The following is a 221,262-nucleotide window of genomic DNA, read 5'->3' on the forward strand; positions in this document are numbered from 1 at the left end:
AGTTTTTCAAACCAAACTCTAGGCCTATTTGAGCTATAATGCTTTGTTCAATCTGCATACAAAGGAGCCATCACCTTATACATATCTTTGTGGCTATTGCATATAAATAGCCTCGTGAAGATCTCCATTTAAGAAGGCATTAGCAATATTAAGCTGTTTTAGGTGCCAACCATGAGATAAGGCTATGAAGAGAACAAATCTAATTGTTGTTGGCTTCACAACAGGACTGAAAGTTTATTAAAGTCGAAGTCATCCCTTTGGTGAAAGCCTTTTGCTAAAAGACGGGCCTTGTGCCTATTTAACATGCCATCTGCATTTGTCTTTACCTTAAAAACCTATTTACAACCAATGAGATTGTAGCCAAGTGGTAAGGTGGTTAAACTTCAAGTATTGTTCCTTAAAAAAGCAGTATATTCCAAGTCCATTGCTGTTTTCCAATAAGGAATGGCAAGAGCAGATTGAACACTCGTAGGTTCTGTGAGAAAATACTCTATATCTGAATCTAAAGAGGAAGTGACAGAATATATTTTTTATTTCTAATGCTATCTTTGCCATGAGTTGTCATAGGATGTGTATTGATTGGGCAAGGTGGAGTGGTAGAAGTATAGTCATTAGTTTGAGAAGGTGTTGAGCTGTAGTTGAAGGAACAATAGGTATATAAGGCAAAGAACATAAGATATCTTCTACAAAATTTACTTAGATTCTTCCAAAAAGTGTGGATTGGCAGAAAAAAGAAAAAGATCCTCATTAAAAGAAACATGCCTTGAGATGTATATCCTGCCACTATTAGACAAACACAAATATCCTTTATAAAAGGAATGATAACCAAGAAACACACATTCCTGAGACCTAAAATTCAATTTATTTTTATTATAAGGTCTCAGACATGGATAGCAAGCACACTCAAAAACCTTTAAGGATTTATAATCAAGGATTTTCTTAAAAAGAATTTCCAAGAGACTAGAAAGTCTAAAAGTTGGTGTAGGTAGCTAATTTATATCATGAACAGCAGATTGAAAAGCTTCACCCCAGAATTTTAGAGGCATAGAAGCATTGGCAAGCATACATAGTTCCATCTCAGTTATATGTCTATGTTTTCGCTCTGCTGCCCCATTTTGTTCATGAGTGTAGGGGCATCTAAGTCTATGTAATATAACATCATCTCTCAAATATTTAGAAGAAGCAGTAAATTCTTTTCCTCTGTCTGTTTGAAGACACTTGATTTTAAGACCAAATTAGTTTTCAATCATAGTCTTGAAATGAGTAAAGCAAGATAATGCCTGACACTTGTGTTCTAACAAATAAATCCAAGTGTATTTTGAGTAAGCATCTAAAAAGTGTATATAGTACCTGTGACCTTTAGAAGAAAAAATAGGTGTTGGGCTCCAGATATCAAAGTAAACAAGTTGGAGAAGAGCATCATAAGAAGTATCAGATGAAGGAAAAGGCAATTTATGTGACTTACCATAACTGCAGGTCTTGTAAACTGAAAAAGTAGAATGTGTATGAACAGAAATATTACAATTATTTAGAACATGTTATATAATTTTGAAGTTAGCATGGCCTAACCTAGAATGCCATAACTTATACAAACTAGATCTATGACAACAAAAAGAATTATTATTGTTATTTGTATATGTAGGAATAGAACTACATGTCAAAGTATTATTTCCTCTAGATTTACAAGATAAAACAAAATTATTTGCAAAATCATCAATAGAAGAAAAGGTCTGCATGTGAATGTCATCAAAGGCATAAAGATCATCTCTTAACTTGCCTTTCAAAAGAACATTCCTAGTGTCCTGAGATTTCACACAACAAGAGTTAGCACCAAATTCAAAGACAACATTATTTTCTTTTGCAAACTGTGATATACTTAAAAGATTTTTGGTAATATTAAGAACATGCAACAGATTATGAAGAAAAAAAGGTGAAAAAGATTTGGAAAAAAAAAAAAAGATTTACCAATACTTTTTATAAAAGAAGTATCACCATTTGTCAAACTTTCCAGACTGATGCCTTCCAAATTTGCCTTGAATTTGTGCAAGATTAACTTGCATATTTTGCATCGAAAAGTTGTCTTGTTCTTCTTTCTTTTGACGTTCAAGACGATTATCAAGAGTGGCAAGAAAAGTTTCTATTTCAGTGACCCTATATGGATTGGTTCTTTAAATTATAGAAGTTACAAGAGAGTTATACTCAGAGGGTAAACCATCAAGAATAATGGAGATATGTTCTGACGTATCAATTGGCGATCCAACAAAGGTGAAGGTATCTACAATTTTCTTAATCGATAACAAATATGAATTAAGAGAGTCAAATTTTTTAATACTTTTCAACCGAGCTTTCAATTGTGATACCTTCACTCGAGTTTGTGACTTGAAATAAACTTGGAGAGTGCACCATATCTGAAAAGAATGACCACAACTAACCATCCTAGCATGCAAAACTAGGGGACATTGATGCAAGAAGTCATGTAAAGATCATTTGATCTTGTTGATTCCAAGTCTCATATTCATCTGTAACTATATTTGCGACTTTATCTTCATCAATTTTGTATTTTTTTTTGGCATGCCTCCGCGTGAAGGTTGATGAAGAAATTTTTGCAATTTGAACAATCGGATGGTTCCCAAGGTTTGCATCTTCCATGTGAGGAAATTTTCCTCATCCAATTTAATGAAAATAGGAAATATCGTATGATTGAAGTTAGGATTTTGAGTAGTCACCATTGATGTCAAGATCATTGGCTCTAGATACCAGAATCAGAGAACAGTGGTGAGCAAGTGAGAAAAGATGAGATAGAAATAAGGAAAGAAGAGAAAGATATATTATAATTGAATATTATTCATATTAAGGTTAAAAAGGTACCATGTATAAGAAGTCTATATATAGAGAACAATATAACTAATAGTAAAAAAATAATCTTAAGTTCCCTTTACATAATAAAACAGTCAAATAACCTTAGTAAATAAAGAAAAAGAAACGAATGAATACTATTGAATGTATTTTATTTGCATTATTTATTATAATGATTTATTTTCATTCATTTGAAATGCTCTTCACATGGCACTCAGTTGTTCAATGTTGACTTATCTATTTTTCAGTCTTCTATAAACGTGCCTCACGTAGTTACTTGCTCACTATACTTTATTTGCCTTATTATTTCTTTTTTATAATTTCTATGGTAGATTTTATGTCCATATTACGTGAATTAATCAACACTTTTAATACTATTATATATATATATATATATATATATATATATATATATATATATAAAGTGGGATTAGTAGTCATTTTAAGTACTTGTTTTGTTTATGTGTTCATCAATTTTAACTCATTTTATATAATTTTATTTTGGAAGAGTTATGATTAAGTTTTATCATTTTCCAGTTTAAATTATTACATTAGGTATATTATAATTTTTACTAAATAAATATTTAGAACTAGTTAATTTTTTGTATTGCGTACGTGAATCCTACATTTTAATAGAATTTACAATCAACGGTTCGAAAAATTTTTAAAATAGTTTTTTAATAGGTAACTATAGATATATAATAAAATATTAATAAATAATATTTTTATTACAAGTATAATATTTAATATTATCAATATATATGTAATAATATATACTTTTTAATATAAAGTTACATAAATTTCTATCGTGTTATAAATTAACCTTTCAATAACCATTTGAATATTTAGTTAAAGTGGTCTTACAGTGGCTAATTAACACTTGATAACATTATTGATATATTCATTGCCCTCTTTGCCTAGTGATTCGCATCAGTAAAATAATGAATCTGAACAAGAATTTGTATAACACAGCATGTTCCGAATGCAATTTTGTCAAACGGAGCATTCAATTAATTGACTTATTTACATCATCTCATAACTCTCAAGAGTTTGTGGAAATTAAAAGGCAATTTTCTCTAAAAACGGAACATCCAAAATATTTTCTCTAACCGTGATAACTTGGTAATCTTCTACTATCATTTTCACTTTCTCCAAAAATGGCTCTTCTCCAACGATTCTACACTATAAATTATATAATATATATGTTGTGATATTAAAAAATAAATGAAATGTGAACCAAATAGCAAAAGAAAGAACTTAGTAGAAGATAAAACGAAAAAAAGTGTGGGAGTCAAAAATAAAGCACTGCCGGCCAAAAATAAAATGATGCCCCGCCAAAAATAGAATACTGCCGCGCACAGCCTAAAATTTGAATTTCAAATTTTAGCGGCCACCACTAAATAATCGTGATAAATTTTTAAATTTAGCGGCGGTTCAAAACCGTCACAAATTTAAAAATTTAGTGACGGTTTAATACCGCCACAAATTTAGCTTTGCGTCGCCAATTTTAACGTCAGTTTCATAACCGCCAGAAAAATATTTAGAAGTAGTTAAAATCGCCGCTAATCATAAAATTTAACCGCCACAAATAAGCGATTTTTTTGTAGTGCCTCGTCGATCCAATGATCAAAAGATTGTTTATTTCTAACATCAAACTTCGGACAATTTTAAATTCTGTGTTCTCCTAAGAAAAGAAATTACCTTGCTCATGTTTTTGCAACTTCAGCTGTTTATTTTGTTGACTCTAAAGAGTTTTGCTTGCCCAAAAGGGCAACGTTTCAGTTTCTTTATATTATTTCTGTTATTAAAAAAAAAAAAACCCGAATTTGATGAACAGTGTATGTGCACGCAATTACGCCTAATTTTTGGGCGTGTTCCTCTTGAACAAGTTATAATCAGCTAACAATCTAACTGCAAATCCATTATTGATATCCTCCACGTAATTTCTGAGTACCTGTGAATCAACAAACATTTGAAAACAATTAATCAGTCAATAATCAAAATTATACAAAAAAAATTAAACAATCGTGAGAGAAATTAAAAAAAAAAGTGATATATTACATGTATACAAGAGAAGTAGTGTTATAAAGAAAAAAATAAATTTAAAAATATAGTTATAGAAACAATATAACTCATAATTAAATGGAACAGCATAAGGAATGTGTGATTCTGACCGATTGCACAATGTTTTGCAACACATAATCAGGAACCCAGGCGAGTAATGGAGGAAAAGAAAGGCTTAAACTAATGTCTAAGTGATTCTTCATCAAATTATCCTTTCCCTCCCTTTCAAGATATAAGGCTCCTCTAGCATTGATGTTGAAATCTGGTGGTATGTAATCAGCATGAAGATCTGGAAACTCACACCTTGTCTATAAAAGAGAAGTAATGATCATGTGCTAGATTAATTATTTTTTGGCTTCAACTTGATCAAACTGAAAAATATATACCTTCCTCAATTAAAATTTATGGATTTTTAATATATACTTACAATTTGAACCTCGAGAAATTTGGTGATATGGCCAGGAATCTCAGGTGGGTAATCATCCACTTCAGATATGCTTTTAGCTGTGATGTGTATTACTGGTTCACACTTCAAGAACAAAGCTTCTATGGGAGTCATCTTAACTTTCCACTCTTCCTATTCCATAATTGGCAAAAGTGTTTTGTGATCAATGATTACTACCAAGCCATATACTTAATATGAAATGTGTATGATACGTCTACGAAAAATTTATTAAAAACGTAAAATACGTACGACTTAGATGTATTAACATGAGTTGATAAACTATATTTTACATGAATACAAAGAAATTAACCATTTCTCAATGATAAATATTTTATATTAGTGGATGATGATCGCAATTAAAAATTATTATTAACTATTTGTTTAATTAATTAGATCTATACTATATATGAAACTAGAAGGGGTATAGAACTACAACCATGTGTATTAAAAAATTATTATTTATCTGAACCTGAAAGATAAGAAATGACATATACATACATATATATATATATATATATATATATATATATATATATATATATATATATATTCGTTTTCAAAACTGAAGAAATTAAGCATCATGAATATGCAAATTGATGTACCTCGTTGAGTTGCTGGCTTGTTGATTGTTCTGGAAATATAGCCTGGATTACTCTTCCCTTGTCCTCCATATATTGGTCAAAGGAAGCCTGATTAAAACCAATTAAGCACGCACAACACAATTAGCAAAAAGAGGAAGCAAGAAAAAAAAAAGTGGGATATAATTTCATATATATCGTGTATAATAAATACCCAAGGCAACTCATGAAGGGGAACACCAGTGCTGCTTCTATAATTAAAGGAGGAAGTTTTATTATTATTGATCCTTAGATAATTCCTTGAGCCAGATATTGCTGCCATTGAACGACCTTCATAATGATGATGATGATGAAGCTTGTGCTTCTTCAATACGTTTCCATGTAAGAAACTAGTGAGGGGCAACCAGGGTTGGCATGGAAGGAGAGTACTTGCCATGATGGTCCCCTTGATCATATAATATTGATATTTAATTAGCTATTATATTACACGTTCACTTATATAACCTATGTTAGGTGTTACACACGTTGCTTGCTTGGAAAACTGAGGAGTCACGATCAGTTTGTTATTATTTACTACTAATAGTATTTGTATAACAATTTTTTACGTACAACTATGCTAATTATTTAGGAGAGAGATAAAAAGAAAGGGATAAAATTAATGAAGTAAAAAATAAAAAAATAAAAATATAAAATAAAAATATAAAAAATTTGTTTTAGAAAGTTGGCTCATTTAATCCAAGATAAAGTCTCTTTTGGCTCTCAAGGACTTAGGGTCTCTTATCTTTTCTTTGCTGATGATATAGTTTCAGTGGCGAAATTAAGCTAATAGAGAAAGTATTGATGTTATTAGAAATACCCTTAATGATTTCTATTTAGCTGTTGGCCTTTCAATTAATAAAGAAAAGTCTGTTATTTTCTTTTTAAAAAATTGTGACCCTGCAATGATTTAAGAAATAAGTATGTGTTTAGGTACAAATCAAGTTTTTTGTTTTGAGAAATACTTAGGAGTCTTCATTAGCCATCTTAGGCCTTCTAGACAATACTACTCCTTTTTAGTTGAAAAAGTTAGGAAAAAACTTTTGTTATGGAAAATGAAGTCCCTATCAATGACAGGAAGGGTTTTGTTAGTCCAATCCTGTATTATGAGTATACTTAACTATTTTATGCAATCTTTGATTATTCCTAAATCTATCTATAAGGAAATTGATAATATTTGCAAAAGGTTCATTTGGAGGTCTATAAGCAGCAGTAAATATCATTTAATTAGTTAGAATAAAATTTGTAGACCTAAAGATAAAGAGAGATTGGGTTTTAGGAGTATTAATCTTGTGAATTAGACTTATTTTATGAAAATCTAGTGGAGACTCATAACTTCTCCTAATGATGTGTAGGCTCAAGTCTTATGCAGAAAATATAAATTTCCATTAACAAGAGACCTTGTCCTAATGCTAATCATAACCAGTCTCACTTGTGGTCAAATATGATTTTTGTTTGGAATTTGTTCTATAAAGGGTTGGGTTGGATTCTTGGGATGGTATGACCATTAGATTCTATGAGGATGGCTAGGTTCTTAACTTCCAGAGTCTTGTTAATTATGTTGTTTAGCCTATTCCTGATAATGATGTTAATATGCCTGTTGCTATGTTCTGCCCTCAAGATAATTGAGACTAGCCTAGGATTAGTTCAATGCTTCCTGCCTCCCTGTGTGAATCCATCTCTAATAATTTTTCTATTGGTGAGAATACGGGTGATCATGACCTTCTCTTCTGGAAATAGTCTAGCAATGACATTTTTTCTATTAAATCAGCCTATAATTTGATTGCTTCCTTGGTAAGTAATGGGAAGAATCAAAATCATAATAAAATTTTCAAACTTGTTTGGAATTGGGGGGCTCCACCTAAAATCTCATTTTTCCTTTAGAAAATTGCCCACGGTAGGTTGCTAACAAATGTGGAAAGGTGCAACAAGGTATGACTACCTCTCCTGATTGTCCTAGATGCATTGAAGAGGCTAAATCCATCATGCATGTCCTTAGGAACTTTTGGTTTGCTAAAACAATATGGAACCAACTAGTTCTTCCTAAAAATTGGTCTTCTTTTTTTAGTAAAAATTTACATAAATGGCTGGAATATAATCTGTCTCCACAAAACTTTAAAATTTACCCTAACTGGAATGTTTTATTTGGTATGGTTATTTGAAATTTATGAATAAATAGGAATAATGCTATATTTCATAATTCTCCCCTTGTTACTGAATCCTTATTGTATAAAAGTCTCTATGATTTTGATTTTTACCTTTCCTATGCCAGCTTATATCTAGAAGTTGACTCAACTGTTTTGGATAATCAAAGACTTATAAAATGACAACCCCCTCCCAGGTCTCACTTTAAGCTTAACGTGGATAGAGCTACTACTCAAAATTATGGGTCAATTAGCTGTAGGACAACCAAGGAAGATTCATAGCTGATTTTTATGGTGTCTTGGACCTTAGTAGTCCCTTAACAGCTGAATTTTGAGGAGTATATTGGGGGTCTTAAGCTTGTTATTCTGAAAAAAAAAATTAGTTAGTTTGGATTGAATGTGATTCTAAGGAGGCAATTTCCTTATTTGTGAATTTCCCTAATTGTAACCAACCTTTGTTTTCTATTATTAGAGAGATTAGGAACTTGTTAAAAGGTATTAGTTTTATCAGGTTTAGTCAAGTTTTCAGATAAGCCAATCATTATGTTGATTACCTTGCCAAATTTAGGGCAGACTACAGGATTCCTTTTTCTCATTTTAAACAGACTCTTGCTAATTTACTTTTATTTTTAACTTTGAATGCTCTAGGTTCCTAGTATATTAGAGGTATGAGATAGGTTTCTATTTTTTTTTGAGCTTTTATGTCCCGTTTAAATAGCAAAAAAATAAATAAATAAAATTAGTGATGTAAAGAGATGAAATAAAAAAATATATTCTATTTATATATAATTAAATAGAGGTCACGATGATGGGACCATATGGAGGTTGTGAATTAAGGAATACCATGTATCATGTTCATCATATGCTCTCTCTATCTATCTATCTATATATAAAGAGGAAGGGTTTTTTTCACACTATTGTAAGTTTAAAAACTTACACCCGATTTAATCATTTCATTTAACTTACATTTAACGATATGTGAAGTAATAAATTATAACTCGTTAGATGTATGTTAAATGAAAAACTCAGATTGAGTGTAAGAATTTTTAGATTTATACTAGTGTAAGAAGATCATATCTCATATATATAGATATATATATAAATGACACTTTTCTTTTATCTTGTTTGATATAGTAGAAAATAAAAAATGTTTAAATAAAAAATCTTAAATATTTTTAATTTATTTTATATTTTTATTGAGTGCTCTCAAGTTAAAAGGGGTGCATTAAGTTTTTAAAAAAATTTGTAAATATTTCACAATTAATTTTCATAAAATAATGACATTGTGTTTGCAAAAAAAAAAAAATCTACACAAAAATATATAAATAGATAACTACGAGAAGGAGATTTGGATTTTTAGAATTAAGCAAATGCACTAGGAACAAATAAATTATAGAAATTAAAATAACTTGGAGACTAAGAAGTACAAACTTGTTTTATTCTTATTCACCTACTAATTATTTGTGATGTATGTTTAATCTTCAAACACTAGTTACTTAAGATTTTTTATTATAACAATTATTACAACTTAGGCTGAGAGTTTGGATAGGAAAGGAAAGAAATAGTTTGAAAGGGGAAGGAAGTTAAATCTTTTTCTTGTTTGGATATTCAACATTGGAAGGGAATGGTAATGGAGGATTTAATTATATAAATGATATTATTATATTTTATATCTTTTATTTATATAGTTTTTATTTTTTAAAAAAATAAAAAATTAATTTTTTCTTTCTCTAAAAATTTATAGTTTTAAAATTAATATTTTTATTTTTTATAATTTTCTTAAAAAATATTTTTACTTGAAAAAATAATATTTTAAAAAAATATTAAAATTCTAATCATGAAAGAATAGAAAAGAGTCGGACAAAAAAAAAAAAAAACTCTTAGAAAACTCTTAAATTGAGAGAACTCAACAATCTAGTGTTAAGAAAGATTTGAAATTTTTTAAAAAAAATCTCAAATCTTTCCCCTTTTACTTGAGTTATTTGCAAATAAGGATTAACCCCTCATAATCCTTTTCTTCCCTTTCCCTCCTAAAAATAACTCTCAAACATAACCTTAGAAAATGCTACATCTAAATTTTTAAAATTTTTCTCTTTTGGGATTTTCATTCTTATAACTAGAGTATTTTTCACTTTCTTACAATTCAATAGATTTTTTTTTATTTTTAAAAAAGCTCTCTCACAATGATAAATGATATAAATTGAAATTGTATTAAACAAAAGATGTTTATGATGATGACCTTAAGATAAATAAGGATTAGAGTTTTATATGATATGATATTATATAAACGTTTTTATCAATTTTGCATGCATAAACAAACCTTAAAAAATGCTTTAAATAAATTAAAAAGCATTTCAAATCGGATATAAATAAAAAAAGGTAAAATTTTTGGCATTAAAAATGTAAATAAATTAACATAAATTTATGATATGATCAATTAAATAAATTTTTAAACAATTAAAACTTTTTTAATCATTTGCTCATAAAAAAAAAAAAGTTGCCTAATTGATTAGGAACTATACTTTGTTTTACATATGTATATAATACAAAAACAAACTAATTGATTAGGTATGAGCTCTAATCAATTAGGCAAACTCTCTTCAATTGATTACATCATTTCTCTTACTTAATTACGACTTATTTAACTCATCACTTAGTAAAATTCAATTAATAATAGGGACTGATTTTTAATAGATTCAAAAAGTTAAGAAATATATCCTATAAAAAATGTTTAAGAACTAAATCTAAAATATACAACTTAGGAAGGAATCAAATATTTAATTAAGCCTAATATTATTAAATTAAATTAATTTATTTAATTTTTATTGACTTTTCAATTGAATTTAATATACGCCCACAAATTTAGCGTGGCTTTCTTTTTTAATTTTAAATTCTTGCTTCGATAGTAATCTTTAGTTTTATATATTGTTTTCATCGTGAAACGTTGTTTGTTATTATTTTACATAGAAAAATTTAGGAATTTACTTACTGTAAATTATGCTTTATTAGTAATTTTTTGTATACTGCACAAATTTTATTAGAATAAAATAAAGTATATAGACATTAATAAATTTAATAATTTCTTCTCAAAATATTAAATAAATTTTATAAATAAAAAACTTATAAAATGGGCCAACCCACAAAATAAACTAAGCTACTTAATTCAATAATGAGTTGAAGTTTTAAAATTTTAGGCCTTATGGGCTTTATTTTATGTGAGTTAGGAAAGCCTTGTAAGTTTATCTAACTAATACTCATGTGGCCAAAATTGAATGAGACAAAAATGGTTATGCATTTTCTTTAGAAGAAGTGATGAATTGTATTTAAGGGTTGAGTATCTCTCGTAATCCCTTTAACAATATATGCTTATAAAATATAATTAGTGCATTGTAACATTTTATCAGCTTCCTAATAATTAGGTCCACAAGAATTGCTCATCATTATATTTCTTATGAATGCTATTGATGCCCTCACTATTATACCATTTATTATTAATTAAAATTATATGTAAAAGCTAATTAAATAAGAGACATGACTCACATAATTTCATTATTTTGAATCAATTTTCAGATAATAATAAAGGATAAATGCTAACAAATTGATATGCTTTGATAAAGGGGGGGGAATCAGATTTTGAGGAGCTTGAGAATGTCTCTCTAACGTGCTTAAACTATCTGTCTAAGCTTTTGAGAATGTAACTATATGAAAATAGTTTTAGAGCATTAATTAAAAAAATAAAAATAAAAAATCTTATCTGAAAATTTTGTTAATGTATATTTTTAAATTTTTAAGCATTTAACATAAATTTTAATAAAAAAAATTTCAATCACTGAATTTTTTTTTCAAGATTTATAATAAAAATTGTATCAGTAAGTATATTATTCACATTTGTCTTAAAATATGAGATATGACAGGAAAATAAATAAGCTCCTTTTCAGTGTCTTGTGACCCAAATCTTTATAAGAGTTATGAATGGTCCATTGTCAATAACTGGGTTATGTTCATGCAATACATATATAGTATTATTGTCAACAACTTTACTTTTTCTTAATTCCAAAAATAATTTTAATCTCAACAATGGGACAGGTAAAATTAAATCATATCACTCATAAAGAAACTGCAAATATTTGCTTTTCTCTTTTGCCACACAATTTTCACATTATGTATCTAAAAATAAACGCTGTCAGTAGAATTTATATTTTAGATCGATTATTAAATAATCTTTAATGGCAAAGGACCTGTGCAGTACTGTAAAGGCCAGCCCCTCCTTTTCAAAAACAAAAGGAATTTTATTATTTAAACTCTTAAATTAAAATTGATATTTAATGTAATTATTATTATTATTATATTTTATATATACATATATTTTAAAATTTATAAAATCAAATTAAACCATATTTTACCGTGAGTTTTTCCCATATACCCTACATTCCAGCAGTGGAAATGTAATGAGACTGATACATATCAAATAAATAAAAATGATTGTACAGTAACCATTATAATAGAAAGTAGTGGTGAACCTTAATTTCTTTTCTACATATAGGCAGTGCTGCAAATTATTATATTTCAAGAGCTGCTTTTTATTGTAAAGACATTCTTTAAATCACAGTTTTAAAGCAATGGAATAAATATCTCTAAGGGACTTTTAGCCATTTATAAATCATACATTATTAACATACGTACCATTGTCAAACCTATCTCAAGATTATTCGTAGATTAATTTTCTGGTAATGGTTGAAACAAAAAGGGGTTAAGTTAACCTTTAAATTCAACTAACATCTAATATTTATCATTCTTTTTATCTAAAGTACAAATAATTTTTTATACAAAATTTGAATCTAATAACTTATTTAAAAAGACATGAATTAACTTCTGATTTAATATTTATGACATAACTTTAAGGTTGATACTTTCATTTGCTCCCTTCAATTAAATAATTTGGACATTGTATTAGAGCTGATAAATTTGATCTATCCAATTAGACTAACTTGAATCAAACTTTTTTTATTTTAATTAAGTTTGATGGAGGTTAAAATCGCAATAATTCATGAAATAAGTTTGAGCTTTGTCAAGTTTAAACACTATTAATTGCAAGTTTAAATTAAATTAATTTTTTTAATTTGATCCACTAAAATTCTAGATTAAATGGCTTATTTTGCCGGCTCTTCCTTGTTTACTATATTAGATTGAATGCCTTCTGTTAACGTGGAAGGGTGAAAGCGTTCTATAATTTTTTATTTTTCTTTCTCTTTCGTCTATTTTCTACATAATTTTAATTTTTTTCCCTGTCTTGTTAACGTCACTGAATTGGCATGCTCTAAACTACCAGACAGATCTATTGCTCTAGAAAGTGCTTGTACTATTCAAACTTTTGAAAGATAGGTTTAAAATATTTGAAGTCACTTACGAAGAAGCAGTTCAAAAAACTACAAAATTGTTAAGTGTATAAAAGGTTATTTGACCCAATCGTAAAATGAAAAAAGATAAAAATAAACTACACAGTCACTGTTTAAATTATATTTAAACAAATGTTGTTCCAATATCCTCATCAGAGAGATCCCTTGATTTCTAAGAGCTAAATAAATAATTATAACAAAACAAAACAGCTTAATTATAATTTAAAATTGTATAAAAGTTTTGGTTGGACTTTTGCTGATTTCGCCAATATGTCAATAACATCCTATTTGAAAATATTGATTATACCATTCTCTTCAAATCATTTTGGTAAAGGAAAGATTATAATAATATATGAAGTCATTAATTTGCATTTGTCTGATATAAACTTGGGTATTTTTCTCTTCCCGCTGTTCCCAATTATCATTAATATTTAGATTCAAAACTATCTTTATTTTCTTATGAAAACATATGATTTGTCTCCTCAAATTTGTAATAATCGATTAGAAAAGTATTTTTATTTGACTAGTAAAACGTAGAAAAAATATCTCTCTCTTCTAAACAAGTGAAAATGTTAAGGGAAAACATTAGTTTCTATGCTAAACACATGAAAAAATAAGTGAAATTTATAAAGGTTAATCTCACTTTTTTAATAGAATTAATTCCTTAATCTTTTCAAATGTTATAATTAAGTTCATTCATCACTTTCTTTCAAATTTTTTTAATTTTGATCCAGGAATGATCGATTAAGATGCTTAACGACGCTTACAAATTGAAAGATAATATTGAAACAATGCAAGTAATACAAACCAAATATAATCATACATGTGTGCTCAAATTTGCATAGAATTAAGTTTTAGAACACAACAAAATGTAAATCAATTGTTAAGTATTAACAAAACATAATTTTTCCTTACAAATTAACCTTTAGAGAGCCACAAAATGTAAAACAAACTATTGTTCTATTCTTTTTTTCAAGATTAATTCAAAGATAAAAAACAAATAAAAATTACAACGAAGACAACAACAAATATGTGATATTGCAAAGTAGTACGTACTTCGATGATAAGAACATGATTATAAACTATTTCAGAACTTTGTTCTCGAGAGAAATCTGGTGAAACATTAAAGAGGTCAAGGCAAGAAGATGGAGGCAAGAAAAGTAAGAAAAAAAAAGATGATGAGTATGCAAAAAAAGAAAAATACTTAAAAAAAACTTACAATATAGAGAAAAAAACTCACCTACTATGAGTAAAAAGTCTGTAATTAAAAGGATAGAAGAGCCCCTACAAAGGGGTAGGGTCCGTATAGGGGAGCCCCCTTGTACTGTGGCTAGGTTTTCACCTCATCTCTCGGTCCCTTTTCTCTCTATATATGGCGGCTAAGTTTCTTCTTGAATTTAAAACTCCAAAAAATCTTTAATTTGGTATATTCTACCCAAATGAGGAGTTGCCCGTTAATGATCTTGGGATGTTTGTCCTCACTTCGACCTTCCTAATTAGTTTGATTGACAAAAAGATTGATTTTATTAAAAGAATATCAAACATCTAAAAAATGTTAAAGTTTTATTAAAAACTAAATATTTGTTATATATAAAAATAAAAGTGTAATAATTTTATAAATAAATCTTTATCATTTTAGATGTTTGAATTCTTTTAAAAAATTATTCATAAAATTATTTTAAACTTTTTCTTTAAAATCTACTAATTAAAATATCAAATTTTCACAATTACAAATATCCCTAAATTTTCTCTTCCTTAAACCATAGGATAACATTTTTTTAAAAAAATCTTTCAAATTTTATTAATTTTTTACCTCTACACTGTTAAAATAACTTCAGATTCTAAATCTTCAAGGCAACCGTGGGATGTGCCTGCCTAGTTTTCAGACATGGCAATATTCTTTAATGTTTAGGAATCTCTTCAAGGACTGTTTCATGCGAGCAAGAATGAAAATTTTTACTCATAAATAATTTATCTTAATAGTTACATATATATATTATATATATTGTAACTCAAAAAATTCCCACAAATATTTGCAAGGACTAAGTGAAAAGAACATGAAAAAGTTAACCTCAAAACGCAATGGAGAAGAAAATTGGAGTTAGAGCTTGGAGAGGCATGAAGTACTCCCGTCCCCTCCTATTCCTAGCTATGCTAGTTACTGCCTTGACTGTGGTACCACGTGTAACACAATATTACGTTGGTGTTGTGGACACACTCTAGCAATATTCCACGTTGATTCATTGAACATCTTCTCTATTATATAATAAGAGCTGAGTAGAGTGGGAATAGAACTGAACCCATTGTAAAGAAACTAATTGCAAGTTTGAATTGTATCTCATGGAATCATCCTTACGTGTGAGAAAAGGTGCATGGAGTGATGTTGAAGATGAACTTCTCAGGTCCTGTGTACAAAAACATGGAGAAGGAAAATGGAACTTGGTGCCTAAAAGAGCCGGTAATTAATCTATATATTGCTTTCATGACACTAATGGCTCGTTATCAAGAATGATTGATTAATATTTAATTTTTGTTTATTTATTTTCATTGCCTTTCGGAAGAGACAAATAATGACTATTGTTAGCATTATATATCATATATTTAATTTAATATAATATAATTACATGTATGAGTTTTGCAGGCTTGAACCGATGCCGCAAAAGCTGTAGATTGCGTTGGTTGAATTATCTAAAACCAACCATCAAGAGGGGAGAGTTCACCGAGGACGAAGTTGATATGATGACAAGATTGCATAGACTTTTGGGAAACAGGTTTTGTATATTCATAATTAATCACATTATCTGTATAAGTTTTTTTATAAAGATGTTTTCTCTTTGTAATATTTGTATAAAGAACATATATATAATGAACCATTTTGATAAATAATTATAAAGATTAATGTATTATTGTTCTAATTAAGTAACTATGATCCTGATCACACATTTTGATTAAGAAAGTTTGTGTGTAAATAGATGGTCCTTGATTGCTGGAAGACTTCCTGGAAGAACTCCAAACGATGTGAAAAACTACTGGAACACTTACATTAGGAAGAAGGTATCTGCTGATCAAAAGATGAAGGGTGAGGAAACAGTGAAACCTCACATAGTGATAAAGCCTTGGCCTCGAACATTCTCAAGAACTTGTTCACCTTGGTTAAGAGGAAGAGTCCTTCAAAGTGGGGTCTCTGCTAAACCATGTGAGGCTGCTTCAGAGTGTAGTAAATGGAGGACTATGATGGATGACGAAGGAATAAGCAACATAGAAAACGATAAATGCTGTTTGGATGACCAAGATCGAAATATTGGAAAGCTCTTCACAGACATTAATTGTGGTGATGAGGAGCTTACTTCGTTCACCCCGCAAGGGGATGATTTTCCTATCGAAGATCAAAGTTGGAGTGATTTTCTCCTTCAAATTAATTTTTGGGATTCCTGATTTAATGCTTAATTCGTAAAATAATATTGCAAGTGTGTTCATTTTTAAGAGAGGAATTAAATTTTCAATTTTATATACCTCTTTTTTTAGGATTCATTTTAATCATACTAAAAGTAAGTTATTATTATTACTTATATTACTTTTATATTTTTTATTTTTTATTTTTTAAAGTTAGCATGTTGATACTTATATTTTTTTAAAATCATAACCATACAAATTTGTATATATATTTTTTAGATATTACTGCTGCACATGCACGAGGAATGTTAATAATTACACTTTTTATTATTAATTAAAATTTATTAAAAAGTATATAAGTTTGAAAAGTATATATTAATTTAAGAGTGAAAAAAGCAAAATTTACGTAATTTTTATAATTTTTAATAAATTTTAACCAATAATAAAATGGATATTAAAAAAAAGTCTACAGTTAACGTTACTTAAATTTATATGAAATATTGCATATTAGAGTGCTCTTTTAGCTCTTCCGTTGGCTATCCAACTATTACAGTTTATACAAAAATGTTTGAAATGACATTTTCTTACATACTCTTTCCCTTTGTAGTTGTTTACCTTTCAAAACTTGCTCACTTTTTGCCCTCCATTGTAATTTATTCTGTCTTTTATTTTCTTAACGTTAATATTGAATTAAACTAATTTGAAAGATATCGACTATATTTTTAAGTTAAATATATGAATGATGAAAAGTAAGAAAATATTAACTTCAATAAATTTAAGCACTTAAAAATAGTACATTTTTATTAAAAAAATATATCACACTTTTATAGTTTTAATGTTATAATATATATATATATATATATATATATATATATATATATATATATATATATATTAAAAAATTAATAAACTCAATTCTAAAAACTAAAATAAAAAAAAAATAAAAAATAATATATTTAAGTGTCATCTTATCTAAAATTCACCATTTTGAATGTAATGATTCTTTTCCTATTTAATAATCTGAAGTTACTCTAATTTTAAAGATTTAATGAGATACATGAGAAGGAATTTTAACGTTGAGAAATAACTGGCAACATATTTTTTTTTTATTTTTTAGTTATTAGTTAAAATTTATTAAAAATTACACAATTTTATTTTTTCTTACTCTTAACTTAATATTTTTTTCTTATATTTTATTATTTTTTTATAAATTTTAACTAATAACTAAAAATGTATTAAAAAATACATTATTAACATTGCTCTTTAAAGTTTAATAATTTCAAAAGCAAAAAGTTCACAAATATAAATAAATAAAAATAAATAAGATTGGACCATTATATTGAATAAATTTGTAGTTATTGCTTAAAGGTATGTTTGAGAGAGAGTTTTTAGAGAGAAGGAGAGAGAAGGACTTATTTTTATATTTTAAATAAATATATTTAAAATTAATAATTCTTAAAAATAAAAAATATAAATTAATATAATAACAAAAACTCAATATATTAATAATATATTTGTCATCATAAATAATATATAATTCTTTTAATATAAAATTAAAAAATAAGTCGTACCCTTCCTTTATTTTCAAATATTCTCTTTCAAACATACCCTAAATGATATTAATTTTTAATATATAGAAAATTAATTGTAGATATAATAAATTATTATAACTTTCTGAATAGGATAATACAAATACATGTCCAACAACAATAGTTATATAATTTTTTATACTTCTTAATTCGTTTTTCATAGAATCTTGAGGAAACACTAGGACTGAACATCAATTATAAATTAACATATCGAAACATAAATTAACTTCGTAATTAAAATTCTTGAAAATTGATTATACAAATATATATTTTATTAATTAATATTTCTACATGTAATCTTGGTACACATTGAGACTTGTTCAAACAAAAGTTTAATCCTAATTTCTACGAATAAAAATAAGTATATATATTTTTATTTTAAAAGGAAATTAAAAAAAAAAAACCCAATCAAACATACTCATTAATTATTTCTGGAAAAATGACAATCATGCATGATTTTTGAATTGAGTCTCAAATTTAAAAATAAAATAAGTGGACAAACTTGAATAGAGTCATTATGTATACTTTTTAAACAAATTATATCTTTAAATTAAATTTAAAGATATAATTTATCTTAAGTATATTTTTTTCGTAAATATATATTAAATTTTAATTTTAACTTCTATAAATTTTTTTTTCTATTCTACATTTAAAAAATTTAATTTAAATCCTTCTTATTTATGTGACTTTTAAAAAATTAACACGTAACATAAAAATTGATATGTAACAATGTCTAAATTAACTACATTATTATTAAACAGTAATTAAAATCAAAATTAACAAATTTTAAAAACGTAAGATATAAAAATAAAATTAATTTTATAAAAATCAAATTTTAATATATTTTGATATGACAAAAATATATTTATTTATAAATTATTTTTTCAATTATTGAACAAAACTCACCTTCATATTTATCCTATTTTATATTATTTATTTAAAACCAAGTATTCTTCAAATATTACGATTAAGTTATATCCTATTCATAACATAAAACATTCTTCTCTTCTATTATACTTTAATTTCAAAACTTTTTCATTTCAATCAAATATTTTAAAATAAATACTAGTGAGTTCCTTAAAAACACTAATTAAAAAATATTAAAATATTATTAATATACCTCTTTCATAATTTTCAATAAAAGTGTTTATTTTGAATTTCTAAATCACTAATCGCTGTCCTCAGAATTTACAAAACCCAACCCATATTTTAATTGAACAACTAAGCCGGCATCATGAAACCACAGTGACACAAACACAATAACCAAACCTACTGACTAGTGTGTAGGTTACCCCACTGATGTCGTGTTACATGTTTGTATGTGTCACTAACTCACTATTATATCACCATTCATCATTACCAGCCGTCACACTCCCTTTCCACATTCAAATAAAAAACATTCTTAGATTCCTTCGCACTTCAAAACACCCTTTATTTCCCAAGCTGCCACTCTCTCTCCAGATATGCAAATCCAAATCCAAAATTTGATTTTTCAACAGTGATCATAATCTGCAACCACAAAAGCTATGAAATTTGGCAAGGAATTCAAGACCCATCTTGAAGAAACCATCCCTGAGTGGAGGGACAAGTTCCTCTGTTACAAACCATTGAAGAAGCTTCTCAAACACCACTTAGCCTCCGCCAACAACGCCACCACCACCACCACACCCATCAATCTTCCTCTTCACCTCCTTCAACCACCCTCTTCCCCACACCTCCTCCAAGCTTGGTTCGTTCGGATTCTCAATGAAGAACTTGAAAAGTTCAATGATTTCTATGTTGATAAAGAGGAAGAGTTTGTTATCCGCTTCCAGGTTCTTTCTTTGCTTCGTTATGTTATGTTGGCGTTGCTGAGCCTTTTTCTGTATTCTTATTAATTTATGTTGAAATTGGTAATTAGAAAATTGTGTTTTCCTAATTGGGTATTTGAGAAAGCCCTTGGCTTTATCAAACCCTAGTTTTTATTTGTTTTATGTATAGGATGCGTTGTTACTTGTACATACTACAGAATTTATGTTATTATTTAGTTTCCAATTGTTTTAAACTTAAGTAAAATTAAATTTGAACCGTTTAGTGTAATTGAAATACTGTCTAAATTAATCTCTGTTGTAGATTTTACATTGGAACGTGTGCATAGTGTAGAAATTTGATTCCGAAAATGTTATTTCTACAACAAAAATGATGTATTTTTTTTAATATAAATTAGATAGAGATAGATAGAAAAGAGAGAGAAGTAGGTGATTAGATGAGTGATGTGATGGAGAGTTTGAAAAAAATATTATTTACGTAGAATTTTGTTGTAGAAATTTGTTACAGAAATAATACAACTCTTTGATTCCTGATGTAAAACAAACAGGCCTAAACCTGCTATTATTAATTTCGATCAAAATGGAAAGTATATGCCTTCATGGATGGCTTAGAATTGAGTTTCATCCTCTGTTTTCTCTCCAATGAGTCACATACAGCTCCTATTAGACCCTTAACAATTAGAATGATTTTCCTCAACCAGTTTGATTCACAAGTTTTGATCAATATGATGAAAAGAATATATGACACAAGGAACACTGCTAGAAATTAAGGTGTAATAAATAAATATATCATTTTTCTAAATATGTAGTATATTTAAATTTACTCAACTCAATCAGTTATAACGTTATTGATACAAAATTCATTTATGTTCTTCCTGCAAGCTGGATAAAACCACTCTCTTATGGTGCCAAAATTATCCTAGTGTTAATTTAAGGCATGTAAAAACTGCAATGGCTTAGCTTACCAAACACATAATTTGATTGATGATGTTCAAGAGTTGTTCTATCTAATCTGATGTATGTTTTTCTCACCTTAGGGGATTAATTATTGACATTTCATTTATGAATTGTATACTGAATTCAATTGTTACAGAGCTTGGTTATAAGATCATTATAAAAGATATTGGTTAATGCCTGGAGAATATCAATCGTAATACTGTTTATTGACAACATGCAGCTCTGTTTCTTTACTGATTTTTATGTGCAACTTTGAATAGGAGCTGAAAGAGAGGATTGAGTGTCTTAAAGAAAAAAGCAGCCAGAGTGAAATGTACACTTCTGACTGTGAATTCAGTGAAGAAATGATGGACATCAGAAAGGACTTGGTCACTATTCATGGAGAGATGGTCCTTCTCAAAAACTACAGTTCCTTAAACTTTGCAGGTAAATCCTCTAATTATTCTGGTATATATCCTTTTTGATCTAAGTATGGCTGGTATGGAATTCACCATTTTAATGTGGAAGTGGATTTTCAGCAAGGTTTCTTGATATTGCAATACAGATTACATGATTCATATATTTGAATTTATATTATATGTCTCATGGGATTTCAGTTAGCTAAATGTTAATTCTGAAGACATTAACATATTTCCACTTCAACAGGACTAATTAAAATTTTGAAGAAGTATGATAAAAGAACTGGTGGGTTGTTGCGTCTGCCTTTTACACAATTTGTTCTTCGTCAACCGTTTTTCACCATTGAGCCTCTCACAAGGCTAGTTCATGAATGTGAGGAAAATCTTGAACTTCTCTTTCCACTGCAAGCAGAAGTAATTCAATCGAATCCTCTTCCGGAAAATCAGTCTAGGCCACCGGTGGATAACGCAACAAACGTCGTACCTGAGGCTTCCTCAACTCTTGGGGAGGAAACCGTGTATATATATCGTAGCACTCTCGCCGCTATGAGAGCCATAAAGGGTCTTCAAAAAGCAAGCTCAACGTGCAATCCTTTTTCATTTTCTTCCCTCTTCAGCAACCAAGATGGTGATGGTACTGGTGCTATAACAGCTGAAAACTCTGCAGCAAATTCTCCAGCTACCTTGCAGAATGAAGAAGGTGTTGGTAAAAACCAAGATGACTCTGTGTAGGACATCTTTTCTTTTATGGTTGCTTTATTTATCTTCTTTTGGGTTCCTAATTCAGCCTTGTTTATGAAATCGTATCTTTTTGTTCGTATATACAATAAATTACATGTTAACTAATGAGATGTACTTTATTTAGCATTTAACTTGGAAAATAACACCTGAACATTACCTTTTTTTCCCTTCACTTTTATATCAATGTTTACTATGTAGCATAGCTTGCACAGTGACTGGCATAACACAAAAATAACCCGGTCAAAGATGGGAGTGTGCAAACTAGGCCTTGACAGTGCCTCTGGATTATGTTATAGAACTATATGAGATCTGATTTTCAGTGAGGAATCAAACAATTGTATAGTCTTCATGGTTTTGCTTTATAGGTGTATGTGTCCAAATATTTAAAGACAAATATTAATCAGTGTCCTTAAAGCATTAGTCAACAAGACTCATTTAAATTGCACCCGACTTTTCCTAGATATTTGCAGTCTCTTTATTGAAACGAGAAGCTTTTCTTTGGCTTACTATACAGGAATTCCTATTTCCTGTGTTCAAATTTCTATTCCTTTACAATGCTGTTTGGAAGAGTTTACGGAAAATTTATAAAAATAGCTTATAACATTCAAATTCTTTTCAAATTATTTCAATAAATTTTATGGTAAAAGTATGGTATAAGCCTTAATGTAAAAAAAAGCTTATTGAATACACGCTTAATTATGCCAAGTTTTCCAATGCATCATACCTTTGTCTCTGCATGTCCATGGTTCTCTCCTCATTGTTCTGGCATATATTAATTCTGCCCTTCTCTGTTAATATCCTTCATAGTTAGATGGAAGTGGTCATTAGAACATGTTCACGGACAACCATTTAGCCTTGTTAATCACTTGGCCACAAGTTTAGAATGCACTGAAGTGCAAAACGTGCTTTGCCTAGTCTATTTTGTTCAATTATTGACATATACTACCTTCAGTTCTTTTAATAAAAATAAAACTACTGATATTTTTTTAATTATAAGAAATAAAACTTATTTTTAAAAGTATTAATTGCTGTATTCTTTTATCTTTGTTTATTGTGATATTTGTATTAATAAGACATTCATCCACTGTTCAAATAACAATAGGTATTCATTTATTAATTTGACTATTTAATACCATGTATATTTTTTAAATACAGTATAAATTTATAATATATCATTATTTTTATCGATTATAATAAAATAGTTAAAAAATAAAAGGCATCTGAGGTAATATAAACTAGCAAATTGGACAGTATATTGCCAATATTTCTAGCAGCAAGCAAATTTAATTTGTTTATGATTGAATTCTCTAAACTAAGCATAATTTGGCTGGATAAAAGTTCCTGGCCATGGCAAGAAAAATTCATATTTCGGTCTAATTTGGATGTATTTTTTAATAAATATTTATAGTAAAGAAATAAAAAGATAAAATAAATTATAAAAAAAAAAAGAAGATTCAGTTTAACTTCTTTTTTATATCAATATTTGTGAAATAGTTTACTCAAACTTGATCATTATATACTTATTTTTAAATAATTTCATTACGAATAGAACATATTACGAAAGAAATAAAAAGTTTTAACTTTTTCTCTTGATAAGAATATATCTACAACTCATAAAATGTTTAAACATTTTTTAACAAAAATATTTATATAAAGACTAAAATATAATTTTTTTTAAGTACAAATACTATTTCATAAATGTGTGATAATTATAAGGATTAAATATATAGTTTGATCTTAAAAATTTTATTATAAGTTATCTTAGTGTTTCAAGGAGAAAAAATGTTTGATATTTTTATTATGAATAAAATCTCTAAAATTCTAATTAGTAAAGCTTGAACTGAAAAATATTTAACATAGTTTAATTGGTTGTGTTTGTGAATATTTTAAGTAAAAAAAATAAAGACTTCACAATTTTGAATAAAAGAAAAATCAATAGAATGACAAACAATAAGAAATATAAAAGAAATTAAACTTCAGTAAAATTCTATTAACAAATAAAATTACCCTTTAATAATTTGTAGGGTTAACATAACAGTGTAACATTCTATTATATTCACAGTGGAATCAACTTATTTAGACCTTTTAAATTTGAGAACACCAGATTATTTCTAACACAGACAAAAAAAAATGACCCTTCAATTAAAAACACAACTAAACCTAAAATTATCTATAAATCTTGTATTAAATTACATTAATAAAAAAATTTCCTATATATCTACAATTATATGGGCTTTGACCCTTGAATCTTTCTAAATATAGAGCAAAACCTTAGTTGCATGACTGATGCAATATTTAGTGCTTCTCCATTATTTAAAATTTAAAGACTAAGCTTTACCTTTCTAAATCTCCATTATTTCCTTTATACAATATTTTAGTGCTTCTCGCCTCACAATCTTTTTCTCATCAAGTGGAGCTCTAATTCCCATTTTCCAAACATCCACCATAAGTTTTGCATTTGTGGTTTGATCTGACCAATATGGTATTGCAACCTTTGGAACTCCTAAGCACAAAGTTTCCAATGTGGAGTTCCAACCACAATGTGTTACAACGCATCCTATAGCTCTTCATGAGCTAAAACTTGTAGCTGGGAGCCTCATGTCACTATCGACCCCTTTTCTGATTTCTTTTCAAAATCTTTGTGTAGATTAATCACTTCAGAGGTTCTAACCACCCATAAGAAGTAACATGAACACTCTCTCATACCGTAAGCTAGTTCCTACATTTGTTCTTCACCAAAGGAAGCTAAACTCCCAACCGATACATGAACAACAGACCCTTTTGGCTTATCATCTAACCATTTTATGCATTCTTCACTCTTGAATTGTGCAACCCCAGAATCTTGATCATCTTCATATCTCTTATCTAAGAACATAGATGGTATGTTTGGTCCAATGTTCCTAAACTGTGGCCAAATCTTCTTGATCCAATCTGCTATCCAAAGTCAATTTCTAACCCCCAATCATTACATGCTAAAATGAACCAAGATTTATGCATATAAACTTTGATGCATGTAACAACTTTATACATTATGAATCAACCATATATTGTTACATTATTAGAAGAGGTTTGATTTTTTATCTCTAAAGTATTTATTTTAATAATGTCACAACACATAATTGTGTGTTTATATAAAAACTTCCCACTGAAAATGCATTCAAATTAATTGCAGATAAGTAGAATGTGTATATGTATACTAATCTGTGTGTTCTTACCTTTTTTTCCAGCTCGTAGAATGTATTGCATAGAATCCAGTCAGCTTGGTCTATATTAGAGAACTGATCCACACAAAAAATTAAGCAAAAATGGATTTTCTACATACGTCAAGAAAAAGGAAGGCATGTCCTCTAGTTGATGTTTAGGCAATTCAGGAAGGGAAAACTCATGCTGGGTTAGGGGAACTTGTAGCTTTCCCAAGTGAACATTTATCGTATATACTATTGAGAATCATATTTTGAGTGAGAAAAACAGCACCAAATATTCTAAATCTCGTGGCAACATCTAGTCCCTAGGAAACATGAATCATAAATAACACAGTCAACATGGTTCCCTAATGAATCATGTTTCTCAAGAAGCTCAGCAAAAGTGATCTAAATAGGCCTTGGAACTTCCGCTCTTCAGGCCCATATTCATCATACCCATCAGAAATTGTTTCAAGTGCAAGGGAAGGAGGCATTTTTTGCAAGTTCTTCTTATAGAAACGAGTGGTAACCTAGGTTATTCTCACCCCTTGACGTTGCTATAGCTTGGAGAACTGAAGCATGAGATTGATGTGACCATGAAGTGGATATGCTAACACCAAACAGTGCACTCTCTTAGTTATGCTTTTCTTCTCCATTTCTTTCATGAAACTTTCCTTCCTATTGGTATGGTGACGAAGAGAGGGGTTGACATACAGAACATGATGAGGCCAGTACAATAAAGAATTTGTGGACGCAAACTCGTGTGCCAAAACTTTAATGCTGCCTCACCTTTATAAACCATGGCAGAAATAAAGGGCTCCACGTTACATTCTATATTATTATTCTTATTTATTATTTATTTATTTTTATACACACATCATTTGATACTAAGTATCAACTTAAATACTTATATCTCTGAATAACTTTTAATACAAAATTAAATAATTTAACTGTTAAATCATTTTATATTATATTATATTATTATATATATCAAATTTTATATAATTTAAATATTTATAAGCATATTATTTAAAATTTAATATTTATTTATACATGACAAACATAATACTTATTAAAATAAAGTAAAATAAAGAAATATTTATAAATTTTATTTTTATATAAAATTTTATAAATTTAAACTCTTTAATGAATCTTCAAATTAGCTATTAAATTGATCAATTCATATTTTATGAAAAATTATTATGTGATATAAATGTTCAAATTTAACAACTAATATCAATATATTGACTATATGTGTTCAAGTGAAAAAAGAATGTTTTTAAATTGTATTACGATGTTAGAGTCTGTTTGGTTATAGATTATAAGAGAAATTTCATGTTTTTTGTAATAAAAAGAACTTTTTGTAACCCTGGTTTTTTGAAGTAAAAGAAAATTGCTGTAGTGTAATTTGGTTCTCAACACAAAATCAAGCATACTAGTGTTTAATTATATTTACCTTTTTCTTTATTCATAAGAGAAAAGGAAAAAAGGAAAATCAAATTTCTCAAAAACACAATGCCCATATCATCAGCTAGCAGTCCTTAATATATTTTCGTTCAAATTTCATCAGTCTCATGCTTTAATTTTTTTCGTCTCCATCTATACTTTCAGCTTACTTTGTGGTAAAGTTAGATATTTTTGTTTTAACTTCAAAGATAAAAATTATACTTTCCCAATTTTGCTTCACATGTAAATTGTTGTTCTCGCCTCAATGTTCAATGAAACAAAATAAAAATTTATATATAATAAATTACAACCAACCATTCATATTCTTAAAAATATAAAAGTAAGAATGATTTGTCTGATTAAGAACAATTTATAATTGAGAGCATGAACTCAAAAATTCTAAAATATTTTTGTGAGAACTTCCACCTTCACTAACAGCCTTTACCGCCAAAGTCTTCCATCTAATGGCATTGCTCTTCATCTCTTTGCCTTCTTCACTGTCCATTATTTTCCCTATACAATGCTTTAGTGCTTCTCGTCTAATAATCTTTTTCTCATCAATCGGAGCTCTAATTCCCATTTTCCAAACATCTACCATAAGTTTTGCATTTGTGCTTTGATCTGACCAATAGGGTATTGCAATTGTTGGGACTCCTAAGCACAAAGTTTCCAATGTGGAGTTCCAACCACAATGTGTTATAAAGCATCCTATAGCTTCATGAGCCAAAACTTCTAGCTGAGAGCACCATGTCACTACCAAACCCTTCTCTGACTTCCTTTCAAAATCTTTAGGAAGCTTAATCTCTTCGGAGGTTCTGACCACCCATAAGAAGTAACTTGAACATTCTCTCAAACCACAAGCTAGTTCCTCCATTTGCTCCTCACCAAAGGTAGCTATACTCCCAAAGGATACATAAACAACAGACCCTTTTGGCTTATCGTCTAACCATTCTACGCATTCTTCACTCTTGAATTCTGCAACCCCATAATCTTGATCATCTTCATATCGCTTATCTAAGAACATCGATGGTATGTTTGGTCCTATGGTCCTAAATTTTGGCCAAATCTTCGTGATCCAATCTACAATCTAAAAGCAATTTCTAGTTACAAAACATTACTTGCTAAATAATGGAAATAAAAAATATAAATGAACTACTATATATTATTTATTGATCACATAACAATTTCACATATAAAATGCACTTAATTAAACGCATCCATGTATAACAAATAATGTGCATTTTAATCAGAATCTATTTAATTACCTCTTTATCTAGCTCGTAGAATGTATTGCATAGGAGCCAATCAGCTTTGTCAATATTTGAGAACTGATCCACAAGATAATCAAGCATAGATGGATCTTCTGCCCATGAAAAGAAGAAAGAGGGCATGTCCTCAAGTTGAAGTATGGGCAACATAGGAAGGGAAATCTCATGTTCTGTGAGGGGAACTGGTAGCTTTCCCAAGTGAACATGATAGTATATACTATTGACAGTCATATTTTGAGTGAGATAAACAGCACCAATTATTCCATATCTCTTGGCAATATCTAGTGCCCAAGGGAAAAATGAATCATAAACAACACAATCAACATTGTCATTTGATTTACCAAGTTTCTCAATAAGCTCACCAAAAGTTTTTGGCCCAACTTGCCCAAAACGATCTATGTATGCCTTTGGGCTCTCAGCCGATGTGGGCCCATCTTTGTCAAACCCATCAGAAATGGTTTCAAGTGCAATGGAATGAGGCACTTTTTGCAAGTTCTTGCAATAGAAACGAGTGGTAACTAGTGTTATTTTCACCCCTTGATGTTCCAATAGCTTGGAGAATTGAAGAATGGGATTGATGTGACCTTGAGCTGGAAATGCTAACACCAAACAATGTGCTCTGCTAGTTATGCTTTTCTTCTCCATTTGTGTGAAGACAGCGGTGAGAGTGTGATGAGTGGAGAGGAAAAGGGGTTGATTTATAAGGACAAAATCAAAGCCAATAATATAAAATTTCTCTGTTGCATTTAATGTCAACCAAACATGGCATTGGCCCACCAATTAAAAGTGTGACAATAATAAACAATTTTAATTGGTCAGTAAGATTATGTCTTGATAGATAAGATGCATTAAAAGGTGATGCTCAATAATTGGGATAATGTTTCGTTAATAACAAGATCAAACAACAAAATGTTTTTTTTATTATTATTTTAGAGTTTACTTTTTAGATTTGTGTATATTAATTAATAAATAAAATAAAAGTGATAAAGATAATTGTATATAATAATATTTTTTCATTAATCTCCTAGAAATTATTTTAACTATTTTATAACTAATTCATGAATTTATTTATTATTAATATTTGTTTCTTTAATTTAATGAGAGATCTTGCCTTTTTGTTATCCTTTGTAAGTGAAGTTTCCTTTTCCTTATTTAGATCACTTATAATTAGTTCTGTGGTCCATCAAAACATATTAAGAAGACGTGAAGTACTCTTCAAATGAAGCATTGTCATGTATCCTCAGTACATTTTTTAGCCATTTTAGTTTAGACCAAAAGTAGAATTCTAAGTTAGTTTTATAATTTGGAAGTTCTGGTAACTTTGTGCCTAAGAAATTTTCATATTTCGTAAAAGGAAAAGGCTTACTTGAGCGCAAACAGACAAATTCTATAAATTAAGCCATACCAAAAAAATAAAAAAAATAAACTATGTATAAATTAAGATTATATTTGTTTTCTATTTTTAAATTTTTTAAAATAAAAACTATGATTATTAACAGAAGTTTTTATTTTTATTTTTCTTAAAAATAATTTTTTTAAATTATTTTAAAATATAATTTTTAAAAATTATTTTAAAATATAATTTTTAAAAATTATTTTAAAATATAATTTTTAAAAATTAAAAATAAAAACAGAAACAAATAAGCTCCAAGTTATCTTTCTATTGTTCAAATTTTTTTTATCCTACATGTATTTTATAGTTTTATGTTTCGTTTAATTTTGATTTTTATAAAGTTTGTTCTTTTAAAAAAATCATACTTTTTTTATTTACTCTCTCATTTTAAATTTATCTAGATAAGTCTCTGAAAATAATTTTTCTATTATTTAAAATTAACTTACTTTCATTCATTTCATCCTTACTTTAGCCGTAAAATGAACGGTAAATAAAGAGATAATTTTTTATTTTAATGTTAGATAATTTTTAAGATAATAAAAAATGAAAATATTTAGAAAAATAAATATAAAAAAATTATATTAAAAGATTTATCGTTTCATCAAATAATAATATTATTATAAAAAAATTTATATCATTTATTTCTATTCTGTTTTTTATTCATTCAGACAAATGAAAAAAAATAATTTTTTATTTTTATTTTTAATTATCTTATTTTTACACAATTTCCTGTTCTATGCCTTTTTATTAATTCCATCCCATCATTTGAATTATAGATATAAATGACAAGAGAGGGAAAAAAATTACATTAGAAATATCAAGAAATTTAATAAACAAGATAGATATGATGTGGTAAAATAAATAAAAAATACTATACAAATATAAGAATATCATTCTTATCCACACAGAATATGTAATGACCCACAAGACACACAGAGACAACAATGTCACAACAATTAATGGTTAGTGGTTAGCAGTGACACTAGGATTCATTGTTATAGATGACCGCCCCTCCTACCCCCTAACTTTTTTATTTAATATTTTATATTTTATTTTAGTTCTTTTATATAAATTGTTATTAATTATTTTAATTTTAAATACACATTTACAATTTTTTTCATTAAAAAATATTTTGAACATACATAAAATTTATTGCACTATAATGGTTATTAAATAACATATTGAATACACTATAATTTGGAATGAATAATTATATAGTACATAAAAGTTATCAAATAAAATATTAATTAACTTTTACTATTATTTTAAAACAACATGAATTTTTATCAGTTATTATAATTTTAAATATATTTACATTTTTTATCAAATTAAACTGACAATCTATCTATCTATACATAAAATTCATGACCCTATAGAATTAATATAATATTAAATAATTTATTGATTACACAATAAATAGAAAATGGATTATTGTATGATAAATCTAAATTGATAAATAAATAATTATTATATTTAAATTTTTAAGAACAAGTAAAATATTTCAAAAATAAACAAATTGTAAATTATCATCGATTATTATAATTTTAAATATGTATTTTCGACGAAGGAACTAGTATTGTTATACAATTACACGAGTCAAATGGCAGTGTCCATCCCAATGATCACAGGAAAATTATTCTCTGTCTTGTGCAATTCAGCCTTCTTATATTATATTATATTATATTATATCAAAATTTTATAATTTATAAAAAATTATTGTATATATAATACCATCACGTGAGTAGCTGGACCACCACAGAAAAACTTTTCCTCTGAATTATTGACATCAACAAGAACAAGCCTCAGCTATTGGGTACCCAAAATAGTGTTTCAATTTTTATGATTGATTTTGAATTTTTAACGTATTTTGATTCTGGGTATTTTTTATATTTCTGTGGTTCAAATTAGAACAAAGTGCTTATTATGAAACTTAAAAAAATATTATATATTCTCTTTAAATTGACAATTGTAGTTTATTTAATATTTTGAAAATTAAAAATATTATATTTTTATTTAATATTTAAGAAGGAGAATGAAAAATGGGCTCTTATCAGTAATTTTCCTCTGTATTAAACACAAAATTTCATTGTTGATGCAATTCGATAGGCCACACCAACACCACCACAGCATTGTTATGAAGCATTATAATTGCCATTCTCTTTCACTCATTTTATCACACTCATGTCGACTCATACGATTTATGGATATGTATATTGGAAAATAATGACATTGATATTTTAAACGATAAATATATATATATATATATATATATATATATATATATATATATATATATATATATATATACCCAAAGAAGGCAATACGAAAGATAATAATAAAAAAATATTATAGAGGAATTGACAATCTTTATTTTATATTATTTTCTGATAAAGGACATTCTTAATTATAATAATCCACCCAGGTTCATGAAAGTAAATTGAAATTGAAATTGAGAGCATCAAGTATGTGAAGGGAACAAGTTACTCAAAAATTCTATAATATTTTTGTAAGAACTTCCACCTTCACTAACAGCTTTTGCAGCCAAAGTCTTCCATTGAATTGCATTGCTCTTCATCTCTTTGCCTCTTTCACTCTCCATTATTTCCCTTATACAACGCTTTAGTGCTTCACCTCGTACAATTTTGTTTTCATCCATTGGAGCTCTGATTCCCATTTTCCAAACATCTACCATAAGCTTTGCATTTGTGTTTTGATCTGACCAAAATGGTATTCCAATTGTTGGGACTCCTAAGCACAAAGTTTCTAATGTTGAATTCCAACCACAATGTGTTACAAAGCATCCTATTGCTTCATGGGCTAAAACTTTTAGCTGAGAGCACCATGTCACCACCAAACCCTTCTCTGATTTCTTTTCAAAATCTTTGGGAAGCTTAATCTCTTCAGAGGCTCTAACTACCCATAAGAAGTGATTTGAACACTCTCTCAAAGCATAAGCTAGTTCCTTCATTTGCTCTTCTCCAAAGTAAGCTATACTCCCAAAGGATACATAAACAACAGACCCTTTTGGCTTATCGTCTAACCATTCTATGCATTCTTCACTCTTGAATTCTGCAACCCCATAATCTTGATCATCTTCATATCGCTTATCCAAGAACTTCAATGGTATGTTTGGTCCTATGGTCCTAAATTTTGGCCAAATCTTCGTGATCCAATCTACAATCTAAAACCAATTTCTAGTTACAAAACATTACTTGCTAAATTGGAATTTTTTAAGAGTATAAATTATAAATTATGTGTGAAAAACAAATCATGAATATGCACTATGCATGAGGACTTAAATTAAAAGCTTAAAAGATAATTTTTTTTAAAAAAAATATTCACACAATGAGTTTATTATCACTTTAAAATATATTTTCCATAAAATATTTTTTACTAGTTTATTAAACTAATAATAAAAAACTTAATAAAAAGTGATTATAAATATTTTAGAATGATAATAGACACTCCCTAGTTATATTATTAAAAAAGAAGTTGGGTTCTTTACATCAAAAGTCAATCTTTTACTAATGGCACAATACTTAATTGATATAAAAACGTCATACTAAAAGGGTATGTAAATTAAATGCTCAAATGTTGATTATTTTAATATGTAATCAACTTCTTCTTCTTCTTACCTCTATATCCAGCTCATAGAATGTATTGCATAGGATCCAATCAGCTTTGTGGATATTGGAGAACTGATCCACTACGAAATTAAGCAAAGTTGGATCTTCTACATAGGTAAAGAAGAAAGAAGGCATGTCCTCATGATGAAGTTTGGGCAACATAGGAAGGGAAATCTCATGTTGTGTGAGAGGTGCTTTAAGCTCTCCCAAGTGAAGATGATAGTATATATTATTGACAGCCATATTTTGAGTGAGATAAGCAGTTGCAACTATCCCAAATTTCTTGGCAACATCTACTGCCCAAGGAAAGAATGAATCATAAATAACACAATCAACATGGTTCCCTAATGCACCAAGTTTCTCAAGAAGATCCCCAAAACTCTTTGGCCCAACTTGCCAAAATTTATCTAAATAGACCTTAGAGCTTCCAGCTTCGTTAGGCCCATTTTCATCATACCCATCAGAAATCGTTTCAAGTGCAATTGAAGGAGGCACTTTTTGCAAGTTCTTGAGGTAGAAAAGAGTGGTAACCAAGGTTATTCTCACCCCTTGATGTTGCAATAGCTTGGAGAATTGAAGCATGGGATTGATGTGACCTTGACCTGGATATGCCAACACCAAAAAGTGCCCTCTATTTTTCTCCTCCATTTTTTTTCTTGATGAAGCTCTACTGGTAAATGGTGTGTATGGTAGAGAAGAAAGGGTTAATTTATTTAAAGATTATAGCCAATAGTGGACAATATGTGGACGTGTACTTCTAAGGCCTAGGGACGAAGAGTTTGAATTGGAATTGTGTACAAACATTGGATTCTTTATAAACTCTCTTTTTCTCTATTTTTGTTTCTAAATAATTACTCTATACGTATCAATTAAAAAACTATATAATTTTTTAAAGAAATTCGCATGATTCAAGTGTTTTTTTTTTTTCAATTATTTATGATGGATCATATTTGTTGTCACATATATTCCCTATTTGATTGAGAAAAACTTTTAATAGTTAGAGTATGTCATTAATAGCTAAAATAAAAATATAACATGACTTCAAAGTTCTTTTAATATCAATCATTCAAATACAACTGAATCATATAAATATATATATATATAAAGGAATGATTCATCTTTTATATAAAAATCTTAATGTCAGTCTATGCTATGTTCAATCAGCTTTGTTGCGTCAGCTTTTGAATTATTTGGGTAAAATGATCTCAGATCTCGTAGATGCTTCCCTTCAAAATATTTAGTTATTATAAATTCAATTCGCTTAAATGATAAAAAAAAAAATTGCATTTTTCCTTTGTTGTTTTTATTTTTTTAGAATCAGACTCTCATAAAAAATAATATTTTTGCTATTTTTTTTCTCCTTGACCTTCTAAATATCAGAAGATAATTATCTAATTTCTTATTTTAGGATCAAATAAAAAATTATAATGTTTATGATAATTAAAAGTGCACCATACTTTGAGTGTATTAGGTAAGACATTTCAACCTTACGCAGCTGAAAAGTGACTTGGTTTACTAAAAAAACTAAAGACAAATAAAAAATTATAAATTTTGGAAAACCAAAAACTCCATACTTATTCAAAATGGTTGAGAGTTCTTAACTTTTTATTTTCAAATATTACTTTTAAAATATAACACGTTTAATTAAAATAAAGTTAAATTAAATTTTTACTTAATTTTAAAAAAATCTATATCTTTTAAAAAGTAGATTGATTTTCTTATTTTTGATTATACAAAAACATATCTATTTTTCCTTGAAAAAATATGACAATTATTATTTTTGTTATGAGGATTACTTACTATTATCGTTACTTAATAAACATTATTGTCACTACTATTATTTTTATTACAATTATTATATTAATTATTATTGTTATAATAATAATAATAATAATTAATGTTGTTATATTTGTGATTAATATTGTCCGTGCTACCACCACATGTATTATGATAATGATGATTATGATTATTATTAATTAATAAATTGATTAAATATATAGATATATGTATATAATATTTAAGATTTAATGTCAAAATTTTATAAAAATTATAAAATTAATTAAAAATTTATATTTTAAATATTTTAAAACTTAAAATTGACAACCATATTTTTGTAATTTTAAAATAAAAAATATAAAAAAGCCACACAAAAAATGATAAATGATATATCTTTTATATATAGATATATATGAAATTAGAAATGACTGATTGAACATTTGGACTACCATGTCCTTCCACTCTGTGTGGACTACACTCACAAATGTTGAATGGGTCCTTTCTAAGTTTTATTTGATTGCCTTGTTCGTTCAAGATCTACAATATTACACGCCTCTTTTATATGACAACAAATTTAAATACTAAATTATTAAATTTTAAAAAATATATGAAAACATATATTTATGATGCTTTTTAGTGCAGATATTATCAAAATTCATCAATAATATTTTGTAGTATTTTATAAATTTTTATTATTTCAAACAAAAATTAATGACATTCTTTTATTTATTTTTTTAAATGTCAATAGCAAACTTTTATATTATTTTTTTTCTAGTTCTGAGCCTTTGTATTTAGTGATTTTTGAGTTTTTGTATTTTCTTAAATTTTTAAAATATCATATTTTAGTAAAATATGATATTTTAAAAATTAAATATAAAAATTGAATATCAATCAACATGTAACGCTAAATAAAATAAATATCAATCAATTGTCATTAAAATGAAATAAAGTTAATTATTATTTTTAAGTTTAAAATTGAATACATTATTCATATTTCATATTTTAATTTATACTTTTTTATTATCAATAAAATGATATTATATCAAATAGTTTCAAAATTTATATTCTTATTTGACATTTGTTTGTAATATATATATATTATTTAGTCTTAAAAATACAGGAGAGATCAAATCAACTTTTGAGAGAGGAAGCACGAAATAGCCATCAAATTGCTTATATAAGTTATAAATGAGAAGTTTTATTAAAGTATTGAAATAATAATAATAATAATAATTATTATTATTATTATTATTATTATTATTATTGTTGTTATTATTATTATTATTGTTATTATTATTATTATTATTTTAAGTAACATTTATATTTTGTTTGGTCTATGAAAGTAACTATAATGAAAGAAGAGAAAAAGAATACACTAAAAGTATAAAAAAAAAAGAGTAAATTTCTTTGGAGATGTAATGAGTTATATACTTTGATTTTATTTTTAATAAAACATTAATGCTTAAAAAAAAGTGGTAAGAAATTTTTTTAAAATGTGTCACTCCATTTCTTCAATTTCATTTTTTACACTGCCATTAAACAAACAAAATATTAGGAAAATAAGTTTGCTCATTAAACACCAATATTTTAGTCAAATAAATTTATAAATTAGTTAAATAAATTATGAATTAATTAAATGACATGTTAAATATACTCTAACGTGATATATATTTTATTTATCCAATGGCACAATAGTTATTAAGAAGTTAAGATTCAAAGTACGAATCATATTTATATTATGGGATTAATAATATAATATTTAAAATTATTCAAAAGAAATAATGTAATTTTGTGTCAATAATACGAATCATATTATTTAATAATTCGTTATTTTCCGTTTATTATATTTTTTTAGAAAATAAATCTACTAGTAAAAAAAAGAAACTGTCTAATGAAAAGGAAATAAATAAATACCTTATCTGTGAAATGTGAGTAGATGAATTATATTATACTTCAAAGAATTCTCAATGCTAAAACTTTTACCTTTTCAATCAATGGAAAATTCAATTAAAATATTTTTAATTAATTATTATAAAAATTAAAAAAATTTGTTGATATAACAATTTATGATTAAATAATAGTGTATCTATTATATATTTTAATTGATTAGTGTGAATTTCATTATAATATATTGACACTACAAATTTGTTTAAGTATAAATTTTTATATCAACAAAAATCAATATTTTTGTGGCAATTAATTTAAAAGTCATTAATATTATGCATTTTCATTAATTAATAATATAACACCTTTTAAGTACATCAAAATTAAAATTTTTAATATTTAATGATAGAAGGTTAATTTTTAAATAAATATTCTTAGAGGTTTTAATTATAAGTTGATCTCAAGAATTTGTTTATACTCTAAAAGTATTAACTTTGAGTGTAATATGTATATATATATATATATATATATATATATATATATATATATATATATATTAAATTTTATCAATTCATTGGTTTAAATAAGAGAATAAGTTTATGTCAATCATGTATATTAATTTTTAAATATATCGAATGTTTATATATATAATTTTATAATAGATATTTTTATATTAAATATATATTAGATGTTAAATAAATTTTTGTAATTATACTTTTTAAAATTTGAAAATAATTATATTTTTTATAAAAATATTAAAATTATATTTTTAAAATAATCATTTTTGTAAAATATTAAAAAATATAAATAAAAATAAAATAAGTGAATAGAATAAACTGTTTAAATAATAAACATCAGAAATAAATGAGGATATAATTTAATTTTATGCTATCATCGAAAGGCGTAGTAGTTTTTTTACCGTAAGAAAACGAAAATCCCAGTCGTTCCCATTGGATCTCTCCGTTCTGCGTTCACTGTGCCTCTTCTCCATTGCCGCTTTGGTTCCTCTTCTCCGTTCTCATTCAAACCCTGTCCCTCAGATCCCAATTTGCCCCAATTTGAGAACACGCCATTAACAAAATGTCCAATTCGGTTCTTCTCATTGCACTTTTCTCCCTCGCATTGATGTGTGGCCTCGCCAATTCTATGAGATTCGAGTTACCGTTGACTCACACCAAGTGCATATCAGACGACATCAAGACCAATGCCATGACTGTGGGAAAGTACAGTGTCGTTAATCCCAACGAAGGTTACCCACTTCCTGATTCCCACAAGATCATTGTCAAGGTAACTTTGTGATTCGATCGCCAAACCCTTGTTTTGATTTGTGCCTAATTTGTTTTTTATTATTATTTCTTTTTCTATGAATTAATTATCTTCAGAAAGTGAAAATGCACTTCGTGATGTCTAAGGTTAGAAGTGGATGGAAACCAACATGGAAAAAAAATTGAATTTTTATCCAAAAAAAGGAAAAAAAAAAATATTGAATCTCAAATGGGAGGACAGTTGTACACTGTTTCTTAGTCGTTAATGATTTGTTTTGAGTTCTAAGCTTTCTGAATTTCGAACGCTGTATAATTGTTGGGATAATGGAATCCTGTGGTTTGTCTCTGTAAGATTAACTTTGTGAAATGTTTTGCAAGGTGACTTCTCCTCATGGAAACAGTTATCACTATGGGGATCATGTGGATTCTGGTAATTTCGCATTTACCGCAGCTGAGGCTGGTGATTACTCAGCTTGTTTTTGGATACCAGATGGCAAGGGTGCCCCTTCAACTGTGACCATAGACTTTGAATGGAAAACTGGGGTTGCCGCTAAAGACTGGTCTAAGGTTGCCAAGAAAGGGCAGATTGAAGTAAGTAGTATTGTTTGTTATGTTCCTTGACTTGGCATTTGAATGTATATGGTCGGTAACAAGAAAGGGAAGACAGTACAACTGCAGAATTATTAACTAACAATGCTATGATGCTGTCGTCCCATTCTATCTGGAATACAGTGACATAGAGTATCCTTGTCTTGGTTTTATTGGCTACTTGTTGAAGATGTTGAGAATATGAATATAGGGAGATAATATCATGATTTTCTTGGTTTCCCTTATTGCTCTTGAACTCATTTACAGTTTAAATATTTTATTCAGCCGTTTTTCTGTTATGAAATGCACAAGATGTTTGTTTAAAACGACTCAGTAAATAGAGCTTTCTGAAAATTTAGTTCAGATTGTATTTGTAGAGAAAATTAAGAACTGCTGTAAACTGTCTGAGAAAGGATGTACCAGTAACCCAGATTTGGTTTTACACTGCTGTATTCCCACTTTTACCTTAGCTGACCCATTCTTTATGTTTGTCCGAGTATCTTTCTTGCATAAGATGTCCAATCTCACTAGTACAAAACATTTGTTATATCGTTGTTCTTTCATGTCTGTCATCTTTTTAATTCCCTGTTTAATACCTAAAAGATTTTATGTGAATATACACAAACTAGTGAGTCAATTCTAAGTACTATCCTAATTTCTTTCATCGTTGTATGTTATAGGGAATTTTTTTAATGTGTTGTTTCTTTCCCCATTATCTAGGTAATGGAATTTGAGTTGAAGAAGCTGTATGACACTGTCTCATCCATCCATGATGAGATGTTTTATCTTCGTGAAAGGTATAAATGTTATGACTTCTGCCAACAAGTCTTATTATGTTGTTATGTAATTCATGTAGTGCACAATGGTTTGATGGACATGATGTTTTGTTGAGTTCATTTAAAATTCTTTTATATGGAAGATAAATGGAATATGTTGTTGGCTCAGAAGATAGATATTGGGATCTTTTGCTGGAAGGGATATCTCTTGGTACGGCTGTGTGTGTATATTCCTCCTAAGTTTTCCATATGCATGCAGAAATAAATGTTTGACTACTGTGATGCCTTGCATCAGCTTTTGCTATTCTCTTTGTGTTTGACATCCAAGAGTCTATTACTCAATGTTGTCTCTCTCCTTGAGATAGAGGTAGGGATGAAATCCCTGGCTCTGCATAGCAAACCCTCAGACCTAATTAATTAAAAAAAATGATAGAGAATTTATGAGTTTAATACTTCCTCCTCTTACCATGTCCTCTTTTCTAATCATTTAACGAGTTGGAATGGATGAAAATTTTGCTCTCTTTTATTCCAAACATACGTGTTTCCCCTGTAAATGAATTTCTTTACATAAACGTTATTCTGTGTGGTTTATGAGAGTGATATGCCAAGGATGAGGCAGATAGTTATACTTGTTGATGACAGGCTTTATTTTATTTTTTAAGTTTGTAAGGTTTGGCTTTGGCTCCACATGGTGATGCATTCAACATAAATTTTTTGTATCCATTTTAATGGAGTTTTTCCCTGAATTTTGATGACCTTTTATCCATGTGGCTGATGTAGGGAGGAAGAGATGCAAGAACTTAACAAAGCAACCAACTCAAAGATGTTTACCTTCAGTTTCCTTTCCATTGTGGTTTGCTTGTCTGTGGCTGGTTTGCAACTATGGCATTTGAAGACATTCTTTGAGAGGAAGAAGCTCCTCTAAATTCTTCCACTAAAATTATTTTCATTTTTGTTTCTGTATTTTTTTATTTTCTGTTTGCCTGGCTGATCCTTGTGTATCCAAATGTATGATTAGTTCATATTTCTCTTAATTTATGATAATTACAAATTGTTGCTGAATACGTTACATTGAATTGCTAGATCTTAGAAACAATATCCCAAGGCACTTTGATTTGTTATCTGAACGTTTGAGTTATTCTTTTCAGTTCAGAATGAGCACTGAATGTTATTACTTTATGATTTAACATTGAATTAGTGATAAAGGGAATTTGAAAAAAAAAATTGTTTTATCTTGTATCTAGCACCTAAAATCAAATTTTCTGACTGAATTTCGATTAGCTTCTAGTTTATAGAAAATTTTCAATTGTAAACCCAAACTAATAAAAATTTATGAGCCCTGTTATGTATAATTGCTTCTAGAAAAGTTAAATGAAAATATTCTCAAAATTTTAAGTATAAAATAATTTAATTTTAAACAAAAATTATTTTTTAACTTGTACAAGAAATGTGTTTCGTTATACTTTTTTTTTTAATAAATACTTTTTGAAAAGTGACAATGATCTTTTGCTATATATATATATATATATATATATATATATATATATATATATATATATATATAAAATAAAATATTAATTAAAAAATGTGATTAAAAATAATGAATGGTGAAAGATGAAACTGCACATCTGGCCGTCATTTTATAGTGCACTTAATGTAAAGTATATTTAGATTCACATTTAAATAATGATATATTTTTATTATTTTGGTGTGACTAATTATAATATTTGCTTTTGAATTTATATTTACAGGTTTTTTCAATGTGTTATCATTTACACACGAAAAACTTCAAGTTTACTTTTCATGAAAGATTTCAAAGAGTTTATTCTCCTCTTAAATTTTATTTTGTTTTTGAACAAATAAAATTTCTTGGAGAAAATCAACGGCAACTAATCATTTATCAAAGGAAAAAAGACATAATTTTTCTTAAATAATTCATGCTCATGATATTAGTGCCATTGCTAAGATCTACCAAAATACTTGAAGAAAAGAAACGTTGTTAATTTTTAATCTTTGATGTATTGCCAAATAAAATCTATAGATATTGCTAATTAATTTCAGTCACTTTTCACGTAATAATCTTATGCAGATTAAGAGAATGTTGAGACGGAAGCAATATGCAGGTCGTAGAGTTTATGTAAATGTTCATAATAAAATCTGTTTACTAACAAAATAATACACTTTTTTTTTTTAATTCTGAAACTATTTTAATTATGTTGTACCTCTTATCTATGCTTTGAAACTTAAAAAATAATTACTTTTTTTTTCAACAAAAAACGAAGAAATACCAAAGGCAGGCTTCCCATGTATCCCTTTCTAATTGATTGGCCCATTATTATGATGAGGTTGTGTGCAAGTTTACTGTTTTTATGTAGCGGAGCTTATCAATGATTCAAACTCTTGATTTAAAGAACATGTTACTGGAGCAACCTTATCTATGAATTGATTTAGTGCTTTTGGTTGATATAACTAAGCCTTATTATTTTCCTAGGTATTAGTTTTCTTTTACTGTTTGCATGTCATCTGTTAAGCCACTATGCTTTTCTGGTAGTGTGCGATCAAAATATCCAGTTTCTTAACATATAGCTATTGTTTTTAGACTAAATTCCCATCATTGTACCCATGACATTGTTATCATTTTGCCATTCTGCGTATCTCCTAAAGAGTAAATTTGACCTTTACACTTCTTATTTTGCATGACTTGTTTTCATTTCCTTTAGATTTTGTTAAATTGATTTGAAACAATTAACGTCGAAAAAATATTGAAGAAATAATTAGTGCTAGAAAATTTAATTTATATTTAGAAACGACATTTTAAAAGTACATCAAGTAAAATCACCTTGAGTAAATATAAGTATACCTTTTTAAAAATTGATAATTCCTAAACTTGAAATCATATTGTGTTCAAAAGAAAACAAAATATTTAACTACTAAAACCATTTTTCCTATCACAATTAATTTTAACAATTCACAATCCATCATCTTACGAAGCATAAAAAGTTAGAAGTTAGGTTTATGAATGACAACCCCGAACTTAAATGCTTAGATGACAACACTCGTCTTTATAACACCTTTTTGGAACGAACATTGGTGTTCTAATATGGTTTTCATTTAGGAACTTATGCATATTATATGAAGATTTAAATCTTCCTTTGAAACTTCACAGCGGTAATTAGGAAGCATATGACAGTATACAGCTAAACGCATTCAAACTTAAAAATGTGTTTAAACTTAACGTTTACATAAACATAAATTCACGTAGTTTAACACTACTAGTTATAGTATTTATGTTGAGTCTATGCATGCAAAATTTTTAAACACATTTAATAAGAGAAATAATTTAACACACCAACTCATACATGACGAACATTATTATAACTCCAAAGCCAAAACGATCACATATATAGTTTAGACCAACAGTTCTTAAAGCTCAAGACATGAGAGTAATGCGTCAACCCTTTATTTAGTAGATAACTATGGGATGACTTTAATTCACACAGCAACCACTGCCATTTTGATTACTCATCATCATAACTCTTGCGATAGTGATGCTTGTGGTGATGCTTCTTCCTTCCCTCATCATCTTCAGAGCCTTCATCTCCCTGTCATGGCAGGAAAACACCATAAAATGAATACAAGTTTCAATAGCAAGAACTTTACATAGCATGCAAATCTACTTTTGGCAACTACGGGTTAACATTTCACATTCTGCTTACAAAGCATATTAAATGCACATTATTGGAATGTTGGGATATGGGCAGCACTGTATGTCGATTGCAACACTTGGGAAAGAATCCTATCACACACATGATAGGCCATGTTGAAATTGCGTCTATAGCTATTTATAAATATTAGATAGGTCCCACTTATTGTTTACCAGAACAGAGACGTACCAATTTTATAGAAAAATGCTAGCAATGCACCATTTCAAATACAATATTTATCATTGGTTTAAATTTATTAGAAATCATAAAAATCATGCAGGTCTTGCTTCTGATTTAATTTTTTTCACTTGTCCGTACTTCTAAAAAATTTCAACTAATAAGTGAGTGTATTAGAAAAAGTGTATCATTGGCACTGTTCAATTTTATATGGCCTTGTCATGCTAAATTTTAATATGAGAAGATCTATTCCCCTTACAGTTACAAGGATAAGAGAATTTCAGAAATCCAGATAATATTTGCGGAGTTTCCAGCATAATCTATTCATTCGGGAGTTTAACATGAGATACTAGATCTTCAACAATAAATTTAATGAATTTACTCATTTACGCCAAAAGGCATTTTTATCGGGTCCATCTAATTCTAAAGTATGGATGCAGTGCACACAAGTCACAACAAGAAGACTTACACATGCATAAACCTTCCACCATTAAATGTAATGAGTAATGACTAATGACTAATGACTCATGGTAACAAAAACACTAAGATTAAGTTTAGATGGAGAATTTTAAAATTTAAAAAAATATGAAATCAATAATGAAGTATGCTTAAAATGAGGATCAAATATGAGAGGATTTATAAATGATAAATAAAAAATTTAAGCACTTAAAAATCTTTTGAAATTCTCTCTATTTAGTATAGAAATTATTTAGTTAAAATTCTTCAGTATTTTAAAAATACTTTACCTTACTATCTAAATTCATGCAATGTAGTAATTTTGAATTACTCTATCTAAACACAACCTAAAGATCCAAATGGTAAAATGCATATATTGCTTTTGAAAACTATTAAATGTTTTCAAGGTACATAGGATTTTAGGTTGTGTTTGGATAGGGTATTTCAAAATTACTACAATTCATGTCTTTGGATAGTAAGAAAAGTAGTTTTAAAATACTACAAAAATATAACTAGATAATTTTTATGTCAAATAGAAGGAATTTCAAATGACTTGATTTTAGAAAAAAATTTAAAGATCTCTCTATTTTGCTTAACTTTTTGTATTTATCATTCATAACTCTTCTCATACTTAACTCTCACTCTAAGCATCTTTTATTATTACTTTCATATTTTCTAGAATTTTAAAATTCTCCATCCAAACAAACCCAAGGGTATCAAGAAACCATAGTTCATAATAACACAGGGAACCACCAAGTCAAACTATTTTAAAGAGGGACATTTTGTAACAGAAATGTATTTCACCAAACAGAGGAAAGCCCACTCAAGAAACTACATAGAGAACTAGAGGTGTTAGTCAAATGATCACAATATAGGTGCAGTAATATCTATGGTCTACAAAGACCATGCACCACCTAAGAGTTAATACAGTAAACAGAAGTACAAAACATTAAATTCAATCCTCCTCTTTGTCATATCATCAAGTGAGGTTGAAAGCATGTCCAAGAAAAGTGAAGAAAAAAACCTGTTATGTAGGATTTAAGCACAAAAGTTATCTAATTGCTTCCATCAGAATTTTTTTTTAAATTTGATAATAAAGACTAAAACCCAAGACATAGAGAATCACCTAAAGTGATCAAGTAAGAAGTGTTACGAGTGAAATGTTCAGTAAGTCAGTACAAGATTCAGAGTCTAGGTTATGTTTGGATTGGAGATTGGTGGTAATTGGTAAGTGATGGAATAGTAATGAGTTCCAAAACTATACATTTGTTCCTATAGTCCAATTTAAAGAACTCTCTTATTCTCCTTAGCTTGTGTCACTGCCTTTTTTCCACTCATGGTTGCCGCATGCCCGCATCCTTCCGTTTTGCCTGATCCTTAATGCCAAATATAATCACATCTCCATTTATCTTACCCATTAGCAAATGTGGATTATGCATTGTTAGTTACCTAATTGTACCAAACACTTAAACTTGGCAGAGGTTATGTTGTATGAGTAATCCATATTTTCTGTCAGGAAGAGGTTTGTCAGGGCTTCTTCTCCAATGCCCACTACCTCCACTCATTTTCTGCTTTCTGTATTTTCATGATCATTTTTTTTCGGTTGGATAAATTTACTTTTGATAGTCTTGATTTTGTTCATTCCATGTGGGATTTAGTTAATGGTAGACAAGATTTATTAAAGGTTGGATACTTGATTGGCTGCATAACAAGTAGCAACACATTTAACACTTTAAATAATATTAAAAATTTAACAAAGACATATGACTATTTTTGTATCCAACGATGGAATTCTACAAAATAAGTAGTTTTATTTTTTGGCTAAAAACAACTTAAAAGTTTAATCTACTTAAATGAGAGCAATACAGGAACCAAAAAACATCATACATTCCATCCCACTAGAACTTCCAAACAAAGAAATGGAAACCTTCCTCTATTCCATTCCATTCCACTAGAACTTCCAACTGGATATGGGAACTTTATTCCATATTATCCCATTTCATTGCATTCCATCTCACATCTCATTCCATTCCACCCACTTTAAAACACTTTCCTACATGATATGAATTGAAAATAGTTACATATGTAGAAAATTTGCATCATCTCCAGTTAATGTCGGATGGTGACAACAAAAGTTGTTCTTGTCAAAATTCTTAAAATTGATTAATAGGAGACAAACCAAAAGACAAACAACATATTGTACCCCATTTCCAATTTCATTCACGAAACTAGAATATGTAAACTGGAATTAAAAATAGAAGATTAACTAAAATTTGTTGAGGTTGTGATGATGCTGAGAATGTCAGACTATTTTTATGAAAATGACTATAACATGAAACTGATATTTGACAAAGTTTTCAGGTCAGCCTTGGCATCCCTGATTCTTCAATCCACACTTCACTAGAAAATAAGTTCAAATAGCTTCATGATCTTTTAAAACTTGGTAACAAGGATCTAACTCTAAGTATATAGAAGTGCATCAAAGTAACCTACTCAATCATATGAAGTACAAGAAACAGCGCAGCTAAAACCTACCAAAGGTATTTGAACTGTAAACAATGAAGCAAACAAAGCTTAGGCATGGCTAAATCCATGAAACTAATAATGTACTTGTCAATTATCCTATACTAAAAATCATAAGACATAAGGAAACCATTTTAAGATTACACTGCAGTACTATACCTATTAGTTCAAGCAATTACGGTATTACACTATACTAATAAATCAAAAACTGAACTATACACACAGTTTAAATCAGAGTGAGGAACATTATTTGCAATGACTTCAAGAAATTGAGGAAATATTACTCACATATTGCTTACGTCCATAGCCCTCATCATCATCACCACGCCTTTCAGAGCGTCCATAACCATACTCAACCCCTTCTTCCTGGCTCCTTCCATAGCTTGGTTTCTCCTCATACTCACTCCTTCCTCCATAGCCATATCCACTACCCTGTTCCTCCCCATAGCCGCTAGTCTTCCTGCCACCATACCCGGATCCATATTCAGATTCTTGCTTCCTTCCACCACCATAACCAGATCCATATTCAGATTCCTGTTTCCTACCACCATAGCCGGATCCATATTCAGACTCCTGCTTCCTTCCACCATACCCGGATCCATATTCTGACCCGTATTCAGATTCCTGCTTACTACCACCATACCCGGACCCATATTCAGATTCCTGCTTTCTACCACCGTACCCGGATCCATATTCGGATTCCTGCTTCCGGCCACCATACCCGGATCCATATTCCGATTCCTGCTTTCTACCACCGTACCCGGATCCATATTCGGATTCCTCCTTCCTGCCACCATACCCGGACCCATATTCTGATTCCTGCTTTCTGTCACCATACCCGGATCCATATTCGGATTCCTCCTTCCTGCCACCATACCCGGACCCATATTCTGATTCCTGCTTTCTGCCACCATACCCGGACCCATATTCTGACCCGTATTCAGATTCCTGCTTTCTCCCACCATACCCAGATCCATATTCAGATTCCTGCTTCTGACCACCATACCCGGACCCGTATTCTGATTCCTGCTTCCTACCATACCCGGACCCGTATTCAGATTCTTGCTTTCTACCACCATACCCGGACCCATATTCGGATTCCTGCTTCTGACTCCCATACCCGGACCCGTATTCGGATTCCTGCTTCCTACCTCCATACCCGGACCCATATTCCGATTCCTGCGTCCTACCATACCCGGACCCGTATCCAGACTCCTGCGATTGACCACCATACCCAGAGCCAAAATCTGAACCGGGTCGATTATACCCGGATCCACCAGCAGGGTTGAATCCAGCAGGTGCAGGCCTAGGCTTAGGGCGAGAATAACTGCCATACTCAGTGGCGAGAGCTTCATCAGCATAGGCAGAGGGTTCGGAGTAAGAAGAGTATTGGGGACGATCGTAATCGAAAGCTTCATCGGAGGAAGAGGATCCAATTGGGTAACATGTTTCATCGGAGGGAGGAATGGGTCGACCGTAGGTGAGAGTGATGTCGTATCCGCCACCGTAGGGTGTCGGATCGTACTCGTCGAAGTCGTCGACGCTGTCGTCGCCACCGCCACCACCACCTCTTGAAAACCACGTCATTGTTGATGCAATCTACGAGCTTCTCTCTCTCTCTCTGGTTTTGGGATCGCTGTAATGGAAACGATTCTGGATCTTCAGTGCGTTTTATGTGTCCGAAAAAGTGGACGATGATGTTTCGGTTAAACGACGTTGTGTGGATCCGTCGTTTGCTCTCGATTTTTAGTTTTGTGGACCCCACGACCCTGATTGTAACAGTTTAAATGATTTTGTTTTAACAGTCCATTTAAGGGATGTGTAATAATGCACAATAAAAAATTTACATTTAATTTTATTAATGTAATTTATTCGATAACATTTTATAATATTTATACTTTTATATGTCAGACATATTATTTTTTTAATTGTAATTATTAAAAGTGATTTTAGTCATTTTAAAAATAATATTTTTATTAAGAATATTTATAATATATTATTATTAAATATTTAAATTTAATCATAAAGATTAAAATTATAAAATCATAATTTAAATAAAAAAATTTCACAGTTTAAGAGACAGAAGAATTGAAAAGAAAGAAAATAATTAATGTGATGTAATTAAATAAATAAGTTAAATAAATATCAATGATGGAAGAATATTGATAAATAAAATTATTTTTTATTACAAAATAAAATTTGTTTCAATAAACACTGAATGTCGTTGAAATAATTTTGATAAAAATATTTATCCTTTTGAAAATGCTTTGTTATTTTGGAATTTAAATTGGTATTGAGTAATGTTGAAGGAGTTGGTCAAAAGTCAAAAGATACGTGGCGTAGTACTAATAAGAGAGAAAAAGCATTTTCAAATGTTGAAGACACATATTTATAAATGAGGGAAAATGTCCATGTTTAAGAGAAATGTTATTAGTATATTTTTAACTTCGTTTTTCTGTAAGAGTTAGTGTAAAATTTATACATTGTCAATTGATTAAAATATATTATGAATATAATAATTAATAATTGTGTAACAGCAAAAATAATAATATATTTAAATTAAATCATTTGTATATTGTTTTGTGGAGTATGCTGAAGGTTCCATTCACATTAATTGTGGATCGCAGTGGAGTGAAAGAAGTGTGGAACTATCAGACACTGTGAATGTGATCCATTCACATCATCATTAATATTTTGATTATACTCAATTGATTGTTTTTCGATTATTGTTTTTCTGTTCATGGATTTGTTTATTTTTATTTTTACACCTTTATTTAAAAAAATTATAAAATTATGTTCCTAAAATATTCTTCATATGATAAAAGAATTACCTTTCTCACATAATATAATGTTGATTATTAGAATAATCACTTTTTCATGTGAACACAATCATCTCTTCATTTACAACTCATCACTGATTCAATAATATTCGAGTTATGGTATTCTGGATAGTATTTGTTGATATGTTTTGATTATTGATTTTTTCAGTTTTTAAAATGGATAGAGAAAATTTTTTAAAAAAAATGAAAAGAGTGATTTTGTAAGTTAATGAAGGGCAAATTTACGATAAATAAATAAAATGTCAAGAGTGGTGTAAAAAGTAAAAAAGGAATAAAAAAATAAGAGTTGAATTATATTTTATTTTTAAATATAGAAAATTGTTTTTTTTTTTTAAGCAAACATACTCTAATTCTTAAAAAAATAAAAAAAATTTAAGTAAAATGTAGGAGTTATTTTTAACCTAACCCCTTTGGGTCGATCTGGCCCAAACACTATCCAGGGTAATTGGGCCAGCCAACTAACCACTTGGGCTCATGATTATTTCTATAAATTTCTCAATTGGCCCAAGAGATGTGTGGTGAGGAGGGTTTATTGTTGCAAGAATAGTGTTAATTTCTTCTGTTGTAATTATTAAATAAAAATAAAAATAAAAATAAAAATATTAATATTTTTAAGATAATACACATATATAGTTTTTTATTTTATATATTAGTAGAAGAATTATTATTGAGAGTATATAAAAAGATATAACAAAACTTTTGTTGCAAAGTTTGCCTTGAGAGAGAGATTGGGAAGCTGTATTTTGCTTCTTATCATAAATTTAGCATGACAGCTTTTTATCATGAATTCAGCAAAGTAACTTATGCATGATTATGAATCAATTTAATACTAAAACGATTCCTTTAGATAACATAATAATATTTAGACAAGAGAAAAATGCAGAATATTAATTTAACTTGTAGATTGAATTAACAAATAATACTAAAAACATTTAAGAAATTACACTTCAAATTTTGTTTATATTCAAATTAAATTCAAACACAAGGCATGGGTTATGTATTATTAATTCTTTCAATCATGTGTATAAATCACACAACTTCATTTTATTTAATAAGAAATTATTTTTTAAATTAATATTATTCATCACACAGTCTTTTTTAAGTTTTTTTTTTTTCAAAAACAAAAATTTAATAAAAAAAACGTTGCCTGGGAATAAATACTAAAAAACATGCAGTTGGGTACGCAACGAATCTTCGAACACAACACAGTGTTAGAGAGAATGAATATATATATAAAAGAAGGAAGGGTTGTTGAAAATGAGAGTGCACAGCTTAGCTGCAATGGCAGTTTCTGTGTTAACAGTGTCACAGGACGGAACCGGACGCTACCGTACGGTACAGGAAGCCATAGATGCTGTGCCACTCGGCAATACTCGCCGGACGGTGATTCGGGTGTCGCCGGGAATCTACCGGCAGCCACTTTACGTGGCGAAGACGAAGAATTTCATCACTCTCACTGCTGTGCGCCCTGAGAACACTGTTCTGACATGGAACAACACTGCCACCAACATCCACCATCATCAAGTTCGTGCATATGCAGCTTCTCTTCTTTTCCTTTCTTTCAAAATTCATATCATTAAACTCTCCTTTTACCATTTTGATCCTCTTAGGTTGTCGCTGAGTAACATCATATAGTCGGTCGTGTTAAAAAAAAAGACTTCAATTTTGTTATCAACTTTACTCAGTAACATTACGGCTAATTAAAATGGATCATTCTTTAATTAAAAATGTTTTTTTTTCCTCTTTTTTTAACATGACTGTATCATGTTATCTATCAACAATATTAGATCATCTAAAATTATTAGCGTTGGCCACTTTGGGTCTAAATTTTGTAAAATCTTCATTTTACTCATTGATCTCGGAAAAATATTCATTTTAGTCATATTATTTTATTTTAGAAATTGTACTAAAAATTAAAATACACCCTATTTTGTAAACTTACAGATTAAAGTAAAAATTTTATAAAGTCTTCGAAAATTAAAGTGATGAATACTAATAAAATATAATTGAAATTTGTTTGGTTGTTTAGTTGGTGACGATGAGTTTTCTACTTTTCTTGCAGGATGGTCGAGTGATAGGGACTGGGACCTTCGGTTGTGGCAGCACCATTATAGAAGGAGGAGACTTTATTGCTGAGAATATTACGTTTGAGAATTCATCCCCTCAGGTAATGCAGATTGTGAAGGTTCAAGTAATGTTTATTCTAAGAAAATATTTTCTATTTTCAATTCTTGTTTTCATTTTAATTATAAAAGTCACCCCTTCATTTTATATCAATCTTTGAAAAAAAAACGAGTGAAATGACGGTAGAACATAAAAATATAATATTGGTTTGGTAAACGAGCATATGTGATATGCATTTAGGTAGGCAAATTTGATTGGGGGGATGATTTTGTGTGATGGGTCTGTGACAAAAATTGATAATCAAAGAGTAAATTATTCAAACACTTTCAAAAATTTTAAAACCATATAAAAGTGTTTTGAATGCTTCCCTTTGTAAGTTGAAGCCTCTCCTTTACGAGATGTTTGCTGATTGCAAAGATAGAGATAAATTCGCATTTGTTGTATGGAAAATACTCTTACTACTTACATATTTATAGAATAAAAAAAAATATTTTAAATAAGAATCACTTAAAAGAGAGTGGTAAATGATACATGCATGTGGCAATAAACACACCCTTGTTGTTTAACTAGTTTAAAACATATAACCATCGAATAATTAGATTATTTGTTTTTGTTGCTTTCTGCATCTACAAACTAATTAATAATAAGCTTTATGCAGATATTGTTTTTGACTGGCACAAAGACCTTATATAGCACCATTTTTTTGTGTTTCCTTTTAATTTCTGTAAGGGTTCAGGGCAAGCAGTGGCACTTAGAGTAACAGCAGATCGATGTGCATTCTATAATTGCAGGTTTCTTGGATGGCAGGTAGCTTCACTCTCTTGATGTATTAATTAGTAGGTTAGAGGCTTCTTAAAATGATGAATACTATATAGTATGCATGTTGATAAATAAACTTGTTTTGTGATTATGGTGCAGGACACACTTTATTTACATTATGGTAAACAATATTTGAAAGATTGTTATATTGAAGGAAGTGTGGATTTTATTTTTGGTAATAGCACTGCACTCTTGGAGCATTGTCATATCCACTGCAAGTCTGGAGGGTTCATAACTGCACAGAGCAGAAAATCTCCACAGGAAACAACTGGTTATGTATTCTTGAGGTGTGTGATCATGGTATTATTAACAGCCTCTTTTCCCACCTATCACTGTATTTTAGTGATTACAAACTCTTAGGGCTGTTTAGTTTCAAAAAATGTTTCTATTTTTTGTTTTCTATTTTTACTTTTAATTACAAAAATATTTTTTTTTTAATTTTTTCTTTTTTAAAAAAATTATACAGGAAATACTAAAAATATTTTTTTTTTCTTCTGTTTTCACAATTTTTGGTATAAATTTTTAAAGCAAAATAAAAAAATATGACATAATTAAAAATGAAAATAGAAAATCAATTTCTAAAGCAAAGTCCCTGTGGGTTGTTATTGCAGATGTGTTATCACAGGTAATGGAGGAACTTCATATACATATCTTGGAAGACCATGGGGACCCTTTGGAAGAGTGGTCTTTGCATTCACTTATATGGATCAATGTATAAAGCCCTGTGGCTGGAATAACTGGGGGAAAATTGAGAATGAAAGAAGTGCTTGTTTCTATGAATACAGGTACTCATTTCCCCCTCCATTTTGTAGTGTTGTTAAAAAAATATATTTAAAAGAGTATATTGTTAATATTTTCATTTATATAAAAATAATATTTGATTATACAAGAATAAGTTTTCCAAGAAAGTCAGGCATAATTAGTAGATAGTTGTCTCCTTAAAGAAGTTTTTTGGCTGTGTATAAAAAAAATAGTTGCAGAAACAAAGCTCACTAAAACTTCAGTGATCTCTATGTCTTGAAAGAAATAGTCTCACTTTTGTAGCATATTTACTGTTTATGTATGAATAATTTGGAAAAATTAACTTATGACTTTTATAATTTATTTTAGTTATCTTAAAAAATTCTATTATTAAATTTATGACAGATATTATTATTTAAAAAAATTGAATATCCAATTATATCAAGTACAGGTGTTTTGGGCCGGGTTGCTGTCCATCGGGGCGAGTAAAATGGGCTAAAGAATTAAGGGATGAAGAAGCTGAGGAGTTTCTGATGCATAGCTTCATTGACCCACAATCAGATAGACCTTGGCTTGCTCAAAAAATGGCTTTGAGGATTCCACTTTCTGCTTAGAAATTGTTAAAGACACTTCATTAATAGTTAATCACGTTGCTTAAGTGCTTGATTTCATGTTTATCCCAATAAGAAATAAAAATGGTCTTCCTAAGAAGTCCTCTAAACATACATGCCATCAATGTTTTTAATCACTTAACAATGTCTTAAATAATTTTTATGCTTTTTTAATGAATAAATATCTTTTTTATTAATTATTTTCTACTTTTGTTTGCTTCACTTGTACTTTACTCCACTCAGGAGCATAAAGCATTATCTAAGAATATTATTAGATTTGTATCCTCCTTAATTTCAATTAACCTTAGTTTATTTATGACTTGTGTTTTTGTAAATTCTTTTTAGGATCAACACTATATTTGTAATTTATTTATTTATTTTATCTAAGTTCTTATACCATATTAAGATTTCGAATATGAATTTAATTTAAGATTGAGAGACAGAGCACAAACTTGAATAATCTACTTGTCTAAAATACTTTGGACCAACTTTAAAGTCACAACTCTTTTCTTTATATACATTTTAATTTGTTAGGAATCTATAAGTTTAATATTTTATTATCTTAACATTACTATTCTCAATTCAAGTTCAATGATTAACGGTAGTTGCACAAACACCATGTATTTTTATTTTTTTTATATTTAGTGTGGGTTTGAAAATTTAATAAAATTATATTTTAATTTAAAAGTTATAATTTATAGTATTAGAATAAATTCACGTTTACTAATTGGATGCCTATCACATCAAAAGTCAATTATGTCTTGCATTGGATTTCAATGTTTTTAGAACATTGTTTGATTGTGTGAAGACAGATACTTTGCTAAATAGTTCATTAATCTCCTTTTTCATATGTTGTTGCCGACACGCCAGTACACTAACATCCAAGTTATGAACCCAAAAATCATGTGTTTCCAAGCCCATATAGTTGCCACGGAATCAGCTATGTGGACCACAAATAAGCAGAAGTTTCAAAGCAATCTTCCATCTTTCATGCTTGCAAGTTTTGTTACCATTCTAGCAAAGTGAAGCGATTCCTCAACCAATCCACAAGTAATTCTAATATTCTCCTGAAAACATTTTTTTAGTGTCAAAGTAACACAATCCCAAAAGTTTATACATAAAATATATTTAAAAAATTGATGAATTTGTCACCTCTATGTTCCAAAACACATTAACTGCAGAAACTATAACTATATTCACTTGATCTTGACATGAAACTATACATGTTATGCATTATAAGGACTTGCTTTTAATTTATTAAAAAAATAGTTGAATTTGGAAACTCCCCGCAAGGATAGGATTAGTGAATTTGGAAACTCATAAAGTCACAGGACAGCAACTATACCATTGTGACAAGGCTTAGATTTCAATTTAGTAAAAAATAATGGTTAATGGTTCATATAACATGAAGTGGATTCTTTTATAGTTTATTCTTATCCTAAATAGAAGTATGATTAATAAGGAGAACAACCTAAATTGAAGCTCCCTCTATTTAATTAAATACCATAAAGACCAGCATAACATTAATGAGGGACGAGCGTGCAATAATAGAATACCTTGCTCTGTTGAGAAGGCATCTAATTAATAAAGCAAGATATTCAGTGTGCCAACTTATTATTATGGCAAACCTTCTCATGGTTCCATGCCAACCCCTATTACTGAAGAAGCATAAGTTTCACAGACTTTGCCATATAAAGCAAATATCCAACTCAATTAGGAATGAGAAAACTTCCTCATTCAGTTTCAGAAGCAATGCTAATGTTCCTCTTCATGAATTGCCAGGGGTATTTCTTTCTCACCCTTTCCACTCTCATCTTCTATGATAGTGTATTAATGTGTATAACATACATTTTTTATTTCTTTGTAGGCTTCTTTTGATCAATATATGGATGACAAGTGCAGGGTACTCAGAGCAGTATTTCCTGAGAAAGGAACAACTAAACAGCTCAATGAGGTATTTGCACTCATAATCTTGAATGTGAATGAAAATATTGGAACCTCTTGAGATCATCTCAAAAGCGCTTTTGGCATTATGTGTTTGTGCAGGAAGAGTGGAGGATTAAAATGCCTCCCATACAATGCTTATTCTTGAATGTCAAGCCAACAGCAGATGTAAGGTTAACATTCAAGTCTAATGGTGAAGATTACCCACCTCACATTCCTCATTATATCACCAAAATTCTTGAGCTTCACTTTGTAAGCACTTCCATTGGAAATAATATACTTTGGTTAGAATGTAAATTGTTTCATGTGTGTCTCACTTAACAGTTTAATTAAGTACTTATTTAATAAGATCTTAGTAAGAAGAACTTATAACTCTGAAGTTTATTGAAATAAGTTTTAAAAAGTTTTAGTTTGTTGCTCTATGAAACTTATTGAAATAAGTTATGAATAATTTATTAAAAAGTCACATGAAAAATTTATTTTAGTAATTTTCTTTTGCAGATGAGGTGGGAGCTACAGGGTCTAAATACCTTTTACACTGATCCTTACCATTTAAACCTAGACGTTAGAGGTACTATATACCCAGAAAGGAGGGGAACCCATAGCTGGCTTAAGAATCAAATGGATATGAAGATAAGCTTTTGTGTTTCTCCAGCAATGGCTCTCATTCCTGAAAATGCCATGCAAGATGCAGTAGAATTGGTTAGATTACCTCTGCTTTCTTCCTTTTCTCCTATTAGCACATGCATGCAACTAATTAAATTTGTTTTAACCAAAGATAGATGACATTTTTTATTAATTAATTGACAGGTTTTCAATACTGTGGGGAATGAAATGAAGAAGGAATTCCACAGCAGATTATTAGAAGATTATAACAAGTTCAAGAGAAACAAATCTATGAAGAATTCAGTCTAGACTTGCAGTTCCATTCTATCTATTTGTTAATACAACTTGACAGCAAAAGCAAATCAATTCTGATTGTTTGTCATTAATTAATCTTTGAAAATGAAAATATGATCATGTTATCCCATCTACAATTGCTTAAACTACCCTCTAATTTTAAAGAAAAAAGAATTTGATTTTTAATTAGCACAAACTTACAAGGTTCTATAGGATAAGGAAGGAAAACATAAAGACATTAAATGAAATGAAATACATTTTAAAGTCATAAATATATATACTATTAATTAATTAAAAAGTGTTTTTAGTCTCAATCTCCAAAGGTGAGTTTATTAACTTTTATTAGAAAAAAAAAACACATTTATTTCATTAAGGTGGTAAAAGTGTAATAACTGTTTTTTTTAATAAAATTTGACTATTATTGATTACTTAAACTCACACTTAAAAATGACATTAGCATTTTTATTAATCTTTTTAATGTTCAAGCAAAATGTTTTGGGTGATGGTTATGAATCTATTTTTCTTGCGTTATACAAAGTTGGTACGTATGTGAAGTAACATATTTGAATAGTTGATTTTGTCTGAATGCAGAGATGTAATTGTTAAGAGTACAATTATCAAAGGATGATGAGTACTGTCACTCTACCTAACGAGAAAGAACGGGTCAATATTTATTGGAGTAGCGTGTGGTTTTTACAATACGTTTTCGTTTTGATTTTCTTTCGAGCTTCAAAATTTGAACGACTTAAGAATCGTGAGAATTGAAAATAAATCAAAACGACAAAGTTTAGTTGGAATAAACTTTTGAATAAGTTAAAATTAATTTTTATTTATTTATTTAGAAATTCTCTCATTTACGTCACGTAAAATTTTAAAATAAAATTTTTATTAAAAAGTTTATATAACGTAAACAACATTGGAGATGCGGGGGATCGAACCCCGTGCCTCTCGCATGCAAAGCGAGCGCTCTACCATTTGAGCTACATCCCCTTTATTATAGAAATTAAATAAAAACAACTGTTCTGAGGTCAGATTAGTGAGAGGCTTAAGAATTCAAACCTTAAGCTACACAATACAAGTTATTATTCATACAGTAAACTGGAGGCACCTTTTACGTCTATTATTTTTGTTAATGATTTATGTTATTGAGTTTATTTAATTTCTCTTGTATTTTTGTATTTTTTCATGTTCAACCAAAAGCTACACTATACCAAATATTCATATTAAAAATTTTAGTAAACTTTTACAGAAGTTTTTATAAAGAGAAAAAATTTCAGCGTAAAAAATAATTTTTTTATTAGTTAAAAATAACTTATACTTATTTATAGCTTATCAAAATATTTTAATTTATGTTTTATATATTTTTCTCTTATAAATATTTTTATAAAAATTTACTTAAATTGTGCCAAATTCTTTAACTAATTCATAGTTCCAAATATGCACATAATCTAGGACAATTAAAAATTGTTTTTGAAGACAAAATCAATAATCACAATAAGTAAGATGTACAATTTGTGAGACACTTTCAAAGATTATGCATATATTTATTTATTATTTTAAAATGAGTAATAATAGCAACACACTTTCTGTAATACACCCTTTATTATTGTTAAAATTTATTAAAAATTACAAAAATAATGTAAATCTCACTCTTAAATTAATACTTTCCGTTATGCTTTTTTATTTTTTGATAAATTTTAACTAGAGTGTGTTTGCTAACATTTCTCATTGGTACAAACCATGGTTTAGAACTTTCCAACTTATTCATTTTCATTAAAATTAGTCTAGCTTTTCACTTTCCCTAACAACACTTTAGTTTAAAAAAATGCACCTCTTTATACCGTAAACCTAGTTAGTGCACAAGACCAATAACAAAAAAAAAAACTTATTAGTGCATGTTTAAATGATTATAAATTTATGTTTACTTCAATGGTTCTGGTTATAGCTTCCGCGTTGAATTCACACTTACAAAAATTTTAACTGTGTTTCCGAACAAGTAATTAATCTCCTAGCCCTGATGAATGAAGCTTCAATTTCCGCGTCCAATCAGTGTCATTCAGGTTAAGTGGCAAATCACCAATAGTCTGAGCAAGAACATGAACCTTGCTTGAAACTATGAAAACGGTAACGATCTCGTACTACGATTTCACGTTTGTATATGTCAGAGGCAATCTTAATAGCATTATGACAGTCTTGGCAAATCCTTAGGTTCTTGAAAATATGTAGGGTAGAACCGTATGCTGTGCTCATTAGGCCAAAACAAAGTGCTAGTTTCTCACTATGAGTGAACAAAACCTGTTCTACCTCCTCCAATTCTTCTATGCAAGCATCCCTATTGGAACAACCAAATAAAACTTGACAATTTGTGTTGGGAACATAGCCAGCCAACCTCAGCTTGCAAACCATATCATCAAGCTTTATGTAAATCTCTGCAGTTCTTGGGTGTGACTTATCCCCTGCAATGAACTGATGAAGTTGGCCATCCACATATATGGTGCTCATTCCTGGCACCTTTCTGATACCCCTATTCTTAAGAACCTGCCTAAGGGAATTTGCCTTGACTTCTTTTCCAGACAATGCATACATGTTTGAAAGTAGGATATGATATTCAGTGTTGCTGGGGTCCATCTGAACCAACTCATGCATAATCTGTTCCCCCAGCTGCAGCTTACCATGTGCATAACAAGACGCCAAAAGGGACCCCAGAATAACCTCATTTGGAGGAAATGGCATCTTTTTCACCAAATTCTCTGCTTCTTCCAAATGTCCAGCTCGACCAAGAAGGTCTACCATGCAAGCATAATGCTCTATTTCTGGCCTTATCCCATAAACAGACTCAAGATCATGAAAGTACTTCCAACCCTTTTCAACTAGACCCGAATGGCTGCAAGCACTTAACAAAGCCATGAAAGTCACAGCATCAGGTTTCGCTTCATCCACCATGCAAGGAAACAACTCGTCCACAACCTTCCCCATCCCATGCATGGCCAACCCACCAAGCATGGCATTCCATGCCACCACATTCCTCCTTGACATGTGCCTAAACACAATCAAAGCAACACTTATCCTCCCACATTTTGCATACATGTCAACCAAACTTGTCCCCACCATAACACCCAAGTCCCGCCCCAATGCCTTGACAGCATAACCATGAACCCACCTACCCACACTCACATCCCCAGACTGAGAACAAGCAGACAAAAAAGAACAAAGAGTAACATAATTCAACCCAAAACCACAACCAAAAACCATCTCTTTCAGAAGCCCAAAAGCCTCCTTCGTAAACCCATTCCCAACATAACCCTTTATCATAACAGTCCAAGCAACCTCATTTCTCTCAGGCATTTCATCAAACACCACCCTCCCACTCTTGACACCTTCAAATCTCACCACACCTTCCAAAACCACAGTCCAAGACACAACACTAGGCACCCCAATTTCTTCAAACACCTTTCTAGCCTCACCCACAAGCCCACACTTAACATAACCATCCATCACCGCATTGGACACCTTGGTACACTTTAAAAATCCAAACTTGACCACACCCACGTGCATTTGAGGGACGAGCTTTGAGTCCCCAAGCCTAGCACACGCGCTGAAGGCGCAAATTAAGGCCACCCCATCAACGGGAAGGGCACGTTGGCGCATTTGGAGGAAGAAATGGAGGGATTGGAGGGGGTTGCAGCAACGGATGAGGGCGGTGTAGTCCACGGAGTCTTTGTGCGAGTGGGGAATTTTGTCGAACAGTGTGCGCGCGTGGGAGGGGAAAGCGCAGGAGGCATAGAGATGGAGGAGGGCGTTAAGGAGAAAGTGGGTGGGGGAAGAGAGGAGACCGGTGACGGTGGCGGCGGCGTGGAGCTGCTGGCCGGGGCGGAGAGCGGAGGCGCGTGCGCATCGTCGGAGAAGGGTGCGGAAGACGATAGCACGTTGTTCTTCCGGGCAGTGTGACCATCTCATACCATCTGATATGATGATTTAGAACGAAGATTTGGCTTTATTTTTTAAGACGAAGTTATTGATGTAAAAAAAGAAAAACGATGGAGAGAAAATTGAAAAACGTGTTTCTAGTGTAAAATTAAGAGGAAATTTCCCCTTCATGCAATTAATATGTGAAACGATATTGTCATCCTCATAAGGAATTTTCATGATAATTACCAACATTTCACGTCATCCTTTTCCTGGCACTTCCATGATTGCCATAGCTGAAGGATTAACTTCTTATAAAATGATCGCTTTCAATGACTAATTCATACTGGTGAACACTTCCAAAACAAGTTCTTACGAAATTTATCATTTCGACTTGTAAAACTGATTTTATCACTTTTATAATAAGTTTAGTAACCAAATTTATAATATTATTTGTTCATATAATAATTTATTAAAAATCATTTCATTAAGAAGTTATATCGACACGTATTCTTAATGAAAATAATAATAATAATTATGCTGTAACCAACGTGCAATTCAAGTCTTCGTATTACATGGATTCGCAGGTTATACATAACTCGGATGTTGGAATCATCACATTGGCAATAACTCAAGGCAAGAGACAAGAGTATTCCGCATCAGAAATTTGTTTCCGAAGGTTCCTCTCGTGAGAGCTTCGTAGCTTCAGAATTGTTACATGCAGCATTGTAGCAACATAATTTACTCCAATGGATTTAGAACCAAATCTCACTTATATTTGAACAGCACAACCACAAAGAATTCTGGTTTTATGATTAAACTCATTCAACAACTGGCCAAAAAGAAATCAATATTTCATAATTTCATACATGCCCAACCCAGTAGAAGATACATACATTGAAAGAAGCTTACAGTATGAAATCATCTTGCAGCTATGAAGAACACATCATGTTTGTCCGAGCACTCACAAATCATAATCAGAAGAGAAGGAGGGAGGGGAGACGGGGCAAGCTTAGCGACCTTCATGACCATTATGAGGAAAGGTCAACCATTGACTACTTAGAAAGTTTGAAGTACAGGATCAAGATGATAGCAACAACCAGGACCAAAACAATGCACCCAATAATCCATTTGTTCTTGTTCATCCTTCTTGACATGTTGGTCAAAATTTTCTTGCTCTTGCCTATGTTATCATCCACTCCATGAAGCTGCATAAGGGAATACAACATCAGTAGATCAAAGGATGTTTACTTTTATGGTCTGGTCACTATTGATACGACTCAGGGAAAAGAACAGTTTATATTTCACTTAAATAGAAATTAAAATAATAGTAATAGTTAGAGTAATAGAATTACAAACATTTCATATATTGAACAAGAAAGAAAAAAAAAATTACCGTGTTATGTGCATGCAATAGAGATTGTCGCTGTGAATGCAAATCTTGAAGAATTGAGACACCAAGCTCTTCTGTTTCCAACATTGTTCTCCTACTGTCCTTAACTCTTTCACTGGTCTTATTCAATCTCTCAGTTGACACCATTAATCTTGTTCTCTGATCAGCAGATGCCTATCGTATTCACATTAGAAGATCGATGTCAGTTTTGGTGGGTGCCAATTCAAGAATTGAGGGTTCAGAAATGAAGACTGAATCAAAGTCATTCTTCATATCTGTAAAGTGGGGATTAGAAATGCCATTTGGCACAATTGGCCAGAAGAAAGGTAATATTCTTGCACAAGTAGCCGACCAAATTTTTATGAAAACAACAACCAAGCTTTATCTCACTAGGTGATGTAAGAGGTCTCACCATCTAGTACACCCAATATTTATAAGTATCAAAGCATCTGTTAACAGAGAAGGTTAATTAGTCACAAAAAATTTATTTATCATTAATGATTAGATTAAACCTTCGATCCTTATCCTAATCTAATAATAAACTACAATATGAATCTTATCAATAATTTTACTCAGCCTAAATTAGTTAAGTATAATTTATGCAAAAAATATAAATCGTTATAATTTTTAAAACTATTATAAAGCTATCTTTGCATGGCATGGGTAACAAACTAGTATAGTTTAATGTTCATCATACACTTGTGTACATTGTATGTGTAGTGAAATTGAACAGGCCGAGGTAAGCCAATACACAAGGCTATTGAGAGAATCAATTGTACCTTAAAGAAAAGGTATTACTATCATAAAACATGATGACAAAAAAATTGGCCACATGCCAATTGAACAACCAATACTCCAAAGAATCAATTAGATAAAAATTGATATGATCATTTCTGGACAAATAATATTACATTGACCTTGAAAAACTCTAATATTTAGGTTTTGTGTCTGCTATACTAGAAATTAAGTTTTGGTTGTAACCCGAATGTTTACAACTTCAAAATAGGTGCAGATCAGAAAATCATAAAATATACTGCCTAAACTTCATTCACTTTGCTCCATCATTAACAGGATGGATGCATCTCATAAATGATTGTGATTATCAATACCAAAGTCATCAACCAAGTCATTCTAATATAAACAAAGTATGGGCAGATTGCTTATTGATCAATAAGGGCCAAAATTCAAATATTATTTTGGTCCACATACTTTGATATTAATTTCAACTCTGTCCCTCCCCTTCAAATAGCTTCAAAGCAGTCTCTTAATTGATCATCGATGTAACAGTTCTAATGTGATCTACAACTCAGCTTTTGTTTGCAATGGCTAAGGAATTAGTAATGAGGGAGGAATGTGACTTGCTTGAAAGGGAGAAGAAATATCAGCAACAATAAGCCATCATTTAACCCATTAATGTTACTGTTACTAGATAAGTATATAGTACAAAGAAAAAGGATGATCGAACTGTTTCCTCATTTACAGTTTCACAACAAAACGAATCATCTTAGTATCAAAAGAGGATGTTAAAATAAATAAATCATACCGTCATAGCATCTGCCATGCCTGATTCCAATAATTCATCCCGTGCAGAAGGGTTTAAGCTACCAGATACAATTTTCTTAACTTCACTTTTAAGATTGTTCAGATCTGATTTATACTCCCGCAACTTAGCAAGAAGCACAGCCTTGATATTTGGCTGCAAACTTCTTGCCTCAAGGTCCATTTTTCGAATCTGCAATTCATTACCTAACCATATCAAAACCGTGAAGTACAGAAGAAATAAAGCCAGCTTTTGAGTGGGGGCAAAAAAGAAGTACCAAAGCTTCTGCTTCATCAATTCCAGCCTTTATTTCAGAAACTTTTTGTTTCTTTTGCTCTGCAGACAAACAGAAAATGACATAAAATTATAATGGAATATGTATTGCTCCAACATAAAATCATAAGATTCAATGCTTCCTCCATTCTGATAAAGGATTTCAAGTTCCAAACGTTAGTCATTCTTATAGTTCTTTATTTGAAGAATTAAAACATTCTCTTCATGAAAATGTTAAAATCCATTAGAATGTCTACTGAGCCAAATATCGTTGTCAGATAAATTAAGTATTAGAATTCACTTTATTCTATGATGAGTGCATTAGAATGCTTCCACCACCCAATCAACTAACAAAAAGAACAAAAACAAGGTGCGGCATCAACACACTGGAAAAAAAAAACAAGTTTGAAGAAGTACAGTACAAAGATAGAGAAGTGATAGCGTGGTGACTGAGCCACTGCTAACCTTTATTATATAATGTTTAAAATCCACAAATTGCAGTTTCTGCTCCTAATCAGAACTTACAGAATCAAGAAGCGAAACCATAGAGACTGTAATTTGACACTTGGCAACACCTAAGGCATTGCTTCTCCCCCATTTATACTTTTTACTTATAGGAATTTGCCAAGAGATTTTTCTAAATGTGCCAATACATAGGAAGATACAATACAGTCATGTTTTGAATCATGACCAAAGATAGATAGAGATGTAAGGCTTTCGAGACTCAAAGAGCATCGAGAGGAGAAATTTTCTAGACAGAATTTCTACCACTAGGAGCTAGCTACACATCAATACTGTTGTTGGGTCCAAAAGGAGCTATACACACCAATAACTAAAAGGATCCTAATTCATGTTAATGCTACAATCCAAATTCAAGCATTACAACAGAATTCTGTAAAAAGGGGTTTTCAAATCATTTAAAAAAATTTTAAACTAAGAACTCGGAAACTTTTAGACTATATTCTACTATAAAAAGAGATACCTATATACAAAATAAACAAGAGAGCTTTACAAATTGACTGAAATTATACATTACACAATCCAATACAAATAATATCAACCACAGAAGAAACTCGCAATTTATTATTATTATTTTTTAAAAAGAGTAAGATCGAGTAAGAATTTTCTAATACCTCCATTAAGAGCACCGTTAGCAGTGCACTTTTTCGATAGATTTGCCGAAAGCTCGCAGTATTGGCGTTCGTATCCCTCGAACACGTTGCTCATCGTCCAGAACCTTCTACTCCCTCTGTTCAATTCACGATCAACGAGAAAGAAAAAGAAAATTGAGAAGAACCTTATAGCTAATTCAGCAAAACGAAATCGGAACCTATGGGTCGAGAATCAGGCACAAAAACCCTAATTCGACCACGGAACGTAAAATGCTGAACGATGATCGGGAAGTGAAAATGGTGAAAGACAGAAAGCGCGAGATCGAAACTGGAACCGATACCTACGGTGGCAAGCGAATCGGAGATTGCGGGGGAGCTTTCAGAAACGGCGCGAAAATTGACCGGAGAAGGGTGGCGAAGATTGGGAAAGAGGGAGGGTCGTTTTGTTTGGGAGATCAAAACGGCAACGAAGGGAAAATTAGTGGACGAGGGATCTTAACATTCTCTTTGGTAATTGGAGGTGTTGTCAGGGGCTTCCATTTTTTTGTTTAGTTAGCACCATTCTTGAGCATCACTAGGAGCGTCTCTTGACTTTTTCTTATTTTTTTTTATTGATTTTTAATTTATTTATCATTGATATTGTTGCTGTTAAAAATGTTATTAGCAAGTATTTAGTATATTTTATAAATATTTATATGTAGATTCATGCGAATGCTGGTTAATAGGGACTAAATGTAATGAAAAAGCTTATATAAGATCAAAATATAAGTTCTTTTAGTATAAAAAGTAATTTCTAAATGAGTATAATTATAAAGATTAAATATGTTTTAATCTTATAAATATAAATAAAATATAAATTGAAAAATAAGAGATGATTGATTTAACTAATAATTTTTTAAGAAGGTTTAGTTTAATTAAATTGCAAATATTTCAATATGAACATAACTATGATCGCTAATAACAGTGTTAAAAACATGATAGAGTTGCAAGTATATAATTATTGTCAAATAATTAAAAAATATCGTATTTGCAAATATTATACTATTCAGTACTGAATAATTGTAATTTTACTATATAAACACAGTTAATTAATTAAATGAGTTCAAGAAAAAACAGAAAAAGGTAAAATAATTAAAAATAGATTATTTAAATTTTAACAATTTTTTAGAGATTAGTTTCAGTACAAATTAAAATTATAAACTTAATTTAAATGTATTTTATATTTATTCTTAGTTTATCTTGAAGTTGAATTACCTTTGGTGATTACTATCTTATTTTATAATACTAACATATTTAATTAGAATAATCCTTATTTTTATGATATTTACATTTAATTAAAAAATTTTAATAAGGATAGTAAAATAAAAATAAAAAATCGTACCTACGAGTAATATTTGTTGGGGGTTAAGTTTATATTTTTAAATGAGTATTCACAAGGTGTAATAAATAAATTTTTAATACTTGTCAGATAACATATGCACTTTGTTGAATAAGACTTATTTTTCTAATTTTAAGCTCTAAAAATATTCTAAACTCTATTTTTTTTCATTCCAATCTATAGATTATTCATGTTTTAGTTTCAAAATTCACTTATCTAAATAAAAAATATATAAAACAAGTAACTTAAACAAAATAAGTAAAATACTTAATAAAATTAAATCTAAATATAAGATTATGCCCAATTTAAATAAAAATATACCTTAAAATCTAATGCATGAATTATACATGGCAATCAACCGATTAAAAAAGTTATTATTGTTTGACATAAAAACTAAAATAAAAAAAAAGAAAAAAAAAGACACATGTTAATATAAGAATAAATTACTCACGAAGATTATTCATTTTTTAAAAATAAAGACTCAATTATATAATATAAAACTGAGTTAATGTGAATTGAAATTTGTGAATTCATTTTAAGTTATCAAAATGGGTCACAGAAAAATAAACCTATCAATAGCTCAATTCATTTGACATTGTTATTATTATCATCTACTATTAGAGAAACACACATAGACATGGGACAAGGCACCAAAGCACGACACAAGAAATGACAAAACATTGAAACATGATGAGTGACTTAAGTAACAAGATGCTATGGTCATTGATTGAAGCTCTAAAATGTCATTGTTGCATTTTTAAGAATATTTTTGCAATTTTTTAAATATAATTTTACGTATATATAATCGTTGATTTATTTAGTTTCATATCTAAATTCACTTGTGCACTACTATAATGCGTATTTAATTAAATTATACAAACTAATAAACATAGTTATTATTTTAAAATATTATAATATGAAAGTTTTACTTTTATTATAAATCGAGCCTTTGTAATTTTTTTTACCAAACTTAAATTTTACTATCAAAATATACTCTTATTGATTTTAATGTAAGTTCTCACCAATTTTATTTATTAATAATAAATAAAAAGATAGTAGTTATCAAAACTTATAAAAAAAATACTTTATAAGAAATATAAAGTGCTGTATACAAAAGGGCAATTAAAATATTCTAAAAATTATTTTATACAAAAACATTTTAAAATTTATTGTTTCTATAATTAATACAAGAATTAAATAAAAAATAATATTTGACTCATCTTAATTTAAAATTTTCCCTTTTCTTAGATTGGTCAAACAACTTTTGTAGGGCCTATTTTTGTTATTATTAAACTTAACTTTACTATCAAAATATACTTTTATTGATTTTAATGTAGGTTCTCACCAATTTTATTTATTAATAATAAAAAATAGTAGTTAGCAAAATTTATAAAAAAATATAAAGTACTGTATACAGAAGGATAATTGGAATATTCTAAAAAGTATCTTATAACAAATATTTAAAAAAATTGCACGTAACTTGATATATTAAAAATCAAAATAGATGAATATGATTTATTTTTAGTACGTGAAAAACAGGCCTTGTACGGATTCACATTTCTTTCCTAATTGCCAAGGGTTTTATTAACTGATACCCTAAAAGTAAAACTTTAAAAATTAATTTTTATCATTAAAATTAATATATATATATATATATATATTAATGGTGAAGGCTACATAGAATTATCAAGGTAGGTAACTCATAAATAAATTAATAAAATAACTTGCTACAATAAATTTTAAATATTTAAATATTTAAAATTTAATCTTTACTAAATATTATAAATAAAAAATTTCAATATCTTAACTATTTAAAATAATTTTTTTAAGGTTAAGAAATAATGTAATTATTTATTGACGTGAAACAATATCATGTTTTCTCAAATTCACTCTCATATTTATTTTTTGAAGACTTTCAAAATTTTATTTTGTATTTTCAATATAAAATTCAACGATAAATTAAGTAACTATAATTTAAATTTATTTGATAAAAGTTTAAAAATTGATATTTAAGGTAAGAGATCTAATAAAATCCCGTAATTTTTTTATTAAAATATTATCGTAAAAACTTTATTTAATTTCTCTTTCTTCTATTTGAATTCTTTCTTATTTTCCTTTTCTTAATAATATGCAAACTCGTTTTTTACGTCTTTATTAAACCTACATAATTATTTTTTCTTTAGATTGTTATGCTTTTATATATAAGAATTTTCTATTTAAAAACATCATATACTTATCTTAATTATCTTAAAAATTATCATTTTTATTTGATCGTAATAAGGATAATGACTAAAGATAAACGAATTACTTCTAGTAAATTTTTGTAAAAATTATCATTATACAAAGAGAATATGTAAAAGATCTAAAAGGATATTAAATAATATATCAATATAAAACTTCATTTTCATAATAAATGGAGACGGTAAGAGTGGATATAAAAGTTTTAATTTTAAAAATCATTACTTCGTAAATAAATAGAGTTTGTGGAGAACTCTAAAAATTTTATATAATATTCAATATTTTATTAATTTTAAAAATTTATTTTTTTATTATATATTCAAACTGCATTTGAATGTACATTTAAATGTATACTTTCTTAAAATAAAGTTAGAAAATTTAAGATACAAAAAGATAAAGAAAAAAAATACAATGTAAAAAGTTTTAAAAACAAAAGATAATAATAAATTTTAAAGTTACAAATAAAAGATTTTGAAAGTCTAAATTTTTTTTTATAAAAAATTAAATGATAAATATATGTAAACTTAATTATTAAGTTATAAATAAAAAATCTAAATTGTTTATAAATTTTAAAATATATTTAATAGTTTAAAAACAGTCCCTCACTTATAAATTATTTATTTTATTAACTCATGTTAATCTCTGCTTTGAATATTTAAATTCTTAAAATTTGTTATATTATATTATTTTATTAACTGAATCACTTATTTTACTAACTTTCAATAGCTTGCTAAAAAAATAATGATTAATATAAATAAAATTTCACATGCAAGCATTAATTACGCAAAACGCTATTGCACAAGAATAAAAAACGAGAAAGGAATAAATAAAGTCCAAAAGCAGAAACTGACCCATTAAGAAAGAAGCGAAACAGCAGCACGTGTACGTTAGTTTTCAATTCAAGAGTGACACCGAAGGCCCATCGTTGTGAGTAAATTCGGTTCCTTATTTTTCCTACTTCCTCTGTTGTCTTTACCACACCACTTCATTAGACATGCTTCTCTCTTTTGCCTCAACCAGGTTCTCTCTCTCTCTCTCTCTCACACACACACACAAACTCTTTAGTTTTCTACAATTCCTTTTTACTTTGGTATACATGTGAGCTTTGCTTGATTATTATGAACATTCTAATTTAGCAATTGGCATATTCAACTCTGAATTCTTAAAGCAATAGAGTTTCTGGGTTGTTGCTGTTTTCACACTTAAGGGTGATGGCTGGATTATGTTTGTTAGTTTGTGTGTGGAATTTAATTGCGTTGGAACTGATGCACGTGATTATATTATGGCTTTAGAAACTACATAAATTTATGTAGCCTGAAAAACATTGACTGGAATCTGAATTACTTGGGAAGGAGAATAGAGGCATTGGATGGAAGGAAAGGAAGGAATGGAATGCATTTTATTAGATTCTAGTTCATTTCGTTCTATTTTAAATGATTCAGAGAATGACTATTAGTGTTATTCCATTCCATCCCTTTCCATCAATCCAAACACAGCCCAAAAATTTTCCATTATAATCCCAACCAAATACCCATAATACTATGTAATGAAGCACAAATAGCACGTTGCTGCAATGCTGCCTTTTCAAAAACTTAAAGGGTAGCTGATAGAAACTGGGTATCTTATTTAGAAGAATAAGGGATGAACCCCAATTACAAGGATAGAACACTGCTGCAGTTCTTTGAGGGACTGCTGCCCTAATTCTCTTACAATTGAGTGATTGACAAGATCTCCCTCCTCAATCCCTTCTACTTATTTATAGACAACATGCCTGATTAACTATGTCAAGCTAACTAACTAACATATTGTAACTAACTACTAATGGGTAACTAACATATTGTAACTACTAATGTGGGTTACCAGTTACCTAAAAGTGGCCTAATGCACGAGGTGGAAGATAGATGTATGCAGCATTATCCCTGCATGTGGAAACTGTTTCATGGATTTGAACCCATGTCCTCCCAAGTCACTAGACTCAGCCTCTCTTGTTCCTATCGGAGTCCTACATCAACTATAAATATGATCAAATAAGAGCTTATAATGGGCAAAACAATCCTCACCTTACTCCAAATGTTTCAATATGATGGGTGCGTTCTTTACAAAACATGGTAATGATTGAGGGGTTTGCATTTACTTCATAGGACCTTCTTGTATGATTGTTGGTTGGTTGCTATCTTGAATAACTAAATTGCCAATAGTTTGTACATCATATATGCTAATTACAAAGGATCATTATTTTGATTCCGTTCCACATTATTATTAATGGTATATTATTTTTGCAGGTTCAACCATTAAGGCATTGAATTTATTTGATTTCAGGCCTACAGTTGTGTAAAAAGTCAATCTGCTGGTTTTGATCCAAATTTCAACAATGATTCTTTCTGCCCTTATAACTTCTGTTGCAATTAATCTTGGCCTCTGTTTATTATTTCTCACCCTATATTCTGTATTGAGAAAGCAGCCTGGTAATATCACTGTTTATGCACCACGCTTAGTTGCTGAAGGAAAAGTTAAAGAGGGTGGTCATTTTAACTTGGAACGGTTGCTACCTACAGCTGGTTGGGTGAGAAAGGCATGGGAGCCTTCCGAAGAAGAATTTTTATCAAATTCAGGCTTAGATGCTTTTGTCTTCATGCGCATATTTATCTTTAGGTGATGTAAAATGTTTGATTGATTCTATGTTTGAAGATGTATCATGTCACAATTTTTATCAATATTATTATTGGTTTTAACTTGTATTCACAATTCAATTATCTTTATTCATCTTCTTTTTCACCTGATTGACACCAAATTTTTGCTATTTGTATAATTGAATTTCTGACTTTTAGTGAATTAACAATTTCAATATGATAGAACATATTCATATGTAACCACCGACTACTTTAAGTGATACCTGACTTTTATCTTATTGCTGAGGCAATCATTGTTCATTACAATTCTATCTGCATTGTTGTAAACTTTGTTTAGGTCTTACTATTTTCTATGACCTTTTTCTATTTATTTGGAGGGATTTTTACTCATTTCAGCTTATCCTTTTCCATTTTTTTGTGGTATTGTACAGTTTAAAAGTATTTGCTTTTGGTGGAGTTATTGGCATGTTCATTCTTCTTCCAATTAATTATATGGGGAGTCAGCTTAGTGATGAATCAGATTTTCAACACAAGTCTTTGGACTCATTCAGTATTTCTAATGTTAACAATGGTTCAAACAGGTGAATGTTATGGATCAAGATGGTCTTAACTGTTAGGTATTATTTATACATGATGCATAACAATACATATATAGAATATTGATATGTATGTTCTATAAATTTCATTTTCTCTGATCATTGAACTTGTTTCATGTGTGAAGGGTTGGTTATATATTTATATGAATAGTTGGGATTTACTTTTTGGCAACTGAAACTGATGAAACCAAGACCTGATGACATTTTGACCTACTTTTATTAAATTAAATCCAATTATGCTTTCATTTTGCATATTGCTTTTGACTTGCATGACACTGGCAGGGTCTCAGTGCCCAGAGAACAGTGAGAAATTGGTTTTGGATTTCTTCTCTCTCTAAAATTACTATAACCATTGTAACTACTATAGACTCACCTCATTCCTAGTGTATTGCCTGTGAACTTCATGGAAGAGATTGTTCATCGTTTAAAACCCAAATTTTAAAGTTTGTACATTTTGAATTTATTACAAGAAATCTTATTGATCTTTGGAGTATAAGTTTGTTTATGCACAACAGAACATTTAAAATAAATTACAATATACTTATCCTTTCTGTACCTTTTTTTTGAAATTTGTTTCTTTCAGAACTTTTATTTAATTTTTTTTTTGTCAGCGCTGAAAAGTACAAAATTTGAAAGAAATTAGGAGTGACCTTTTCACCTCTATAGCTAATAACTGGAAGTGAGAACTTTTGGTTATTTGATGCATCAAAATGAAGCAGCAATTTCGAAGTTCTTATATTGACCAGGCATGCAATAGTGTTGGGTTTTTGTAATCTCGCAGGAATCATTAGACAATATTGTTTTCTATGTTCATTTTAATTTCACAAAGTAAGTTGACCTATCATCTTATAATATTCTGCATATTGGATGTCCACCTAGGGTTGTGGTGATTTCTATTTAGCTCTATAGAATTCTTTGATTTAATGACATTAGATTGCTGGATATTCTCTTGAGTTGACATCTTGTTCACTAATTGTGGTTTAGGGTTTAATAGAAAACATTGAGTTGACATCTTGTTCACTGATTTCTGGATAGTCTCGAGTGGATTCAATAGAAAACACTGTTATCTTAAATTCAAATCTTCTTCAGATCTTTCTGTTGTCTCCCCTGAATGGCAAGGGAAGTTCAACAACATTAAGAAGACTGAATTTTTATTCTCATGCGTTCACATTGTGAAGTCCTGCTTTTAAGCAAGTCATCTCTTGACCAAAATAAGCAAGTTCATTGATAGAGTCCAGAATGAGGAGGCAGGTCCAAAGGGCCAGCTGATTCACCAAATGTCGCATGGGCCAAAAGTGTGGAAGGTCTATACTAGGAAGAATAGACTAGAAGGGGTAAAAGGGGAATGTCGGAGTGAGTTTGCCCAGAGAGAAGGTGGAGGTTAGTGGGCCGTTACATGCTTTCATGTTTTGGGTGTCAAATAGGGATAGTACAGGAGGAGGAGGTATCTTTTCAGAAAATAATCAGAGTCTTGGCTCTCTATTTGAGATTTGCTCTGTGAAGTTGGAATTCTTTTCTGCTGTAATTCCTTTTATTACATTTTCAACATTCATATCAGTTTCTATTTTGTTATTATTCAGCTTCAGCCACTTGTTGTGCATAGTTCATCCCAGTTTTGTATCATTTATCTCAACACTTAAGACTAAATTTTGTGTTTATTTACTGTCGTTAATGCATTGCACAACATGTTCAAATGAAAGGTGAGTTCCATTAGTATTCATGAAATCTGTTGTTTTCTCTTAGTTTTTATCTAAAGTTTTAAATTGGAAATTCTAATACCTTGTTTTCATTTTTATCAAGGTTATGGATCCATTTTTCTGCTGCATATGTTTTCACTGGAGTTGTTTGTTATCTTCTTTATTACGTAAGTTTTATTGTTCAAGTTAGCCCTGTAAATGATGTCATATTTCTCCTCTTCTTTTATAAAGTTAGGGAATGAATTTCAAGTTTAATGTTTATGTTAATTCCATATGCAGGAGTATTGGTACATTTCATCAAAAAGAATTTCTTGTTTCTATTCATCCAAGCCTCAGCCTCACGAGTTTACCTTATTAGTCCGTGGTATTCCTGTTCCACCTGGAAGCACATGTGATGATACAGTTGAGCGTTTTTTCCTAGAGTATCACCCTTCTACATATCTCTCACATTCGGTGGTCCGTCGAAGCCACAAACTACAAAGTCTTGTTGTTAGTATTTTTCTGGAGCTCCTATTGATTCAATCTTTTTCTCTTAGCAGTTGCTTAACTTTCGTTGTAAATTGCTTCATGTAATCACACTTTGTTATCATGGGAAAGAGTATGTCTTCCAAGTATTTGCATGTCAAATGTGAAACACTTTCAAATAATTTTTTTTTTCCTGTTAAATAAGAATTCATTAAGAGAGAAGTACAATGAGGGAGGATCAGAGCCAGTCCTAAAACAGAAAAACAAAAGTTCGTGTTCCCTCTTATTTTCAATTGCTGTTGAGCTCTGCTGGCTTTTATCAGAGTTAGAGAGTATTAAACACCCTGTTACCTAGTCAAAATCTGAAGCTTTTAGGTTCATTGGTGCCTTGACAGCCTTTCCCTAACTAGTGCTCTTCTTTCTTCCATTCTTTTACGCCATTGATTTTTTTTCCTCTGTAAAAAGCCTCTGTTCCTGGAGGGAGGGGGATGGTGGTGCATTTGATTTGACTCAAGATATGTATCTTTGTATGTAGTGAACTTCAGAGATTTATACTTGTAGCTAAAACTAATTTTTGTTCTAATAATACCTATTTTACTATTAAAGTTTATTTTTGAAGACTGATGCAGATACACTATACAAAAAGGTTACCCATCTGAAAAATAAAAATGATGCTCCCAAAAGGCAAACACGAGATGGGTTTTGGGGACTCTTTGGGCGCAAAGTCGATATTGTAGATCACTATGAAAGGAGATTGGGAGATATAGAAGATAATGTGAGAATGGAACAGTCCTCACTGGCAGCAAAGGTAATTATCATGTCTAGGTGTTAATAACCTACCATGATGGAGTGATGATAAAATAATTTTGTTTTCTCCAAGTCTATGGTTGTTTAATATCTAGATTTGCATTAAATCATTATTTTAAACCAAGTTGGCTATTTGGCTCTCACTAAAGATTTAACTTAAATTGTTGTTAAGATTTGGATTTGTTCAGTATGGGCAATCTGGCTATTAATGACAAAATGTGGTGGCAGGCAGCACGATATTTGCTGAACTGCATCTTCATATACCTGCTGTATTTCAAATGAGATAGGGGAAAGACAATATTAATGGGAAGGAAACTTAATCAGTCATTTTGGTTTGCACATAGAGGAAATTGTTTCCAGAATTGTCAACCATTAACTATATACTGAACTGAAGAACATTTTGATTTGTTGGATAAAAGAGCATGATGTACCTATTTATTAGTTGACACCAAACATAAACAACAAATAAATTATCACATTAGTGAGGGTAATCATGAATAATTTTGTTTAGAACAGCACTAGTTTTCTTTTTTAAATAATATGTTGATTACTAGATTTGGATCTTGAAAAGTTGTGTTCACAAATATTCTTTCCTACAATCGATATATTTGTTAATAGTTAAGTAGTTATGAGTCTTATGACAATGATGTCTGATATCTCCACTTGTTCAATTTCTACTTGAAGGAAGTTCGAGCTGCATTTGTCTCATTTAAGACACGATTTGGTGCTGCAATAGCTTTACACATTCAAGAAAGTGTCAATCCCACGGAATGGATTACTGAGAAAGCTCCTGAGCCTCATGATGTTTATTGGCCTTTCTTTACCGTTTCATTCATTAAAAGATGGATTAGCAAGCTGGTGGTTTTTGTTGCATGTACTTCTCTTACAGTTCTCTTTTTTATCCCAGTTGCACTAGTACAAGGTCTTACCCATCTTGATCAATTGGAAACGTGGTTCCCTTTTTTGAAAGGCATACTGAGACTGTACGTGGGAAATCTTACCTGTACTTTATCTTTCTCTGACCACAGACATCAGAGCCATATATTATAATACAATACAGAAAACTTGCATGCAGACTTACCTTCTTTATTTCATTGAAATATCATGTTATATGCCATTTGATTTATAAAGCCTGTCTTTCCAGTTTCTGAAATTTGGATTTGTCCTCTTCTTTATTTAGAATATATTGTACTTACAAACTGAATTCCTTTGAAATTTTAATAGACTCATTTTCATTGGCTGAGTCTGTGACACATTATTTTATCTTAGATTGCATTCTTTAATGTGCTAACATATTTTCACCTTTTATCTCTGGTAGATTATGTAAGTTGTTTGTTTTAGTTGACACTTGACAATGTTTATTTTATTTTGTTCCTTTTTCTTGAACCTGTTTTTGTATTATGGGCTTTAGGCAATCTCTGTTGGTTCTTTTACTTAGATCTCTGTTCCTTGGCTGCTTTTCAAGACACAGAAATTAACAAAATGCATGCTCGCTAACAGTTGGTTTCCTTTGAATAATCATATGCTGGATGATTTACCAAGGATCCCTCTGTCGGGTGATGTTATGCAATGTACTTACCTAGATGCATAATGCCTGCTTTGGTTTCTGAGGGTAGTTCAACTATAGAATAGAAAGCCTCACAGAACCAAATCATTGTGTAGATCAGACAAATGGAGTTGAAATTCAGCTGTTTAAAAATCCTTACTAGCCTATATATGTTCACAAAGTTGCATCATATGGTTTTCTTGGAATACTTGATTTTCTTTTCTTTTTTTAAACAATTGACTCATTGAGATTTTGATTGCAAGATGAGCGTATACTAGTATACCTTACTGTTTTATCAGTAGCATTGACTCTTTCTGTGTTATGGATTTCCGACTGAAGTAGAGTTTTGCAATATTTATTTCAGGTCAGTAGTGAGCCAAGTGATAACTGGATACCTTCCCAGTTTGATTCTTCAGTTGTTTCTGTCCTTTGTTCCACCTATTATGATTATGCTTTCATCCTTGCAAGGATACATTTCATGGAGTCAAATACAAAAAAGTGCATGCACTAAAGTTTTATGGTTTACTGTATGGAACATTTTCTTCGCAAATGTACTATCAGGGTCAGCTCTTTATCGAGTGAATATTTTTCTTGAGCCCAAAGAGATTCCTAGAATACTAGGTGAAGCTGTACCATCACAGGTGAGAATAATTATTAATTGTCATCCCCATGAAACAATGGTATGAATTTCACATAGTTATCCAATATTTTGTAAAGGGAGATTATCATTGTTTTGTTATATTCTGTTTGTATATATACCTGTGCGTAAAAGCTTAGCTGAAAAACTGATGTTTCATATAATGTATCTCTGAATTGAATAGATGCAGGTCCTTTGTAACGTATAATAGATGAAACATTTTTATCATAATTTGCAAGTTTGACAGTTGAGAGCAGGGATTTTGTCTAGGAAATGTAAATCTATACTAAATATCCACCATGTTGTCTCCAACTTACCATTTAAAGGGGTTTTATTAGGGCTTTTCCAAATGGAATAGGAGATCATTAATGCTGAAATTTTAGGGAATAGATGGAAATGAGAAAAGAGAATATATTTTACTGATAAGACTCTGAATAATTAAGATACATAAAACTGACTGTATAACTACTTGTAGTACTAATCTAGGTCAATTGCAAGTGTAGTATAAGACCAACTTAATAACACTTGAGTCTTGCACAATATAGCAATTACATTTAACACTCCGCTTCAAACCATCACTTACTATTGATACGAATAAACACTTAACAAAAGGATACAACATAAAACATAGTGGACTCCAAAAATCATGAGATTTGCTAGTAATACTTGAACCACAAGACTGAAGAATACCATATAGTAGACAAATGCAATGATCACTTGGCACTTAAGAGACAACACAGCGAGCATGTTGGCAAACAGTATGCACAGCATAGAAAAAGGGGTTGCAGTGGAAGAGTCACTGCAATACAGGGACTAGAGTCACTTGACTGTAGGCAGGATGCACATGACGCTGCTAGAATTTGATGGCTAGAGGAAGAAAAAAGTGCATCTCAGCATGTCGGGGGAATACAATGTAGTGAGATGACAACGTGCTCTTTAATGATATGCTATGAGGAAAGTTTCACTTGCTATGATCTTTTGGGGTTGATCTGCTATTCTCTTATTGAGCTGATTTCTCTATTCTAACACGTACTTGTATGGTTTGCTAATATAGCATTGAGTGGGCAATGAGATTCACTTCCATGTGTGGTAAATGAATTTTCCAATTTACTTTGAAAAAGAAATCGAGTTTCATCAACTTTTTTCTATTTGTATTTATTCCAAAGGAATTCATCAAGAAAGAAAGAGAAACATAACAAAAGAATAATATTTCAACTCAAAGGAGAAGCCTTGTCCTTTTGCATGAAAAAATTATTAGCTGAAATCCAAGATGAAGCCTTTTTTTCTTGGATAAAAGAAGTCTATTGAGATTTGAGATGAACAAACTGGGTTACATAGTCTTAAATTTGGGATAAGACCTAACTTAACTTCAAAAACTAGCTGGTAAGATGAGGATCTTTTTTAGTTTTTATAAGCTCTTATTTGGCCATATATGTAGTTGATGTGAGACTTTCAAAATACCCTCATGCTTAAGATTGGATATATAGAGTGTGAAAGTTGTAGGACTAATTTTTTTTAATATTGCATTGGGAAAGCTGTAAGGCTAGGTAGGTAGCACTAGGAAAGCTGTGAGACTAGGCAAGATGCATTGAAAAATTTATGGGGCCAGGTTAATTGCATTGGAAAATAATATGGGGCAAGGTTTTTTTTTTTATTTTTTTATATATATATATATATATCCAGTCAAAGGTCTCCGAATATCAGATCTACCATAGGTTTTGATACCATCTTAAATTTGGGTTTAAAGCTTAACTCCAAAAGTTAGCTCATAAGGTTAGGATTTCTTTTAACCTTTATAAGTTCTTATTTGGCTATATCTGTAATCAACATGGGACTTCCACACAGAGAAAGGATGATCAGGATCCTCCTAAACAAATGCTCAAAACAAAAAAGAACCAAAAAGGAAAAGAGAAATCAATGTAATGTGAAGCTTCCCAGTCACTCAACATATCTGTCAATGAAACATCATCAAAAAGACCATGTACTTTACCAGACCAAATAGATGCTAAATGCCTAATCTCATCCCAAATCAAGTGATGTACCAAAGAAACCTTAAAAATACTAGAGATCTAATACAACCAAATGCATGAAATTGTTGCATAGAACATAGATAATACATTGTGGATGGATGAGGATCTAAAACTAAACATTGAAAATATATTTCTGTATGAAAAGTTTCTTTTGATAAGTTTTATAAAGATTTTGGTAAAATTAAGGAGACCAAAATGTTGTGGCAAAACACTGTTTATGGGTGTATTTTGCTAGAGTGGAATGCTTGCTGCTAGGTGACTAATAGCAAAGAAGTACCATGAGAGAAGGGTGGAAAGAACCCTCATTAGTGAGTGAAAGAAAACATGAAATCATAATCTTCCAAGCATGAGGAGCCCAGCTAGGACTGTGAATGCTTTATCCCAGGCTGTCACATTTCCCCTGCTTATGTGTGGGATGTGATTGTGCTTATAGCTTCTTTCCGTTGTATTTATGATTGTATCAAGAGAGTTTCTTGCATCTTTGAGCCTCTTTTGCTTTCTTTATCTTTCAGTTTGTTGGTTTTGTAGGACATCTTATCTCCATCTAGTTTAGCATTTTGTCTTTTTCTCTCTAATATATAGTTTCTCTACAAGTCCAAAAATGACAACAAAGCCTTCTCCTTCTCCTTTTCCCACTAGGTGAAGTTGGCTACATGGTTCATAGATACAACACCAAATATATAATTTCTTTATTTTCTAAAATATTTTACAAGGAACCACATCTTTTATGATGTTTATAAAATATTATTCCATGAATTTGAGGATATGAACTTCATTTTTTAACATTTTATATCTTTGGTGCAGGGTTCTTTCTTCATAGCATATGTTGTGACTTCTGGGTGGACCACTATAGCATCAGAACTCTTTCGGTTGACTAAACTTATTACCAATTTTATAAGTAGAATTTTTGGTAGAAACTGTGATGATGATTTTGAGCCCCCATCAATTCCTTATCATAGTGAAATTCCCAGGATTCGTCTCTTTGGTCTTCTTGGTGTAACATACTTCATCCTTGATCCACTGATACTGCCATTTCTCTTGATCTACTTCTGTTTGGGATACATCATTTTCCGCAACCAGGTTTTCGAATTGCTTTTTCCCTTTAGAGTACATGCCTTTGTGTTCCTTTTTTTGTTGTGTGATATGCATTTATATGATGTATTGTTAAGCAAGTAGCAGGCGATTACCTGTTTATGACAAGTGCATGCTGAGAATATCACATTCAAAGATGGAAAAAAATAAAACAGAGAATATAATGATTTAATTGTTAATATATTTGTGCCTTCGTGATAAATGCGCACTGTGGTAGTAGCTCATAACAACTGCTGTTTTTTCTATTTTTGGGAGGAAAGTAGGAAATTTTTAAAAGACATATTAAGATCATGAACTTGTGTGTGATTGAGGCTTTCTACCTCTCTCTCTAGGCTGTTGTAAAATATCCTCTTCGGTGTAAAACATTAGATTGTTACTCTCTCTTTTTTGTCATTGCAAAACTAAGATAAGATGATATAGTAGAATGGAGTAATTTGTCTCTAAAATTTATCTTATGCAATCATTATTGGTTTACGGATTCTGTTAAATGATAGTATGCTGGGGGAGAATCATTGTATGGATAATGCTCTGTGTATTTATGTGTGTGTTTTAACCAACCTTCATCTGCTACTTTCCAGCCCTTACCCTCCTCACCCCTGCATAAAGAGAGAAAAATAATTCAGTGATCATATTTCCGTTTGATGCTTATACTTCCATTTCATCCATAAAATAAAATAAAATAATTTTTTTTTTTCTCTTTGATATGACTTTGGAGTTATAAAACCATATAGAGATGAAATTTGGAAGCAGGACTTCATGGTGCTTGGAATTAATAGTTGATATTATTTTTTTATTTTTTATACCTTAATTTCGAATGATTTCTTAAATATTGTTTGGTGACAGCTGTTGAAAGTTTATGCGCCGAAGTATGAGACTGGAGGAGAGTTTTGGCCTACAGTGCACAATTCCACGATTTTTTCCTTGGTACTAATGCATATAATAGCCATTGGGATTTTTGGTTTGAAGAAGCTTCCTTTAGCATCCATATTGACTCTTCCTCTTCCAATTCTCACACTTCTATTCAATGAGTATTGCCAGAAACGATTCTTCCCTATATTCAAGGACTATCCTGCTGAGGTACGTTAATGGTTTTTTTTGTCTAGACCACAAGGTATGTTAATGATAGATAAATAATGCTGATTTATCTGATTTTTATTATGACATTATAACTTGCTTTCCAACTGCTCATAAATTATTGTGATATGCATTATCTGGCTTAGTCCCTGAAGAGGCATTATACGAAGCTAATTTCAGAGGCTTTTGATCTCACTGATAAACATTTTACTTGTCAGTGTCAGCAGTCTTTCTCTTTCTTTTCCTTCTTACCCGACCCTAACCTTATAATTCCAACAGAACATAACATACTTGTAGAATTATGGTATTTTGCCTGAACATACCATACTTGACAATGATCCTAATATTGAATTCGTTTTAAATTTTCTATACGAGATATCTTGGTGGTAAGTGAAGAAAATACTGGTAGTCAAGAGTATGTTGATTCCATTACTATCGGGGAAATGGCTTGGTTTGGTTGTTTGAATTCACCTTATTTGTCATTATAGTTCTAATAATGTGCATTTCTTGTTGGGTTGGCTTCATCTAAACAATGTTAGACCTGATCATTTCTGAGTAGCTTTTGTGGTATACTGTGAAACACATGCTCATAATATATTTTTTTAGACATTTCTTTCTGCTCCAAAGTGGCATTATAGCCCGTTATTCTGTTTTTCAATTGGGTTATTGCCTTCCCCTTTTGTATTCTTACGATTACCTTCCCATATGCAGTGTTTGATTAAGAAGGATAGAGCAGACCAAAATGAGCATAATATGTCTGAATTTTATGATAATTTGGCCAATGCATACCATGATCCGGCTCTGATGCCACTGAAATATTCTGAACGGTCTGATAGCCAAAGCTCTCCACTTCTTCATAGTTCATAACTATAGTCCTGTGGCTTTGGCTGCAACTGTATATAAGGCGATGTACTTCCCAAGTTTCATTTTGACTTCCTTTCAGCTTTATTTGATTGTCCTTGGTGTAGCATGTCTGTTGTTTTCTCGTGAAATTTGTTAGGATTGAGAATTTCTGCTTGGACGAGTGTGGAAACTTGTAATATCAGTGTATAAACAATTGCAAGGCCTTGTTTGTTAAGCACTTGCAGTCAAATGAAAAGAAAGATGACATTGGAATGAAAATCACTGGGAGAGGTCTACATGAATCATGCAATTCTATTAAACTGTTAAAAGCTAAAATTTTAGAAATCTTATTTATTATAAAATATTATTTGATATTTGTTTTAAATTTATTTTTAATCTCTACTGTTTTTTGCAAAAATGTTCTATTTGATGGTAGGATTTGCTCGAAGAAAATTTTATAGTTTAAACTTCATAAACTCAGTAGCATACAATTTGGCAAAATAGTAATTCACCAGAACAACAGTTTATATTTGATTACAACGAACGATATACACTAAGCCATGATAAAATATCTGCTCAATACCCTACTCTACCTCATCGTATACATATCACAAAGAAGATGCAAACAAAATGTACTTAATTTGACATGCTTTAAAAGGATATCACAAAACCATAGTCAAATTTCACACCTCAAAAAGTGTTGAGTGTTACTTGCTTATTATAACTTAGTTTCTGTTTGTAAGGGAAAAAAGTATATTTAAAGTAAAATAAATTATTTTGTTTAATAAATTTAAAGTATAGTGCAAACATTTTCTTTTTGGAGTAGACAATTAAAGTTGTAAAGAATATGGAATTGGTCCACCACTCAACATGACTTGGGTTTGTGTTTTAGGGGTGATTTTGTAAGAAACTTGATTATAAGGTATGAATACAGCATTATTCTAGTTACAATACAACTGATTCGAAATAGATTCCACGTGGCAAAAGAGCATTGCACAATGACGTATTATGGATACAATCATCATGGCTTTCATTTACAAGTCCAGTCAAATTTATATATAAGATTTTTCTTCATGTCATTATAATAGTGAATAAGCATTTGTTAATTAATTATTCATGGCTAAGTAAGGGGAAGCATATTCTATTGTGCTGGCAATGATTCTGCTAATGAGAATATAAAAAAGATGCACTCAGTGGAGAAAATCTTTGTAGCTTTGATTTCTAATAGTAATTGTAAATTGCTGTTGCAAGTATTTTCCTACTCTTCATATGTCATGCAGAAATTTTGATGATTGATGTTTGTCATCAATATTAAGGATAAAAAATTAGCAAAGTTAATTAAGGATTAATCTTAATTGATGTATATAATCTTAATTATATACGTCAGTTAATTGAATGATTGTTTTGAATATTAAAACTTCGGAACGACATTATGAATTAAAAATAAAAAGGAGCCAGTAGCATTACACTATAAAAAGATTATTTATTGGTAATCTTACATTAAATTAGATGTTAGTATAGTTTTTTTTAAAGAAAATTTACATATTAGTATAGACATTGTAAGTTTATAGTTTATATAATTTAAATATTATGTTATTATAGCAATAAATAACTTTGTTTATATAATATATTAATATGATCAAACGCTAGACATGACTTATATATTAAAACCTGATTCCAGAAGAAACTTATTCGAAGTTCTATTAGTATTTATTTTGACAAGGTTTGTATATAATGTTGTATAGTTCTAGAAAAATGGAGACAATTGTTTCGTTAAAAGGCTTCCACGTGGAAGAACGAGGAGGGGATTAGTGAATGACATCTTCATTTGAATAGTCACCATTTCTTCCACATGCATGCTTAGTAAAATTTAGGGTTCATTTTGATAGGTAACTGTAATTTATTTTATAGTCATCTAATCACTTATTATTTCATTACCTTCTAGAAAATCTTGAATCTTTATATAGTTGGTAATTTTGATCAATCTCTTTTAAAAACTTATGGATTATTAATAATATACATAGTTTTAACTTAGAAATATATGTAGTATTAAAATTAATCCTTAAATATATCCAATAATTATATGGGCATTCACCTCATACGTAGGCATTCTTGACTAAGCAACATGAAGCATATTTTAATTCTTCTGGCTTTGTCTTCATTTTTAAGAATTAAAAATAAAAACATGAAAAATAAGAAACTAAGCACATTCTTGAAAAAGTTGTTGACAATAATTTTAATAGTTACTGAAAATTTATTCTTTCAATTATTTTCTTACTTATATAACACTTTTTGGGGATTGAGACTTATGATCAAATATTAAAGATAAAAAATAGGATAATTATCTAAGGGAGGGAAAGACAGAGATGTTTGTTAATATCAATGGGATGATCATAGAAATCTAAATAAAGAACATAAAGGCAAAATTTGTCATTATGTGATGGACTTTGTCTCATTCTTTGGTAGCTGACTCCTCAATTATATGCCAATTGTTTTTTTTATTTTCATGTTTGTTTTTTCCTCTGACATTCTCATTGGTTGTTCTACCAAGACAATTTCAGATTTTAGCTAAGTCAGGGAAAATAATTTGATTAATCAAATTGAGATTGTTTTTTGAAAAAATATGTTTATCTTCCAAGAAATGTTCAAGAAAAAAGAAAGAAAGATAGATAGAAAAAAAATCATGAAGTGTATTTTGATAAGAAAACCCATGAAGTTGGCTTTGGAGATTTTAATATTAAAATTATTATTTATAGTAATTAAAAGCAATTAGTTGGAAGGCTATGCTTCGAGACGATTAAATATGGCAGAGTCATATCTTCAAACCATTCCTTTAGCCTTTTATTTAGCATTAGAAAAAATAAATCTAACATATATAATAAGATTTTAATATGCACTGCTATCATCTAATTATAGACTAACATGTAATTAAAATCATTAAAATTTGTAATTATTATTTCAAAAGTCATATCTAAGTGATTTTTAATTAATTATTAGTATAATTTGTTTTTATCTTGACAGTGAATTAAAATGACTCTAAAAAAGACCCCATTTAAACATTTGTCACATGAAAATATTATTCTAATAATGTCAAATTATAATTTTTAGCAAATCACTATATTGAAATTCTGAAAAAGTATACTAAATATAAATTAATAGACGAGGGTTTCGTGACAAATTCCTTGTTAGACAAATTCTTCTAATTATGTCAAATTATACTTTTTTTCTTCTCCTCTTTAAATATATTACGAGAACACTAAAATATGTTCCCAAAAAGATTCTCCTATTGTATGAATTAAAATATTGTAGGCTGCTTTTGATAATGCCTTAAAAACTTTATTAAGAGTTAATATATGAAATTAGTTAATATCAATGTGATGATAAAATAAACACTAGTAAACAGCGTAAAGGCCAAGTTTGTCTCATCTTCACGTCTATTTTTCATTTTTTTTAAATTTGTTTGCGTGACATTTCAAGTAACGGCACAGTGCGATTCATTTTCTATTTATTAATATTATTATTATAAGTCTATAAGCATTCTTCTTCAACCTTTTTCGTTTGTTTTTATTGAGACAACATTTGATTCCTACAAAGTCAAAGCAAATGCAATGAACCCAAATGGAGGGGAAAAAAGATTAGTTGAGTTTAATGAAAACCTCAAATGTTTTGAAAGGTAAAATGAGCTTAAAATGATTATTAAAGAAATGCATAATTAGATTTGTGTGTGTATATATATATATATATATGCTATGAGCTAATTCACTCTATAATATATCACAAGAAAATGATTTTTAAGTTGGTCCAGAAATGTCACTATCTTTGGTGGCTGCATGACGAAAATCCCATAAAAGCTTTGCAAATTAGAATATTAGATGATCACATAAATTATTGATCAATCAATGCTTTGATGATGACATTACAAAAAGTTTTTGAAGAAAATCACATTCTTTATGTTCTCAAGTTGGTTAGACTTGGCATGATCTTCATGGTGGGGCATCGGAGGAATCGCATTTCTTGACATTCATCAGCAATGACGAACACAAAACATTAGTTAGCTTTTTTGTGTGTTTATGTGATTGATTAACGAGAATGCCATGAACCTTGTTTGGGATGAAAGAGACTTCTCCTACAGTTAATAACTTTAGTAAATATTTGTTTTCTAGTTTGATGAGAATCTAATTAAGAGCCTTAATTACCTTAACCAAAGGCTAAGACCATTGCCTACATCTTCAATGCATTTTTGTTTTTTACTTACTCATTCTAAACATATATAAATGGATCAGTAGAATAAGGCCATAAAGTACCAACAAATCTAATATAGACAATCAAAATTGAGAATGGAAATATAAAAACATTTTTGACACCTTAGAAGGGTAATATCTTAGCCAACAGTGAGAGACTATTCCTTTTGAGATACAGAGATCGATGAAGTAGGTTTTGCCTCTTTCAATAAAATTTTTTCCATATACACATTTAAGAAATGAACCCTTATCAACATGTTAAAGGGATACAATTATCTTTTAATTGTGTAAAACTTTGTTAATAAATATAACAAGTTTTTATTGAAAATCGTGTAATATCGCCAATTTCAATGTATTAATACTATTAAATGATATAATTTTTAATAAAAATTTATATTTATTATTATTTTTTATACAAGGACACAGGTTAAAAAAATTGAATATAAAATATCTTTGTTTTAAGGTAAAATCCTTGTGTGTGCAGTCTAATTCCTGCTGTATATGCTATAGCTCATAGGTTTTGGCTACTCTGGCTGTTTTTCTTGTCTTTCTTGACAACTAAGTGTGAGGCTCTCTGTCTCACATTTCACTTGTTGCCTTGGACAAAGTGACAAGGTAAGAGTAGAATTTGAGCAAAATATGAAAATTAAAATTAGAAAAGATCATAGATCACATAAATTTAGTTTGTAATTAAAAAGATTAAATGAAGTGGCAGTGACCAATTCTGGCTTACAGAATGGCATAGAATATGATGAAAGTTCTAAATAAAATCACACAAGAGAAATGAATCTATATGTGCCCTTTGCTCAAGTGGGCCAAGTCAAACAAACTGCACCAATTACAAGGTCTGAGAAATCGCCAAATGTTTGGATATAGAAGCCGAGATTATAAAGAAACAAATACATGAAACTAATCAGTGTGACCTGGTCCCATTTAAAACTCAACTAGTTCAAAGGGTCACTCACTGCCTCACCATATATAAAAGCACAAACCAGCTAAGGCAAAGCATAGCAACCAAACTTCAGTGCATGCCTTCTAAGACTAACCTTTTAAGCTTAACCTTAAAAAAAAAAAAAAAGCTTCAGTATCCTCAAAGAATCACCCTATAAGCTTAACCAATTCAAGAAACAGAAAGATCTCAAAAGGGGTAAATGGCAAGGAAGAGAAAGGTTGCTGAAGAAGTGGAAGAGAGAAACCTATGTGAGGGAACCATGGCTTGGGATGAAATGATGAAGCAAGCTGCTGCACTTGGAGGAGCCCAAAGAGCTAGGAAAAGATTTGTTGGAGTAAGGCAAAGGCCATCAGGTAGATGGGTAGCTGAGATAAAAGACACCATCCAAAAGATCAGGGTGTGGTTAGGAACTTTTGACACAGCTGAAGAAGCTGCAAGAGCCTATGATGAAGCTGCTTGTTTGCTTAGAGGTGCCAACACTAGGACAAACTTTTGGCCTTGTTCTCAATCTTCCTCAAGTCCTGCTCTTTCTTCAAAGATCACAAATCTACTACTTCAAAGGCTTAAAGAAAGGAACTCTTGTTCCTCTAGCTCCTCCTCTACCCTTGTTAGCAATCACCAACAAATGCAACAAGTAGATGCATGTGGAGCAGGATCAACAAAATTCTCAATTGACCAATTCGCTGATTTCCTCAATGACCCTGAAGATTATAACACAAGCAACAATGACTTCATCAATAACACTGCACAAATTGATTACATTACTAGTAGCTTTGAATCATGTTTAACTGAAAAAGATGACAACAAGGAAACTGAAATGGGTATGGAATGTAAATCCACTAATGTGACACCACAGACTCCAAGTAATGATAGCAATTCAGGAGTGGAAAGAGAGGAAGATAGTGAAGAAGAAGGAACTGATTTTGGTGTCCATGATTTTAGATTTCTTGATACTATTGCTCCACCAAGTTACTATTCTCCTTTTGAGATGGCTGAAGAGATGGAGGAGCCTGTGGAGCCAGAAAACTTTGGTGACGACCCTTCAATGCTTAGAGCTGTCATGAAGCGAATGACATATGAAAGAAAGTTCTCAGCTTCTCTGTATGCCTTCAATGGAATTCCTGAGTGCTTGAAGTTGAAACTTGAATCAGGAAACATGAAGGGCAGAGGGATTGCCGATCAATTAACCAACCTACAAATGGCTTGTAGCAAAAACAAACTTGAGAAGAACAAGGAAGAGAAAGAATACATGGAAACAACGGAAAGGAAAGAGGAAGAACACCACCAACAAACATCACCTGATATGGATTCTTCTTCATCTAGTGTTGATGGGGAACTCTTACTTTGGAATTCCCTAGATCTTCCTCCTATTTGCTTTGTTAACTTATTAGAAAATGGTTCATTCCATTAGCAAACATCATTCATTTTCTGTAACACTATATATGCTGAGAGCACAATTATATTTTAACATAAGATTTTGAAGTAATAATAATGAAGCAATATTAATTTTCTAGTAATTAACATAATTTATATTTTCTTATTTCCTTCATCGTTCCTTGTATCAGTGAGTGATTTAACAGAAACTAATAGATATCAACCTGCATTGGAAGAACTTTTGCTTCCTTCATCCCTGTAATTTTTGCCAAAAGTTTTCGTTTCATTATTTAACATTCTAAATGTTTGCCAATGTAAACAAATATATCAGTTGCTTTCAAATAAACCCACTCATTAGTGTTCACTTACTAGCTTAACTATTATTAATTTGGAATAGTTATTTTTTTACCTTACGAGTGTAAATAAGTTGAACCAAAGTCCACATGAAAATAAGAAATTACTTAAAATTTTGAACTTAGCTTGAGTTAGGCTTTAACGGGTTTATAAGTTGATTATTTTCTTTCTTTATCAATTCTCTTTTCAAGATAATTTTAAGTGTTTCCTTATTTCATCATACACACAAGTCTTATCAACCATTTTACAAATTAAGCTTAAATTATGCATGAACAACTCATTTAGACCTCTACTTTGATACATAACAGCACGATATATAACAGATTAGGCTTGTCATTCTAATGTATCAATAACTAGCGGCTCAGTTCTTGTCCATGTTAATAATAATAATAATGTAAAGATTCAAGAGAAAGGCTTTTGAGACAATTTGCCAAATGTTGGAAAGACATAAAAATTAAGTTTGAGTATACTTCTGAAGAAGTTCTTTTAGAAAAAAAAAGTATAAAATATAAATAAAAATTTTCTTCTAAATTAGAAACAATTTATCTTCTCAAAATTTAGATAAATTAAACAAGAGAGCTTTTAAAAACTTCTAAGAAAAAAGCATAAGTTGTTTATAATTTATGAAAAAAAATTATTTCTTATACTGATTTTTTTTCTCGTTGTAAAGTTAAATGTTATGAGTATGTAAATTCATTATAAAAAATAAATTAGAGAATTAATGCTTGAAGGAAAAATTGAAGCAGTACTTTTTCTTTGGCATTTTAGCTTTATTCTGAAAATACAGATTTAATTACAACAATGACATTTGATGTAGTTATAACGATTGTGACTTAACAATTAATAAGCACAAGAAATAGTGGATTATAGAGACAAACATGAGGCACTATTAGTGTCTGCTTGTCCCTTTTGTTGAGGTTAACGCTCAAGCTTGGCTTTTCTTTTGGGTTGACGTAAAAAAAAAAGAAATTCTATCACGTCGAACGATTCTAGACTACCAATTGGGCGAGCCTATCCTTTTTCTCTGGGGTTTTTATTAGTGATATTTCGCCAAAAATAGTTGATAAATTAGGTTAAATCTAACAAATAAATTAGTCCTACTCGACAAGAGTCTCTAAAAAAAGTGATCTAGATAAAAAATAAAATACCTGACAAACATCTTAAAAGTTGAAAAATTAATTTGACTGGAACTTATAAATTTATTGAATTAAGTGTTTTACAACCATTCAACTAACGAGCAAATACAAGATAACAATTTTTTTTTTTATATTTCTTTAATATTTTTATTTTATATAAAATATTTTAAATAATCTTTGTTTTAAAATTTTCATTTATTTTTAATAAGAAAAATTAGTAGATTTCCTTAACTCTTGTTTTTGTTTTGAAACTGTGTCGGAAAATCAATGCATGTCAGTAAAACCAATGAATCATGACTGATAAAAACTAAAGTAGAACAATGGTACATCACACTCATAATTTTTTATGAAGTCAAACACCCACTCCTATGTTTCAAACAATGCATGAACTAAGTATCAACGGAAAACCATCTAAACATGACACACTGTATGTTTGAAAACACCGTAAATGTGAATTCAACGCAAAAATTAAAACTAGTGGCCTTGAAGGAATATACATTTTAATATGAAACTAAATACGCTACCACTCAAAACAAAACACATTTGGACGAATAACTCACTCTGAATTCCCAAACTAGCCTCAGGTCAATACTATTTTGTATTTAGTTCATTTCTAACATGTCTCAAGTCTCAACTGAAATGGAAATATAACTTGTCATGAAGGGAGAAAAGAGGGAAAGTGATGAGGAAAAGGATAATGGACAGCCCACCTTACACATCACATTGCAATACATAACACATGGATCAAACAGATTGATATCATACTGCCCGGAAAAAGAAAATACATAAACTATGACAGTTAAATAACATCCATACAAAAGCGGGGCAGTAATTTTGTGCCAGGGAAGCGGGGAGAAAATGCTAATCTGCAAACTCATGTTCATTGCAGCCTAAGCAAACAACCCCTCGGCTTCCTGATGACAGACATAAGCAGCCAATTACAACACTAGGTTCAATAACATAATAGCTGTGTTTGTTGGGGGAGGTCCCAGAGATTTCAAGGGATTGAGAAAATTCAATTCACCGTTAACAAGGAAGATCTAGTCAGACACCATGATTAAGGAAGCGATCACCATATTTAGAGGATTGCCTCAATCATAATCACCCATATAAAAAATTGGGGGTACACTAGGAAGTACAAACAGATAGATAAAATCCATACTGAAAGGGCACTTATATGTACAATGTAAAATTATTCACATGCACATAAGACACCTCTGGTCTCCCTTGCGCGCCTACGATCATTGCACTAGAGAACACGAAGCTGTGCAAGGAAAGCAGCACAAAGATCCAAGAAAAGAAACTGCGGGCCCTGGACCCTTTGAAGATCAAGCAGATATTTCTCCTCACGAGTTTTGTAAAGCTGTCAAAGAAATTAACACAAGTTTGAGAATGTTTCGGAAAAGAAAAAAACAGAACTACCCAATTATGAGAAAATAATTAGTCATACAGAGAATCTCATTCTCCAAATGTATGTAATATTAACGTACTGTCAAGTCACTACAATGAAAAGATTATTTGATTGGATGTACAAAGAACCAAAATTTAACATCAATGACTTAAAAATGTCTAATTGTCTAGTACCAATAGAAAAGGGAGAAGGGAGGTAAGGAAATAATCTGAAGACCCTTCAGCTGTGGCTCTTAAAATAATGAAAAAGGTACTACTAAGCCAGTAATTAAATACATCATTTAAATACAAGCACAAAATATAATACAGTTATCAGGATATTTACCTGCACTTCAAACTTGACCACATTGGACTTAGAAACAGCTTCGTTTTCAATAATACTGGAATCATTTCCAAAGTAATGATCAATATGCACAGAATTGTTGACCATTCCATCTTGATGACCAGGAATGCTAGCCACCCATCTGCACTTCATGTTATAGTGTCCAGTCTTCTTCCAACACACATTTAATTCTTGCAGAGCTTTCAGGACCTCAGTCATTATTTCCCGTGGTTGGGCTCGAGACTGTCACAAGTTAACAAACATAAACAACAGAGGCCTCAGTCATAAGTAACTATCAAAATAAGGACATCAAAACTTCAATATTTCTGATTGTAATGATTAATACAGACAACAATTTACAAACCAACAGATTATGTTTGCACACCCAGAGATAAAGTGAAGTACATAACACCTTCAAGCAATAAATTTGATGCCCCACTCACAAGAGAGATGGAACCAGTAAGACAATCAATCAACACCTAACAATTATTTTGTTAAATGGCAAGGAATCATCACAGGTGATGGTAGCATCAATTAAATATGTCAAGCAGAAAAATGTCTTGTTATTGTATCCAGTTCCGGTGAAACACAGCCAACAAGTAAAAAATTGCACCTGAAGCCCAAGGGCCCATTTTCTCTCAACAGGGAACTGTTGCCTCATTCCTACTCCTTGATAATCCATATACCCTCGACTGTGGTGCCCAACAATTGGCGAAGCAACTTCACTGGAATGGATACGGTTGAAACCAGAATCCTAAAAATTCACGTTATAAAATAAAACTAATAAGTGTATCCTGTTTTAAAAAGAGACAAAGAAATGTAGTATCAAGAATAGAAAACCTGCAATTTCATGGTAATAATTTACAAACTCCATAGAGAACTATGTTCAGGCCAGAAAGATAAATTCAATCACAATGTTAATCAAAAGTCATTGCTCTAATACAGCGTGTAACAAGCAATCTTGAGACTGCAGCAAATTCATGAGGCAATAATTTACAAGCAAACTAAAAATGTGCCTTATCAAATATTAGATAAATAAATGATTAAATCACTTCATTAAAGACAGACAAAATAACAAATGAAATCTTAAGCAATTAAAACTTGAGACAGGAAAATAATTAGGGTAAAAACTTAGTCTCCTCTTGTCATTCATAGGTACTTATAATTATAAATCTGTACAAACTAAATCCCTTGATTATAGGGATTGACTAAGTAATTATAGTAGAATCCTAATTATATTATTTACATAATCAATCAGATTTCTATATAAAAGGAAAGAAGGTAACTATATCAATAATGGAAATACAAATATTCTCAGCAAAACTCACCAATGTCTCTTGAAACTCAGCTCCAAGATAGCCAGTAGAAACACGAAACCGGTTGTCCAATAATAAATAGTATGTAACAGTACCCTGAAATACATAGATGGTAATAAGTGATAATATGACAGTTAAATAAGGTGAAAATGAAGGGTTACAAACCTCATTTTGCATCCTGTTGCGAAGAGATTCAACCAATTCATTCCTGTCAAATCCCATATTAACCACTTCCTGAAGAATCTCCTCATCAATCTACAAAACCACGATATTAGTTTCTTTTTTTTTTTTAGAATTAATAATAGCACATCAAGTAACAAACATCATGTCATATGCAATGTGTGGAAAAGCAGACACAAACCTATTGAAAAAAATCTAGTATGCCACAGAAATGCAAAACAAAACCAGAACTGTAAAGATGTATGGCCTGAAAAGAATGCTTAAAAACAAGCACTTTGACATCAAAACAGTACTTTTAGACAACAAAAAGCCAGTAGACTAATTTCATCAACCAAGAATTTACAGAAGGTAAGTGAAATTGAAAAATCTAACGAAATCTTTGGCCATGGGTTATATGGTTCAGCATTCAGCAAATGCCTAATTTTATTCTCACCTCCAATACCACAGAAAGAATGTGACTCTGCAACTAATAACAGCATAGTTCCAAAACATTGGCAAAAGACATACAGCTTTTTCCACAAGTTTTGGTAAGTGGAAATCATATAGAATGTTAAATATTACAAAAAAAATAAAAAATCACTAAAAACAAGTAAAAACCCAACCTTTTTGGCTTGTTGTATTGTATCTGGCGGTGGCACTGCTAAATAACGTGGCAGACGAACTTGGAACCATGGGTGCTGGCGTATCTCAGGTATGGTCATCCTCTTCATGGGATCCACCACCAGCATCCTTGGAATTAAATCTCTAGCACCAAGTGATAGATGACTAGGAAGAGTGTATATCCCACCCTATAAGAGATAATAAGCAGAGAGGTAACTTCAGAAGCAAAAGGAAATCTCTTCACAGATAACATCATTGAATGGATATATGATTGGCAAATCCAAAGTCAACAAAATCACACTTTAACGTGTACGATTGGACTACTTACATTCTGAAATCACCAGAGCAATCTAGATCATGTGCCATAACATAGAAAGATGGGCATCATGAGAACATAGCAGGAATGAATGCAAAAAATAAGATGAGTGGGATGATAAAAAGGTCACAGTCCAGTTAGGTTGAGGAAAGCAGGAAAACTTCAAAATATTTCATAATTTTTTCCTCCCTACAGTTCCTACTGCCTTGTCTTGAGGCATGACAAGATGATGCTCAAGACAACCCTTTCCTGTTTCCTCTCTAATGTCCCTGTGACCAATATTCACAGGCCATAAGCAAGTGCTCAATGGCACTTTCCTTTCTACCTGTTGTGACTTAGATGAATACATGATTCAATGCATTATTATTGATAATGGGAATAGTAATTGGAATAACTAGCCCCTCTCCCTACTAGCCTCGTGTATTGTTTATTAAATTATTTATTTTTGCCATCTTCATCTCATTGTTATTGAATTAAACAGAGTAATATATTTCATCTTTTAGAAGCATTAAGCATTTTGTACTCTTGCAAGTTAATAATGGTTTGTTTAGGATTTTAATGGTATTTTACTGATATGATGAGTAACCTTTCAGGCATAGCTGTTTTACTTAAAACCAACTTTGTCTTTGCAACCAGGAAGGAGCACCATTAACCTTCATTTAAACAAAGACATCTAAAGAAGATAAATATGGACCTACAAAGTATTGGGCCTTTTTGGCTTAATCATAACTCTCCTTAAGCACAAGGACAGTGCCAAGCTAAAAACCAGTTAAGAAAAATAATTTGACATGACATTGATCGGTAGTATGAATATTAGTCCTGTCAAGCCCAGAAAAAAAATTGAAAAATAACAATAATTAAATTGATAAAAAAAAAACCTTTATTTTTTTGAAGAGATTGGGAATGTTTTCATCATCAAAAGGAAGAGTGCCGCAGAGAAGAGCATATAAAATTACACCACAACTCCAGACATCTACTTCAGGTCCAGCATACAATTTCCCAGAGATAACCTGTGAAAAAAAGAGTTTTGAAGTGTTTAATCATGATACATGTCACACGAGGTAAATATAAATTCTCATAAGTATTAAATAATAATAATAATAATAATAACTTAACCCTTTACAATTCAATTATTTACAAACCTCTGGAGCAGCATAGTTAGGGCTTCCACAACTTGTCTTAAGAAAGTGACCATCGCGCATAATGTTGCTCAAGCCAAAATCAGCAATCTTGATATTAAATTTAGAGTCCAAAAGTAAATTTTCAGGTTTCAGATCCCTATGAACCACCATATTCCTGTGACAGTACTCCACACCAGAGATTATCTGCTTCCATAACATAAGTTAGATTAAATAACCTGTGACAAGCATAAGTTCCTGAAGTACACAATATTACAAATTATACCTGCTGAAAAAAATGGCGGGCCTCATCCTCTTGCAATCTACCCTTTTCTACAATGTAATCAAAGAGCTCTCCTGATTTCACATACTCCATGACAACATATATGTCTGTTGGGGTTTCCACAACCTCATAAAGTCGTATAATATGATGATGCATGAACAATCTTAAAATTTTTATTTCTCTTCTCACTGCAATAAATTGAAGAACAAAATATAACTCAATAAGCATATTTAGCCAACCAAAACCTAGTGGTAGCAAACATGCAAAATTTGAAAACCATAGCTGTAGCAATTCAGCTATCAATCAACAAACTCCATATATGCAACAATTTGAAGAAACAAGTATTATAAGCATATATAACCAACCAAGACTTACTGGTAGCAAACACACAGAATTTGTAAACCATACACACAAAAAAGTTATACTGAAAAAATTTGTAAAACTGAAAACAATGACAATCAAGTCCCACAAATAGATAAACAGTAAAAATTATATGTATGCAAACAATACAGACCTTTTTCTTCCATTTCCATGTTTTTTATCTTATGACGGTTCAGGATCTTTATGGCAACTTTATGACCAGTCAATACATGCTCTGCAATTTTGACCTTGCCAAAGGACCCAATGCCAAGTGTTTTTCCCATCTTATAATTTGGTAGATACATGTCCACACTTCCACCGCCACCACGGCCAGTTGATCTGTCCATTTTTACAATCTAGAGGCAAATACAGAAAAAAAAGATGAAAAATCAGATACATAAAAGCATATAAACCTAGACACAAATGAAAAATAGATCGAAGCCTTCATCACATATAAGAAGAAACATAAACAAAAATAATGAGATCATATGCAAAATGGTCAAAAAATGCCAAAGGTATTTGTAACAATTGCACAAATTTAATTGGCATCCCAAGCACAAATTTGCAGTGAGTTCAAAATCACATCCTCACCGGGGTTATGGGGGGTTCAAGGATGTGGGTTATTTGCCAATTGACATCCATACTGACAGGGTTAAAAAAGTGCATCCATGCAATATGAAGTCTTGATAAACAATAATCAAAACTTATGCGCACTATTAATATTGAATACCAACAGATGAGATGAGTGTCCAAGACCTTATATGGTGCATGGAGTCCAAGCAATCAGAATCACATTATCAAACGCCATTAAAGTTGAGAACAAATATTGTCTCACTTAATATTGCAATTAATGAAAAGATTTAACAAAAATTTCAGTCCCTGTAGTTTCCCGGCTTTTTTGTTCCTGTTGTTCTTTTTTAAAATAAATACCCACGGATTTTATTAATTTAGGTTTTGGTCCTTACATTAACATATTAGTTACTATAATTTCCATCCATTTGGGCTTTAGATTAAGGAATTAGATTTTTGGATATTATTAAGTTATTAGTTACAATATTTTCCACCAATTTGAGCTAATAACATTAAGGTATTACTTCTTTTTGGATATCAGTCCAGATAGATTTTACTATTTAAGGTATTGATCCCTGCTTTCTATCAAGGATTAGTCCCTGTTAATGTATTGATCCCTCATGGATCAAAACCCAAATTTATGTAGGGAGTAGGGACTAAATCTTATTTAACATTTTAGTCCCCATTGTTTGTACTCATTAAGGAGCAGGTCTCATTTTTTCATGAAGGGATAGGTACCTATGATTTCTGCATATTACAGTAGTTGACCCTATTTTATCAAAAACCAAAATGAGTAAAATTATTCAAATGTGTGGAATATCCCAAAAACAAAAACAAAATGTAAGAACCAAAATCTAAAAGGATGCGAACTATAAGATTAAAATCATTTAAAATTTTGAACCTAAAGACAATAATCCTGACTAACTGTGTCTTAATGAGAAACACAAGTTTCTTTCCCCGTAAATAGACAGAACCCAACAATATATAAACTAACAATACAATTACCGAGCTGAGACGGAACACTGAAGGTGAAAGAGTTGCAAAACTATTACATCTTCAAATTCCTTTATTTTTTGTCAATATTGTACACGAGCCCACATTCCTATAGATGAATGAATATCAGTGTCATGAAAGCCACTGAAAGGCACGCTACTTAAAGCATTGAGGCAAGGCATCAGCACCGTTTTAAGGTGCCCTGCCCTTGCAATGAAGTGTATGACTCTTAACAGCTTAGACATACGTTTCCAGTACAGGTAAGGCACGTGCCTTTAGCCATGATTACCTCCTTTCCAATATAATGGTCATTTCGAATTTTTGCACATGGATTAAGAAAGTCATTAAATATTTTCAATTTGAAGAAAATTTCAGTTTAGTTGACAATATTACCCTCTCATTTTATTAATGCTCTCTCTCATTCTGAGTATAATACCAATAAACAAGGATAAAGTTGGAAATACAAGTAGTTAACGTTTCACAAAGCTCACACCTAATATACCTCAATGCCTCTCCACAGTTCCACCACATATAACAATCTCTTCCTCAATTGTTCTACACTAACATAAATCGATGTAAAATGTGTCAATCTACCACACCCTAACTTTCCTATTTTCCATACATTCTCAATAATAACAAACAAAAGTTTTTTAAAAAAACTGGCGCTAAATAATAAATTAAATACGCACTTAAAAACAAAATTCTGAAAATCATATAAGAAGTTAAAGTTGAATAAATTAAACAAGAAACAGTAATTGAAAAATAAGAATGATAATAATGCTGTTGTTTAGGTGGTTAACGGGAACAGAACAGAAACGATTGAACGAAATCGAGATCCGAAAAGCAGAGAAAGAAAAGAATGCAGAAAAGGGGAATGAAGAGAGAGAAAGGTCACCGTAGCGAAGGGGTTAGAGCGGTGGATTGAGAAAGACGATGGAAGAGAGAGCAATGAGCATAGTTCGTTGTTGCTATGATTACATTTACGCTAATAAGATGCTGGGTTTCCCTTCTTTCCCTTTGCCACGCAATGCCTCTGCTTTGTCTCTTTCCTTATTTGCCATTTTTTAATATTTTGATTAAAAAATTAATGATTAAGAATGTAATAACTTCAAAGTTAACACGTTTGATTGTGTCTTATTATAATTTCAAATTGATAATATTTTAATTATTGGTTATAACTATTCCTCATACTCAAAAGTTTGCCTTTGAATCTTTGAAAAAAAAAAAGGAACTGTTGTTTGTTTAATTTTTTTTAGAACATAAATATTTTTTTATTTAATTAATTCTCTTTGAATTAAGTAAGAATAATTAGAGACGATAATTTTTTAAAATATTTATTATAATTATATTTATTGTAACTTGAACTCAAAATTCTAAGTGAGAACAATTTTATTAATTAATTAACTTAAACTCAAGACTAAGTTAAAATAAAATAATTCTACTAAATAAGCTTTAAGTGTTTATAATTATAAATACTTAGCATATGTTTGATTTCTCTTTTAAAAAGAGTTTTTTTTATTTTTTTTAAATATAATATAAATTCTTACTTTTTTATTATTATTGTTCTTCTTAAAATTTTAAATTCTAATGCACCGTTTGTGCAAAGAAAAATTTTTTAATCATGAGAATTACGTTAAAAAATGATATTTTAATGAAATAAAATTAAAATATGAAAGATTAAATAAGTTATTAAAATATAAAAATAGAGTGATCTCGTTTTATATAAAAAGAAAAGAAGATAATTATTATTTTAAATTTTTACACATAAATTAATAAAGTCATTAAATATTTTTAATTTGAAAAAAATGTAAGTTTATTGATTATATTATCCTCTCATTGTATTATAAAAGATAATTTCTCTTGTTTTATATAAGAAATAAATACAAATAAATATAAATTTTATTTTCTTCTCAAATTGAGAAGGAAAACAAATCTTCTTAAATTGAGATGAAAAAGAGAGAGCTCTTGAATATAGAGTTTATGACTTTAATCTTCTAAAAAATTGTTTAATTTTTTTTTATATTTTTCAACAAAGTTTTTAAAAGAATAAATATTTATTTTCTTCTCATTTATCTAACCAAATAAAAAGAGAGAAACGAACATTTATTTTTCTTCTTTTTCTCCTCTTATTAAATAATATAAAAACTAATAAAAAAATATAAAAAAACTCTTTGTCTTTTTTTTCTTATTTACTTTTTTATTTTATTATTCACCGGTTTCTTCTCTTAAAACCAAAGAAAGGAAAATAGGAGGTTTTTGTGTTTTTATCTTCTTAATGCCACAGCCAAATTTTCCACACTTTGTTTAGAATTTTCCTATTTTAACAAGTATTTGTTATAATTTAATTTCTTTCTTGCTTGCTTAAAAAAGTTAGAGAACAAAATATACTTCTTATTTTGGGGTATTATATATTATTTTTTAATATATAAAATATATTTATTAGCATTTCTCTTTTATCAACATTTAGACATGAAGTTATAAGGCTGGTTTACTTAGACGTTAGGGGACCTATAATCAATTTCTTAATTTTTGGATTATGAAAGAATCAATTCTTCCACTAAACCAATTAGGTCCTTAATGAATTATGAAGAAGTTTTTTATGCCCTGTGTTTCGTTTTCAAATAAATAAATCACTAAGGATCGTCAATGGTTTTAAAATAAGATCGTTTATTTTGTATTATAAAACATATATTACACTTTATGTCCAAAATAGCAAACATGTAAACAAAATGAGTATGGCATAACCCTTCGTTACTGTTGATATCATCCAAATAGATTTATCAAGAACACAAGATATGTCGGAAACTCAAAATATTTTCTTTTTGTGTATTTTTTTTCCTTTTTTAAATATCCTACAGAGAGAAAAATTGGCATGTACTAGGATAATGAAATTCCATGAGAAAAGAAACCACTCTTCAATTGTACCATCTTCCATTTTGGCATCATACATGTGTGGTCCTATATTTCAGTGTTAATCATGTTTATGATAAAAGGGTATGATAGTTAGCTCTTGTGATCTAAAGAGGGGAAGTGCCACCAAAATGTTAGGAGAGAGATCATGTGAGAAACTAAAATGGTTTAGATGCCACTAATAGAATCCAGCAATGGCCAGCATGTTTTGTTAGGCACCCTTGTAGTGGTGAGGATTACACCACTCCTGCAATCCTTGCATCAATTGTCTGTAAATAACAAATTGATTTGTAAGTACTCATTAGTAGTTCATTTGCAATGATGTTTAAACAACAATAACTTTTAATTTATTCTTGAAAGCTTCTAGCTTATGGATGCTTTTCAATCATAAATGTTTACTTTTAAGACTTTTGGTAAGAATTTTTAGCAAGAGGTGCTCTTGGAGTATTTAAATGTAAGATTTTTAAAAAAATATTAAAGTGTATAAATTAATTTTAACTTATGTAAGCAATTTAATTCATATTACCTCCTTGATTTATTTTATTTTATTTCTTTTATAAGTATTTGTTAAAAATTTCGCAGCACTAATCAAGTAATTCAACATTAGTGTAGAAATAAAAGAAAAATATAAGAGAGGCAAGTAATCTGCGTAGTCATTGGATTATATGTAAATATGTGCACAAAAGATTTGATGTGACCATGGCATATATAATAATTAAGGTCAATGAATCTAATGGTAACGTAGAAATAGGCGAAAGTTTTATTTCACAGAGCTTTTTGTATGTGAAAAACTCCCAAATATAAAATATCATTTACCTCTTCCAAATCTTGATTTACGAACAGCACGCCGCATGCCATTTTCATTCCAATATGCACCTTGTTCTTCTCTTTTGCCCTATAAATTTTTTTGGTAAAGAAAACAAGATGTAACTTTGATACAAATAGAATGTATATACAAGCATTTTAGATACCCTTATGGTTTTGTATGTTGAAGTGATCTAAAGCATTTGTCTACTGTCACTTGAGGATTTCATATTTACCTGAGTAATTATCAGTTCTGCAGGATCAAAGTCCATGGTTACCCTTTGTTTGGTTAAGTCATATGTGCCTCTTGCAAAGTTTGGATCCAGTGCACTAATTTTGCTTTTTGATCCATCTGATAGTGTGGATGATGCATCTTGTTTTCTCCTTTTGGTCCATGTAAAGGCATCATTAGATCCTGGGATGACTTGTATTGGTACACTATAGCCATTACCATCAGCAACAGTCACCAATTGGGAAACCTCTGACATAGCATCCAATGAAGGCTTTGTTTGCTCTTTGTGAATAGCTCCTCCTTTGCCCTTTGTAAGATGTGCTTTAACATCATCTCTACTAACATTTTGAGAAATGTTCTGAATGTCCTTAACAAAGAAGGTAAGATAAGTATGTAAAAATGTTGTGATCTTCAAGTAATGTAGCATTCCAATGAAAAATGATTACCTCTTTTGAAGTATATTTGCCGAAATTGTTTGGCTCTTGCAAAACTTTACTTACTCTTCTTTGTTGCCTTCTTGATGTTGCAGCCTCTCTCATTTTACCTCCAGTCTTTTTCCTGAGAGTAGGAAATGAAGTGCACAATTTTATAGAAAGCCAAAATAAGGTACACTATCCACTTTAAATAACTTGTTTGGTTTAGATACCCAAATCTAGACCTGATTAATGGTTTAACTAAGCATTCAAAACCTGAAGGAAGTTATGAATATAGATAAGAAGGAATAAGCAAAATTTCCACTCTCATTTTTTATGCCATGTTTAGATCAACCTATAAGTTTTAGTCCATAAACACAACCATGTAACAATAAAAAGCAGACTCAGGAATAGAACTCAAAAGGGCAACCAAGTACACAGGGCTAGGTGGCTTCTAGGGAGATAGATGTAACAAGGTAGGAGAAAAATTCAATGTCATAAACAAATACCTCCTTGCCAATTTCTTTATGAATAAGAAGTATCATAATAATTACCTGGCTGAATCTTCCATATTTTTGACATCCATTTCTTTGCTAGGAGGATACTTTGGCAGGGTTGATGGATTACAAGCATATGGCTTGGAGCTGAAATACTATTGAAGGGTATGCCATGACAATAAAATCAGAAAATCAAACTCAAGTATACACAATTGGACAACATAAAGCAAACATCATAACAAATTAACATCTTTAGAGTAACAATTATGAAATATGTTCATATAACACTAATTCTATGCCATAATATAGGATCATAAATAAAATTCTTCTAAAAATGAAGGATATCTACTTATAAACAAAATTCAATGGAATTTACCTCGGACATTAGAGCAGAGGAGGCCGTCCCTCGGTTGTTTGGGTCAATGGACAGTATAGTTTCAAGTAGATTTACAGCAGTAGCAGGAAAATCTATACACTTCTCTCGAAGAGAGCTTTCATAATTAGCTTGAGGCTTAAACATTGTTGCATGAGGAAGTTTACTCTTTTTCCAGAACTCATCAGGTGGAGAACCACACAGCTTAAAAATTTTGTGTAATTGTTCAACCTGTAGACTCAAGAAGAAAATCATACATAATGTTAAACAGCAAAAGAGAATTTGAGAATTAGTGTCAAGAATGAATTGGTGCATGATTTGTGTTGTTGTCTTAGTTCTTAGTCATCTTAACTTCAATATATGCTTTTCTAGTCAATTAACATCACCTTCAAGCTAAGCACAAGAGTTTATTTCATTATTTCTCGGCCAACATTTTCTAACTGATTGCGACATGCATGTATATCCTCATTTTTAAAAAGAACAAAACACAGATTAAGGTGCATTTGGGTAAACAGCTCAAGTATGCGCTTATGCAATAAGTTATTGTTACATGAGAACTTATGCCAAAAAATTTATCAAAAAACTATTAGAATAAACTAAAAAGAGCTTATGATAATCGTGGATATTTTCATAAGCTCAAATGTTGGTTTTGAGGGTTACCTCAGTTCTCCCCTTAAGGACAGGCTTCCCAAGAAAAAGCTCTGCAAATACACACCCTACACTCCACAGATCCACTGATACTCCATAGTTGGTTGATCCCATCAAGAGCTCAGGAGGACGATACCACAGAGTCACAACACGACTTGTCAAAGGATGCTTGTTATTTGTGCTAATTGTATTTGCTAATCCAAAATCTCCTATCTTGAGAATACCTTCATTGTTCAGTAAGATATTTGATACTTTGATGTCACGATGCATAATGCCACGGACATGACAATGCTCAAGTCCACTTAATAGCTGCCTCATGTAACATTTTATCTGTGGAGGGAAAACAATAATCAATCATGTAACGTCAAATGTATAAAACTGGCCTGAACACCCAAAATGTAACAAATAAGAAACTAGAGTAAAGGCTTAAATATGTATTTTGTTCCTATATTCTCACAACTTTTTAGTTTTAGTCCTTCCAAACTTTTTTCTTTTTTTTGGTTTTAAGTTCCTAGTTTTTCTAAATTAATCACTTTTGATTCAAACCATAATGCCACATTAGCAAGAAAGATTCAAACCAAAAGCTAACATAATATAGAAATTTTTAAAAATAGAATAACAAAAACTAAAAGAAGAATATTAACAACACACTTCTAATTATTAGTTAAAATTTATTAAAAACTATAAAAATATGAGAAAAAAAAATTAATTTAGGATTGAGAAAGAGTAGTACTTGCATGATTTTTTTAAAAATTTTAACTAATAATTAGGAGTATGTTAGAGAATTCGTTACTAGCATTCTTCAAACTAAAAGCTCATAAAAACGTTCTTAAGCTTAAAATGAATAAACAGAGGAGCACAGAGTAAGTTTTGTAGCACATCTTCTATTTTGTCCAATATACCCATAGAATTTCATTCTTTAAAGATGCAAGCAGATTATCATAAATGAGATGCTAACAAACCTGTGATTCAGAGAACACAATATCAGGACGTGACACTAGGCCAGCAAGATCATGCTCCATGTATTCAAACACAAGATATATGCTATTTGAGAGGCGAGAAGTGATTATCCCTTCCAATTTCATGATGTTTGGATGATCAAGCCTACGTAAGATTGTTATTTCTCTTGCCATGAACCTGATGCTCTCAGGTTGGAAATTGTCAAAACGCACCTTCTTCAATGCAAATATCTTCCCTGTTTCAACTTCACGTGCTCGGAACACACTGCTGTATGTACCTTGTCCAATCTATAGAAATGTAAACATAGGAAAACATATCATAAATCCAAAATGGTAGACCAGATTATGAAAACATCACAAAGCAAATAGTACAGTTTCGTAACCATGCAATTAATTAATCATTGAAGATAATAACAGTGACATAAACTTCATTTCATTTGAAAACATTCACAGTTGGCTATTTCAAACCTTGGCCACCAATGCTATAAGTGAGGCACCAATTTTCCTAATAGCTCCAGAAAGTTACAATACACAGCTGATGAGTACATATTATTCAAAAGTAATTAATCTATTTAAGGTTAAACCATATATTATCATCATTTATATCAATTTCAAAACGACAAATCATTAAAAAAAGGGAGAAGAGAAACAAAAATGGACTTTTTGAATGGGCAATGCAATACAAATGAACAAAAATGTGTAGTACATTAAGTGTTTTTCTTTATGCCAATTAAAATTGAAGTTTTATTTCTTTGTTTCGTGAACGGAGTTAACAAAATCAAGGGTTGAAATTAAGAGTTAGCACAATTTCAAATGCTCATTAAATGGTAGGAGATTTTTTTTTTTTTTACACTTCTAAAATCGATGTTAATGAAAATAAATAGGCTCTAACTTTGACCCAACATTTATTACATTAATCGTTAAGATGAAATTTTAACATGTCATAAGCACTAAGCAAAAACGTGTGTGATACTTGAATAACGTTTTTAAATATCTAGATTATATTTTTCAACTATCACACTTATTTATTTATTTTCATACGACACAAGAACCTTAAAATGTGGGGCCCATGAAAATCTTGATGAAACATTTCCTCATTCCTAGGTAGCAAAAGTACCTTTTCTAACTTCTGAAAAGAATCAGCTTTGAGTGGGACCCATCCTTGAACGGCTTCAGCAGCAGCAGCAGTGAGCCAAGGAGGCCAACCAGCAGCATTCTGTTCAGCCTCCAGATACCTATGGGGCACCCCAATTCTGAAGCTTAAAGACCCATTACTCTTTTTAGAACCATTCTTCTTCAACTTAATGTTCCTATCATCCCCTGTCCCTGTTCTATGTTCAGAACCCACAAACCCCTTGGAGGAAGCAGTAAGAGAAACGGCAAGGTCACCTTTCACCGGCGACGGAGAACGAGCTCTGGTAACCACATTCTTCGAGTTAATGCAACCCATTTGAGGAAAATGGATGATGGTGATTGTAGGGGAGGTTTTCCCCCTACATCAGCACCCTCCAATGCGGTTGCTGCTCCCAGAACAAGGGGATTCAGAAGAGAGCGAAATGAGCAGAAGCCATAAACAAGGGCATTTGGAATTGCACGAAAAATGCTAGCTTTGTTCTGAAACAGAACAACCCCTCCCCTGTTTTTCTCTCTCCTCCCCTGTTTTTCTCCTTTAAGTCTCTTTCTCTGCGTGCATTTCGATCCAACCCTTTTGCGTTTTTCCCAAATGGGTGTGCGAGATCCTCGGAGAATTGGGGGGTGGAGGATTTTCAAATGCTAAAGAGAAGGAACAGAAATTCGTGGGTCCAAATTGGGTCACGTCTTTTTCTTTTCTTTTTTTGGCGAAAATAAAAGAAATAGCTTGATGTGACATTTTGGATCATGTTTTCCTATGTTAGTTAACTTCATGCTTTGGTTGGACATACAGAGGAACAATGAGAGAGACAGAGAGGGGTGTGATCTATGACTCTCTGCTATGCAATGGTGGCAGTTGTTGTAGCCAACCACCCAACCAACGGTTCCACTTGAAGCAGAGCAAAGTGGAATTCAGGATTGGAATTTGACACTTAGTTTCATTTTTAGTTAAGTTGTTGATGTAATTATTGGCCAATTCTCTTTTGTAACCTACCATGTCAAGCTTCTAATTTGCATAATTGGATATAACTAACATTTTACCATTGAGTAATATTATTCTTTTTTCTAGGATTATATGTATTGTTTTGAGAAAGTAATCTTATTTGAGTTGAATATCATGGGATTAATTATTTATATACACATTATATGTATTTCAAGACTTCATTTTAAAAAGTTAGATATATATTGTCGAATTAATCTTTTGTTAGTTATTGAGTGATGCTATTTGATGTGCTATTGGTTAGCAGAAGAACTCCATGACACAAAAGCTGATGGAAAAAGTTAAAATATATTTTTAATCAATAATAATGTGGTGTTTTTTAATATTTTTTATTACTTATTTTAATTATTTAAAATTATAAAATTTATGGTTTAGGTTTTTATGAAATATAAATATATTAATTTTTAAAATATATACTAAAAAAATCATACTTAAGGACTAAAATAAAGAATATGCATTTAAAATATGAAAAAACATACTATATTTTAAGGAAAGAAAAAAACTTTTCTTTTGCCCCATTTTTTTACATAAGACAATATTCTTACTTTTCAACTATGGTTTTGCATCACTGCTAAGTCATATTATTCTATGCTAAAAGTACTTTAGAATTATTTAATAAGTTTTAGAAAAACTATTAATTTTTATAAAATATTTAAATTTTTATTTATACTAAGTATGATGTATTTTACATTATCATTACATCTTATTCAATCACATTTATAAAAATCATTAAAACTTTCTTTGAGACAAAAAAAATTTAAATGAAAAAAAAAAAACTTTTCATAACATGACTTCAACATTAATATGTGTGTGTGCGCGCGTGTGGTCTAATGGTATTTTATTTTAGGATAAAAAGTAATCTTATTTGAGACAAGACTTTATTTAAAAAAAATTAAATATATATATTATCAAATTTATCTCCATTATTCAGTGATACTAAATAGAAGAATTCTATGACACAAAAACAGAGAGAAAAGGTATAAATATATTTTTAATTAATAATATATGATATTTTTTATTTTTTTATTCTTTATTTTAATTTTTTTAAAATTATAAAACTTATAGTTTAGGTTTTATGAAATAAATATAAATATTATATATATATATATATATATATATATATTAATGTATATTAGTGTTCACCAATTTTTTACTGTTATTAAAAAATTCTTTAATAATTTTTTTATCTCTTTTCATATGACTCATTTTATTGCATACTTTTGTCTTCCTATCTTTATCCATGTTATAAATGATGCTACAAGGTGTTTAAATAGTATCATCATTTTTTTTGCTACAATGCTTTGCTATAGATGAAGTTTCTCCTAAAAAGAAAGATTAAAATCCTAATATTTTTTTTATGTGTGTAATATGTTTTGAAAATTTGTCATGTTTAATAAAACAATCAGGCAACTTCATAGTGTTTCTAGTCAGATTGACAGAAAACGAAACAAAAAAAAAAGAGTTCTTCTTATAAATAACAACAAATAAAATATAAAAATTATTACACCTCAACTTCTAAAAACAAAACCAAATCTAACCTTCCTCGTTTGAATACTAAAGTATATTATCTCACTCATAAAAAAAATCTATAAAAATATATTAATATACATCTCTTAACATTAACTTAAAGAAGAATAAAAGAAATTTATACATATTAATATACATCACATCAAATATTAACTTTTTCTCGTAAATTATAAAATTTATACATATGACATAATATTATTAGTTGAAATCACATGGTACAGGAAACAAATCACTTCTGATTTGCATGGGAATTGGACCTTGAGTTCTATTTTTCTTAAACAAAAATATAGAATTTTGATTTTACACTGCCAGTGAGCTCTCCACTACATCTCCTCTCTCAATCTTTACCTCCTCCATTTTTACCTCACTTTGCAACTCTCCCTCCGACAATGTGTTAATTTTGCAAAAATTTTAGTTTTAGCTTAAGTAAAAATTTTCCAGTTCCTGTATGAATTAGAGGGATTCAGATTCCATGGTTAAAGACTACACAAATTTTTTTCACCCTTACAATAACGAAACACTAAACAAAACTAAAAACAATTTGGTAGCTAGTAAATTATAACTATAACTAAATTCATAGTTTAGTTAAAAAATTAAAATGATCTTCACACCTGTTAACAACTTACACAAACAATTTAAAAATTTACATTGGCAAAAGAAAGTTACATACAGAAAGGCTACAAAACAATACACATGTACTGAATAGAAATTTTGATAACTAATATTGCTTGCCACCACATACCACATACCAAATTTACCATAAAGAAAAGTCTTGTGGTACTAATGTAAAAAGTGAGCAACCATGTATTATGATAACTATGATTTATACTATGATTTGCTCTTCTTTTAAGCGCAAATATGCCAATCTTTGGTCATTATTTCCAAAATCCATATCTTTAAGCAAAGGATTTTTAAGGGCACTACTTTATGTGGCTTTAAAGGCATTGAATTGCTAGCGGCAATATTAATATTGTGGCTGCTGTACGTTTCTAGCAGCAGGCACATCATGATTATGCTTTCCTTCATAGGTAGTTATCACCGCTTTGGGATCCATTGAAGCTCTCTCAACATGCTTTCGCACATTGCATCCTGCACTTGTGCATTTGTAATAACTCCTGTTCATACAAATTGATCATAGGCCAAATTATAACATTAGAGAGCAAAAAACAAAAAAGTAATAAATGGAAAGTTTTATGGGAATATGCACTGCTTTTTATAGCAATTGAAAATTGGCTGAATAAATAAGGATCATTGAATGTTTGAATTTGAAGTTTGATCAACTTCATAGCTACTACTATTGATTTACTTCAATCACACAATGCAATTATTTAAACTTCATATATGCATTTCTTTACATACACGTTTTTCTTTCTATTTTTAAGAAAATATGAAGCCTAGTACAAAAGAATACACACAGTGATCACCTTGGATGAGGATTACCCTTTACCATTTTCTGCCCATACTTGCGCCACCTGTACCCATCATCCAAAATATCAACTTCACTTCTTGTTTGCACAATGATTTTGGGTTCTGTGATAGTCTTGTGAGGCACAGGAGCTTTAGAAACCCCAATATCAGTGTTCCTGAAACACACAACTTCAGCTTATACTATAAAAATAAAATAAAATATTAAAGTCAACTTTTAGGATCCATTTTAAATAACTCAAAGTAATATACTTTAATTAAAAAAAAACATTTAGTACATTGAAAACAAAAAAGTTTAATATATATTTTTTCAAACAAAGTTTACTACTTTTAGACGAACAAAATGAAACAATGAAAATACCTTCTCTTAGGATTTGGTTCACTGTAATCTCCTTCTTCCCTAATGTCTACATCACCCATGTCCTCATTGTCACTAGGAGCCCTTTGATTGAAGTCCTGATTCTGATCACTCTCAAGAACAAAACAATCACCCAACTCTTCACCACCTAACTTGTTTGAATTTCCAACCCAAAAAGCTTGATGTGTGTTTAACTTTGACTCAGACTTGGCATGATGGATGCATGTATTTTCATTTGAGTTAACTTTTACGCGCCTATGTGCATGAGGCTTTGCATGGTTATGTTGCCCTTTATAGATGATTTCAATGATGTGACCATCAGAGGCACGCTCAACCTTTTTCTTCACATAACAATTCACATGTGTGCATTTGTAGTAGCTCCTTGGAAATTCACTACCCTTAACTTGTTTTTGCCCGTACTTTCGCCAATTGTAGCCATCATTTGAAGGTTTATCAGTAGCTAGGGAAGAAAGCATTTGATATTTCTTATTAGCATGAGATATATTCTCTGATGGTGCCACTTTCTGCTTTGAATTGGCATCATTCAGAGTAAAAGATGAATGTTGTGTCAATGGTTCATCATTGGAAGTTGTTACTATTGTGGGCTTATGATAATTGGCTGGCATTTGCATATTTAATTGTGCTATGACAGCTTGCACTGTTACATGTGCTAATAAAGCCTGTTGGTGGGATATTCCGAAGGGACTCTGTACATATATTTGCATGAAGATATAATAAGAACTTCACATTTGTATTGTATATTCGTTGTCATCAAGGCGAAAAGATCATATTGTATGGCATATGTTGTAATGCCATGCATGATCCTGCACTTTCATCCTCTTACAATACTATAAAGTCCAATCATCAATATCAGATTATAAATACTTAATAACTTTATGTCGAAAAGGTATTAAATTAAATGGAATGAATTTTAGGGTTTATTTGCCTTTTTATTTCAATTGATAGGTTTTTAGTGATAATTACAAAAATGTCACTTTATTGTTATCACTTTATTTTTTATTTGCACTTTTTTTTTCTCAGTTTTTTTTTTCTAAAGATCAAACCAGACAAAATTATCTCTATGGAGAATCAAGGTAACGCAACCAAAAATCCATTGCTGCAATGTGCATATTATGTTTTGAAAGATTTGATGTTGATTTTTATTGTTTTCACTCATTTTGAATTTTATTTCCTATAATTTCTTTTTCTTAGAAATATATTCACACAATGTCTATAACTTTATGGATGGACCAATTCTTAGACATATGTTCACACAATGTCTAAAATATGAACCATTTATTACACAATCTTATTGATAAATTAAACTATAAGGACCAATTCTTTGTCAAAAATATGATGTTTGGATCGATGTCAAAATTCTAACCCGAAGTAAAAAGTTTAACAATGTATCTGTGGGAAATCAAATTACACTTGTATAATTTATACCAAGAATTATATTGTGTAATAAATTTTTATTAAAAAAATTTATTTTAAAATCAACAGTTAGATTAAAAGTTTTTATCATATAAATTATATATAGATCAATAAAAAAAATTTCAGAGAAATCACATGAAAGTATATGAATGGATAAAAATAAAATCATGCAACTCTTTCTCTATTACAATGATAAAAATGCTCTGAGTAGCACTATGTACCTGGGGCGAGCTGAGGAAGGAGGAAGGGTGTGGGGAAGAAGCAACCACCAAATCAATGAGTCTTCTCTGGTTGAGTTTGTGGAACCCATCACCATCACCATCAGCAAGAAGCTGAGAGAAGGAGGAGCACTCGTCGGAGAGAAAATTGGTCATGCCATGGGCATTGAACAATAGGATAAGAAATGTTCAATTACTATAAGAGATTCATATGTTGTTGCCTTTGCTTGTCTTGTTTGAATTAGTTTTAAACCTTTGAATGATTGTGTTGCATGCTAAGAAATGTTGCTAATTGCTATGCTAACTCTCTCAATGCCTTGTGTTGTGTTTGTGTTGAGTACAATGATATGATCTTAAAATAGCTTGAGTGTTGTTAACAAAGAGTTATTCGGAGGTAGAGAGAGGTTAATATGCAAGTGCAAGTATCCACGCTTGTTGCATATCTTGAATTCGAGATATTTGTTTAGTGACAAGTGAGTTTGAGGTTGGTGGTTTTCTGGTTGGGGAAATAAATTAACAACATTGACTTTGGCTTCATGCATGTATATTTCAATGGAATTGGGCAGCAATATCTCACTTTCAACCAAGTTGTCAAATTGCACTTATTCAGTATCATACCCACAAGTTATCTTTTTCATTTAATGATTAAAAATAAAAATCACTTGCCAAAATTATACCATGGTTGCAGCTGCTTTTTTCAGACAATTTTTTGAGAGAGATAAGGTTAGTTTTTCAAAAGAAATTTCTTATAAATCCAAAATCTTACGTAAGAAAAATTATTTATACCACTTGAATCAATTATTTGTTAATCAGTTATGGCTGCTATTTTTTCTTAATCTTTAATTCTTTGTCTGAAATGCTGATAGGATTAAGATGATATATTGAAACCAAACATAATGCATATACGTAAATCTTGCTTTTCATAATAAGTTATTAATTGATGGTAATTAATCACGTGAAAAATTTACAACCTCACGAAAAATATTTATGTGATTTATCTGAGTAACATAAATCATTTTCACAGACAAGGAAAGAACATTATTTCTTTTTTTAGGAAAATGAAATAACATCATTGTTTATTGTTACATTTTCCACATGCAATGGCTATGAATAATTATAAGCAATAACGTCATGAGTTCTACCATATTCTTCTTCCTTGCTTTAGTAATGGGATTTCTGTCTTACATATATGTTCAACCAATAAGCAACAGTACTAACCTTTTTTTGGAAATTCAACAAAGACAAAGCTAGTTCATCTACCTAATAAGGACCCCAGAACACTTAATCCTCATTACTAATTTAAATGGGTCAATTTCAACGGCTAATATAATGTAATTATACGATCCATGTGATCACAAATGTAGTTTATTCAGTATTACGTTTCATATAAGATTTTTGTACATATTTTATATAAAAATTCATTTTCATGTAGATCTATTTTAAGGAGAGACTGTCCATTATATTCATTTGTATTCTCATGTCAAATAAAGTTTTTATTTTAGCTTAACTATAATTTTGGTCTTTATATTTTCAATTGTTTAAATTAAATCCTTCACCTATTTTCTAATAATTAATAAAAAAAATATAATAAAAGTATGACATACAATTAATTATATAAATTGGTAAAGTATATAAATTATTTAAATGAACATAATAAATATTTTTTGGTTATTTATTCTATCTATACACTTTTCCGTTGCAAATTTGTATAAATTAATTAGATATTACACCTTTGTTCTATTCTTGTTAGTTGTTTAATTAAATTTTTAGAAAAGAGACTCAATTCAAATATTTAAAAAAATTATAAAGAATGAATATGAACAATTAAAATCAACAGAACAAAATTATACGTAAGATAGAATACAAACAGTCAATTAAACAATTTTCTTTATATACAAATATTAACCAGTTAGTTTAATCTGTTTTCATTGCATGTATTGTCTACATTTATTATTTATCATGTTTTATAGTATTGAAAAATAAATAAATACCCAATGTATATTTCACTGACAACCAATGACTAGGCAAAAGCTTCACAAGGGGAAACATCCTTTGTACCCCCCTATGGAATGTGTCAAAACATACTTGGATCCCAATCCTAGGATCTATGAAAGATTTAAGGAAAGAAAATAATTCCTTATATCGAGCAACAGTTTAACCATGGAAAGGGAAAAAAAATCATAACGAGTAAAAATTATCAGAAAAAAGTAAGTCGGAAAATTGCATTAGAATAAGCTTATAATTGAGATCCATCATTTACGTTACTATCATGAAGGATACCCAAGCACATGACCTTTGTTCTGTTAAGTAAGAAGTCCCACATCGGTGGGAACTTCAAAGGATGACCCCTCCTTTGCTTATAAAAGGGCAAGGGGTCTTACTAATCAATCATCCCAAAATCTTCTCTTTCCCTTTCATTTTGTATTACACCGAGCTTGTACTTGGTAGTAATAGTCTCCTATTTTGAGGAGTAAATTTTAGAGTGAGGAGTAGTGTAATTTTTCTTCTGTGATAATTTTATATTGTCTTTGTTGGCTCTTATTTTTCATCTCTTATTTTAGTTGTGTGTTATTATACTGATACTCTGGTCACAACAGTGGTATCAGAGCAATTGGTTTAGTTTATTCCGCTGCTATTGTCATTAGAATAGTGTTGGTAAAATTCTGAGTATGCTCTGTGATTGCGGTTTAATCCGATCTTTCACATCAAAAAAGAATTGTTACTGGAAAAGTTTGGTAGTGTGAAACTGCTATCTGAAAAAGTTCTGGCTAGGAAAGATTTGGTATTTAAGAGTGTCTATAGTGACCCACCTCTCTTTCCTGGGAATTTTTTTTTGGTGTGTTAGTTCATGGTCTACCTATGTTATTCCAGTAGACAATACTATTCATAGTGAGAAGTGCATAAGTCGGTATAATAAAGAGAGAAAATATGGCAGCAAAATATGAGATAGAGAAATTTAATGGGAGTAATTTCTCCCTGTGGAAATTGAAGATAAGAGCAATTTTGAGAAAAGACAATTGTCTTGATGCAATTGAAGGCAGACCTGCAGATATTTCAGAAGAAAAATGGAGAGAAATGGATAACAATGCTGTTGCCAATTTGTACTTAGCATTGGCTGATTCAGTGTTATCCAGTGTTGCAGAGAAGAAGACTGCAAAGGAGATTTGGGACACACTGATCAAGTTGTACGAGGTCAAGTCACTTCATACCAGAATATTCTTGAAGAGGAAACTCTACACTCTTCGAATGAGTGAGTCCACATCAGTAACGGACCACATCAACAATTTGAATACGCTGTTTGCTCAGCTTACAGTCGCAGATTTCAACATAGTAGAAAATGAACGTGTGGAGCTTCTACTCCAGAGTTTACCAGATTCATATGATCAACTCATCATCAATATAACAAACAACAACATTATTGGTCGTCTATCCTTTGATGATGTTGTTGGAGCAGTTCTTGAAGAAGAATCCAGGAGAAAGAATAAGGAAGATAGACTGAAAAATTCTAAACAGGCAGAAGCATTGACGATGATGAGAGGAAGATCAATGGAACGTGGTTCCAGTGGGAGCCAGAATCATGGTAGATCAAAATCTCAGAGAAGAAAGAACCTCAAATGCTACAACTGTGGCAAGAGAGGGCACGTGAAGAAAGATTGTTGGAACAAGAAGAGTGGAGGAGGGAAGAATATTGAAGCATCAACCTCTCAAGGTTGTGTTGCAAGTACTTCAGATGATGGTGAAATCTTATATAGTGAAGCAGTAAAATCTAGAGGTAGAAGACAACTTCATGAATGTTGGATATTGGATTCAGGTGCAACCTGGCACATGACTCCATGTCGAGACTGGTTTTACAATTATGAACCTATCTCAGGAGGATCCGTGTTCATGGGAAATGATCATGCCCTAGAAATTGTTGGAATTGGTACTGTCAAATTGAAAATGTATAATGGTACCATTCGAACAATTCAAGGGGTACGACATGTGAAGGGTTTGAAAAAGAATCTATTGTCCATTGGGCAATTGGATGACCTCAAGTACAAGATCCACATTGAAGGTGGGATCATGAAGGTAGTTAAAGGCAATTTGGTAGTGATGAAAGCAGAAAAGATCACAACCAATTTATACATGCTTTTGGGAGATACGTTGAAAGAAGCAGATGCATCAGTTGCAATTAGTCAAGAAGAAGAAACAATGATGTGGCATCGTAGACTTGGTCATATGTCAGAACGAGGCCTGAAAATTCTAGCAGAACGTAATCTCTTGCCCGGGCTCAAAATGGTAACCTTACCATTTTGTGAGCACTGTGTGACAAGTAAGCAGCATAAATTGAAGTTTGGCAACGTGACTACAAGAAGCAGACACATACTGGACTTGATTCATTCTGATGTATGGGAATCACTGGAAGTATCTATTGGAGGAGCAAAATATTTTGTATCATTCATTGATGATCACTCAAGGAGATTGTGGGTGTACCCAATCAAGAAGAAGTCAGATGTGTTTCCAGTATTCAAGGAATTTAAAGCACTAGTAGAACTTGAAACTGGGAAAAGAATTAAGTGCTTAAGGACAGACAATGGAGGAGAATATGTAGATGGTAATTTTCTGACATTTTGCAAGCAAGAGGGTATTTCAAGGCAATTCACAGTGCCTTATACACCTCAGCAGAATGGTGTAGCAGAGCGGATGAACAGAACTCTTCTAGAAAGAACAAAAGCTATGCTAAGAACAACAGGAGTGGCTAAATCTTTCTGGGCAGAAGCAGTGAAAACTGCCTGTTATGTAATAAACCGATCACCATCAACAACAATTGGTTTGAAGACACCAATGGAGATATGGAATGGAAAGCCACCTAATTATTCTTCATTTCATGTGTTTGGATGTCCTGTGTACGTGATGTACAATTCTCAAGAAAGAACAAAACTGGATCCAAAATCCAGGAAATGTATATTCTTGGGTTATGCTGACAATGTTAAGGGGTATCGCTTGTGGGATCCCACTGCCTGCAAGGTTGTTGTTAGCAGAGATGTAGTCTTTGCAGAAAATGAACTGCAAAAGGAGCAGAAAGATGACAGTACTACCAAAGACACTACTTCAGTAGTGATAGAAAGGAAAGCTAAAGAAGATGACAACTCTGAAGCAGAACAAGAGCACGGAGAACAAGAATCAAATGATGCCAATGATGGAGAAACTCAACAAACAAGACGTGAGATAAGGAGACCATCTTGGCACTCAGACTATGTGATGGCAAGCCACGATGCATATTGTCTTCTAACAGATGAAGGAGAACCATCAACCTTTCATGAGGCTTTGAGGAGTTCAGATGCTTCATTATGGATGACAGCAATGCAGGAAGAAATTGAGGCCTTACATAAAAACAAGACATGGAAACTTGTTGAACTTCCAAAAGATCGAAAAACCATTGGTTGTAAATGGGTCTATAAAATCAAACGAGATGGTAATGATCAAGTGGAGCGGTATCGTGCAAGATTAGTGGTTAAAGGATATGCTCAGAAAGAAGGCATTGATTTCAACGAGATATTCTCTCCAGTTGTTCGATTAACCACAATCAGAATTGTTCTGGCAATGTGTGCTGCATTTGATTTACATCTTGAGCAACTTGATGTAAAGACTGCTTTTCTACATGGAGAACTTGAAGAGAAAATATATATGCTCCAACCAGAAGGTTTTGAAGAACAAGGAAAGGAAGACTTGGTTTGCAGGTTGACCAAATCTCTGTACGGTTTAAAACAGGCGCCAAGGTGTTGGTACAAGAGATTTGATTCCTTCATTATTAGCCTCAGATACAACAGACTGAGTTCAGACCATTGTACGTATTACAAGAGGTTTGGTGATAATGATTTCATCATTTTGTTGTTGTATGTGGATGACATGCTGGTGGTAGGCCCCAACAAAGATCGAATTCAAGAATTGAAGGCACAATTAGCTAGGGAGTTTGATATGAAGGACTTAGGACCAGCAAACAAGATTTTAGGGATGCAAATACACCGAGACAGAAAAGATAGGAAGATTTGGCTCTCTCAAAAGAATTATCTTCGTAAAGTCTTGCGGCGCTTCAATATGCAAGATTGTAAGCCAATCTCTACCCCACTTCCTGTCAGTTATAAATTATCCTCAAGTATGTGTCCTAGCAATGAAGCGGAGAGGATGGAAATGTCTCAAGTGCCGTATGCATCAGCGGTGGGAAGCCTTATGTATGCCATGATTTGTACTAGACCAGACATTGCACAAGCAGTGGGAGCAGTCAGTAGGTACATGGCAGATCCTGGTAGAGAGCATTGGAATGTTGTAAAGAGGATCCTTAGATACATAAAAGGAACCTCTAATGTTGCATTATGTTTTGAAGGATCAGAATTTATTGTGAAAGGCTATGTTGATTCAGATTTTGCAGGAGATCTGGATAAAAGGAAATCTACTACTGGTTATGTGTTTACACTTGCTGGAGGGGCAGTAAGCTGGTTATCTAAGTTGCAAACTGTTGTAGCTTTGTCTACTACAGAAGCTGAATACATGGCAGCTACTGAGGCATGCAAGGAAGCAATCTGGATTCAAAGGCTATTGGAGGAACTTGGGCACAAACAGCATACTACTACTGTGTATTGTGACAGTCAAAGTGCTTTGCATATTGCAAAGAATCCCGCTTTTCATTCTAGAACAAAGCACATAGGTATACAATACCACTTTGTTCGTGAAGTAGTAGAGGAAGGTAGAGTGGATATGCAAAAGATTCACACCAAAGACAACATAGCAGACATAATGACAAAGCCAGTGAACAATCACAAGTTTACATGGTGTCGATCCTTGTATGGCCTATTAGGAATATAAGCAACATGTAATTGTAATATATATATTAGTAATGTGTGTGAAGATATGATTAACTTAATCATAATCTTCAAGTGGGAGAATTGTTAAGTAAGAAGTCCCACATCGGTGGGAACTTCAAAGGATGACCCCTCCTTTGCTTATAAAAGGGCAAGGGGTCTTACTAATCAATCATCCCAAAATCTTCTCTTTCCCTTTCATTTTGTATTACACCGAGCTTGTACTTGGTAGTAATAGCCTCCTATTTTGAGGAGTAAATTTTAGAGTGAAGAGTAGTGTAATTTTTCTTCTGTGATAATTTTATATTGTCTTTGTTGGCTCTTATTTTTCATCTCTTATTTTAGTTGTGTGTTATTATACTGATACTCTGGTCATAACATGTTCTGCATAATCAGTGGGAACACTAATGATCAAGTAACCCTATGGAGGTATCTAAAACAATGTTGACAAAAGCACCACTTGCTTCCAACCCAAGTCTAGAGGTAGTCTTTGACATCTTTGATAGATCTGCATGCATGTAACATGAAATTTAGAACAGCTTGCCTTATTGTGATTAGTAAAACAGATGCAACTAAATATTAGCTAATTTTATTTCAAGAGAAAATATATCACCATGAAATAGCTTATATTATTACCAAAAGGAAAAAATAAAGAAGAATTACCAAGAGAAACCAAAAAGAAGGAGAAGAATCAAGAAAAGTTGCTATAAAGAAGAAGAAAATTTCCAAGTATTACCTAAACGAAAAAACAATTACCAAAAAAGAAGCACCAAGATTTACCGTGAGGAAAAAAGAACAAGAAATATTACCAAGAAGAAGGAAGAATTATCAAGAAGAATACCAAGAAAAAAAAATTTCAAGAAGTAAAAAAGTATTACCGACAAGAAGAAAAAGAATTGAAGAACCAAGAGTTACCAATAAGAAAAAAAGGCACTATGCCGAAGAAGAAACAAATATATTGAGAAAAAGGAGAACCAAGAATTACCATAAAAATCAAGAATAAACAACAACAAAAATTACCAAGAGCTATCAAGAATCACCAAGAAGAAGAAATAAGGAAGAAGAAGCAATAAACCAAAAAGAAGGAAATTAAGATTACTAAAAGGAAGAATACTAAGAAGAACTATCGATAAGGAAGAAGTCCCAAGAATTATAAGAGGAGTAGAAAAAGAAGTACAGGAAGAAGAAAATAATTACCATAAAGAGTAGTAAGAAAATTAACTTTGATGCCAGTAATTCCGTAAAGTACTTTGAGAATCATCAACAAAAAGTGTAATTGCCATAAAGAGGAAGAACTATTATCAAGAAGGATTTAGAGGACAAAAAAGAATTAATAAATACTAAAAACAAGAAAAGTAATTACCAAATAAAAGTATCAAGAGTTATCAAGAAGAAGAACGCTACTGCATATACGATGAACGAGTTTCAATGCCATACTCAAGAAGAATGTATAAGTTATTCCAAATAGAGCAATGATGAGAAATGAAAATCGAAATGTTAAAGTGAGTTTAGGAAATTAGCTTTAGAAGAACCAATATCATAACATTTGAAAAAGTGTTTGCTAATAACAATGAGTTTATGGAAAATGGACCAAAAAAATTGAAGTATTTTTAGGAAATGTAAATCCAACATTATTAAATGAGATATATTTGTTAAAATATGTTTTTTTATTAAAAAAGTTTAATAAATGAAAAAAAAAAACATTTTGCATTGGTTTATTATTCGATTGAATTCTAGTTGAACATAAAAACAAAAATTTATATTAGAAAAAAAGTTCTCATCATTATAATAACTCAATTATTTTGTCATCTAAAAAACTTAAATGTTTAGTTATTAATTTTTATGAATTCATTACATATTATCTTTTTGTCTATTTTATTCTAATTTTTTTTATATTACTGAGAAAAAGGAGGACTGAGAAGAAGAAAAAGAATGATCAGAAAAAAGTAAAAAGAAGTAAAAATAATTTTCAAGATAAAAAAATTGAAAAAGAAAAAGAACAAGAATACCAGAAGAGAAAAAGTATTAATTAAAAAAAGTTTGTTCCATGATCAATCAATCAAAATAAATAGAAAAAGGATGTACAGAGAGTTTAAAAAGAAAAGGGAGGGGAAAGAAGTTCTAAGAAGGAAAAGTATCAAGAAAAAGAATATATATATATATATATATATATATATATATATAGAAAAGAAGATGAAGAAGAAGAATAACCAAGAATTATTGAAAAAAAATAAAAGAAGAATAACCAAGAGAAAAAAGTATCTAAGAAAAGAAAAATACCATAACGAACTAAAAATTATTAAAAAAAGAAAAAAATTAACATAAAGAACTAATAATTAAGAAAAAGAAAAATCAAGAATTACCAAAAGAAAAATAACCAAGAAGAAAAAAATTATTAAAATGAAATGGAACACCAAGAAAAAAAAAAGAAAAAGAAAAACAATCGAGAAAAAGAATTAACATGAGAAAAAGCAAGTACTGAAGAAGAACAGTAACCAAAAAGAAGAATTATCAAGAAAGAAAAAGAATTGCTAAAAAGAAGAATGTCAACAAAAAGAATCATCAAGAACAAGATGCGACAAGAATTGAAAAAGAATATAAAGAAACAAGGCAAGAATTAAAGAGAATCACTAAAAAAAATTAAAGAGAAGGAATTACCATTAAAAAAAATTAAGAAAACCAAGAACAAGAATTAACAAAACAAAGGAAGAAATATAAAAAATTATCAACAAAAAGAACAATAACCAATCCAAAAAGAAAGAAGGATAGCAAGAAGAAGAAGAATTATCAAGATGATAGAAGTAGCAAGAATCAGAAGAGTCGGGGAAAAAAGCTTTGACTAACATCCAAGCTGAACAAAAGATAGAAAAGAAAAATCTCTTACGACAGAGTTGCCAAAAAGGAGAAAAATTACCAAGAAGAGGGAGAAGCATTACCAAGAAAAAGAACAAGATTTACCAAAAGTTTAAAGGACACCAAGAAGAAGAATGAAAAAGTAGAAAGAATTTCCAACAAGAAAAAGAAGAAAAATTATCAAAAATTAAAAAGAACTAAGAAAGAAAAAATTACAGAGAAATAGAAGATTCAAGAATCAAACAATATTTACCAAAAAGAAAAAATTGAAAAAGAATAATCAAGAATTAACAAGAAGAGGACTTACAAAAAAAGAAGTAAAAATAACCACATAGAATAAGAAGGAAAAAAAAAAGAATTTCTAAAATAGGTTACCAAGGGAAAAAAAAACTATCATAAAAACCAAGAATTATTGAGTAAAAAGAGAAGAACTGAGAAGAAAAAGAATGATCAGAGAAAGGAAAAAGAAGTATTAACAGAAGAATAAATAAATATCGGGTAGAAAGAATTAAAAAAGAAAAAGAATATCAATCAGGAAAGAATTATTATTAAGAAAAAAATACTAAAAACGAATTATCAAAAAGAAGAGAAATACCGAGAAAAAAAAGAAGAAAAAGAGAAATTATCACGAGAAAAAAAAAGTATTACCAAAAAAAGAATATAGAAAATATAGTAAGAAAAAGAAGAATTATCAAGAAAAAAAAAGAATTACTAAAAAGAAGATGAATTATCAAGAAGAAAGAATTAAAAAAAAAGAAATATCAGAGAGAAAAAAGAATTACCAAGAAGAAAAAAGAAGAGGAAGAAAAATAAGAATTACAAAAAAGAAGAAGAGAAAAAATGAGAAGAATTAAAAAAAAAAAAAAAGAATTACTAGAAAAAATAAAGAATTACCAAGAAGAATAAGAACAGCCAGAAAAAGAAAACAAAAGGAAGAATTACAAAAAAAGAAAGAAAGAGATTTACTAGAAAAAATAAAAAATTACTGAGAGAAGAAAATTACCATATAAAAAATTAAGAAAATCAAGAATAAGAATTACCAAAATACAAAGGAATAAGTATCAAGAATTATCATCGAGAAGAAGAATAATAACCAAAAGAAGAAGAATTATCAAAAAAGGAAGAAGTAAGAAGAATTAAATTATCAAGAAGAAAAAAATTACTAAAAAAAGACAAATTATCAAGAAGAAAGAAGTCCTAAGTGCGAATTACCATTTAAAAGAATGTAAGAAAAAATACAAAATAAGAAGAATTACCAAAAAAAAAAAAGGAAAAAGAATTACTATAGAGGGAAAAAAATTACAATAAAAAATTAAGAAAATAAAGAAAAAGAATTACTGAAAAAGGAAGAAGTATAAAAAACTATCAAGAAGAACAACAATAACCAAAAAGAAGACTACCAAGAAAAGGAAGAATTATCAAATTGGAAGAACTAGCAAGAATTAGATGAAGAAAAAGAAGAGTAGGAAAAAGTGGTTGGAGAAAAATTCTTACCTGGTTGGAAAATCAGCTGGCCAGCAATTCAACTTGTGCATGCAGCATTACACTCCTTAGTGCCAATTGAAAGCACATCTCACAAATGCATCAACCTCTGCAGAAGTTAGTAATAGTAACAGATGAATCATATTATAAGAAGAAATTTCAAAACTGAAGAAACTGTGAACTAATCATAATCATAACTCTAATTAAGTGACAAAAATCTCAATAACACTTTTATCTTGACGATGGAAAACTCAGTGGCACCTCTGCAGCACGTGTGGGCTAACGAATTGAGTTATTCATCATCAAACACTAAAAAATATATGCATAAAGATAGTAAAGCTAAGTGAATTAGTGTGGAACAAACATGATAAATTGAAGATGAAAATAAGTGACTAAGCAAATATTTCAGATACTCCTTGACAAATCTGCTTGCATGTAACATTAAATTTAGAAAAGTTAGTTCCATTGTGATTGGTCAAACAAATGCAAGAAAATAATAGGCTTATTTCATTTCTCCATAACATGATCAGTCAAATAAATGCAAGAAAATAGGAGTTTATTTTATTTCAAGAAGAAGGAAAAAAAGAACTACCAAAAAGAGGAAGAAGTATCACTAAGAATAAAAAAAAAAGAATTACTAAAAGAGAGAAGAAAAAGAATTACCAAGAAGAAAGAAGTATAAAGAATTATCAAGAAAAAGAATTACAGAGAAGAAGTACCACGAAGAAAAAGAAGAATTACTAAGAGAGAAAAAAAGAAAACAAACAAAAAAACATTTTTCAAGAGAGACAAGAATTAAGAACCAAGAATTTCCTACAAGAAGAAGAATCAAGAGTTTCTTAGAAAAAGGAGGTGCAAGAATTACTAAGAAGAACTTTATTTTATTAACAGCATCATAGAGAAAACAGAGCATAAGTCAACAGTTATTAACTAACAACTTTTCTGAGTCACAAAGTTATCCTTTTGAACATGAACATACCTCGAGTTACTGAAAAACATACGAAGAAGTTGCTTATGTCTGATTCTTAGTTGAAACCAACAAAGGAACGATCCTTTCTTTTTATTTGAAAAATAGCCGACAGAGTACGTGGCGCTTACTGAGTCTATCATTTGACACGTTACATTTTCTGAACCATTTCTTTGAGAGGTATATTGCTACTAAATATTTTTTATTTTAAGTGAAATTTCAAATGTTTCAAAAATGAGCCCAACCAAATAACATGGCTTTACTCTTTATCAATTAGGCCACGTAATGTTTAACCAAATGGTAAACTAAATTCTAGCAAATTTTCTTTAATAATATCTAGTTTTAGGTGAATTTAATTTTTGAGTCCCATTGAAAAATGAGTCACAGGGCTTTATGAAAAACACATGAAATTCATACTGTTATTATTATATTACTCCTTAATTAACAAATAATAGCAAGTTGAAAAAACAATGTGACAATGACATTTCATTCCCATGTAGTAATTCAGTAGTGTTGCGTGTATCCCTCAGTTAAATTACTTAATAGTGTAATACATAAAATTAGCATTGAAAAACTCCAAAAAAATTAAAATAGCAAAGGCTTCCAGAAGTTACATTTACGTAAAAATTGCCACATGCATATTTAGGCTGACAATTTAAAAAACAAAATGGCTTTTCAAGTTCCCTTTGATCTTGTTTTGATGTATCCAAACTTACACCACAGGAAATGAAAATTGAAAAAAGCGAAGGCATGTAACATGCTCCATTCCAAAGTATCCCCTTGAAGGAAACGCTTAACCAATCATTGCTGAAGATGCACACACTTTCAATCCTGAACAAAGGATCACAACTAGAACAGTATAAAAATCTGGTTGATTTTATGCACAAATCCGTATCTCCTGCATTTATGAGGAAAAAAGGCAGATAAATAAAAGGTCCATCATAAATTGGCCTAATACATATGACATGAAGAGGGGAAAGTAACAATGGTAGAAAAAATAGAAAATAAATAAATCATAATCAAGTTATCCTCACCACTCTTTGGCTAGCTTTAGATGAGTGATTGTCCAAAACCTAGCTCCACTCCACCTTCAAAATGAAAGAAAAGAAAACAATTAGAATCATTTTCTAAGACTATTTTTCATCTTTATATTTTCAAATTTTAGAAAATATAGTTGACTTTGTTTACTATTTTCTGTTTAAAGAAAATGAAACATTAAAAAATATGATTGATGTATCCATTTTCAATAAATTAAAAATAGAACAAGCCTTGCCAAAACTTTTATAAAAAAAAGAACAAAATTTACAAATGTTTTAATTTTATCACATGAAAATAGTGCACATATAAGAAAAACTTGGCCACACACACACACAAACAAGAGAAACAAGATTTGAATTACCTGAGCATATAAACCATACATAAAGAGAACCCCAAGGAATTGTGATATGATGATAGAAACATCCTGAGTGATTAAATTCAATAGGTTGGATTCCATTTCTTTTCTCATCATACAAAAATGTGGGTTTAGAGTGAGGAAGCAAAAATAAAAGAGCTTACCAGAGAGAGGTGGCTAGGAGCAGTAGAGGATTTAGGGGATGAATTATTTGGAAGTGATTGCTGTGAGTCCTGTGACTATAACAACAAAGGCAAAGGAAGATTGAAATCAACACTTGACCAAAAATAATTTAAATCTTTTTAAGTGTGTGACAGTTAAGTCAAAGCAAATAAAATTGATATTTGATAATCAGCTGTTCAAATGAAATTGAAACAAGCAGCTTTTCAGTAATCAGTAAAATTGTAAGTGCAGATCTTCTAAAGCCTATACAAATAAAATCAAAAACACATTTTCTAATATGTGGTTCAAATTAATTTATGTACGTATCTAAATCATATTCAACAGTTCAAAATTAATTCTACCCAACTCTGTAAACCAAACAAGTACTAATCCAACTAATGGCGGTTTGGCAAGTCACAAAATGGCACTAGAACATATTTTCCTAACAAATTTTGCGCTGTGTAAAAATTTTAGTAGGTTGAGTCCTGGGTAGAAAAGCCTTCCAAGTTGAACTTTTACATCATGGAAAGTAATAGGGAAAATTTCTTGTGTAGAAATGTACAATGCAAGTTTTGCACTTGATCAATAGAAAATCACAAAACATCATGGAATTTTAAGTCAATTAAAAGGTTCTGCATTGGGTCAGAGGTGGTCCACCTGAAGTCTCTTCTGGGCCATAGTCACTCCCTTGAAGGATAAAATCTATGGGAGTTGAGGAATCAAAAATGAAATTATGTCTATAAAACTTTGAATGCAATAAAATTTTAGAAAAGGGTTATGAAGAAAAAAAAAAGCAAGAAATCATCACATTCACATATAGTTTCATAATCAGGAAAAACCTTTGGAAGACTAAAGCTTCAGTATGGAACTAATACTTTTAAATCTTTCATGCACAATTCAGGCTGCCGCACAACGTATATTTGATCTCCAACTGCATTTTCTTTATAATTATCTTGATTTCGGTGCCAAGTCCATAATGCATATGTTGAATTCACAACCTGCAATAAAATAGAAAGATAAAAATTTTAAAGGAAAGGGTTTGGACTTGTACCAATGGTAATACAAGAACACTTAAAACTAATTATCAGTACAAATAGACCCATCGTGTTAGTATCTTTCATCATATTATTTCACACCATGAGTCTAATATCTTATTATTGAAAGTCTATATATCCTTTTTTTTTTCAATCATTCACTGATCCTAAACCTATAATTCTTAACATTTAATAAAATTAATATAATGTTCCAAAACAAAGAAAATTCAGCCATATTATCCTAAAATTTGTAAATATGACCCTCATAAGTAGTTTTCGGCTAATCTCAATTAGTTTCATCATTAAACTTATGACATAAAAAGAACTTAATAAATCACTATTTCCAAACACACCCTATATCTCCGTACATTTAAAGGCTTATATCGTACGTAAAGCAATAATATAAGTATGCATAAAAAGTAATGGTACAGCTGAACTAGCATTGTAAAAGAATTAAGATATTTGAGAATTATTAGAGCTCATCTCATTAAATGCTTTATTAGATTCATTTGTTATCCTGGAGAAACAAATTTAATTTTGTATAATGGAAAAAAAATTGATAATTTTGCTTAAGAAATGGAGTACAGATAATAATAATAATATATTAATAGATAATCCATCTTTCAGCATAAAAATGTCTATTTATGACTAAATAAACTTAAAATACTTCAAGAAGAGATTTGATAAAGGAAAAGAAAATAAACAAATTATAACAAGCTAAATAAGCTAAACTAAAGCTTCATAATTTTAGGCAAGTCAAATTCAAATTTTGAATTTAACTTGTTTGAATAAATGAGTTAAGCTTAAGCAGTATCTTTTTTCACAAGCCAAAAATGAGCTTCAAATACTCAGCTTGGATAATTCATTTACATCCAACTGTTTTAATGCTTCTTATTGATGTCATGTACCAAGGAATTCAGCATGCAAATGATTTCCTGGTCAAGTTGCATATCACCTGTGGGTAAACATCCATGCATTATCAAAACAAGCATCACTAAAAACTAACATTAGGTCAATAAACAAACCAATGAAGCTGCCAAGACAAACATCACACTCAAAGGCCTATGAGGAGGATGCCCATTCATAGCGAAATACATTGACAAAGTACAAGAGTAACATATCAGTATTGGCATTCCAATTGAGAGGTTAGGCTAGCTGGAATAAATCACCGAGTGATTGAGCTAACTGAACCTGCAGGCTAGTTACAACAGCAATACAAATCAAAATAAAAATGTTCACAATCTGAAGATTATACCTCAAGTATCCCATGTCCAAAACTGCTTTCTCTAAATGCACTCCACTCAGGTTGTTTGTTCCAACAAAAGTTGCCTTTAGCAGGACCAAAGGGAAAATTTAAATGGCAAACTCCTCCAAATTCTGGTATGTTATCTCCAGGGGAAGGACACTTTCCAGTGTCATCTGCGTGATCAACATCTACTTTTTCAATATTTCCACCATCTCCAACAGTTATGTAAATAGGTCCACAAGGATCCAACGTGTAATTATAAACTCTATTCATCCGCTCATAAGCATGAACCTGCAAGATGGACAACACTCGACAATGTTTATGTAAACCATAAGAAAAAAAACTAAATCTAAAATAAGCTTTATTTCTGAAATGTCATTGCAGATAATTCTATCCAAAAGAATAAATTCAATTAGAAATAGCTTTCACTACAAACTAATAGAGATCTTAAAACAAATAATACAGATCTTAATATTCTTAGCAAGAGGAATAAAGTTATGCTAGAAAATCCTATGCAGTTGGAACTAAATGTGCATGGACAGGATTCAATTGTGAATTGTTACATACATCAACAATCAAAATTTTCAAAATTATTCACTTAAAAGTTAAAATAGTAGCGTATAACTCAGATTCTGAATTCATTCAGAATCCCACACATTGACAATCCTCTTACTGTGTTGTAAGCTATTCCCAAATGGGAACCAAGACTAACAGGACAGTTTTGAGGCAAAAGCATTGCATTCAGATGATTATGGTTATGATATGATTATTTGAAAGATTCAACACCCTAAAGCAGGAATTACCACATATTGCCACTTCATAATACAAGCTCCACCCACCTTATTCTCTCATAACAGACTAAATATACATCACTCTAGGAAAATTCAGTTGCATCAAGTGCTGTGATCACTATTGTACATGAACTGAAAAATAAATAAAACATCTAAATTTAAAAATAGATATCCCCGAGAATACTGGAAAGATGACTTGTAACATTATATATTTTGACAATAACTTCCAAATTAAATTAACAAGGGAATAGAACAGTATCTAGTGATTCATTTTCATCTCCATAAATGCTCGTTTTAGATTTTGGGGACACAAATTAAATATTTTGACCATGATATTTACAAACTAATGTTTTAAAACTGATAACCAAATAAAATAAATTTAACTTACATGACCATTAAAAACTATATCAACTCTGTATTGATAGAGAAGTTCTTCCATTTCCAATCTCATACACTCAAATTCTTGATAGTGTGAAGCATAGCTATTATACCAAGGAGGATGCCATGCAGCTACCAACCAAGGGGTTACGCTACGATCAATACTTTTCAGATCTTGCTTCATCCAAGCAAACTGTGCACCTGGATTAAAGATCCAGTGAAACACATCAAGTTTGACCATCTAAAATTTAATGCAATGAATGGTTTACATAAGATCAAATATATTGTATCAGCTATCACTTGCCAGTACTGTTGTAATCAACATATGCCCCCAACATGATAAAGTGTATGCCACCAGCATCGAAAGAGTAGTAGAATTTACTTTTAGAGCCACTTTCTTCAGCAGGAACTGCAAATCGTGTCAAGTATGATTTGAATGTGATCCCATCAGCTTGAGGTTCAATCTCATGATTCCCCTCAATAACCATCATAGGAATTTCTGAGGTCAAAGGCTCCATAAACCTGATATTTCAAAAACTAATGACCTAATCATACCAACAGAATTTCTCAACTAACATATGGATCAGCTATTTGTAGAAGAGATTCTAATATTTCACCTCCACCTCCCCCAAAACTTGTTCGTCTAAGAAGGGTGTGACAGATACTATAGCATTATTGAGATATAGACTAATCAAACAAACTACTAACAGTGCAGCAATGCACAAGTCCAACATACCACCTGACGAAAGAAAATGCAGTATAATCACAACGAAGAATAAAAATTTAGCTGACTAAGCATTAGAATTTTCAGGTTGTTACGGTATTTTTAATAAATTGGGTTACACAATTCTCATTTTTGAAACTGAGAAGTATAAATGCCCATCCATCCCCAAGTCTAAATATTTAGAGTAAAGTGGAATTTTTAAGTTGTTGTTTTGATCAACATGCAACTTCAGCTAAGACCTGATAACAAAAATTGGCATAGAACTCAAACCTTCAGGAACATTACCTTCCCCACCCATCCCATCGAGGTTGATATGTCTCTCTAATAGGAGCATCTGGAAATGCACATGAAAAACACGGAACTCCCTTTCCACCAGTTGTAAGATACTGATTTGCATATGTTAAATCTCCAATCATTAGAATCAAAGACGGATCATTGTGAATTAGATGATCAATAGTTGTTGTAGAATTGCTTGTGAGGCCCAAATCTCCAATAATTGCTATTCGATGTGGATAATCATTTGGACTGGGTTTTGGAAAAGTCTCAAAAGAAAGCTCTTGGCTCATGGATGGTATAGAACTATCCCCACATTTGTAATAATATCTGGTTCCTGGTTCAAGACCTACAACAAGAAAGAAATATCTCTGAACTTTCTCCAAACTGAGTTCCAAATTTGAGTTATTGTACTTCTTCACTTGATACCATTCTTTTTGTTTTTGATAGTGAATCAGAATTTACATTCAACACATCATCATATAAATCTTACAGTTTGTGAGTGGTCACTGCTTCAAACTCAGCACCAAACACTATCATCATCCATTTGAACAAAAAAGTTTAAACAACAAGTAACTCAAACTACCTTCAAGTTTCACATGGTGAATGATACCAGAAGTGTAATTCCAGAGGTCTTGAAAGGGATACAATTGACTGTAAACAACAGAATCACCTTTTCCAACACTTGTGTACTTTCCACTCTCTTTCCCATACAACACCTCACTTCCAACGGATGCAGGATCAAGTGGGGTCACATTGAGGCCAATCTGTGCATCCCCTTATCCAAAACCCAAAAACACAACCCGGCAACAACTTGATGCTTTAGAATACAACACCATAAACATCAAGAAAAAAACAACACACACACACAAACACAAAACCAATAAATTTTGGAAATTTACCAGTAACCCAAGAAACCCACATGGAAGTTGGTGAGGAAATTGCAATAGCAATCTGTTCAGGGAAATTTGAAGTGACATTCTTTCTTAGCCTTGGATGAGTCATGGGCAAGTCATCACTGCCTCGTCGCAGAGATGGGTCGAACCGGCGAGTCACGGGGTCAAATGGGCCATCCAGAGTGGTGGGGATGTGATTCTCAGTCGTTACCATGTTGATGTTCGTCATCACCAAAATGATGGCCAGTGACATGCAGAAGTTGCAGATTTTCATTCTGACATAAAGTGAATTTGAGTGAATGAATAAACTGTTTTCTGTTTCTGAGGATGTCTTGAAGATGTTGTCCTGTTAAAGGTAACTTGGTATTAACAAGAGCGAACATAACGGTGTAACTGTAAATACTTGAATTTTAAGTTAACAATCATATGTTAGTGTTGTTGCCACGTTAACATCGGCATCTCCGTTCCAACATTGGAATATGCTGCTGCTTAGCCTATGTTTCCACTCTTTTCTTAATCGTTGTCAAAATGTGTCGAAAATTTTCCATCAGATTTCGAAGTGGACGTGGATATTGAACTTCTCCTTAAATAATCTAACACTGATTGTGATTCTATTTTTTATTAAAAGAATTAATACACCCCTACCTTTTACTTACAATCCAAGGTTAAATAAGCATTTTCTCTTAACATTTTTATATTGTGCCTTTTAATATGGCCATTGAGTTCAAGATCTACACTACACACCTCTTTTTGAATAGGGATGGCAATGGGTAGGGTATAGGTAGGGTACTACATTACCCATCCCCATACCCGCGTTTTAAAAAAATATCTGTATCTGGTCCCATACCCGCGTGGGTATGAACATTAATTCCTGTACCCGTACCCTCTGGGTACCCACATACCCGTCTTGTACCCATTACTCGCGCTTGTTTGAGAAAAAAATATTTATAAAGAAAAATATGTTTATATAACTTCACATAAGTAGCATAATAATACAAAAATTTAATATATAGTTGCCGAACAAGGTACAAATATAGATAAAAAACAAATATTCAAAGATCATAAATGTTAAATATATCTTAATATAATAGTTTTCTAAACTAAAACTCTTAGAAACAATAAGCAAAATTAAATACACAAGTTATTTGTCAGTGATAATCCTATCTTGTGTGAGATTTGATTGTTGGTAATATCAGAACGACAACGAAATAGATTTGTACAATGGTTGTCCCTTCGTGTGGGATCACTTAGTAACCTCTTGTGACGGCATTAACAACTAACTCTAATGAATAATATTTCATAATTATTAAATTTTAGTGAGACAGACATTGAGAATGAGAATAGAGTTAGAGTAGAGAAGTTCAATACTAACAACAACAGAAAGTTGATACATAAAATATTTTTTTTAACTTTTAAATTTGAAATTATACGAAAAATAATAGATTTAATTAAAATAATATAATATAATTAATATATATATATATATTAATACTAGTATTTTTTAACTCATATACTATACGAAAGTATTTTATCAAAAATATAAATTTTTGAAAAATTATTTTAGTGAATTAAATATTTATAATGTATATAAATTTAAAAAAAAAGAATTTGAATAAAAGATAAATAGTTACAATAAAATTTTATAATAAAGAAATATACGTATATATTAAAAAATTATACTTTTTTATCTTAAAAAAATTAACAAATAAAAATTAACAATAATTTTTTATATTTATATCTTTTCAAAAACTTCTTTGAATATGAATAAATAGTAAGAATAATATTATTTAGATTCAATAGATTATAGTTGTGCTTGTAATACATATGTTACATAGAAAATATTATTTTAAATTAAAATATAAAAATAAAATTTAAATATTATTAATAAATAATAAATTTACGGTAATAATAGGTGATTGTAAAATTTATAAAATATTTATAATATATTTATTATTTATCATTCACTTTATGATTTAAACATCAATATGATTTTATTAACAAAAATATTTGTGTAAAAAATATTTTATGTGTGTCATATATAAATAATATTTTTAAAAAAGTCAATCTTATATTAACTATGTAATAATTAAATTGTGTTAGCCTAATTAAATGATATAAAATAGTAAATAAATTTTTCTATTAAAAATATAAACCAAAATAATTTTTTTGGTTTACTTTATTATTAAATATATTTTTATATTAATCTTATATAACTTCACATAAGTAATATAATAATACAAAAATTTAATGCATAATTGTAGAATAAAGTTCAAGCATATATATATATATATATATATATATATATATATATATATATATATATATATATGCAGGTATGGGGCGGGGGCGGGTACTTAGATACCCATACCCGCACCCATCCCCATTAAAATTTACAAATTTTTACCCACACCTATACCCGTACCCGTATAGCAAGTAAATACCCTACCCATTGTGGGTAAATTTTGCGGGTGCCCATCGAATACTTTACCTATTGTCATCGTTACTTTTGAATCACGTTAAACCAAAAAATTACCTTTTATTAACCCTCTTATTATCTAAAATAAAATTTACACTACCAAGTAAATCGTTTAATTGTTACTTATTATTGACTTTGTAACGAATATCTAAAACCTTATCTAATATGATTACAGTGATTCGTAATTGAATTTACACTTCCACAAATGAAAAGATGAATACTTAAATAATCTCCCATTATTATTTATTTATTTTACATGAACTTCCTCTGCATGCAACACCGTGAAAACCTCCAAAGGAGGGGTATTTTTTAAGTAACGCCCGTATATATGATATTCTATCTTTTTTATGAGAATGACGATGTCTATCATTGGATTGGATTTTCTTCAACTAGACCGTTTACAGAATAACAATCAAGGAAAGCTACAGGTACAAGCATTTCCCCGAGTCCTAAACTACATTTCCCACCAAAGGCTCAATAAATATATTAACCAATCATGTTCAATCAACGGATGTAAAGATAAATAGTGGGTATTTATTACATGGGGCATCTTCACAATAAGAACTCGAACGATTTCAGGTGGGGGAAAAGGACAAAAGAGGATTCACAATTTAGTTTCTAAAAAATATGTAGATGAGACAGCCAAGCCTTGCACATCATATGTGCGAACAAGTCTTTGCCTCTTGTCAGGTGTCTCCAACCAACAGAATTCTAAATGGAACGATTTTGATTCTGCTACACTTTTTGCTACATCACAAGGACATCCCATGTACATGCCACCAGGCAACAGTATCATCTGATAACCTCCATCAAATGTAACCAAATAGTCTGATATTGTGCCAGTCCAATGCACGTTGGTGGTAACATTTTCCCCATCAGATGTTGAAGTAACATCCTGATATCCAATAGAACCATCAACAACAAAAATTGCTAGTGTTAGGAAAGTGATTACCTTTATCAAACTTTACTCAAATCAAATATACACTAACAGAACCCAAAAGCATTTTATTGTCAACAAAGTGGTGTTAACTGTAAAGCTAGTGTTAGGAAAATAGTGTTAACTGTAAAGCATTTTATTGTCAACAAAATACGATGGTAAGGGGAAAGGACTTTTGTTGAGACAAATAAAAGAGAGCACCTTTATCAAACATTACTCAAATCACATATACAATAACAGAACCCAAAAGAGTGGGCTGAGAAACAGAAGACACTGAACGTCCGATATAGTAGAACAATTAACAAGGCGAGAGCGCAATAAAAACTTAATAAAAGAACTCCAAACTGAAAATGTAGGTAAACAAGGTGCAAATAAAGCATCCGTGATTAGGACTGGATCTAGAAAATAATTAAGGAAGGATCAAATTAATATTTTACACAAACTTTGAAATACTAAAGTATACTAATAAATGACAATATTATAATTCTTTTATAAAAAGTTATAATCCATATATAAAAATTTACAAGAGAAAACATTGGAGGGGCTGACCCCCATCCATCCCTAAGCAACATACCATCAAAATATTGATTTCTTTTCACAAATTAAAAGCATAATTCAATGCTTTGTGAATTCTATTAAGCTACAATTTCACTATGCCTATGTGACGTGTTATTAAGTTGTAAAATACCTGAATAAGTTGGCCAATGTCATCCATCTCATGTAACACAACTGTATCAGCTTTAGCAATTGTAGATCCATATACACCACTTCGTTTTGTAATGGAATGACCTTTCCATTTACCGAGAAAGGGTATAATCCTATCCTTTACGTCCTGCCATGAAATCAAAATGAATGCAAAAGGGAAAAGGTCATGAGAAACTAAAAACATGCTGCTGTCAAAATTTGGTAGAACTTTTAAAGCAAAAGCTCCTTTGTAAATAAATTTGTTCTAGTTTGTGTTTTGGGGTAGGCAATGCTGTACATATACACACAAAGAAAAAAGCTGCACTTATCTCAGTTAAGCTCACCCTAGAACTGTCAAGCAGAGGAGGAGACCCATCATTTCTTTCCTCTAGAAAGAGGATAAGCATATCTACCGTGCCTTTTGGCTCCAAAATGTGAAAGGCTCTTACTCGCATGTCTCTCTGCAAGGAGTACAGGCAATTCTCACATACAACAGAAGGTCGACGAGAGGGAAGCTTAAGATTTCTGCACATATGGAAGTGTAAAGATTCCAAGGTATAAGATATAATGTGTATATATGAGATGCCTTTTTATTATGCTATTGCTCACATGCCAAATCGCTCAACAATACACCCTTTAATTCAAACAGGAAGAGGTTCTCACTATTAATTAATTTATGGTAGCAAACAGGTTGCAATATTTGCCCTTCAGTCTGTTACAGGTTAAAAGGGCAAGAGGAAAATTGAAAACTAAAGAAAACTTTGGGACAAAGATACCAATAAAAAAGATCTTCCCCTAAATGCTTTTACTAAATTTTTGGTTTTTAATAGATGTCATTGATTAATCAATGTGCAGGACAACCTAGTCAAATAAGAACCCGTTGTTGCTGGCATTGGTGTTACTGGACATGCCAGATTAATCAAAATGACAGCCGAACAAGACTTAAACTGGCAGGCCGAAGCACTGCAGTTTGCATCATGTATTATTCAACTCATTACATGAGAAGTTGTTAATGTCATGCATGTAGCCAAAATGCTCTCATAAAAAGTAGTTAGCAAGTTATCCCTATCCCATGGCAATATGAACAGCTATGCAAATCCTATTCCTATCTCAATCAACTGCATTCTTGATTTAATTTAGTAATGCATAATAAATATTTATAGGACAGCAATTGTTACACTTCACCTAATAGAAATCAAACTAACACTAACAGTGCCAATTGATCTCTTCTAGGGAAAATAACATTTACCTTGGTGACTCTTCACCAATGTCATCTTCTCCAAGAACCCCTTGCCTCAATACTGTTTCTAACATGCCGGCTGTTTGGTACCTCAGCGCAAATGCTCTCTCAGATGGGAAAAATCCGATCTGCAAACTAATTGTGACAGATATTGTAAAGAAGCAATGGGATCGCAAAGAAAGAACCAAACAAGCTTATTTTAAATGATGGTTTACACAGTCACACTAAAATGTTCCAGCATTAGAAGAAAATTCTCACTTGTTGATATTTGTCAACGGTAAACATATTGGTTTCTTTGATTTTGTACTCTGCCCATTCTGCATCATTGTCATTACCAGAAATTGTAGTACTTGATGAAGGTTGTTTAATATACAGCCTACAAGAAGCAACAGCTATACAATTTAGAATTCTGAAAAAAAAAAATTTGAAAACCACAGTAAGTATGATAAGATTAACATGTCAGTTAACCTATTAAGCAATCTGAATTTGTTAATAATGAACAAAAATTTATCATATTCAAATGATTCAATATAATGGGGTTACAGTGTAGTAAATTCAAAACCCATTCTCCTTATATATATATATATATATACCCAGAAAAATACCAAAATGCCATTTGTTTAAAGAATTCCTTTATTTTTTTACTATTTTTCTTTATAATTTCTTAAAAAAATAAATTAAAAATAATAAACGAAATTGGTTGTTTTAAAATTCTCCTAGCTGCGTTGCATTTAGATGAGAAAAGGTGTGATTACGTTTGAATGAGACTCATGAGTTGATCTTCGCCATAAGAGGTGGCGGAGAGCTTGGTACTAAGTTGTTGCAGCATGTTTCCACACGAATCGAATTGCTAGAAAACAAAGAGAAAATGAATTAACAAAAAATAATAAAAAAGAAAAAAGGAAAGATTGTCATAAGGGTGGGAATGGGTACATAGAAAGAGCCGTTCCACTTTCCGGAGTTGAGGTGGATGAAACGGTGAAGGTTGTCAATGCTCATAGCAGCATCTTCCACTGATGAAGACGAGGCTCTGCTTCTGAATATAGCAATGGGGTTATGGTTTAATGGGTTAACTGAAAAGAAGCGTTTGGGGTTGGGGTTGGGGTTTGGGAGGGAAGAAACTGAAACTGAACACTGAATTGAAGCCATTGTAGTTTGTTTCTCAGTGCCACCTCAACCCATTTATCTTATCCTCTCTCTCTCTCTCTCTCTCTGTAACTATCATCTCCTCGGCCCAAATTCGGGTCGGGCTTCTACTTTGGCTCCACTTCTTCCTATTTTAAGATTGGAGAAATCCCAGCAATATACTTTTTAATATTTTTTAATTATTAATAAAAATTATTAAAAATTATAAAAATTATTTTTTAATTTTAAATTAATATTTTTTATTTTTTATAATTTTCAATTAATTTAAATTAATAATTAAAAATATATATTAAAAAATGTGTTATTAACTTACATAAATTTCACCTTAGATTATTTTAGTTGTTCTTTATTTTACAATATGTAATATAACACTTTTTTAAAGGCCAATGTTACACTTTACATCAGTTAAATAAGATAAAAAAATATTGAGCATGTTATATATTTAAAAATTTTCTTATCTTAATTTTGTTGTAATATTATTATTAATGATATTTATTTTATTGATTACATTTTGTTTGTAAAGTACTACTATAATCTAATTCTATATTCTAGTTCTTATTTATTAAGTGATTTATCTGAAATTTAGATAGATTAAAAATAAAGTAATCATTTCAAAAAATAACAAGATTTTTTGACAATTAAAGTAAGTAACGGTTAAAAAAAATTCTTAGCAAAAAGATAAATAAAATTATAAAAAAAAGAATTTATTTAGCATTTATTTGATTAAGACCTCTAAGCTTTTGTTTAGAAATTTGAAGAAAGACAAAAAGAAAGGTTAAAAAAAAAAAAGAGGAGAGAAAAAGGAGAATTAACCAAAAATCCTCTAAATAAAAAATTAAAAATATAAACTTTAAGAGAGTTTTAGGTCATTTTATAAAATCTTCTTTACTCATTTAAAAAATTTTAAACAAAGATTATTTCAAACAAGTCTTCTCATTTTTTTTCTCTTTGTTTAGTAACTCTCAAATAAAACTCAAAAAATTTCATAAACTCAATAAAAAAAATTGCTAAGAAAGGAAGTCTATTTAGCATTTATTAATTTAAAACCTCTAAAAAATTCAAAAATCCAATTTTTTCAGATATTCATGTTTTAAGTAAATTTTTTAGTTGTGTCACTTTATAATTGTAAAAAGAAAAATAAATAAACCTACTTTAACATATTTTAACAACTAAAGTAAGTTTCATAATTTTCTCAACTCACAAATAATATGTAGCAGGTAAAACTGTTAAAAAAAACATCACTAAAAGATATCTAATTTATTGTAGAGAGTGAGTAGAAAATAAGATTTTGTTATATAGATTCTTTTGGACAATTTTAAGGTTGTATTTCAATTAAACATTCAAAAAATACATCTACACATTCATATTTTTGTATTATTCCTAATATAATATCTTCTGGAGAAAATTATCATCCCACTTTATTACAAGCGTTATTCTTATTGTATTAAGATAAGACACCAATAATTTTTTATTGATTTGCTTACCAATAATAATTCATAAGCGTATCACTTGGAGGATCTTACATATTTTTTTTTTTTCGTTAAAAGAAATTTTGTGGTCATGAAGAAGCAGCTTTGAGGTTTTTTCCCTTATTTAAACTATTAAAAATTAATATGGTATGCAATATTATACATAATTTGTTTATTTTTCACTTATTTTTTATCTTATTTAAAATCTACATTTCAAAAATTATCCCAACATAAAGAAGAAGCTTTGAGGTGTTTTCAAAATGATATAAAAGACATTTCTCTAAAATATATATGATTGCATGCAATATTAATTTTTAGAGATTAAAATAATAAAGTAAAAGAAACCATTAAGCAATAATACAACTTAATATTTGATTACAATAACATGCAACCGAAGTTGATTCATCACTATGTACCACCAAACAATGCTCATGCATAATCTTCTCTCAAATCTTAGACTTCACTAAAACCAATCAACCACATGTTATGGGCTAGCTTAAGTAACATGTTAACAAAGTAACCAACAAATATATAAACCATTTTAACTTTAATTTTAAACCCAAACAAGGCATTAATAGTTAACACCCTTAGACCATGCTTCTCTTACAAAATGCCCATTGAAACCAAATTCACATAAAGCACATTAGCAACAATGATCCAAATGCAAGTGTACACTGAGGGCAAAATAGAAGCAGACACAATCTTAGATGGTGATGGTGCATTTGCTGGCACAGGTTCTTGGTATTCTTCAACGTTCACAGCAACTTTCATTCCATGAAAACAGTACCCTCCACCAGAGATATAGTAATATGTCTTTGGATCTGTCAATTGCACCACATCACGACCACCTCGTGTCACGTTTTTTATGAAGTCCCTGTCTATGCAATTCTCGTAGCTTGTCTTGTTCACTTCCAGAACGTTGAAGTATCGTTTGTCAAACACGAACACTACATCAAATCAATAAAAGTTTATTAAGTATCAGCATGTAAAAAGAAAATGGAATAAGATAATGTTTGATAAACATGTTAAAATAAGAAGATAACATATAAGTTTTATTTAATGTTTGATATATTTTTAAGCTAGAATAGAACAGAATAAGATTAAAACGGTACGTTTAAATTTCAATAGTGAAAAAGGTGGAATCAAGGAGAATTCTATTTTATTCATGAGTAAATATGAATTTAATTAAAATACCTTCTATGAAGCTTCTATTTGCGTTTTGGATTTTATCTCCGAATTGAGGGTGGTGTTTGTTCAATGTGTGATTCGTGCAGGTCTCTTGTTTTAAAAGTTAAAGCATTCATTCTCACTCTTTTATCTTTTTCTTTTCTGTTGTGATCTTGTGCTTCTATTGACTGTGTGCCTTTAACTTTTTCTTTTTACTATATGACTATACTTTCAACAGTGTTAGCTAGGGGTTAATCTGTTTCATTGAAATGAAAAGTAAATTCCAGCTAACCTTATCTGATTCTTATCTTCTGTTTCCGGATCAAGAATTACATAACCACTTAATTAATTAACAATGTTTCTGAATTTAACAAAAAAATGAAAAGGGTACCCTATATTTTCTTTTTCTTCTCCCTTCAATAAATGAGTAGCATCCTTCCTTGTTCAACACTCCAACCTAACTAAGTAAAGTTCCTGATTGTAATAAAATCTTTGGCAACATTATCAATGGGAATTTTACACAGGAATGTAAAACAAAGTTAATAGTGTCACATGTGTACATAAAAGGAATGAATATACTTTTTGTTGTTATGAGAATGAAAACAATAAAAATGAAACGTCAAAAAAAAATAAATTATATATATATATATATATATATATATATATATATGTGTGTGTGTGTACAACTAATAGTATTAAAATAAACAAAGATTTACTTTCACTTTAACCGTGTTTATACATGAATGTAAGATCGAAAATTGTCCTCAAATTGCACCAAATAAATCCTGCAAATTAAGGAGCTAACAATGTGTTCATAGCTATAACTCATTAACATACAACCATTAGTTGGTGAAGAAAGGAGTTTTGATATCCTTAATAAGCTAACTATCCAATGGTTTTTAAATTACTCTTTTATATTCTCTTGTATCAAACTGCTTTTGAAAAATCCAATATCATCTGGAAGACCACTTATTAGAACATATCTTACATTTTAATCACACAAGATCCAATTGTAATTAAAGTTATGAAAGAGTATATATACTTACTGAGCCAATCACAAACAATGACATGTTCTTGAGCAGACCATTCAGTATAGTTCACATCCTGCCTCCAACCTTTGGAGCCTCCCACCCTATGAAGCTGAATTGGATCTCCTGAGGCCACCAATGACACCATCACCATTACACTTGTCACCACCACCATCATCTGAACAACTCTGAAATTTTCCATCACCTACAAACAAACGCAGATAGATAGATAAATAGATTACTCAGTCGCCAATTGACTACAGCTATAGCTGTCTTTAGGAGCAATGTGTGACTTAAATAGTGGGGGGCATGAAAATGGAAATAGATGAAGCACTAGAAAAGTGGTGCCTCGTAATGGCGCTTTAAAGAGTGTAAAAGGGCTTAGTGTAAGAAACTCGGTGACAGCTATGCGTAAAGGTGTTATGTAGCAGCAACACGCTAATCTTGCGATATTATGACAATAGAATCCCACGCTAATTGGTATGAGTGTTGAATATTTTGTCCCTCCGTCAGTTAATTCAGTTTGTCTTTAATACTGCAAGTAAATAACTGAAAATTCCTACACGTAAATTCATCACTGTTGTTCATTTGTGAGCGTTTCAATGCGAGCAGTCCAAGAAATTTTACAAATGAAGACTACGCATTGCAAATTTTACCACTAAAAATTTTAAATATACTTAGTTTATGATTATGTAAAATAATATTTTTTTTAATTTTATTTATAAAAAAGTTAACTAAAATATCTCTTATACAAATTATAAAAAAATAAAAATTTATTTTTAAATGTATTAATTATTATATTTTTTTTGTATATCTTTATTTATTGTGAGATTTGTATTGATCGATAAGGCACTTACCCATTATCTTATTGATTTAATAAAAAATATTAGAAATATAGATTTTAATATATTATTTTTAATATACTTTTAATTATTAGTCAAAATATATTAAAATTTTTAAAAGTATAAAAGAGGAACATTAAATTATGACTGAAAAAAGTAGGACCTATATGATTTTTGTAGTCTTTGATAAAATTTTACTAATAACTAAAAGTGTATTAATTAGTGTACTATTAACATTTATCTTGTTTAATATATATATATATATATATATATATATATATATGTATATATATATATATATATATATAAAGTTATAATTTGATTATTTAATGTTATGAAGTTTTTGAAATATAATATAAATTTATGATTAAAACTACTTTTTATTGCTCTTCATAAATTAGTTATCTATTTTTTTATAAATAAGACAAGAGAAAGTTTTTTTTAATGTTTTTTATAAAATAAATAAATTAAAATAAATGAATTTTCGTAAGCCAAGGAAAGAACACACTTTTTAGAATTTAAAATGTAATATTATATATAATTAACTTTATCTTTCATTTATTTTTATGGAGTTAAATTTTGATATAATGTTAATGTAAATTTTAACATTGTAATTTCTCTTTTTTAATATAAGAAATTTATCAATACTAATAAATAGTAGTTATATAACATAAATTTACACTATATTTCAAAAATACTTATAATAATAAATGGTCAAATTATTGACTCATACATTAAATGAATGAATATCTTTACCTATATAATAATGGGTGAATAATTTATTAATATAAATATTGTAATAAATAAAAATATGAAAAATTAATAATTGGTAAATTTAAAATAAAAATTTACTTATTTTAATTAGAAAAAATTAATGATAACTATAAAAAGGAATAATTCAATTAGAAGTCAATGTAGAATAGTAGAGATGACTTTTATAAGGATTATTAAAAAATTAAAGTTAATAAATTTTAATGATATAATAATCAATAATTAAATGATGGTTTAAAAATTATCAATTTATTAATATAGTAAAATTAATTTTTTAAGTTTAATTTTAGGGAACTATTATTATAAAAAAAATTAAATTAATGATTATTTAGCAATCGTTTTACAATTTTTGAAGTAACTATTATAAAAATTAACAATTTATAATTAGATAAAAATTTATGATAAGAAGATAATGTCAAAGAAAATTCTTAGTATTGGTGTATTATAATTAATTTTTAATATAAAATTATCACAAAATTTTAAATATTATTATAGCATGAAACCATTTATTTATCCTATATGAGTAAGTTTTAATACAAAATAAAATTTGAGAATTTTAAATATATAAATAAATATATATATATATATATATATATATATATAGAAACTAGTTTTTCTCAATTTCAAAAAACTTGATTACTTTGTAAATTTTGAGCAGCTAAATGTATTAAAAATATAATTAATTCAACAACTTAAAACAAACAACTACCAAAAGTTTCAAAGTAGTAAAGCGAGAAAATAAATTAACTGTCCTTGAAGAGGGAGAGAGAGAAAAAAAAATTTAGAAATATTATTATATATTTATATTTTATATATTCTTATAACTTTTCATGGGACTAAAGAAATATAAGATTTAATTTTTTTATAAATAATGTAAATATATATATATATATATATATATATATTTAACTTATTTATTTGAGTCTCGTTTTATTGCACTTTCTTTTATTTCTATTGTAAAATAACATTTTTATTTTGTTAAAAAATCTCATGTTACTCTTCAATTACTTTAGGATGTGTTTAATGTATGAAAACATTTTTAGTTTCCAAAATCATTTTTTTCAGGGAACTAAATTTTTTAAAATGTTAAAATTGCATTTGATATATGTTAAAAAAAAATTTAAAATGCTATAAAATAATTTATGAGAATATTCTAATATTGTATTTAGTTTGAATATATTTTTAAAATATTAACACTTCTTTAAAAAAATATTTTTTACTATATATGATAATTAATGATTTATTTACATTAGTAATTAATACGCACTTGTATTTTATTATTTTAGTTAAACAAGATAAATTTTTAATAGTTTGATTATTTGATTTGTATATTTAAGATTTAGTATAAGTCTTTCAAACTTATACGTAGTGTGTATAAAAAATATCTAATATATGTGTTCTATACGGGATGGCCGAAGTGGAAGCTCCTCTGGTATGGACAATTGTTTAAGGTGATTGAAAGTATTTGATGCTCTCGTAGGTGCTCCAATGGCGGGTGTTTGTTCAAGAAACATTGTGACGCTCAAGTTAACAAGAAAATTCCTTTTTATATAGGTTTGAATAAGTTGTTGTTTAATATATTTGTTATTGGTTGTTGAATGTAAGTGTGCATTAGTGTCATTACAAGGCTATGCATAAAGTTGTTATGTGTTAAAGGTACCAAGATGTATTTGTAACAATTCATTTGTCTTGACTTTGATATAGAAAGAGTAGTTTGTGTTAGAATATATTATTTATTTTTCGCACAAATTGACAATCACCCAAAATTTCCAAATTAAGTTGATAATCACAAGTGACTTTTATGAGAAGTGCTCCTTTGTCATATGCATGCGACTATCGCAGATCCTTTCCAATCTTCTCACAAAGGGATAATAGTGGGTATGTACTTTGCTTATAGAGAATGAAAGAGTGTGCATCAAGATTTTGAAAGAAGAATAATCTATGGGCGGCTTCTAATATCCTCCCTCTTTTGTAAAAAGTAAAGAAAAGAAATCTTTTGCAAAAGTTATAATGTATTATGGACCGTTGATTTTAATCGAATGGTTAAGAATGAATTACAAGATACCGATTATTCAAGTTAGATTTCTGAAAGGATACATTGGTAATTTTATACTTTTATTCTTTCTTCTTGTTTTGTACGTCTTCTTCTTCTTGCTCATGTTGTTATTTTAATTTTTCGCATCGCAACATAATTATGGAACTGGGGTGGAACTAGGTCGCATTATGTACCATTTGATTTTCTGGTAAACGTGAAACTGTATCAGAATTATCTCTTCAGGCTTACATTTAACAGTGATATGTTTTATTATAGTTACACTTTTATCCTTCATCTGTGAAAGACATATATAATATTTGATGGTGTTTGTGGTGAAACGCAGACACATTCTCTGCTATATCAACCTTTAAGAGACAGATTGTAGATGGAATGATGGAAGTTATAAAATAATCCAATTTGAAATTGTAGGCAATATTACAGAAAGTTAAACATGAACATCAGTTTGTGCAATAACCCACATATAGAAAAATCGATATTTATTAGTGTGATATAAAGAATCTGTTTACCATTTTTGTTGTGAAAATGAAAGGGTAGAATATATACGTGAAAGAAATAGGAGTGAGATTTGCATCTGTTGTTATAAAACTAATATCATTAGGTGACGATCGTAATCAATTTGCATCAGTTTTGTGGTAACTACGTTTTAGATTATATTGATGGACTGTATTTGCATCAGTTATATGAGAGAACCCATGTAGATATACGTGAAGGACTCCTTTTGCATCGGTGTTCTGGCAAGTCTGATGTCATCAGGCAACCATTTGTGTTGGCTGATGTGGCCACTTTTTACATCTGTTATATGACAGAACCCATATAGAAGGAATATTGCATCGATCATCCAATTCAACCGATGTAGAAGTCACAACACTTGTGTTGGCTTGATGTGTCACTTTTTACATCTGTTATATGACAAAACCCATATAGATAAGGAATATTGCATCGGTCATCCAATTCAACCGATGTAGAAGTGACAACCCATTTTCAAATTTGAAATAATGGCATAACAGATGTCATTATCCAACCACCTTCTACTTTACCCATATTTCAATGGCTTCCTTATAGATTTTTCCGTCTACTCCCGCTGTGTTTAAATCATTCTCAGGTACGCAATAACTTGCTCTGGACAATGGGAAAGTTGTCTCATAGTTGCCTGTTCTGATTCCCGATTATAAGTAAGACCGATTTCGCTACTTCATATAGGCTACTCAAAGCGCTATTCACACGTCTTGGTGAAGAAGCTCTGATTGGTGCGGTTTTTGCTTCTTTCCATTCTCATTTGTTTCAGAAAGAACTCTGAGTGAACAAGGCACTATCTTTTCTCAAACTTGATTCGCAATAGCTATCAGTTCAAGCAGGCCACGTATTTTTATTCTAATGTCCATTGTCTCTTTTCTTCCTGCTATCTAACTGTTCTATTTATATGTCTGTTGTCATGTCTCTTATTGACAATTACTTCCTTACTGTGTCGTGTTAACCATATCTACATCGGCTGTATAGGGCGTATCATGTTAATCAAATTTTATGTACACAACTTGTCACATTTACGTTATTAACCCTCTTCATTCTGCTCACTATTCATTCATATCCACATTTGTTTACCTTTTCAATATTTAATCTTAGCCATCTAATTTTAAAATGCAACAATTAACGGCTCACTTTCAATTATTAATCACTTATGCAAAAGTTATGCTTTCCAAAAAAATACACTTTTTACAAAAGAAGGGAGGATATTAGAATCCACCTAATCTGTGAAGCACCTACTATGCAAGAGGAAGAAGAGTCGGGGTGTCAGACACGGATACGATACCGACACTCCTGGACACTTTCGAACACGTCTTTGACACTTTTTTACAAGTGTCTAAAAATTAAAATACTTTTTTTGACTGCGACATCGTGCAGATACGGCACAGACATAGTTGCGGATGGAAGACATGGTTTCAGAGTAGCTCGCTTCAAAAAAAATTCAAAATAAAAAAAAAGTTAAAAGTTAAAAATGTTAAAAAATCTTTAAAACTCTCTCCTTTCTTCTTATTCCTTCTTCTACATGTTTGCTTTCTATTTTTTGTGTTGGGTTTCTTTGCACATTCTTCTTATCCTCGACTTGCCGTTTAAGTTTTTTCATCACTCCTCATCATTTTTTCTCCAAACAATATTAATTTTTGTCGTTTTTACTAATAAAGTTTTTTTTTTATTCATCTTTGTTTATTTTTTTTTTATTTCTATGCAGTATTTCTGTTTCTATTTTCTTTTCTTTTTCTATTTCTGTTCCCAAGTTTATATTCATGTTCCGCTGCTTCATTTTTCTGATTTTTATTGTATTTCAATATAAATTTTTCATGATAATTATATTTAATTTTTTTATATATTTATATATAAGCGATGTCACAATGTTTTATATTTTAGACATTAGCCGTGTTCCAGTATCCATGTCACGTCGTATTGTGTCTGATGTCCAGAGTCAGTGCTTCATAGAGAATAATTGATGCATGTGTTAGAAAACTCCATGGGTGAGGAGCTTGATTTGATCACAATGATTCAAATGTGCTCTTATGTTCTCTCCATTCAATGACTTATGGATTATTTATTTTCAACCCAAAAAACACACATTTTTAGAATAAATAATTTTTTATTCTAACAAAGTAATCTATTTATTTGCTTAAGTGAATTTTAATTAAATTTTTTGTTTAATTTTCATATTTTTTTAGTATTCGCTTATGCAAATACAAAACTTAACAATTTAACTCTTATCACATCACTTAATTTTTTTGTAAGTTTCATATTCTCTTAAAATTCACTTAAATAAATACAAAACTTCACAATTCAACTCCTATTATTAGAGATGAATCATATCATTTTCTTAGATAATTTAATTTAAAAATATATGTATAAAAATGTTAATTCTTTTTTTTTTTAAGTATACATACAAAATTTAACATTTCTAATTTAAGATTCATAAAAAAAATTAATTTTTTAACCAAAATTTTTCTAAATTACTTAATTTTTTCTCAAATTTTCATTTAAATACTTTAAATCTTTTATATTTAAAAAATTTAATTATGCTCTCTATATATTTTTTTAGTCTTGGTACTACCGATAGATCACAACATACTCCACATATTATTCATGATATCTAATTTGTAATTAAATTTTTTAAATGAAAAATAATTATTAATTCATTAAACAACTATATTTTAATATAAAAAATATTTTAAAATATAAATAAATATTATTTATAAAATTAAATATTTACTAATATATAATTTATTTAAAATTTAACATACAATTAGCATAAAAATGAATATATATATATATATATATATATATTTGCTTTTGTCCAATGAAGTCTATGCAACGGAAAGAGGAGGGAAACGGAACAAGAAAATCAGCAAATGATTTGAGTTTCCCTCTAACAGGAGGCAAAGAAAGAGGCAAAATCTCTCTCTCTCTCTCTCTCATCAAACGAATCAGAAACATCAATTCCTCTGAGCGATGAAGTTCAAGGCATTGGTAACGGACAACGGAGTGAACCTATTGGAGAAGAGGTTCATCCCAGCGCTCGAGAAAACGGGAAAAGTGTGTCACCTTTATCTCACAAAGGACCACGCAATCTTCCTTCACAATCTTCTCAACGGCGATGGCATTCAATCCATCGCGCAGTTCCGCAAGCAAGTGCTCTTCAGCGACTACCGCATCTCAAGCCAAAACGACGACCGTATCGCCTTCGCCATCGACCTCTCCCTCCTCCTCCGCGCACTCCGTAGCGCCGTCGCCGTCTCCTCCGAATACGCCGCTGCCGCTTCGTCTCCCAACAAACTACAGATTAAGCTCGTCAAAAAGCTTCCACCTAATTGCACGCAGCCAATGCCATTTCTGACCTTCGAAACGCGTGGATATAAATCCGCTGTTATTCAAGATATCCCTATCTCTAAGCCGTTGTCGCGAGCTCAGGTTCTCGAGCTTCAAAGTGCTCTTGATATGGCTCAAGATCTTCCTCAAACACTCGTTCAGGTACTTCCCTGATTATACTGTTTGACTTTAGAGGAAGAGAAAAGAGGAGAGGGAATTGAATTTAGGTAAAAGGAGAAAAAAGAGAGAAAAGGAAGGAGAAATAAGGAATTTACTATTATATATTTAGGATGATGAATAATATATTAAATTAGTTTTCTGAAATTCTAAGCATTAGTGAGTTTAGTTTTGAAAATTGTAAAAATATTAATTTAGTTACTAAAATTATTAAATATAAGTCGTTTTAGTAGTTATTATTATAATTTTTAGGATTAAAATCATTGTCGTTTTGTAACTTTTGAAACTAGCTAGAAAGACTGTCATTTAAAAATTTCAGTGACTAGAATGATGCGTTTGTAATTTTAAATGCTAAATTTGCTTATACTCATAATTTTAGGGACTAATGTATCACTCTAAATTGGCCAAATAAAACTAATGAATTAATGTTAATTTTATCCAATTAGTTTAAAAGTTTGTCTACATCTAACTTTCTTAATTTTAAAGGAAACTAAAATTAAATGAGAAAATTTAGTCCTGTCTAATATGAAAAATTTATAAAAATCTATCCTTACTATTTCCCTGTAACTGTTCCAATTTAGTTAGAAATTAACTGGGGGAGTTATTTTACCTATTCAGTTATTTTTGGGTTTGATTAAGATTGTTAGAGTAATAGAATTCAATTATGTTGATTCAGCAATTACTTACTAGTTTGTTCATGTTATTACAGTCAGTTACTTTCGGATATGTTCTGTTGTATAAAGAGCATAACTGAGAGTATGGAAACTTGACCTTTTTCACTCTATAATGTTCGCTTCCAATGCAGGTGCCTGATTTGAACCAATTGCTAAATTTTGTCGATCGGATGAAGCAGGTGGGCGATGTGGTGAATGTGTTCATAAATAAGTATGGGGATTTGAGTGTGCAGGTTTCAACCACACTGATCAGCCTGGGTGCTGAATTTAGGAACCTGTTGGTGATTGGAGATCGAGCAAATGCTCCTGCTGAAGATCAAAATCTCAGTGCTCAGACGCGATCCTCAAGGTCCATTTCGAGAGGGGATGCGCAATCTGTGCAGGTTAGTGTGAAGCATTTTGCCAAGAGCCTCCAGTGTCACTTGGCCAAACCAGATTGTGCTTTCTATGGGATTCCTCCGCAGGGCAGTTGCCTGACTGTGATATTTCAGTTCTTCATTCCGGGGTCTCGCCAGACTGATAAATCAATCAGCTTGCATTGCAGGCTTCCTGTTCTTGACCCTGGTTCTGGTTAAACCCCAACAGTCTTCTAGTCATGTGGTAAGTTCTTTTTTTTATAAGCTTAGAAATTCAGTTGAGAAAATGTCATCTTGATTGATGTTTATAACTACTGCTGGGATAAGATTTTTACTAGAATATCATGATAGTTTCTTGTATGTATGGTAAGGACGTTGTCATTGCATCTAATATGTATGATAATGATATAGTTGAGTAATGTGACAGATATAAGGCTACAAAGTTGTCTTAGTTACCCTGATGTGCAAGACAGATGAAGGTAAAGAAGCAATTAGGTTATTGAAGTGTTGTTTTTTTCAAGTCAGAATGATAATGCGAAATTGAAACAAACTGCTATCTAGAGTAATTTAGATTTTGGAGCAATTAGTAAGGTTAGATCTTTGCATATACAGGTCAATCTGTAGTAAAGGTAAAAGAGAAACACTAGTGACACTAACATTCTTTTTATTTGGTGTACTTCATGTGGGGTTCATTAATTGATGCGAGTCCTAATGGTTTTCATTCCTTATTTATTTTGCCCCAATTCTATAGTAGTGTGTAGAAAGATTTGTAAAGTGTTGTTGAAATTTCTTTGAAAAAAAACTGAATCTTCTGGAAAGATAGATAAGTATTTTTTGAATCTCATCTGTAATAATTTGCTTGGAGTTAACTTCCAAGTACATCAGAAGTTCAAAACCCACTTTTATGAGTTGACAGTTCTGCTGCAATACAACTGGGCTTCATTTAGCCACATCGTGAAGTACTTTTAAATCTTTAGGAATCACTTTAGGCCTTCATTTATCTTATTTATTTTATTATGTATTATGAGTTCATTCTCTTTGACTACCAGCTAAACCAGTTGAACCGTGAAAATAACATTTAACACGAGCCATCGTTCTCTCTAGTTATTCTGTTGAATCAATATTTAAAATAATAACAATTGGCACTGCCTAACATGAATGAAACATGGCACATGATCCATTTTTGGGGTTAACAAATAACAACTACATCCCCAAGAAAGCAACAATTGACTGTGACTAAACTAATAAATATATAGACAAGAATAATCAAACACTAGGCACTTTCTGTCGTGAATCATCTTCCATAACCCATTTATTTTGAGGTCAACGACTGTCACCAAGAATGCAACAATTGCCTTCGTGAAAGGTGATCTTTTTGAGATTGATTCAGGATGTCGTCTGAAATGTAATTCCCAGTTACCATATGAATGAATGCATCACATGCAGCGCCAATGTCGGAGACCAAAAAATTTAGTCTCGAGGAGAGTTGCTGCTCCATCTTTTATTGGAGTAGCTACAGGTGGAGATGATGGGTTTTCAACACGACAATTATAGCTTCAGGCCACCATAGCAGTAACCGTTGCTGCTGACAAATAGAGAGAGAAGAAGCGTATCTTAACTAGAAGTTGAGATGAGCTTTTAAACATGCCAGAAAGGGAGGTGAAAAGAGAGCGAGTGGGCTTACTGAACCATGTTGCCTCATTAACTTTGTACAATTTCTTTTACAAATAAGAGATGAAAAGGGAGGAAAGAAGCGTAAGATAACATGGGTCATATAATTGAAAGAAATTGAGATATACTATGGTAAGAATTTGTTGTGAGAATAATATATCTAGGAATGCTTGCCATTTAGCCCATGAAGTTAAAATAGGTGCTCCAACCCCGGTTGCCTCATTCCGTCCAGAGTAGCAGAGGCCTCTCGCAAATTACAAATATATATTGTTCCAATTATATTCATCACAAGGCTTCTCATTTTATTAAAGTGAAAAAAAAAAAAAAAGCGTTTTTGAATTATTTTAAAGAATTTCTAAAGACATTAGTCAAACCATCAGAGTGGCGCAGCGGAAGCGTGGTGGGCCCATAACCCACAGGTCACTGGATCGAAACCAGTCTCTGATAAATTTGTAGTTTTTTCCCAGTTGATTTCCATATTGTTCTATGGGCCACATGAAATGAATAATTAAAACAGGCCCAAATTATATGATGCCCAAACCCTAACACGTCAACTTCCGGTGCAAATTTCCTTCTCGACAAAAACCAACAGTGATCAATTCAATTATAAATCGGTAATAGACATAGATTATGATACAATTTGTGACATTAATACTAGCTGCAACGTTATGTTTAATAAACCGAAACATATTTCATTACAAAATATAATTCAGATGCTTAATTAATTCATAAATTCCTATACTTTTAGAATATAATATAAGTTCCTGTGTGTTTTTATACACGAACGCCCATTACGGTATCTCTTCCAGCGATGATTTAGAGTCCTAAATAGAATTTTTTAGAAATTGAAACAAAGTCAAATACAAGCTATTAAAATATTAAAAACAAAACACAAAAAAAGGGCCCTCGGGATTAAGAAACAGAAAAATTAATGGAAAGTAAAATGCAACCATGGTACATGCACATGGACAAGGTCCTGCTAGTCCAAAAGCATATTACCACATTCCCGTAATTGCCGCATTTGAATTCTCCAATAAATTAAATTAAATTAAATTAAACTAGTTTGTGACATATTTCTGATCATTAACACAGAAATACAACACATTTTGAAAATCAAACACAAACACTACCTAACATGAAAATCACCCTTTGACCCATTTGAGATCATTTGAGATCAACAACTAATGTCACCATGCAAACAACAATTGCCTTTGAAAAAACTAAAAAATGAACACTTAACCATTTGGTATTGTTCAATGGTGGTGTGGAGTATCATCACCAGAAATGAATGAATGCATCCCATGCTGCTCCAATGGCAAAAACAACAGGCATGAGAAGAATGTGACCTCTAGAGGAAAGGGTTGGTGCTCCAGCTTTTATAGGAGAAGCTTTTGGTGGTGGTGGTATCTTTTCAACATGAACAGCTATCTTCATGCCACCAAAGCAGAACCCTTTGCCACTGATGAAATAGTAATCGCGTGTTACATTCAGGGGAACCACATCTCTTCCAGCTCCAGTAGTCCAATTGTGGAGTGGATGATCAGAGTTACAACTTTCATAATCTGTCTTGTTCACTTCAAGCACATTCATTTGGTTCCTATCGTACACAAAATCTGCAAACTAACCTAGTTAGCATGAAAATAATAACTATGCAACTCCAAATTAGCACACGGTTACACAGGTTTGTGTGCTACTATTAGATATAATAATCAAAATTAGTGTGATAAAAGTAATAAGTGATGACAAATCAATATTACACTAAACAACTTGTAAGAAAGACAAAATAATGAAAATCTGCATTCAGTATGTTTGCATTTCATTAGCAAATTAAGCCATAAATTGAGGGGAAAAGCATTCTTTTGATTTTACTTTACCTTACTTTTGCTAAGATGTTGGTGGGAATATTCAGTTTAACTTTTTAATTAACTTTAGGTGAATTAGTGAGCTCATAAACTTGAGCAGCTAGCTTTAATTTACGGATAGCAGAATGCATCCTAGAATAGATAAAATTGTTCAAGAGTTAAACAAGATCTGAAATTCTCTATACTTGTTTCACATTTCAAAAACTTGATTGATATTCCTGATTTTGTTTACATATTGATAGTCTTATTTTTTCTGGGGTGACAATTCACCATAACTTAGGGAAAGAAGGTGCAAGAACAAAAGACAATGACAAACACAAATTAACTTACAGTTTCACATAAGCATGCAACAAAGTAAAGATAACCAAAACTCACATGCTCTGGATCTGATAATGCAGCACAAGACAACAAAACCATAAAAAGATCCAAACCCTATTTCTTATTTACACTTCCTCTTTACAAAAAATGCTAATTAAGCGATCAAAAGGAAATGGGTGAGAGTGGGGGAAGAGAAATCCCAATGGGGTACCCTCAAAATTCAATTTTTACATTTAATTTACATGTTACATAGAAACACATAACAATACAAATCCACGTATCTTCTACTGCATTAACCAACTCCTTTTCCTTTTCTTATTGAGTTAACATGAATTTAACGAAAAGCTCATGGATTATTTAAAGGATCTAAAATCATACCCCTTTAATTCAGAAGCTAGAAAATTAAATAAAACCACAAAAAGCTAACAATTTTAACTTAGCTTATGCTTGAACTAGTTCAGATCCAGCTCATAGAAAAGAAACAGAAACAACTGCCATCTAAGCAAATATTCAAACTTTACATTCATGCAGAGAGAGAGAGCTTACAAAGCCAATCACCAATGTAGAAATGTTTGTCTTTAACCCAAGTAGTGTAGTTAAAATTGGTGTTCCAAAAATTGCTGCCTCCAACAGTCCACCTTGTAGCGGAGGTTTGTGGCAACATGATAAGCACAATGAAGCCAAGAAAGAGAAGCAACATGGGTGGTGATAGCACCCTCTTCATCCCCTCCATCACTGCTTTGCACAGTTACCTTCTTCACAGTTCAACAAACTCTGGAACACTCTGTCTCTGCTCTCTACAATGTTCTGTTTTTTTGGCCTTTTAAGGAACCTTTTGGTTCTTTTTTGGATTTTTTAATAGTGTGTGTTGTGAAAGTTGTCTTCGCTTATTTAATTTCAACGGTTGTTGCTTTCTAGATCTACCGTTGATTTTTTATCATAATACACGTAGGGAAATTTGTACACTTTCTGAGTTATGTTATTTTTAAAAAGAGTTAAAATTATTTTAACAAAAATTATTTTTAATTATTTATAGCATAAAAAAAATCAGCTATTGAATCTTAAGGGTTTATTTTATATCTTGGAGTGAGAAAAGAAAGAGTTTAGAAAGTTGTGATTCTTCTTATTTGGTATTATTGAATTAAAAATTATTATTGTTTAATTTTGTTATTAAATTATTTTATTATTTTGATCTATAAATTCATTTTATTTGAAAAGCTAATAGAATTAGTAAAATAAAATAATAAGATGACTTAAAAACTATTTTATTTTTTTTGCCCTCAATCATTCCTATAAAGGAGAAATACAAAATGTGAGTGTCTAAAAAATAATTCTATCAACTCCTTTATTACAACTTATTAAATAAAACCACACAAAAACAACGTACCACATTAAGAACCGGTACTAACTAAATTTCTTCTAAAACTACTTGTTCATTGTCTTCAATTTTAAGTTGCCATTTTTTTTCAACTCACCAGGTCTATGTCAACATGACAAAAAATGTCATCAACAAAATAACATTTATGATATACTTTTTAGTTCTTGATATATTAAATACCCTTTTAGTTTTTGCTTTGAGTAAATCAAGCTAGTAAGTATACATATACTATTAATACTGTTTTTGTTTCTTTTTGGTTTATTTCTTGAAAAATATACTTAAAAAATGTACTTTTTCCCTTTTGACATCATAACATGCACCTTTTAATGCAAAAGAGAGAATTTTGATAATTAAGAAATAAATTGATTTGACTCGACTCGAGACATACCATTCGAAAGTGTAAAATAAACAAATAACAATAGCATTAAAGTAGATCCTTAAATTTAACTCGTACAGTGAACCAAAGATCATGCTTTGCACTTCCTTGTGTGCTAACAATTGAAAATACAACATTACAGATTAATTCGACCAATACATACTTCAGAAATTCCTATATGAAAATGTGATGTAATTATTGATAACAATGGATAGAGAGTAGTGTAGTATTTATTTTTATATTCATGTTGTAAAAAATTATTTGTATTTATCTTTATATTTTTTAGGTAATAACTTTAATCTTCGACTTCATGCTAATTAGGTACTTAAATTTCTATGTTTATCTCCATTATTCATGGTTTAATTAACTAAAATTTATTTTTTATACTTTGTTGTTTACAAATGCATCAAATATAGTTCAAAATTACAAAAAACACCAAAATTATAAGTACAGTACAAACTTATTACAAATTTAATTTTTTTGTTATTATTATTATTATAGACGGTATACAAATCCATAAATAAGCGAGTATTACAGTCCTTGAACTCATACGCATACAATTTGCGGATTTCTTTTTTTAAGTATTCAACAAATATTATATCCAGAATTATCCTTCATTGTAATTATATTTTGACGCTGATTATTTTAAAATAGAATAAAATTGATTTTTGATCAAGCTAAAGGAAAAAGTATATTAAAACGTGTGTTTTATCATTAAAAAAAATACAATATTCACTTTAAAGGAAGAAAACTAGTCCAAAATTTAGCTTCTTGCATCTCTACTGACTATAATTTCATGTGGATGATAGGTAATTGACTCATCACAATTAGCAGTAAGTGTTTGTAATTCCTAGTGAATGTGAGTAATGTGAGTGAAAATTTTTTTTAATGTTTATAAGAAATGGAAAAACCATTCTCTTGTAATCAATCATGCAATCCAACCAACAATCTTTGATGGAACCGAATTCCATATATCAGCATAAGTTTATTTAAAAAAAAAAAAACCATTCTTTTGATAAGCACAAAAAAAGAAAGAAAGAAAATTAATTAAAAATGAAAATCAGGCTATTGTAATTAAAAAGAATATATTGTTTTATTCATACAGTTTTGTTAGTTATTATCTTAAAGACATTAGTTAAAGAATATTAAATACATCCTACTAAATTTATTTAGTTACTTCAAAAAGTATATATTAAATAACTGTTATATGTCTGACAAATGTTTCATTTTGTAAAAGAAGATTTATTTACTTTTATATGCTTAACCAATGTTCTTTGAGAAATGATTAGCCAAAACTGTTATTAATTAGAGGATAAACATATATTAATTTGACAGGTAGATCAAAATATATATTATCTTCAATTTGTTATTTTCTTTCCGTGTTGGTTGATGCTTTGACCGTATCCATGTGCTGGTTGATATGAAAAAAAGGACTAAACCATGCTCTCAAAAATTCCCTTTTCCCCTTTAGCAATTAGTGTGGTCCTAGCTTTCCTAAAATCACGATAATGGAACAAGTACATTAAACAAGACATGCAAAACTTCACTGTCTCTTACCTATTTCTAAATTTTAATACAGAGCTGGTGGGACAATTGTGAAGATCACTTACTCAATCTGTTTAGATTTTGCTGTACTCCACATAGAAACCTGTTTGAATAAGCCATCATTTTAATTTTATAAAAATACTTACACAAACTATGTGTGGTATATACATAAATAATGTTATTGCAGACTACTGAGATAAAACTTTAATTTTTATCAGTAAACAACAACATTTAAGGAACTACATCTTAATTTTGTCGTATACATAATTTGGATCTTTCAAAATTTTGAAAATGGTACAAGTTTGTATTTTTTTTTAAACTATTATTTGATTCTTATGGTTAGTGAGAGAGTTATTAAATAAATCTTGACATCAGAAATAAATTGTGTAAATCTTAATTGAAAAATAAAATAATGTGTATTAAATTTTTTTTGCCCAAAATCCTATTTCTCTGGGAGATGTGTCCTTTGTCTCTTACTTTATCATGTTTTCATGTCCATGTGGTGGGTATCATTATTGCTGTGCATGGGACAAGGTGATATTGCTTATGCTACTATATTAGGGGCGTCCAAAATTAAAGGGTATCAAACCCTTTAAACCGAGTTAAGTTACCTGTCTCTTTTAGTTGCTATTTTGATTTGAGTTGGTGAACCACTTGAATTGTATAATTATGATTTTAGATAGTGCTTGGCAACAATCATGAAGGAGGTTGTCCTTTGCTTCCTTAGTAGAGCAAGAGTATCATTCTTTGACAAGGAGAATCAACAATACTGCACTTGAGATACACACAAATGCAAGCAAAAGAAAGTCTTAAAATAATACTTGGGCCAATCACAATCTTAAAAGCGTCCTTGAAAATGATAAAAATAACATTTTTTATTTTTAATGAACAAGAGTTCAAAAACTAGAATTTCTATAGAATACCATAGCACATGTCAACAAATAAATTGTGTGTGTATGTGTGTATATATATATATATATATATATATATATATAAAAGCAATACCTATTTAAGAATTTTTCTTGCAAAAAGTCCACCCTGTTAGGTGGACCATTTTACCCTATCCGGACTTGATGACCCCATATTTGTGTAGTGTATGAATAAAAATCGTTGAGTATAGTTCAAAACCACCAAAAATGCATAGTCATTTTTATATTACCATCTCTCATCCAGAAAATTATTGAAACTTAAAGCATCTAACATTCCAATGTTCACTTCCTTTTACAATTATAATAAAAATATTCAAGTTTACAATGAAATGAAATCAAATGAAATCAACACAAGATAAAAATAAAAAAGACACCATGAATCAGTACATAAGAACACAACTTCCTAATATGTTAATTACAAAAGCTAGAATTTATAATCATGAGTCACAGAAAGTGAATCATTTTGTACATCAGAGACTTTCCATTGCATGAATCATAACATGGAAAATAAGTACCATATGGACATTGTAATTGAAAACGTACGTGTTATGTTCAGTCCAGCCTTCTCAACAAATATGCAACTTGAACTTCCTTTGTCAATGGCATGATCCATTCACCATATAGATCAGCAACCAAGCTTGGATTTATTTTGTACACCGGCTCGGTTCGCTGTTCCTTCATATTTATAACCACTTCTTGCCCAAAAGTCTTGGCCTTTATGTCAACTCTCCTCTTAATTGCCTCTTCAACTTCAGGATATGTTAACAGTTCCATCAACTTATCCCTGTCCTGAAAAGTCACCACAACAAGATAAAGTTGATCCTGTTAAAAATCCAGCTTGCAGAAAAATGAAAATGAGACCCTGAATGTGTCCCTTTGATGTAAAATGGTTGCAAGCTTATCACACTAGTATGAATGTACATCAAATTAGTACCAATTACCAGTAAATAAATAGATTTATATATGACTGAACAATTTATGGATAAAAGTTAGTATGATTAGTTCATTACCACTTTCATTAACATGTTTGCAATTCAAATTTCAAAAAGCAGATTTAACATTGATAATATTGACATTCCTAGAAAGTTGAACAATTTAACAAGAATTGCATCTATGTCTCGCCCTCTAATAGGTATTTGTACCTGTGCTATAATGGAAGGTTTATATGCATCTGGAGAAGCTTGAAATTTTGCCTCAGCTACAAATTTTCCATAATGGATTCTCTTTGAGAGGGCCTGCAGTCACAACAAAACAGAAGTTTCCAGCAATGTAAGAGCCAGAATTTGCTATCAGAATCTCAACTTAGAGGGAGAGAAGTTGCTGAACTTTTCAAAATAAAGAATGACAAATGTTGACCGAGGAAACTTGCAAGTTGCAATATTTTATATCAAGCCTAGTTCAAAAAATTTATAATTGGCAATATCGAAGCATAAAAGATCATATAGGCTTGTGTTGATATCAGTTTTCTATCACCAATCTTTTTTTTTAATGGGGGCAGAATAGAATCACTGATTTTCTGCGGAAAGCAATCACTTCAGTTCAGATATCTGCACAAGGCTTGTGCATATTGGAAAGCATGAGATGAACCAAAGCAAGAGTAAATTGGCTGCTAAGCACACCTACTAACAGTTTCCTTAGATTGGGGAGCTGTTATTGAACAGGGAAAGAGAGAGAAAGATATTGGGAGTCACCACATAATACAGATCTTAATCTCTCATAGAGAAAAGATCCACTAAGATAATCATGTTTTAACAAGGAACAACTGTTGTTTATTTTTCATCTAAATGAAATATTGTTTGGCTGCAGTTTCAGAAATATCAAATCAATTGGTCTTGACATTGCCCATGTAAAAATTTACATGCAAAAGAGGGAAAAAAAGGGATATGAAATGAGGGTATAGATATATTCATATATAACAAATAATAATACTATATGCTTTGAGATCCCTTGGTATGAAGTAAATTAAATAATTGAAAATTCAAGGTGCTACTATCCCTGGTCATCATTGCAACTTAGAAATGAATATAACTAAAAGGAAACAAATAATGTGTACCTGCAAGCACATAACATCACAAACAGCAGTGGATCCACAATTACCATCATCTCCTTCCTTGACTAATTGTGGTATCAGAACTCTGAAGTATACACCCCATACTTTATCATTTATATTAATTGAATCAGCAATAGGATGCAAAACCTATTCACACATTACACAGAAGTTCAGTGAAGAAGCAATTGATACAACTATCTATTTATGCATTACATAGAAATTCAGTGAATAAGCAATTAACACATGAAAAATTTAGCAACACAACCATTAAACATGAGCACACATGCAGATAGAGAGAGAGAGTTAATCTGTAATTTTTCAATTGACAAGCAGATGGATTTTCCTCTCACACTTGGCCTTAGTGCAAGTGTTACTTTATGCAAGTGCTTTGGGTTGAAATGATCTTATAGCCTATGCAATCATAAACGGAGCATTTCCCTACTTGGTATCCATTTTTTCCTTTTAATGTAACAACATTGTTTTAATTTCACTTTAGTTGAAAAGAGAAAACTATCATTTCAATTAATCAAAGGCACATCTCTTACACTCATCCTACATTAGAGGGACTTTTTCGTTAAAGTTACCATTTTACACATTACAAAGACTTTAGGTCAACATAGCAGGTGTCACTATGAGTTTATGAATGGAACCATTCGTAAATTCCTAAATACTGCCAGCTGGAATTGGAAAGAAGGAATTTATCAGATTTCTGCACATTGCAATTCTATTGACAAGAGGAAATATTTCAGTTCATGCGAATATAAAAAATTCATCAGCAAAACAAAATCTTGAAGGAACAACACCCTTGACAATTGTTAAGGAATATTCTTTACCTGAGGGAATTGCAAAGGTGGTAACATTGGTTCAGGTAGGCCATCTGGAAAGAATGGATGCTCATCAGGGCTCTTGTATCTTCCCGCCTTCAGTGTAATGAAAACAGAGTCAGTAAAACTGACATCTATAAATCAGGACTTCGCATTTTCAGTCACACTACAATATTTTACCAAAAACTTTCATTTGATCATTACTTTTCAGGCAAAGGTTCATACCTTGGCATGAAGCATCTCAGTTTCCCTGACCATGTATTCTACCAACGAGCCATGAAATCCACCCACAGAAAAGGCATCAGGGTCATATGTATCTTCATTGTAACAGTATTGTGCTCGCTCCAAGAGATTATAGATTATGCTGTCCTCTTGACGAATCAAAGAATGTCTTATATGATCAAGGGTCAGGTTTTCACTCCCATCAATCCTTTTCTTTATTGGCACTGATCTGCACAAAAGAAATAGACCAACTTTAAATTTTGATTGAACAGCATAGAAAGCAAAAACAACGGTGTCATTCATATGAACAAATATTTTGCATTTGTTGATTTAAGGATGAAAACATGCAATGCAAGTATAGGAATCTGTACATGCATAGCTGAAGCCATGACTGTGAAAATTGATAGAAGCAATAAAGTCTGGGTACCTAACTCTAAGGCTGTTAGACATCAGATAAGTACAAGAAGAAACATTGAGGTGTTAGGATTCCATTGTCCATCAAATGATGTTGCCTTATTTCCCATTGTGCTATTTGGCAAACAGAACATCACGGAAGATGCTATTCACATAATGAATCGTAACCTCACTAGCCACATTTGACAAAGAAACAAAAATTGAATAAAAGCACAAAGTATTTAATGAAAAGAAAATCACTTACTATATCATAAAAAATTCAGTTCTTAACACCTTTAAGTAATTGGAAAAGTGTATCAAACTTTATTCTCAAGACACTATTCTAGCAAGACCCTGAAGAAAACAGACCCAAGTTGTTAACTTTTTTCTAATCAAGAATATTCATGAAACCCAATTGCCTGCATGGTGACATGGTCACTTTCCTTTGAACGGATCCACCAATTCCCGTTGAACCCCAGAGACCTAGTAAACTCGGTGACTAACAGCGTGTTTGAATTCACGTTTAATTAACAACGAAACCACGTTTACTTCAACGCTGCATACTGTAGCTTTTACGTTACAGAGATGGAGCATACAGGGCAAGTGTACTAGCATACGACTTTCCAGCTTTTGAATTAAGGTTTGTTTTTCAAACGTGTTTCCAAACACACATTGATTCTACACAGTAGCAATTGTATGCACCCCCAAATGGAGAAACATAGAAGAACAAGCAAAAATCGAAACTTTTTGAAGTTGCAATAGAAATTAAAGAGAAGCCCAAAATAGAAATGTGACTCACCGAAAGGAAGTGGCGTGTGGAGGAAGAGAAAGATTGGTTTTTTGGGGAAAATGGGAATTGGGGTTGAAGGGAAGTGACGTTCTATGAGGTGTGAGATGAAAAGAGGAAGTGGGTCTTGAAGGAATAGAGAAGGTGGGTCTTAGAAGTTTGGTTTCCATTGAAGAGAGAGAAAGTTAAAGAAATTTGGCAGAGAGAGAGAGAGAGGAAGCATAAGAAGAGCTAAGAGAGAGAAGAAAAATGAAGAGAGTTTGAAGCATTGGCGGCTATAACGGTTGGTGGGTGAGAAATGAAGGGGAAAAGAGAATTGGTAGGTGGGAGAGTGGGTGGAATGTTGGCGTGGGTGTGTGTGTGAGAGCGAAGATACCAAACACTTACGTTAAAAGGTGGGTTGGTGAATGGTGTGTGTGTGTGTGTGTGTGTGTGTGTGTGTGTGTCTGCAAATCGAAAATAGGCCATTCACAGTTTGACACTTCCATCATGAGAAGACATCTTAAGAGAAACAGGAAAATTTTGAAAATATTCACAAATATGAAAGAGATAAAAATATATATATCCTTTTTAAAAGTTTAAGGTTTTTTTAAAAATTATGTTTTACAGTTTATAAAAAATCATTGTTTAGCTTTTTATTTATTTTTTATTTACTATGTTTACTGTTTTATTTATTTGTTACCTTTTATTCGATAAATGTTAGTAATTAAATTTAAAATTATAAAAAATATGAAATATTTATTAATTTTATAAAAAAAAAATTACAATGAAAGGTAAACAAAATGAAATTATTCAAGTGTAAGAAAAACTAGGAAGGAGTATTGAGAGAAAAGAGAAATCAAAAGAGAAGAGAAAAAGCTAATTTAGGTAAAGAAGTAGTTCAAAACAACTAGGACCATGGAAGCTTGACTTGTTCACTTTATGATTTTTTGAAAAATATTTTAATATGTATTAAAAATAAAATATATATTAAAAATATTTTTTAATATATTAAAATTTATTTAATAAATTAAGATAAAAATATCATCAAATTATTTCATCTAACAATATTTAGTATGTAAATCAACCAGTAAGAGATAATTTTAGCTTAATCTATAATTTTAAATTTAAATTTTAGCAAATATAATTATATTAAATACTCAAAAAAATTTATAGTTAATAATAATTATATTCAACTCGAATAGAGCTTTTAATAAATAATATATGTAATCTAGACTAAAAATCACTTTATGCAACAAAATTAAAATAAGTTTTTTTTTAATAAAAATTATATATCTTTAATTGCAATAACTCAATTCTTATTTATTTTTATTATCATATTTTAGAATCAAATATTATGTATGTTAATAAATTATTAAAATTACAATGTTGGTAACGTGGTAATTATAATACACAAATTTTGGCCTAAATCAATAAGAGTAAAATAGCCCAATTTCATTTAAACTTTTAATTATAATACACAAATTTTGACCAACAACTAAAATAAATTTATAATTTCTAAACTTTTATTCTTTTAGTATTTTTAGGTCAACTTTTCCTGTCTCTTCTTACAACTCTAATGTCTAATAAAAAAATCTACCTAAATAAAAAATAAAGGAAAAGAAAAGGACTTGAATTCTCTATAGAGGTCCAGGAAAAATCTCTACCCTTAAATTTACATCCAATGATTATAAAATATTATAATATTTTATAGTTAATCAATTACATTTTTAACAATAGACAATGTTTTAGCTGGAGAGAGTAACATGATTGCAAGGGATCTAAAGCAACTAATAAATTCATTAAAATATACTCTCTCTTTTTTTTAAGTTTACATGGGGAAAAAAGACAACGAACAATATTTTTTTAATAATTTTTTATAAAAAATTATTTAAAACTTTTTTATAAATTAAATTATCAAAATATATTTAAAAAATTAGAGAATAAAAAAAACTATGAATTAAGATATTAATCTTTTATTATAACGAAAAAATATAAAAATGAAAAGCATATTAAATAGATATTAACAATATCTTTTGTTTAGTTTTATAAATTATAATTAACGTACAAATTAGCATTGAATTTCTCTAACATAAAAAAACATGTAAAATAGAGAATAAGATTTATTCACTTATTGTTTAAGATAAAAATATTGTTTATCCACAACTAACTTAATTTTTATTTTATTTTATACATTCTTTCGTCTTAATTATCATGATTCAAAATAGGTTACAATACATGTTATTAGGTGCGAATCTAAGTTATTTTTTGAATATATGATTTAAAAATTAGTTATGTTTTTTATTTTTATCGTTTGATTCGTTTTTAAAAAAAGCATTACATGATTTAAAAGTTTGTTTAAATTAATTTTATAAAATACTTTTAAATATATTTCTAAATTTATGTATAAATAAAATTAATGAGTCTAATTTGGTATGAAATTTAAATTTTCAAATAGACTAATAAAAAATGAAAATTATAATTTAAATCTTATAATTGTCAATTTAACAATATTTTATTTTAATTATAATAACAGTTATTATTTTGTAATGGATAGTTACTACGTACATGTATTAATAATAATAGAATTATTAAATATTTATATCTTTGATGCATTTATGTATGTATTTTTTTAATGCAATAGTTATTTATATTTTATTAATTATAATTAATTATATTATATTTATTATATATTTTAACAAATAAAGTATTATAATCTTTAAAAAATACCAAATCATGTATTTAGCCTCTTAAATATTTACTTGACATACCAAATGAGGTTAGTTGAAATAGTATATACTTAATTTTTCTTATTATATTTTAGATATTCTTAATTTGAATGAAATTGTCTCATGTAAAAAATATATAACTTAGACCCAAAAAATATTTACTTAACACTAATTATAATTTTCTATCTTTATAAGACAATTAATTTATAACATATACTCTAAATTTATACTAAGATATAATTATAATCTAAATAATAACATTAGTATTTCATACAAGTAATAATAACATATATGATAACATATTATAAGTGGATAAAAATAATTTTAGTAATGTTAGTATAATAGCAACTACTTTATTAATGTTTTATCATTAAATGCTATATAAGAGTTTTATAGTAATTGACATAAGCAACTATCCATTCAATATTTAAATTATTTAATAGTATATTGTATTATTTAAAAATATTAAAATTAAAAATGTGTATCAATGATTGACACGTGTATAACATAATGTTACTGTGGTTTGCTATAAAGAGAAAATAGAGATAACATTGAGAAGAAATTGGGTAAGAGACTTACATGTGGGCCCCACAACCACGCGTTCTCTTTCTTTTTTAATGTCTTCTTCTGTTAACGCGTGGAGCATACTTTTCCGGTCAACTGGTTAATAATTGAGTTTGGATAATTTTTATTGCATTTAGTTTTTTAAACTCAATTTTAAGGGTTGAGATTAATATTTTTTTATAAATTATTTCTCAAAATATTAAATATTTACATGAAATTATTTATTGAGTTAATATACACTTTACATGTTTCTCAAATTAAGGTTGTCATGTCTATTTTGAAGCTTTTTGTATTTCCATGTTGTCTTGTCTATTTTAAAATTATGTACAAATTGAGGTTTTAAAATGGGGTCTTTGTGCTTTGTTGGAAGGAATTAAAATATATAAGTTGAAAAAAAGAAAGAAATTTAAAATACAAAATATTTTTAATTGTAAAAGAATATCAATTAGTTTGGGAACAACTATTTATATCAATTCAATCAAACAAAGTACATTTAAACAAATTGTTGGACATTTATTATATACACACACAAGTCAATGGCTACATTTTGTCAACGTAGCTTGAGATATTTAAAGGCATTGTTGGGTGTTTAAAAATGTGCATTAGTTAATGAACTCATTTTTTAGTATTCTCCTTTTTTCAAAAGAAATGGTCTCAAAAGCTTATGTAGTCATGCTCCAAACCAAGTGAAAATCTCTTAAATTCATCTCTGATCAGTGGCCCAACTATCAAGATTAAAAGAAGAATGAATGTTCAATGAATTCTTAAGAGGAAATTTTACTAAACATACAAAATCAATGTGACCTCTCTTTTTTCTACAGCCTAAAAATGGAACCCTCTAACCTATGAAATACATATATTCAAAGTGATAAAAAGGAATAAAAGAAAAGTGATATATCATTTGATGCAAAGAAAGAGAGGGTTTTTTTTTTTTTTACTTTTTTGAAAATAAATTATTAAAATAATAAATTTGTAAAACAATATTTTTCATTTGTGATTTTTTTATCACATCATCGTAAATTTCATCTACATAAAGGACAAACTTTTTTTTTCATGTTTTTTAATTAAATTTTATCTACAAAAGAGACGAAATTAGGATATTAAGACATGTCAAAAATTTATTAAATTTCGTCTATACTAAAAATAAAATTTAATTTTTTAAAGAAATTTTCTATGTTAAAAAAAACGAAACTTGTTTTTTTTTAAGGAATTTCCTATAAGAATACATGATAGGTTTCAAAATTTTAAGCAATTTCGTCTATCCATCTTATGAACTAATTAAAAAAATATTTTCAAAATGATGAATTCCACTTGTCAAAATATTTAAATGACACTCACTAATGCATAATATTAAATATCAGAATATATGACTCAATTTATTTATTGGTTACTTATATCATTTAACTTCTCCAATAAAAATATTAATTTGACCCTTTTTAGAGCATGTTTAGACATCTTATCTTGCTATCTACAGAGCATATTTACACAGTTCTAGGGTGCCAAAAGATACGCAATGTGTTTTTTACTTACAAAAATGTGGAATCCACCTTCTCAAAAATATAATTTTTTTTTCAAACTAGTTTAGTAAGTTAGATAATATTGCTTGAAATTTTAAAATGTATGATATGCTCTTGAATTTCATTTCTTTAGAGTGCGAAATTTCTTTAATTTTTTTTAAATAAGTTTCATTTTTATAATATACAAAAATTTTAAAAAATAAATTTTATATATGATACAAAGAAAATTTAACAAGATTTTGATACATATTTTAATCTCCTAAATTTGTCTTTTTAGTAAATGAAATTTAATTAAAAAATAAAAAATACAACTTTATCTCTTAGATAGATGAAACTTGCAATGATAAAACAAAAAATTCTATATAAGAAAATTGTTTTTTAAAAAATATTATTTTAATAATTTGTTTTAAAAATAAAAATTAAAATGGTAAACATTCATGTTGTGTCACGAATAACAGTAAATGTACGGTAAAAAAAGTAAAATAATTTTAAAAGATATTATATATTCATTGATGTAGAAAAGCATGTTGGGATTGACACATCTAAAATCATTATCATTGTAGTTATGTTAGATATAGACCAATCCATCTAATTGATTTGTGTTATGCTACATCCATTGAATGCATAAAAAATTATTTGTTTGACAGCTACATTTCTTTTCCTTCTTTTTCAAACAAAGACAGCTAGAGATCTATCATATTTTAATGGAGGGTGATCTTGCTTCTATTAACTAGACCTTTAGGATCATTTACCACTTGGGGTTAACTTCAATGCATGTTTATCAATGACACAAGATTGACAACATTGAAAATTGAGTTCATCCATTTTTAATGCACACCATTATTTATATACCTTTGTACTTTAGTTGATAAGAAAGAAAGAGAACATTTGAAGGGGAAAAAAAGCTGGTTGTTATAAGACAATGGCAAGTTTTGTATATGCAAGGATTGTTGGAGGGAAAAAACTTATTATGTATGTTGTTAGTAATGTTGATTAATTAAAATTAAAGTTTTATGAAACTGCAACTAAATTTTGTAAATATTAAAAGTAGTGGACCATAAAGCAAATAGTAGATTAGTGGGGTTGTATCATTTGATTAATCAAGCTCCAACAGATGATAAAAGTTTACCTAATGACTTATCTCTTCCTAATACTTTATTTTTCCATAACTTTTATTATTATCTCTTTAATGGATTGAAATGTTAACCTGTAATATTTATGGACTTATACACTAAGTGTTAATTAGGGATGTTATTAAAAGCTATTAGTTACCTCAACTTTCAACTTCTTAAGCTTTGGTTTTCTGAGGCAAGTGGCAAAGGAGATTCTAATTGGCTATTATCACATATCAAGAGTTCAAAGAGGAAAATAATTCCTTAATGACAAACTCACAAAAGCATACAAGTATATTCAAATTCTTCTCACTTATTTAAAGAATTGATGCACCGTTTATAATTATACAATGAATATGAATGAATTATTTTCGTTATATTGAAAAATTAATTTATATAAATTATTATAATTTACAATAAAAAAATTGTTATTTATTAATTTTTTTATTACATATTTTTAAACCATATTAAAAATCAATAATTTGATGTATAAATCTCATTTATTAATAAAAAGTGTTAAAATGTATTTTTTTTTTTAGTTTTAATAGTCCTCATATTTTAAAGAATTTTTTGTTTTAGTTTTTTTAAATATTTTTTTTATTTTTTATACATTTTTATTTTAACTTCTATTGTTAGTACATTAAAATATAGTGTTAACTTTGGATTGGATCTTATCAACTAAAAAAGTTAAAAAAAATAATTTATAAAAAATAGGAACTAAAATAAAATAATTGTACGAAAAGAAAAAAAGAGAGTAAAATATAACAACTTGGAACATATTTAAATATATTTTTTTTTTTAGACACACTGACTTATGAAGTGAAACTTATTCAAAATTATAAAATTAAAGAATCAAAATGGATAAACTAAGAATAAGAGTGTTTAGAAGCAGAGAGTTGAGTTAGGGTGAAGTGGAAGTGAGAAAGAATGGCAGTGTCAGGAGCAACGAAGCAAACCTTCGACGTCGTAATCCTAGGAGCATCAGGTTTCACAGGCAAACACGTCCTTCAAGAAACCCTCAAATTCCTCAACACATTCAACTCCGTAGCTATAGCGGGCCGAGACCCATCAAAGCTGGCCCAAACCCTCCAATGGGCCACCCGGCCCAACCCACCACCTCCGATTCCAATAATCGCCGCCGATACCGCCGACCCATCGTCGCTCCGCGCCCTCTGCGGCCAGACGCGCCTCCTCCTCAACTGCGTCGGCCCATTCCGCCGCCACGGCGAGCCCGTCGTCTCCGCCTGCGTGGAAGCGGGATGCGACTACTTGGACATAACTGGGGAAGCGGAGTTCATGGGGCGCGTGGAGCGCACGTACCACGAGAGGGCGTTAAAGAAGGGTTCTTTGGTGGTGTCGGCATGTGGGTTCGATTCGGTTCCTGCTGAATTAGGGTTTTTGTTCCATTCGAGGGAATGGGTTGAAGGGTATGTTCCAAATCGTGTAGAAGGTTACCTGAGTGTGGAATCGGAGAAGAGGGTGGTGGGTAATTTTGGAACCTTTGAATCTGCGGTTCTGGCTGTTGCCGATTTGAAGCAGATGGAAGGGCTCAGAGCCACCAGAGTGAGACCTGTGGTATCATATCATCACACTTAACTCTTTTCTTTTTAATTCAAAAGTTAATTTTTATATGTTCTAATATAAAAATATAACTTAAATTGAATAATGATTGGCGTATGTGTCTTTCGTTGCAAAGTGCATTTTTTTACGCCAAAATTTTAATATTAATTTGATTTCAAACTTTAAATCACATGGACATTAAATAAAAGCGGTTTACTCGAATTTGATTCAATATCTTTGTTGTTTGTTATGTTTATGACGAGCAATCAGATTACATGAGCTTTGTTATTTTCTTTTCTTTTCTTTATCTGAATAATATTTTTCATAATCTATGTCTTTTTGCCAACTTGTAATATTCGTGCATGGTTATAGATTCCCGGGCCACCACCTAAAGGAGAAATTATACAACACCAGAAGAAAATTGGACTTTGGGGAGTGACACTACCTTCAGCTGATGCAACTCTTGTTGGAAAAACACTTTCAATTCTAACAGAAAACCCCGATGGTCTCACCGGGTTGAATGAGAGTGCTGAGGTGGTTGAGAAAAGGAAAGCCTTTTGGTCATCTGTGAAGCCAGCTCATTTTGGTGTCAAGGTAGGCTCAAAATCTGTGTTGCTCATGTTTGGATATATTATGATCGGTATAATCATTGGCCTTTTAGGACGTATCAGTTTTGGAAGATGGCTTCTTTTGAAGTACCCTTCAATCTTTAGCTTAGGTGTGTTTAGTAAGAATGGCCCTTCCGAAGAGGAGATTGCAAGTGCTTCATTCAAGATGTGGTTTGTTGGACATGGTTTCAGGAATGAGAGACTTGCTGCACAGGGAAACACAAAACCTGACATGGAAATTATAACTCGGGTAATGGGACCCGAAATGGGTTATGTTACCACCCCAATAATTCTGGTTCAGTGTGCTCTTATTCTTCACACCCAACGAAACAACCTACCAAAAGGAGGAGTTTACCCTCCAGGGATAATATTTGGTCCAACTGATCTCCAAGAAAGACTCCAACAAAATGGAATGTCTTTTGATGTCATCTCAAAAAGCACTCTTTCTTCTTGACTGAAAGAGAAGAAAAAATGACTGGTCAGAATATTGACTTGTTTGTGGTAATAATAAAGTAGGGAGAGAAACTTTTTGGCCGGCCTTCTTTCTCTACATTTTGTAAGGATACTACAGTTATATTAACTTTTTGACTTTAACATTTGTTCAGGTGGATTTAATGTTAATTTTTTAGACATCATAATGACTGACTTTATTTCATGTGAAGATCATAACTTGAAAGTCTGTCTACGAGTGGCAGAATGGAGCTAATTGATGCTTAATTTACTTGGAAATGAGCTTATATAAAGTCTTAAACTGATTTTGGTTTGAATGTTGCTAGTTTAATGCATGTTATTGTTGGCATGCAGTAATAACTTGACATAGATGGCACAAGGCTAGTCTACTGTCTTGTATTGATGCCAAAGTAACACGTTTATTCTTTAAAAGTGCCATCAACCGGATAGATGTTTTCACCTTACAAAAATCCTGGAGCTGTTATTGTGAAGATATTGATTTACTTATTAATGAAATGTTGAGTCTGATGAATCACACACCGTGCCCGCAGTGATTCAAGTCCACGTTTTTTGAAATGGGTAATTGAGAGAAAATGCCGTAGTATACAACTTCACAACATTTAGAAAAACAGTAAAGGAAGCTTGTTTGCGATAACTGTTCTAAATGCAGTACGATGGGTCCAGTACTACATACAGTTCTGAAGCAACTCGTGTCATGTTGATGAATTCCTAAGTGCTTTATAAATTGATTCCTTGATTGGTCATGGATGTCTGACATAATTAATATCAGAAAAAGAAGCCTAACTGCTTCTGACAAGCCAGAAGCAGCATCCCCAGAGTGGATACTTTACCGTCCTTTGCACTGCAGCAGCAAAAAACATCGTCAATCAAAATACCTCCGATTTGCAATAAATTTGATTGGCTCACGGAGGCCAAAGTAAATGCAGATTTGTAGCGGGCTAGTGTTGGGAATAGCTTTAAAAAAGGTCCTTTAGGCCTATATCCGTAAAGAATTTTATCGCAGTGGTCAATCGGATGACTTCTTTACAATAACCGTTCCAAATATCTTTACAGCATTAAACTTCTAACGATAGCCTTAAATTTTTCAAAAAACAATGAATAAGATTGTATTAAGGTTCAACACCTAACTTTATGCGCATGGCACAAATTCATTTCATTCGACAAGTTAGGAAACTGAATTTTCCTAATCAATCAACATTTCTCCATTCGTAGTCTGAATGGTTGCTTTGGTATTCTGTAGCCTTAGTCCTTCGCCGTGTTTCTTCATTTCCTGAGACCTGACAAACTCCTCAATTCTTGCTTTTAGCTCATCATTGGGAATCAGCATATCCACAGTGAGATAAGAACGGTTGAATGGGTCAGACTGCACAAACAACCAAATAGAAAAAAGCATAAATAAAGGAAACTCTTCTCTATATGAACATAATGTAAATGAGGAACAAACGATCAAAGGTGTACATTATCACTAAGAAGATGCCTTTGAATGACGGGACGATCAACCGTGATCCTTGAAGAAGGCAAGATAACTGGATCCTTCATCAAAGTGTACTGTACACAAGAAAGGGGGTCATGTATGGTAATTCACAACAGCTTATAAACATCATTTTTTAGAGCTTTTGGAACAAAAAGAAAGCAATATTTCCCTAAAAATAATGACAAGCAAACACGCACCTGGTCGTGAATAAAATTTTAATTTTTCATATCAATTATTAAATATGGGTCATACCCATCCCCCAAAAAAGGAAAAAAAATATAAAAGCCTATGAACACACAGAAAGAAGCGGAAAACACACTTGAATTGGATCGAGGAATTCATCTGGGATTTCCCCTAGAGTAGCTTCAGTATCCATGGCCTCTGAAGCAGCAACTTTTGCTTTTGAGCCAAGTTGAATAAATTCCTGTATAATCCTCCCATCCTCGCCAATTCTATGTAGGACTTCTGCCGCAGCACTAAACAACTGCAATGAAGTACCAGTCACTTGAGAACAATCTGAAGTATATCATAAGTCCCATAAAACTTACCTGATCATTGTATGATCGACCATCCTTTGAGATGGCAGCTGGGAAGATGGAATTCTTGTCACCCCTAGCCAGATGAACATATATGTGCACAATCTTCAAATGAATAAAATGAAGTTAGTAGTTTGCCAAGAAAAATAAAATTATTAGTAATATATTTGAGTCATGTAATACAAAAGAAATACAAGATTCTGGTCCCAACCTCCTCGTATCCCTCTTCCAAAAACACTAATAAAACCATTATTGATATTTATATTAAAAATAAATAGTAAAGAACAAAAATGGTTTTTTATTCTGCAAGCCTAGATCAAAGATACACGTGAGACCTGTGATCCTGCAGAGCAATATAAATTCATTATCTTACTTAAGAAGAATTCGGAAAGGAATAATCCAAGAAAAAGTCTCTGAGTTGAAGTCTACCAGCACAACTCCATCTAATACAAAGAAAGCATATCAAGAAGGGTCCCCTGTCATGCCAGAACCATTTGATCTTGAAGCATGTAGACAGTATATAAGCCCACTTTACCTTGCACAGAAATTTAGGACTAAACACCCATCATTCTATTCCTTCAAAGATACATGTGTCATCGAGTTTGGGCCTCCAATTATCAAAATGACCTTTCAATGTCAACTTTTTATTTCGAGTCCATAAAAAATGGGCCAATTTAAATGTCAATTTGATTTCAAAAATTGACAACTGAAGAATCATTTTGATGTATTTATTACTGAAGGACCAAACTAATAAAAAAAAAAAAAAACCTTGCATCTTTGCCCAGATGAGTGTTGACTAGTAATGAAGAATTGGACTATCGGAGGCTGAGCAGCAAGACTTGGATAGATATTCTAACACCATGTCAAGAACCGAATTTCCTAAAAACTCAAGCTGTTGGATAGGGCACTAAGAGTGATTTTATATCTAAATAGTCATTAAGTGGATTTTTTGCAGGCTCAAAAGTCAAAAGCGTATATCATTTATAAACAAACCAATCCAAAATTGAAGTGCTTCATATTCCTAGGATCAATGAAGATGTAAATACAACATTTTTAGAACCAATTCTATTACGGGGACATTTGAGCCTACGGAGCACAAAAGAATAGCACACCTCTCCTGTCATGTTCATTCACGATACAAAAGAATTTCACTTTAAATGATTTTGAATTATAGTTGATGCCAACCTGTTTTAGCAAATGCTTTGGACGAAATTCATATTTCTCAGGATCCTTCAAACTAAGGGATTTTCTTTGGGGACCCACCAATTGAAGGAGAAAGTAATTGAGCATGCTAGCCACTCTTTCAACCTAGAAAAAGTGGATAAATAAGATTAAACACATAAGGAGAATAACAAATTTCAAAGGAACATTGTAGTTCAGCCACTAAAACTATTTTAAGAGATGACAAGATGAAAGAGATGCCAAGGTTGCAAAGAGAGAAAAGTTACCATCTCAGGAAGTAGAAATGGAACAGTAATCTGCTCTGAAGTAAATGCAAGCATACTGACATCTTCATTTGCCAACTTCATATCTATCCGAATAATCTACAAAATTATCAAGCATTAAATGCTTTATTAGATAATTTTAAAAAACATGTGCAGATACATAATTATATATTGGACAAAAAGTCAACAGACATTTTCTTGAGAATGGAATAATCGGGTCCTCTCCTGCCTCTCTTGAACTGGTCGTTGCTCCCACTCAGCTGTATTTGACATCTCAGCCTCCAATTCTTTTAGCTCAAGAATTTTGTTCAGACTTTCATCAAGAAGATAAATACTATCATTAATCAGAAAGTTTAAGAAATTCAGATAGACACCCTTTTCCTCCTCTTTAGCAATCTGGAAGAAAATTAAGTTCAGAAAAGGTTAGATACAGTTGAGTACGATGTGAGATAAAAAACAAATTCAACTATTACCTGTCTCCAAGCATTACGATGACTAGGGACCTGCCACAGGTATTCAAGGAGTTCGGCAATATTATGGCGGATGTTAAACTTGTCATAGAACTGTAATGGACAAGTGACAATTAAGACAATTAGCTAGCTCTTGTATTCAACATCACAGAAAGTCTACTGATTTCAATTACTGAAACTCATGGATGTAATGTGTATATTCATATATGTGAATACATGAAATCATATAAGAGGCAATAAACTATGAGCCATATAGAAACTTGGAGAAACAGTATGAAATAAAATTAATAAGTTTTGCATGCATAGGATTATAATAAAGCATTTATTTGACCATCTTAAGTCATCATTCAGTAAACAGGACCACTATCATGACTGACATCATGCTCAAGCTTCAGTTTCAAGACAGTCACAAAGAAAGGTGATTTCCAAACAATACAACTATATTCTTCATATTAATCTAGAAATTGACAGCAGGGGGAGGGCGAGGGGGAGGGGGAGGGATGAGGGGAAGCTGGTCATGACACAAATGTAGTCTTGAAATGCAGACCAACCTGTGTATGAGAACCAGTGAACTCAATGTCAACATAAAGTTTCAGAAGATTCCTCACAAGATACTCAAGAGAGAGTTGATGCCCTTCAAATAGAGTAGCTGTAGCAGATGAGCCACTGCAAAAAGGAATAGAGCAAGGGAACACAGACACTCAATTATTTAGCCTGAAGGCTTCAAACAAAATTAAGCAATATAATGATGTCTTAATTGCATTTTTGGTCCCTTTAGTTTGGCATATGTGCGATTTTAGTCCCTCTATCTTGTTTTTTTTTTTGAGCTAATTAAGTCCCTCTACTTTTAATTATGCAAATGAGAGACATCAATTACCTCCTACGAGGCATCCAGCAGTTCAAGACTTCAACCATCTTTGCTCTCAAGTATGGGTTCTTGATAAAGTTAGGACTGGCCATGAACATGATAATAAAGTTCATAAACTCATCCTGCAGAGCAATATAATTCATTATCTTACATAAAAAGAATTTGGGAGAGAAAGAATTAATCCAAGGAAAAGTCTGAGTTGAAGTCAACCAGCACAACTCCATCTAAGGCCTTTGGAATCCGGGAAGCAAATATTAGAAGTTCCATGGCATCTTCCACAAAATGCTCAGGCATGGTAGCAAATTCCATTGGGCAAGTTGGGGGTAGAGGCATCTTAAATCCACCCACTAAGCCAACCAACCAAACAATCATCAAGCGGTAGAAGGAAAGTGCATTCTGAATAAGTGTGTTATCCTAAGGAGAAAAATGTGAAGCCATTGAGTCAAATTAAAAATATTGAAAATGTAAAACTTGTAAGCTAGAAAGAACACTTAAAGTAACAGGAACTTGTCTACATCAAACGATTGATGAATCAAGTATCAAACTTCTCTTCAATAAACATTTGACTTGGAACTTAGAAGAACATAATCCTTGAGGTAGAAAAGCACCTTTAGGCTCTACAAATGCCCAAAGTCACAAAAGAAAAATAGAAAGGGGACACTACTATAAGAAAAAGCAGAAAGGGAACCCCATTTGAGAGAAGGTCCAAATAAATATCACCATACACATTACATTATAGCATAGGGAGGTACATCCTGTGGTACAAGATTCAGTACAAGAATACCGCTGTATAATACCACAATCTGTAATACACTAAACCAACCCCCCCTCCCCCCGGCGAGAAAAAAGAGAGTATACAAATCATATGTCTACAGCTTGTTACCCGACAAAACTAGAAAAATTGTAACAGAACAAAAATCTTCTCACTATATGAAGTGACAACAGTCTACTAGTTTTTGGTTCTCCCTAAGAGACTGCAAGAAGATGGGACATAGAGGAAAAGGAGGAGAAAACTAGTGTTTCTACTCTAGGAACATATACCATATGCATATGAAGAGAGAAGAATCTCAGAGAGAAACCTTTTGGAGCAGAAGTTTAAGTGAATAGCACTGTACAGGATTAGTTTTATTTATAGAAAAGAGACCTATGTACAGACTACAGAAATACAAGATGTAGTACTAAATTAGTACATTAAGATCCATATGACATTATATAAATAATAATAAGATAGGATGTACAAGTACTATTTCTACAGATTACAAGATAACTTGGAAGCACACAAGCAACTTATTTTATTTTCATACATTAATCACGTGCTAACATAGATAACAAGATACTCCAGAGAGATGTGGGGGGGATAAAAATCAGGACCTACCCTCAATATCTGAGCTTCATAACAAAGCTTTTCCTGTGAGTACAACTCCATTTCTTTCTCAAGTCGATTTATATCCAATTCCACCTGAGGAGAGGGTGACTGCTCCTGCATGGCTTTAAGTGTGGAGAAAGCATCTTCACACCGAGAAATGTCCTGTATATAATAAGACTCCAGTGTTTATATTTTACATATCTTTGGAAGAAATCATTCAAACCAGATAAAAGATAAGGCAACAATAAAGTTTGCCCCCATAAAATAATAACACTAACAACTTTTAATTCTACCCAAACATGTGATTACCTGAACTAAGTGTTTGAAGTCAGAAAATGCTTTTAAAAGGCCTAAGTTGAGCACTCTTGCAGTCATAAAGAAGCATTCGCAAATAAATGAATATTTCGTCTTTTCACCACGTGCAGAATTTTCATTTGAAAGCTCACCAGCATTATTACTACCAGAACTACTGGCCTCTTGGGATTGTTGCAAGCGTTTCTGGTCATCATTATATTGACTGGTTCCCCCAGTATTAGCTGGATTTTTACTATTAAGCCATTCAGCCACTTCTTCTGATGATGCATGAAGAGCAGTCAACCCACTAGAATAAGATCATAACAAAATGTTACCTATAGGGATGGATATACACGAAACTTCCATGACAATTTTAATGTTTACAATACAATGCCCTCACCTTAGATTCAAACGCTTTGAGTAGTGTACATATTTTGGATCAATTTTATCCCTTTTCGTTAAATTTGCATCTAAAAATGGCTCACATAGATGAAGCATGACAGCACTGAGATTCACAAATGTGCCAGAACTTGCACAAGCAATAGGGTCAACCTGTTCCCCCCAAAAAACATAATAAAATAGAACACAAAAGAAGCAATTGAATACAATTTATCTTATTTTACAATACTACCACCAAAAAAACATGCAGATAGGAAAGTAATTTACCTGTATATGGGCCCTGGATGCGTTTATATTGATCACCTCTGCAAGATACTTAAGTACGTTTTCACGAGTATCTGTACTTTTAAGGAGGATGAGTAGTACTTCAGCTAGGCCATCATATAAGTTGTTCATGACAGTTTTGATGGTAGAAAATGAAGACAACAAATCAGATGGTCGCCTAGTTGATGCATCAGAAAAACACTGCTGCCTGGATTTCAAAGGAGAGAAAAAATTGTTAAAAAAGGGACCTGATTCAATAATAAACAATAAAATATCCCATCCAAATAAATCTCATAACTAGGGTTTGTATGGTAAACAGACTTCAACCGGAAAACAATAAGCAAGAAGTGGAACAAAAATATAGGGTTGCAAAGAAACAACCACCAAGCCTTCTACCATTAGTGGGAGTTGACCGTAAGAATCAAACAACACCATAATGTTAACAAAAAATTGTGTCTATAAATAAATTATTGACCTCTAAGTCCTTCCTACTTGTTTCACCAATAGTTTTTCTCAATCTGCCTCTGTCTCTACAGACTGGACTACCCTTCATTAGATGGGGCTTCTACAAGTCTTCCCCACACGTCAAAACCACCTAAGGGAAGATTCTAATAACTTTTCTACAATAGGTGCTACCACAACATTTTGCCTGATGCAGTCATTCCAAATGATATCTTTGTCAAGCATGTCAACTCATCCAATACAACATTCTCATCTCTGCTACTTTGAGTTTATTCTCTTGTTGACATTTTACAGTCCAACATTCAATGTAGATCTTATAGCTGGGCAGTAAAATTTTCCTTTAAGCTTGAATGATAATTCTTTTATTACAGATAATACCTAATGCACCAGCACTCCTCCATTTCATCCAACCTGCTGGAATCATATGGTTTACATCTCCAGTTTATCTCTCCATAATCTTGTATGATGGATCCTAGATTCTTAAATCATATGACTAACGGGCTAGTAAGTTCTCCAAGTTTTGCCTCTATGCTATGTTTTGTCTTTCTAAACTTACATTTCATATAATTTGTATTGTCCTACTACTACTTATGCAAAAACCATGATCTTCCAAAGCTCATCTCCGCACCTCTAACATCCAATTTATTTCCTCTATTGCTTCTCCAACCAAAACTATATTGTCTATACGAAGCATCCATCATGGCACTAGCTCTTGGATTTGCTTAGTAAGGACCTTCAACACTAAGGTGAAGAGATAAAGTATCAAAGTTTACCTTTGGTGTAGCCTATGGTTAAATGAAAATCCACTATGACCCCATTTTGTGTTCTCACCTCTTAAATTTAGTCTCAAGTCTAACTCAACCCTAAAATTAGCTCAAAAAGTGAGGATTGCTTTAACTTTCATAAACTCAATTATTTGGTCATATCTGTCATCAATGAACGTTGGGCCTTAAAGGAACAACATGAGAAAAAAAGTAAGAGTGGAAGAAATGAGAATATTAAGGTGGTTGAGTGAACACATAAGAAATGACATAATACAACATAATAGTATACGAGAAAATATTAGAATAGCACCTGTAGTAAAAAAGATGACTGAAAATCATCTAAGATGGTTTGGTCATGTGTAAAGAAAACCTTTGGATGCACAATAAAAAAAGTGGATTGCATGACTTTTAGTCCTGTAAAAAGCCTCGACCCAGAAAAATCTTAGACGAAGTTATTAAAAAATAAATTTTAATTAACTAAATTTCTGAAAATTTGATTTTTGACTAAGCTCAATGGCATTGTCTGATCCATGGAATGGACCTCACCTAGTAAAATAAGACTTGATTTGTTTTTGTTAATTTCTCTCCATTAAACATTACAACGAGTATATTGTTTCCTTGGTTGACCTCCATGGCTCAAATCCAAATTGATATTTAATCATGTGTGTTTCTTGTCTTGATCTACTCTTAGTTACCCTTTTTTCATAACTTCATAATACAACTCATGAGGTTGATCCCCCTACAATTTGTGTAATTTTGTATACTCCCTTGTTATAAATAGAGATTTGAGTATATAGTACTACTCCTCCACTCTTCTTTCATTTCCTTAGAATGAGAATGTAGGGTTGCAAATAAAAAGAAAAAAGAATGGGACAAATGAATGTAAGTCTATAATGCACTAGCAACAAGGAAGGGATGAGAAAGGAGGGGAAATTAGTTATGGTGTAGTTCTTTATTCAAGGAAACAAGCTGCTGAATATGAGATATTAAATGAAGGCAACCCATAATGGTAATTGAATATAACTATCAATCTATATTTTAAGGTAACTGAGTTTTTAATATTATTTTTTCTTCTTTTCTTATTGTGGGAGTAGGGGGAATTTACTACCTATTGGCTAAACGCACAAAAACAGAATCCCTGTCCCATCTAAATACATCTAAAGAATAGGGAAGCCTCATGAATCAAGAAATTGTTTGTAAAACTTCTCAAAGTCCAAGCCAAGGAATATCCTTAGGTTTCACTTCACAACAACAGACCAATAATTTGCTTATGGACCAGCTTGTTGCCCACAAACCATTTGTTTCAATTCTATGAAACCAAAGGATAGAATCAATAAGCACATCAAAATTATAAAGTTGACATTGTTTCATAAAATCACTCAAGTTTGCTTAACTTATCAGATACTCTAACCAAGTTTACAAAAACAAAAGCAACCAATCACATGTAATACTGTTCTCTTTAATTCCTTACCAATCCAAACTTTCAACCTGGATACTCCAAATTCATCAAAGTATCGGTGTTGGACATGTATCTAATGATACATGTACGATAAAGTCTGGATACATCTCTAAAAAGTATCTCAATTTTTTTTAATTAAAAAAAAAAAAGAATTGGTGCTCTGACACAGTTGAGATACAACTGGGATATGGCTTAAAACATTCTTGGACTATAAGATACAATACTCTTAGTTTATTTGATATTGAAACAGTGTGTTTCAAACTTTCAACAATTGCACATCTGTTTTGACACTTGAGTCTTCTACCAGCAACACAAGTCTCATCACTTATGGCTAGGGCTTGTGGACAGCATGAGTCTCATCTTCCACAATTAGGACTCAGTTCTTGTGGATCCTGCAAAACCCAACACTTTTGCTTGGTCACAGAACTTTTGCACATAGCAGTGCTTTCAGGTCTCACAAAAGTAATGCATTTCTAGTGCAGTAGTGGCAAGTCGTTGCTGATCTTTTTTGCAAATGACTCGGTGATTTCTAGGTGTTGTAAAGTCACGCACTTCTGCTCAAGTGGTGGAGGTTGGCAAGTCACAGTGGTCAATCCTGTTTTGGTTATAGCTCACACATCAAGACACTCATAATTGCATAAGCCTTACTTTTGTTCTAGACTTCACAATCCCACCATTAAAGTACCATCCTCCTCTTTTATTTGGGCATTTTACAACAAATTTGGTAATTTATTGAAGCTTTTACTTTTTTTCTATATATTTTACTGCACTGCAACTTAGTAAAAACTTTAATTCATGCTAACCTATCTAGGCTGTATTGTATCTTGAATTATCAAGAATCTCCTGTATCACCGTATCCATATCATACCCGTGTCATACTATGTCTCTAGGCTTCATAAGAGAATCTAAACAATGAGAAAAGCAAGAATACTAAAAAACTATCAACTATTGAATTTCAAACAAACAAAATTCACAACCAAACATAACACCTAAACCAAAAAAATTAAGCTCACCCAACATCAGGCTGGCCCTTGAAAAAGTTTTGATCAGGAAGAGCACTGATATGGAAAAAGGGACCCAAAATGCTGGTCATTTCAATGGCACGGCCATTCACATAAACACCCTTGGGAATCCACCAATCATGATTCACAAGGGACTTCGCACCGACGGGAAACCTAACCAAATACAGCAAAGCCCTCAAAGAGTCCTGAAAATTCCCAAGAGCAGACACTTTCATCACACTCCCTCTCAATTCCTCATACAACCCTTTCAGAATTCGGTCCAAGCTATCAAAATCAGGGTCCCTAAAAAACTCTTCCAGAAACCCCGGCGGACTCTTCACTCCGCCGCCGCTGCCAAACATGCCGCCACCGACCTCCGCGAAAATCAGCGGCAAAAGCGGCGAAGAACTAGCTCCGGAGCCCGAATTCCGGCTCGGAAACAATTCAGGATTCTCCAAATGAATCCTGCAGTAAGAAACACAGAGTTTCTTCGCCTGCTTCACCACCGCTTCCATCTCCGACCTCAAGTTCTTGTCCTTCATGTTAGCGATTTTCTTTCCCTCATCGTGGGCACGCTGGTAACAACCGACGAGGTACTGAAACGGTGATTCGTCTCCGGCACCGGCGGAGGAGAAATCCCCGGAAAGTCGATCGATTAAAACCCTCTCCATGGAATCGTGCGAGAGCCGCAACTCTTTGCCCTCGCTGAGAATCTCAGCAGCCGTTACTTCCATGTACACGATTCTTGAATCGTTGTTGCTATTGCTGCTTTCGGTGATAGAAACGAGGAAGATTTTGCGGATGATGATGTCCTCCACTTCCTCTGGAGTCCGTTGGGGTTTCGCCGCCGCCATGCGTGGAAGCTCTCCGAGTGATCGAACTGTGTTCCGTATTTTGATTTCGAATTTTCTTTTGGAAAATCAAAATTCGATTTATTTATTTTTTAATTGGGGTTTGGTAGGGATTTGGTTTTATGGTGATTTAATTTTCCCGAGAAACAAACGGAAAATGATGAGGAAAGGATCGTACAAGAGTGGGGGGATTGGTAAATGAACAATGAATAGGTTTGGGATTGAGGGAGAGTGTAGAGGAAGAAGCTTCTTCCATTGGGAAACTCAGTTCATTTTGTAAGAGTATCTCAATTAAGGTTATTCAACCAAGAAAAACTATCTTGTGTTTTCAATTTGGATTGGATTAACTTAAATTTTAAATCTAATTTAATTTAAAATGGTCTGAATTTAATTATTAGGTTTTTATAGTATTTTTAATTAGATTTTCTTTTTTATATATAATATAGAATTAAATTTTATATAAAAGATATAAATGTGCATATAGTATAAACTTTCAACTAATTAATATTTAATTTAATAAATAAATATAAAAATGTGTATTTATTTTTATTATACATTTGTGACTTTTTATTTTTAGAGTAACATAGTTTATGAATTTATTATCTCTCATATAATATCATAATAAATAAAGAATAGTAGAGTTAAGTTTAAATATTATTAGAAAATATGTCCGATACTATTTTTTTATTAAATTAATTTATTTTAAAATATATAATTTAAATATAAAAATATATAAATATAATAAAAAAATGTATTTGTCAAAATAAATTATTATTTAAAATATATATAATTTAGTATTTCTTAGTATAAAATAATATACTATCAAATATCTTATTTTTACAATGTAAAAATAAAATTTATATTGTTTCATGATATCACAAATCATTTATTATTATAAAATTTTAAATAAATAATTATAACAATAAATTATTGATAAGTATGTAATTAGACCCTCTTTTACAGCTCATATATTTATATTTGATCTTTATTTTATTTACGTTTTACACTAATTTATATATTAATTGTGCAGTTTGGTATAAAGAGGCTGCAAGTGTATTTTTGGTACATTCTAGGCCCAAATTGATGAAAAATTAGAGTTTCGCAGCAGTCAGCACGCCCAGACTCATTCAATAAGCATGGGAGTGCTTCGAGCCCATGCACGGCCGTGCTCATATGCGGGAAGCCCAATTATGAAGAATTTTTAGGGTTTTCAAACCCTATTAAAAGGAAGACCTGAGGCACCATTAGAAAAAGGACTGCTTTTACATCTTGGCTTTGGCTCTAGAATACATCTGATCTCGTCTCTCTTGTACGGGATCCTTAGCACATGTTTGGCGATACTTGGAACTTCAAGCGATCGTACTTGAAGATCAGAAACACATCTCACACTCTAGTTTGCTTTTTTTTTTTATTATGGTTTTGTTTATGATTGTTTTAGTTCTTTTTTTTAGCATGAGTAACTAAGTCCATAGCTAGGGCTATGGGAACTATTATTCATGAATTTGTAGAATTTTGATATTTGAATTTAAATTTGATTTCTGTTTTGTGATTAGATTTTATCATATTGCGCTTCTTTCTTAATCCTAATTAATTATATGAGATCTATAGGATAAAACGAGACAAAGGATTAGGTGGACCAAACCAATCTTTCTCTTCTAATCATTATTAAATTAACAAATTCGTAGGCTCTTAAAGCTTTATTAAATTAATGTCTTGCATGACCATTGAGAATGTCAATTTAGAGAAAAGAATATTAATATTGCATGACCATTGGATATTAATAGTATTCGTATGAATGATTGGTAATCACAAGGAAATCGAATTTAGAGTTAAATAGAAAAATAACATAAAGGATTGAATGAGAAAACTCATATGCCCTAGGTTCCTCTCCGATAAGTTTAACCAAGGCGTGCAGTGTATTCCTTGCTCTTAGTTTTATAATTGATTTTATAAATTCTTATTTTTAATTAATCTCGTATCTTTGAAGCTTAAACAATTGAATTAAGAAATTCTTAGTAATTGAAAATCAATCCTTGTGGGATGATATTTCAGAAACTTAACTTAAGAACCTTTTATTACTTCTCGATGGGTACACTTGCCCTCCGAACAAGTTTTTGGCGCCGTTGCCGAGGATTGCTTATTCAATATTAAAAAAATCTCGAATTTAATTGATTTGAGTAACTTGTGTTTTGTTTTATTTTTTGTTCTGTTCTTTGTTAGAATTTTCTTTTATATTTTTATAATTGTCGTATTTATTTTATTTTCATTTTTTTTAAATTACTTTTGATGTATGCTCACTCGTTCTAAGTGTTCTACAGCTTATTTGTTTGATCCAGAAATTGAAAGGACAGTTCGTAGACAAAGAAAAGAAGTGAGAGAACAAAGAATGGCAGAGGGAAGGAGATCAATCCAAGATTACATGACACCCAATGTCAGAGGCACTCCTGGAAGCATTGCGGCACCAAATGTGGAGGCCAACAATTTTGAATTGAAACCAGCACTTATAACCATGGTCCAAAACTTAATACAATTTGTAGGCATGCCTAATGAAGACCCCAATCTTCATCTGACAAAGTTCCTTCGATTGACGGATATCATCAAGTACAATGGAGTCTCCAACGATGCTATTCGACTCCATCTTTTCCCATTCTCGGTATCTGAAAAGGTGAATGCTTGGTTCGCCTCACTCCCAGCCAACTCCATCAGAACTTGGGAGGATCTCACTCAACAATTCTTGGAAAAGTACTTTCCCCCATCAAGGTCCTCTAAGCTTATGACAAAGATATGTTGCTTCCAACAACATGAAGCAGAATCCTTATTCGAGGCATGGGAGCGATTTGGAGAGCTTTTGAGGAGATGTCCTCATCATAATTTTTCAACGTGGAGACAGGTACAAATTTTTTACAGTGGCCTATCAATCACTACCAGGGCTACAATTGATGCCGCAGCAGAAGAGTCCCTCAGAAGAAAAGATCTAGATGATGCATACAAGTTGATAGATGAGATGTCATCTTCTAGCTTTCAGTGGCACACCGCTGACTCTTACAACATCAAGAGGAAAGAGACCGCTCCGATCTACCAAGCAGAGAGCAGCAGCCCACTGATGAACCAAATGGCAACCCTTGCAAAGCAACTAGAATCTTTAATGAAGGCTCAAGACCAACCTGTAAGAGCTCCTGCAAGCCCAGAATTTAAGCAAGAAGAGGCAAACTTTATGGGCAATCACAGTTTGGGGTGGAGGAGTAATCCTCCTAACTCTTGGGGGAATGGCTTTGGAAGTCAAAATTCAAGTGTTTATCTCCCTCCTCATGTGCAAATTCAGGAAGCAAGACCTAAAGGAAAAGAAGCTCCTAGATCTCAGTCCAACTTTCAAGAACAGATGATGCAATATGTGCATTACTCTAATAAGAGGATGACAGAGCTTGAATCCAAGTTGGACCAACATATTAAGAGAACTGATAAGAGGTTCACAGAGGTTAAATCTGAAATACAAGCCAGCTCCTCTAAGATGAGTGCACAATTGGAGCAAATTACGAATCTTCTGAGTCAAAGAGTGATGGGAACACTACCATCTCAACCTGAGCCTAATCCAATGGAGCAATGCAATGCCATTACTCTAAGAAGTGAGAAAAATTTGAACGCCCATGCTGCCTGAAATAAAACGGTCGTGCTTAGAACAGCATGCCCTTGCAGACAACGAAGGCACGACCGTGCTACACGGAAGCAAGGTCGAGCTCAATGAAGGCACGCCCATGCTGGATGATGAGCAAGGTCGTGCTTACCACCCAGATGCGAAAAAGGAGACAAGGGAAGATGCACCAGTGGTGACAAAACTGAAAGTTTCATTTCCACAACGATTGATGAGTAGCCAGAGAGACCCTCAGTTCAATAAGTTCCTTGGGATCCTCAGAAAGCTCCATATCAATATTCCTTTTGTTGAAACCATATCACAGATGCCAAAATATGCTAAATTTCTCAAGGAGATGCTAAGCAACAAAAAGAAATTGGAAGAATTCGAGATAGTCAGATTGAATGAGGAGTGCTCAGCAATTTTACTAAGGAAGTTGCCGCCTAAACTTAGGGATCCAGGGAGTTTTACAATTCCATGCACTATAAGCAATTATTATTTTGATAAAGCGCTCTGTGATTTAGGTGCTAGCATCAATCGAATGCCATTTTCTGCATTTAAAAGGTTGGGTATGTAAGAACCTAAGCCAACTTCAATCTCTCTACAGCTTGCTGATCGTTTAATAGCGTATCCTAGGGACATAGTGGAGGATGTCCTAGTCAAGGTAGATAAGTTCATGTTTCCTACAGATTTCATTGTCCTTGACATGGAAGAAGATGACGAAGTACCCATCATACTAGGGAGGCCTTTCCTAGCCGCAAGAAGAACGATAATAGATGTTCAGCAAGGAAAGCTCACACTGAGGCTAGATGATGAGGAAATTGTATTTCAAGTTTTCAATTTTTTCAAGTACCCTTCTAGCCAAGAGTCGTGTCACTTTGTGAACACTATGGATGTTGCTTCTCCTCCTCCAATTTATGTGAAGCATGGAACCACAAGAAAAAGGCTAAGGAGGAAACAATATAAGAAGAAGAAAAGACAAAAGCTTAAACCATCCATTAATAAGCCTCCTAATTCGAAGCTTAAATTTTCTTCTCTTTATTCTAATCCCCATCTTATGAATAATTTTTCTGATGTAATAGGTGTTGGGGAGGCAAAGCTGTTGGGGAGACAATTGCATATCAAAGGAGTCACCTCTGAGACTCATACCTTCTTCCCACCATGATTTAACAGGAACGCCAAGCTCGTGACGTTAAACAAGCGCTCCTAGGAAGCAACCTGTGTCTTTTATTTTATTTAAATTTTATTTCTTTTTGTTTATTTTAATTTTTGCTACTTATATTTTATTTTTAGAATAAAGAATAAGCATATTGAAAGATTGCAAGAACAGAGTTGATTGTTCCCACACTTTTAAGCTCTGATTTGGAAGCACGCCTGTGCTCATCACATACACGGTCATGCATTGAGTCGCAGTTATGAGAGAAAGCTTTACATCATAAGCATGGACGTGCTCAAGATTTCAACATGGTCGTGCTCCCTCACCTGAAACCGTCGCGCCAAGAATTATCAGGGAACCTCTTTCCTTTTTATTCAATTGTCCTCTTTGCATGCTTTTAAGTTAATTGCTTTCAAACATTGAGGACAATGTTTCGCTTTAAGTATGAAGGAGTAGTTCCTAATTATATGATTGTTATTTGCATGTTACTGAGTAAAGTGCCAATACTATTTTTTATGATAATTTAAAACTTTTTCCCTCATGAAACCCAATTTTTTCCAGATAGAATAACATGTTGAGTGATTAATATTTGCATTATACTTTCATTTGGAAACTAATAATTAGTTAGGTTCCTTGCTTTTATGCTCTACATTAAACTTTAACCCATAAATGTGAGTTTTGAGCCTTACAGGGAATTTCTATCTTAATTTAATTAATTGTACCCCTTTCCTCATTGTTTTGTGTGATTATCTCCTTAGGTTTTGTGCTCTAGAACTTGACTTGGAACCGACTTAAGACTTCTCTTTTTAATTGCATGTTTTTAATATGACTGAGACATAATAGGATTTTTATTCTTGGCCTTTAGCATGTTTGAGATATAACTAGTTGTCCACTTTGAGCTTTATTGGTTTTCTTGGTCCCTTACATTAAATTTATAAAATATTTTGATGACCTTGAGTTTATGAATGGAGCAATTTAGTTGTTGAATTGTTTGATTAATTCTCATTTATATCTCTTATATGCAAAAAGAAAGAAAGAAAGTATGAAAAAGAAAATAAAAAAAATAAAAAAAATAAAAGAAAATGGGTTATATATGATTGAAAGGAGAGAAGAGTAAAGATACTGTTCATATACAAAAATATAAAAAAATACTTCAAGAGCTTCATTTGTAAACTTAGGGAATGTTTATAATTTTTATAATTTATTAACCCTTTGTATATCCCCTTTCTTTCATTTATCTCACCTCAAATTATCATAACCTCTTGACCACATTATAACCTGAAAAAGACCTCATAATTTTTACTTGCATTTAATTTATTTAGTAGACAGTCGATTTATAGTCAAGCTTATGGTAGTACACTCTTCTTTAGGAGAATTGAGTGATATCTTATTTATCCCTTAGTGAGAGAGGAAAGTAGAGTACTTGAGTTTGATATTTAAGTGAAAAGTATGGAAATATAAGATTCTAATTGGAAATCCTTTTGATTACTTATACTCAGTGATATTACTTTTGTTGCTCTCTTTATCTCCTCATCTTCGGTTCATTGTGTGGTATTATGTTTTAAGTTATTATGTTACTCTTAACCAGCACTTTGCTTGAGGACAAGCAAACAGATAAGTATAGAGGAGTTGATAAGTTTGTAATTAGGTCCTCTTTTACAGCACATATATTCATATTTGATCTTTATTTTATTTGGGTTTTACACTAATTTATATATTAATTGTGCAGTTTGGTATAAAGAGGCTGCAAGTGGATTTTTGGTGCATTCTGAGCCCAAATTGATGGAAGATTAGAGCTTTGCAGCAATCAGCACGCCTAGACCCATTCAATAAGCACGGGGTGTTTCGAGCCCATGCACGGTCGTGCTTAAGGCCTTGCACGGCCATGCTCATCTGCGGGAAGCCCAATTATGAAGAGTTTTTAAGGTTTTCAAACCCTATTAAAAGGAAGACCTAAGGCACCATTAGAAAAAGGACTGTTTTTACATCTTGGCTTTGGCTCTAGAATACATCTGATCTCGTCTCTCTTGCACGGGATCTTTGACACATGCTTGGCGATACTTGGAGCTTCAAGCGATCGTACTTGAAGACCGGAAACACATTTTACACTCTAGTTTGCTATTTCTTTTTATTATGGCTTTGTTTATGATTGTTTTAGTTCTTTTCTTTAGCATGAGTAACTAAGTCCATAGTTAGAGCTATGAGAACTATTGTTCATGAATTTATAGAATTTTGATATTTGAATTTAAATTTGATTTCTGTTTTGTGATTAGATTTTATCCTATTACGCTTCTTTCTTAATCCTAATTAATTATATCGTCAAGCGACCGTACCTCGGTCAATTAATAGATCTATAGGGTAAAACGAGACAAAGGATTAGGTGGACCAAACCAATCTTTCTCTTCTAATCGTTATTAAATTAACAAATTCATAGGCTCCTAAAGCTTTTCTAAATTAATGTCTTGTATGACCATTGAGGATGTCAATTTAGAGAAAAGAATATTAATATTGCATGACCATTGGATATTAATAATATTCGTATGAATGATTGGTAATCACAAGGAAATTGAATTTAGAGTTAAATAGAAAAATAACATAAAAAATTGAATGAGAAAACTCATATGCCCTATGTTTCTCTTCGATAAGTTTAACCAAGGCGTGCAATGTATTCCTTACTCTTAGTTTTACAATCGATTTTATAAATTCTTATTTTTAATTAATCTCGCATCTTTGAAGCTTAAACAATGGAATTAGGAAATTCTTAGTAATTGAAAATCAATCCTTGTGGAACGATATTTTGGGAACTTAATTTAAGAACCTTTTATTACTTCTCGATGGGTACACTTGTCCTCCGAACAATTATCAAATATAATAAATTTGTTAATATACGTTATGAAATTTAAATAAAAAGTTTTATAATTTTTTACTTATACATTTGTTTATATTTATTGAATTAAATTTATATGATAAACTATCTATTTATAATTATAATTTAAAATTACTAATAAAATTTTACTATATAATTATTAAAATATAATATCATATTTTTTTAAAATAACTTATCAGACTAATATATAAAAAATAAAATATTTATTCAACTAATGTATGAAATTTTAAAAATCTGCTTTGAATATCAATATACATAAAACTATATGTTAATATTTAAAAATAAAAATATATTAAAATTTTTATATATATAAAAAATTACTATACAAAAAATTGTAAATAAAAATTAATAATCATATAATATATATATTAAATTGAGAAATTTACTTTTTGATAAAAAAAAATATAGAATTGAGTTTTTTTAAACGGTTAAATTATTTTATATTTTTTGATAACTTAATAAAATTAAAATTGATTGACATTATAAATAAATAAATTTTATTTTATAACCAATTAAGTATAATAAAATTATGTTATTTGGATCATAAAATTAAAATAATTTATTAATTTATTATATAATTATTTTTAAATTTTTTAAAATAATTAATACAGTTTATTTATTATTTTAATTAAGAATTAATAAAAATAAATATATTTATAAACTAATTTAATAATAAAATAATATTTTAAAAATTTTATTAAAAGAACAAATGTTAATTTAAATAAAATTTAAAAAATAAATTTAAAATTCTATATTAAAAGAAACACATAATATGAACAAAAAATAAGTAAAAAAAAATATATTATTATTAGGTTTCTAATTATTTTAAAGATATATAAATATAACTTTAATATAAATACATTAAAATATTATATCGCCATTAAAAAAATAAATGTCTTCTAACTATTTTGACGTAAATATAGTTATATATTTGATTTTTCTTTTCAGATATATTTTTTTGTCTATCTCTCTCATATATTATTTAATTCTATAAAAAAATGTTAATATTTAGTGAATCTGATTCTTTTTTAATTAAAAATATAAAATTTTAAGAATATAACATAATAAATAATTATATTAATAAAAAAAATTGTACTCATTTCATATTTTTATATATAATATCTACATTTTAATTTATATCTTAAAAATTAATCGTAAATTTTCAAAATGACTAAATTTTTTCATTAGAAATCACTCTTCTTTACGTTTGTAATTGAATGTTATCATAAAAATTTTCAAAAGTATTAGAATTTATATTTTAATCTAAAAATTTTAAATAATCATATAGTTAGAATATGAAATTATAGTAAACAAATATGATTTGATATGTTAATATAAAAAATATTTTTATAACATTTTAAACACTAACTTTTATTTTTCTTGAATTTAAAGTCTTTTAATAGTTGTAAAGATTTAGACTTTATACTCATAAAATTTTAGAATAAATGATATATATAGAAATTAAATATAACATTTGAACTTAATTTAAAGTTAAAAAGTTATATTTTTTTTACTTTTATTCATTCATTATGATATAAAATTATTAAATATGAAAATAGAACAATTAAACCATATTCATTTTAATTGTTATGATATTTAATAATTTTTAATTTATTTTAATTATTATAATTAATTAGTTTTAATTGAAGAGTTTTAAATTTATCATCATCATTATAGCATTTTATAAAAAACAATTACAACAAAATCGTTAAGTATGAATGTTGTTAATTTTTTAATTTAAAAAATTAAATTATCATCATAATTATTATAATATAAAATATAAATAAAATATTATCTACATTAATAGGTTATACATAATTTTGATATATTAATTTCTATTAAATTATTTTCTAAAAAAAATAAAATAGTAGAAGAGAAAAAAAAGAATAGTTAAAATTTTTTAATTAAGATTTAGGTAGAAAATAAAAGAGAAGAATTGTTGTATTTAATACAAAAATTAATCTTTATATCAATTAAATTTATAGATGTTGATATAATATAAAATTTATGAATCATATATAAGATTTATCTAAGAATAAAGTTAATACATAATATAATAATAATAATAATAAAATAAGAGAGAGATATATAATAAAATTATTTTATAAAAAACTTAAATATTTGGTGACATTTTACTTTTCAGACTCTGCACAATATTAAAAGTATTTATACAATACTGCAATAAAAAAGATTCAATTTTTTAAATTCTCCATTGTTGTCTTTTGTTTATAATTTTTTGTTTCATTTTCATCAAGTTACAACTTAAAAAAAAATATTAAATATAAATTAATAATCTAAGAAATTTGAACAATACATTATAAATTTATACATTAATTTTTTCATTTTTTTTGGGTAAATTTAGTGTTTTCATGGTTCGAGATATAGGTGAACAACTTATTGCCAAGTCATTTTCTTTTGTTTTTACATTTGTATTGTCTAAACTTTCTTCCTTCTCAATCTGTAAATATCAAACAATGAAAATAAAGTTATTCATCATTGTATTATAAACATTATAAATGAAAATAATGAAACTCCAATTTAATTTTCTATATTTCCTTCACTATCGGCTTCACAATTTTATTTGCAGTGAAACTTTATTTTCCACGACTTTCAAAGTAAGTACTCATTTTTATTTGAACAATATGTGAAGTTCCAACAATCTTTAAAAGTTGTGGAGATAACTTTAATATTTCACCATTACCTTTTAAAAAAATTATCACATAAAAATAGTTATATGTTTTAATATATTTTATTTATAGGAAGTTAGAAATTAACACATTTGCTTACAATTTTAGATGTTGCAATAAAATATGTTAACTTTACTTAATTGTTCAACAACTTCATCAAATAAGACAAATATAGTTGAATTTGTGGAATCTTTAACATCAAGCTCAAGACAAAACATTTAATGTATATAAATTAAGGTAATAATATATAATTCAATTTATTTTAATATAAAAACTTAAAAATTAGAATATATAGTGATAAATTAATAACCTTGTCACTGGATATTCTACGTGTCTTTATAACATGATTCACATTTAAAATTTGTAGTTGTGAAAGAAACTTTCTTTTTGGGGGCAAGAAATATAATATCAACTATTTTTAAGCATTACATTGTTCACAATTATAATACAATTAATTACGACATTTTAAAAATTAATTAAAAAATTATTTTAAAAATTAAATAAGAAGAACAAAGTATAAGAGAGATTGAACCTTGTCACTATTTGATTTTGCCATTGTCAATATTTTAGATATATTTTTGAAATCTTCTAACTTAGGAAAAATAGTAGATCTTGTATTATCAACATTGTGAGTAATATGCATATCATTAAAATCCCTTCAATAAAGTGATAATGAATAATTGAAAATGTGATTAAAATAAAAAGTAAAGAATTAGCAATAATTAACGTAACAGAGAGATTTTAAATAATTTCTATACTTGAATGAATCTATAAAATGAGTAACTTATGGTATGTCAATATTGATAATTTTTTGTTGATCTTGATGTGGAAATATAAATATTACCTATAATACATACATTCATATTTTTATAATTAAATATCATAGTCGTGATATTTGCACTTTTATTTTTTATTCATCTATTGTTGATTTCATATCGTTAAGAAAATTTCATTTATCTTCATTGGAACTTGTTGTTCTCCTACAATATCATGAAAAATATAAAAGTAAATAATTACTTGTGATGAATATAAGAAAATGATAAGAGATTTAATACAAATTAATCAATTAAAAATAAGATTAAATACATTATATAATTTAAAAATAATACTTTATGCTTATTCAAAAAAATAAATTAAAATATATAACACAATTTAGTAAAATAAAATAAAAAATATTAAACTTAAAAACACATGTACTTACATGAATAGGTAACTCTTGACTGCTGACATTATTATAAAATACAAAAAAAAAATGATAATAGAAAGAAGAGCAAATTTTTAAAAGTTGTGTAAATATGACTTATATAAGTAGAGAAGAAATTCTTCTTAAGATATATGAAAAGTCAGAAAATAAAAAATTAATATAATAAAAGTTATATTTTTATTCAAAATTTACTCTAATAATATAATATATAATATAAAACAGTAATTCACATTCAAAGTATATTTTAATTTTTAAAATATATATGAAATTATATATTATATTAAACTAATTAATAAAATCATTTAAATATGTAAACTTACCTTTCTATTAGAAATGTAATTTAACAATATATAGTATAAACTAATAATTTTATAAATATTTTAATTTTTGAAATATATATTGAACTATATATTATATTAAACTAATCATTAAATAATTTAAATATGTAAACTTGCTTTTCATTATAAATTTAATTTAATAATATATAATATAAAGTAATAATTTTATAAATGTATTTTTTATTTAAATTATATTTTAGTATTTGAAGTAAATACTGAAATAAAAATTAAATTAAACTAATTAATAAAATAATTTAAATATATAAAAGAAATTATGAAAAATTTAATTTAATAATATATAATATAAAGTAATAATATTATAAGTGTAATTTTTTAATTCAATGTATATAATATAACTATAAATTCTAATAAATTTTTTTTAAATATATTTCATAATAAATATGAATTAAATGTAATTTTAATTCATAAACTTTGAAAAAATATTGTAGTTAATTTTAATAAATTATAATTTAAGACAATTTATAATATAAATATTTATGTTGTCATCTGCAACATAATATAACCATCAATTCTAATAAAAAAAATTTAAATACAATTCATCAAATCTAATAAAGATTCTTTAAATACAATTCAAGGATAATAAGTATGAATAAAATATAATTTCAATCGGTAAGTTTTACGTTTCAAATTTTAATGTAAAGAGTAATAATTAGATGCAGTTAATATGGACTTTATAGGTTCTGAATTAATTATTTAAATACAACTCATCAATTCTAACAAAAATTCTTTAAATACAATTCAAAAATAAATAAGTATGAATAAATATAATTTTAATTCATAAGTTATACGTTTTGAATTTTAATACATAGAGTAATAAGTAAATAGAGTCACATATATAAAGTTGACTTTATACATTTTAAAATTTAATGCATAGGGTAATAAGTAGGTATAGTCAATTTTAGATATAGATATAGATATAGATATATATAAAATATAGATTAGATAGATAGATATAGATATAGATAGATGAAGAGGTAAAATATATATATTACTGAATCTTATATTGTAACACACAAAAAAAATATCGAAGAAAAATAAATAAACATATTAAATTATTATGATTATATTTGTGCATATTTTAGTACAACGATTGTCTTGTTATTTTATTTATGTTAAAAAGCCTAAATTACGTGTTAGTATTGAGTGATATTAACGAAGACACGATGTAAGTAAAAAACTGCATTCATACGACCTTTTTCATTAATTAAAGTAATTTATATATGTGACAATTAACTCTGATCGGAGAAAAAAGTATTTTAATTATTTATACATAATCTTTTACATGTTAAATATTTAAAAATTTAGAATAAAATTACTAATTTCTAACCAAATATTTTGTTGGAAAGAATATAGAATAGGAAAAAAGTGTACTTATTATTAAATAATTCATATGGATTTGGTTAAGAATTAGAGTTAAAATATTTCCTTCATTTAATTGTGATTATTCAAAAAATGTCACAAACTTTTTGTATGAACTTATTTTGGATAAAATATCTAATAAATTTTGCATGAATAGTAATGACTTAAAATTTTGTACGTGAAATAAATTTTTAACAATTCTTTTACTTGTATATGAAGAATTGATCTATTTTTATTTGCTTTAAATGAAGAATATATTCAACTTGGTGAGATTTAAAGAACAAATTTTAATAAAAATACGAGAGTTATTTTACATTTTCAAATCATGAACTTAAAACTATATAAAATAAATGAATTAATCTAAAATAATATGCTTATAGACACGTTAAAATAAAAATATATGACCCTAAAAAAATTATAAGACATATTTTTTAAATTTAAATATTAAAACAAATGATTAAATATTATAATTTCATAAATATGTCATTTTATAAGTATGAACGAAAAAGTTAATTTTTTAAATAAAAGTTCATCTAAATTATCAACTTTTCTTATATAATACTCAACAGGAGTTATGAAAAGTTCTACATTAAACATCTATCTTAACTTACAATTGAGGTTAACTTAAACATCTATCTTACTTATATTAAAAAATTCAAAATTAATTACACTAAATTTAAAATAAATATAATTATAAATTCACCTTACCACAATTTTTTTTTAAATTTATTCTCTCGATGAAACTTTACAGTAAATATAAACCCTAAACCTTATCAGACACACTTGTCAAAAAATTTAAATTGGACATTTAGACTTAGTTTGAAAGTTTGGAGGAGAAGGGGAAGGAGACAGAAAGAGGTTAAACTCTTCTTTTGTTTAGATGTTTAATAATAATATTGAGAGACAGAGTGATGAAGGGTTTAATTATATAAATGATATTATTATATTTTATATCTTTTACTTATACTTTTTTATAAAAATAAAAAATAAATATTTTTCTCAAAAAATTAATTTTAAAATTAATATTTTTATTTTTTATAATTTTTTAAAAAAAATTCTCACTTAAAAAATTATGAAATAGCATGAGAGAGTAAGAAAGAAAAAACTCCTAAAAAATTGCTAGATTGGGGAGCTCAAAAAGCTAGTGTTATGACCCTCACAACCTTCACCTCCTAATTAAGCAACTCATAAACAAGTGTTAACCCCTCTTAACTCATTCCTTCCCTTTTCTGCCCCTCTCCTCCTAAATTTGACTCTCAAACATAACTTTAGGCTTTATTTGGAAGTTTGGAGGGGGAGAAAAGGGAAGGGTTTGAAGAGAGAAGGAGGGAAAAGGAAGGGAGGGAGAAAGAAGTTAAACTCTTCTTTTATTTGGATGTTTAATATTGAGAAGGAAGGGTGATAGAGGGGTTTAATTATATAAATAATTTTAAAATTAAAATTTGTAGTTTTTAAAAATTTTAAAAGAATTATATTTGTAAAATAATATGAAAGAGTGGAAGAGAAAAAACTCTTAAAAAAGGAGAACTCAAAAAATAAGCTTTTGAAGAGTTTTGGAGGGTTTAGAAAATCACTCAAAACTTTCTCCTCCTAATTAAGCAACTCTCAAACAAAATTAAACCCCTTCTAATCCCTTCCTTCCCCTCTTAAACCTAACTCCCAAATATAGCTTTAGTGTTTTAAAAACTTAATTGATAGGTTAATACAAAAGAAATAAAAAAAGTTAAAGACGAGTGTTTGTAAGTTTTTAATTTTAAATACAAAATTTCAAAACAAAATAATTAATTAGAATGTAGTTCAATTTAAAAATATTTTTAACTTAAATTTTAAAATTAAATAAAATTATTAACCATAAAATATTATTTAACCTTTTATCATCATTACTAAAATGACCGATAACATTATCATTATTATTGTTGCTATTATATTTTATTAAAATTGTTTATTTTTGTTTTTATTATCATCATCCTTTGTGTTTTAGTGAATTGTTGTTTTATTTTCTTACTTCTTATTTATTGTAGTTCTAGTTTTACTTGTCGATCATAAACTACTAGTTATATTATATAATAATTTCACAATTATTATTATGTTATTGTACAATTATCAGTATTTTCAAAGTATTTATTATTGTAGTTTTCATTATATCTAATGTTATTTTTAGTAGCGACTAATAAGAAGGTGCGGGTGGTGGATAATGGACAATTTGAGATGAGTCAATGAGTATGAGAAATTTTTTAGAGAAGGCAATTATTTGCATGAAAGGAGAATTTACAACAACAGTTATAGAATACTATGGAAAGTAAGAGATAGAAGAAAAATGTGAATGACATGTTGATGTAAAAATGTAATGTTAATAAATACTATAATATTTAATCTATTTATTACTACATTCATAATTACTTTATTTTTTATAACAACTTGGAGTTGTATCTAGTGCAAACATTACACAAAGTTTGGAAGGTTAGCGTGCTAAGGAAAGTAATGGTATTCGCGTGGCATCTATTGCTTAACGCAATTATGGTGCAGAGAAATTTAACCAAACGTAGATTGACAATTTCTTCATAAGCTTGTATATTTTGTGATACCAAAGATGAAGATGTACTGCACTTTTTTTTTTGTATTGCGGTACTTCTATGAGACTGTGGTACATGGTGTTTGAATGGTTTAGTATCAGTATATGCTTATCTGAAATTTTGCATGAGACGAGTACGTGTAAAATTTGATGTGAAAAAAAGAAATTGAAGGGAGTTGTAATGATGTGATTTGCATTAGTATTGACAAACTGACTTCAAAGAAATACTATTTTCTTTAATAATAATGTATTAAATGTTAGTAAAATGTTTAATTCTATTAAGTATTGTTCTTGAGAGTAACTCGTTACAGAGATTTAGAAAATTCAATTGTGCATGTGAATTGGATTAATTATTCATTAACATGTATTATTAATTTACTTTAGAGATGTAAGGGGTTAGAGTACTTTATATTTTGATTATCTTAATAAAATATTAATGCTTAACAAAAAATATTTTTTTATCATTAATAATCTATTATTATTATAATCATCAATATCATAGTCAAATAAAGTTAAATATATAACAAAAGATAAATCATTTATATATTTTAAAATTTATAAGTTGATATTAAAATTGAAAAATTAAAGCTAAATACATTAAATTTTTTTATATAAATATTATAAAATTAATTTAAGTTATTATATTCATTAATTTAAATATTTTCTTATAAAATAGTAGTGGAAATCTTACATAGAATAAAAAAAAGATACAAATAAGATAATATCTTATAGTATTTATTAGAGATTTAAAAATAATCAAATTGTTTGGATTTTCTCACAATTATATTATAATTAATCTTATCAAATTATTTACTTTTGTTTTTGTTAACCTGTTTTTTATCTTAATTTTATATGAAAAAAAAATTATATTTTAGTATCTATATAAAAGATTATAAATAATTTCTAGCTATCATGGAAAGTATACAAGAATTAGTATATTTTTAATATAAAAACTAAAGAAAAAATATGATATTATGTGTAGAAATTAAAATATAAATTTTTTTATATATGAACTAAAATGGATAATTAACATGTGAATTAAATCAAAATCAGTCTTGAGATTCTAATTAATATTATTTTAATTTTGATAAATTGTAAGAACTTATTTACTACAACATAATTAGAGTGAGAAACTTATCCCTTGTTGTCTAAGGTGATAGAATGTGTCACATATGCTATAATTGTGGATATTCCAAGTTTTTGATAAATTAAGTTAGAGAAAATACTATTCTTTTATATATGAATTTAAGTAATTTTTTCATTTAATACATTTATCACATGTTGTTAGACATGTATGTTAATGCAATTATGTGGCAATATACAGCACGCTTAATAGGGTTATTAGCACAGAAAAAACAATTTAAATGTTTGTTATTCAAGGCAGTGTAACAATGTTTATGAATTGTAATTTCATTAAGGTAAGAAAAATTGTTTAAGTGCTTGCTGTGGAGGGTATTCTATAACCTCTTTAAATTAACAATTGATGAGAGAATATTAAAATTTTCTTTTTAATTAAACTACTTATCTATTATCTGTCAATCTAAAATTAATGATAAAAATTATTTTATCAATTATCTAATCCTATTATAATTGTACTGTTTATTAAATTTTAAAATAAATAAACATTTAAATATATAATAAAATTATTTGAAATACAATTTTTTTAAAAAAATATTTTAACTTAATTTTATGACTAGAAATGATATGCATTAGAAAAAAAAAATTATAATAATATAATAAAAATTATAAAATTTGTATTAATAAAAATAAATGCAAAAAATTTAAAAATCTATATAAGATAATAATAAAAATTTTATAAATTTAACCATATATAAAAATTTATAAAAAGTAAGAAGAGAGTTAAATAATATTTTTTATCTTCAAAATTTTTAAAAAATTAACATAAAAGTAAATAAAAAAATAAAATTATTAGAATTGAAAAACAATATAATTCAAATATCATTTTAAAATAATTATAATTTAAAAAAATACACATGATAAACTTTGAAATAAAGTAACTTCACTAAATGTTTCACTTTTCAATAAAATATTCTTATTCATAATATAAAATTTTATACTTCTTGTTTTTTAGTTTTTTTAATACATTATTAAATTATAAAACTAATTTTGCTAATTTGAGATATCCACATATTTGTTTGAATACATTTTTTTATTTATCAGTTTTTCAAAAATTAAGTATTTTATGTAATGAATATTTAATTATTTTGAAAATAGTCAAATCACGCATTGTGTTCAAAATAGTGTTTATACCTTATTTTTTTAAGAGATCCGTTTCCGAATTGAGAGTACACGACCTTGGCATGGAATGGGGCAAGTGGACAATGAACACGACGTCGTTTTCTTACGGAATTGGTTGCAGTCAAATTGAACGAACCCTCTCTGTCTCGTGTTGCCACTCTCACTCTTCTCTTCCCTTTCTGCTTCGCCAATTCTCCATCTTTGCGCGTAATCGGTATCATCATCATCTTATCTTCCAGTCCAATTTGATTTCTTCTTCTCTTTCTTTGTTCTTCAGATGCTTAGTTTGAATTAGGCTTTTATTCTAAACCAATGATTTGGGATTACAACTTGCTATTGATTTTCGTGTTAAAATTCACTGATTCGGTTTTCAATTTTAAAAATTCTCTCTCTTTTTAATTTTTACTGATTATTTGGACTGGATGCTGTTGTTGATGGGTGTTTTGGTTCGTTTAGAGAAGCTAATTTTGAATTGGGGGCTTGCTATGAAATGGGGTGAACTTTGATATGAATTATGAACAAGAGAAAATATTAAATCTTTGTGTGTTTCTCAAAATTCTGCATCCTGTTCTCGTTTCTCATAGATTTGAATCCTCGCCTGATCTTGAATGAAGTGATTGTAGAAAGACATAATTTTTACCATAAAAGGATCGCAATCATTGGTTATTCGGTTCACTTTTTATTTAAAACAAGATGAGTATTTCTTTTTCCAAAATTCCTAATATTCAAAAAGTGGACACTTAGACTTAACATTTTTGCTAGTGTGCGTTTGTTAAGTGGGGTGCTTCGATAGTTGATCGGTTTCTAAATCCTATACATTTGCTGAACTGGGCCAAGATGGAAACTTTAGTGTTTATCACTAAGTGGTGACTTGGGATGCTAAATGTTGATATCGCTTCCTAGTAATGTTATGCTATGCAGTTGAGTTCATATATAAGTGGGCAACTAGTCAAACATAATTTTCATATTTGATTTCTAATTGTTATCTGGATTGAGCTATTTTTATTCATATAATACGATCTATAGCTGTTTTCATGATCTTACCTCTAGATTGGAATGACGAATACTTCCACGCATGCCTACCTTAGTATTCTTAAAGTTAAAAAACAGTGGTTGGAAAATTCTTCCTAGGTCTCGATGGAACTTCTGCAAAACAATACTTATTAAATCTATGCTATCTATGAGATTTTGTTTGTTTTTTCTTCAACAGACCCCTAAAAGATTGTCATATGTAAACAATAAAAACATAATAAAGCATGCATAATCGGCAGTCTGACTTGGATATAAATTCCTCCAATTCCTTGTTTGTTATTTACACAGGGCTGGGAGGAGTGCTTATTGGCAGCTTTTTAATTAAATACTGAAGGCTTGATTTTGATCGTGATGGATTTTTAAGCACAGAGCCTTTAGTTTCAAATGCATAGGTCATTGGGTCTGATTCCCCCCCGATCCAGCATACAAATAACTACAAACAAGCTATGCGTTGCGTGATATTTAGGGAATAGCACACATGGGTTATATAGTATTCACTATTTCTTTCAAGTTTGATTAATGCATGAGTTGAGTGGAACTATGGCATTCTTGCTAGTTAACCAGCTCTTCACTCCCAAAGGAAAAATTTGAGAAAAAAAATGCATTTCCATAACTGATAGGGTAATGTGGGATATACCTAGTGCATGTTTGGTTCACCTTATCTTGACAAATTAATCATCTATTTTTGGCTGCTTCCTGAGAGTTTTTGAAAAATAAACAAATATTTCTCTTGAAATAAGCTCTTCCGAATATGGGCATAGTTTATTTTGTGATTGGTATGCTAAAGTATATGAAATGCATGTGGTATGAGGTTCTGTCATTATGACTGAACTTGGCTGCTTACCCTTAAGAGAATTGGAAAAGAAAAGACAAAAGAAAAACATTTTAGGTACAAAATTGATGTTAACAATGTTCATTTTCTTTCCTGTTCAATTACTCTATCATGGTTATAGAAAGCGTGTCAAATGCATGCAGTACATTAACATGATTGCATGTGATCATGAAATGACCTTGCAGGATAGGCATATGTGATCATGGCTATTGATTTACTTCAAATGAATTGAATTTGTGTTTGTAAAACATCTATATTATTGTGTTAAGATGTTAATATGTCAATTTTCTTTTTATGTCCTTTTGCTTATTCTTGTTGCACATCTGTGACTCTGTCCTGTTGTCATGTTTCAGATTTAATGCTTTGGGTAAGTCATTGATGATGCCTTCTGATTGGTTATTAACATATTGTGATTCATAATGTGGAACTTCGCCTCAAATTGCATTGCTGGAACCGTCGGGCTGAAAAGTGATTCTTCAAAGCTAACTAATTCTGCTTCAGAATGTTCTGATGATGAGACTTCTATTATAGGCAGAGAGGAAGGGCTGGAATGCCCAATATGCTGGGAATCTTTCAATATTGTTGAAAATGTGCCCTATGTTTTATGGTGTGGCCACACCCTTTGTAAAAATTGCATTCTTGGACTGCAATGGGCTGTTGTGAAATTTCCAACTCTGCCTGTTCAACTTCCGCTTTTTATCTCCTGCCCATGGTGCAACCTACTATCTTTCCGCCTAGTTTATCGGGGAAATCTTAAATTCCCTCGCAAGAACTACTTTCTTCTTTGGATGGTTGAGAGCATGAATGGTGATAGACTGAAATCACATTCTCCTTTCTGTGGGGATAGTCACTTACCAGTCAAAGACAATTTAGCTGCGGGAAGTCTAGTAAGCCCTGGCAACCTTCGGAGGGGACAAGTTCGCCATCCAGAGACTTCGAGTTCCAGCCAGTATCATGGTAATACTGGTAATCAACTCAGTATGGAAAGGTTGCATATCTATATGAAGAAGTCACTGGTCTTCTTTGTCCAGTTGACAGCTAAGTTCCCATTGGTGATTATATTTCTTTTGATTGTCTTATATGCAATACCAGCCAGTGCAGCCATTTTGGCTCTTTATGTACTTGTTACAATTCTGTTTGCCCTCCCATCATTTCTCATCTTGTACTTCTCATATCCTAGTTTGGATTGGCTTGTCAGGGAAATCATCAGTTGAGATCGGGAACTAGTATAGGCTACAACTTTGCAAGCATTAAGACTACAAGTTTGCTGTTCACATAATGGCCCCAATGTATCTTTGTAATTAGCGGAATTCCCCTTTACAAGCTGTCATTTATCTTACCATATAGACTCCCTCTCAATATCTGTATACTTGACTCTTACTTTAGCTCTGGTAGAGCTTGGCTAGCTGTGATGTCAGTTTTGGGCATTAATAGTGATGTCAGCCAGGACTGGAATAGGCTAATAATAATGCTTGCTCCTTTTCCTGGTGGCAAATATTTGTTGGATCAATGTCAAGTTTTTGCTTTGTATGGATGAACACATTGATGTTACTTTCAATACAGCTTATATTTTTGTGTTTGTAAATTGTATATAATATGAGTTGTTTGTCTGGTTATGGAACTTCTATCTGTTTAATTTGAAATTAGTGATATCCGTTGTAACGAGTTTACTTATGGTGCATAATCCTTGTAACTTCTCATTTAAGCATCATTGTGACTCGGATATGTTACATGTCACATTTCGTAAGCTTAGAATGGTTTAACGCACACCTAAGGAAATGAAGGGACAACGTGATGGAATGAGTGTCTACTTTATATCTGATCTTATTTTTAATTGGCACATAAAAATTTAGGAATACTACATTTCAAGGCACAGAAGCCGTTTGGATTAAAAAAAAAAAAGACATTTATAAAGGACTTACGTTACCTCACCTCAAGAACATTTCATGAAAGGATCTAGATCCTCTCTAGTTCTTGCATGAACATGATTGTCTAGACAATTTTTTTAAGCAAAATTGAGTATTATTTGCTTAAGTGACCACAAATTTGTTTAACAACGTGTGAAGTTTGCTTAAGTGAGACATAAGAAGGCATAAAGTTATCTCACTTAAGCCACATTGTATTAGCTTAAGTGAAAGGATATCCAAGAGAATTTATTCATTCTTAAACATATTTAGGACAATGGATGGAAATTTTGTCATTTACTTAAGCGAAAACATTTTCTTCTTAGGCGAAATAGATATTTGCTTAAGCGTGTCTAAACGAAATAAATTAAATTTAAGCAAACATGAAACATAGATCAATGGATGGAAATCTTGTCATTTGCTTAAGCGAAATAGATATTCGCTTAAGCGAAATAGATATTCGCTTAAGCCAATTTGGATAAAATGCAGCAAATAGAGATTCACTTAAGTGATAAACAAATTTGATGTCGCTTAAGCAAATAATGTAGAAAATGTAATTATTATACGCAAACAGACAACATGCAAGGTTAGACCAAATACATTTGATGTCATAGTGTTTCCACTTACATTTTATACACAAAATGACTTGATAAATACATATTTAATGCAGAAAAAAAAAGAAGTTTTGATGATTACACCATTAATTTTGATCAAGGATTGAACCATAGGTATCATAGAGCTGTCCTTACAAAATAAGAAGAGAATTACCAAAATGAATAGAAAAAAAAAAGAATTTAATTGATGTAGTGTTATGTTGAGCAGTTACTATCAACAAATTTTGTTGAAATAAGTTAAACACTATATGAATGTAAACCTTAACTATTTTTACTAGTATAAGGGACAATTCATGTCGTAACATGGTTAGCTTATGACAGGAGTTATACTCAGAAATTAGATTGTTGTAATGCTTGTCTTATACAACCCATTCAAAGTGTTCAGAGAATTACTTTATGTCAACATTAGGTTTTATACAAGCTTTGAAATCAAAATTTAAATTTTTACTTAGTTGAATACTTCGTATTTCAAGTATGAACACATTCTTGAGGTAATATGATGTCAATTTCTCCTTTATGGAATAAAATGAAATAATCCAATTATTCACATCAACATTGTGTATGTAATCAACATTCTCCAAGTCTCCTCAAACTCAATTGAAGTATCAAACTCATGCATGCATCTTTTTAAACCTCTTAAAAAATGACTATCCCCTTTCATCAATTGCCAATGTGTTTTATTCTATTTTGCATTAAGTGTCTCGTGCATAAAGCATGATGTGTTTCACTATTGCTTAATCTTGGTTTGAAAAATTGTGATTTTTTTAATTTTATTTTGTACTTTCAAGAATATCTTAAACAATAATTGAAATGATTCTGCCATTTCATCATCCAACAAGACTACCTCGAAACAACACCTTTATAATGGTTAAAACCTAAAAACAATGTTAGAGGTCTATTAATCTAATTGGTACAATTTCTAGTATCTAGCGATACAACTTCACTAAAAAATTTGTAATCAATCATTATTTTTGCATTCATCCAAAAAATATTTGTGATTTGTTTATTGACATCCATGAAAAAATGATAAGTTATCTAATAACTATTATTGAAAGTATTACATTAGACAACTAATTTTTTCCTATACCATTCAACTTTGTCTCTTTGCCTTAAAATAATTTTTTGCGTCCAAACAAGTATACCTAACATTAACTGTGTCTTGCAAGTGTGCTCATAAGTTGAAATAATGACTTTTGTCACAATCCTAAGGACTCAACCAATTAATGTCATTAGTTTAGATTTCAATTATCTTACAATTAGAATCAAACATGTTTGTTGTCTATAAAAAGTTGTAATGGGTGTATGCTCTTCAACAAACTCATGTACAACAAATTTGTTGTTGTTTGCCAAAGACAATCCTATTATTGTAAAACAATTAATTCTAGTTTATGGTTTGTGCTTTGTAACTTGTGCATCTCTTTTATCTTCTTTTCGTTGTCCTTCTTTACAACAAACATATTTACAAGATGTAATAATACTATCTACCTTTTACTTGTTAAAGTATTTTTTTCTCACTCTAAAATTTGCTATTCTTTCATATTCACTCCAAAGTTGTCATGCTTCTTCATGATTTTCAAACTGTAACCTAACTCTTGGCTTCCATGAGACATTTATACTCATCATTTGTTCTTTACTCCAAAAAAATGAAAAACATTATAAGTATTGATTCCTTCATCAAGTATTTTTAAATCAAAACAAAATGACAAATAAATATGCACCTTTACGCATAAGTAAATATTGTAAGGTTGGAATTAGTGTGTATTTGAAGTTGATTGGCATGAAGTTGCTTAGGACATTCCAAGGCATAGGTGTCAAATAGGTCATTTCCTTATCTAATCTTCCTTGAACATATATTAGTTCAATTTTTCATAGAAGGAAAGCTTTCAAATGTATATTTCTTCACCAACATGTCATTGCACTTAGCTTTCGTGCCAAAACATTAGTAACTTTGCTTAAGCAAAATATGCTCGCTTAAGTGAATTTCACCCTTAAGTGCACTAATTTTGAAATTTACTCACTTAAGCAAAGTAATATTTGCTTAAGTGAAAATCTTGATGGTTAGATTTTAAAAGTGGAATAGTAGAAAGAACAATTTCTTCTTCATTTGTTCCACAAACTCTCCTCTTAAAACATTTTCCTTTCTTCTCAATGATAACCATAAACCTAGAAACGCATCAAAGCTACATTGCATCCTCAAGTAGTTTCTCTCAAACATTTGTGATTTCTAATTATGCTTTATCTCTTTTGACATATAACTCCTTTCAAAACATGATAAAACTTAGTTTTATTTGGATTATATGCCATTTATGTCTTTTCATTTTGAACTGTTTCCATTGAAATGATTGAAATATGTTATTTAGATTATATGTGGATGTTGTCTCTTTTCCTTGTATGTTTGGTTTTTTTGCTAAGAAATTCGCTTAAAGCACAACGAGCTTTGCTTTAGTGAATTTTGGACAGAAGGAGAATCATTGATGGAGGTAATTTTGTTTAGGTGAACAACTTTTGCTTAAATGAATCCTTTGAGCTTAAGCAAATCTATTGGAAATACTATGAGCTTAGTTTATTTTGAATGTTATTTCAGGATGGTATGGTACCTAAGACATCTATTCCTCAAAGTTAAAGGCAAATCACTAAAGTTGGTCAAAGTTCCTAACAACATGAGTCATAACCAACATCTACACCAACATAAACACTAACCACGGACACAGCTGTGCATGCATAATGGGATAAGTCTAGGTTCAAAATAAAGGCAAAGGCTTAAAGATATATTGATTTGGAATCAAGGGAATTGCTACTGGAGCGGAAGGTGGGTCTTAGAGGAAGGAGAGTATGAAGATTTTATGCAAGAGACAATTAGAAGGAGTAAATCTCTCAAACCAAATTCATGAACAAGTTTTCAAAGGATTTTATTCAAATGCATTACCGTTGATGCAAGACAACATGGAGAGAAAGTCTTGGGTTAAAAGGCACACAATGGCTTATGACAGGAGGCTATTTCTGCCTTGTTAAGTAACTCTATGACCTTAGTAAAAGGGGACTTTGCCATTACTAGCAATGTAGAAAGCAGTTTATAGGATTTTTTGATGCAAAAGTAGCTGAGACCTTATGCTTCCCTGAAAAATCCTATGAAACAAACGTCATTGGGAAGCTAATGAGGTTTGAGACCCAAATTTGGACATCATTCCTTTTTGTCAACATAGCCCCTACCACTCATATATCAAATGTTCGCATGCCTCGAGCATATCTCATTTATAGTATCATGGAGAAGATCATTGTTGACATAGCCACTATAACTTCAATGAGGTTCACCAAATTTTCATCTATAACCCCTCCACTTTTTCAACAATAACAAAATCTTTAGAATTACTAGCTCTTATCATTGCTCTGTGTGTTTCTCAAGGTGTTACAATTGTCAACTGGTCTAAATCAATCATCAAATTGAAGAAATCCATCAATACTCACTTTATAAACAAATACTGCACCAATCCATTAGAGCACCTATTAAACCTTCTTCTTAGCTATCCTCATCTGTAGCACCTACGACATGACCACCACTATTAGCATCCATGGCTAACATGACAAACATGAATTCTTGGGTCATACAACATCTTATTAACATAAAATAGCAAATGGTAGCAAACAATTAAGCATACATGCAGCTCAATAAGTCCTTCTACATGTCAATTTTCTATCATTTAATCATTTAATTAGCATTTGAAATTTTTATTCTATCATAACCCTGATCTTCTCTTTCTAGAGATTCACACTACATTAACATCATGGAAAGACTTTTGCTTTCTCATGACCTACACTAGAATACTTTGCAACAACTGTATCATGGCTTAGAGACAACTCTACCTTCCCAGCTTAGGAAGAATATACATAAGATCATGTAGTACAAAATGAGGAAGTCTAGGAGGACATTAATGGAAATGAAGCAAAAGATGGAGTATAAGGTGAAGAAGCAGGAGAAGAAGAGGGACAGGATAACGATCATGTTGCAAATAATAAGGAAGATCATGTTCAACCTATGTAAAACGAGGAGTATGTGCTAGACATGATCACTTGAGACACTTGATTTCATAATTTGGACAATACTTGTTCATCATTTAAGTTGAACATTTGATGTTTTAAATTTCAAACATTTGTTGTTTTGTAATGGATTACACTTGTAATTTTTCATTTTGGACACTTAAACTACTCCAAATCAGATGCTACTTTCATTAATGGATTATTTGTCCGAAATTTTTTCATATATTTCAATGACATCCTTATGTTATCTCTTGCATGTTGTTAGTTTTAGCACAATAATAACATTTTCTGTATTATTTGCTTAAGCGATATCAAATTTACTTAAGCAAATCTCTATTGGTTGTATTTTATCCAAATTGGCTTAAGCAAATACCTATTTTATTTAAGTAGATCATTTTTTGCTTAAGCAAATGATAGGATTTACATCCATAGCTCTCTGTTCCATTTTGCATAAGTTTAATTTATTTTGCTTGGACGCAGTTAAGATAATATCTATTTCGCTTCAGCAAAACATATTTCATTTAAGTGAATGACATGATATTTATCCATTGCTCTTTATTCCAAATTCAGTTAAGAATAAATAAAATTATTTGGCTGTACTTAAGTGAATATTCTTATGTTTAAGCGAGATAATCTTACGCCTTTTTATGTCTACTTAGATGAATTTTACACATTGTTAAATGAATTTGTGGTTAATTGAACTAAATTAAAGTCGCTTTAGCAAATAATATTCAATTTTATTTAAATAAAGTAAAATTCACTTAAAAGAATTTCAACCGAAAGGTGAGTTTCGCACCAAAATTAAAAAGGATATAAATTCCTCAAGAAGCAAAGTAAGGGTTTACATTTGTTATTTGACGAATGTGAAATACTATCTTGCTTTACACAACTAACTTCTTGGATTTATGTAATTTTATTTATACAGAGAAGATGAAAATTCTTCCATTTATCTGTCTATTTATAAATTTAAAATAATATTAATTATTTTTTATTAATATCCTTGTTGCTATATATAATGAATACAAAAATTACATTATTTGAGTAGCTCATAGGTTTAAGAGAAGATGGTTAATAAAGAGTATATTAGGAGGTTTATACTTTAACTATAATAAAATGATTTAAGTTTTTTGTTGTATAATATTTTTTCTTCTTACTGAACAAATAAATAAAATTAAAAGTAATAGCGTTATTATTAACGTATCAATACCATCGAAAAAACATGTAACTCATAGTAACTTTATAGTTAGGAAAAAACATATCTAACTCTAAGATAATCTTTAAAGTTGAACTCATTCCACTCTCATGTTAATTTAAATGTAATTCTAAGCTAATAAGTTAAGACAATTGGTTAAGATAAAGAATAATTTACTAATTAGATTAATATGTGATTAATGAAATAATAGTATTAATTTATGAATACTTTTGATGTAGCTAACATATAAAATTTGCTTTAAAAAATCAAATATAGTTAGAGACTTAAAGCAAAGAGTGATTCATGTAATCTTGATAAGATAAAACTTAGTTTTAGATGGTTGTTAGAAAATTATATTGTTTGGTTAGCCTTGGATAATATTTTCAACTATTGAAATTTAACTAGAATCATTAAAAATGTTTTAAATTCAATCTAACGACATGTATAATTACACAATTTTTTTATTATGCACTTTTTGTCCTATACTGCTTCTTTTTTCAAGCTAACTATAATGAGATTCTTTTATAACAGCACCATTTGAGCCTCACTACAAATAAAGTGAAAGCAAACAGTGATGCAAATTAATTAGGAGATTTATAATTTAATCAAACTGGCCTTAGGGCCTATTTTTATTCTTAAACTTGGACTGGTGAAATGTTTTCTTTCCTTAATTTTTTGTTAACAGACCAAAAACAAAAAAACAAAAAAAAAGGAACTCTAGCCCAATATTTGCACTATATCAACCAACAATATTCGAATTTATCAACTCCTGAAAAAAATAAAATAGGAACTATGAGCAAAATAAAATGCCGTCTACAGTGTTCTAGCACTAGAACAAGAAAGTTCTCTTCTTTGCATCATGATAATTCTCTGTTCATTGTTTGTTGTGAACACTTCAAGACGATTAATATATCAGTGTTTTCAATTTTGATCTAAAAATCCACAATAAAATTTATATATCAATTTAATAGATTAATAATATTAAAATTATATTTTTAATAAAATATTATAACATTTAGATTATTACTTTATTGTTTCCACAAATAATCTGAGGCTCAAAAGCATCCACGTAAGGTAATCCAACCAGCAAAGTCCACGTGTCAGGACCATATCCAAGAATATTTCCCCTTAGGACAATGCAGTTATTTCACTTACAAAACCAATGTTTTAGTTTATGGTGACAAAGTAAGCTTTCAAAAAATGGTGGCACCCATTGCTGTTTCTTCTCCAAAGTCCACACTTTTGCAGAATCCCATCTATTTGGGCGACTCAAGTTCAAGTTTTGTTGGTGGGTCTTTAAAGGGTCTTTGTTTGCATCTTAAACCAAAGCAACAAAGAAGAGATTTAACCAATTTGGCTGTGGCTTCAGCTGGTTCTACTGTCACAACCAGTAATGCTAGTAGTGGAAGATTTTACTTCAATTTCACTGGGTTTCCTTTCCCATTGGGTCCTTTCCTCAACAGGCGCACTATTAGGACTGAGGTCTACCATCTTTCTTTATTTTATGTTTGGTTTTGTTGTTTATTTTGATCACTCAATTGGTCTTGTTTGGAGCTTCTATATTTCTATTCTATTAATTGAATTGGCTATCTAGTACTTTGGATTTAGTTTCTCTAAAGTGAAAACAAAAATTGTGTAATTTGAGAAGGTGAGGATCTATCTATCCTTGGTTTCAAATTGGTTATGTTTATAAAATATTCTAATACAAATATAAACCTTCACTTTCTCATTTTTCATATGTTCTTACTATAGCAGAGCCAAATCCAAGGACTTAATGCTGATATGATATATCTTACATGTTTTTTATGCTCCAGCTTTTTCTTTTTCATGAATTCCCTAGGAAGCTCTTTCCATGTTAGATATGATGGATTACGTTTTTTGATTGAATAAGGAGGGCGTTGCTAATTAGTTCTAGTGTCTTAGTTAAGGAATAATAATAGAAAAATTTTATTAAAAGTCACGTTAAGAGTGTTTTGAAAATTATGACGGGGAAATATTAATACCACTTAAAAAAATTCGCTTTTAATTCTTTAACCTGTGTTATAAAAGCACTCATAAACACTAGTCATAAAGAAATTCCTGATTTATTTCCTTCAGCTATTGTGTTTCTGACACTTAATATACTTTTATTGGATTTTGAGTGCATTTAGGAGCAATTGAAATCTAAAGAGTTTTCTCTTATTGTGAAAGTGACTTATGATTTTCTTATATATTCTTTTTAATAACCTTTAGGGACAAGTTTATAAAAAAAAACATTTTTAGACTTATTTTAGTAATTTTATCAATTAAGTTTATGAATAAACTCTCATTTGATAAGGGTATATTAGATAAGTATTTAATTAAATTATTTATTCAAAGACACATTTACTCCTTCATGAAATAAGTTTGTTTTGTTTTGGTATTGCATATAATTGCTAATGACATGTTGGTATTTCCTAGTACATAGGAATTCCTGTTATTTCTTGGAAATATTTAGCCATAAATTTAGCTGGATTTCTGTTTTTGAGACGCTAACAGTAACAGCTCCTATTCTTTTAATCATGCTGTAGGCTGTGAAGGGCTGTATATGGCTATTTGAACAAGAACAAGCATTAGGCTTCAGCAGTGTTTCAACAAACATCAGAATGACAGTTATCAAACTCAAATCCGGGGGGTTATGGGTCCATGCACCCATAGCTCCAACTGATGAGTGTATTCAGGTTTAATTTTGATAATCAGTTCTCATATTTTGAGCATGCAAACTGGTGATAAGCTTTTATGGAAGTAAAAAATGCTAGTACATGTCAATTTTTATTTTTTGCCATTTTTGGTAATGAATTGCAACTAGTTGAATTCATCTGGTTCACGGGGGTGGCCCCATTTTTTAGATTTAATTTTTGAGTTCAGTGGTTGGCTTGTTTCACTATGCAAACTTTCATTCCTTAGTAATGCTGCAAGGCAATTTCTACTACAACTTGATCAAGAAGGTTGTTTTGGTGAGAACTAAAATATAAAAGCTCATATTGATATGGTGATTTTATTATGGTTTCCTAACATGGCAATTTGTTATTGTTGTTTCTTGCAGCTTATTAAGGAGTTAGGGGCTCCTGTTGAATACATTGTTCTCCCTACTTTTGCTTATGAGCATAAAGTATTTGTTGGTCCATTTTCTAGAAAGTTTCCCCTTGCTCAAGTATGGGTGGCACCAAGGCAATGGAGTTGGCCATTGAACTTACCATTGGAATTCTTTGGCGTTTTTCGTGCTAAAACCTTGAAAGACGAAGATTTATCCACTCCTTGGGCTGCTGAAATAGAACAAAAGATTCTAAGCTCTCCAGAAGTTGGTAATTATCACTTGTTGCATTTTTTAGACTCAAGGCACATTTAGATAAACAATTTAATTAAGTACTTATTCAATAAGAGCTTGTTAGATAATCTTATTTGATATACTTTGAATTTTATCAAAATAAGCTTATCTAATAAGCTCTTATTGAGTGAAGTTAATCAAATTAAAAAAAAAGCTTATAAGAAGGTTTTAACCACTTTCACAAGCTTAATCAAGCACTTGCTCAAGAACTTATAAGACATGCTCAAATAAGCTCCATAGAAGCTCTCAATTTTCATTTATTCTTTGCAAGTCCATGATAAAAAAATCTCTTTTGTTGTGGTTTGGCTCAGGAATTGGACCCTATGTGGAGGTAGCTTTCTACCACAAGCCTTCAAAAACACTATTCGTGACAGATGCTGTTATTTTTGTACCAAGACAGCCACCTGAGTGTATTAGCAAAGAGTCCCTGCTAGCATCGGCAAAAAATGGTTTGGCTGTAAAAATTCTTAGTAAAGGAAAGGAGGTACCTGATGAACCAGTAGTTGACAACATAAGGAACCGGCAAAAAGGTTTACTCTTATTTTTATGTTTTTCAACTTCCACAAAGCACACTGGTTTTCATTTGAGGTCAAAGTACGATTAACGTTTTTACTTTATTCTGCAGGATGGGAAAGAATGGTTCTACAAATCTTGTTTCTTGGTCCATCAAATCTTTTAGAGCCTAATGCTAGCTTTGCACAGATGTCACAGAAGTTGATTGTTTCACCTATTGTGAAAACACTAGTTTTCAGCAAAGTTCCTGAAAAGGTAATCTTCTTTCTGTTGCATCATTTTCTTTCATTATGAATACTTTAATCTGGTTCTACCTGATAAAGAGCCATTAATTGACAATGTGATCACTGCTTGGTGAGTGAATACCATCTAAGTTTTCAACATGGTGTTATTTTCTCTTACTTTCTTCTGACCCTGATGTGGTTAAATTTATGCAGGACATATGTCCTTCAATCCATTGGGCCTGAATGTTTCAGCTTTCAATAATATGATATATTCTTCAATTTAAAATGTAAATAACGTTCTTTGCAAATTTTTTGAGAACAAGGTAACCTTGTTGAACTATTAACAAAAATGTATAAACTGAGAATGAAAACAAAACACAAACCTGACACGTTCTAACAATCACATAGCTGAACATTGAGGGGATAAAAATAGGTGACAAACATATCTGTTAAAAATATGGTGTTTTAGGTATAGAGAGAGGAAGAGAAATAATAGAGAATTAATAGTTACTGAAATGTATTATGTTGTGTTGGGGTGTTCATAAAACATAAGTACTAACCCTTATTTTTACTAATCATAATCCTAACTAATAAAGGAAACAAATCATGATAAGATAAGGAAATATGATAACTAATTTAAAGAATTAACAGGAAAATAAGATAACTAATCCTAGAGGATAATTTAACTTGTGGAACAATATGATTAAATATTTTGGATATTTTCATACATTTTAACAATATCAGTTCATTTTGCCTTGTTATTATGATCAAGGTGAGAGATTGGGTTGATAGCATTTCACGAGATTGGAAGTTCAAGAGAATCATCCCTGCTCACTTTGCTGCTCCAATAAATGCAAGTAGGTCTGATTTCAGAGCTGCATTTGCATTTTTGGACGAGTTTTTGGGCGATCGTTACACATCATGGCCATCACTCTCCCTTCTCTTCTCATCAATCATGGGAAAGGCAGCCAGCTATTTTCCTCCAGATGACATGAGGACTTTATCATCCCTTGACCAGTTTTTGGTTTCAGTTGGAGCTGTGAAGAAAACTGTTTCAGGCCGGAAACGGTGAGAAGGAGATGCATCACAACTTGGCATCCCAATACTTGTTAACTTTGCAAATGTTAAAAAATACGAATAATTTTGTTACCTTAGGAGCTTCATTCTTAAGGAAGATGTAAATGTTTCTTATTGGAATATACACATATGTATGTATGTCGTGAAAGCAAGGAATATGTTTTGCATGGAAAGATCTTCATGACACAAGTTAGGAAAAGTACTGTGTTCAAACTAGTGTATTGTTATTAGAGTTTCTTTTATGCACAAATATATGGTTTGTGCATTTCACATAAAGCACACGGCAATGTGACATTGTTACAAAGAGTTCTTTTGGCTGCTATGATATCAAATATGCACTGAGAAGATGTGAACGCAGTCAGCCATAGTTTAGGAGTGTATTTGGTTTTCTGATAGCATGAATTCTCAAACTTAAAGTTTCTTGACAAACTATGACCAATTTGGATAATTTTATTAATAAATATTTATAAAATATAAAAAATCAATTTTTTTTACAAGTTAAATTAATTTGTGAAGTTTACTCTTTTTAGTTTGTAGAAGTGCTTTTATTTAACCTTTTTAAAATTCAGTTGCATAAGTTAGTTTTAATTTTTGAGATGAGTGTAACTATTTTTATCTTTTTTTTAATGAGTATTTATTGAAAATTTATCTAAATTGGACCTATATCAGGCTCTTTCTCCACAAAAAATCAAATAGATATTTAATTGTGTGGTTAAACTAGGATTACAGGTTGACTACACCAGAAAAGAAAAATGATTACAGTACAGAACTTATAGACAATTGCTTGAAATTGCGGATCACAATACATCATTTTAACAAGAGTGTTCAAACTTTACAATGATGTATTGGTAGATTTGAAAATATTTAATTTAAATAACATTATTTATACTTCATCAATAATTAAATACCATATCAAATTTAAATTATTTGAAGTGAACTTTATCTTTGCTCTTCAATGCATGATGGTTGTTGCAGGGGCGCTCTTGGCTAAGGGCGGCAACAAGAAAGAGCTTGAGACCTCAAGTTTCAGGCCCCATAATGTTATATTGATATAACATTATTGTTGAACAAAAAAACAAGTATAACATTAATATTAATACCATAAAAAAATGAGGATATTTAAAGGGTTATTTCATTTTCGACCAAATAAAAAGGGTTATTTCATTTAAATTAAGTACCTATTAACTTTTACTTTTTCTCATTTCTCAAATCTCCATTGATTCTCAACTTGTAATCTCATTTTCTTACCTATTTTCACGCTTTTATTCATTCACAACCGATTTGTTCGTTCTTTTGACTATTCTACCAGTACCATGTTATATTAGCATTTGAATAATTGAATGCATTTTTACTTCATTTGTTCAAACACTTTACTCAAACCCAGACCCTTAATAATACACTCAGATACCTCATGTACAATAAATGAGCAAAGACAGACAGTGAAAAGAAGATTATTGTATTTACAAATAAGAGAAATATTAGCAATGATACATTCTTAATTATTTGTTGAATTTTATTAAAAATTTACAAAAACATTAAAGAAAAATGTTAAATAAAAAATGAAAAAAAATGAGACTTACATAATTTTACAGTTTTTGATAAGTTTTAACAAACAATTAAGAGTGTATTAAAAAAAAGTGTGTTATGAACAATTTTTTTCATCAGGACGGTGAATTTGTAGATTTTGAAAAGGGAACAATATTGAACATAAATTTTGCTGGATTGGAGTAATGACCTACTCTTCTATATCTTTTGTTTTGTAAGTTTTTTTGTTTTTATCAATATCTGTTCCTGTGTTTGTTGTTATCGACCACTGGGGTATCAAATAGATGAATTGAATAAATTTTGAGCTGAATTAAAATAGATGAGTAAAAAAAAAATCATCAATCTATTTTAATATATTAAAAATATGTTAAAAAAATTAAATCCATTCATAGCCTATTTAATAAACTCCATCAAACTCATTTGTTATTTTTTTATGGATGTCCAACCCCATCTATTTAAAACATATTATAGTTTTAAAATTTATTTTTATAAAATAAAATTTCGTATTTATACATATTCAACACTATGGAATTTAAGACTTGAATCCAACTTATTGACTTTGAATTACTTAATTTGATATATTAAAAAATATCATAAACCGTTTATTGTCCATCCAATAATAAAAGGTGATCTAATTAATACAATTTGTCCATTTTTTTATGATTAAATAGATAAATTGGATGATTAACGAATAAATTAATTGAATTACTAGTCCGATTGAATATGAAGCCTATTCATTAAGATGCTCAAAATGTGGAGGGTCTTTAAGCTCCAAAATAGACATTGTAGAGTGAAATATTGAAATTATTGGCTAAATCAAATTGATGTACTATATTAGTTTCTGAATCTCAAGTAATCTATAAAAATATAGAAATGACAAATAAGATTTCTTTTCAGATAATGCAATCCCTTTTAATTTGGGTACCTTTAACTTTTAAGTAACATGCCACAACCATAGATAACATTAGATAAGAGAAGTTAGATGGCTAGGGCCCAAATAAGGTTGTCATAGAATCCAAGTGAAATTTTTTAAGAGAAATAAAATAGTGGGAGCAGAAGAATATTGTTGCTCTTATTTCTTTGAAAAGAAGAAGAGTACATCATTCTACATTGTTCTATAACAAAACACTAATTCAACATATTTTGCTCATCCAACCTAACATTTGTAATACCAAAAAGAAACTAAAGGATTGACATTTGTTGTTGATGACAAACTTAATCATCCTAGTTGGAGGGTCACCCTCTTTGACTGAGCTTAGCCACCAACTCATATCTGATCTTTTTATCTTATATTACCCTACATATATATAAAGCATGTGTACTTATACATGATTAAGAGTAAAAGTTATTAATCACAAGTAATCTATATATTATTTTATATTAAGCATTCACAATTTTATATTTTAATTTTGACTATTCAAATGATTAAAATTTACCTTTTTGATTATAACATAAGAAGCATTCATATCTTTTATACACATGTTATATATATATGGATTGAGAGGAATCCTAGGAGATTTTTTTCTGCCTTCTCTCTTTTTCTTGGTTATCTTTTGGGTGGCTCTGTCAACCACAACTTTGTTAATGCTTAAAGGCATGCATGCTTCCCTACATTGATGCAATCCGAATTCTTTTCCTTCCTCTCTTTCTCAGGAAATAATTTAAAAATCACATCTTTTATTTTTCTTCTCCCATAAACCACTCTAGATCTTTGGGAACCCCACTTGCCCATTTTTCAGGTTTGTGATTGAAAAAAATGTATATGCTTCCCATGAGGCTTTATGGGACCCTTTTCTTGGTTGGTGCAAATGCAGGGAAAAGTTCTCCCCAGAAAATGGTTGAATGGGTCCTAAGAGTCACTTCTTCATTGCCTGCATGCTATCATTGAAGTGGAGCAGGCACCATATACTACAAAGTGTATAAACCATGATTTTATTAGGAGAGTTTGTGTTGTTTTGGTGATTTTTTTTCAATGCAAAAGAAATCAAATTTTAATTATTAGCTGAGGAAGATTTCTTAGTATATAAAAAATTAAGTTGACTTTATTTTGAATGATCCAAATGATTGCCATGACGACTATTACACTAATTTGTCAATAACAATCAATTTGTAAGCTTTTGGTAACCCCATATGTAATTCTGTAAAAATAATATAATCATTACACTATCTTTTATTGAGCTGGTTGATTGAAGGTGTTTGGAAGAGTTTTTAGAGAATTTATTTAAGTTTATAAAAATAATTTATAACCCTTTTAATTATTATTTATTTGAGGTTATTTTACAGAACTTTACAGTCAACTTTTTTATTGAATAAATATATAGTAAAATTGCTTACCAAATGCAACCTAAGACCCATTTTTGGGTAGAAAACAAAATGAGTGTGAAATTTTTTTGACTGGTTATCAGGAAAATAGTTTGAATTGACCCAAAAATCAACAATATTATAGAAGAATTCAACTTTTGCTGATTGATGAAGCATCACAAAGCTCCCATTACAAATCATAGATGTGAAATAAAATTAAGATGATGACTACATAATTATAGTATTTAAAAGAAAAAGAAGGGCAAATAATTTTATTGGATATTTAATAAAGAAATCGCCTTTCTTGGAAGCACGATAGATGCCGTTGATACACCGATTCTAAGCAAGTCGTATAAAAAAGAAAAGTTTTGTTATGGTCAATTTTTTTAATTAATAATAAATATATTTTAAATAAAATATTACTATTTTTAGTTCTTTTAACAACTTTCTCGTTTACAATGTTAGTGTGTGTACATTTAAATAAATAAAGAATGCTAACAATACATTTTACTTAAAAAATATATAATTTACGTAAATTTTACTTTTTTTATTTATAAATTAATATTTTTTCTATACTTTTGTAATATTTAATAAATCTTAATTATAGAATGTTGTTAACGTTTTCTTATTTAAATTATTATACTAAAAAAATACTTAAAAATTCTTTAATCAAATTAAGAATTTAAAGAAAAGTAAAACTTTTAACTATTGTTCTTTTTAACTTTATAATTTACTCAATTAATAAATATTTTTTACGACAATTATTCTTTATATACACAATGTTAATGTGAATTTTTTGTATGTATTTATATATATATGTGTGTGTGTGTGTTTTTCTTTTTTTATTTTTTCAGTTTTTCTATGTGAATTGATTTAGAACATGTTGATAATTTTAGAGCACAAACATGCTATGGTGTGATATATGAAAAATGTTAGTTCTTAACCTTCATATTTGGATGGGGGAGTATGATGAAAAGTAATTATATTTATTTTGTGATTAAAAAATTTAAAAATTTTCTTCAAAACCTTACTTTAAAGCATGTGGATAAATGGTGGGCAAAAGTTCAAAACTCAAGTAATGGGCAAATCTCATTTATTTCCATAAATTATAGAATTCTTTGACTTTACATTCCCATAGCTGCCTCCATCTTAAAGTAATTTATGAGATTCCATAATCATGAACTGCTTTTTATTATGTATTTAAGGTTGAAAATAAAAAAAATAATACTACCTTATATTATACTTGTAACAAACACATATTTAATTAAATTTAAATACATTATCATAAGTATTATTAGTATTGCATAATTAAAGTTTTATTTTACTAATTTATATAATAGAAATTTACATTTTAAATATAAGCACATTAACACTCAAAAATCAAATTACACATGGTTGAGGTGAAACTCTAACTTTAAACGAAAAATAATCTTAACAATATCTACACTATTACATATAACTTTTGTTCATACTTAATAAAAAAATAATTATATATCATAAATTTATATTTTATTTTAAAAATATTTATAATAATGATTACACATTAAATAAATGAACTTGTTCACTTATATAAATAAAAGATAAATACTTGTCAACACAAATCTCATGATAAATAATAGCTTAAAAAATTTATCAATTAATATATTTAAAAACGAATTTGTATTATTTATAATTAATTTTTCATATAAACATAAAGAGAAGTAATACATAATATTTTCTATGAAAAATTATAAATTTTAATATTATTAGTATGTGAAAATTTTAATAAAATTTAACATTATTTATATTAATTTTAATAAAACTTTATAATACCTATTTTAAAAAATAAAATATAAACATTTTTTAATTTATACAATATTGTATTTTTTAATTAAATTAATTTTTTATTTTAATTATAAAAATAAAGAGTCATTTTTAAATATATTAATTATTAATTTTATATATTAATATTTATTTTAAAATTTAGATATAAATAAAACACTTATTATTAATTATATAAGTAATTATTTTTTGTTAATTTTGATAAATTGTTATTCATTTTTTATAAAAATAACTGAAAATAAATTTTAATCAAGTATTATATAATTTAATAAATTAATATTATTAAATATTATAAATTAAAGTAAAAATATATTAATTATTAATTTTTTATGATGTACAATACTATCAGATCAGAAAAATTGAATTACGAATTATGTATTAACTGATCCTGCGGCTACGGCACAGCAGTATTAATTAAAACTGCAGAGTAAAACCGACAAAACTGAGTTAATGTGATTAATTAAAACATTAACTTGTTTTTTAAAATATTTTTAAGTCTGTAAACAGTATCTAATAAAACTTTTTTTTAATACTAAAATGTAATACATAGATTAAAAAGTATAATTATTATCTTTGTTTTAATTTGTTAACAATGGTATAACCTAACATTAGTAAGGTAATCTTATTAACAGCCTAGACAAAAGAGAAAAAGAATACATTTTATGAACAATTTTTTAATTAAAATAAATTTAAAATAATTACTAAAAATATAAAATATTAAAATAGTACAATATTTAACATCATAAGATTATATTTATGAAAATTTTAGTACTAATTTATTTATAGAAGTCTTAATTTCATTACAAAAAGTCCTTCATAAAATATTATGTCAAGCAAAATGGGACCAACCCAGAAAGCAGGGTGTGTGTTCTGAATCAGTGCCCACCATTCCATCAATGGGTTTGAGTAGGTTAAAACTTGTACATGTCCTGAAAAATTTTTATTTGGTCATAATTAAGAAAAAAATATTCACATAAATTATTTATTAATTTTTTTCATCTTAAATTTTAGGTTGAGTTTAGATATTTAAAATTCATATTTTTTAAAAAATTTATTTATTACACTTTATATTTTTAATAAAAAATAAATTTTTAAGATTTT

At 30.0% G+C, this 221,262-nt stretch overlaps 26 protein-coding genes, 3 non-coding genes and 2 pseudogenes across 53 annotated transcripts; 13 read left to right on the plus strand and 18 right to left on the minus strand.

Moving 5' to 3' along the window:
- Positions 1-4,714: 4,714 nt before the first annotated feature.
- Positions 4,715-6,379, minus strand: LOC113867628. Its single transcript, XM_027503034.1, has 5 exons — positions 6,158-6,379; positions 5,968-6,054; positions 5,348-5,497; positions 5,031-5,228; positions 4,715-4,810 (listed from the first exon to the last, which is right to left on the minus strand). The coding sequence occupies exons 1-5, from the start codon at positions 6,377-6,379 to the stop codon at positions 4,715-4,717; spliced, it is 753 nt and encodes a 250-aa protein (XP_027358835.1).
- A 9,480-nt stretch (positions 6,380-15,859) lies between these two features.
- On the plus strand, positions 15,860-16,954 carry LOC113867630 (transcription factor MYB90-like). Its single transcript, XM_027503036.1, has 3 exons — positions 15,860-15,977; positions 16,161-16,290; positions 16,492-16,954. Exons 1-3 carry the CDS (start codon positions 15,860-15,862, stop codon positions 16,952-16,954), a joined length of 711 nt encoding a protein of 236 aa, XP_027358837.1.
- Positions 16,955-19,869: 2,915 nt separating this feature from the next.
- Positions 19,870-22,847, plus strand: LOC113867254 (SPX domain-containing protein 4). The gene is made up of 3 exons (XM_027502441.1): positions 19,870-20,315; positions 21,527-21,692; positions 21,912-22,847. Exons 1-3 carry the CDS (start codon positions 20,028-20,030, stop codon positions 22,394-22,396), a joined length of 939 nt encoding a protein of 312 aa, XP_027358242.1. The 5' UTR covers positions 19,870-20,027; the 3' UTR covers positions 22,397-22,847.
- Positions 22,848-24,732: 1,885 nt separating this feature from the next.
- LOC113867632 lies at positions 24,733-26,243 on the minus strand (annotated as a pseudogene).
- A 1,284-nt stretch (positions 26,244-27,527) lies between these two features.
- LOC113867977 lies at positions 27,528-28,946 on the minus strand (annotated as a pseudogene).
- A 3,099-nt stretch (positions 28,947-32,045) lies between these two features.
- On the minus strand, positions 32,046-34,107 carry LOC113867405 (UDP-glycosyltransferase 74G1-like). The gene is made up of 2 exons (XM_027502710.1): positions 33,330-34,107; positions 32,046-32,875 (listed from the first exon to the last, which is right to left on the minus strand). The coding sequence occupies exons 1-2, from the start codon at positions 33,966-33,968 to the stop codon at positions 32,153-32,155; spliced, it is 1,362 nt and encodes a 453-aa protein (XP_027358511.1). The 5' UTR covers positions 33,969-34,107; the 3' UTR covers positions 32,046-32,152.
- A 3,763-nt stretch (positions 34,108-37,870) lies between these two features.
- Positions 37,871-40,838, plus strand: LOC113867688 (transmembrane emp24 domain-containing protein p24delta9-like). Its single transcript, XM_027503117.1, has 4 exons — positions 37,871-38,267; positions 38,624-38,836; positions 39,554-39,630; positions 40,390-40,838. The coding sequence occupies exons 1-4, from the start codon at positions 38,061-38,063 to the stop codon at positions 40,532-40,534; spliced, it is 642 nt and encodes a 213-aa protein (XP_027358918.1). The 5' UTR covers positions 37,871-38,060; the 3' UTR covers positions 40,535-40,838.
- A 2,098-nt stretch (positions 40,839-42,936) lies between these two features.
- On the minus strand, positions 42,937-48,137 carry LOC113867143 (uncharacterized protein At5g39570). 6 transcript variants are annotated; one of them, XM_027502214.1, is made up of 4 exons: positions 47,119-48,137; positions 47,025-47,067; positions 46,758-46,985; positions 42,962-43,211 (listed from the first exon to the last, which is right to left on the minus strand). In XM_027502214.1, exons 1-4 carry the CDS (start codon positions 48,054-48,056, stop codon positions 43,128-43,130), a joined length of 1,293 nt encoding a protein of 430 aa, XP_027358015.1. In that variant the 5' UTR covers positions 48,057-48,137; the 3' UTR covers positions 42,962-43,127. The 6 variants fall into 6 exon arrangements, with proteins under 6 accessions (XP_027358010.1, XP_027358015.1, XP_027358012.1 ...); XM_027502211.1 differs by having other exon boundaries at positions 46,758-47,403; positions 47,455-48,137; XM_027502212.1 differs by having other exon boundaries at positions 46,758-47,067.
- A 2,437-nt stretch (positions 48,138-50,574) lies between these two features.
- Positions 50,575-53,709, plus strand: LOC113867983 (pectinesterase 31-like). Its single transcript, XM_027503514.1, has 6 exons — positions 50,575-50,833; positions 51,372-51,476; positions 52,163-52,240; positions 52,352-52,539; positions 52,864-53,037; positions 53,445-53,709. The coding sequence occupies exons 1-6, from the start codon at positions 50,591-50,593 to the stop codon at positions 53,605-53,607; spliced, it is 951 nt and encodes a 316-aa protein (XP_027359315.1). The 5' UTR covers positions 50,575-50,590; the 3' UTR covers positions 53,608-53,709.
- A 1,511-nt stretch (positions 53,710-55,220) lies between these two features.
- LOC113868018 lies at positions 55,221-56,463 on the plus strand. Its single transcript, XM_027503569.1, has 5 exons — positions 55,221-55,388; positions 55,472-55,558; positions 55,651-55,800; positions 56,050-56,250; positions 56,359-56,463. Exons 1-5 carry the CDS (start codon positions 55,224-55,226, stop codon positions 56,461-56,463), a joined length of 708 nt encoding a protein of 235 aa, XP_027359370.1. The 5' UTR covers positions 55,221-55,223.
- A 902-nt stretch (positions 56,464-57,365) lies between these two features.
- Positions 57,366-57,438, minus strand: TRNAA-UGC. Its single transcript has one exon. It is a non-coding gene; the product is annotated as a tRNA-Ala (tRNA).
- Positions 57,439-58,365: 927 nt separating this feature from the next.
- On the minus strand, positions 58,366-60,633 carry LOC113867838 (pentatricopeptide repeat-containing protein At5g15340, mitochondrial). The gene has a single exon (XM_027503333.1). The coding sequence runs from the start codon at positions 60,403-60,405 to the stop codon at positions 58,522-58,524; it is 1,884 nt and encodes a 627-aa protein (XP_027359134.1). The 5' UTR covers positions 60,406-60,633; the 3' UTR covers positions 58,366-58,521.
- A 240-nt stretch (positions 60,634-60,873) lies between these two features.
- Positions 60,874-65,245, minus strand: LOC113867158 (vesicle transport v-SNARE 11-like). Of its 3 annotated transcripts, none has more exons than XM_027502243.1 (6): positions 65,018-65,245; positions 64,694-64,809; positions 63,565-63,623; positions 63,291-63,479; positions 61,751-61,921; positions 60,874-61,562 (listed from the first exon to the last, which is right to left on the minus strand). In XM_027502243.1, exons 2-6 carry the CDS (start codon positions 64,785-64,787, stop codon positions 61,410-61,412), a joined length of 666 nt encoding a protein of 221 aa, XP_027358044.1. In that variant the 5' UTR covers positions 64,788-64,809; positions 65,018-65,245; the 3' UTR covers positions 60,874-61,409. The 3 variants fall into 3 exon arrangements, with proteins under 3 accessions (XP_027358044.1, XP_027358045.1, XP_027358042.1); XM_027502244.1 differs by having other exon boundaries at positions 61,048-61,562; positions 65,014-65,238; XM_027502241.1 differs by having other exon boundaries at positions 61,051-61,562; positions 64,694-64,829; positions 65,015-65,184.
- A 3,882-nt stretch (positions 65,246-69,127) lies between these two features.
- Positions 69,128-81,979, plus strand: LOC113867188 (CSC1-like protein HYP1). Of its 3 annotated transcripts, none has more exons than XM_027502304.1 (11): positions 69,128-69,219; positions 70,571-70,940; positions 71,350-71,499; positions 73,315-73,378; positions 73,491-73,700; positions 74,296-74,484; positions 75,168-75,466; positions 76,394-76,670; positions 79,501-79,776; positions 80,632-80,865; positions 81,574-81,954. In XM_027502304.1, exons 2-11 carry the CDS (start codon positions 70,660-70,662, stop codon positions 81,727-81,729), a joined length of 2,136 nt encoding a protein of 711 aa, XP_027358105.1. In that variant the 5' UTR covers positions 69,128-69,219; positions 70,571-70,659; the 3' UTR covers positions 81,730-81,954. The 3 variants fall into 3 exon arrangements, with proteins under 3 accessions (XP_027358105.1, XP_027358106.1, XP_027358104.1); XM_027502305.1 differs by having other exon boundaries at positions 69,135-69,219; positions 70,784-70,940; XM_027502303.1 differs by having other exon boundaries at positions 69,139-69,308; positions 81,574-81,979.
- A 5,118-nt stretch (positions 81,980-87,097) lies between these two features.
- LOC113867634 (ethylene-responsive transcription factor ERN1-like) lies at positions 87,098-88,309 on the plus strand. The gene has a single exon (XM_027503039.1). The coding sequence runs from the start codon at positions 87,098-87,100 to the stop codon at positions 88,307-88,309; it is 1,212 nt and encodes a 403-aa protein (XP_027358840.1).
- Positions 88,310-90,535: 2,226 nt separating this feature from the next.
- LOC113867258 (SNF1-related protein kinase catalytic subunit alpha KIN10-like) lies at positions 90,536-98,254 on the minus strand. 2 transcript variants are annotated; one of them, XM_027502446.1, is made up of 11 exons: positions 98,126-98,254; positions 95,822-96,023; positions 95,311-95,495; positions 95,049-95,231; positions 94,785-94,916; positions 93,593-93,778; positions 92,976-93,065; positions 92,823-92,906; positions 92,108-92,248; positions 91,498-91,737; positions 90,536-91,125 (listed from the first exon to the last, which is right to left on the minus strand). In XM_027502446.1, exons 2-11 carry the CDS (start codon positions 96,012-96,014, stop codon positions 91,012-91,014), a joined length of 1,548 nt encoding a protein of 515 aa, XP_027358247.1. In that variant the 5' UTR covers positions 96,015-96,023; positions 98,126-98,254; the 3' UTR covers positions 90,536-91,011. The 2 variants fall into 2 exon arrangements, with proteins under 2 accessions (XP_027358247.1, XP_027358246.1); XM_027502445.1 differs by having other exon boundaries at positions 90,537-91,125; positions 92,823-93,065; positions 98,126-98,239.
- Positions 98,255-100,948: 2,694 nt separating this feature from the next.
- LOC113867636 (protein IMPAIRED IN BABA-INDUCED STERILITY 1-like) lies at positions 100,949-105,516 on the minus strand. Its single transcript, XM_027503040.1, has 8 exons — positions 105,184-105,516; positions 104,070-104,354; positions 103,120-103,437; positions 102,463-102,690; positions 102,144-102,241; positions 101,623-101,734; positions 101,181-101,534; positions 100,949-101,035 (listed from the first exon to the last, which is right to left on the minus strand). Exons 1-8 carry the CDS (start codon positions 105,514-105,516, stop codon positions 100,949-100,951), a joined length of 1,815 nt encoding a protein of 604 aa, XP_027358841.1.
- A 2,742-nt stretch (positions 105,517-108,258) lies between these two features.
- LOC113867597 (probable WRKY transcription factor 4) lies at positions 108,259-111,592 on the minus strand. 4 transcript variants are annotated; one of them, XM_027502994.1, is made up of 4 exons: positions 111,163-111,530; positions 109,511-110,355; positions 109,149-109,307; positions 108,259-108,839 (listed from the first exon to the last, which is right to left on the minus strand). In XM_027502994.1, the coding sequence occupies exons 2-4, from the start codon at positions 110,230-110,232 to the stop codon at positions 108,689-108,691; spliced, it is 1,032 nt and encodes a 343-aa protein (XP_027358795.1). In that variant the 5' UTR covers positions 110,233-110,355; positions 111,163-111,530; the 3' UTR covers positions 108,259-108,688. The 4 variants fall into 4 exon arrangements, with proteins under 4 accessions (XP_027358795.1, XP_027358793.1, XP_027358797.1 ...); XM_027502992.1 differs by having other exon boundaries at positions 108,269-108,839; positions 109,511-110,214; positions 111,163-111,592; XM_027502996.1 differs by having other exon boundaries at positions 108,269-108,839; positions 109,511-109,967; positions 111,163-111,514.
- A 12,183-nt stretch (positions 111,593-123,775) lies between these two features.
- LOC113867206 (purple acid phosphatase 23) lies at positions 123,776-130,580 on the minus strand. Of its 8 annotated transcripts, none has more exons than XM_027502343.1 (11): positions 130,204-130,580; positions 129,888-130,079; positions 129,314-129,650; positions 128,609-128,826; positions 128,315-128,505; positions 127,145-127,426; positions 125,731-125,853; positions 124,858-124,932; positions 124,700-124,762; positions 124,335-124,388; positions 123,776-124,198 (listed from the first exon to the last, which is right to left on the minus strand). In XM_027502343.1, the coding sequence occupies exons 1-10, from the start codon at positions 130,469-130,471 to the stop codon at positions 124,374-124,376; spliced, it is 1,764 nt and encodes a 587-aa protein (XP_027358144.1). In that variant the 5' UTR covers positions 130,472-130,580; the 3' UTR covers positions 123,776-124,198; positions 124,335-124,373. The 8 variants fall into 8 exon arrangements, 6 of the variants coding, with proteins under 6 accessions (XP_027358144.1, XP_027358147.1, XP_027358143.1 ...); XM_027502342.1 differs by having other exon boundaries at positions 124,102-124,151; positions 124,339-124,388; positions 124,858-124,926; positions 130,204-130,553; XM_027502347.1 differs by having other exon boundaries at positions 124,102-124,151; positions 124,339-124,388; positions 124,858-124,926; positions 129,888-130,068; positions 130,204-130,417.
- A 2,363-nt stretch (positions 130,581-132,943) lies between these two features.
- Positions 132,944-136,696, minus strand: LOC113867500. The gene is made up of 7 exons (XM_027502866.1): positions 136,468-136,696; positions 136,290-136,384; positions 135,793-135,910; positions 135,544-135,662; positions 134,639-134,819; positions 134,299-134,442; positions 132,944-133,568 (listed from the first exon to the last, which is right to left on the minus strand). The coding sequence occupies exons 1-7, from the start codon at positions 136,681-136,683 to the stop codon at positions 133,278-133,280; spliced, it is 1,164 nt and encodes a 387-aa protein (XP_027358667.1). The 5' UTR covers positions 136,684-136,696; the 3' UTR covers positions 132,944-133,277.
- A 2,056-nt stretch (positions 136,697-138,752) lies between these two features.
- LOC113867639 (lamin-like protein) lies at positions 138,753-140,546 on the minus strand. Its single transcript, XM_027503045.1, has 2 exons — positions 140,363-140,546; positions 138,753-139,096 (listed from the first exon to the last, which is right to left on the minus strand). The coding sequence occupies exons 1-2, from the start codon at positions 140,544-140,546 to the stop codon at positions 138,753-138,755; spliced, it is 528 nt and encodes a 175-aa protein (XP_027358846.1).
- Positions 140,547-147,359: 6,813 nt separating this feature from the next.
- LOC113867929 lies at positions 147,360-149,607 on the plus strand. Its single transcript, XM_027503439.1, has 2 exons — positions 147,360-148,021; positions 148,842-149,607. Exons 1-2 carry the CDS (start codon positions 147,503-147,505, stop codon positions 149,283-149,285), a joined length of 963 nt encoding a protein of 320 aa, XP_027359240.1. The 5' UTR covers positions 147,360-147,502; the 3' UTR covers positions 149,286-149,607.
- A 1,505-nt stretch (positions 149,608-151,112) lies between these two features.
- TRNAM-CAU lies at positions 151,113-151,184 on the plus strand. The gene has a single exon. It is a non-coding gene; the product is annotated as a tRNA-Met (tRNA).
- Positions 151,185-151,908: 724 nt separating this feature from the next.
- On the minus strand, positions 151,909-153,726 carry LOC113867965 (lamin-like protein). The gene is made up of 2 exons (XM_027503494.1): positions 153,464-153,726; positions 151,909-152,350 (listed from the first exon to the last, which is right to left on the minus strand). The coding sequence occupies exons 1-2, from the start codon at positions 153,648-153,650 to the stop codon at positions 152,013-152,015; spliced, it is 525 nt and encodes a 174-aa protein (XP_027359295.1). The 5' UTR covers positions 153,651-153,726; the 3' UTR covers positions 151,909-152,012.
- A 3,660-nt stretch (positions 153,727-157,386) lies between these two features.
- LOC113867347 (chorismate mutase 1, chloroplastic-like) lies at positions 157,387-161,805 on the minus strand. The gene is made up of 6 exons (XM_027502615.1): positions 161,434-161,805; positions 160,245-160,470; positions 160,029-160,115; positions 159,199-159,342; positions 158,288-158,380; positions 157,387-157,934 (listed from the first exon to the last, which is right to left on the minus strand). The coding sequence occupies exons 1-6, from the start codon at positions 161,589-161,591 to the stop codon at positions 157,698-157,700; spliced, it is 945 nt and encodes a 314-aa protein (XP_027358416.1). The 5' UTR covers positions 161,592-161,805; the 3' UTR covers positions 157,387-157,697.
- Positions 161,806-168,184: 6,379 nt separating this feature from the next.
- LOC113867840 (probable mitochondrial saccharopine dehydrogenase-like oxidoreductase At5g39410) lies at positions 168,185-171,693 on the plus strand. The gene is made up of 2 exons (XM_027503337.1): positions 168,185-168,897; positions 169,255-171,693. Exons 1-2 carry the CDS (start codon positions 168,250-168,252, stop codon positions 169,942-169,944), a joined length of 1,338 nt encoding a protein of 445 aa, XP_027359138.1. The 5' UTR covers positions 168,185-168,249; the 3' UTR covers positions 169,945-171,693.
- On the minus strand, positions 170,412-181,959 carry LOC113867839 (probable ubiquitin conjugation factor E4). Of its 4 annotated transcripts, XR_003505200.1 has the most exons (17): positions 180,776-181,884; positions 177,081-177,285; positions 176,815-176,966; positions 176,430-176,721; positions 176,130-176,282; positions 174,965-175,168; positions 174,764-174,876; positions 174,438-174,552; positions 173,890-173,979; positions 173,609-173,812; positions 173,420-173,515; positions 173,157-173,279; positions 172,183-172,314; positions 171,984-172,076; positions 171,755-171,919; positions 171,420-171,509; positions 170,961-171,324 (listed from the first exon to the last, which is right to left on the minus strand). XR_003505200.1 is itself a non-coding variant. In XM_027503334.1 (16 exons), exons 1-16 carry the CDS (start codon positions 181,615-181,617, stop codon positions 171,145-171,147), a joined length of 3,117 nt encoding a protein of 1,038 aa, XP_027359135.1. In that variant the 5' UTR covers positions 181,618-181,959; the 3' UTR covers positions 170,412-171,144. The 4 variants fall into 4 exon arrangements, 2 of the variants coding, with proteins under 2 accessions (XP_027359135.1, XP_027359137.1); XM_027503334.1 differs by lacking the exon at positions 172,183-172,314 and having other exon boundaries at positions 170,412-171,324; positions 180,776-181,959; XM_027503336.1 differs by lacking the exon at positions 172,183-172,314 and having other exon boundaries at positions 170,412-171,324; positions 174,965-175,101; positions 176,126-176,282; positions 180,776-181,936.
- A 2,422-nt stretch (positions 181,960-184,381) lies between these two features.
- LOC113868301 lies at positions 184,382-184,488 on the minus strand. Its single transcript, XR_003505322.1, has one exon. It is a non-coding gene; the product is annotated as a small nucleolar RNA R71 (small nucleolar RNA).
- Positions 184,489-185,258: 770 nt separating this feature from the next.
- LOC113867640 lies at positions 185,259-185,819 on the plus strand. The gene has a single exon (XM_027503046.1). The coding sequence runs from the start codon at positions 185,259-185,261 to the stop codon at positions 185,817-185,819; it is 561 nt and encodes a 186-aa protein (XP_027358847.1).
- Positions 185,820-199,774: 13,955 nt separating this feature from the next.
- Positions 199,775-203,200, plus strand: LOC113867384. Its single transcript, XM_027502675.1, has 2 exons — positions 199,775-199,939; positions 201,943-203,200. Exon 2 carries the CDS (start codon positions 202,009-202,011, stop codon positions 202,801-202,803), a length of 795 nt encoding a protein of 264 aa, XP_027358476.1. The 5' UTR covers positions 199,775-199,939; positions 201,943-202,008; the 3' UTR covers positions 202,804-203,200.
- Positions 203,201-210,489: 7,289 nt separating this feature from the next.
- LOC113867163 lies at positions 210,490-214,703 on the plus strand. Of its 2 annotated transcripts, none has more exons than XM_027502254.1 (6): positions 210,490-210,816; positions 211,884-212,033; positions 212,399-212,657; positions 212,992-213,210; positions 213,306-213,448; positions 214,190-214,703. In XM_027502254.1, the coding sequence occupies exons 1-6, from the start codon at positions 210,535-210,537 to the stop codon at positions 214,487-214,489; spliced, it is 1,353 nt and encodes a 450-aa protein (XP_027358055.1). In that variant the 5' UTR covers positions 210,490-210,534; the 3' UTR covers positions 214,490-214,703. The 2 variants fall into 2 exon arrangements, with proteins under 2 accessions (XP_027358055.1, XP_027358057.1); XM_027502256.1 differs by lacking the exon at positions 214,190-214,703 and adding an exon at positions 213,631-213,899 and having other exon boundaries at positions 210,511-210,816.
- Positions 214,704-221,262: the final 6,559 nt, after the last annotated feature.

The sequence above is a fragment of the Abrus precatorius genome, unplaced genomic scaffold (genome assembly GCF_003935025.1).
Source record: "Abrus precatorius isolate BTA unplaced genomic scaffold, Abrus_2018 Scaffold5, whole genome shotgun sequence".
Lineage (NCBI taxonomy): Eukaryota > Viridiplantae > Streptophyta > Magnoliopsida > Fabales > Fabaceae > Abrus > Abrus precatorius.

Bases quoted from the DNA above. Each gene is read 5' to 3' on its own strand.
- LOC113867929 (XM_027503439.1), top strand. From the start codon at position 147,503: ATGAAGTTCAAGGCATTGGTAACGGACAACGGAGTGAACCTATTGGAG. The intron at 148,022-148,841 runs GTACTTCCCTGA...CTTCCAATGCAG, and splicing joins TTCCTCAAACACTCGTTCAG to GTGCCTGATTTGAACCAATT.
- LOC113867384 (XM_027502675.1), top strand. From the start codon at position 202,009: ATGTGGAACTTCGCCTCAAATTGCATTGCTGGAACCGTCGGGCTGAAA.
- LOC113867838 (XM_027503333.1), bottom strand. From the start codon at position 60,405: ATGAGATGGTCACACTGCCCGGAAGAACAACGTGCTATCGTCTTCCGC.
- LOC113867347 (XM_027502615.1), bottom strand. From the start codon at position 161,591: ATGGAAACCAAACTTCTAAGACCCACCTTCTCTATTCCTTCAAGACCC. The intron at 160,471-161,433 runs GTGAGTCACATT...TCTTTTGTGCAG, and splicing joins CCACACGCCACTTCCTTTCG to ATCAGTGCCAATAAAGAAAA. The intron at 160,116-160,244 runs GTATGAACCTTT...ATTACACTGAAG, and splicing joins CTGAGATGCTTCATGCCAAG to GCGGGAAGATACAAGAGCCC.
- LOC113867405 (XM_027502710.1), bottom strand. From the start codon at position 33,968: ATGGAGGAGAAAAATAGAGGGCACTTTTTGGTGTTGGCATATCCAGGT. The intron at 32,876-33,329 runs GTAAGAAGAAGA...AATTGGTTTTAG, and splicing joins TCTATGAGCTGGATATAGAG to ATTGTAGATTGGATCACGAA.
- LOC113867206 (XM_027502343.1), bottom strand. From the start codon at position 130,471: ATGAAAATCTGCAACTTCTGCATGTCACTGGCCATCATTTTGGTGATG. The intron at 130,080-130,203 runs GTAAATTTCCAA...GTTTTGGATAAG, and splicing joins GTGGGTTTCTTGGGTTACTG to GGGATGCACAGATTGGCCTC. The intron at 128,506-128,608 runs GCAAGTGATAGC...TCTTTAATCCAG, and splicing joins TGTTGATTACAACAGTACTG to GTGCACAGTTTGCTTGGATG.
- LOC113867628 (XM_027503034.1), bottom strand. From the start codon at position 6,379: ATGGCAAGTACTCTCCTTCCATGCCAACCCTGGTTGCCCCTCACTAGT. The intron at 6,055-6,157 runs GTATTTATTATA...GGTTTTAATCAG, and splicing joins CCCTTCATGAGTTGCCTTGG to GCTTCCTTTGACCAATATAT. The intron at 5,498-5,967 runs GTACATCAATTT...ATTATGGAATAG, and splicing joins CAAGCCAGCAACTCAACGAG to GAAGAGTGGAAAGTTAAGAT.
- LOC113868018 (XM_027503569.1), top strand. From the start codon at position 55,224: ATGGCAAACCTTCTCATGGTTCCATGCCAACCCCTATTACTGAAGAAG. The intron at 55,389-55,471 runs GTATTTCTTTCT...ATTTCTTTGTAG, and splicing joins CTCTTCATGAATTGCCAGGG to GCTTCTTTTGATCAATATAT. The intron at 55,801-56,049 runs GTAAGCACTTCC...TTTCTTTTGCAG, and splicing joins AAATTCTTGAGCTTCACTTT to ATGAGGTGGGAGCTACAGGG.
- LOC113867639 (XM_027503045.1), bottom strand. From the start codon at position 140,546: ATGGAAAATTTCAGAGTTGTTCAGATGATGGTGGTGGTGACAAGTGTA. The intron at 139,097-140,362 runs GTAAGTATATAT...GATTTGATGTAG, and splicing joins CATTGTTTGTGATTGGCTCA to TGTTCGTGTTTGACAAACGA.
- LOC113867840 (XM_027503337.1), top strand. From the start codon at position 168,250: ATGGCAGTGTCAGGAGCAACGAAGCAAACCTTCGACGTCGTAATCCTA. The intron at 168,898-169,254 runs GTATCATATCAT...GCATGGTTATAG, and splicing joins CCACCAGAGTGAGACCTGTG to ATTCCCGGGCCACCACCTAA.
- LOC113867839 (XM_027503334.1), bottom strand. From the start codon at position 181,617: ATGGCGGCGGCGAAACCCCAACGGACTCCAGAGGAAGTGGAGGACATC. The intron at 173,280-173,419 runs GTAACTTTTCTC...CACTTTTTCTAG, and splicing joins CATTTCTACTTCCTGAGATG to GTTGAAAGAGTGGCTAGCAT. The intron at 172,077-173,156 runs GTTGGCATCAAC...ATTCATTTGAAG, and splicing joins CAAAGCATTTGCTAAAACAG to ATTGTGCACATATATGTTCA.
- LOC113867634 (XM_027503039.1), top strand. From the start codon at position 87,098: ATGGCAAGGAAGAGAAAGGTTGCTGAAGAAGTGGAAGAGAGAAACCTA.
- LOC113867258 (XM_027502445.1), bottom strand. From the start codon at position 96,014: ATGGACAGATCAACTGGCCGTGGTGGCGGTGGAAGTGTGGACATGTAT. The intron at 95,496-95,821 runs GTCTGTATTGTT...AATTTATTGCAG, and splicing joins CATGGAAATGGAAGAAAAAG to TGAGAAGAGAAATAAAAATT. The intron at 93,066-93,592 runs GTTGGGTTTTTA...GTGGTTTTGTAG, and splicing joins CAATACAACAAGCCAAAAAG to ATTGATGAGGAGATTCTTCA.
- LOC113867983 (XM_027503514.1), top strand. From the start codon at position 50,591: ATGGCAGTTTCTGTGTTAACAGTGTCACAGGACGGAACCGGACGCTAC. The intron at 50,834-51,371 runs GTTCGTGCATAT...CTTTTCTTGCAG, and splicing joins CCAACATCCACCATCATCAA to GATGGTCGAGTGATAGGGAC. The intron at 52,241-52,351 runs GTAGCTTCACTC...ATTATGGTGCAG, and splicing joins GCAGGTTTCTTGGATGGCAG to GACACACTTTATTTACATTA.
- LOC113867254 (XM_027502441.1), top strand. From the start codon at position 20,028: ATGAAATTTGGCAAGGAATTCAAGACCCATCTTGAAGAAACCATCCCT. The intron at 20,316-21,526 runs GTTCTTTCTTTG...AACTTTGAATAG, and splicing joins AGTTTGTTATCCGCTTCCAG to GAGCTGAAAGAGAGGATTGA. The intron at 21,693-21,911 runs GTAAATCCTCTA...CCACTTCAACAG, and splicing joins CAGTTCCTTAAACTTTGCAG to GACTAATTAAAATTTTGAAG.
- LOC113867500 (XM_027502866.1), bottom strand. From the start codon at position 136,683: ATGGCTTCAATTCAGTGTTCAGTTTCAGTTTCTTCCCTCCCAAACCCC. The intron at 136,385-136,467 runs GTACCCATTCCC...TTTGTTTTCTAG, and splicing joins AGTGGAACGGCTCTTTCTAT to CAATTCGATTCGTGTGGAAA. The intron at 135,911-136,289 runs GTAATCACACCT...TGCTTCTTGTAG, and splicing joins CTCATGAGTCTCATTCAAAC to GCTGTATATTAAACAACCTT.
- LOC113867688 (XM_027503117.1), top strand. From the start codon at position 38,061: ATGTCCAATTCGGTTCTTCTCATTGCACTTTTCTCCCTCGCATTGATG. The intron at 38,268-38,623 runs GTAACTTTGTGA...ATGTTTTGCAAG, and splicing joins CCCACAAGATCATTGTCAAG to GTGACTTCTCCTCATGGAAA. The intron at 38,837-39,553 runs GTAAGTAGTATT...CCCATTATCTAG, and splicing joins CCAAGAAAGGGCAGATTGAA to GTAATGGAATTTGAGTTGAA.
- LOC113867630 (XM_027503036.1), top strand. From the start codon at position 15,860: ATGGAATCATCCTTACGTGTGAGAAAAGGTGCATGGAGTGATGTTGAA. The intron at 15,978-16,160 runs GTAATTAATCTA...TGAGTTTTGCAG, and splicing joins CTTGGTGCCTAAAAGAGCCG to GCTTGAACCGATGCCGCAAA. The intron at 16,291-16,491 runs GTTTTGTATATT...GTGTGTAAATAG, and splicing joins CATAGACTTTTGGGAAACAG to ATGGTCCTTGATTGCTGGAA.
- LOC113867158 (XM_027502243.1), bottom strand. From the start codon at position 64,787: ATGAGCAACGTGTTCGAGGGATACGAACGCCAATACTGCGAGCTTTCG. The intron at 63,624-64,693 runs GTATTAGAAAAT...GTTTGTCTGCAG, and splicing joins TAACGGTGCTCTTAATGGAG to AGCAAAAGAAACAAAAAGTT. The intron at 61,922-63,290 runs GTATGATTTATT...TGAATACGATAG, and splicing joins GCATGGCAGATGCTATGACG to GCATCTGCTGATCAGAGAAC.
- LOC113867188 (XM_027502304.1), top strand. From the start codon at position 70,660: ATGATTCTTTCTGCCCTTATAACTTCTGTTGCAATTAATCTTGGCCTC. The intron at 73,701-74,295 runs GTTAGTATTTTT...TTATTTTTGAAG, and splicing joins ACAAACTACAAAGTCTTGTT to ACTGATGCAGATACACTATA. The intron at 79,777-80,631 runs GTTTTCGAATTG...GTTTGGTGACAG, and splicing joins ACATCATTTTCCGCAACCAG to CTGTTGAAAGTTTATGCGCC.
- LOC113867965 (XM_027503494.1), bottom strand. From the start codon at position 153,650: ATGGAGGGGATGAAGAGGGTGCTATCACCACCCATGTTGCTTCTCTTT. The intron at 152,351-153,463 runs GTAAGCTCTCTC...GTTAGTTTGCAG, and splicing joins CTACATTGGTGATTGGCTTT to ATTTTGTGTACGATAGGAAC.
- LOC113867640 (XM_027503046.1), top strand. From the start codon at position 185,259: ATGCTGCCTGAAATAAAACGGTCGTGCTTAGAACAGCATGCCCTTGCA.
- LOC113867163 (XM_027502254.1), top strand. From the start codon at position 210,535: ATGGTGGCACCCATTGCTGTTTCTTCTCCAAAGTCCACACTTTTGCAG. The intron at 210,817-211,883 runs GTCTACCATCTT...ATCATGCTGTAG, and splicing joins GGCGCACTATTAGGACTGAG to GCTGTGAAGGGCTGTATATG. The intron at 213,211-213,305 runs GTTTACTCTTAT...TTTATTCTGCAG, and splicing joins CATAAGGAACCGGCAAAAAG to GATGGGAAAGAATGGTTCTA.
- LOC113867597 (XM_027502992.1), bottom strand. From the start codon at position 111,315: ATGACCAATTTTCTCTCCGACGAGTGCTCCTCCTTCTCTCAGCTTCTT. The intron at 109,308-109,510 runs GTATTTTCATTG...TGTGTGTTTCAG, and splicing joins GAACCAAATCCTAAGAGAAG to GAACACTGATATTGGGGTTT. The intron at 108,840-109,148 runs GTGATCACTGTG...TTGTATGAACAG, and splicing joins AAGGGTAATCCTCATCCAAG to GAGTTATTACAAATGCACAA.
- LOC113867143 (XM_027502209.1), bottom strand. From the start codon at position 48,056: ATGACGTGGTTTTCAAGAGGTGGTGGTGGCGGTGGCGACGACAGCGTC. The intron at 43,212-46,757 runs GTGAGTAATATT...CTGCCATGACAG, and splicing joins GCTATGGACGTAAGCAATAT to GGAGATGAAGGCTCTGAAGA.
- LOC113867636 (XM_027503040.1), bottom strand. From the start codon at position 105,516: ATGGGTTGCATTAACTCGAAGAATGTGGTTACCAGAGCTCGTTCTCCG. The intron at 102,691-103,119 runs GTAACCCTCAAA...TTGAGTCTACAG, and splicing joins TCCTTAAGGGGAGAACTGAG to GTTGAACAATTACACAAAAT. The intron at 101,535-101,622 runs GTAATCATTTTT...AAGGACATTCAG, and splicing joins GCAAATATACTTCAAAAGAG to AACATTTCTCAAAATGTTAG.